General features: G+C 33.1%; 19 protein-coding genes and 1 long non-coding RNA gene across 24 annotated transcripts; 10 read left to right on the forward strand and 10 right to left on the reverse strand.

The window, feature by feature from the left end:
* The first annotated feature begins 3,995 nt into the window (after positions 1 to 3,995).
* LOC130612470 (uncharacterized) lies at positions 3,996 to 7,875 on the forward strand. The gene has a single exon (XM_057433789.1). The coding sequence runs from the start codon at positions 4,099 to 4,101 to the stop codon at positions 6,763 to 6,765; it is 2,667 nt and encodes an 888-aa protein (XP_057289772.1). The 5' UTR covers positions 3,996 to 4,098; the 3' UTR covers positions 6,766 to 7,875.
* Positions 7,876 to 9,625: 1,750 nt separating this feature from the next.
* Positions 9,626 to 12,422, reverse strand: LOC130613219 (5-hydroxytryptamine receptor 1-like). Its single transcript, XM_057434555.1, has one exon. The coding sequence runs from the start codon at positions 11,019 to 11,021 to the stop codon at positions 9,948 to 9,950; it is 1,074 nt and encodes a 357-aa protein (XP_057290538.1). The 5' UTR covers positions 11,022 to 12,422; the 3' UTR covers positions 9,626 to 9,947.
* Positions 12,423 to 18,604: 6,182 nt separating this feature from the next.
* LOC130612332 (uncharacterized) lies at positions 18,605 to 22,544 on the forward strand. Its single transcript, XR_008975437.1, has 2 exons — positions 18,605 to 19,032; positions 19,180 to 22,544. It is a non-coding gene; the product is annotated as an uncharacterized LOC130612332 (long non-coding RNA).
* A 6,577-nt stretch (positions 22,545 to 29,121) lies between these two features.
* LOC130662546 (RPA-related protein RADX-like) lies at positions 29,122 to 35,783 on the forward strand. Its single transcript, XM_057461439.1, has 6 exons — positions 29,122 to 30,492; positions 31,404 to 31,576; positions 32,280 to 32,545; positions 33,063 to 33,300; positions 34,281 to 34,403; positions 35,328 to 35,783. The coding sequence occupies exons 1-6, from the start codon at positions 29,624 to 29,626 to the stop codon at positions 35,756 to 35,758; spliced, it is 2,100 nt and encodes a 699-aa protein (XP_057317422.1). The 5' UTR covers positions 29,122 to 29,623; the 3' UTR covers positions 35,759 to 35,783.
* A 2,395-nt stretch (positions 35,784 to 38,178) lies between these two features.
* LOC130662548 (eukaryotic translation initiation factor 3 subunit M-like) lies at positions 38,179 to 48,269 on the forward strand. Its single transcript, XM_057461441.1, has 10 exons — positions 38,179 to 38,332; positions 41,724 to 41,856; positions 42,225 to 42,360; positions 43,289 to 43,412; positions 43,818 to 43,912; positions 44,670 to 44,853; positions 45,262 to 45,343; positions 45,906 to 46,052; positions 46,261 to 46,321; positions 48,066 to 48,269. The coding sequence occupies exons 1-10, from the start codon at positions 38,285 to 38,287 to the stop codon at positions 48,193 to 48,195; spliced, it is 1,140 nt and encodes a 379-aa protein (XP_057317424.1). The 5' UTR covers positions 38,179 to 38,284; the 3' UTR covers positions 48,196 to 48,269.
* A 125-nt stretch (positions 48,270 to 48,394) lies between these two features.
* On the forward strand, positions 48,395 to 51,295 carry LOC130662549 (GTP-binding protein drn-1-like). The gene is made up of 2 exons (XM_057461442.1): positions 48,395 to 48,569; positions 50,404 to 51,295. Exons 1-2 carry the CDS (start codon positions 48,544 to 48,546, stop codon positions 51,152 to 51,154), a joined length of 777 nt encoding a protein of 258 aa, XP_057317425.1. The 5' UTR covers positions 48,395 to 48,543; the 3' UTR covers positions 51,155 to 51,295.
* Positions 51,296 to 51,468: 173 nt separating this feature from the next.
* Positions 51,469 to 60,432, reverse strand: LOC130662547 (organic anion transporter 3-like). The gene is made up of 10 exons (XM_057461440.1): positions 60,028 to 60,432; positions 58,368 to 58,551; positions 57,225 to 57,455; positions 55,181 to 55,377; positions 54,830 to 55,054; positions 54,157 to 54,291; positions 53,985 to 54,076; positions 52,431 to 52,542; positions 52,033 to 52,105; positions 51,469 to 51,824 (listed from the first exon to the last, which is right to left on the reverse strand). Exons 1-10 carry the CDS (start codon positions 60,168 to 60,170, stop codon positions 51,648 to 51,650), a joined length of 1,569 nt encoding a protein of 522 aa, XP_057317423.1. The 5' UTR covers positions 60,171 to 60,432; the 3' UTR covers positions 51,469 to 51,647.
* A 1,334-nt stretch (positions 60,433 to 61,766) lies between these two features.
* Positions 61,767 to 70,851, reverse strand: LOC130662458 (endoplasmic reticulum mannosyl-oligosaccharide 1,2-alpha-mannosidase-like). The gene is made up of 7 exons (XM_057461335.1): positions 70,268 to 70,851; positions 66,081 to 66,944; positions 65,136 to 65,324; positions 64,745 to 64,932; positions 64,137 to 64,260; positions 63,806 to 64,000; positions 61,767 to 63,365 (listed from the first exon to the last, which is right to left on the reverse strand). The coding sequence occupies exons 1-7, from the start codon at positions 70,367 to 70,369 to the stop codon at positions 63,027 to 63,029; spliced, it is 2,001 nt and encodes a 666-aa protein (XP_057317318.1). The 5' UTR covers positions 70,370 to 70,851; the 3' UTR covers positions 61,767 to 63,026.
* A 246-nt stretch (positions 70,852 to 71,097) lies between these two features.
* On the reverse strand, positions 71,098 to 73,573 carry LOC130662460 (tRNA (guanine(37)-N1)-methyltransferase-like). The gene is made up of 3 exons (XM_057461338.1): positions 72,832 to 73,573; positions 71,442 to 72,248; positions 71,098 to 71,327 (listed from the first exon to the last, which is right to left on the reverse strand). Exons 1-3 carry the CDS (start codon positions 73,427 to 73,429, stop codon positions 71,278 to 71,280), a joined length of 1,455 nt encoding a protein of 484 aa, XP_057317321.1. The 5' UTR covers positions 73,430 to 73,573; the 3' UTR covers positions 71,098 to 71,277.
* Positions 73,574 to 74,000: 427 nt separating this feature from the next.
* On the reverse strand, positions 74,001 to 85,606 carry LOC130662459 (uncharacterized). Of its 2 annotated transcripts, none has more exons than XM_057461337.1 (8): positions 81,975 to 85,606; positions 81,469 to 81,572; positions 80,606 to 80,758; positions 80,230 to 80,369; positions 79,317 to 79,409; positions 77,225 to 77,760; positions 75,873 to 76,649; positions 74,001 to 75,730 (listed from the first exon to the last, which is right to left on the reverse strand). In XM_057461337.1, exons 1-6 carry the CDS (start codon positions 82,018 to 82,020, stop codon positions 77,280 to 77,282), a joined length of 1,017 nt encoding a protein of 338 aa, XP_057317320.1. In that variant the 5' UTR covers positions 82,021 to 85,606; the 3' UTR covers positions 74,001 to 75,730; positions 75,873 to 76,649; positions 77,225 to 77,279. The 2 variants fall into 2 exon arrangements, with proteins under 2 accessions (XP_057317320.1, XP_057317319.1); XM_057461336.1 differs by having other exon boundaries at positions 80,444 to 80,758; positions 81,975 to 85,605.
* On the reverse strand, positions 75,681 to 77,184 carry LOC130613007 (tRNA (guanine(37)-N1)-methyltransferase-like). Its single transcript, XM_057434332.1, has 4 exons — positions 77,162 to 77,184; positions 76,848 to 77,055; positions 75,873 to 76,728; positions 75,681 to 75,730 (listed from the first exon to the last, which is right to left on the reverse strand). The coding sequence occupies exons 1-4, from the start codon at positions 77,182 to 77,184 to the stop codon at positions 75,681 to 75,683; spliced, it is 1,137 nt and encodes a 378-aa protein (XP_057290315.1).
* A 5,251-nt stretch (positions 85,607 to 90,857) lies between the features above and the next one.
* On the reverse strand, positions 90,858 to 101,979 carry LOC130662610 (uncharacterized). Of its 2 annotated transcripts, XM_057461506.1 has the most exons (23): positions 101,461 to 101,979; positions 100,640 to 100,707; positions 100,283 to 100,366; positions 100,066 to 100,122; positions 99,917 to 99,984; positions 99,466 to 99,539; positions 99,123 to 99,231; positions 98,725 to 98,749; positions 98,564 to 98,621; positions 98,283 to 98,300; positions 98,025 to 98,089; positions 97,824 to 97,908; positions 97,692 to 97,751; positions 97,545 to 97,601; positions 97,075 to 97,108; positions 96,949 to 97,003; positions 96,755 to 96,845; positions 96,310 to 96,363; positions 96,130 to 96,217; positions 95,889 to 95,998; positions 95,064 to 95,297; positions 92,901 to 94,331; positions 90,858 to 92,270 (listed from the first exon to the last, which is right to left on the reverse strand). In XM_057461506.1, the coding sequence occupies exons 1-23, from the start codon at positions 101,650 to 101,652 to the stop codon at positions 90,963 to 90,965; spliced, it is 4,425 nt and encodes a 1,474-aa protein (XP_057317489.1). In that variant the 5' UTR covers positions 101,653 to 101,979; the 3' UTR covers positions 90,858 to 90,962. The 2 variants fall into 2 exon arrangements, with proteins under 2 accessions (XP_057317489.1, XP_057317488.1); XM_057461505.1 differs by having other exon boundaries at positions 97,545 to 97,751.
* A 954-nt stretch (positions 101,980 to 102,933) lies between these two features.
* On the reverse strand, positions 102,934 to 126,276 carry LOC130662611 (glomulin-like). Its single transcript, XM_057461507.1, has 19 exons — positions 126,160 to 126,276; positions 118,065 to 118,160; positions 116,157 to 116,270; positions 113,728 to 113,827; positions 113,339 to 113,642; positions 109,907 to 109,982; positions 109,617 to 109,671; positions 109,434 to 109,527; positions 108,747 to 108,800; positions 108,640 to 108,670; positions 107,937 to 108,020; positions 107,807 to 107,848; positions 107,006 to 107,079; positions 105,614 to 105,698; positions 105,168 to 105,265; positions 104,652 to 104,715; positions 104,343 to 104,466; positions 104,202 to 104,269; positions 102,934 to 103,270 (listed from the first exon to the last, which is right to left on the reverse strand). The coding sequence occupies exons 2-19, from the start codon at positions 118,158 to 118,160 to the stop codon at positions 103,145 to 103,147; spliced, it is 1,689 nt and encodes a 562-aa protein (XP_057317490.1). The 5' UTR covers positions 126,160 to 126,276; the 3' UTR covers positions 102,934 to 103,144.
* Positions 126,277 to 126,412: 136 nt separating this feature from the next.
* LOC130662612 (putative leucine-rich repeat-containing protein DDB_G0290503) lies at positions 126,413 to 129,035 on the forward strand. The gene is made up of 2 exons (XM_057461508.1): positions 126,413 to 127,905; positions 128,066 to 129,035. The coding sequence occupies exons 1-2, from the start codon at positions 127,714 to 127,716 to the stop codon at positions 129,008 to 129,010; spliced, it is 1,137 nt and encodes a 378-aa protein (XP_057317491.1). The 5' UTR covers positions 126,413 to 127,713; the 3' UTR covers positions 129,011 to 129,035.
* Positions 129,036 to 130,682: 1,647 nt separating this feature from the next.
* On the forward strand, positions 130,683 to 142,574 carry LOC130612160 (CAP-Gly domain-containing linker protein 4-like). 2 transcript variants are annotated; one of them, XM_057433459.1, is made up of 20 exons: positions 130,683 to 130,837; positions 130,948 to 131,040; positions 132,453 to 132,517; positions 132,807 to 133,150; positions 134,451 to 134,539; positions 134,761 to 134,830; positions 135,186 to 135,289; positions 136,083 to 136,151; positions 136,307 to 136,442; positions 137,030 to 137,116; positions 137,212 to 137,249; positions 137,496 to 137,572; positions 137,883 to 138,005; positions 138,175 to 138,212; positions 138,764 to 138,880; positions 140,438 to 140,546; positions 140,628 to 140,673; positions 141,254 to 141,356; positions 142,035 to 142,080; positions 142,385 to 142,574. In XM_057433459.1, exons 1-20 carry the CDS (start codon positions 130,835 to 130,837, stop codon positions 142,473 to 142,475), a joined length of 1,848 nt encoding a protein of 615 aa, XP_057289442.1. In that variant the 5' UTR covers positions 130,683 to 130,834; the 3' UTR covers positions 142,476 to 142,574. The 2 variants fall into 2 exon arrangements, with proteins under 2 accessions (XP_057289442.1, XP_057289441.1); XM_057433458.1 differs by lacking the exons at positions 142,035 to 142,080; positions 142,385 to 142,574 and having other exon boundaries at positions 141,254 to 142,003.
* Positions 142,501 to 149,587, reverse strand: LOC130612162 (iron-sulfur protein NUBPL-like). The gene is made up of 11 exons (XM_057433460.1): positions 149,277 to 149,587; positions 148,994 to 149,123; positions 147,212 to 147,246; positions 146,602 to 146,686; positions 146,456 to 146,495; positions 146,233 to 146,290; positions 145,487 to 145,613; positions 144,958 to 145,043; positions 143,870 to 143,990; positions 142,831 to 142,913; positions 142,501 to 142,756 (listed from the first exon to the last, which is right to left on the reverse strand). Exons 1-11 carry the CDS (start codon positions 149,346 to 149,348, stop codon positions 142,706 to 142,708), a joined length of 888 nt encoding a protein of 295 aa, XP_057289443.1. The 5' UTR covers positions 149,349 to 149,587; the 3' UTR covers positions 142,501 to 142,705.
* An 8,867-nt stretch (positions 149,588 to 158,454) lies between these two features.
* Positions 158,455 to 173,127, forward strand: LOC130612375 (uncharacterized). Of its 2 annotated transcripts, none has more exons than XM_057433679.1 (11): positions 158,455 to 159,041; positions 166,021 to 166,384; positions 166,975 to 167,166; positions 167,246 to 167,440; positions 167,547 to 167,711; positions 167,898 to 168,163; positions 168,999 to 169,250; positions 170,127 to 170,607; positions 170,811 to 171,139; positions 172,033 to 172,200; positions 172,654 to 173,127. In XM_057433679.1, the coding sequence occupies exons 2-11, from the start codon at positions 166,069 to 166,071 to the stop codon at positions 172,846 to 172,848; spliced, it is 2,559 nt and encodes an 852-aa protein (XP_057289662.1). In that variant the 5' UTR covers positions 158,455 to 159,041; positions 166,021 to 166,068; the 3' UTR covers positions 172,849 to 173,127. The 2 variants fall into 2 exon arrangements, with proteins under 2 accessions (XP_057289662.1, XP_057289663.1); XM_057433680.1 differs by lacking the exon at positions 158,455 to 159,041 and adding an exon at positions 160,230 to 160,317.
* Positions 173,128 to 187,054: 13,927 nt separating this feature from the next.
* LOC130613008 (RRP15-like protein) lies at positions 187,055 to 194,850 on the forward strand. Its single transcript, XM_057434333.1, has 8 exons — positions 187,055 to 187,200; positions 187,476 to 187,654; positions 190,951 to 191,036; positions 191,148 to 191,222; positions 191,335 to 191,440; positions 191,856 to 191,945; positions 192,810 to 192,883; positions 193,249 to 194,850. The coding sequence occupies exons 1-8, from the start codon at positions 187,055 to 187,057 to the stop codon at positions 193,402 to 193,404; spliced, it is 912 nt and encodes a 303-aa protein (XP_057290316.1). The 3' UTR covers positions 193,405 to 194,850.
* On the reverse strand, positions 194,517 to 214,865 carry LOC130613286 (voltage-dependent N-type calcium channel subunit alpha-1B-like). Its single transcript, XM_057434635.1, has 42 exons — positions 214,460 to 214,865; positions 213,442 to 213,546; positions 212,824 to 212,963; positions 211,455 to 211,561; positions 210,935 to 211,090; positions 210,223 to 210,407; positions 209,767 to 209,876; positions 209,493 to 209,650; positions 208,993 to 209,110; positions 208,398 to 208,570; positions 208,166 to 208,278; positions 207,822 to 207,931; positions 207,348 to 207,479; positions 206,692 to 206,764; positions 206,484 to 206,607; positions 205,939 to 206,086; positions 205,434 to 205,461; positions 205,199 to 205,247; positions 204,818 to 204,953; positions 204,428 to 204,557; positions 203,832 to 203,891; positions 203,365 to 203,471; positions 202,912 to 203,017; positions 202,659 to 202,766; positions 202,374 to 202,426; positions 202,144 to 202,189; positions 201,966 to 202,066; positions 201,678 to 201,879; positions 200,979 to 201,143; positions 200,286 to 200,393; positions 200,071 to 200,154; positions 199,464 to 199,589; positions 198,957 to 199,022; positions 198,773 to 198,876; positions 198,241 to 198,397; positions 197,583 to 197,710; positions 197,117 to 197,213; positions 196,854 to 196,959; positions 195,988 to 196,092; positions 195,606 to 195,700; positions 195,229 to 195,339; positions 194,517 to 195,154 (listed from the first exon to the last, which is right to left on the reverse strand). Exons 1-42 carry the CDS (start codon positions 214,634 to 214,636, stop codon positions 194,903 to 194,905), a joined length of 4,959 nt encoding a protein of 1,652 aa, XP_057290618.1. The 5' UTR covers positions 214,637 to 214,865; the 3' UTR covers positions 194,517 to 194,902.
* A 3,322-nt stretch (positions 214,866 to 218,187) lies between these two features.
* Positions 218,188 to 224,706, forward strand: LOC130613010 (uncharacterized). Its single transcript, XM_057434334.1, has 14 exons — positions 218,188 to 218,306; positions 218,868 to 219,007; positions 219,287 to 219,499; positions 219,682 to 219,785; positions 219,842 to 219,911; positions 220,702 to 220,752; positions 221,049 to 221,086; positions 221,267 to 221,497; positions 221,581 to 221,664; positions 221,842 to 222,079; positions 223,177 to 223,311; positions 223,729 to 223,890; positions 224,018 to 224,194; positions 224,442 to 224,706. The coding sequence occupies exons 1-14, from the start codon at positions 218,188 to 218,190 to the stop codon at positions 224,651 to 224,653; spliced, it is 1,974 nt and encodes a 657-aa protein (XP_057290317.1). The 3' UTR covers positions 224,654 to 224,706.
* Positions 224,707 to 232,825: the final 8,119 nt, after the last annotated feature.

Below are 232,825 nucleotides of genomic sequence, written 5' to 3' on the forward strand. Positions count from 1 at the left end.
CACGCACAAAATCTTGAAGCTACAAGTAACAAAGACAATACATTTTTACCGACCTTGTTGTTATCGCTCAGCATGGTAAACCAATCACGAGGCCTGATTTTTATGAAAAACCAAGTCAAGATTCTTCTCGTCTGAATATGTCGACTAAGGAACATGACGGCGAAGGTCAATTTGATTTTGAAAGTGTTCGTATGTTTGTAGATCTGTTCGACCTTTTTTCTCTTCTTCTTTGAGAAAGCATCTTAAATTCAGATAGCTAGCTAGCCTTATCGTTGGGGTAAATGCACCCTTCAGTGTCGGTACAATGTCTCGATTGTTTGTTTAATGTTTGTGTGGCTAGATGATACTTGCCGCTATTTTTAATTTAGAACTTCCACAGGAACTTATTGTGTGAGACAAAAAATGTTGCAACAATTTCGCTATCACACAATATCAACAGGCTGTAGTATGTGTTTGTATTTATTTAAACCGTAGTTGCGGAAAAACTATTTTCATGAAAACATTAGGATAAAAAGAACACATTGCTGACTAGGCTCACCTCTAATGTTTGCAATATGGTTTAACGTTTTTGCTGGTTAATTTAAACATTTAACAGAAACTTTGATCTGCGGCTAGCGGCGGCCGAACTCCGGAGGATTTCGCGGACAAGTGAATTACCGTGGATTTCCACGAATAGTCATATAAAGTATTTCCCAAGGCCACTGTTGAGTGGGCTAATCAAAGATCCTCAATTAATTTACGTTTTATAATCGTCAGCAGCTTTTTTAGTTAATGTTGGCAAGTTACTCACTTGGCACACAGAAAATAAGGAATATCTTGATTCCTGAAACTTTTGCGCAGAGCGACTGCGCGAACAAATTGTTGCACGAAGTATTCGCGCATTTAAGTGCGTGAAAATTTGGTTGTTTTTTTTAAATGATGCGCGAAAATTTGATTGCGCAAAATTGAAAATAATATATGACGAGATAAAGCTTCATAAAATTTCATCTCAACACAAAATATTGATGAAATTAATCATCAATAATGAAAATCCTATTAAGTACAGTTTTCTTTCTTGTTTTTTTATCTGACGACTGCATGCATAACCACCCAGAGATTGTAATGTCTGATGGGCGTAAATCCAAGATCGAGATTTAAGTGGCCATCAGTCATACAAAACGATCCATTTATGTAAAATAAAAGTTATTTTTTTAACTTTTAAGTTTAGCAGATAGGCAAAACATTAACGTGTTCATTTATCTTCTCTTTTCTATAGTACCAGGAATTTACACGTATTTTTGTGTTTTGAGCTTTAGTAACTCTAAAGAAACACATTTTATTTTTCAAGCATTGGACAGCTTGCAGAGAGCTTTTTTAATTAGACTACCGCCTTTTTTTTCTTCTTCTTTTAGTAAGTTTAGTGTAAATATCCGTGGAAAAATCTATTGCAGCTCATCTGTCGGAAAATCTATTGGAATCCATTCGTCGGATCACTCCTTTTTATTCAATCTTTATTCTGTCTAGCCTCTTTTGCCTTTTCAAGTATCGGTAGCGTGACTGAAAAATTGCGCGGCGACAGTATAATAATTTATAGATATTCCTTCGACCTTTGTATATGTCGCACCTGCTATTTGGATATATCTTGTGCCTCCGTAACATACAGACACTATCGCGTGGAAGAATCTAAGGGTATCCGGTCCTCTAGCTTTTGCTCGTCGTACAATTTTACCACATCGTTTATCCCCCTCCCCCCGTAAGCACGAAATAATAAAATTAGTGCGCGCAGGGGGTTAAGTAAAGCTGCGGTGCAACTATTTTGAACGGACAGAATACAATTATATTATACCAGTGAAAAAAACATTTGGTAGCCAGTCAACAAATTATTTACACTGTGGGAACCTTGTAATTGAGGTGCTTGAGGCTATTTTGAACGCACAGAATGCACGATTATTGTTATTAAAATTAGCTAAGTGATCCAGCTTTTCGAACACCATGATAAGCGCTTAAATGTAGACAAACCGTGCCGGTGGAGCGCTTATTACAGGTACACTTAATGTCGCACACGTGTCTGCTGTATTATTACTCACAAAAAAGAACTCTTCAAATATAAACATTAGATACAGCCTATCGTTACCCCTTCCCACTAAAAACAATCGCCCGACATTTCTAATTCTGCGGAATAAGTTGTTGCAAAGGGTCCAAATTTTAATCGTAACTTCGTTTGATTTGAATTCAGCGTATCAAACCGGGTCCTAGCAAAAACAGTGATCAGGCATTTTTAAATTTGTGAAATAAGTTCAGTTTGAATAAAACTCAGACACTATTATCACTCGATCTGATAAAAAAACTAGCCATCAAAATTTTTTTATTTTGCTAAAGAAGTTGTCGTTAAAGTTCTAAAATTAATTCTCTGTTGTCGCATTGTGGGCAGAATATAACCTTTACACGCCCACCTCACTTTGTGCAGCTACCTAAACCTAACATAAGACAGACTAACTTAACATGAGAAAGGTTAGCCATCTGAAAATGTTGATGCAGCCAACTGTATGTGCCCTGTAGCTAGAAATAGAATGAAAAGGGAAAAACAATTCAGTTTAAACTTGCTGCAAATAAAATTAAAATAAAAGGCTGCTTCTGGACATATGTGGTATCTCGAATAAACGACTCAGTCTCTCCGAATATATTTTGTTATTTCTAGTTCATTGTAGCTGCAAAGTTTTAAATGTTGAGGTTTTTGACACTTCAGCTTTTTCATACGGAATTTTGATAAATTATTGCGGTGATTCGTTTAATAATCATAATGTCGCAAGAGTTGTGGCACATTCAACAATTAGAACTTAGATTTCACAACAGTAATAAAAGTTGTAGCTATCTAACTGTATTTAGCATAAAAATTATTAAGAATATTTTTTAGAATATATTTTCATTAGCTGTAGCATAATAATTATTAGGAATTTTATTGGTAGTAGCCAAACTGTATTTGCCTACTTTCAATTATTTAGTAAGAGGTAGCTAGGAGCTAGTTAGATAGCCACAACACCAAATACAAATGAATAATAGTATACCAATCCAAAATAAAAATTTATAGGAATAACAATAAGTAAAGCTAAAGTAGCTAGCAGCCAAGTTAGTTAAAAATCTACGTTCCTTGCCAAAATTTAAAAATTGGTCATTAAGATTTGTACGTGAGGTAAAAAAGACTTAAAAGTATATTTGCGTTAACATGTGAAAACAGAAAGAAAACAAATACTACAAAATTAAAAAAGACAAAAAACAGATCTGCAAACCTGACACAGACACTACAAAACAAAATGGCCTCCGTAGTTAAGTTGCGTAAAACCAAAACGCAAAGTCCGTAAAAATTAGTCTCTGTGATAATTTTCTGAAAAAAGCTGCGCGCAACCATTTTGAACAAAATACGGGTATTATTAAAGAGATATAAGAGTGATTGTAAGTCGGTAATAGATGCTAAATTTTTTTGTGCTCAATCTTTACACGCGCTTGTGTGAGCACTTTATTTGTTTATTAACTTAAAAATTTTTTGCAATATCTTAAATTTAAAATAAAACGCTTCGAAATCTCGGTACATGCAACCTTCCGTTGCCGATTTGCCAGCTGAATCTTTTTACAAGTAGAGAAAAAAACTTTACCAGCATTAATTCATATAGTTTAACAAAGCCATGTGCTTTATTTATATTCAGTATAGTTCTTAATATGTTTTTTGAAAGTTCTGCTTTGTCGTTAATACTCTCGTCTTACTCTCGATATATAAAAATGCAGCAAAAGCGGTGCAACGGATGGGTTCAAAGGAGAGTGTAAAGAAAAGAAATTTGAATAGAATTCAAATAGACGTTGCTGAAAATGTATCTCCTTCTCTTTTTAAACCTCCTGATGAAACATTTAAGACTTGTGTTACAGCCTGAGGAGCTTTCTTCCTCTTATCACATTGACATCATTATTATCTTTTTAATAGAAAACAATTAACCCACAAATCATAATAAAAAAGTACTTAAATATTAACAATGAATTAACATGATAAGAAGTGCTTTATAAACATTGACGGTTGTTGATGTCATATTCATAAAAAGTTCAAAGAGAGGAATAAAGTTGGTCGAGGAAATGAATAAATTTTTGTTGAACGGAATGATATTTGTAATAATATCTTATGTGAAGGGAAAGAGATTTCCTTCGCAAGAATTATTTAACCTTCCACCATCGACGGAATCGATTGTGTCTAGCCAGTTTTGCAGCAGTGGATTCTCAGATGTGTGTTGTAACTGCCAAGATAACTGCATGAGATACAAGTCATGCTGCATTGATAAACTATGGAATGAAACGATATCAATAAAACTGACTGATTATTTAAACATATTTGTAAATGAATTTAAAAAATACAAAGACTACACTTGTGAAACACTTTTGAAACCTCTAGCAAGTAGATTTGGCACCCGCACAGAGAGTTTTTTAATGGTATCTTCTTGTTTACCGGGAGCTGACAAACAGGATGTAGAAAAATGCTTAAACAGAAAAGATGAAACATTTGAAACCAATATTCCAGTATTTGGAATCGACAAATACATTTATAGAAATTTATATTGTGCTAAATGTAATTTTGTGGATAGCTTCCAGGTACTAAATGTGAGTGCGACATGTGAGACAGCCTCTTATAGAAATTTCACAACAAATCCATTCGAACAATATGGGAAATGTGACTTTGAAGTTATTCCTACACATAACATTTATCCATACTATCAATCGTGTAATGACTGGAGTAAATGGGATAAAACATGTTCAAAGGATAATCCATATCACGATTTGTGCAAAGCCTACACTGGGTTATTTTCTAATTATGCGAATTACCATTGCTACTTATGTAGCACCAATCACACAACAGTAGAAATACTTCCACCATTTGGGCAAGGTTGTAGAATTTCTCCGGTTGGTCGAAAATATGGATTCTCCATCACAATAAGTTACTCAGGAGCTACAAACGTTGAAATAAGAGGCGAGGATGGTTCCGATCTAAAAAATACAGAACTCTGCAAAGAGGGATATAGATTTGACATTATACAAGGGAAATGTACAAAAATAACATGTGCACATGGTTATATGCTTTCTGGTGCAACATGTGTTCGTCGACCTGCACCACCAGTTGTAACATTCGTAACTACACCAAAAGCTGAAAGCTGTTTCTTGAAGCATCACCCGACAGTATTTATTACGTCTCTTACATCTAAATTCTCCTACTCAATGTTCATGAAAGAATCTGAGAGTGTGTTTAACAGCAGTGATGAAACGTTCCATAATGTCACCTTTGAAAACAAAATTGTATTCAAAAGAGATAAACCTATAGCGAAGGCGGAATATCGAGAATTGCAAAAAAAACTGACTGGCAAAAGTTCAAAAGTTTGGAATCAACATTATACAATATATTTGAGTTCCGTTACAAATCCAGTTTTTACACAATTGTATGGAATTGATATGCCTAGAACATTTCCGCAACAAAGAATTTGTGCTGAATTAAAGTTATTCAAAATGAATGAAGGTAACTTCACCACAAAGTGTAGCATTAAAATCCAGAACAAGACCTATATCTCAACAGACACAGTTTTTTGGGTGACTTTTAGAAACGGACGTGTCAACAAAAGTTTTGCTGCGTGTGAAAAATACCACTTACATTCGAGCTGCATATTAACCACAATCAAATCAAATTATACTATTAATGAGAACAAGACGCTGATTTATTACACAGAATTATCCAAACCTAAATTTTATCAAGTTGATGAATATGTACCATTGAGAAATGGTTATGGAGTTTGCAATACAGAAACACCAAGAATAAAAACATATAAATGGATTGAAACAGTGCAGAATGTGGAATATTACATCTCCATCGTTGGTTGCTCCATCAGCATTGTATGCTATCTTTGGATATTAATAACCTTTACCCTTTACAGTGAGTTGCGTAATTTGCCAGGGTTAAACACAATGGCTTTATGCTCCACTCTTCTATTAGCCGATCTATCCTTTATTATTGGAGTGGAGAATAATGACAACGAAAACATTTGTAAAGCATTCAGCATTATTTTGCACTGGGCGCTGCTCACTACCAGTATGTGGGTTGTTGTTGTTGCTTATGATCTCTCTGTAAAGTTCAGTACAATAAAAGTATCAGGGAAGCATAATTTTAAAAAGATATTCATCCGATATTTTATCGTTGCCGTAACCATTCCAACCTTAATTGTGGGCGTCACTGTCCTTCTAGATGGAACCGATTCTATCAAAGTTGGCTATGGAGAAAACAACGTGTGCTGGATTGGAAGTTTTTATGCGCTCCTAGCATCATACATCATTCCTGTGTCTATTATATACATTCTAACAGGTAGTGCCTTAGTGTTTACGATATATAACATCCATGTTGAAAACAAAAGAAGTAACAAGATATTAGGAACAAGTTGTGGTAGAGAAAATATCAACGTTCGAAAGGTGGCTTTGAAGCTAGTTTGTATTCTGGGTATTACAGAAGGACTTGGTTTCGCACAGATACATGGCTTTAATCTGAAACAAAATGAGTTAATATTTAATTCGGTATTTGGTGTAGCTTATGGGTTTACAAGAAGTTTGCGGGGACTCGTATTATGGATCGTATATATATGCAATGAACTTGTGTTTAGCTTGTACAAATCATCGCACAAGAAATCTAACCAAACAGAATCTAAGAATCGTGGCAGCACATTGCCATTGACAGATCTTTCTGGAAATAAGTATAACTCTACTCAAGAGTAAAAGTTGGAGCAAGTTTCCTGGACGTTAAATGCACCAACAATAAATACTTCAAGCGAAGAGCAAATCATATTACATACTATAACGCATACACTTCAATCAAATGAACTGCTAGAACGATTTGCTAAGACAAAGATTGAATTAACGTTGAATACGTCAAAACAGAAAATCAGTAAATAAATATTTAGGGGATTAAACTACATGTGTCTTTCTATTAGCATTTTTTAAAACTTGGTTTCTAATACCATATGAAAATGTTGAACGTCTTCTGTACAACAACGGACATTATCATGCAATGGAAACAAGTAAGGCAAGAGATAATGCGCATCTATTTTGGAATTTATTGGTAACCAAGCTTAAGAGGTTGGTAGATGATAGCAGGCTTTTGCAAAATAAAATTTAAGTCGCTCAGACTAGTCATTTATACTTAAATGAAAAAATTATTTCGCTGAAGAAATTTTCACGTATCGAAGATATAAGAAAATCTTCCAAACATCAAATCTGAAAATTAGGGTGCATTTTTATGTATATCCAGGTATTTGTTTTTCAAAAATAGGTCAGGAATCTACTTTAAGGGCAGAAAATTTCGTGTTGTTCGCGTTTTTTGGTCTTTTTCGCGAAAGTTGATGCCGTTGGAAATTTTAAATCATCAAAACTCAAAAGTTTTTTCACCACAAACAGTCAAAAAATAGAGAAATCTCAAAGTTAGTGATTTATTTCCTATTTAATCATGAACTACAATAACATTTAGTGTTTTTATTTTTCTTTGGTGCTGCGAACAACTCTTGGGTATCCCATGCTCGTCCCCGGTGTTCGTTGCCAATGTCAAAGCCGCTAGCACTTACTTGACGGCTAAGCTAGTCTTGATGTCAAAAGGCAAAAGCCCCTAGGGCTAAGTTCAGCAAAAATTTCTTCTCACAAAAGTTTTTGTTTTTGGTATACTTAAATTCGGCACTTTTCAAGACGTAAGTATTGAAGCCACATACATTGCAATGCATTGATCTGCCGCTCTTAATCTATCCCAAGCACTCTTTCGAATGCGTGTTTATTGCGATAAAACGGATTAAGCGTGTCTAATTTTGTAAGATTTGACTGCTCAAACGCTTTTTTTTTTATTTTGCACCAAGGTAAAAAGAAATTCTTATTTTCATCTGATATGACTACTCTGCTCCATTCAGTGAAATAAACATTTCCTTTGTATACGCTCCCTTTTTAAGTTAACGGGTCAGTAAAGTGAGAAGTCCATTTCAATCGCAAAACACGATGTACTCAGCAAAACACAAAACACTCAGCGTAGCTTGGTTATCATGCGTTCAAGCGGCACTCCATGCACGAGAAATGAAAACACAAACATAAAATGGTGACTACTCAAACACACTTCGGTGCTTTCAGCGTTCATATCATTATTATTACAAGCTCGTGAGCTAGTATTAAAACGCAAATGTGTCCTACAAGAATGGAAATTTTTGCCTCTCTGAGCACCGACACGGGAGTAGTCGTGTGTTCGAATCTCATCTTGGTAACTATTTTTAATTTTTTTTTCTTTTTACTATCTCGCCTGCGAGGATGTGTTTCCAACTAGTAACTAACTAACCAAATGGTCAATTGCAACGTCACAAATTTAAACTTCATACCTAAACTCTCTAACTGCTTAGAAGTCATCGGCCAAATTTGGTATTTGTTTTCGACAAAATTTGGCACAGTTAACAAAAAAATTATGCTGAACATAATAGTGACATCATAATTTTGATTTTTGTCACCTATATGTTATTTTAGGCCAAAATCGGACCACAAATTAAAATTACTTCATTTTCGACAAAATTTGGCAAAGTTAACAAAAAAAGTATGCTGAACATGATAGTGACATCAAAATGTTAATTTTTTGTCAACTAAATGCCGTTTAAGACCATAAACGTTCCATCGCGCGACTTTCAACCATGAATGATAGGCTGCATTTTTTCTTTTTTCTAGTAATATGGTTTTTTAACTAAAGCTATTTCCTTTTTCGAACAATTAAGATCGTATATTATTTTTCTTTATTTTGCTTTTTCTCACTAAGTGACTTTCTTATACCCCGTTGTTTTTTTGTTGTTGTTGTTTTTTTTTTGTTTTTTTTTTGGGGGGGGGTTACTGAATTTCAAAAATTTTAGGTGGAGCTTGTGGTCTTTCTTCTTCCTGTCAGTCAGTTTACTCCAGACTGACCTAACGCAAAATTGAAATTTCGAGGAATTTTCTATCAATATTATTGCCTATCCGAATAGCAAAATATGTTGTGTCTAACTTCGTAACAGAAATCACAATTTCATAGACAGCTTTTTAAAAACTTTGTTGGCGAGGTTGTTTGCGTATATCATACGTCTTGTTTAGACTTTTGAAACGAACAAGGGGGAAAAAGTGATGTTAACTATGGTGCAATATTTAGCACTTTGAAGTGTGTGTCTTTAAAACTGAAGTACTAAAGAATTGAAGTGGACTATAGCAAATTTGTAATATAAAATAACAAAAAAGTTGACCATAGTCTTTTAGCACGGAGTTCTTTGTTTCGTGATTTCGACAAATAATTTTCTCTTATTATAAATTTTGCTCGGACGTTAGATCTTGCCAATTACTCTAACTTCCCCTAATTTTGCTACAAAAAGCGAAAATCTTAAAAAAGAACACTGTGTTTAGGTTCTTAAACCATTAGACAGCTCATTCTGCAAAGTTTTGCAAAATGAGCTGCCCATAAAAATATCAGAGCCCACAGAGGCCCAAAATGTTGTAAATATTGACAAGTGAACTTTTGCGTCAATCTGGTGACATCGAAATTCGAATTTCAACCTTGTTTAAAAGAAAAAATATAATAATAGCGATAAAAAAGCAATTTAATTATTTTCTTTTCTTTTCTTTACAAAACTGTAATACTACTGTTTAACTGTTTAAAATATATATTTTTTAAAATGTAAAATATTAATTTTCCCCATGTCTTATGTTTCATGTTTCAATATTTAGACTTTAAACAATTGCTATGGTAGCGGGCAAAACTGGAGATTATTGTCTGTTGTGACGAATCACAAATCAAGTTCTAACCAATCACGAATCAAGTTCTAACCAATCACGAATCAAGTTCTAACCAACCACGAATCAAGTTTTTACCAAGTTCATATGTAACATATTCATACGTATTGAGTCGAGTTTAAGATAATTTATTTTGAATGTTTACAACGCACGACATTTTTCATTGCTGTTTTAAATTGCTTATTTAACAAACCGTAGATCAACGGATTGGCTGCACTGTTTGCGAAGCCTAACCACATTGTAATTGTATCCACTGAATTGATGTCCTCAATTTTGTGATATGCTCTCACTAGATTGAATACAACATACGGTGTCCAACAACAAAGAAAAACAACTATCACTACGGCTATTGTTTTTAATAAACGTTGCTCTCTGGCACTGGATAGAGTTTTGTAAATGCTGTATTTCAATGGCAGCTCTCTTGGTGTGTTACTTTTAATGCTTTCTGTAGAAATATTATGAACCTTGAGCTCATAGAGCACTGTATTAGCGGGATTATCGTTGGTTTGTTCTACTCGTAATTTCTCGGGAAGATAGTTTGTGTTATTATTAGTTACAAGTTCATTAGGCTTCAGCGAATCTCCACATTTGCGATACTTTTTCGAACGAGTTCTTCTTTGACTTCTCAAAAGCGTTTGAAATATCATTCCATAACAAAATAGCATGATCATCGCGTTTAACACCAAGCCAGTCATAAAGACTGTTAAAGTGTGAGAAGGTGTCAAATGAAACAGTACGGTACATACCTCCTTCCCATCCTCAAACCCAAATATTCCCCAATTTAAAAAAGGCGTTACTGAGAGGAATATAGAGAGGATCCAAACCGTTGCAATTCCAATCGTAGCACTGCTATAACTGTTCAATTTTTTTGTGCTTTTCACAATGTAAAAATATCTCTGCAAGCTTATTCCAGATAAAGAGTAAACAGACACAAGCGTTACAGTAACTTTCATAACAGCGAAAATGTCGCACGTTGTTTCAGCGTAAACCCAACCACCATGCCATATATTTATCAAAGCAGATGGCATAATAAACACAGCGTCAAGGAGATCAGCAAACGCCATGTTGAAAATGAAGGCGTTTTGAAATTTTCGCAAGCTTGTATTTCGAGTTGCAACCGCCAACATGATCAAGTTCCCACATAACGCAGTAAGATCAATTAGCAGCAATGATATGAATTTAAACCAAGCAACTGCATTCATTGATGTTTTAAAAGTACTAGAAAAGATAAAGAATTGGTTTTAGAGACAAGTGGATAACAAAAGGACGTGCATGAAGTTTATATTAATATCAACATTCATGGTACTCAGGTTCTAGTACAATACAGTAAAATTATTTGCTTTATATGCCTTGCTTTACATCAGTCGCGCAAGCTTCGCTCACCAAGTGATGTAAACTGCAATTTCCTAGCTAAATGAAAAGTTAATGGCTTAAGTAGTGGTATAACAGTGCGTTAAGCATCAAAGCGTTTGATATTTGATTCACTACTTATCTTAGTAATCATAGAGAAGCCGAAAATTTCACCTGTTATCTTTTCACCTGTTTTAAATTTTTGAAACTAAAAAAAGACATAAACATTAGGAAAAAATTGCACCGTTTCGTAATATGTAAAACAAAAAATTGTAGTCAAGGTCCTGTAAATTAGTAGATATTACCAAAGTTAGGGCTCCATGCCATAAAGATATAATAATACATCCGTAAGTTTAAGTTGTAAAAAGAGTAACAAATAAGTACAAAATAAGTATAAAAGAAAAGAGGTTTTATCAAGGTCTATGTACATGCTTGCTACTTAAAGTGTTAACTTTCCTTTTGTTGTTTTCTAACACGCAAGGCTTAGCGATGAATAAGTTCCTTATTTTACAGCCCCAACTAATGTTTATTAATTGCTTGTTGATTATCTATTTATGAAATTCAAATTTACGTGTTTGCTTGCTCAGTTGGACAGATGTGCAAATAGAAATCAAACGTCGGTTTTTATCACGTTTGTCGCCGGATGTGACGTCCTATGACTTTTCGAACCAGAAAAATATCGAGCACTATTATTGTTTCTATTATCTTTATTGTGTGTCCTTCGTCTTTAACCTACTTCAGGCTGGTTGTTGCTTACCAGTCTTCTTTGTTTTTTGAAAGATTAGATCCTCATATCGTTGATAAAAAGAAAAGCGTGTACCAGCCTAATCCTTCTTTTCTCATTGTACGTCTTTATCACCTTTTAGAATTTTATTAGGCTAAAATAAAATTTCCTTTGGCTTTTCTCCTGTGTGTCTTGGAATCACTAACTTACTGGTGTGAACATCAACTTGCTAGCGCGACAGACTTTTAGCTTAGCGAGTTAAGTTAAGGGTTGGTCCGCAAATGCAAAGCATAATCGTCTGATTCAAGTTTCTAGCATAAAAGTTTTGAACTCAAATCATCCCCAACTTTAAGAAAACACTGCTTTTAGTAATTTGAATTTTTTACTCACCGGTCACTATATTGAACTGTTGCACCTTTTATTAAATTTCCTAAAAAGTCGTGAAACTTATCTAAGTTTCTTCACGCTTCAACATTTCTCAAGTATAAAAGTGAAAAGATCAAACAACTTTTTCTTAAAATTTCTGTTATATAGTAGTTATTAAAAAGTCAAGTTATGGTTCTTCAGTTTTTAATCGGAGTTGTGAAAGAACCTTCTTATTTTTCAGTGGTTTCTACACAGCTTTTTAGACGAATTAAATTGGCCAATTAATAAAAAAAGGTTTTTAAATAGATTTTTTGTCTAACTTTTTTTTTTAGTTCTTTGTGCTAACAGTTTTTTTTTCACTTATATTACAAGTAAGATTTTTAAAGCTTTACATAAAAAAAGTAACACTATACAAATTAAAAGTAATATATTGGTAGCATTTGCAATCTCTTTAATAATAGCCGTCGTCTGTCTGTCTGTGCGTCCGCGAAAGCCGTGTCCCGTAACGGAAACACGGAATTTTTAAAATGCGCATCAATACCAAATGCGATATATTTCTGTCCACTTTGTTGCAACGGGTTAATTTAAAGGACGGGCGACCCCGTGGATTTTTCCACGGGTTAACGACTAGTCTATATTATAATACCCGTATACGTCTGTCCGTCTGTCACGCAGAATGGTAGCTTAGCTGCGCAAGTCTAAAAAGGACGAGCGAACCCGTGGATTTTTTTCACGGGCTAACGACTAGTATAGTCATATTTGTCTTGTATTTATACTATTTGTATTCATTACTCATCACATGTTAAAAAATTTGTTGGACATTAATTTGTGTTACATATTAAAAATCTAAAAGTTCGTGGGTTTCACGCTGCGCGACTGTTAGGCGTATACGAAAGTTATGTGTTTTTTAACATGTATAAAACCCTACATTAATCTAATTATAATATGTAAAAAAATAAAATGAAACTATGAAACTAATTCAGGCTTTGTACTATACTACAAAAAGGGAATAAAACTAATTGTTGGAAAAAAAATGTTGGATTATAATTCAACTAATTGTTGAATTATAATCTAACATTTTTTTCTCCTTTTTTTTACAATTCTTTTCAACGCCTTTTTTTTGTCAACAGTTGAAAAAGATTTGGCTAAGAATTATACCCACGACCTTCCACAGTGAAGGCGGACGCTCTAACACAAGGCTACCAGTCGGTTCTATAATTTTAATTTGAAATCACACGCGTTGTATTTGAAGAAAAATATATATTCGCTTTTGCATACGAATGAGGTTTAAATCCGCAGTTCAAAGTTTCTTTAAAAAGCCTACTTCATTGACCACTAGACATGCATTTAAAGTCAAGGAAACACAAACGTTTAGCGAAATCTAAAACATGCAAAAATTTTGATTTGTTTTTACAGCTTCGCGGGGGGGGGGGGGGGGGGGGGGTTCTGATGGTAAACAATAATTAAGATAGGAATCGATCCTAGATTTCAACACCTCAAACTTTCTAGGATATCTTAAGTTGTCTGACAACTGACAATTAATTTTCAATTACCAGCTATTTTGTAAAGATCTGAATGTGCGATCAAACTGGATAGATTCTTGTTTATAGTTAGTAAGACTGTAGTAAGACTGTTAACAATATTTTTTTTAAAAAATGCGTATTATTTCTATATGTATTCTTTAAGTTGTTCCTTGACAATATTTTAAAACTATATTTTTTACTAACTTTAACCTACAAGTTGAGCTTGTAAAAATCGCACATGCAAGTGGATGGATACACCAGGTAGCTATGAAACATGTGCATTAAATAAATTATAAATGAATCGAATTATAAAAGTACCTTTGATGATATAAAGTGAGTTTGACGAGGCTATTTCAACTTGTTGTTACAGTTACTTGTGAACACTAAACGATATTCGTCTTTTTCTGTTTCAAAAGTTCATTTGTGGATTTGTCAATTTAAGAAAAAAGGGGAAAATTTGCTTAGGCTTCATCTAAAGAAGGAGAGAAATTCTCGTTTCCAAATGTTCTCTACAAACAAGATTGAGAATTCCTGCAATTTTTGTTTTATTGAAATACGTTTTTAAGATAAGAGGAATTACCAGTGATATGATGTTTTCTGTAGAGCTTTCCACTGGAAAGTTCAGAAATTTTACATGGTCCTGAAAGTTACAGCACTCACACCTAATCTAGCAGATTTCTTGTGTTACAAAAAAAATTGTATGCCTTCATAAGCTTCTGCTGAGAAACAAGATAAAACATAAAAAAATCAATTACTGAATATATACACAACATCTCACCACCATCCACCTCCATTTTTTCAATGTTTCAAGTCAATTTAGTTTTCCGAAAAAAATATGTAACCGAAAAATATGAAAGATTAATGAAGAATTTCGTAATAAGGAAAACCCACTTTACTTATAGCGTAGCTATAGAGAATACAGAAATAAATAGGAAAATTGAAAAAATATTTTTACACAACAATAAAAAAAAAAGATTTTAAAAGAGATTTTGCAGATAAACACTAGCTATAGAAATATATAAAGCTAAAAACAAACTCTCACCTGATATAATAAGTGATATTTTTCTGTTCCGTAGTAGCACTTATAATTTGAGAAATGAAAGAGAACTTTGCTATCGCACAGCAAAAACGTCTACTTATGGCACTGAAACTATCTCAAATTTTGCGCCAAAATTGTGGCAGATGATACCATCAAATATAAAAACATCTGAAACGTTACAAGAGTTTAAGTCAAAAATTAAGAAATGGAATCCAGAAAGTTGCCCTTGTAGGTTGTGCAAACCGTATATTAATGGATTAGGTTTTATTTGACAGGCAGACTTTTATTTAGTATTTATAGCATTTTGTGGTTTGTTTTTGTTGTTTTTTTTTTTTTGTTTTTTTCCCGAATTTTCTGGCATACCACTTCCTTGCAATATATAGGATCTCAAAAATAAAAGCTATAGTCTAACCATCCTTTATCTCAGGATGATGGTATGCAAAGCAAAGAAGTCAAATTAACTAAATTAATTGCCTTCTTCATTGACTTTAATTAGCGACTTTTCCCGAGAAGCTAAAATTTTTTTTATTTTTTTTTACACGTCAATGTAAAAGAAATTGTTAATAATAAATAATAATTTTGTTTGTAACTGATGTTATGACTGGTAATTTTTAGTATTTTCACATTTTACCAAATAAAGAAAAAGGCGATAGCTTTACATAAAGGCCACCAGATTCTACCAAGGACTGTCTAATTATGCAGACCATCTTTCCAAATAAAGTATTATTTTTTGTATTAAAAAATGCATCAAGAATCTTTTAGAATTAATAATACTGCAGAGAATTTTTTAGTTGAAGATCTTACTTTTGTAATGATGAAGTTTAGAACAATATTTTTTCTATCCCGCACAGTGCTGAAAATATTGTAAAAATTTTCCATATAAGGAATATAATTATTACTAAAATTATTTACCCAGGATAGCCTCTTCAGTTCCTATTAAATTTGCTATTAACAAGGGTCCCACGAAAGGGGAGAGCACAGCAATGGCTCAACTGGACAGCTACCTCAGATATCAGTCCTTTCCTTATACTTATCGTTAATTAGAAAGGATAGATTTACACCTTTATAGATTCTGGCGTGACTTAACTGATGTCTGAACCCAAGGCCTTCCGCAATGGAAGCGGACGCTCTGCCAAAAGGCAACCAAAAATGCAGAAACATAAATATTTTTGCGTGGTCGTTGTAAATATTTAGGTAGATGTTCAAATTTAAACAGTTAACTACAATCTGGACAATTTAATATTGAGACAAAAAAAGTTTTTTCGTCATTTTTCAAATCTGAAGAAAAGAGTTAGATGGTTAATTATTTGCAGTCAACAACCAGCAAAATCGATATTTTCGCGCAAGGATAGGTCAAGTTAAAAACGTTTGGTCATGCTGGTATTAGTCCGAATGAGCACTTTCCCGGTAGAAATAGGGTTTAAGTCTTAAATTCGCTTTAAACATGGGCAAGTGCTTCTTCACAAGTTTAAAATGTGTGTATTAATATAAAACTAACCTGCAGCGGCGACATCATTATATTTTCTCTATGATTGCAGTAGATTTTGTTCCCTCGCTTAAATATATTTTGTGGATAAGAAGAAATAAAGTATAAAAAAACAGATGAAGAAACATGTACATAAGTCTCAGTCATTCACTGTAAATTCCTGTCTTGTAAGTCAACATAAACAGCGAAAACAAAGAAGCACTCACATGATAAGAACCCAAACAGCTGAAGGCTGAAATGTGTTGAAAAAAAAGAGTAGTAACTGTTATATCAAACTTCTAAAAAAAGTAAACATAAATATTTTATAGAAAATAATTAGTGTTGTTTTTTGATTTTGTGTATTCTTTCAAAGCGTTGGTGGAATGTTTCTAAAAAATGTTTGCGGAAGATAAAAACATTAAAAGGGAATATAGTTTTTTATATGTATATATATAAATACAGCCACAAGCGTTTGTGTTTGATCAATTTTATTGTTCTTTTTTCTACAAGTAACTATAGCAGTTGACGATGGCGTTGTCCTTATTGCAAATTACATTCACTAATTTCAGTGGGTATAAATTCTTGTGGGTGATATTAGTTTGGATAAACCTTCTTGGGATACGTAGGTCCTTGGGATAACATATATACCACCTAAGTAGGTCCTAAGAAACAGTTTGAAAGAACGCACCAGACAGCTGAATCCTTTACATCAATAACAATTTTATCTTCACGAGACGTTTTGCTGTTGTAAGATGCAATGACTTACCACTTAACTAAACTACACCTCGCCTTCATAAAAAATTTATACAAACTAAGTCATTAACTAATTAGGATCTCCAATTATTCTAGCTTTCATACCACATTACTTGTGCTTTTAAAATACCAAGCCAACTAGCTGGCAAACCACAAAATTCTTGGTTGATAACCTTTTTACTATTAGAATATAAGTAAACAGCTTTATCAATGGCAGTGTATTGTGCCAAATATTTTTAGTTTGACAGCTTGCATTTTAATGCAAACCAAAGAGCCTTTGTAAAATGACCAATATTGAGTTTCCAGTGATGAATTCTAATATAAGCTACTAACGTTTTAGCTATAATGGAGCTGAAGTAGTATCTTTCTAAGGTTACTTTCAGCACATTTTGGGAGGCTTTAATTGTGATATCCTTTAAGAACTAAGATCGCGATGTTATGGTAGTAAATTACTCAGGGTGTTAATGGGTTGTGAAATATAAAAATTTGTCGGGTAGATCTTAACCAACATTTAGCCTAAAAACATAATAAGAAGCTCCATGCCATTTCTCAACTATATGTACAGTCTTAGCACAGTCAGAAGTAATAGACGCAATGAATTGAAATATGCTCTATAATGCATTACTCTATTCATATTGTGCCATGAAATATAAAAATGTGCAGGTTGAGCTGAATTACCATTTAGTCCAAAACATGCTGACAATCTAATTTGGTCTTAAACTTTCTAAGCATTATGCACTGACTTTAAAGAAATAATCTATATATTAATACGCCTTGTGTGTGTGTGCGCACGGTGAGGCCACGTCACACAAATCACAGGTCATTTTCTTACGACGTGGCGTTACGCTAAAATTTACCAAGTTAAAGAAAACGCAAATCAGGGGGTTACTATATAAATATTTAATTCTCTTTTCTTATTTTTTTTTTTAAATAAAACTCTTTTTCCTTACTCATTAAAACTAATTTTTATTTTAATTTCAAATGGTTTATTTGTTATTTTGTTGTAAAAGCCCCGCTGGTCGTTTAAGATAGAATAATTAAATTTTACCCCCGGTTTACCATGTGCGCGCCGTATCTCACGGAAACAAAGTTTATTAACTGAAAAATGAAAACCGAAGCGAAGAAAGTTGTCTCTTTTTCAAAGTAATCCTGAAAAAAGTTATTTCAAACAAGGTTTACTCATCACGAGGTTAGATTAAAGCTTATTTGTTTCTTCTATCTTTTTTGTGTTCTGGGACCGTAGTTGCTTTCTTTTAAAAAAACTATCGAATTCGAATGATAATTAAAAAAAAACTAGCTGAATACCCGTGGGGGAATCCACTGAATCTCTCATTAAACCGATGTAAGGGATACCAAACAAAAACATACAACACAGTAATATGAATCTTTAAAAGTCACAATTTGTATTATTCTAGTTTATAACCACTAGAACAAAACGTCCAAAAATATAAATATGTGCAGCAATAAAAAAATAACAATAAAAGAGAAAAAAACCCTGGGATTGAAGTTGCTCACAATCTGCGTTATATTTGTACCCGCTGAACAAGGCGTATTAATTAATCTATATATTAATACGCCTTGTGTGTGTGTGCGCACGGTGAGGCCACGTCACACAAATCACAGGTCACTTTCTTACGACGTGGCGTTACGCTAAAATTTACCAAGTTAAAGAAAACGCAAATCAGGGGGTTACTATATAAATATTTAATTCTCTTTTCTTATTTTTTTTTTAAAATAAAACTCTTTTTCCTTACTCATTAAAATTAATTTTTATTTTAATTTCAAATGGTTTTATTTGTTTTTTTGTTGTAAAAGCCCGCTGGTCGTTTAAGATAGAATAATTAAATTTTACCCCCGGTTTACCATGTGCGCGCCGTATCTCACGGAAACAAAGTTTATTAACTGAAAAATGAAAACCGAAGCGAAGAAAGTTGTCTCTTTTTCAAAGTAATCCTGAAAAAAGTTATTTCAAACAAGGTTTACTCATCACGAGGTTAGATTAAAGCTTATTTGTTTCTTCTATCTTTTTTGTGTTCTGGGACCGAAGTTGCTTTCTTTTAAAAAAACTATCAAATTCGAATGATAATTCGAATCTAAGAAGTAAACAAAACAGAAGTAAACAAAACTGTTGTCATTGTAGAGCGACTGTTGATGTCGAGCGAGAATAAAAAAAGTTTATGTTGTTGCCAGAAATATTTGTTATAAAGAAGAAAGACGTACGATAATATAACGTCAAAAAGAGAACTGATTGGAAATGTATCAGACAATTGTAGCTAGCTATACATTTTCAATTTGTTTTCTTTGGGATGAAGCGAAGTTTAATAATCGAAGTAAAAAACTGATTGGTCTTTTATCCAGAGACGCTAGCTAACTGAGAAAGCCAAAGAAAGGCAGGTGTGTTGTTTAGTTTATCTGGTAAAGAGATAAGTTTAGGTGTGTAACGTTTTTTTTTAACCGTTTTGACTTTCAGAGCTCAGCTTTTCCTTTAAATTTTTAGTTCCTTGTTGAGTCTTGAGCGTAAATGCGTTTTCTTTTGACACAATTTTTATAAGAATCTATAATGTAAAGCGACGTTTTTAAGTCGTTTACACGCTTCCAGCTAAACTTTCCCTTTAATATGAAGTTAAATATGTTTTGTCTTTAGCCTGAACATATTTAACATTTTTTGTAAGAATATACTCTAAACAATGGGTCAGAATATCCTAAGAATATGTCTAAGCTTGGTTGTTTCTTTTAATATAAAAATTTGTATGACTGAACCTTTTTCTCTCCAAAACAATGGGCAAGTACACCAGGGAAAGCTAAGAACATGAAGGCCGAAACGGGGAAAAAAAAACGCTATTCTTATAAAATACAGCGTGTATATAATAGAGAAGAGTTTATATAAAATGTAGAAAGTATTTTTTCGTTGTTACTGTTTTTAACGCTGCGAAGTGGTTGATGTCGTTATAATAAACCTTAATGTAAACAAAGTTAAATCAATGTTTACATTTGTTACGTTACCGTGTAAAATAATATTCGATTCTTCAATTCGAAAACACTGCATTGTTATCATGCACTGCACGTTTGCGCATTGGGAAGGTTGCTATATGCAATAGACTAAATAGCTAATTTGGTATGATGCATTAGAATCTGTACGTTGTGGAAACTTTGCAATAACCTTATTTGTGTGACTTATCGATTTTTTCTAATGTCTGGTATACCATTTTCCCTTTTATGTTTCGGGTATGGCAAAGCAAGTATATAGTTTTAACAGATTTGTTAGCCACCTTCGATTTTGTTAAACTTTTTGCATTTTTATTTGTTGCTGGACATTGTTCTGTTTCAGCGGGTACAAATATAATGCAGATTGTGAGCAACTTCAATCCCAGGGTTTTTTTCTCTTTTATTTTTTTTTTTTATTGCTGCACATATTTATTTTTTTGGACGTTTTGTTCTAGTGGTTATAAACTAGAATAATACAAATTGTGACTTTTAAAAATTCATATTACTGTGTTGTATGTTTTCGTTTGGTATCCCTTACATCGGTTTAATGAGAGATTCAGTGGATTCCCCCACGGGTATTCAGCTAGTATATAGATTAATACGCCTTGTGTGTGTGTGCGCACGGTGAGGCCACGTCACACAAATCACAGGTCATTTTCTTACGACGTGGCGTTACGCTAAAATTTACCAAGTTAAAGAAAACGCAAATCAGGGGGTTACTATATAAATATTTAATTCTCTTTTCTTATTTTTTTTTTTAAATAAAACTCTTTTTCCTTACTCATTAAAACTAATTTTTATTTTAATTTCAAATGGTTTATTTGTTATTTTGTTGTAAAAGCCCCGCTGGTCGTTTAAGATAGAATAATTAAATTTTACCCCCGGTTTACCATGTGCGCGCCGTATCTCACGGAAACAAAGTTTATTAACTGAAAAATGAAAACCGAAGCGAAGAAAGTTGTCTCTTTTTCAAAGTAATCCTGAAAAAAGTTATTTCAAACAAGGTTTACTCATCACGAGGTTAGATTAAAGCTTATTTGTTTCTTCTATCTTTTTTGTGTTCTGGGACCGAAGTTGCTTTCTTTTAAAAAAACTATCGAATTCGAATGATAATTCGAATCTAAGAAGTAAATAACAAAACTGTTGTCATTGTAGAGCGACTGTTGATGTCGAGCGAGAATAAAAAAGTTTATGTTGTTGCCAGAAATATTTGTTATAAAGAAGAAAAACGTACGATAATATAACGTCGAAAAGAGAACTGATTAGAAATGTATCAGACAATTGTAGCTAGCTATACATTTTAATTTGTTTTCTTTGGGATGAAGCGAAGTTTAATAATTGAAGTAAAAAACTGATTGGTCTTTTATCCAGAGACGCTAGCTAACTGAGAAAGCCAAAAAAAGGCAGGTGTGTTGTTTAGTTTATCTGGTAAAGAGATAAGTTTAGGTGTGTAACGTTTTTTTTTAACCGTTTTAACTTTCAGAGCTCAGCTTTTCCTTTAAATTTTTAGTTCCTTGTTGAGTCTTAAATGCGTTTTCTTTTGACACAATTTTTATAAGAATCTAAAATGTAAAGCGACGTTTTTAAGCCGTTTACACGCTTCCAGCTAAACTTTCCCTTTAATATAAAGTTAAATATGTTTTGTCTTTAGCCTGAACATATTTAACATTTTTTGTAAGAATATACTCTAAACAATGGGTCAGAATATCCTAAGAATGTCTAAGCTTGGTTGTTTCTTTTGATATAAAAATTTGTATGACTGAACTTTTTTCTCTCCAAAACAATGGGCAAGTACACCAGGGAAAGCTAAGAACATGAAGGCCGAAACGAAAAAAACAAACACTATTCTTATAAAATACAGCGTGTATATAATAGAGAAGAGTTTATATAAAATGTAGAAAGTATTTTTTCGTTGTTACTGTTTTTAACGCTACGAAGTGGTTGATGTCGTTATAATAAACCTTAATGTAAACAAAGTTAAATCAATGTTTACATTTGTTACGTTACCGTTTAAAATAATATTCGATTCTTCAATTCGAAAACACTGCATTGTTATCATGCACTGCACGTTTGCGCATTGGGAAGGTTGCTATATGCAATAGACTAAATAGCTAATTTGGTATGATGCATTAGAATCTGTACGTTGTGGAAACTTTGCAATAACCTTATTTGTGTGACTTATCGATTTTTTCTAATGTCTGGTATACCATTTTCCCTTTTATATTTCGGGTATGACAAAGCAAGTATATAGTTTTAACAGATTTGTTAGCCACCTTCGATTTTGTTAAACTTTTTGCATTTTTATTTGTTGCTGGACATGCTTATATTTTTAAGCGTTCTGCTTCAGCGGGTACAAATATAACGCAGATTGTGAGCAACTTCAATCCCAGGGTTTTTTTCTCTTTTATTGTTATTTTTTTATTGCTGCACATATTTATATTTTTGGACGTTTTGTTCTAGTGGTTATAAACTAGAATAATACAAATTGTGACTTTTAAAGATTCATATTACTGTGTTGTATGTTTTTGTTTGGTATCCCTTACATCGGTTTAATGAGAGATTCAGTGGATTCCCCCACGGGTATTCAGCTAGTTTTAAATAAATCGAGCCTAGTTCTTTGTTATTTAGTCAAAATCCATTATTGTCTTTGAGAAGTCTTGTTGCCCTCCCTTAAATTACTTGAATTCTGAAACTTATACGAAAATGTAGCTAATACAAAACCATTTGTGATGCAAATTTCTTTACATTGGTCTAAAATCACCCCAAAACAACTTTCACCTTTAACTGGACAAGTAAACATTATGTTTTTACTTAAGTGACTTCAAGTTTGATATTCTCCCAGGGGTCCTGGAAAGCTCAATTATGATGATAACTGCGCTTTAGCTAATGCAATTTTTTTGTCGGTCTTTTATATATATATATATGTTGACCTCTTTACTTAAAGAATACTCCCCTTGTGAAATTTTATTTAAATTAACTCAAATTAATGTTCTGATTAAGAAAAAAAGATTATTTTTTTTTCAGCTTTGCCAGATAATTCCGCTAAAGGTGTAAAAATAAGCAGCACAACCTGTTCACAATATCGGTGTGTAGAAAATATAATCAACTTTGCCTGTTACAGACAGACATACCATACACTATTGATATAAGAGATGCCAAGCTATACATGAAAATTTTATACCTCCATTACTCGTTTTAATTTTCTGAGTTATTATAAGGGTACCTGATAACAGCTTTCTCTTCTTCAATGTCTTTATCTCGTGGCAGCCTTTAGTTATAGTGCAGAAACGGCTGTGAAAGTCACTCCTTTATCAACCTTTTCAGGAAGAAATATTTCAACGTTAGATGTGAACTTGCTGGCAAGATATGCCGATGATTTTATCATAATAACAGAGTGCTGTAAGAATACCGATGGAAAATTTTCTTCTTGTGTGACCTTTATAAACGCTGTAGCTGCTAAATTATTTTCACACTTGCTTTCTTTTTATTATTTTCAATGCGTGAAAATGTTCGCAACAACATTAGATTAATTTGTGATTGGAAAAGTAACGTAACATACAAGTGTGAAATAAAATTGATTTATTCTTTGTTTTTATACATAAAAGAATTTTACATCGTGGAAATTGTATGTAAATACACAGCTAGCAAAAATATACAGTAAATGTCCGTTAAGTCGAACACGCAAGGGAGTAAATTATTTGTTCCAATTAACGAATGTTCGGATCATTGGAAGTTCAGAAAAAACAAGAAATTCATTAAGCGTTTTAAGGTTTTATGCTAATATTACTTTATTACAACTTTACCACAACTTTTTATAAAAATCTTTTAACGTTGTTTGCTTTTTGTTTGCGCATAATGCTGGTCAATTGCGAACATTGCGACCAACCTTGTAAACTGCATTTCATTGGAAATGCCAATTTAATTGATAAATTAAAAGAAATTTTTTATTTTCTTATAAAATTTTATTTAACGATACCCAAAAGTTCGAATTAACGAGCATAATGTAGCCTTAGAACTTAAAAATGTTCGAATTAGCGAAATGTTCGAATAAAGCAGCTTTTTATATCTACAATCATGTTCATAATAGTTTTGGAAAAACAACTCTCCTCCTCCCCCCCACTCTTCAGTGTTGGTTGAAGGTCTTTTCCAGAGTCACCGGCAGTATTTTGGGGCACAAATCAACACAAAATCAACACCGACTGTAGGGGGAGAGGGGGAAAACTCTGAAAAAAGCCTCAAAAGCCGTTTTTCCAATAATTTATGAACATGATTGTAGTATATAAACAAAGAAAACAATGTAAAAAGCGAAACAGGTGGTTAATTTGCTGCGTTGTGCTTGAACAGTGTATTTCAATTTAAAACAAGAAGCCCTGGGGGCTCTAAGAATTTCCGTTCGCTACCAAAACATTTGATGACAACCTGCTTATTCGTTGTGTTATCGTGCCAAACATTCGAAGAGGTTTGGTGCATGAAGCTCTGAAGATAAAGCACACAAGTGACATTATATCTTATAACAAACGCAAACAAAACGTGCTAACAAAAAATACAGCCATTCATGGTTGAAAGTCTTGCGATTGAAACGTTTATGGTCTTAAACGGCATTTAGTTGACACAAAATCAAAATTTTGATGTGACCATTATGTTCAGCATACTTTTTTTGTTAACTTTGCCAATTTTTGTTGAAAATGAAGCAGCTTTAATTTTTGGACTAATTTTGGCCTAAAATGGCATTTAAAGGTGGCAAAAAATTAAAATTTTAATGTCACCATCATGTTCAGCATACTTTATTTGTTAACTGTGCCAAATATTGTCGAAAATAAAGTAGTATTAATTTTTGGACCAATTTTGGCCTAAAATGACATTTAAGGTGGCAAAAAATTAAAATTCTTATGTCACCATCATGTTCAGCATACTTTATTTGTTAACTGTGGCAAATTTTGTTGAAAATAAAGTAGTTTTAATTTTTGGACCAATTTTGGCCTATAATGACATTTATAGTGGCAAAAATAAAAATTTTAATGTCACCATCATGTTCAGCATACTTTATTTGTTAACTGTGTCAAATTTTGTCCAAAATAAAGTAGTTTTAATTTTTGGACAAATTTTGGCCTGAAATGACATTTAAGTGACAAAAAATCAAACTTTTGTATCACCATCATATTCAGCATATACTTCATTTGTTAACTGTGCCAAATTTTACCGAAAATGAAGTGGTTTTAATTTTTGGACCAATTTTGGCTTAAAATGGCATTTAGGTGACACAAATCAAAATTTTGATGTCACCATCATGTTCAGCATACTTTATTTGTTAACTGTGTCAAATTTTGTCCAAAATAAAGTAGTTTTAATTTTTGGACCAATTTTGGCCTAAAATGACATTTAAGGTGGGAAAAAATTAAAATTTTAATGTCACCATCATGTTCAGCATACTTTTTTGTTAACTGTGCCAAATTTTGTCGAAAACAAATACCAATTTGGCCTGAAACGTCATTTAGATGACTTCCCAGTACTTAGGGAGTTTGGGTACGAAGTTTAAATCTGTGACGTTGCAATTGACTATTTGGGACAGGCTTAGTTAGATCCTCCTCTCAGAGAAACGTGAAATCCCAGGGTCGATTTTTTCTCAAAAAATGCTCCGAAAGAAAAAACGACGGTTTTAAAGAATTTCCTACGCCTTCGGTTCAATTCAATAAACCAGCCGTTTCGGCAGGAAGTTCTACAGCGTATTACTGAAATATGAAATTCGTAGAAAAATGAGTTCAAATTTAAAAACACTGCTTTTATGAAACCTAAATGAAACAAAAAGCAATAAAAACAACGATTTTTGATTTATTTCGTTTTTTGAAACAAATTTTAGCCTGTTGAAACTCGTTTTACGAGATACAAATGTAGCTTTGGTAAATTCCAGATCACTTAAAGGATAACAAAAACGACCGTAGCAGCCTGGTACTAGCGAAACCAACAAAGTATAGTCTGTTATAACACCCAAAAACTAATAATTTCCGTACCGCTACACTAGACTGGCATCCTGTCGTGCTTCACTAGTCTCGGTAGTAAAAACGGCAAGGTGCCCATCTCTAGAGATAGAATTATCACAAATTACAGTGCCGATCTCTAGAGAGGAAAACTTCACATATTTGCAACAAACTTTTCCGACGGATTGACACGGATTGTTTTTGATTCTCGTGCGGCCTAATAACTCGGCTCTGGGTTGGGGGAAACAGGGTCGAAAAACCGCGAAATTTTATTTTTGGTAGGTTTCACTTTCGTTTAATCAGTCCACCATCTTTGTCTCTGTGTTGCCGCGACAAAAGCCCGGCCAACAGTCAAAGTGCAAGTCTTTTTTTTTTTTTAATTGTCATTTTTTTTGTTGTAATGTCGTATATTTTCTTGATTATTTGGAATATGTTTGATTAGAGTTTTTATCTTGTTTGATAGCTATAGCTAGCATCCTAGCACCTCGCAAAATATTCATAGCCAGAGCTAGCTACTGCATGCAGAACAGGACAGTCAGAGTGTATAAGCATCTGATAAAGCCACACAGTAGCTAAAAACAAGCAATTCGTCTAGTTAGGCGAGAAGTGTGCTCTATTAAGCCTGGTTCTGCCTATTCGGCGATTCGGTTCAGCTTTGTTGACGTAGTGATTATTGACATTTTGCTTAATTGACGAATCGCATTTGTGCTAGCTACATCCGCCATTTTTAAAATTCCACTGAGTGAAAGCCAAGCTAGTTCGTAGGGGGAAGAATGCAAAAAAGTGTGGAAACGGAAGAATAATTAGCTAACAAAAGGAAACCAAAAGAAAAATCTGTCTGGAAATAATGCTTAGCCAGCTATGGGGCCTTCGAAAAAAAATTTCGGGCCCCATTAGCAGGATATCGCCGCTAAGATTCCGACCCTCTCCCCCCTCTTTTAGCGGATTTCCGTCCGTGAAATACACACATTCGGATAAATCTTTGAAGGCTCACGGGCGTGTTTTGTACATAAAAGTTATCGGAATTGATGACAAGAGGAATTATGCTCACAAACAACAAAGAATTTTCAGGCCACAAACAAATTTTTAAAATTTCTCAATCTCTAGCGGTTTTTTTTTTCAAACTTCAGACCCTCCCCCCCCTTAGCGGCGATATCCCGCTAACGGGGCCCGAAAAAATTTTTCAAAGGCCCCTATCTAGATTTCGCTCTAAAAAATTATCTTTGCTCAAACTTCTTAACATTGTTCTTAAAACTTCAAAATGTGTTAAAATACAGAAACTCCACCTCCAAAAAAATTGTTATGACGTCAAGCCGAATCGCCAAATGGGCTAATGGTGCGCATGATGCGCTATTATAGCGTGAATGTGAAAGTACCTTCTTTTCTCACAACTAAAATAACTGTTAGCTTATCATTAGCTAATAATATTTAAGAAATTTGATTTCAAAAAGTTGGCAAACTGCTCACTAAGCTCACTTTCAGCAATCTTCAAAGAAAGTTGATAAATATCATGCTTAAACCAATTTATGTTTTGAAAAATAGTACATATATATAGCTAATTCGTTGTGTCATTTGAAACTCAAATTGGAAGGCAGATTTAAAAAAGTCAAGATATATTGTGATTGCAAATTGTTGGTCACTTATTAACCAAATATTACTGCTGCAACAATGTTCTTAAATAAAATAAATGATTAAACTCACACAGTAAAAATGCAAATATGCAGTAAGCAGTTCTATTAGCAAGAATACTAAAAGCAACAACAAATAAGTACAAAGACCAGCGAGCATACACAAAAACAACTAAATATATACAACGATGTGTGAGTATACTACTATATAAAGACAAAGTATGTAGCTAATATAAAGCTGAGTCTATATTACAAATATATACATAGTAGGTAATGCGAATATCCAAATCCAAATGTATGTTAAATTGTAAATTAGGAATTTGTGGTAAGGTGCAATGACAGGCACTGAAATAGTGGCATTTGTAGGTAGAGAAAAATAGAATCTGACTTCCAGTCTCTAAGGATGGAGATGGAATCCAGTGGAACCCCAGCTTCCAGTGCATATGTGGCACCACCCTGTCGAAATAAGCCCATATAGGTGGGCAGGAACCCCAAGCTCTGTCAAAACTTTCTTAATGCAGACCAAAAAGGATCGTTAGGTAAAAGTACTAGTAGCGAATGAGGCAGAGTCATGCCAGCATAATGCTTGAAACTTAGCTGGTACATCAGGCATAAGAGAAAATGGGTGATCGACAGCAGCAACTGGGCACAAAGGGTGATGATGGAATAGCCACCAGCGGAACAGTAATAGTACGCTGTCGCAACTGGATGGTTTTACTCCAGTGAACTGAGTTAAAACAACAAATATTTCTTTAGAGTCCAGAAAAAAGAACAAAACAACTATTGGCTGGTAATTTTCTTTTATTTTTTAATGAAATTTAAAAAAGTGAAGCAATGTTAGGCCATTTTTGAGAATCTGAAATTCAAAAACAATTTCACCACCCAATCAGGTAAGTGCCACTTTGTGGCTCTGTCAATCCATCTTTAGTATCTAAAAAAGATTTTCATAGCTATGATGTTTTTTTTTCTCTTTGAAAATATAGTTACATATATAGTTATAACATTTTATATATTAAATGCACTAGGTTGAGGGAGGGGGGGGGGGGATTTATAGATATACTTTTATATAATTTGCTTTCACAGTTTAGGAAATGTAATAGTATAATATTTTTATATATATTTTTAAGTTGGGTAATAGGTTTTTTCATGTGTAATCCTAATTCAGGCAAAACGTTTGCTGAAATTTTCAGTTTAAATGATCTTAACTAAATTGGAATTGTCAAAATTTTCCATTATAAGTCTACACTTTTCTCTCGAAAAACTCATTTTTAAAAATAACTGTTATTACTGTTGTAACTAACCTGCATCTTTTTGATTAAATATAGACGAAAACTATGTTTCCGGTAAACAAACTTTCAAAAACTTTTAGAAATATAGCTTTTTTAAATCTAATGTCAAGTTAAATGCCATAAATCTTTAAAATAGAAAATAATATGGGTTATGTGTATGGGTTATGTATAAATGGGTTATGTAAAAGTTGTATATAAATATTAGAATGTCAATTTTGCTATAACAGAGAATACAAATATGAAACTGACATTTAGAATGTTTGCTTATTGCAAACAATACTTTTGAAATATTTTAAAATGCAGCAGGTTAAAGTTGGCCTTAATTTCCCTTAGCCTTTTTAAAATTAAATTAACAACAAAAGTTTCAACAAAAGGTATACAAGAATTTGAAACTTACCTTGAAACATGTAATGTACTTGTCTAAACAATTATAGATGTTGTTGTGCAAGTTAGCGATGTGATACTTTTGTATGTATATACATCTTAAAAACAATCAATATTTTTCCAGAAAGTAAAATCATTCCTAGACAATTTTTCAAGCTCTATAAAAACAACTTCTTTTTTTGTGACAGGTATGTTCAATAAGAAAGAAATGGATAAACTGCCACCAGAAAAAGCTCCAGTTTAATTTTGGTTCCATTACGATGTAACAAAAGTTGCAATATTTTCCAGATGTGTATTCGATTGTTGATGCTTTTAACTAATCAATGATGTCAAATGAAAAAATACAATTAGATTTCGTGCTGGTGAAAAAGATAGAAAGATATCGAACTGATAACGATTTTATCCTCAAAACTGATATCACTACAAAGGATGCGTTTGATGTAACTTTATCTAACGAGTCAAGAAAAGTAAAATGTCTTTTACATCCAAAGTTGAATAGTCTTGTTTATAGGGGGATTTTAAATATTGGAAATGTTGTACAGGTGAAAAAGTACGAAGAACTAGTTGATGACACTAACGTCAGTGTGCATGTGAATATTATTGTTTTAACTGACATTCAAATCCTTAGAAGTGTCTTTGCACAACAATCCATGCTTCATGAAGATGAATCTCTGGACAAGCCATTAGGTACATCAAAAGAATATTACCTGCCACTTTATAACAATGAAGATATATATGGATCTGCTTGGGATAGACTTCAAAAAGAAATCAAAGTAACAGAAATTGGATGTTCTGATCTCACAACAATTAAGGCTCTTCAAAACAAGCAATCTAATTCAAAAGAGATGTTACCAGTTTTTGGGACTGTTATAGCAAAATCAAAATTAAATCACTATGATTCGAAAGGCAAGTGTAAATATCCATTTAATTTTTCGATTGAAGTTGAGCATGATAATACTACATGTAGCGTAACATTTTGGAACAAAGCATGTTTGTCTTATTTCAAACCTATACAAGTTGGACAGAATATTGTGTTGAAGAAATATCGTTTAAAAAGGAGATATGCCAGTCGATCAAACACAATTTTTGGGATATCAAAGGATTCTGGATTGGAGTTGTCAATTAATCCTTCCAACCCAGAAGGAGAAGTTGAATTCTCCAACGACAAGATTACAGATATTATTGTTTACAGGTATGTAATTTATGCCTAATTACATTTCGTGGCTATCAATTTTTGCAGATAATTTTTTGTAAAAGTTTTCAGGATAATTATTTTTGCAAATAATAAATGTTATTGAATATTTTTGGCTTATTGGGCTCTTCTTCACTTCGCAAAAAATATTTTTTTAATAATTTCTATTTGTTGATTTTTTAGCAGGTATTAATTTTTGCAAATTGGGACTAATATTTCACGAGTAAAGCAGAATTCTGCGAATTTTGCAAAAATTGCTGATAATTAGGGGCTATTTCTTTGGTACACAAGATTTGGATCTGCATGCACTATTTAACATTTCTTTGGTAATCTGGGGCAATCAGAATAAAATTTATAGGAGCAAATCAATTGGTGCATTTAGGACTGTCAGAATTAATGATTGGACATAATAAGGTCAAATCTTTCTGGCCCTGTTCAATTTTTTGTTTGTTTGTTTGTTTGTTGATGAAACTTCTGAGATAAGAAATCATTTTGAATAATTTGCATTATTTAAAAAACACAGGGGGTCCAAACTTACTATGCAAAAACATAAACGAAATTAGATACTTTTGCAGAATAGATTAACTTAAATCTACTTTGGTTTCATAATTATACAGAGCAAATTAAGTATTACTATACAACAAATTTTGAAGCACATGGATTTAAATTTCTGTTTTTTGGGTCACTTGGACCTGCGTATACAGATTTGAATCTCAGTTATGACAGAAATGGCTCCTAAGTAACATTTAAAATTGTTACACATAATCATATTATTATAGTTATTATTTTTAGTTACTCTCTGTGCGTATATAGTTTGCTGGAAGTTGTGTGCATTGATTTTTTCTAGCCATCCTATGTAAATAGCTATTCAAATAGAACATAGTTGTTTTAGAAGGTTTATCCTATTTCAGGTTTTTTCCATCATCCGTATTTGGTCGGAATCTTGTTCCTGTCGATAGCATTGCTGATGTAACAGGCTGCATATCTTTTATTGGGAGAATCGAACGTGAAAGAAAGAGCCTCAATACTCCTGTATTATCCTCTGGAGATTTCTGGATGTATCGTTGGTTGGTTTTAAAAGATGGTAACATTGAGTTTAGTTTCCAATTATTTATTTGGATTAGCAGTGTACAGACATTATTTGGGAGATGTAAATATTGATGTTTAAAGTAATCTCTATACTATTATACCAAAAATGATTTTTAATCAGATGTTGTCATATCACAATAAACGTAAACAAATGAAGTTAGCATAATGGTGATTGGTACACACTAGTCATTCAAAAAACCCAGTTTTAGCACCTGGAATATATACAAAGTTTCACATTTTCATGATAAACTCCCATACCTTCTATTTCTTGCTGACACATATTTCTTTATACAAATTTGTTTTTAAAAATTATCCAGCTCAAACCCAAACCGTTTTACATTTTAAGGCTGATGTTCACCTAGTAATTTTTGTAGATGCAAAAAAAAGTCTGTTTCTTTTATTTTATGTAATAAACAATATGAGCGCAAACCTTCATAGTGAAAACGTACAGACAAGATCAAATGAATTTTGTATTTTTTTATAAAAAGAACATTAGGTGTACAATAGGGAGAGAGACAGACCCTTGAAACAAATCCTTAATTAAAAACAGGAGGAGGGCTCAGTTAAGAGTGTATTTAACAGAACCATGACATTAGTATTGGTGTTCTAGCAACGACAGTCTTGTATTTGTGAAATCCCAAACTTCTGTAACTTCGCTTTTAAAACAGGTATGCATACAGCAACTTTTTTCGTCGTAGGTGTTTCCGACTTTGATATCAAAATAAAAGTCTACGCTTGTTCACAATCTGAAACAGTGGACAAGTTAAAATGTGGTGAAATGTTGGTGGCTACAAGAGTGCTGTGCAAAGGACACATCACTTCCTACACGGGGAAACAACGGATGCAGATGTATGCTGTATCTATAAGAGAAACACAACTCTATAGCATTTCAAGTGATTGGGAGTTAGATGATGTCAAATCACTTCCATTTGTTAAATATATTGGTTTCTTAAATGTGTTAAGGGTCAGTATGATAAATTTGTTTGTTTGTTTGTTTGCAGCTTTGTTAGTGCCAACCGCAGATCAGTTTTTTTTTCAGCTTTCTGAGATTTTTCAGCTATTATGTTTGTTTTAGTAGCAACCAGTGGATCAATTTTCTTTTTTATTACCAGCAAAATCGGAACATTTAATGCAGCACTCTGTTCTTCTACAATAGTCTAATGAAATTCGTTATGTGTAAGTCATTAGTTAGAAAAAAATGTATAAATAATTAAAATTTGTAAACTTGCATAATTGCATAATTTGCAGGAAACATTGTTATTCTGTGCGAAAGAAGGTATGTGTAAAATTTTTTATCTCGGAAAATCGAGGTTTTCGATTTATTTATCTAAATCACCTTTTTAAATTTTTTATAAGAGTAAAATATGAATGCGAAGGATTAATAAAGATCTGTTGTGATAAATAGTAATAACGCAGACATTAGAAATAAGGCATACTTACCAAGTACACAGATTCAACAAATTAAGACATTATTTTTTTAGTGGTCAAAGAATGCTGACTGTCGTCGTTATCTTTCTCAAAACTCCTATGAAGGAGGGTACTTTAGCCATCCAGCATTACCAGATGAATTAAACAACTATGTCAATTCGTTTCCATTGCACTCCCCCTTTAAAGTTATATCAAGTGAAAACCTGGTGGAAATATGTGATAATATGCATGTGTATGAAACAATGCGGGTGAGCATCCAAGCTACTATTGCAGTCATTGAGTTTATCCCAGGTGCGTAAAAAACCTAACTAAAAATATTGAAAACATTAAAAGAAGTATTTTTACATGTAATCTACACGTATCGACACATCGAATAATGCTCTCCATCTTTCTGTTTTTAATCTGATATACGTACGTTTTGAAGAATATCTTTTTTGTGTGTTTTAGTACTATGCATTTTATACACATTTTCAGGCTTTTTTTAGTGAATATCTTTTCAAAGGATGGGAAAAAATGTATTTGGTGACATTATTGTTCAAATAACCGTAGTACAAGGACAAAAAAAGTGGTTCTCTTTTGCAAATACATACTTTAGAAACCACAAATCATGTTCAAAAAGAATGAATTTAGAAGTCTTTTGCTACCCAGTTGTGCAATAAAGAGTACATATACAATTCTATGTATTTTGTATTGATTGAATTTTGAGGGTGCTTGCATTTAAGTACCTTTTTGCAGAAACATTTTTTGTTCTACTCTTTCTTTTAACATAATGGAAACAACGTTTGATATCACAAGACTAGCCCTGTCTCCTTGTATCTCCTAGAATTTGCTTCATTTTCTGATATCCTTACGTTTCCTTAATATCTTTCTTTTAAGCTTTCCCCCTTCTCATAAAATATCCTAAAATTTTCTCCATCTCCTGATATTTTTAGGATTTTTCTCCATCCTTTGTTATTATAATTGTCTGTCTATTTGTGAGCCAAAATGGTAACTTATTCCTTTGATTTTTCCGAAAAATTTTTTAAGGCTAGGGGTTTATTAAATCGAAAATTAAACTAAGCTAGGGCGACACAAGGGACTTTTTTATTATTATGCGGCGAGACTTGTTTATTTCATGCGCCGGAAAATGTTGCGCGTACATTTCAGTATTCCTAATATTTTCTTTATTTAATTTCTGCCAAGATATGCTCCAATTTTCAATGACTTTGTGATTATGTGATTTAATTTTGTGTAGTATTTGTTGAATTGGAGTTGAAATGTTTCTTTTATAGTTATAACTGACGCACCTAAAAGCCTTCTGAAAAGAAAGTCGCCTCGCTTGAATTCAAGTGTGGGGAAGAGAAAACGATCTGGTGGATTATTTGACGAACCTCAAAGCGAGTTTTCTGATTCTGGTAAGAGTCTATTGTGTTTACTTTTACAACGATCCTGCCGAATTTCTCTTTTTCTTCTTGAAAAAAACCTTAAGTGGAATCACATGAGCTGACCTGGTAAATAGCCTGGAAGTTAAAGGGAATTTTATAAGTTTGGGGAAAATGTGTGAGATTCAGAGTTTTGGTTAATGTTTTACAGGGAGAGCTATTTTCCTTTTTTTTAAATATTCTTATTTAGACTTATATTTCGCTGTTTATTTTTTAACCAATTAGAATTCAATCATTACTGGTTCCTTTTGAAAAAAATTATTCAAAATGAGTATTTTTTTTTCTAAAAGTGTGTTTACATTCAACATTTTAATTTTGGCGCCTACTCATGGTTTTTCGTGGAAATCAAAGAGGTTTTATTGTGCAACGAATCCGCCATTCAGAAATTCGCTCTATATTGAGTAGGCAATTTTTCTTTTGAAATCTTTTCTAGAGTACATGTTCTTTTTAAACGCGTAGCATATTCAGGCTTAAATAGGGGAATTTTTTAGGCATAGGCTAAGGGTATTGCCCAACCTTGTTGTATCCTTCTGATGCGTTTTTTCCTATATCATCGGTATTTTAATCAGACACAGTCTTAAGCTGAATTAACACCAGAACACTACACTATCTAAACCTGGGCTTGTGTAATTATACTTCTATTTTTGTGGAGTTTTTTAAAAAGGTAAAAACAGGACCGTGTCATCCTACCTTTATCGCTCTTAAGGAAACGTTTAAGTTTTTAATTTGTTTCATCGATACTATAACATACTATAAGCGTAATTGTGTTTTTTCGCATAAGCATATCCCAGCCTTACTTCAAATTCTCACTTGCTTATGAAAAGAACATGTATATCCGACCAATTATAGGATTTATTTCAATTATCTGTAAGTCAAGCATGTATAACTTTTCCTTAGGTTCGCAAAACTCTTCTCAGGAGGAAGCCGGACGATATCCTTTCCGCGTGATAGATAGAAATGGATTAGAGGTCAGCGATAAGATTAAAAACGTTGGTGACGTCGAGTTAACTGAAGAAAGTAAGCGTTCACTTACCGGTGGTCGAAAAGATCTGCACTGCATGCTGAGGATCCTGTTATTTGGTTTAAACAAGAAAGTCGCAGTAATGAGCTCACTTATTCCAAAACAAGATCCCTCCTCTGCTGAAGGCATCATATTAGACGTTCTGGAAGGGCGATCCATTCATAAGTTTGTACATAGACCCGAATCGTTTTTAGAAAACGCAGAAACAATGGTGAAACCGGATGATAGATTTTTATTTGTGCTTGATTTGTATTATAAAGGGAAGAATGATGTAGAAGTTGTAATAAATCGAGGGTTTAGAGTTTGAAAAGAATAGTTGACTTTTCGTGCAATGTACTGTTTTGGTTTTGCGTTAAGAGTAAGGGACATGCGCACGCATTTCAGTAGCTTGAAAGTATGAACAACGGACCACAGTAATCAAAGAAATGTATCAGTAAAAAAATATTCACTTTAAATTGAAACTTTTTAAGAGAAATGTATGGTTAAAAAGACTAAGGGGCTGTTTATATGAGAGGCGGGACGGGACGATTGCCGGGACGGGACGTTTGCCGGGATCCCGCTCTCATTAATAATTATACTTAAAATCACTTTGCGTTTATATGAAAATTTTTTGTCCCGGGACAATTTCGTCCCGTCCCGGCTGAGCGGGATCCCGCTTGAGCTAAGCGGGATCCCGGCTTAGGCGGGACGTTTTTTTTCATATAAACACACCGTCCCGGGACAAACGAGGTAATATTTGCACTATCAGCATATTTCAATAGAAAGAAAAAAACAAACATGGCTGCTAAACGTACACTTGTTAAGAAGCCAACAGATGTTCCAACCAAGAAAAAGTGTTTTAGATTCAATGATGAAATGGTTTTTAACCTCATTAACTGTCTATTAGATTATAAAGCAAAGTGTGAGTTTGAGAACATTGATTTTGATGCAGACAAACCAATGCAATACAAAGTCATTCGAACTGAGTTGGCAAAATACTGCCTGAACGTTAAGAGAAAAATACATTTTGTAAGAAAAATAATCTTGTGAGTGTTCACTAGGTCGTAAAATTTGTACGTGGGTGCCATCTATGCAGCCAAAAGCTTGCGTCATTCCAAATTTGGCCTCAAATTCTCCTACTTTTTCAAGCATCTCTTCTTTCGTTTTTGGCAGGGCTATGTATTTTGGTCCAAGCTTGTAAGTTATGCAGTTACAAACATCTCTTATGACTTTTGACACCGTAGATATGTGCAGGCCAAAAGTGTTTGCTGTCATTGACAAAGATCCTGTGTCTTTCAAGTAGTACAACGTTACTGCAACTTTTTTTTCTGCAGACAAGGCTCGATAATTTGGAGATGTGTTGTCAGGAGTAATCCATATGCGTATTTGATCTACTAAATCAGTAAACATAGCCTTTGTCATTCTGAAGTTCTTTTTCCAATCCTCCTCGGGAAGAACATCAAAAAACATGTTCAACCACCACTGTTCCACTCGTCCTTGTTTGAACCATGTTGAACGAGGAATTCGGTTTTTCCTTTGCTCTTTCAATGCTTTCTGTTTTTTTATCCAACAGTTTCTTTTGCTTCCACTCAAAAGTGATGCAGTTAAAAGAGTTCTATAGTGAGTGTATTGAAGTGCTAAAATCATTAACAATGTATTGAGCTGCAACAACAATGTTGATGATGTTAAAAAAATCTTTTTATTCGCTTGCAATTTTGTTTTGTTTTCGTTTTGACGCGCCATTATACTTTAGAAAAATTTAAATTTGGCGCTTGTGTTGTGAAATCGTCCTGGCGCACTTTTTTCCATATAAAGGCGGGATAAAATCATCCCGGCAAACGTCCCGTCCCGGCAATCGTCCCGTCCCGCCTCTTATATAAACAGCCCCTAACCCCCGTGAGTTTTAGATCTCGTGTTTTCTCAAAAACTCAATTTCTTTAATAACAATTTTTCTCTACATGGTCCTGCTTTTTATTTTACCTCCCAGAATGCGTGTTCATGCACAAAAATTTGCAAATTTTTGTAAACATTGGCAAGTCATCCATAAAACCTTCTGTACTTTCTAGTGTGTTAAATTACTAAGTGTTTGCTTACTCCGTTAGGTTTAACGGACGTAAATAAGTACTGGCATGAAAAAGGCGTCGGAAATGTTTGCGGCACGTGTTTACAAATTAAACTTTAATTTTAAGGTTAATTATCGCCGTCGCAAAACAAACGATTTTCGCGGGCATTTAATTTCTTACATGACAACATTTTGGAATTTTGTCAAACAGGCAATTTTTAGATGTTTCGCAGAGAAGAAGTTAGACGTTTGTAGTCGGCAAATTATTCGCTGTCGTTGTCACACACTTTGATCGCAAAAAAGTCGAAGGGATTGCCTCATCCATGCAAACATCCCAGTGCTTGATTCGTGATCTGCTGCTGATGTTCTTTGTAGTATTGTTTATCTCTGACTTTTTCAACGGAACAAAAAAAAAGAGATCGTAAACATTTACACTTTTTTATAAGAACCAGGAAGTTTGCCTTTCAACCTGAGATGTTCTCTCTTTTTTCGCATGCTCCATCTTAATTTAATTTCCGCTCTCGACACGCGCGCATATCTTTAAAATCACATGAAGATAGAGATATAGACAGAGACAGCATAAAACCTCCGTCAATCTAATACTGAAAATCCCTTGCATACAAAATTGAGGAAGTTTGGACGCGTAGGTTTCATTTACGAACGGTGACTGAAAATACGGACCATTCTGTTAAATACATATCGTAATAGTAAAAATGCTACCCGAGTAGTGAACACTAGTTCCTTTGCTGACACGCGTTTCGAAGTGAACGATACACACATTCGCCATTAGTTATGGAGAGTTCTTTGCCAGTATTTATTGACCTGCCTGAAAAAGATCAGGTAATATTTTTATTGCTAGATTTCCATGATTGTAATGATGGCAGTCTAAATCAAAACTTTTTTTTTGGTATAGAAAAACAAGAAAATATTTGTCCTGTACATGCCCTAAAATTGCAAATTTTGGTAGCTAGCGCACATTTTTTTGTGTATATACTTCGTAGGTTGCTTAGGAGCATACATCTCAAAATGTTGCAGAAATAACGTAGCGTATAATCCGCCAACTCCGTGAAAAAAACACATTTAACGTCCTTATATCCATATCTTCAACATATCGGTTATTTGAAACTTTTATTATCGTAGCGCTATCTGTCGTGGACCGTTCAGGGGGTATGACAAGAAAAAAAATACATTTAATTGTGGACAAATAAGCCGGATCCGACATGTACTATCATCCAATAATGCCGTGATGGATCCTTCAACTCCGTGAAATTTGAAAAACACGTTTGCTTTCTGATGACTAGCAAAAATATTTTAAAAATTAAAATATTCATTTGAAAACATTCTCAAATCATTGGAACCTCGGTAAAGGTATATATAACATGACCATAATTATAATCAATTAACTGAGATAACAATATATATAAAAAAGACCACCCTCGCGCTTGACTTGAAAATCACAAAAAGTTGTAATTTTTGTCATGTGGGAGTTCCGACACCCCTAAAATGATTAAGTGGTAGTATCAAACCCCCTGAATTGAATTCATTCATTAAAAATGGTAGACAGAGCTGTGGTAAGTTGTTGTAGGCTTCGAAAGCAGCTTCACGGAGTTATCGGATTCACAGAGTTGGCGGATCATACGCTATATATATAGTATCTGTGTGTGCACCCTTACCACCCAAAATGTGACAACCACACCAAATTATGAATTTAGGATAGTATATAACTTTTGTAAGAGAGAATCTCTTATTAAGGCGATTTGTCATCTTTTTTCGATTCTTCTTCTTTTACGATTATCACAACAACCACATCTAGTCATGCCATTATTTTTGTATACATAGTTTTATTTTTTGTCCTTGATCAACAAAATTTTGTGTGTGAATTAAAAATTGAAAGTCTTGATATGATTAGGCTAGGAATAGACTATTTTGACTCTGCTCCGACTGAGGACAAGCTGTTGGTAAAAAGTGCATTTCAATACACTCAATCATAGTGCTGTGTTTTTCCTGCGCGCATTATCCCAAAAAGATGCGTGCGCAGAATTGGAGGTAAAGAAAACATTAGTGCAGAAAAACACATGGCTGGGGTTAACCAAGGGCTATGGTAATATTCACTCATGAATTTCATTTAAAATCGTTTAAAAGAATCATTTAAAAAATTCGTTTCATATCATTTCATTCTTTAATTAACATGACTTGCCATACTAATTAGCCATGAAGAACTTGAATGGATATTCATGCATTGTGGAAAAAAAATATTTCACAACAACTACGTTCGAAACGTTCATAATAAAATAGTTATGTGCTTAAAAAAATTGGCACAACTATGAAATGCAAGGGCAGCAGGCAGAAAAAACAATATTGATAGCACAATTAGGCGAAATTAATTGCTTAAATAGTGTATTATAGACTAATTACGCTATCATAGCCTACCCGTTATCAAGGGATTTTGGGGTCATCTGCAAAAAATTAGGAGGCCTGGGACAAGCCAATAAATCTCCTTTATAATATCTATGCATTGATAAAGTTTGAATGCATACAACTAATCTACTGATGACAGAAAATTCGTTAAATATGACATCATAATTTATGCAGCATCATAATTAAATCTGAAATTTTTTAAATGTGAATATCTTGAGAACAAAAAGAGCTTTTTAAAAAAATTGAAAAGCTAGTGAACCAACTTTTTAAGCTTTATATTATCAAGTCCAGCATTAAAAAATCAAATCAAATCTTCAGCATTTCTTCTACTTTCAAGAACATTTAGAAGTTGAATTTAGTTTGTTATGTTATAAAAAATGATAGTGATTGTGAAAAATGCTTAAAGACAAAGCAAGTTCCAGTGAGAAAAATACTAAGTTGTCAAACTTATGTCCTCTTGTTCAACACTATCTTCCCTTAAATATGCTATCACCATTGTTTTTTTTTTAAAATGCATTGTTCATTTATTATGGAGGACAATAACCTGAGAATAAACAAATAATAAAAAATATGTGATTTAGTGATTGCATACTTTTAGAAAAACTGATATAATTTTGCATAATCATTCATAGTGGGTTTGTTGGAAGAAAAATCAAAAGAAAAATATTTTAATGTATTATTTGGGATAGGAATTTTACATATTAATCATTAAAAATCTCAGAAACTTCTTTATAATTGTATGAAAAAAATTTTTTTTTAGTGAGAACACAGCATTAGCCTACATCTTTACTTTGTTCTTATTCAGGGAAACTTTTTGGAAGTTTTGCGGAATTTTTCTTTATATTTATATATATATAAAAAAAATTGGTGTTGCTTAATGCAACTTCATAATTTTATTCATTAACAATCACACCAACACAATTATTGTAGGTAAGAGAAAAAAAAATCACAACCAAAAGTATCTATAAGCAAATTGCAATTGTAATAAAAATTAATATTCCTTAGTAGTTCTTATTTTAAATTCAGACTCGGGTTGTTCTTAATTTTAAAACTTCGTATGGTTATTTTGTTCTTATTTTTTTTACAAAATTGGAGGCTTTTGCTCTTGTAAAATTGTTTTTTTTAAGTGTATACTTGCTATCAAAATTAAACAAGACACAATTCCAACAATTCCATCTATGGTGAAAGGATTTAATTGACAGTTGTGACGAGATTATTTGAACATTCTTTCAGAAGAAATGTTCAAACAATCTTGTTTTTTTTTCATCTTTACACATTTAAATTCTGTTTTTACTGCTTTCATAGCATAACCCATTCATTATCAATGAATACAAATTGGTCCATACACATAGTTGTATCAATTGCTAACGAAAGTGTTTACATTTTTTGGAGCTTATGGCTAGGGCTAAACTGTTTCAGAATATTGCACCAATAAAATGAATCAATTTCATTGGTGAACATCAGGCTTAGCTTAGTATTGCTTATTTACCCTTCTTTGTTATAGTGTGTTATGTAATGATTGTTTTGCTTTTCCGTCTGTTCTAGTTTCTTACAAAGAACAAATGTATTGCCATACTTTTTTTGTTGTGTTTGTATTTAAAGCCAAGTTTCTTAGTTATCTTACAAGTTTTCTCCTCAATTCTCCTCAATTTTGTTAACAAAAGCTCCTCAAAAGTCCTCAAATCTTTTCAAATTTTGTTTTGAAAAAAAAAAAAGTTTGAACCCTGATTTAACACATCTATAGTTTGCTTGTTACAGATGCACACAATTTCTATATTATAAGAGATTAAAAATGCTTCTTACTTTTTTATAGGCACAGGAGATTCGTCAATATCTGATTTCAGCTGGGTCTGATCTTAGCAGTGACAGTAAAGAAAGTATTCATGAGGAATTGTCATGTTTGCTGGATGCTTGCGATAACTGGTTAAAATCTGCTAGTGATGATGGTAAGAATATATTATTGTCCTGTTGTTTGTCAGAAATATTTTTTGGTGCCTTTTCCATGCTCTATTATTGGATTAAAAAGTGTTTGTCTGGGAAACTTATTTAGGCTCGTTTTTCTGGTTTGAAACCAATTTGCTCTTAGCCCGACTTTTAACTGAATTGGCCTATGACTTATTTATGAGTGCAAAAAATTAAGTAGTGCCATTTTATGACTGTACTGCTAAATGTTTACGAAAAATGAGAAAGAAAAGAAAAAAGGCGTATCAATTGTTTTTTCCCTCTCAATTTATTATCATTTGGCTGTAGTGTTTCAGCACCTGTATACTTGATTCTTAAAGCACTTATATATTTTCCTTTTTTTTCTTTCCAGATTTAGAAGCCATGATGAACAGTTTTATATCACTTATTCTTTTCTGTACATTTGATGACAAACTGACACGAAAGTTTTGCGCTAAATTAACAGAGATGGGTGCTTCGGAAAGTAATGCCCTGCTCAGAATTAAAATGTAGGTTTTGTGTTTCTTATTATTAAAACATGCAGGAAGGGTAGGAGGGAAAAAGGAATCAAGGGAGAGATGAAGATGGGTAAAGTCTTATCCAGTAGCTGTTAAATAGTTATTTCCCAATTGGAGGAATTTATCCTGAATTTCCCAATTTAGTAAACTTAAACCACCTTTAGAAAAAATCTTTTTTTGAAAAAAACTATAGTAACATGTACTGCTGCTTTTTCTTAATTAGAAATAAATACTTGTTATCAAAATATTTAGTTATGTAAGGAATTTGTGAGGTCTCGAAAAAGAACATGCAAAGCATTACATTGGGCTTTTTATATATGGGATAATGATCTGCTGTCTCTAATGATACACATGGTGATTATACCCAAGGGTTATTGAGGTTGGATCTGAGATGATTTCTAAGTATTAACCACCATGTAGTAAGTGCAATAAAAAAATAATGATATACCAGTAGACTTGGTGTGTTGCACTTGTATATTAAAATTATTAAAAATTAGGCTAAGGAAAGTTAATTTTCTAATTAGTGTGTCCCCATGCATATACCTTTTAGATAGCCTTTTCCATCCAATTCTAGTGCATCTTTTTCCTTTTCCGTGTATTTGACTAGATCGAAACTATGCACTATGACTAACCATCTCTTAATAGCTCCCCACAGTAGTAGGAATCGTATTTCGATGAAATATCCTTAGTCCGTGCCATGAACTTTTCTCCTGAAAAGTAGCGTTTCTAGAAACATTAAAGCTATGAAAAACCTTTTTTCATCAATTGAACACATGCCAGTGTAGTTTTTGGGTGTGATTGCTAACTAAACCAACTTGGCTTTCACGTAGAACATTTTACATGAATCGTCATGCAATTTATTATGCTACTTTTTAATATTTTGTATATTTTGATGTATTAATTTTTCTTAAATTGATAGATTAAACAACTTATTTGTTGGCTTGCCTGAAGGTAATGCTTTGAGATATGATGTATACATTGGCCAACTTCGTCTGGCTTCAAAGTTCGGTCACACTAATGCTATTATAACACAGTTGAAACAGGTATGTTGAAGTTTTGAGTTAATGAAAATCAGGCTTTTATGAGAAGCTGTTGTTGGTTTTGGATAAAAAACAAATGTGTTTAAGGCTGAAAATAACCATTAATGCCACAAAGATTTCAATAAAACTAGATAAAAACACAAAACCTAATTTGATTGGATAACTCAAATCACAAAATGGTTTGATATCCAAAACAAATGGTCAGTTTGTTTTAAATACTACAAGCAACAGTATAGTTTATTTAAACACGTCAAAGCGTCTTGGCAAATATTGTGCCCCAAGAAAAGGAAATTAAGTAAAGGCAGGTATCCACTTAAACGAAAATGGTTTATTTGATCTTCGTTGATCGCAAAAACCTATATATATATTAACATGACTATTGGTATTAGAACTAATATTTTTTCGCAGGTTAAAGAGTGGCTAAAGATGTGGGATATTAGCATTGAACAGAAACGCACATGTTACAGAGAATTGCACACAGCTTTAAAAGATGAACACAAAAGGTGAGTATCATCTTTGAGAGGTTGATTTTGCACCTTTCTTTTTATGGTGTCTTTTATTGTTATGGTACCCCTCATTATTTATAGACTTTTATGGACTTCTCAACCTTAGCGTGTTTATATATATTTTAACTTTTAATAATCCATAAAAGTCAATAAAAATTATGTAATAAAGCATAATTCTAGAATTATGTTTAAGAGCTTTTATAATTTAGACCTGCTTTTAAAAAAATTGTATTCTATTTGAATGTTAGTAAAAATGTAGCTTTTTTGCACCAACGGTGAGAACATAAGATTGACCACCATTTTTGAGCATCTTGTAATTGAGGCTGAAACAGTTTTTAAGCATGCTAAGAAAGAAATTAAATGTCCATATAAAAGAAGTGTCCTCGGTCTCTATAGAGGCAAGGTTTAAATTTTTGTTGTTGCCCAAGAAGGCGTGCAAGTACTTTTGTTGTAAGTAACTCTTTAAATCATATTTGTTTGATTTTCCTCCATAACTTTCCAATGCATGCTTATTTGCTTGTTTTAAATGCAAGTTAAAGTGACTTTTGCCAACACAACTTTAGACTGTACCCTGTAGTCATTTTATGTTATAAGACTAGTTGAGTTCACCGAGTAGTACCAGACTAAAAATGCTCATGCAAATAGAAAAAAACGAGTTGATACAGAGTAGCGTCAGGTGTTTCGAGTAACTTTAAGGATGTTACAGTGTAATTCGCATGTTACAGTTTGAAGGAATTTTTTTTGTTATTTGCAGTGAACAAGCCACACGTGTCATGTTAGAATTGTTATCAACATACGACGAAGCCAGTGCGTCTCTCGCTAAGGCGGATGCAGAGAACTGTATTCTTAATTTCATAAAGAAACCAGATATATTTATAATGGACCATCTACTGAATTTAAAACCAGTCGCAGTGTTACAGGGACAGCCAATACATAAGGTGCGTGTGTATGGAAGATGTTTACGTTTCGTGAACTCCTACGTAGGGGTTTTTTTATTAGCAACAAATTCATAATTATTTGGAACAGAAGTATTCACTTATTGGGTAAGGCTGCAGCAAATCATTAGTTTGTAGTGTGGCATTAGTGAAAACTTTATTTGCTGAAAAAAATTTACTAAAGGTCTGAAAATGATGGGGAAAAAATATGGAACTTTTTTGTGAAAATTTCCTGAGATTTTTGTCCAATATATAACTGTTAAGAAAATTTTGAGTGAAGGTAACTCTTAACCAAAGGCGTGACGGATCCAAGACAGGCATACCTTAATTTCCACTGTGATTTTCCACTGTTATCTTTGTGTGTATCGTATATTACTTTTGTATGTATGTTTTAAATCCGTTTTATTTTAGCTTCTTGAAATCTTCGTGTCAGGACAGTTATCAGACTACTTGGACTTCCATTCTAAGAATACAGACTTCCTGAAAAAATCAGGTACCATTACCTTCATGTTCACCATGCAGCTTGCAGACCCTTCTTGAATTTATCTTTCCCATTATTGCCGTAATGCTTCGAGTAAGCGCCCAGGACGTTTATTAGATTTTTCGATTTTCAGAGGGGGCGCCTATTCGAGGGAGGCGCTTATTCGAGGGAGGCGCTTATTCGAGGGAGGCGCTTATTCGAGGGAGGCGCTTAATAATTTTTTTTCATAATATCGTCAACGTTTCCTAGATTGTATGAAAAGCTTGTTCATCATCGAGAATATCTTCTTCCTATATTTTTCCCATATGGGTATTTATGAAGATCTTTATCGGTAAAACTCAACACAGGTTTAAAACAGTTTTAGCAAATACAATTTACGTGCAGACCCAGTAAGCAGTAACAGTACATAGAGTGTTCAATATTAAATACAGTAAGCAGAGTCCTATTTCAGAGCAAAGTAGAAATTGCGCTTGATAAAATCTTATTTGCTTGTACATTGATTAAGTTATGTTATTCAACTTTTGATTGTGGAAGTTTTGAAGGAGTGTATGCGACTTGTCGCTTCCTTTTCTAGGTTTAATACATGAGCAGAATATCCATAAAATGAGAATATTGACGACACTCACGCTCGCTATACAACAAAAAGAAATCTCTTTCGCCACCATGACAGAACTGCTTGGTCTGAAAGACGACGATGAAATAGAAGAATTTGTTATAGACTGTAAGAATAAGTCTATCTTGCTAAAGAATAGGTCCATGTTGCTAATTGTATTTTGGCGCCGCTCATTCTACAGAATAGCCAGACTTTTATGTTGTTTGTTTTTACCTGTGACTTGGTCTCAATGTATTTCATATATTTGTTGAGATACCATAATTTTGTTTCAAAGTTTTTGAGTAGATATAGAAAATATTTTTATTTTGTTTTTCAGTGGTCAAATCAAAATTAATGCACGCAAAGATTGATCAAATAAACCAGAAGATTATTATAAGGTAAACTTTTTGTTTAAATAATTCCATTATACAGCCATGTTGTGATGGTGTTCGTACTGCCATCGTATAAACTTGCGGGTTAGCTTGCAGGTTCGAGTCGTCACTTATTTTTCTTAAAAAAAATTAGCGATTGTTTTTTTGATTTTGCACTCCTCAAGTTGTTTCGTACCTTAAAGTACATACTAATAGTCTCCGCATTATGAAGTTTCAATGCATTTTCTGAGCCTTATGTTCAAACAAATTATCGCAAAAGGTGAAAATAGGCATTATTCGCGAAAATAAATTCACGCTAAGAGCTTCCACTATTTATATTCTTCACGCGGAAAAAATTTCATCACTTTTGTCCGTGTGAATGTCGTAAGTTTTTTTAATTTCGCGAAAATTAGTATCCGCGAAAATTTATAGTTAAGCCTGCTATTCGTGAAATTCGCAAAAATTATGTTGCGTGAAATTTTGATTTTTTTTTTTTTTTTTTGAAGAACGATTTACACTAATTTTTCTTCTGATTTTCAAACTATAATGAATATATGTGAATTCAAGTTTAGTAGTCTTTATGTCTCCTACATGACAAAATGTCATAAAATTATTTTTCGCAAAATTCGCAAAATGTTAGTATTTACCAACTTCGCAAAAATTGTTCTCGCGAATATTAAATTTTATTTTCACAAAAATTTTTTGCGAAAATTAATTTTCTTAAGTTAGAATATACTTGGACACAAGAACAATTTACATTAAAGTTATAAGTGGGCATTCTAAAATATATATTCGTCATATAAAATTTTTGTCACTCTCAAAAAATGTAATAGTCTAATCTAATTTCCCTTGAGAACAATACGTGTTTCTGGCATCTGACATGTAACAACAATATCGTTGGAGAGAGGGAATTTGCTGTTATCACGAAATCCCTAATGATAAAGCTTGAAAAGGATGGAAAGTTGTGGAAACACTGGACTATTGAGAGTGTGTGACGAAACTATAATTTAATAAGTGATTTGGTTTATATGACACTAAATAAGCAATTAAAACTATTATTAAAAGATATCCTAATTTATTTAATAGTGGTTTCGAAATGCTTAGTATCTTTTATAAATAAGAAACTGGTTTTTAAGAAAAACTTTTTTATTGCTTGACAGAGAGTCACACAATCATTAAGCTTTCATTAATAACAAAAACACCCACTCCTCTCAAATAGACACAAAGAAGAGAACTTTCAGAAAAACTTCCAGACGCTAACTTTTAAAGTTCTGTTTTTACTATGAAGAACAAAAGAAGAATAAATCAGCCTGTCTCAGGTCAGATTTTACTGGCAGTTGAAGTAAAATTATATAAGGCAAACAAACGACTTCTCTAGATGGACTTAAAAATATTCAAACTCGCAATATTTTACCAATTCGCTCTGCGGAAATCGAGTAAAAGGGGTTAAGTGTTTTAAGGAAGCTTTATTTCTTGAAGCATGCCAATTGAAATGTCAGTGATTGATGGGGTGCATTTGTGAAAAAAATTCATACTTAATATTTTTACATTTTTTCAAGTAGTAGTTTTTTCATGGCAACTATTTTCTTATAAAGTAGTTACTTATATTAAAATAATTTGTGTATCTTAAAGGAATTCTTTTCTTCTAAGTACATATATATTCCAGATTCATCCATGGCGCTTTTTCCAGATTTATATATGGCGCGCCTTATCTACCTTTAAAGCATAACAACTAGTTTATTTACTTTAACTACGTCTGGCTTTTATCTAGGTCAACAAGTCGAAGAACGTTTGGTAAAGCAGAGTGGAAGGAGCTCGAAAGCAAACTTGAAACGTGGCTGGATAACTTTCAGACGATACGAACAAATTTAGAACAGATTGTACAAGTTGGAGGGGCTTGATGTATAATATTTAAAGCGAGTTCATGAACGTGTGTCTAATCCATCGAAACAGAAATATATCTAATATTAGAGGCTGCGTGGTTTTTCTATTACAAGAATGCACTTTTTCACAAAAAAAGGGCAACTTTTGCTTACTTTCGCCGAACGTAAAAGGTACAATTTTGCAGGATTTATTTCTACAAATGTGGGCAAAAATATCAAAAATAAATTCTTGACAAATAAATTCCTGACAAATTAATTCCGCAATAATTTTTCCCTGCTAAAATTTCTTACTGAAGGTATATCGGATAAGAGTTGTGAAAATCGGGGAAGACGGATTAAACATAAGAAAGCCCGATGATGGTGTGAATGAAAAACACTGACGTGATTATTAGGTTAGTGTACCATATTTTATTTAAAAGATTTACGTCGATTGTTGGGAGAATTTGTAGAAAAAATGCTAATCAGAAATATTTTAATCGTCAGTTTCACAATTAAATATTGCCCGGAAATTGGAAATTTAAATTTGCCGCTTTTAATTCGACCCACCTTTTTCTCGCTAAATGCTAAACATTGTAAATGCTCGTTTAAACGCCCCAGGCGTTAATTTAAAATTTCAACTTACGGTGGGTGCTTATCAAAAAAAATCTCATTTTTGTGTTAAAGCTTGGTTTTTAGGAAACTTCCGCTCGTACAGAATAAAAACAGAAGATATATATGAACAGGTATAGGTAACATGCTCTAAGCGAAAATGTTTAAGTTTACGGTTAAATTTCCTCTATCTCAATAAAATAATAGCAAATAAAAAAATTTATGCTTTCCAAAATATTCTAATTGAGGCCCCCTTTGACTCTAATATTCCAATAACCGTCCCTGGGCGCTTATTTAGAAGGGAGATTATAAAAAATTACAAAAAGGGTGAGCGCTTATTCAAGAGGGGCGCTTAATCGAAGATTTAAGGTGGTGATAACTCTATTCTGTTTTTACGCTGAAGAAAAGATTTTATGTTAAACATGATTAAGATTGATCTTAATGTTGTTTCATAAGTCTTACAAAATTAACCTTTTATTGTTAGTCGATAAATCTTACAAGACAATTCCTACAAGAGTAATTGACCAATTTTAACCCAGCCAATCCGATTAAAGTTATTCCTTTCATTTCACATTGATAAATAAATAAATGAAAAAAATTGGCTTAAGGTTTCTTTTTTTTTCTTTGATTGATCAATTTTGGATGATAGTAAAGCTTCACGCTTTAAAATTTCGACTAAAAAAAACTGCACGCTACAAATTTTTGACTTATGCAGACTTATTTTTTTATTTGGTTACCGTAAATTTTTATGATAAAAATTGTTGTTTACCGAGCTGGTTAAGAATTTTTCGTTTGTTTGATTAAAAATTTGCTGTTTTAAACTTCGTATTTGCTTCACTGAAACAAATTACAAATGATAATAATGAATAAACTTTTTAAATTATCGCAGTCAATGAGAGACTGTAAAAATTTGATGCAGCAAAGCCTGAAAAACTAAAATAATCACCATTTTTTGGAAAAATCAGAGGCAAATATTGAAAGATATACATCAGTCAGGGAAAATTTTATTTCTTGACACTGAGGGGTTTACTCTGTTTCTTGTAAGGAAGTTACCCGAATGGCATAAATTCTTTTGGATGGTCAAGAAGAAGTCAGGGAAATATTTTTATTTGTGACAATACACTGCTTAATATTAGGAAGAAAGGGAAAATTCGCCGTTTTCATTGCTAAGCGTCTCTCTGAATCACTAAATAAAACTGGGAAGTTCATAAAGCTCTTTGGGAACTCACCTAGAAAAAAATATTTGACAAATAAGTAAATGTAATTGGTGTATCTAAATCAGCTACGAAGGAGGACTTTTGTTTTCACGGCCGCAAAATAAAAGCCAGACCTATAGGTTTGTTTTTTTTATTCCCTTTTTACCCTTACCAGACAGGTCGCATATTTATTTTATCGTGTTTTTTTCATTAGTTGGCTGTGTTATTTCAATTTTTTTCAAATATAGTAGAGTAGGTAGAGACATTTACCGGTCATAACGAGACGGACATGAGTAAATGTCGTCTTCATTCTTTGTTTGTGCGAGGAAAGTTTATATTAGAGTATTATTTTAAAAATAAAAACACATCCATAGTTTTGGATAGGGTTCTATTGCAAACGATTCAGATTATCAGTAGTTTCGGTTATATCCCTTCATTGTAGATGCTTTTTCGAGCTGTTTAAAACGATACAGGGAAGTATAAAGAAGATTTTTTCCGGGAAAATTGTTTTATCAGATAAACAACTATATAAGGACGACAGCTGTTCAGACAAATTCATTTACAGATGGAACATGACACGAGGCAAATGTTGTAATAAAAAATTACGGGTGACACTTATGGGTGGAACCGGAGTCGGAAAAAGTGTTATCGCGCGCCGTTTAATTGGTAAAGAAGAGATAGATGTTTGCAAACCAACTATTTTTGATTATTATGAAGAAATTGTCGAAATCGGAGAGGCAAGTGTATTTTTGGAAATCAATGATACATCAGGAAATTTTTGTTTTCCGGCCATGGACAAATTAACCATGGAACATACAGACATTATAGTGATTGTTTTTTCACTTGAAGAACTTGGTTCGTTTGAACACGCAATGAATATCCTGTGTAATCGCTGCACAGAACAAACGCTGCCGGTAATTTTCGTTGGAAATAAAAAAGACAAAATTTCTAACCGAAAATTACCTTGTGAGGAAAACCTAGAAAACTATATAATGTGTCAACTGAATAAGTCGTACATCGAAATGTCAGCTCTTTACGACGACGCCGAAAAATTATTACGGAGAATATATGAAGATTACGAAATAGCGCATGGACCTTACCATGTCCGACAAAAAAAATCGATCATAAAAAATGTCAAATCGAGGTTTGCTAGATCTGTTCAGTCTATATTGCATGGTCACACGAAGAATTAATGTTTAATTAGGTACATATAATGTAAATTATGTAAATGATATATTTTTATAATGGTGATGTAAATACATAGCGAAGTGGTTTATTAATACAAAGATATATATTTTTACAACATATTTTCTGACATCACCGCAATCCTATATGCTACATGTATGGTAAGTCGCTACAACAAAGATGCCCACTCGTGCAGAAAATTTATAAATTTAGCAAAATTAACGAAAGACTAGAAAAATCCAGCATAAATGGTAGAAAATTTGTGTAAGTTAAGAAAAAAAAGTATTAGAATTTTGTAAGTTTTTATATATTTGTCTTTGAATTTCATGTGTATATATAAAACAGGCCGGGACAGCCAGGGAGTAGGATTGGGGTAAGGGCTGGCAGCCTCTTCCTTAAATGCTGTTACTTTTCAGGCAGTAAACCCCTGAAGGATAACATTAGTTCGCCTGGTTAATATGCGTGTAGTTTAATATACCACCCAAAGAAACCAATAGTGTTCTACAATTTCGAATCATGTGTATTTCCGTTTTCACAATCGAAATCTTTGTTAAACTCTTCAATAGTTTCTGGCAGGTGTTGGCCTCGGGTTTCCGGTACAAAATATGTTGCGACAGCCGCAAGTAGGGCTAAACCACCAAAAATTAAATATGGTAGCTCATCGAATGTATAATCGCCCTAAAAAAGGTCAAGGTAATAATAATTTAAAAAAAGATAACCAGTACTTTCACCTCGTTTCCAAGGATATTTTAATCATCGTCTATCCAGGATTACGAACAACCTCGTCCTCAGGGCTCTGGATACATCAAAACATCATACGCGTTGAAGAGCCCTGGGTATGAGTGTGGTATTTTATAATCAATAAGTAAGTAAAATAATTACTTACAATTAGTAAAATTTGCGGAGCAATCATACCGCCAACTCGAGCCCAAAATACACATGATCCCATGCCTAACGTACTATGGTTAAAGAAATAAACCTCGTTTCTATGCTGTTTTAATTAATTAATGTTTACGTTAGGTAAAAAAGTAGAAAGAATTACTCGCTTTTAGAATTTGATATTAAATTAAAAGATATATCCAATGTAAGACTGTCACGGTGATGTCACTTCCACGTTTATATTTTTCTACAGCAGTGAAAAAATTTTGAACAATGCCTGGAGAATATCAAATTTCCTTTTTAAATTTCCCCTAATTGAATTAATACCACGTTGTCTGGTGAGGCCATAACAATTTATAACATAACGTCATGCAGGGGAAACTTCACATATTAAAAAACACTTACCGAACCACAGTGGGGAAGAGCTCAACAGTGAAAAGAAAAATAGTAGAAAATCCAGCTGACAGAAAAAATTTGCCAATGACGGCAAAAACGGTAGCAATGTCTTCGTTGTTATCTGAAAATAAAGGGAGGGGAAAATTATAGTGGTATACTCATCGTTATGATCTCATTTTTGAGACTGCGATATAAAAAGGATAAAGGACTCATCCTCTCTTATTAATACATATTGGATATACGCTTTTCTTTTTAAAAGAGCCTAGCTAAGAAAAAACGTTGACGCTAAAAATAGGAACCTATAAGAAGGCTTAAATTCCTTCATAGAGTATCAGAATAGAATGTGAGCTTAGGGTTACAGAGAAACAACTATTTTAGAACAATTATTTTTCCATTACTAAAACGATACATACCAACCTCGTCCCCTTTTTAGAACTTATGTGAAAACTTTAAAAACCTCTGGGAACGAGGTTGTTTTTGAGCAGTTTTTTATGTAAATAATATAACGTTCCTTAAAAAAAACGTGTGTACCAAATTGAGGCATTTTTTTATTTTCGCGAGCGATATCAACCTCGTCCCCATGGCTTGTCTCATTGGCGCTGCCTTTTTTGTAGGTCTGACGAAAGGTCTGTTCGTCTCCTCCGTCAATGCAACAGGTCCTGGGATTGAGGTTAGAGCGATATACAATATTTACATTTTGTACATTGACTTTAAATTTGAGAAGTACGGGCGGATAAAAATAAGCAAATTTAAAGCACATTTTAAGGCTTTAATCCTGAAAATTTTAAACGTAATTAGTAATTCACGCGCTGCGCTTTTTGATAAAAGGTGCTGGGGTGGAACTTGAAAAAGGGCATGTAGCTTCTCTAAAGAAGAAAATCGCTTCTCAGTGGCCATTGATAGCTGTGCTAAATGTTTTAGTTTACGTTAAAACTTTTTTCAAATAAATGCTCGCCACGTCCTGGTGACGCATTTTCGTTGCAGCAGATTTACAAGTAGTCTGATCTATATCATTAATTGACTTGATAATTGAATTGATATTTTTATACAAAATTACGAGGCTTTAAGCAATATTATCTTACTGCAAAGTCTCTGCAAAAATTATAATCAGTCGAAGACTTCCTTTCTAATAACAGAATTGTCAATCTCTTTTTCAAGGCGTATTGCCTTTCTTTTGAAGAGACAAAGTACCCTGGGAACAGATTTATTAATAACTCTTAAGAATTTTAACAGTCATGATCCAAACGCCTAGGGCGTTTACTACATTTTTCGATTTTCAGACAGGCACCTAATTCGAAGAGGTGTAAAAAGGGCGTTAATTGGAAAGGTATCTTTCCAATAAACGCCCTTACCTATATTGTCGCCCAGGTAAAGGGGGCTTTTATTGAAAGACTTGAAAGAGGGGGATTTAATCGAGAGGGTGCCTACGTTTTTTTTCTGGCCTTTCTCCGTGACAATAAGAAGTCCCTAGAGACTGATTTTTACACAAATTCGACTGGCGAAAGGCTTTGTGATCCCTTTTTAATTTCGAACAAACTAATTTAGGGATTTTAATGTGTATACCTATATTGTCGCTTTTCTTGATCGTTCCCGCTATGATACAGGTCACACCTCCTAAGATATAATACAGCATCAAAGGTCTGCGACGAGTTAAGCTAAAATGAGAGAACAAAGAATAACTACGTAATCCTTTAATGCTAAATGGATGGTGCAGAGAAAAAAGAAAAAATCTTACTATTTCAAAATAAATATGACGGATATAAACGCTATTACTTCTACAGACGCACTGACAAAATAATTTGCATATCGGTTTCCGGCAAGTCCACCAGTAGTCAAAATCAAACCGTAGTAGCCGACAGAAGAAGCTAGCCTAAGAAAAAGTATTATTTGGAACTAAGAAATAGTAAACAAAGTTACTGTAATTATTTATTTGTATAAAAGTTCACATACAAAAGGCTTTTCGAATGTACTGTTTAATACCATAAGAAGAAATCTCATAACCAAGCTTTTTTACGTTTCTATCCCAAAGTAAAAGACCAAAACAGCTTTGTGGATAAGGTTTCATAGTAATGATTTAAACCGTTTTCAATCGAGGTACAATCGTTGCAGGGGTAAGGTTAAAATTTAATTTGAATTTTGTTTTTTACTCAGCCACTAAGGCGCTATGGCTGAAATCTACTAAACAAAAATTTTTAAATTTTAAAATTTCTTTAGACTAAAAATGAACTTCAAATTTAGGACTATTATTAAATTGCATTAAATAAGGGTAAAAAATATCAATAATACGTATTCTAAAGTGGACCTTTTTCCTGCTTGATATCCGGAATACCAACAAATTACCCTGGGTACAATAATAAAATTATGGTTAACATATTCGCCGCAAATTTTTAGTAACAGTATTAACATACCAAATATAGCCCATAAGCATAGTCCTCTTTCGTATTTCTCTGTTTATGAAGAGATCGTGAAAGGAGTAATTTCTGCCATCTTTTTTAACCGCTTTCGAGCCTGCGTAAAGGTTCAACTCGTTTGGTAGTTCTTTTTTGTTGAACCGTGCTATTCTCCTAGCGTGATACTCTGCTTGCTCATTTTTGCCTTGATTCACCAGCCAACGTATTGATTCAGGAACAAAACTGTAAAATAAACAAACAAGAAAAAAATATAAATCTGTTTTCTAAATATAGATTCAAAAAAGAGAAACATAAGCAAACGTCCCTTTAAAAATATCTTGAATTTTTTTTTTTTTGATTACAACTTACATGATGTAAAACAGCGTGATTAGACTCGGTAAACACAACGCCAACTGAATCTTCCTCCAATCTTGAATTGCCCAGGCTAGTGAAGTCATCCATAAGTTACCAACAGCCCAGCACACCTCAAAGATGCCTGCACATATCGGCCGATATTTAACAACCGTCATTTCCACCAACAGAACGTATGACGACGTCTGTATACCCTATATGACGAAAACACACGAATAAAATAACAACTAAAATGTATAATTTTTAGTCTTTAGTCTCTCTATAATAATAGCCGTATTCTGTCTCTGCGCAAAATGGTAGCTCTAGTAGCGAGACATACGAAATGAGGTATTTAAAGAACGGGCGAACCCGTGGATTTATCCACGGTCCACCGACTAGCATATATCTTATTTAGGTCTGTAGCGTCCCAAATGATATTTTGTCGATTATTATTATAAAAGAAGCTTGTGAAAGGATGCATTTTTAGCCAAACATTAAAATCTCAAATTCGCCTGCCCTGCACCTCCCAAAATTTGGTGTCAACTACGGCTATTTTATTTAAAGTGTAAACAAACGGAAACGCAGCTGATTGAACCAGAACAGGCTGAAGATAATGAGCAATCGAGGAAAAATGTTCTACGGACCATCTAAATAAAAAAAATATCACAAGTGCTGTGACGGGGGTTGCACTAAGCACATCATTCACCCAATGATATTTTCACAAAGTCATGTAAATGTGCTGATGAAATGGTTTTTTGATATTTTTGCCATTCATGGAAGGAAATCACGTTTCTACAGATGATGCACAAAATTTAAGAGCTAGCACGGGTCTAACATTTTACATTTTGAGTAAATTTTTTGAAAGCAACGAAATCCTGATGGCAACGCAAGCTTCTTGCGATTAGCTAGTCCTCGCAGTTGCGGTTTAACAAAGGTATCGGACTGATCTTTCACGTCAATATCAAATTCGACACTTTGGCAGCTAGCTACTGTATAGCAATCAAGTTCAAAGCGTTATGACCAGTGCAAAATGTACGTGCATTTAAAGAAAGATGTGGAAGATATTGTCTCATTTCTGATTTTTTTTACAATAGCTTAATTATGAAAGCACGATTTCGCATCAGGGGTTTGAACGTTGGTGAGGTGCAAAAGGGTGAAATATATCAAATAGCATTTTGAGCATTTTGTTTCAAATCCTGTGTTATTCAGTCATAAACACCCAGTCATTACTCAGCAAAAAAAGGAAGAGGGCTGCAGGTCGAAAAAAAAAATCATGTTATCATCAAGCGTCTTTTGCAACCACGATCCCAGGGCTTGAAGCCTTTTTTATTATTTATCATTTTAGACTTTAAAATGTTATCTCTTGAATTTGTTTTCCATTTTGTGAATGTGTGTCGACATAGCTATATACTCAGATAGAATTAATGTCAAAGCCAGTTGTTCGTCATTTTTGTACGACAAAAGCTTCGAATGGCCACTAATATGTTATCGGCGAGATGCAAAATCGCTACTTTTAAACACAAGTACGCCAAAGAGATAGCGTCAAAAATTAGCTAGACGCATCTAACAATCCAGCACAACGTAATAATCCACGTCCGGGAAGAAAATTTGGGGAAATGGTCACGCTGAAGTCATTTTAAAGTTTAGATTTGACCAAATAATTGACATAAAAAGTGTGCTCTGTGACAAGTTGAGAAGGAGTGAATATAATAGAGCCTATGTAATTACTTGTGGCGGCGGACTCCGAAAATAGCTTTCCCGTTTTGACATATGTTGACCAAGATTGTACAATTCAAATTGGATTTAATTCTTAATTAATCAACGAAGGGTCAAAGTTGAAATTTTATCTAAAGGCTGACTAGCCCACTGTGTAATTCTCATCTGTATTGTATTGCTCATAAGATATTTCTTAAATATATTTAAAGCGTGTATCACAAAGATCTCAAAATCATCTTGAACATTTTTTATATGTTGATATTCCGATATTTAAACCCTTCGATCATTTTTTACTTCACGATGTGTTCCATATGTGAAATGTCAACTAATAAATATAATCATTTACCTGTACAAGAAATCCGAGAAAAAATCGGATAGCTACAAATGCATCGTATGAAGAAGCGAAATGTACTCCAAGACCAAGTAGGATGTGTCCATACAAACAAACCAACAACACGGGTTTCCGTCCGAACTTATCGGATAACTGTCCGAAAATAGCACCACCAATCATGACGCCAGCAAAATAAATTGTCGTGGCCGCACTGACTTTATATTTTTCGTCACACACAAGAGACCACTAAAAGAAAAGTAATGTCTGACATTAGGGTAAAAATCGAGTTACCTGTCGATATGTTGAGTTCTCTATAAGGACATTATTGTCTAAGCAAGTTCACAACTACAATCTTGAACAAAAAAATTATCTGGAGAAGTTTTTTTGGGGTAATTCTTAAAAAAAAACACTGACGAAAACTTTTGCAGCTGGTAGGACCTTGAAGAAAGAAATAGGACATAGAAGTTCAATTTTTTCAGGTACGTAGGCTAAATAAGAAACTTTTGAAAAATCATTTTGACATGTGGAATTTTAAAGCATCCCACATTAGGGCTTGTAAAGGCATTAATTAACCATAAAACCGAAGGTCAGTTGAGGGCGTTGTCAGGTCAACTTTCACAAGCCAAAAATGTATTTACGTTAAATATGCGTTTTTCCAAGTACTTTTAAGAACGAATTTTTAAATCTGTTCACAAATATTTTTGTCCAAGGTTGTAGAAACTTGACATTATGTTACAAACAAATTTCCTTTCTTCTTTCCTTTCCTTTTTTATTTATTAAAGATGTCTCTTTCGTTAAAATCGTAAATGTTTTAAGTAGTCTTTCGTTTGTAAGGATAACCTACTCCATACTTGCCTAATATCTTATTAACCCAGGTAATGATACCTGAATGCCATTCCAATGAATTGAGTATTTGGAGGTAAGAAAAGATTCAGCTAAGTAAATGTCTTTTAATATTTTGTAAGGCGAGTAATTCTTATGGAGTGGTTTCTTTTAAAAAATCGTGTTAAGAACAGAATGGTTAGGAAAGAGTTTTCATAAATGCTTATAAATATGTTAACTGCGTTATGAGTTGACAAGAAAGAAACAAATTAAAGGTTCCTTCACAATTTACGATAGTCACAAAGTCAGTTGTCAATGTTTGAAAATCAACTTTACCTCATCCACGATTGATGATTCCTTTCCACTGATATCAAATGTCCATCCGTTCGGACAATTCATTTTGCTTCCAAGTGTAGCATTGAAATTCAAAAACGCTTTGCACTTTTCAAACGAGGTTTTTCCATCTTTAATTTCAGTAGGAATACTGTTGTTTTTCAGCATACCGTCAGGAATTGTACAGCTATAAAGAAAGAAAATCTTTAACGATTTTTACGGGAACTTGTCGTATTTTTCAACAATTTTTTAGGTTTTTAAATTTTTTACTCTGTATATTTTAACATACCAACACAAAAGACAAAAAAAAGTATTACTTTCTTAAAAAAATAGTTAGGAATTCAATCAACCTCGGCCCTAGGCGCTTCCGGAGTTATTACGGAAAACTTCATCAACAAGGCAAAATGTCCTGGAAACGAGGTTGTAATTCAATGTAATTCATATTTCAAGATATATTTTTATAAGACAACGATCGGGTATTCACGGGATTCAAAAGATTTAACGGTCTGACGGCTATTTAATACACCTTTACGATAATTCAATTGTACATGCGTTCCTACGGCTCTCCATCGTTTTACAATACTGGAGGTAAAAATCGTGTTTTTATGAGAGTTTGTTAGAGGCAAAAGCGTGTTTTCTCCAGTTTTTTAACTTCCGTTGAATCAATTTCTTTCAAATATTCAGGAAACGTTGATAATAATAAGATACAACTTATGTGTACTTTTCATTAAAAACAAAACGCGGCAAGAAAAGTTTGCACGAAAAAACTCCTTAATAAACTCTTATAAAAGTGTGATGTTTACCTCCTCTGATCGCAAAATAAGCTGCGATGGAGTGTTAGTTTTCCCGAATTATCGTACCGTGTATTATCGTATGTGAAATATTTACAATTTAAAAAAGAATCATCGAACTAGCTGGACACTTTTTTTTTCGTAAAATCCTGAAAATAATTTTTTTATTTATTTCTACAAGAAACTTTAAATTCTTTTAAATCGTTATTTGCTTACACATAAGTAACAGAACCGTTCTAATCTGCGTCATTTCACATTTGAAATTAAGAAAAACAAATTAATTTTAGTTTTAGAGTTATTTTTTAAAATACCTTTCTAGGAAAAAAAATTATTTGCAACCCAGAATGTTCTGGATTAGTAAATTTTTTAGTAATATATTTACTAAAATATTTTAATAAAAGCCTAATTATCTAGCGAGATGTTTATAAATGCCAATTTTAGCATTGAAAACTAATTTGGTATGCATAGCGAAAAACAGAATCAAAATCTAGGAATATTTTATAAGAATATTCGAGATAAAATTAGACAAAAAGTTTGACATTTCGCTTGAGCTCTAATGAAACGTAACCAAAAAATAACAAATTTCATTTAAAGTGATTTCCCCCACTAAATCTAGTTGTGTCAGTCAGTTAAATTAGGCTGTCTGAACAACAGTCCCATAAGGGTGATTTTCACACCAGTTTGCATTCTCAGATCACTCAATCTTAAATGTGCTAAAAATATGCTAAAAATAGATCAGGATGATTTTGTCCGAAAATTAAGAATATACATGTTGATTGAAACGAATATTCTTACAAACAAAAACAAAAAAAAACACTTATAAAAAAAGCGTGTAACTGTTGGTAAAAAAAAAACCGTGAAGGAATACGTACCTATGTTTTGGTGTGTATCCATATATTGCCATAATAAGATGGTTCATCGAGACAGTGGAGTTGCATACAAACAAACAAATATACAATAAAATTTGATACAACCCAGGATCACCCAACTGGGCTAACAACTCTGCAACTTCCATTTTGCTATACAAAACACAAGAACTTTCTAAGAGCACATCCAACCTTTGCTAGCTCGCGCTACAGATTAAAAGTCTTCTCGATATGCAAATAACAAAATTAAATATTTTGAATGCAATTATATTTAGGCGAGATAATAAAATACCAAACGACGTGTCTCTCTAAATTGTTTAACAAAACTCTATGGTGATAAAAGTCTGTTAAAAAGGTCAATTAAGAAATTAAATAATTATTATCTAAGCAGACACAAAGCGACCCCCATTATTAAAAACATATCTTTCGAAGTGGAAATGACATTACAGAACAAGATTTTAACAAATGCTTGTGGTTTTTCTGTCTTCGCGCCGTTACTAACCAACCTCGCCCCAGGGCTCCTTGTCACTGTCTTGAATTATTAATAACGAGTTGAAAGAAGATCTGGGAAGGGGTTATATAAGTATTTCCATTTTAAATAATACATAGACAAAAGAAAATGTAACAATTACTCATGCTAGGGCAAAATTTTAAGCTGGAAATACAATCTTACGCTGCATTGATTATAGAAACCACTCTTATTAACATAAAATGCGCAAATAGAAACCAGTTTGTTGACATTTTAATAAAGCGAGATGCTATTTTATTTTATACGTGAAAGTTTTTTTGTAAAAAAGTTTTTTTATATCGACATTTTGGTCTACATCAAAGTAAATATTAGCATTGCCATGCAAACAAAATATGTTCTGCAAATTAGGAATTAGTGGAACGAATATCAAATATTGTCTACAACAACAACAGCAGATAGTGACTGTGGCAACAAATATCTCGCCTGCATGTAAATTTACTTGCGGTTTATTTCACCATTAAAACTAATGACTACACGGTACCTTTCCAAAAGCATACTGGCCTGTTCTTCATACAACAAAGCAACGGTAGAAGTCTGCAAAAAGATTTTCTACTAAAGTATGAAACGTTCGAGTTATTCCCTAACATGTGTACGTGTGTAAATTTAGGTGATTAAAATATTTGTTAACTAATTACACTGTACTTAAGAGCCTCGTGATTAATTAACGTATTCTCGATTACACCGGATTCTTCGTCCGTTAAACTTTGGCGCGCTAATGTAACACGTTTTTAGACCATAATGTTTTTGCTCACTTTTGTCGTACGAGTTATAAAGTTTTATAAGCAGCCCGGTTGCTAGACCACATCCTTTTGCCAAATCTCACGCTTCAACATCCTGAACTTTTGCTTTACTATAGTAACCTTTCCAGTTGCATGGACCCGCATTTCAGTGTGCTTTGGAGAAACGCAAAATTCACTATTTTTATAAAAATTAATCAATTGAAGGAACTTTAGGCAATCTAAAACCTGGCCAAAAAATGAGGTTACATAAAAAATGTTTTCATAAAGACAGCAAAATCAAGTGCACACAAAACAAGAGAAAACTGTATGTTGACAAATTTCTACCCTTCCAGTTTAAATTCCATCCTATCTAAACATACCCCGCAATGCATTATTAACGATACCAATAGCAACACAATAATCATAAAAATGAATTCTTCATAAGCAATTACAGCGTACATGATCAACTCAAAGAGTGAATCATAAAAAAGACATAATTCTAATATTTGAGTATTTATTATATTCAAATAACCAAATAAATAAACATCTAAAGAGAAAACAATATTTTGATGCCACTAAAATTGACACGACCTCTAAAAAATGTGGTTATAAAAAGTAAATAAATAAATTATACGAGCATCAAAACACAGCTAAAACTCGTTAGGTCGGGATTATGGCTTTAAAAATTACCCTTTAATTAGGATATATTACGAAGGGTTTTTATTCTTAACAAAACTAATTAATAAAAACATGTTTTCGGTTTTATTAGAATTTCAAAACTTAGTACAAACCTCAAAAGTTGACCCTTTAAAAGCAATAATTTAAAAACGTTGGCAAATAAAAGAAATGTCTTTTCATATGTCAATAGTTTCTTTATATGACGTCACAGTTGCTAGGTGTACAAAAGAAAACGAGATAACCTTTTTTTGTAAAATGCAAAAGCAAGAAAAAGTAGCAAAAGATTTTCTACAAACACTCCCTTGATTTTTTCATGGGTCACCACCTTTTAACTAAGCCCTGTGAGTGTTTACCTGAGTTGAATGCAATACTTATTCTGAGATAACATTTTATTTTGAATGTGTGACATTAAAAAATTTGTTGTCAATTTATGAAGTCCCCCGTCTAATAAGTCACATCTTCAAAAATATTTTCTGACAAATAAGCTCCGGAGTTTAATCGAGTATTTTCGGTGCATCAAGTTTGCTACAAATACCTCTCTTTTCATCTTTTTAGGACATTTTCTTTATATATTCCAGGCTATTTTTGAGACTTTAAGCCTACTTTTAGAATGTTTTGGATAATTATGATTAGATCAAACATAATTACAACAACAATTTTTGAGGAAAAGAATAAGTTTGACATCCCTAAAACAAAGTTTTTAATCACGTGAGTTAATGAGAAAAACAAACGGATTAACAAAAAATTAATTTTAATACAAGAGACATAAGAAATTCAGGTTTGAATAATGTTTTTTTCTTATATTTAAAAAAATCTCCGCAAATTGCAGATTTTTTAGAAGTTGTAGCAACTCGAACATATAGCATATTAAAAAGTCATTATTTTCTTTCATAATAAACATTGCAATATTTCATGCTGAAAAAGATTAACCATAATTGAGGTTGAACTGATGCGATGATTGTACACAATTTTTGTAAAAGTTAATTAAAATTGGTTATTTTGCAGAATCTAACTGAACAAAGTCAATAACAAACAGTCTAGTAAATCTACAAAATTGCATAATATGAATAAGCAAGACATTAATGTTTAAATACTGGTAAAGGGTGTGCTTCAGTATTAAACACATATTTATCAAGAGGAATAACATCAACGTCACTGAAAAGTAAATATAAATACTTCAACGTCTCCCCTAAAAAGAAGCTCTCCATCTTGTCTCTCGCTCCTCCTGGCCTGGGATTTGCACTGTTTCTGACGTCATTCAAACTGACGTAACCGCCGGACGGCACTTTACAATGTTTATTGAAGGCTTGTAAAATTTTCCAGCCGTATTCTTGATATTTCTTGTCTTTGGTAATTTGATACATGATATGTAACGATTCAACAGTCTCTGGTCGAAGCAAGTTATGTGCGTCCAAAGGCTGAAAGCAAATACAACAAAAAAATAGGGCGCGTGCCGAATAAATACGCCCCTTCCAACATCGATTCTTAATGCCTCTAATTTTTGCAATGGGCGTAACTTTTGTCTATGAGATCACAGATGAACAAATGAAAAGTAAAATCAATTAGAGTGGGCGTTACATGACCCAGCCTTTGATGGTGAATGTAGTTGAAGTTGTCGAAACATTTTAAATAAATTTGGAATAAATCTTATAAAAATTCAAAAAAATATTTCTTTTAGTTTTATATCATTTTACTTTCCGTTGTTTTTATTCTTATTTATTTTTTTTTATTTTTTTTTTATTCATTGGCAAAATTAAAATTAAAAAATAATCCAAGCTTTTTTCTAAAAATCAAAGTGTAGATTTATCTTTTGCAACCAAGGTTGAATTTAACCAGCATCCTCTTTAGGCTAACTAACCTTGACATATAGATCGACAGCAGCACCTTCTTCAGTATTAAAATATACTATTTCGGGACTTAAACCTGTCTCCATTCTTGCATACATCTGATAGCAAGTTTCCGTCAATTCTTTGGCAAGCTCCATATGCCAAGCTGGCAGTCCATGATAGTGACCAAGAGCAAGTGTTCCCGGAAGAAAACACACTAAATGGTCCTAAATAGAAATTTGCACCAATAAAAACTACGAATAAAAAAATAGGTATATTACAGTAAAATGACTTATAACGTTATTTCGAATTACTTTGCAATTGTTGTTATAATAAAAATAAAATATTCGTGAAACACTTTACCATTTTGGGACTAAAATTTCTTCCAGCTAGCAGTTCACCAACGAACGTTAATCCAGTCGTTTTTGTTTTTCTCACCAGTAGTTTTTTCATCCCCTCCATTGCTGTTAAATATTCTTTTTTCATTCTGCATTAACAACAACAAAAAACAAAAAAACAAGCATTAAATAAATACCAATTAATTGTCTTTTTAGTACACTGATAGTAAAGACATATCCAGTAGTCGCATTCTTGTATATTTCCGACTTTAGTGTGACTTAAACGGTAAATTTCCCCCCTGCTCAAAATCTTCAGTTAAAGAAATAATTGACCATCTAGTACAATATGCATCAGTGAGGCTAGTGTGCAGTTTTTCATGAGAAGTGGCCTTATTTGCGCTAATATGACAGGCTTTCGACAACACAATACCCTGCAAACATCGCGCGCAAATAGCATCTCCTTGGAACTTCGCTTTTGACAGCTGCTTACATTTCTACGAAAGAATCTCACGTGGTTCAAAGTGAAGTCAATAGTTTGTAAATTGATTTTTAAGGTTGTTTCTGTGAAAACAAAAATTAATATTCTGCTTGAAACTTAGGGATAATATAAAAACAACATAAGGTACTGCTTACACTTCATCAGTCTTGCCAGTTTGGATCCACTGTTTGAGCAAATATTCGTAATAACTATCACCCCGTGCTCCAAACGTAATGTGAGAACCAGGACGGAACTCTCCTGAGTCAGCGTTTATATATATTGGTGCTAAGCCTGCGTTTCTTTGAAGTGAGAATATATGAAGCATAATATTGTCCGCAGCCGACTGATAATAAAAAAAATAAAAAATATAAAAATAATGAACGGTAACAATATTTCCAGACATGTAGAATGGCTTTGAAAAATCTACACTACAACTAGACTTCGACCACACGGGAAGAAGGGGGGGATGAAAGCGACAGTAAAATATCATTATCACACACGGTGTAGTAGCACTGGACAAAAAAATAATAACCTCTTAAAACTTACCTTGTACGCAGGGTTGTTTAAAGCATATGATAAATCTTTGAATTCAAGCTGAATAGTAGTCACTTCCGATAGAGAGCTATCTGGACTCCATGAAGGAGGCTTGCCTACTTTGTCACGTAGCAAGACATCGGAGTAAGGAATCTTCGAACGTGAGTTGAAAGCACCCAACAGTCGCTCACCAAGATCAGCCTGTAGTAAAATTTTAGAAGTCGAGGTTATAGGTAAAATATTTCATAGCATTTCCAGAATATAACAGAAAACCTCAACATGACGAGCTGCAGTCAATAACTTTATAATAGTGAAAAGAACGCATAACTAATCATTCTGATTATAGAAAGATATACTGCAAGCATGAACAAGTGCAAAGGCTTAAAAAAAGAGGTTTCCAAAAAAATTTCCACAATTCCAGAATCACCGGCAACCCGTTAATACTTGGACATTAAAAAAAGCTAGTCCCAAGCAGGACTTTATTGCATATTTCATCTATTGCAAAAAAAGTGCAGTGGAACTATAAACACAAAATGTTCAATTTTAATGTTCCGCAGTTTTTTTAGAATAAAAAGAATAATCACAACACATTTTTAAAAATGACAAACTGCTAAAGAACAAGAAAACGCGAAAATAAATTCCCTAAATTTATGTCAACATAATGCAAAACAAAGTACATTTCACAGAAATTGGGTGCTGAAGATCCTTATTCCTTATTATCAACGTGAACGCATATTGGTCGGCTAAAAATAACACCTTATAATTAAGTAAGAGGTAAATTTTAACAAGAATAAAAGAATTTTTATTGACATTCAGGTCATATAAAAAAATACTTACTCACCTTCTGAAATTATCACACTGTAAAAAACACTGAAAGTGCAGACCGGCTTACCTATGTTAGCGCATGCAGCATAAATATTAACAGAAAATTAAAAACACAAAGTAAAACCAACTTACAGCTTTCTCAAGGAACATCTTATCCGCAGTCATATGATAAATACTCAATAATCCGCCTAATATACGAATTGTAGTTTCAAATAAATTCACTGTAACTGGCTTGGAGAAGGACAACTCGTTCTCTACCCAATCTCTGGCTTCTTTATATTCCTTCTTCATATTCATTAACCACAAGGTGTCTAAAGAATCAACAATGGTCAGCCCAAGCATGAACCATTCATGGTGTGATCTAGCTATTGGTGCAAGTTCATCATGACCCCATGCAAATTTTCTGTACCCCAACCAAGCATGCTTGCATGTCTCTACTACTCCCAACTGTCTTGCAGTCATTGGAATATTCTCAGGGAAACGAGCATAGTCTTTGCTTTTTCCAATCGCACCCTCTCTTTTGTCATTTTTTGCTTCAGCGCTTTTATTATCAACATGATCTAACTTCTTTGGGTCATCTTTTGGTGCAAGTTTACGCATGCCATCTTCTGGTATCCTGACTGCGTTATTTTTTTCAAGATCCTTTACATACAAATCTAATTTCCCAGGTTTATTATTAACATTCTGTCTGTGTTTATCTACGTTATGAGTATCTTCTGTGGAGGACTTGACGAGACCACCCCGAAGTTTAGGTGGGCCACGTTTCAAAGGACGAATTTTTTCGTCTAGTTCTCTATGTATTTTTTCAATATATCTTTTTTTATCTAGTTTTTTATGTCGTGGATTATTTAAAGGGTGAGGGACATGTTCAAACGTTCCATGAATAGATCCTACAGAAACTCTAGTTTTGTGCGCGAATACATAAAACAGTGAGAGTAGTGAGAACATTAACAAAATCCATACGCATTTCTGTTGAGATGTTAAGCCTCTCCACTTCTATAAGCAAAAAAAAAAGATATATACATAAGACCTGACTAAACTATTGCTGTAACGTTCTACAGTTTAAAGGGGCTACGAACCGGTTAAAATGCTCACTTTCCGTATATCCCGCGCACATATTAAAAATCCGGCAAACGCGTTTCGCGCAATGAACAGACCAGCGCACTTTGCTCGCTGGTTCAATATTTTTTTTCGAAAAGTATATTACAAAGAAATATTTCAGCAAGACTCATTCTGGATGAAAACATGATTAAGGCTGGAGAAGATAAAAATTCTAGATATATCTATATGTTCGAGTCTGTAAATTACAGACATGCCGGAAAAATAGCCATTTTTGTTTTTCACCGCCATCAGCTAGACTTTCGTGTAAGTTACTAAAGTCGAAAACCAACAGACGTTCCGTAGCCCCTTTAAGCAGTAAAATCAAAAACACGTTACAGCCAGATTTACTAGAACTACTAGGATAGTTTAATGTGAACTATTTAACCCAACTAGCCAAATGATAGAACTCAGACATGTTCGAACAACAAATTTCCCTGACACTTTTGCAGTTTTTTCATAAAAAGGATACATTTTCGTCTCATCAAAATTTTTTTCCCTCTATTAATATAAATCAAACCTGTAGACTAAACAAGTCAAAAGAAAAAAACCTTCCATGTGTCATAAACAAGGCCATAATCCTGCAAATAATTCTGCTTTGTGAAACTTCTCTGAGTTACAACACTTTTATATGCCTTCCACTCTTTTTCTTGTTTGTGTAAAACATAAGTTTAATAAAACTGTGTGAAATAATGTAGCTGAATAATACTAGTAATACAATTGCTGGCAGGCTGGCCACAAAAACTTCATAGTTTTAGGACATTTTTAGAAATAGAAATCAAATCTTTGGAGAAAGCACATAATATATATAAACACCATTGCTAAAATTTTAGGAGGAAATGACGTTACTGACAAGAAAACCTATTTGGTTGCAACACTCAACCTACAATTTAATGAAACTGGCGACCTATGTTTTCACACCTGCTATAACTCAACTATGTCAACTTTTCAATAAGTAATATGACTCAAAGACATTCTTGAGAAAGGGTTTTTAGACATGAATAATTTTTGCTTTTAAAAAAAATATTAAACAACTTTTATTCCTAAACATTTCAACTTGGTGCAAACAGGAGATCCATGTCACCCTTTGCATACTGGATTGGGATTACTTGGTGCCTTTAAACTTAGAGAGTTGTTTTGCTATACAGAATGTGGACTTTTTATATCTCTGTAAATTGGCTAACATACAAAAGATTAGGAAAAAACAATTGGCTAATTTATGCATTGTAGGCATTTCATGAAAATCAAGAGTAAAATCATGCAAATGTACAAAAATGTTGGCTTTCTTACCAGAGTGGTGATACTAGCAAAAAACAAGTAATAAGCTAGTTTTGAATTTATTATTGCTGTTTTTAAAGGACAGGGGTGAGTTTTTCGGAAAAAAAATAAAATTATTATTAACCAAATAATCCTTTTAACCGTCTCTTTTCGGCTTAAATTAGGTTAAATATTCCGACACCTCCCTTTAATAAAAGCACAATCCAAACTCAGTCTGGAATCTGGTGCAAATTTTACCAAACCTTATGACTTATTAAAAGAATTTGTTTAAATGATTTTGGCACATATATCTTTTGAAAGTAATATTGTGTCAAAAATGGTGTACCGGTGTCTCACAAAATAGCTAAAGTCAGGATGTTTATAATAAAAACTGTCAGTTAAATTTTATTAAGCTGGTGTAACCTATATTTCAATACCCATGCACGTCTGTCTGTCACGCAAAATGGTACCACAAGTAGCGAGATACACGCAATAAGGTTATAAAAAGAACAGGTGAACCCGCTGAATTTTTCCACGGGCCACTGACTAGTAAGGTATGATACCGAGTTGCAAGTCAAATTTTATTGAAGTTACAGTTTGCAATTCTTTTTCTTTTTTAAAATTTTACTACTACAAGACAATATATTAAAGTAGTTAGCTTCTATAGAAAACACAAAATGGACCAGTTCTACTATTTTAGGGATCACACATTAAGGTGTGTCTGCGATGCAATAATTAAGATTTACCCTGACTAAAGACATTAAAGGAAATTTAAGGAATGACAAGTGATGTTCACATGACTCAAAATGTAGGACTTAAGTTATTTACTAAAGCTTTTTTTTTGTTCTAAATAGAAAGTCCACAAGAATTTGCCGTAAAGCTACCATCGTTGGATATTATAGACCACTCGTTCAGCATGTGGAAAAATTTACAGAAATTCACCTGTCAAAAAAACCCACAAAAGTCTATGCGCAGCTACCATCTGTAGACAGACAGACAGACAGACAGACAGACAGACAGACAGACAGACAGACAGACAGACAGACAGACAGACAGACAGACAGACGGACAGAGGTAGTAATTGGGCTAGCATATTAAACACACAGATGACAGGTATAAATAAATATAGAGATAGTGATTATGAGTTAGAGATTATAAAGATAGTAGTCGTCCTAAAAAATTGCTGACATCTTTTATCATTATTTTCAACCAGCAACAAGCTGTGGCTGGAAACCAGGAGTTAAATAATAGTGCAATCAATATCAAGCAATCAATAATATTTTTACAAGTGAATTTAGATTTCCAGTAAACTTAGTAAAACACTAAGTATATAAAGTAATAATAAGGAGTTAAATAATAGTGCAATCAAGTAACATTTTTACAAGTGAATTTAGTTTTCCGGTAAACTTAGTAAAACACTGTAACTATATAAGTAATAATTCGAGCAGCTTCTTTATCATTCCAAATATATCCAAAGTAAAAAAGCAAGTAGTAGAACTCTTTAAGTGCAAAATACATAGTATCAAATCATGGACCACTATAAAAGGGGTTAAAATGGGCGTTCTGGTAAAATTAAAGCATTTCTTTGCATAGTGTTTTGGACTTTTCTTGGAAATTAAATTGACAAAAAAACGGAATGACACATCAAAAGGGAACAACAAGAATTTTAGTGCTGCAAGTAAACAACAGTTCTTTTTGGGGAAATGTTACTTTGTTTGAGTATTGTTATCACATTGTGAGTGTAACATAGCGTTCCTGTCAACTAAACCTTTTTCTGCTGCAAAAAAATTAAAAAATGATTTTTGTGAATCGAAACATCACATGTTTTTAACTTTAGTTTAGAAAGTTGCATCGAAAAATTATAACCCCTGGAACTATCAAATGCTGGCAAAAATAACAACAGTTATAGTTCTCATTGACTCAGCACAAAAACAAACTCAAAATAATATAATTAAACGTCTTACCCGATAAAACGATTTGCTCCTAATACCTTTATCGTTATCATAGTAACGAGACGGATCAATACCAAGCGAAACTATAGAATGGTCCAACTGACCAGACTTCATGATTTACAGGGATATATTTTCCATATTAGTAACAATTTATAATCTTGCTAAAAAAGCAATAATTTGACATATACAGATCATTTAGGCACTAAAAGTTAAAGTTTAAACTGTCACACAAACAAAAAGTTCTTTTATACAAATAAACAAGAAATTGAAAATGTAACAAATACAAATTTTTAAACATTAGACTTCAGGGTTACTATGACAACTTAAGACCAAACACACTATCTTACTTGCATGCTAACTGCGACAGGTTCCAGACTAATATTTCTCTAACCCAGCACATTCAGTTTATTGCATGAAATAAAATAGAGTAAAACTTCAGGTTAAAAACAGGAAGCAGAAAATGATAAACAAGAACAAAGACTTGAAAAAAATTAAAGATGATAGCTAAAAATAATAATAGTTACACTTTTATCTTTCACAAAGGACACATCAAAATTCATAAACATAAAAAGTGCCTCTTGAAAAAGGAATGGCAAATTGTATTTAAATTTGACATTCCAGGTTTACGATGGGATGTAAAATCTCCGATTTATCAACACTAGAAGAAGAAACTGAAAAACTTTTAAAGTTTTTAAGGAGAAATAGAAGGCTTTTGGTCATCATTCTTAACAAAAATGTATTTACTGTATTATTATTTTCGAGGTTATTGAAATGGATTGCTGAAAAGTTAATAATAGTGTAACTCACCCTTAATATGACTAAAATAAAAAACAACAACTGTGTATAAACAAATAATAAAGACAATAGTATGTATATGAAGTAAAATAAAAATCGTTTTTAAAATCCAAGCACATTAGTTTGCATACATCTGATTTCACTTTATATTTACAGGTTAATAAAGACAGGTTAACAATGCTGCCACTGTGTTTGTTGCTACTGTTCTTCACAGGAATGATATGTCTCTAACTATCTAAACGTTTCGATTTTTCAGCAACAACTGAATAACAACCACCTATAAAATAAAAGATTAAGAAGTAACTACAAACTCTTGCAATTATAAAAATCTGGTTTATATTGTCCATGCTTTACTTTATTTCATTCTGGTAAAAAAAAGGCAAGCACTCACCTTCTATCAGTCTTTTTCTAGTTACCAACGTCACACTTTCTTCACATGTGCATTTTGACGCATTTGGTTCAAACCAAAATAATTTAAATGAAACACACATCATAACTTTATTCGGTGCAACTCTCCTCACCAGGTGGGTTTTAACATTGGTGGAAATGTCAAGACCAATAGATTCTGAAACTAATACTTCAGCGTCTTCTTGTGGAGTTTTACTTTTACAGAAACAATAACAATGCACAAAAATTTTGTTACATTGGGTTAATGGTATGTCAAAGTTATCATATTTCTCCTTGAATACATCAAGAAAAGTAGGAGCTAAAGCAGGCAGGTTCATTACAATATGCTTTGTTACATTGTGACTTATAGAACAAAGTTCCTTGCATATAACCTGATTTAAAAATTCCCGACCATCCATATTAAAACATTTAACATTCTCACTGACTTTATTTAGTTCAGCATTGTGCACCAGTGCTTTATAAGAAAATTTATTTAAATCGTTAGCATAAACCACACATTTCTTTTTAGCTGCTGGAACAGCAAATGGTCCAACCCCTGCAAAAACATCGAAAACAACATCGTTTGGATTTAGTATTTCCACAATTCTTTGATGTTCGGTTTGTAGCCGAGAGTTCCAATAGACTGTAGAGTAATCAAACTTAAATACACAACCATGTTCCTGCACTGTTGCATACATATCGTCTTCACCAGCAAGTAGCTCCATTTTAAAAAATCTAAAAGTTTCTTCGATAGAATTAGTTTTATTGACAACTGTTTTGATATTGGGATTCTTATCTAACAACAACGTACCTGCAAATAAACAAAACATTGATATAAAACTATAGATTATCCTAAAACTTTTTTTGTGTTTTAACTAGTTCTTCACGCTTGTCACACATTAACTATTTAAACATTTTCCCAACTTTATAATCCCTCTACAAAAGCAACACAAGAACAACTTGCTCAATTATTAATCAACACCTACTATTTAAATAAGAAGACAGACCTCGCAACTTTTAAATTGTAAAGCATCGGGATGTTTACACTCTTACACATCCTGCAATCTATTACTACTTTATTTTTTGCCAAGATGTTCTTTTTGCGTAGCATTTTTTTATTTTATATTTTGTTATCTGTAGGGTGTTTTAATAAAGACTACCAACCCAACAACTATTTTTAAGTGCACACAAATCAAGGCACACAAAAATTAGTGTGTACAAAGTATAATTTCTTGAACTATTCCTTAGTTAAGATAACCAAAATGTTGTAATAACTTAATTTAACTATTATTAACTTAATTATTTAATTATTTAAAGGCAAAATATAAAACTGAATACTGATAAATGCTAAAAAACAGATGTCCTCCTTTTGCAAATTTGTGGGGAATACATACCAATCAGATGCTTAAAATCCAGCAAGTTTTCTTTAAGGTTAACATGTGCAATATGTCCAACAGTTTCAAAAGAACTAACCAACTCCTCTGTGTTTTTAGGCAAAACCTTTTTCAGGATCTCTTCCAAATTAAAATCTTTATAAGTCAACTCAATTTCATGCGTTGTAAACAATGCTCCTTCTTTATCTAAAATAGTTTTCTGACTTGTTGTAAACTCATCCAAGGATGTGATGTCAGGCCGCAGTAAAATTATTTTGCTTTTTTCAACACTATCACCGTCATCCCGAATTCTTTTGAAATTTGATCTGTTTATTAATTGATGACGAAACATAGATGAAATTTTCCCACAAGAGATCGGTCTGCATATTATACATGGAAAAACAGCACTAACAGTGAACATATCACGATTAAGTTCTTTCATATTTCGAACACCTTCTGGTAAGAGAGAAGTAAAATTAGTCACAGGATCTTTATTTTTCTGTTTCTTTTTCTCCTCCTTTATATTTAAAATCTCCTTTTTATTCTGATCCATACTGTTAAATCTACATAGATAAAACATGAATAAAATGAAGTCAACAGGAGATATAGGTGTCAACATCTGCTTAGGAAATAGGGTGAAATAGAGAGTTTCAACACCTATGGATAAACTTTTTTTCTGGCTTTTAAAGTTATATTTCTCACGCTGTGTTAAAAAGTTGACGAACAAATTTATTGTTGACTGATCAGCATAATACAACTTATGGCAAACTTCACATGAAATTATTTACTCCATGCTCATAAAGTTCTGGTAGTAAGTGGAATGCTCATTTTGAGCATTCTGGCTACTACTAAAACCACTATAAGATTTTGTTTTTGCTGATGTGATCATCTATTACAGGAAAAAGTTTGTTTAATAAAAGTTTAATTCATGGTTAACTCAAATAACACATGGTTAACTCAAATTATTTGTACACAAACAAGAGAAAGCATATAAATTCTTTACATATCAATGGCAAAAGTTCAAGCCAACCACAGTATTTCAGGAAGAGCTAACATGGTTTAAAGACCAATCTACATTACATACATTATCTGTCTGTTCCTTGTGCAAAATTGAGCCTGGGCCACGATAGCTTCATAAAACTTACTGCTGCTGTTGTGAGAGTGGTTCAAGTGAAATATAATAAACAATCTGAGATTAATTAGTGGGTTGTCTCGCAAAGTATACTTTATACATTATTCATACAATTAATTTAACTTTTATAAATAAACAGCTTTATATGCCAGAAAGTAAATAAAAGCAAATAGTGTAACATGTAACCAAAATGCCAGTTTTAGAAAGCAACTTTAAGGAATTTCCTACTGAGATATTAGATTATCAACAAATTACGCATATGCATGCATTGATATATCCTAAAAATCAAATACATGAAAATATAGGATTCATTATTCCGATAACCAATGCTGATACACTTTAACAGCAGAGCAAATTAAATAACTAAAAATGCACATAAAAAGGGTTTTTGCCTAAAAGATCAGTAATAACCTCACACAAGAACGAAATAAAACAAAACAAAGTATTAACAACTCTCTCTCTCACTCACAATGTTCTTAAGCCCCTAAATTTGCTTGACCCTAAATAATTAGAATAAAAAAGATCTGAATGACATCATCCAGACAAAAATGACATAATTGTATGTTTACAAACCAGAAAACAGGCCAAAACAGTTTTTAACAATTTTTAAAATTTAGGCATCACAGGTCAAAAAATTATAGATAGCATTGAACTGCTGGTACATAAACAAGCAAAACAATCAAACAAACAAACAAACAAGATAGCAAACAGATTGAAAATAAGATAAGCTCAAGACTTAGTAAAATGCAATACATGGTTTTTTAAAAGAACCTAGCTTATGCTCTACATTAGATGTGTCAAACATTATACAGAACATGTTAAGAAATACTTTGCCTGAATCCCTTAAAAAGTTAAAGGAATAAACATTGAGTCTAGGATTAATAAAAGACCAAATACTTTTGTTTTTTCTGTACTATTATGCATGTATGTTTTTATAAATAAAACTACATTTTCCATTAATCTGGCCATTAGTTCCTTATTTTTTAACGAAAAAACATTTCAGGCTTATAAAAAAGCACATCAACCGTTGTTGTTTCTATAAAAAACATGTACGTTTTTAAGTTTCAAATAAAAACACATGATTAGAGTACTAGAATAAGGTAAAGACACAAAGTCACTTTTTTATTAACTGAGAAGAACTCAAAAAAACATAACAATAACATCTTACTCTATAAAATGACTTACTCCAAATATCTTGTTGTTATCCTACTAACAAGATGCATCAAAACCAAATAGAACTATAGAATGAACTATTAATCAGACTCCATATTTCAAAGAAAATACCTTTTTTAATTCAGTAATGATTATTATCTTACTAAAACACTGTTTTATCTTCTGAAAAACCCATGTTGCTTGCAGGTCAATTGAAGAAATGATCCTAACAGAGGTTTATTCTGTAAGTGTAGTTACGTCATCAAACAATATGGATCATAGTCACAGGTAAAAAACCCCAGAAACAGCACAAACTTTGTACCAATGGAATTCGCTTCCCATACAAAATTTGTTGCTAAATGTTGTTACACAGACACATGGCAAAAACATTAATTGAAACCACTTGAGTTTCAAGAATACAGTTTCGTCATGCATGTGAACTGTACTTGGAAAAAATTTTAATTTGTATGCATAATATAACTAAAAGTAATACATCACATCTTATCAAATTTGTATCATAGTAAGATGATTTCATTGCCGCCATTGTCCAGTGGAGATCAGTTATCAATCTGCATGATGTCTCTTTTTATTCATCTGAACGTCTAGACTTTTCCACAATGACAGGATAAAAATCACCTATTGAGTAACAAAAAGAATACATTCAAATGTAGCAAAAAAAATTAATTTATTTGCAATTTATTACATGCTTACAAAACATAAGTCTAGTTAATATTGATGTTTTTCTGAATTTTTTTCTGGTAGAAAAAAAAGAATTCACCTTCCCCTGGTCTTTTTCGTGTCACCAAGGTTTCACCCTCCTCGCACATGCATTTTGACTCAAACCAGTATAATTTAAATGAAACACACATCATTACTTCATTCGGTGAAACTTTTCTCACCAGGTGGGTTTTAGCATTAGTGGAAATGTCAAGACCAATAGATTCTGAAACTAATACTTCAGCGTCTTCTTGTGGAGTTTTACTTTTACAGAAACAATAACAATGCACAAAAACTTTGTTACATTGGGTTAATGGTATGTCAAAGTTATCATATTTCTTCTTAAATATGTCAAGAAAACTAGGAGCTAAAGCAGGCAGGTTCATTACAATGTGCTTTGTAATATTGTGACTAATGGAGCAAATTTCCTTGCATACAATTTCATTTAAAAAATCACGGCCATCCATATTAAAACATGTAAAATTCTCACAGACATTGTTTAGTTCAGCATAAGAAAATTCGTTCAAATCGTTAGCATAAACCACACATTTCTTTTTAGCTGCTGGAATAGAGAATGGTCCAACTCCAGCAAAAACGTCAAAGACAACATCGTTTGGATTTAGCATTTCCACAATTCTTTTATGTTCATTATGCAACCGAGAGTTCCAATAGACTTTAGAGTAATCAAACTCAAATATGCAACCATACTCCTGCACTGTTGCATACATATTATCTTTACCACAAAGAATTTTCAATTTAGAAAATCCAAAAGTTTCTTCAACAATAGTTTTATTGACAACTGTTTTTACATTAAGGTGTTTATCCATCACAACTGTACCTGCAAATAAACAGAATATCAACTTCAACATTCTTTCTTTCTGACGGGTCCTATGTCTCTCAATGGGCCAGCATTTATACTAAGGCACTATAACAGTTAATACCGTGTTAGATTGTTTTTGTTTAAACTTATAGAAGTTTTTAGAAAAAGTATTGAAGTTGGACAAACATTGTTGGTCATTATTACAGTGTGACACACTATTACAGTGTAAAGGCTAATTTCGATTTGACTGCAATCTCTGCTATAGTGCAAAAAGCTCACAAGCCTTTTTTTGCTAGCGTGTGCACACTTGTCAAAGTACATAATGTGCAAACAGATAAAAGCTTTTGGGGCATCATCAGAAAATGCAGTAAATCTGAAACAAGCTTTTAAATATATTATAAATTGGCCAATGCTGACAAGTAGCCTATAAATAGTGAAAACTACAATATCACTAAGTGAAAAAGGAATCTCCTAAAGAAAGAAATGATGTATGCAAATTTGGTGAGAACATGTCAATTGTTTGAATGTACCGTAAAATTGCATACAGAGCCATTTTTTAACAAAAAATATGCAAAAAAAATATTTATACATACCAATCAGATGCTTAAAATCCAGTAAGTTTTCTTTAAGGTTTACATGTGCAATATGTCAAACAGTTTCAAAAGAACTAACCAACTCCTCTGAATCTTCAGGCAAAACCTTTTTCAGGATCTCTTCCAAATTAAAATCCTTATATGTCAACTCAATTTCATGCGTTGTAAACAATGCTCCTTCTTCATCTAAAATAGTTTTCTGACTTGTTGTAAACTCATCCAGGGATGTGATATACGGACACAGTAAAATTATTTTACTTCTTTCATCACCATCTTGACCTTTTCGAATTCGCTTAAAATTAGGCCTTTTCAGTAATTTACGACGAAAAATAGATAAAATTTTCTCACAAGAGATCGATCTGCATTTTATACATGGAAAAACAGTATTAACAGTGAACATATCACGATTAAGTTCTTTCATATTTCGAACACCTTCTGGTAAGAGAGAAGTAAAATTGACCATAGAATCTTTCTGTTTCTTCTTCTTTATATTTAAAGAAAGGTCATTCTCTTTTTCCAAATCCATCCTGTTTGATCTATAGATAATAAAAAAATAAAGTTTTACTAAGAAGAAAATGTGCCATCATTCTAGTAAATTTGGTGCTGCTTTTATTTTTCCAACAGAGCAAAAATTGCTTGTTTGTCGTAACCGTACCAACTCTAAAAAAATTTCCAATTGTAAAATTCAACTGATGAAATATTGCAAAATCAATTTTTCCAATTTAAGTTATAATTTCGAAGTAAACTTGATTTTGTGTATTTCCATCCAAATATTTTGGTTTGGAAGTGATGCTGTCAGGTTTTTATAGGTCTCCTTTTAATATTTCCCTTTTTTATATACTTTGTATCTATAGGAGTATTTATTTTCGGTATGTTTTTACATTTTAAGATGAAGATATCATCACGTTTTCTAGCCATGTGTAAATCTTAAACAAACCAGATTTTGGCTACAAAGGTATATTTTGAGGCAGCAAACAGGTTATGAGGTTCAAAAAAATTTGCAGGCTTCAAGCAAAAATAGAAAGAGGCAAAATACATCACTAACATGAAATGTCACTTGCCTGCTTTATTTTATATTTGTTTTTCACATCAGCAAACTTGTTGTTCACGTCAGCAATTTTAATCTCTCTCCCATAAACAACAGTTAAATTAACAATGAACATGAGAACAAAACCTTTCAAGTTAAGTTCAAGTTACATCTAAATTAAGAAATAACCACCTTAGCAATAACTTTCTGATGAAAATCTAGAAATTTTGTTAACACATCAGCATTAGCCTTGCTAAGTGCCAAAATGATTTAGACCTAACCATTTTTATTTAGGAAGAAAATTTTTATAAACTAGATGATATTTTGAAACTTTTCTTTGGGTGTAAGTATTCTTATAACCTGCACACTAGCTTTGCAAGTGCTGCAAGGGTGACGGGGTGCATGTGAGACTTAAAGCCACAATTTTCCACTTGTAAACAATTGCTCTACTGACTGCCCTTTTAGCCTATTGTTATCTCCCTAGCAGATGTAGTAAATGCGGCTGGGATACTCCTTGCAGGCATCACTCTATGGTATCTCATTGACATGTGTTAGTAGAAGAAAGAAATGTTTCAAGGAAACATATACCTCTCCCTGGAAGTAAGTCGCAATAAGGTAATATTTTTGCCTCATACAGTAAATGTGATAAATAAATGTCGATTTGGCATAATTTTTAAAACTAAACAATAGATTCTTATTATTGTAGACTAGACGGTGGCCCAAGGATAAATTCAGGAGCTTATCCTTTATTATCGCGTTTGTATGTCTCGCTACTTGCGGTACCGTTTTGCGCAGAGATGGACAGAATACAGCTATTTTTAAAGAGATAATAAACACATATCACATCGTATTTTCTCACCCAAGGAAAACGTTTTTTGCCCATGCCATATACCCAGAGAGTAAAAGTGATATCATGCTGAAACATTTTCCTGCTAACCGAGGAAATATTTTACACATAAACAGCCCCTTAGTTTCACAAGTGCTCATTCAAGCTATTGCAGGGTATTAACAGATTAAAAAAAGCTCAAATTTAATCATAGAATTTCTCAAAAGTAGGATGCTTACTGAATGCCAAGTGTTGTTCTCGATGTTGTATTTCCCTCTTCCAAGAAAGGTGACAAGATCATTTTCTTTGAAGCATGCTGTTGAATCAAATTTCTATGAATAAAAATTATTAATCTCTATCTCAACCCTCGTATGTGTCAGTGGAATAAACTATTAATCAACAAATACATTTATGTTACTGTGTTTAAATTAAGAAGCACAAAGTAATTTATGAACAAAAGGTCAATAGGGCTTTTAAAGCCCTATTGACCAAAGAAACTAGAACATCGCAATTTTGCACTGAAAAATCTATTAAAATAGGATGCCAACCCTCCTAATCTAAAACTTTTTTTATGAATTTTAAACATTGCTGTGTTTATTGTTTTTTACACAGCCGAAAATATGATTGTTTTATGACTTGCTTTATAATTTTTATCAACTTAACTTTTTATAATGTTCCTCAGCATTAAAGATATCATATGCAGCTTATTCTCCCACCATGCAACCTTAGACAAAATCAAAAGAGTTATATGATTCTTTCTTTAAATTTTTTATTAAAATGAAAAAATATCAAATTTGCTGATCCAATTTACCTAGGCATAAAATGCACATACAAAAACTAAATCGATTTATTCTTGTGATCTAGGGAAACAAGGAAGGTTTATTTATTCAAAAGAAACTACAAATGATTTCACGTTTTACGCACATGGCCACATTTTTATTTCTGCTTTGAGTATTGACAGTTAAAAAGGTAACAAATTATTTTTATTTATTAAAATTAATGGTATAAGATTAATCACACAATCTCCATATTTTTTGGTAAAACGTTACAGTAATTCACAGGTCATGTTTGATTTTTACTTATGACGAGGACGAATTCACAACTTCTGCACAGTTTTTAAAATTATTTGAAGTATATGAAACAACTACTTACATTATTGCTGCCTTTAGTTCAGGTATACCAAATGTTTTGCAAATAGATTCTATATGGTAACTTGTCGTGGAATTTTTGGTTTGTGTACCAAAAGATCTGGATTTGTTTGTAGCTTGGACGTATTTACTTCGACAAGAATGCTGAACAAAGAAAAATTATTAATTGGAAGTAAAATAAAATGAAAGAGAGATTAAATTTATGGAAAAAAACACACTTGGGGATTAAACTGGCAAGCTTTGACTCTCACAAAAACCCCAGTCTGCGTACAAACATGACGTGTGCAAGCATGCACATTCTTATTAACTGCTTCAGATAAACAACCATCACATTTTGTTTTCTTATCTTTTTCTTCTGCTTTTCTCATACGTTCTTCTACCTTTTTCTGTGCTTCTATTTGTTTCAGCGCTTCTATTCTTTTCACTTCTTCTATTTGTTTTTTCAGTGCTTCTGCCTTTTCAAGTTCCTGTGCTTTTTTTAGAGCTTCTGCTCTTTCTCGTGCTTCTGCATCTTTTAGTGCTTCTGAAACCAACTAGTAAAAAAAAGCATGTTTCATTTAATGTGTATTTTTTCCTAAAATAGTTCTGGGTCATTACAGCTGAAGTTATTAACAGAACCATTTTCGATTTTATCATCAATTTTTTGTATGCGAAGTATCCATGAAACAGATTCCTTGTGAGAATTTTAATAATTTTGAAAATTTTCTGAATATGGTCACTCTTAGACGCCATTTCTAGCATTATAAATTGTTTACTCTCTGCTGTAATGGCACTTAGCTTTAATGGCGCTGTAGCTTGCGCGGAAGAGCAGGGTTTGAGTGAATGTTACCATAACCCCTGGTTAACCCAAGCCATGTGAGGAAAATTAGGTTGTGTCTTCTGGTAGAGCACTGACCCTAATTGGGTCTGCGTAGCTTAAAATGAGCATTAAATACTGAACGGCTCCCCATCTAACACATGCATGGTCCCTCCTGGAAATAATGGACAGGTACATCTGTCAGATTTGTGAGGCTAACCATGTAAAATATACCCATATCTCTGGATATATCTATGGAGTCCATTGGAATCCAGCCCACATAATCTATAGAGCATTATGAACACACATAATTGGCTTTTAAACTATCATATAAAAGAGTCAAATTCAAATCAATCGCTGATAGTAATTTCAAAGGATGTTTATTATACTGTGCAATCTCACAAGATTGTAAGACTCTTCAGAGCAAAAGAACAACTTTTAATTTACCCTTTTCTTCTCAAGCTTTTCGATAACAGTTCTTTTACCAGCCAGAGGTTTATGAGCAAATATTGTTGGCACAGCACCACGAACCAATCTGCGTTTTCTGGGTCCTAGAATAAATTTGGAGGCCAGAGAGTTCACAGAGAGAAATCCAATAATTTTATCTTTACCTCCCAGCAGTTTATGCCTTAAATCAGCAGATCTGTCAAAGCAGTCTTTCTCAAAATGATGCTCACATAGGAATACATTTTTTGGAATATCAACTCTTTTTATGTTAACTATCCAACGAGAGGCAACTTTTTTGTTCGTCGGCAAGTGAAAAAATGATAAATCTGGGTTCCTTCTTTGATAATTTGAACATCCCACTGCAGAACAAGAGGCTATGTTGCTTAATATACCAATTTTTCTCGTTTAATCCTGCAAATTTATTTACTTTTTTATTCTTGGATTTGAAAAATGGAATGCGAGTCACAAAAAATTTAGAACATAAGTAATGACACATTATACATTACCTTTGAAATAGAAACGCCATGATAACATGCCATAATGACATGGCATGACAATTGTTATAATATGGGTAAATGTGCTTAGGATAGTGCTTCCCTTACTATTTGTCTTGCACTGCCAGTTTCACAATGCGTCTACCACCATAGGGACTGAGCCAGATCAATTAAGATGTTGACGTTTTGTTTTGAGAACATCTTAATGGGTGCTTAAAATAGTGAGACAATTTCATAGTGTTAAATATCGCTTTATTTCAAATAAATTCCTTTTCTAAGCAAACTTTACAAGAAGAAAAACATCTGTAAGTATATTATTTTTTCATAACATAATTCTCTTTATTAAAAAATCCTCCAAGATTCACAACATTTTATTCTATTTACAACCTGTTACTACAGCCTTTCTATGTTGGCGCTCAGCAAATGCAGAGATTTATAACATTCTTGATCAGAAAGTTGTTGCAAACGTAGTATTTTTACTTAACATGTAGTTTGAACAATTTTTTTATCTGATTTTCTTTCTTAATTAACTGTTATTTGTGTATGGGAATGTATGATTGCAAAAAATATATAAATTATTATGGAAAAAGAACAAGTTTACCAGCAAATGTGATTAAATACATATGAAAAATAAGTTAAAAAGGCTGCATTAAGATCACTCCCTGCAGTGCTACCCATAGTGACTAGAAACACCCAAAATAATTTCTTAAATCAGGTTCTGCCTCTGCTAGTTAAAATTTGAAACGGACAGGTAAAAAATTTTCAACTAACAAAATTAGATCAACTCATCTTTTTTTAAAGTTGCAGTATTTCAACATAAAAATAAAAGTTTTTTTTAACTATATACTATAATATTTTAATTTGGCTCTTAAGAAAGAATCAGTCTCTTATTAACACTCAGCAAAGACAAAAATACCATCGCATTAACAAATAAGTGACATTTCACTTTGGCAAAAAAAAATAAAAAAGAAATTGAATATAAAGTCACACTTGTTTAGGAACTCAACTTTGTATAACAACCAAGTTTTGCATTATTGACCAACTCTATTCCCATTCCATTACATTAAAATAATTATTGTACAGTCACTAAAACTGAGCAGCATAAACAGCAAGTTTCAATGTGTTAAAGTGTGTATTAACATGGGAAATCTAACTTTACAGTACTGTAAAAAGGTATCTTAACATCGAGGATCGCGTATCTTGCGCGACGCGATCGATACGCGATAGCTTTTTTTTTGCTCCTAAATTTCTATCGCGCATGAAGCCTTATCGCGCTTCCTCGATAAGCAGTCTCGATACATCGCGATAAGTTAAAATTAATTAACTATCTGTTCTTATTAAATTGTAGCGCAAAGAAAAAAAAAATTAAACGATAATCTCGAAAGAAATAATTTTATTATACTGTTCTTAAATCACAGCGTAAAAAATAAGGGATCGTCTCAAAACGTTCATACTTAGTTCGTATAATTCGTATAAAAAACTTTGTATCATTTTATTAAATCTTTCGTATCATTTTATTTTTAATACAAAGTAGTGTAGTAGGATCAAAATTGTTTAAAGGTGGTTGCAAAAATATATATATATATAGTGTCTTAATAATTTTACACAAACACCTGTACTAAAACTAGGCCTGTCATATAATGGTATTTTTATGTTTTCAAAATGGACTGTTGGCTGCATTAAACTCTTAAGAACTTATTAAGTCAGAAAAACAGAGTTTATGTCAACATCAACTTTTCCCTCAACAACAGTCAGAGTAAACACCTAATTAGGCAGAATGACCTAATTGGGCGAGTCGTTTAGTTAGGCGACGTGATGTAGTTTAATTAGGCTACCCGTAGTCTAACTAGGCGAACATAAACTTTCTGTTGTAAATACATCAAAATCATTGCGTTTCTCAATGTGAATCAAATTGTGAATCAAATCTGTCCACCTTGCAGATAATTTTCACCAATTATCGTCTTATTTGCATCGCGCATTGGTAACTTATGGCCCAAACCTTGTGTGGCATTATTTGTTGTTTTAAATAATGGATATCAGCCATTCACGCCGCAGGGAAAAAATTAATATGGCGGACGAAAACGTGGCAGTGTTCACCTAAATAGGCGACACTTAACCTAATTAGGTTATATATTTCATTTTAACATAATTCTTACTTCCGTGCAATTTTGGAATCATGGTCGCGTAGAATATCCATTCTGAACAAAGATTTTTGCGATTTTTTCTTAGGAATGTGTGAAAAGCCATTAAATATTGTAATGTGTTAACTAGCTTACATATGGCCTAATTAGGCTACAATGAGTCACATAAATAGGTGGTATGCCCTAATTAGCCTACCGTTGCCTAATACACCTTTACGATAATTCAGGACAACTAACACTCCATCGCAGCTTATTTTGTGATCGGAGGAGGTAAACATCACACTTTTAAAGAGTTTTTAAAGGAGAAAACACGTTTTTTCCTAATAACTTTTCTTGACACGTTTTGTTTTTAAAGAAAAGTACACATAAGTTGTATGTCATTATTATCAACGTTTCCTGAAAATTTGAAAGAAATTGATACAACGGAAGTTAAAAAACGGAAGAAAACAAGCTTTCATCTCTAACAAACTCTCATAAAAACACAATTTTTACCTCCTTTTTCCGATATTGTAAAACGATGGAGAGCCGTAGGAACGCATGTACAATTGACGTAAAGGTGTATCAAGTGTTTACCCTGACTGAACAAGCATTGTGTGGGCTAAACATGGCTTTCCCAGTGACAGCAGCCAGAAAATTCATTAGCAACAGCAGTGGCACCATAGCTTGGTGGTTACAACTCTCACACTTTGTGGGAATGACCAAGGTTCGATACCGTTGTGGCGCCGTAGATTAGTGGTTATAGCTCTCGTACTCTGTGCGGGAGACCGGGGTTCGATTCCTCTTGACGGCGATTCAACATTGGCGAGTGAATGTTACCATAGCCCCGGGTTAACCCAAGTCATGTGAGGGGAATTGGGAAAATGGCACACTGTGTGGGCAGTTGGATGTTGCCGGGAGTTGTCCAGTAGAGCGCGGGCTCTAATTGGGTCTGCATAGCTCAAAATGAGCATTAAATACTCTAGGACTCTCCATCTACGCCATGGCCCCTCCTGGAAATAATAGACAGGGTATATCCCTTGATATTTGTGAGGCTGGCCATGTAAAATATGCACATCTATCTATCTATCTATCTACCCTTTGGCAGCGATTTAATATGGGCCAGTAAATGTTACCATAGCCGGGTGTTATCCCAAGCCATGTGAGGCAAATTGGGGAAATTGCACACTGTGTGGGCTGTTAGATTTTGTACGGAGTTGTCTTGTAGAGCACAGTGCCTATTTGGGTCTCAGCATTTTTTCAGAGCATAGCTATAGCTAGCTAAAAGCATCTAATCTCTGATATATGTCTTCTCCAGCTTTTAAATATTTAAATTTTTAGTATCTCAAGAACAAAAACAGATTTCTAAAAATTTACAAAAGACTTAATAAATTTTTTATCCTCTATAAAGCAAGTCAATATATACAAAAATCATTTTGGGGGGTAGCTGGCTTCTTCCTACAGCTTCATTTTGTCTTTTTTTTCTCTTTTCTTCTCCGATGATGGCATGGTTTGATTATAAAAGTCATGGAGTAAATTGAGGTTCCGCAAAACATTCCAAAATTATTTTAATTATTTCTATGACATCAAGGGCATTATAATTAAATTTGTTTGCACACGGGTTTAGATCGGGGAACGGCAGCTCTCATCCCAGGGTTTTGTGGGCCGAGCCGTTATTTGGCCATGCAAAATGCCTGGGGGACGATAGTTGGGAAACGGAATCCTCGGCTTGCAGGCAAATATTCTCAAATTAACCTTAAGCCGGTTTCTCATTTGGCGGTTTCGGAGGTGAGCAGAGCTGTGTGATTCACGAGGGCTAGAAAATGTTTTCCATTTTTGATTTAAATCATAAAAACTTGATTTTCTGACATGCTTTTGTTCAAAAAGCGAAAAATTGCCCAGAGAAGAACACCGTTTTCTTATCTAAGTTCTTTTTTTATACTTGTATACATTTAACTTTATTATTTTCTGTGTCCAAACTTTAAAAGTCCAAAGCTCCATTCTACAAAATTTATTTCTTATTCATTTCAAAAGTTTATTTTGATGCTGAAATTGTAAAGGAACAGGGGTGGGGTGGAAAGCAGGGCGGCTATTGTTACTATAACATTGCCTGTTGCGCGTTCTTGATTTGCCTTGTGGAAAGCCGGCGTTAGTGTAAACACTTGTCATTAATATATTGTATCACGGAGGTTTTTCGCCTTTGATATGAGAGACGACGGCAGAAAACCTGGGTCGAGGGTGACTTTACCGAAAAATAGGGTACTGCCCCACCGCACCGCCATCGTCAAAATAAATCACATGTTTTCCCGGAATTCATTTTACGCAAAAAGACAAAGGAAAACGCCGGTTATCGGGAAATATCTCTCTTATCTAAATAATAAATAAGTAAAAGCTATATGTTATACGCTAAATGTGCGACAAATGAAAGCATGGCCCGCTGCTCAACCACGAACCCAGAGCCTATAGCGTTTTTTGATATGAAGATGAAGCGCGTACGCGTTTTATCTTCATATCAAAAACGGGGTCAAGAACGATCGATGATTTCTTCATTTAAGTACTAATATTGGAAATATGCGCATGTAAACGAAGACTTAATTTTAGATTTTAAAGTAAAAAAACAAGGACACATTTTGATGGAAGTGATCTGTAAAATTTTTGGAACGTTTAGATTAATTCACCACGGGGGGTTCTTCTTTTGTGGAGAGTGAAAAGCCGGGATTCCATTCAGCAATCTTGTACAGGCGGGCGGAAAAAATACGTTGTGACGTAAGAATCATACAGAAATATCACTAAAACTGAGTGAAAGAATGCCGAAGTTTTGTCCGCCAGAAAGTTGAAAATTTTCAACTTTTTTTTTCCACTTGCTTTTTTGAGCCAATCAAAATTCGTTATTTTTGATGATTGAGCAAAATATAAATGATAAACAATGTGAGGGAGAGAAACTGTTTTCTCTCCCTGCAGTTGGGGAAAAAACAAAATAGCATCACAATACTAAACGTTTTTATTATAATTAAAGTAAAAGGAACCGGTACTATTAGTATTGAATTACTATATGTTTGCAATCAATCGCACCAGGACAATGTGGAAAATTCCAAAGATCAATAAAATCATTAGTGATTTTCAACCATTCTTGTTTAGTATTTGGTACTCTCATATAGTTCCTACTACACAACACTTTCCAAATAACTAGTGTGGTCTCTCGTATGATGCGGCATACTGTTGTTGGGCTGACCCGGTACCTTGATGCAATTGTATATTCAGAGTCTTCAGTTGCCAAATAGCGCAAAGTGATGCAGAGACGTACAGCAGGCGTAGTCGTGGGACGCCTGGTCCCTGATTTAAAAATGAATGGAGCTACCCAGGATAGCAAGAGTTTAAATTTCTCTGGACACATTCTGAAATTTCTGTAAAATTAATCGTTGTCAAACAAATATAGATCTCGAACTAAAGGCTCGAATTCACACTTTCTTATCTGTCTTTAAAAATTTGTCGCACCCAAATTCTGAGCCGGTGCAACAACATTAACAGTAGGTTTGCTTGCAAAATTAGTAACTTGTTAACTCTTGCTATCTTTGTTGACATTCTAGCGCGCTTTTTATGCGTGCTTTTTATAAGCGCGTACAATGGAAATGATATGATTTTGTCTGCCAACTTTGCTCCGTCCGCTACGCCTGCACAAATATGGCTGAATGGAAACCCCGCTTAATTGTGATTATGCTGAAAATAATTCATTCGCATAAACTATATTAAACCTAATTTTACTCGATGTTTTTCTGAATTAAACGGTGGACCGCATCTACGCTGCCATTTTTAATCGGGTAAGAATCAGAAATCCTGGTAAGACGTGGCGAATATAAAATGTGTCAGTAAAATTCGCCGTAAATGATCGATTAAGCGTCCCCGGGGGATTATTTGTCAAAATGGGTTTTAGTGGAGGGGGCTTATTCGGGAGGGGAGTTAAATGGGATGGGGGCTTATAAAATTATGCAAAAATCTAGTTTGCTAAAAAATAAAAACAACAATTTTAACACAACATATTTTTCTAAAAGTATAATAAAAACAAACACTAATCGTTCTCAATATCACTATCGCCTTCTTCGTCCTCGTCTACGATCTAAGGGAGCTGCATCAATCATTTCTTCGGCATCTGAGTTAAATGGGTTGTCCTCCGTCTCGTTTACCAGTTGTATTTGTTCATTGAGACTTGCAGGACCAGCCTGATAGGGTTGATGCTTTTTGAAACAATGTATCTCTTTATCCTCCCTCCCATCACTAGCCGATGTTAAGGCACACGTTTTAAACGATTTACGTATTAATTCAGCTAGCAGCTCCTTCCAGGAATCAAGAATCTAGTTTACAATTGTGCTGCGAGGCGGAGGTTTCATATTCCCGCCATCGATTATAAATACCATTTAATCATTTGTTTATAGTAGTATTTTCTCAGTCCCTATCAACTATATTGAAATATTGAAATTACTGTAAATTCGAATAAGCCCCATTGGGGGCTTATTCGGGAGGGGGGTGCTTATTTGTGAAAATGGGTTTTGAGAGAGGGGGCTTATTCGAGAGGATGGGGGGTATTTGGGAGTGGGGGCTTAATCGATCATTTACGGTAAGTTAAATGTTCGGTCAATAAAAAAACGACAATAATGTTTGAAATTTTAAAGTAAAAGCTTTTCGAAAAACACCTACCATTAGTGCTTCAATCTTCATGCTCCCTTCTTTGTTATGGTTCTCGTTGCACTTTAACATTTTTCGTGTTCTCTTCACATTATTTAAGCGAAGGGAAATTTGTTAACTCGTTCTAAGGGAAAAGATATGACAACATTTCAATTGATAACAATTTTTATGAAATTAAAGGCCCATGGCAACCAAGGAGGGCGCGGCTGAACGGTCGTAAGCTTAAAACATTGAAAAAACAAAAATTGATTTCAAATTCTTGAACAGTTGTTTGATATTTCGCTTGGTATACCGAGTAAAATTTCGTCTCACAAATCGCATTTTACGCAATCAAAACGCATACTAAGTGAAACTACCAAAAAAAGTAATATCAGCCATTTAAAATGAGTCGTTTAAAATGAGTTTACAAAACTAAAAAAATTATTTTGAGTAAATTTTAAGTGACTTTATCAGCTTTTTTGACTTGACACACATTTGCGTTTTCTTGTTACTTTCGAAACTATAAACGGATACATCAACAACGCCTAATTCACAACAAAAAGTTAAATGGCATTTTCCAAACAAACACAACCCTGGGAAAGTAATATTCAAATATACTTTTCAAAATCTCACAAAAAATGAAAAACCACTCCTTAGCAAATGTCTTAATTTCTCGATAATACTCAAAGAGTTAAACTAGCCTGACTTGCTCAGGCCATAATTGTTGTACAGAGATGGTATCAAAAAAAAATAAAAAAAATGTGAAATTGGTAAAGTTAGTATAAGAGACGTACTCCACCTACAACAATTGTGGCCATAAAAAGAAACAGAATTTATCAATGGATCACTTGAATGCTTTAAAAACATCGCCAACTTACATTGTCATAGCTCTGACGAGGTCAAGTCTGTTTTCATTGGCAATGAAGATGAATATATTAAGAAAATGCAGAGTTCGATTCAGGAAAGATTGAAAAAGTTGACATACCAACTGGAAGGAAAGTCAGAAGAAAAAGTAGAGACACTTAAGACATTATTTGACAAGTCGATATCTTTCTCCACATGTAACAATTTATCACCAACCGGATCGAAACCTGAGACGATGTATGTCTTAACAAAAGTGCACAGAAGTCAACAGTATGATCGCCTACTTTCAGAACAATCATCTCTGCAATTGGTGTTCCTACATATAAATATCCCTTTTGTTGAAATGTTGAAACCCTTTACTACCAATTCACTGCCAAGAATTACTTTCCATTCGTTGATGACTACACAGCCAGCTTAGACGTGGAATCGTTATTTCGCTTGATGAGACGATCAATATATGTGTATCAACTATATGCGCACATTGATGTAATTAATGGCATACGTAAAGACGATTTTCGAACTTTAGCCCCATCGTCCTTAATCCTTAAAAATATTCCTCTTATAATACATAATCCGTCGTGTTTAGGGTCTAAACAGTCCTTTTTGCAAAATTTTTAACATAACCCTCTATTTTCTATAACATTTCACGCTTTTCTCTACAAGAATATCAAAATTCTAACATCAGGCTGGTCATTATTCTTATTTCTCTGCTATTCTATTTTTTTAACCTGAAATCCCAACCTAATATACTATTAAACCATATTTTTATAATAGAATGGGTGTAATTTTGCCATGCTAAGTTGACTTTGACAGGAGGTGAATATAACGATGATTTCCTTTTGATACACGCAACACGGAAATCATTATTTTTGTCAAATTTTACTTATAATTTTAGGATTCTCGTCCCGAGAAATATATCAGGTTAAACGATTCAATCTTTTTGGTGGTTTTTCCATTCTTGTTTTTTTAAAAGACTATTTAGACGTTGCCTAATTTGGGAACCAAACTAACCTAAAAGATGCTATAGTTTTAGAAAAGTTTGGTTCTTTTAAAATCTTACCCAGTATATTGTGTTTTATTATCCCATTACCCTGCTTCTTTGTTATTGATGCCTCTGGTAATCACGTCTGTTTTGCCATTTGTTTCAAAAAGGCTGAATACAAGTTTGTACCGTACCTACATTCTCCAATATTTTCACCGCGAAGCAGTAAGTTGGCCCTCATAACAATTTTAAATCATAAATATTAAATTTGTATGAAAGTTGACTTGTATATCTTTTTAACACCATGTAGAGTAAATCAAATATAATAATATATACAAATGTACAAGAAACTCAAATCAGTTCTTCAATTCTCTTTTTTTACGATACTAAAATATCGACGTCAGCAATATTTCCCGCTTGTCGTTTTCGTATGCGATTATCGCGCACGTTATCATCGTTACCGCGCGGACTTCTCTCCGCAGAAAGTAAATCCACTTGTTTATTTAACATGGCTGATCTTTGTCCAATGAAATTAAAGCTTAAAGGAGGTTGCGTAACAGTTTTAGTAAAACCTATTGTGTCATCTGAAAGAGGTTGATCAACAGATTGCTTCTTAGTTGACTTTGACGCTAATTTGTTTTTTGCCTTCTGAAGAAACCCTTTACTTGTTGACTTCTTTCCTTTTCCGGATTCGTTTAAACTGTCTGTTAAATGTCGAGGGCTAGCACGATAAATATCGCCGCTAATGACGTAGTCACTGGATTCTATACTTGAATCAGTAGTTTGATAGTTATTCGGTACCGTAGAGTTGACATAAGAATAAGACGAAATACTCGGAGAAGAACTGTTGATGACGTTAACAATATCGTCAATTTCTTTCTGCGTGTGGGCGTTAGCGCTATGTGTCGGCAGCATTATACTACCTTCATCTTCCTCTTCGGAAGTGTAGACTGGGTTATTTACAGGTGGTTTTAATATGTCCGTTGTTCTAAAAGTAACAAAATTACTGAATTGTACCTTCTTCGGGCTGCCTTTGCGCCCTTTTGTAAGAATTGATTTTACTTCTGAATCATTTGGAGAAGTCACGCTCGTTTGTTGAAAAAAATTACTTGTATTTAGGGCGGCAGGAAATGAAGATGGGCGGTTATTTGTTGCTTCTTTATGGGCGTGAGAAGGGTAAGATACTGGGCGTCGATCATCTTGCCTTTCAAATGACGTCACCAATTCCTCTTTATCATTTTTGCCGATGTTCATAATCTCCTCATGAGTTAGAGGTTTTTTGGAAATCCAATTGCTCTCCCCATTAGACAGTGTCTTAGAATTGGCTCGTGTAACTTCACCCAGATTTTCTTTGTTTAAATCAGCTATCGGCGCTGCAATCATATCGTGCACTGGACGTGCTCTTCGGTACGGTGACGGTAAAAACAAATTATTGGACCCACGAGATATAGTTAGCTCGTTAGTGTCAGAGCTTTTGTTATGATCTAACTGACCGTTCTTCGTCACTTGAAAACGATCATTACCGCTGTTGTGAGCTTTATTTTCATCGCTTTTAACAAAACTACTTTCGTAGGAGTTTCGAAGGTCTTTTAACCGACCTGCACCTAACACGACATCAGGTGAAGAAGTTTGGTACGGTGATCTGTCAACAGTAGATGTATTTACAATAATACTCTCTTTCCCATTCTAAATATATAAATACAAAGACATTGTCTTCAAACATCCTTTTTTAAAAGCTGTCTTTTTCACAAATCCACAAATGCTGCCTTTAAATAAACGCTACGCCCAAGCAGGGCGGCGACAGATTTCTAAACGCAGAGGATTTTGGGGAGATTATATGAGAATTTAGGAGGTTCAAGGGTCAAACTTTAGGAAAGAACACTAAACAATGCATAGAATCTGAATTTGTCGACAAAGTTTCAAATAATATCAACCATACATACTGGTTGATATTATTTTTTCAAAACGTAAAAGAAAAATGCATCTGGACAAACAACTTTAGGAGATTTTTAGAAGAAATCAATATTATTGGTCGACATTTTAGGATATTAAGAACATTTTGAAAGGTGTTGCCAAGAGAGAAAAAATAATTAAGGCAAACAGCAATAAATAAAATAGAAAGAGAGAGACCTATTCTTCTAGGCCACACACACTTAAAGCATTATTAACGTAACTTTCAAGTAGCAAATTTTGTGTGTGTGGTACATTGGATTAAATACGAGCCATGTTTCGGTTAGCTTTCATATTTACTTTAAAGTAGCGAAAGAGTACAGCATAATGTCAACGGATTCTACCTTCTTAAATAATTGGTATTACCTTTTCGTCCGCTTGTATTTTCTTCCGCCGATAATCTGAAACCGCAGGAGCCAGTACTTGCGCCATATGCACTTGGACCGGAACATCAACACTTGATTGTGATATTAACAACGAGCGTCGCTTTGATGTTTCCTCTGTCGGCCGATTGTCGTCAAAACTGCTAACATTATTAGTGAAAAATTCTTTGTTTTTAACGTTCTCAACGTCATTTAATGTTACGGGTACTATTTCATCCTCTTGAGCCTTAGACTCTTCAAATTGCTGCTGTGAATTTATCCATATGTCTTTAGCAGATCGAGCTGAATCCCTTTGAGACGATGCTTCATCATCAGCGGCTGGTGTATAAAACAGATCTGGCAACACTAGTTCGTTCCTTTCACCAAACTTATTATTCTCACCTGAACCACTGTCTGCCTTTGAATGATTGATATCACCTTTGTTCCTTTTGTAAAAATCCTCCTTCTCAGGTGCTTTATCAAACATGGATTTCATCGCATTGACATCAGCGTTAGTTTCGTAAAATGAATGATCTTTTAAACTCGATAATTGCACATCTTTTTTTCGTTTCACTGAACCTTCCTGTATATTATAATGACCCTCATCCGTAGGCGCTTTTTCAAACATTGATTTCATCGCATTGACGTCAGCATTAGTTTCGTACAATGAACCATCTGTTGAACTAGGTATAATTTCTTTTGCTTCAGCTGAATTTCCGTGCTCAAACAGACCGTTGTTTAACACGCTGCCTCGCTCAGTATGACGATGTATTCTTTTAGACCGCTGTATGGAGAAGGAATTTGAAAGAGATTTATTTACTTCAGAAAGAGTGAGAGTTGTATCGAAATCTTTCGTTCCATAATCTCCTTTCACATGTTCCGGTGCATTTTTTGTATCGAGCAGTGCTGATGAACGACTTGATGGCTGAAAATCCTTCGTGAGGTATCCAATACCGCCATACGAATGTCCTTTTGATATATCTTCTCGTTGAATTTCTGAAGCATTAACAACACCCTCGCTGCTATTAGTATTCTGTAACTTTTTTGTAACCAAAGGAGAGATAAAGCTTGCTCTCCCACTTCGGGGTTCGTTGCCATCATTTAGTCGGTCGTCGTCGCTGTTAATAATTAACCTATCTTTATCAACATTTTCCAAACGACCTTCCACAGGCTTTAGAATACTGCTGCTCCCATTTGTTGAAGCTTTTTTACTGGCCTCTACAGCAGCTTCTCCATCAGAATCAATATTTGCATCATTTCGAAGAAACGTGTTTACAGATACAACGGATGCCTTCCTTTTAATGGTACCCCCTTCTAATATAGCTTGTTTCTTCGGAGCAGCTGAAGTGTATTTTGAAAAAATCTGCTTGTGTGTTTTTTGTGACGACGAAGAATTGTTTCCACTGTCATCAGTCTCGGTTTGTGATAGTTGAATCTAATAAATAAATAAGGGAAGCTACCATTTCTTTATCACTGTCTACTTCTTGTAGTCTATAGATATTAAAAAAATATGTATAGCAGCGGCTTGGGAAGCAAGGGTAGAGGAGAAATTTAGCTCCATTTCCTTTAAAATTAATCCAGTGCAATTTCAATGCACTTCTCGGTAATCTAGAGGTGTTAGTTTCCAAAATCTCCTAAATCAAAGCACTTTTAATTACCCAACATGCACCATCGGGCATGTCGTTAACTTGCCACATGAAAGGTGACAAGAAGAGATGTTATATTTGATCATGGAGATAGAAATTAAAATGGAGATTGAACTCTTTTGTTTCTATTAAAATCATTCGTGATGCGATCAGTTGCAAATCTATTCATGTTGTCTTTTAAATTCTGGCGCGTCTCAGCTTTGAGTAAATTTCATTGGTTCATTAGTTCATTTTAAAGTGCTTTGCCAAAAAATCACGTTTTTTTATATATAAAAAAACAGCGTGCTGAAAAGTTACGTAATGTGTTTTTGTTAAAATCCAGTGAACTGCACAACGCGCATAAATATCAAAGGGATGACAAAACAATAGCAATTTGAATAGAATTTTAATGCGCACGAAGATGAGTTCAATTTCCTTCTCATTTCTACCTCCAAGATTTGATTTATGATTTCAGAACGTTTTCCACTACTAATTACGTCGGTACAACATTGCTAAAACAGCCATACCGTGGACACACATACCTTCTCAATACTGTCCCTCCTCTTCTTACGTGACTTACTAACAATATCACTTTGCAACTCAAACGATTCAACAGCGCCACGCACACCTCCCATTGACATCTTTCGATGCTGGTTTAACAATTTAGCAGATAAAAAGTAAGTCTTCTCTTTGACTGTCTGGGAAGTCTCCTCTTTAGTGGGAAGTCTGCTTGGAATTCTTCCAGGTGGGCAAGCAACAATAAACTCGATGTATTTCTAAATAAAAAAAACGCACTCAATGTATCAATATTTTGGTTAATGGAAATAGAAAGAGCATGAAATGGAAAAGAATAAAATGAATCCCGAAAGTTATTTGGATGATAGATTTACAATTTCTGATTCAAAGCGAAAGTTAAAATCCTTTTTCAACTTTTTCTGCAGTGGAGGACGAAGAGTTTTAAAACAAGAGAAATAAAACAAAACACAGAAGCAAAAATTTGCATCATAACCAATAGGATTGCAATATTTTTACTTGCTGTCCCGTGTTGTTACGATCTGATCTATGTATGGATATTAGCTTAAGAGATTATTCTCATTGCGGGCAATTGGACTGCCCAAATCAAATTTAAAAAAGCAAAAAAATTGACCATTCAGTAAGCTCAATGGTAATATAAAATTCTTATTCCTTTCAAGCAACTTTCTTGCAAGTTGCTGATTGTAAAAAGTAACAGCCTATTCAAGTGTCTCAAAATGTTAAAATAAGAAAGGAAACAAAACAAACAAACAGGCAAGCATAAAAAAACGAACAAACATAAACAAATATACGCAAACAAACAAACAAACAAGCGTAAACAAACAACAACATACCGACCAGTCACTGAAAGCTTTCACAATACTCGCATTAGCCTGTGCTTCTGTGACGTCGATCAGTTCTGTACCCTCCACATTCAATAACCAATCACCAACTCGAATAAAACCTAATAAGAAACATCGATAGTTAAACAACATCCAGTTATGCAGTTGGTAATAAATGGATTGGAAGTGAACACAAGAATGGTAAATGAAGGAACAGACTCAATGAAATATACAATCTAGAATAGTTTAATACCATGTTCAGCTATTGCCCCGCGACGAGCTATCGACTTTACAAGAATTTTATCGCCCTTCTGTTCAATGTTGAAAGCAAGCGGTCCTTTCTAAACGTACAAAGGTTACAACTGTAGAAAAAGAACTGAGGGGAATTATAGAACGACGTTCAAAACTGTTTAAAAGAGAAAATTTATCGTACCTTTGGAATGGAAACATAGTGTACTTCTTTACCTTCTAAAATCTCTTCAGGATACTAAAGCAAAGTAGATACGGCTCAGTTCCTATATATAGCCACGATGGTTGCTATGGTTACAAAATTTCTGTGCGTATTACGCCATGTGTGATATATTTATCATTGGATGGAATCCCCAAGGATATAAAACTTACTGTTACTTACTTACTGACTATATAGGCACATGCGTTTCATACTGTAACGAAATCTTTGTTCAGATGTCTGACTACAATTGATTTTATTGATTGACATCGAGCATATCCCTCTTAAAACTAGCTAATAATAGCATATTAGAAAAAATCCCAAAAGTAGAGCATTTTCGAAATGTAATAATTGTCTTCCCAAAAAAATATTTACTGCTTTAACCGACTACAAAAGAGTTCCTGGTGTTCTCAATCTCCCTGAAACTCACATCAAAGTTGCTTTCGTTTGGAAGAACAACATCTTCGTCTTCTTCGTCTTTAATTTCATATGGCTCAATATCTATGTATTCCACCTTTTCCCTGTTACAAAAACAACAAGGATATGCTTATACCATGTACAGTAAGTAGTTAGTGAAAACAGAATTGGAAATAAATAGTTTTAAAAACAAGAAAGAAGACTTACTCGTCTCCGAACCTGACTTTCTTGATCAGCGGTTCTTCTTTTACCTCGATCACCTCTATATCACAAAAATATAGTCACTCAATACAACGGTTTAAAATAATAGTAAACTCGAAGTAATATTCATACCTTTCTCAGAATCTTCGATAATTCTTTTAACTTCCTAAAAATTATAAGTAAATTAAACACTTTATTCATTCGTTGATTCATTCATTCATTCATTCATCCATCCATTTATTTATTCATTCATTTATTCATTCACTCATTCATTTATCCATCCATCCATTCATTCACTCGTTCATTCATTTTTTCATTCATTCATTCATTTATTTATTCATTCGTTGATTCATTCATTCATTCATTCATTTATTCATTCATTCATTCATTCATTCATTTATTCACTCACTCATTCAAAAACTGCTAGCATGACGTCAATTGCTGTGACGTTACATAACAATGACTGCTGCTAAGGTTTCTCTCTTTGACCATACATACGCACGATCAAAGAGAAAACCCTGACGTAAAAAAACAGCAAAGTTACTCTAAGGATGGAGTAAAATGACTAAAAATCTGTGGACATGTCGAATTTATTTACTCACCGTACTGTGTCTTACAATCATGGTGAGTTGAACCTTGTCACGCAAAAATTCAACAGCCTGTAAAATAAATACAGGCCATTTAATAGGGATAAATAACCCTTGATTTTGGTGATGAGGGTTAAATAGAGAGAAAATGTGTAAGCTAACCTCAAGGTGAGAGATGTAAACAAAATCTTTTCCATTTGTATCAAGGATTTGATCTCCAATCTAAATACAAATTTAAAAATAAACGACGACGTATTTAGTGTTTTTGAGTAAACACTGCACGAAAATAGATACCTTTAAACCAACTTGCTCAGCTAAAGTGTTCTTCTCAACAGCCACAACGTAAATTCCTCTGTGTCCTTTAATTCCGCTTCGGATGCTAAAAATTCCCAATCAAATTTGTAACTTTTAACTGGGTATGTGAAATCTTTAACTGGGTATGTGTGTGTGTCAAATTATTCACACGTTATCTCGAATTTTAGGAGGAAAAACTACCTGCATCCAAGGCCATCCTTCCCAACCTTAAATGCTAACAAACGATCTTTTTCTTCTTGTTTGTCCTAAAACAACGTATAATAATTTATTTATCAACATTAAAGAATTAGCCAACCTCGGTCCCAGGGCATTTTCCCTTGTTGATGAAGTTGATAGCGGCGAAATAACGGCTCAGGGGTCACAAGACCTTAAGGACGAGGTTGAGGATTGGCCAGTTTTTCGTGTTTTTTTAACTGCTGTAAAAATTATAAAACTCACATTTTCTTCTGTAACATCCTGAAAAAAAAGAATTTATAAATTGTAGTGACTGCAAGCAGAAAAGATGTTGTTTGATTTTACCTTGTTAATTCAGGGCCGTAGCTCCCCAGGAATTCGGAGGGGACGGTCCCCTAAAAACATTTTATCAATCACAATTAATATGGAGAAAAACTTGTGTGAGAGAGACTGCGTTTTTACTCAATCTAGGAGGTGAAAATCTCAAAAACCCCACTAGCTAAGGCCAATAGAAAAAATCCATCCAATTCTTTGTTTACACTTACTGGTTGTACAACCGGTTCTGTTGTATCACTTATAACGCTCCAAACGATTTCGTTATTTCTAAACAGAAGAATATTCGATAGATGAGCTAAACACATTTCATTTGCTTAACGCAGGGAAAATTTTATAAGTTCAAAATCAAAGAATACTTAGCCTAACTTACATTTTGCTTGGGATTCGTCCAATGTCTAGAAGAAAATGTATGTTTTAAAAAACAAAAAAATTAGTTAGTTCTTTAGTAAGCTTTATACAAGAACAAAATAATTTTGATGTAAAATAATGTTCTTGGGGAACACAGTGACAGGGAACACATTATTCCTTTTACACTATGACTCTCGTTGGAATTTCAACAGTGACTTTATACAAATTTATTTGAGTTCCGTCTTTATTAAAACCGGAATCCTTTAAAATTTTCTGAGTTTTGAACCTTTTTAATGCTTTAGGTATAGCGCCATGAATTTATTTGTATGCGTCAACTCTGTCTTTTTATTGCGTTTTAACTAAAAAGTTGAAATATAATTTTCCACAGGACATAAAGCTAGTATGCTACAAACATCTTACTTTTGACTAACAATGTAACGGATGATTTATTTCTAAAGATGGACAACACTTCTTCGTGAATAGACTCATGTAAGGGAAGTCCGTTAATCTTCCGAATTTGATCTGATACCTTTAACCAAAAAAATAGAATTTTACTAAGAGATATAAATATGTAAATTAATGCTATGAATAGTTCCTATATTTGAAACATGCTAATAACGCAGGAGGCTTCGATTTATCTAAGAAGTACTTTGAGATAAGTTAGACGTTCTTAGCAAAATCTTCATATAACGCAGAACGGCAAAAAGTTGACCAAAATGATTTCACTTTTTTTAAAGATTTAGGAAGAGAATAAACAACTAACTCTGAGACCAGCTTTATGTGCTGGAGAATCCTCTCTAACCGACGTCACATAAAAGCCAATACCATGCTCTATACCTAAGTAACAATAAATCAACCAATACTAATCTCATTTCCAGAACAGAATTTTAAGAACAGAGAATAAAATAAAACCAAAAAATGGTCTTGTATTTTTAGCATTGGGATGGTAAGGAACCCTGGAAACGAGGTTGCTTAAATAAGGAAGAGGTTTATTTACGTTTTGTGCATCTCCAATGTTTTGTTTTGATTTTTCATATATGTATAAGTTGCGTCAACTCATTGGTTCCACATTAATAATTACACTAATAATGGTTTAAAATAGCAACCTCGTCCCCAGGACTCCTTGTGGCCGGAGTTGAAGGAAAGTAAGCACTAGCGAATTTGACACGAGACAACAAGCCCTGGAGACAAGGATTTGAAAAATGGATGCTCACCTCCTCTGAATGTGAAACCCATAGAACCGCTTCCAGTCCTTTGGATGCGAATTAAACGTTCACCATTCCTATAGAATTCAATGAAAGTATAACCAATATGACATTGCAAAAAAGAATATACTAAGGAGAGTCGGAAAGAAATGTCTTACTTGCTGACTGTTGTAAGTTTATCATACAATGCTACATGATGGCTTGGTAGTAACGCCCTGAAGAAGCAAAAATTTATTTGGCTGGTTTTATAAACTTTCACAAAAATTCCGTTCATCACATCTCACAGAGTAAATCTCCGTCTGTTCGTACAACCAGTTTTATTTGTTTCGTTCTTAAAATCGCAAAATTTTAAGGACAACCAAATATATTATATACCTGATGACTTTAAATAAAGGATACTTTTTTTCCGTGTTGAGAACAATTTTCAACTCGCGAACGAGTTTCTTTATTTTACGAGATCTACAAAAGCGAAAACAATGAACATACACTTTGTTATAAGCAACATCCAACGTCAGGTATAGAACTGCGGGGTAATAAATATATGGTATTTGGAAGTTGGAAGACTAGGAAACCTCTAGTTGTTATCAATAACTCGGTGTAGGCGAATTAATAAGTCGTTGTATATATCCCGAGATATGGCTTCAGTTTTATCTGAATTTGTTCCTTACAAAAAAGATTTTTTACAGGTCAAAGAAACTAACTTAGATTTGTGGATGATTAAAAATTACTTACTCGTGGTATAACCGTAAAGCATTGAATAATTGTGCACGATCCTCTTCGCTGTCTAATATACTTGCTACCTGAAATGTTTGGAACACAGTTGATATAACCCATTTTGCACTCGTTCTTGTACTCAAAAACATTACAAAGCCTTTAAGAGTTCTTTTCATTCAACTATGCTTTTTGTTGTATTTTAGAATAGGTTACCATTACAAAAATTCTCCAGAAGATTCTCTTCAAGTTCTTGCAAAAATTTAATTTAGCTAATAAGTCCAAAGTCTCTCATAACAATTGGATTGTAATCAAAGGATGTCTAATCTTAGAGGAAAGGTCCAACATACACGTTTTTTTAAAAAATAAATGTTTTTGGATCAGCCTGTATGTTTTTCTAACCCCTGAAAATCTTAACCAATAAACCTTGATCTAAATAAGCATTTTAAACCCTAGAACTGCGTTCTGAAAAAGTAAATTTGCTTTTTCTTCCAATAATTTTGCGAGTTAACAGTCGATAAGATTTGAGCCTCAAGTTTCTTATAACAACACGTGTACACAAAAATAATCTAAAATTTACTGATTTTTTCTTTTTACGTTTTATTTCAAGTGAAAAGCTTTTAGTAAAGTGGTTGTGATTTTAAGAACCTGGTATACTTAGACTTTGCATCGTGAATATTTTCAACGTTACGTAAAATATATAAAGATCCTCGTAATATATGAGAACAAAGCAAGAGCAATAAAGGCTAAAAATAAGAACAACCAGGTAGAACCAGATTTCTTGATTCTTGGTTAAAAAATATATATACTACAGGCATAACGCAGTGAAAGATTTGTGTTACCTTAAGCAGTAACTCGTGCGCTGACACAGGTAGCTCAACCGAGATACCACTACCTTTCTTTCTCGTGGCGTTAGAGGGCGCAACGCCCCCTACATTAGTTGTAACACTGCTCATGTCATCATTATCCTCCTCCTCTTCAGAATTGTCAACATCACCAAAAAACCTTACTCGAGACATGCTTGTTGAAAACATTTAGTGCGAGAAAAAAAAAACACATTAAAAATATATATAGCGTTACTTGAAAAAATATAGCGAATGAAATATGAATAAAAAATAGCTATTTAAATATGCGAAGTAACAAAATTAATTATGCAATTCCTTGTTTCATGTTTTAAAAATAGGTGATTAGGGAAGTCACTTTAACTCTCCTCCGCTGGTGTCATTTAAATGTATAAACATATCAACGTGTGGACTTGACGCGTTCAGACAACTTGGAGAAGATACACGTAAAAGGAAAAATGTGCGGTTGTGTAGGAAAAAAATCTTCGAAGTAAATAATTTCGCCCCGTTGTTATGGGTTTCCATTGAAAAATTATTTCCATGAATGTCATGATAAAAATAAGTCTGACACAAACCCAACCCATGTTATAAATACTTACTTCAACTCTAAACTCCTCCACTTTTCCTGCAATTTCATCGAATCGAGCCATTGCAGAGCGGCACACACCGCCTCACTTCATCCAGAATCAGGCTATACATGAACGCTATAACAACATTTATCCCTCAACTAACGCTATCACATTTTTAAATGTTCTATCCAAGTTAATGAGATAAATACGTTTTTTTAATACACTAATTGAAAAGAAATATAAATAATAAAAGAAGTAATTCTCAAGACGTGATTGTTTTTTTTTATGTTTTCGTCCATGTATTTTGTGTAATGTATGAATACCTCGCTGTTGCTTCATTCGGAGAGTTATAAAAGAACAAAATAATAGAGACAGTTTTCATAGATATATTTTTTTTATTAATAATATTTTCTTTACATATTTTAAAGTAAACGTTAGAATGAACCAACTCGAACCTAAACAACTTTAAAAGCATTCTGTTGGAAGATGAAAGAAGTTCTCGTCTGGAAAAACAACAAAACAAACTCATAATCAATGTCTTTTGGTTCATTTTAACCAAAGTTTAAAATGCTTATAAAAAAATAACCCGCCAAGTGTGGGCTTAAAATTAAAATTTAAAAAAAAATTATTTTTCTTTCGAGTTTATCCACATATAATCTCAGCCCTTTAAATTCCAAGGCCGCCGATGGAATAATACAGGTGGAGAGGCCAGAAGGGGCCAGATATAGTGACGTAAGAGGACCGAAAATGATAGGATCACAGGCGCAGGAGAAAATTCTCAAACTTTCACCTTCGGGAACACCAAAACGTGAACTTTCCGCCCCATTTTATGTAACTTCCAAAGAGCCTAAATTTCTTGTGTTACTTTACTTTTAATAACAATTAAAAAAAAAACACGTGAAAATATGGTGAACAAAAAACATATATTACGTCACATTATGACTAACAAATATAAATCAAAGCTATTGATCTGATCTGATTTCTAATAAAACATTATTGGTAACAAAGTCCTAATAATAAATGTCTGTCTGCTTATGTTTTTAAAGTAAATTACGTTACTTCCTCTGCCGGCTTTCATTTCTCACGATAGTGGTCTCGACAGCTAAAGTTTTCAATTAAGTCTTACTTGATGTCACTAATTCGTCTTTTTCAGATAGAAAAGAGTGCCAGGTAAGGGTCTTGTCTATTACGGCGACGATGCTAAGCATTAGATCTAAACACACTGAGGCGGCTTGAATAACCTAAAAACGAACGATAAGAAAATAAACAAACGATAACGAAATATAACAAACGATAAGGAAATATAACGAACGATAAAAAATATAACGAACGATAAAAAATATAACGAACGATAAGAAAACATAACGAACGATAAGAAAACATAACGAACGATAAGAAAATATAACGAACGATAAGGAAATATGACGAACGATAAAAAAATATAACGAACGATAAGAAAATATAACGAACGATAAGGAAATATGACGAACGATAAAAAATATAACGAACGATAAAAAATATAACGAACGATAAGAAAACATAACGAACGATAAGAAAACATAACGAACGATAAAGAAATATAACGAACGATAAGGAAATATGACGAACGATGAAAAAATATAACGAACGATAAGAAAATATAACGAACGATAAGGAAATATGACGATAGATAAAAAATATAACGAACGATAAGGAAATATGACGAACGATAAAAAATATAACGAACGATAAAAAAATATAACGAACGATAAGAAAATATAACGAGCCATAAGAAAACGCCAACAAATTATAAAGAGCGATAACAATATATAACGAGCAAAAACAAAAATAACAAATAACTAGTAGTCGGTGGCCCGTGGAAAATTCACAGGTTTGCCCGTTTTTTTAAAACCGCATAGCGTGCTTGTCGCTACTCTCGGTACCATTTTGCGTGACAGACGGACAGACGTATAACGGGTATTATAATATAGATAACAAAATAGAATGAACGATAACAAAATAAACGAAAAAAACAATAAACGAAAAACCAACGAACGAACCAATATATATGAACGTATCAATAATTATCCACAAAAAAACCTACAGAAAAAGTGAGTGGTAAAACACACAGATGGACAAACAGGCAGATAGGTGAGCGAAAGAAAAGAAATAACTATGAAAAATCATTCTTACGTCATATTTTTGACTCTGTGAAAAATTCTTGACGGCTTCGCCACCAGGAATGACAACTTCAATCATTTCTAAACAAAAACCGTGTATTGTCATTTATATTCAGCGGGAACTCATAAAAATATGACGAAAAGAGTTAGTCACCCTCGCAAGACGTGTTTTCAACATTTTGCAACGCGCTTTCCAATTCCAGCTTTGAAACATCAGCGCACTTTCGGATGACTTGAAAATTTCTTCTCAACAAATCTTTCAGGTTCCACACACCAGTCTATGCGTTTAAGAAAATTCCTTTATTAATATTTCCATACGTATTCAGCGTGTTTATTTATGCGAGTAGAAGAAAGGTAATCTGCGAGTACTTATTCTCGCGAATGACGTTAAAATTTTCGTAAAGTACACGAAGAGCTAGTTACGACAAAACATGTCATTAAACAAGCACCAATGCATCGCTACCTTGTTTTCGTTTCGAGGATCTTTTAACAACCAAAAACGCACAAAGTTTAGGCCAGCCATAAGTCTAGTAAAACAGAAAATAGAAGGATTATGCAGAAGAACACTAGAGCACGCTTTTCAAAATGAAACATAAAATTTATTACGCTACGAGGCACAACAATAATAGAAATATTTAGGTACATCGCTATCCGTATTTTCATGATAGGTTTCACACCTATGTTAAATTTTATCTGTATAAAACTTAAGGCACGAAATAGGACGTTTAGATAAGATCTGACGTGAACTCAAACCATGTTGAGTCACTTCTGCCCACGGGGTATTCAATCCTTTATGGACCACCCCGAAATGAAATGCAACCCAGATAAAACATCATATATAAGTCGCAGTCGCACTTTTCATTGTAATGTGGAATTTAACTTCGCCCGAATTCGGTCTCATGTAAACGATGCCTAATAAACAAAATATTAAAGCGACACAACATATATCGTAATTGCACAAAAAAACAGAGGAAAATACCTGTCTGATTCGTTCAGTATGTTACTTTCACCTAACACCAACTCTGTATACGAGAGTGCAAGTGTCGAGACATCCTTCACGTATACATCCTCGTTCATCTAAACATTGAAATTTATTTAGTTGCAAATGCAATGTTTTGTACACAAAAAGGTGGAATTGGTTACCTTGAACCTATTTAGTAAGCGAAACCGTAACCCATTTTATTATATTGCTGACCAAATGAGAGAGAAAAAACAGTGCATGGGCAATGCTTTTATTTAACTGATTTCAAACCCGCGCTAATAGGCTATCTTGAGTTGCACTGTTCAATAAGTTACCCAAAGTGTTGCATTGCTTGCCACCCACTATTCTTACATGACCAACATACCACACTAAGAGGTTGGTCAGGTACAATTCAACACAGATCTTACGACACGTGTGAATTCGTAACCATTAAGCGGTCTTACATCATAAAATTCCACTAGCGCAGTTGTGATGAATTTGATCAAATAACCACGTAAGCCTGCATGTTGAGACTGGTCGTACACAGATCTAAACATAAACACACGCCTTATGGTTAGCTCTTTGATTAAAGACAGGGTATATATTTAGGTCATTTTTTTATAATTAAACATCCGTATGTTCGTTCCCAACAAAGAATATTTCACCATGATCATGGCCTCTGATCAAGACAGGCGAATCAAATCCATGTAATCATATTAAAGAGAAGCTAGTGATGTGCGGAGTAGCTTCTCTTTAATAGGGTATATATTATTAGAAAAAGCACCTGTTATTTCGCGTAGCATTTCCGTTGCAGTAAAATCTGATTTAAAGCTGGCTGTTCTTATTTTTCAAACCTTCGAACTTCAGTTTAATTTCTTATTTAGAGAACGCCCAAGAATTGTGTTTATAAACACGGTTGCAATCTCACCAATACAAAGACATTATTGTTATTGTCGGTTATTGTCGGTTAATAAACAAACAATCGCAAGTAAAAAAACAAAACAAATAACTTAACGCTGACAGAGAGTTGTAACGAAGAGAATTTAAATCCTGTATTGTTCTTATAGCAAAAACTCGTGATGTTCTTAATCTTAGAAAATAATGATTTGAGCCTGGAGCTGTTATTATTCTTATTTTATGACAAAATGTTACGCTCGTGTTCTTATGAAATTTGATTTTATATGAAAAAGTTAGTATAGCTAAACAAATGTTATTCATTCTAATCATTATTTGCTATTTTTTATTGCCAACATATACCTGCAGCCGAGCACATATGATGTTGCTAAAGCAAAGTAAAGAGGACAATAGTTATATTTTTTCCCCAAGAGAAAGACTAAAATTAAAAACACGCCCATTTAAAGTCAAATTAAACAGGCTGACTTACAGATTACCCCCTGCGAAAGTTGCTTTCATATAAAAGACCTTTGAAAGTTATTTAGGAATCTTTATTTAAAAAGCGGTTCTTTAGTAGTTTTCGAGATAATAGATGTAAATTCCGCTAATTTATGAGAAATTATGACGTCATAAACTACCTTTAAAACATGGATTTTTTGTTTTTTGGCTAAACTATGTCTTGGTAAAAATGTTGAATATGACGCCTTACTTAGAGCTAGCTCATGATGCCTTAAATTCGTAAGACTTAATCAAGATTTTTCAAATTCCTAGACAACTCTTTCATAAGAAATTGTTTTTTCGCGGAAAGTAAGCCTTTATAACAACTAAGATAGACATATAAATATAAAAATGAAACAAAGAAAAGTTATCAAATAAATAAATAAATAAATAAATAAATAAATAAATAAATAAATAAATAAATAAATAAATAAATAAATAAATAAATAAATAAAAATGATTACCTCAATATCAGATATTTGTCTATTGTTTGTATTTTTAGCAGATATAAAGAGAAAATTTCTTTAGCGTTCTGTCTCTAAATAATCAAAACATTAGAATATTTCATCACTTCATCAATCATACTGTAATCAATTAATCGCACTTATTTTATGTTTAGTTTTATCGCTGACTTTGTTAGCATGTCACAACAGTAACGAGCAAATGCATTAGAGGTATACAATCGATAATGTAAAAACAAGGAGCTTTCCTTTCCTTAACAAAAAATGACCACCCTCACGTCCTTCCTTGATAGACGCCAAACTCAGTCAATGAATATCGGTTAAAAAATACCTTTATGCTTTGCATGGGGTCCGAAATATAGCTCCGGCGCAATTATTTTGACTGTAGCCGTTAGCCTGTAAAAAATCCGCGGGTCCCCGTCAGGAAATTATCTACTCTACGGTGAACCTGAAATCAAGATGCGCGCAGCCATTTTGAGCACACGTGTATTAATAAAGGAGACTAAAGTCGTTAACCCGTGGTTATATAAATTTATGGATACGCCAGTCCCTTATATTCCGCGTTTATCGTACACATTTCGTGCATTTTTAGTACGAAGTGATCTTGGCAGCCATATTGCAGACGAAATACGGCTATTATTATATAGAGATTTGAATATCTTACGAGAATTTGTAACCGGTTAAGTTTTTTTTTGCAAGCGATCAATCGCGAAAAACTCATAACTGATAAATTTTTTGACCTGCGAAATTAAATTTAGTAAACAGTAATACTCTCAAAAACCAGTCCCATTTAAGTACACGTACCAGCTTTTCCTGCTGACACCATATCATTACGTTTGATAACCCCTAAAATTAAATAGATGTTGATGAAATTTAATTTAGCAACGCAATCCAAGGGTTTTTCTTTTCCACAGCTATAAAACACTCGACTTACTAGTGCAATTTTTGAAAATGTTTCAACAGCCACTCGAGAGAAGATTTTATCTTCCAGCGGTTTCAATAAAAAATTTAATAAATCCTAAAAATACAACAGTCTTCTACTAGTAACATTCGAGTCACCTATTCAAATTTACGTGACCGGTTTGTGTTTTGAACACACTTAAAGAAAAAAGTGTACTAAGGAGTAAATTATAAAATAGGTATGAAATGTTTGAGAGAGTTGGTTGGGTTAACTTACTTTTCATATTGGTAAGAAGAAAGGATTTGGTTGCCACTCTTTTTGTGAAGTCAAATTTAAAGGGTTTTGAGGAGTTTTGATAAGAGCTTTTATTAAAAAAAAAACAAAAAAAAACGGTATTTTCATATAAAAAAAGAAGGAGATTAGGTCAATTTTTCCAAAGAAATTAAAAATATATTAGGAACATTTAATTTTTAAGGTAACGCCATGAGTAAAAAACAAATTATTTCTGTACCCATGGTAGCATTTTGTTGCATTATGGGGATAAAAACATTTAACAAAACAAGTAGTTTTCTGAAATAAAAACTGAGAAGATCAGGTAATCAGGAGATTTGAGGAAAAAAAATGTTAACGTCTACTTTTGGCGGAGATTCGAGGATTTTTGTGGAGACATCTTAAAATTGAGGAGAATTGAGGGGTTTTAAGGAGGGGTGACATAAGATTAATAGCAGTGACTCACCAGAGACATCCTCACTGAATCATCTGCAGATCTAAAAACAAAACAAATCAAAACATTATAACAATGTAAAGTTTGCTGCTCAAAAAAAAAAAAACATCCATACTTACATTCGAAGAGTTTCAGCTATATGTCGAGAGGCTAGTTGAAACAGAGTGTCACATCTAAACATGAAATTTTCACTATTTTACTTGTTCCGTTTGCGGAATTTTTTTTATTTTAGGTCATTTATGGCCTGCTTTAAAACGAGAGGGCGTTAATGACGACAGGCGCTACTTCAAATGCTCACGAAATTCTTATACGCAAACATCTAATGACGATCGACTCAACGACTTTTCACGCGACATAGAAAAAAAATTACCGCCATTAGAACCGGTGTTACGTAGACAATAGCGACCTTACAAAACTAGGACAGGGCGAGCTACGATGAATGGATATATTCTTTTTTTAATGCGCATGTACAGATCAGGGTAAAACACCAAAAACAAAGTTGCCAAACCTCAAATATTCTAGCGAAATAAAAATGTCCTGAAAATACTTATGATAAAAGCACGCAGAAAAAGCAAATAATAATACTTGATTGGCAAATTTGACCACGGACAACAAAGAACAAAAGAATTCACGAAAAAACTTAACGAAATTATTTAGTTTATTTTTATATATATATTACTGTATTTTTCTATGAATGGATATGCTAAGGGTTCAATATTTTAACCAGCACCCTGTACATGATATTTACGCATTAATAATTCGGAATATATTTCATTATGAGAAAGTAAGGAAGCATCAGTACAAACCTATACACCACAGGAAATTGATCAACTTGAATTGACTGAACAAAAGTGATATGAAGAAATGCCACAAATCCAACAGAATCAAGATGCAAATTTTCTAAAACAAATTCAACAAACGCATATTTCATGCAGACGCTATCAATTTTATTTGATCTTATTACCGTGTATGTTACTCATTAAGATTACCTTTCGCTATATGTTCAAGCAGTTGAGAAAACGACATCAAATCATGGACACCCATCTATAAAAAAACAATTATTTTTCCCCTTTGGGAATTCTTCCTGCCTTATTGCAATGAAAGTGATGTACAACCAATCAAAGAGTCAAGTAGTCATTATTGAAATTTAACAATTAAACTTAACACTCCAAATATTTGGTCCAAATATAAGGTTGCACTAGTGACGCCTTAGAGGGATTGAGTTTAAGAAAAAAATTAAACTTTAAATACTGTGTATTCCATACGAAGGTGTTGTTACCGTTATTTTATTCCAGTCACCATGGAAACTGAAAAGGATATTCTTCTTCACTAGGATGCCTAAAAAACACAACAGACTGCAAAAAATATGTTAGCTGTTCTTCGAAGGAAAAAAACCCAGTTTGCTCATAAGCTTTTAACATGTTGGATGGAACTGTTCTTTAGGTAATCTGTTTTTGCAGAAAGGGGTGTGTGTGTGTGTGTGAGGGGAGGGGGGTGTGGGGGGCAATTTCAACAAAAGTCTTAAAATTATAGGGGGAACAAGTATACATGGAACACAAGAGAAAAAATCAACTTTGACAAAGAAGTTAAAATAAAGAAATAAATCAAAGGCAATGTGTTCAATGGAAATCTAAAATCACAATTTCAATCACTATCCAATTACCCCAACTATATATAGGTTAATCCTCCACCCCAATAATTAGAGAGATCTCTATAACACTAATTGTACACTGTCTCTCAGTTACAACATATACTCACGAAACTTTTAGGTTATTGAGGACCAAGCTTTAAGGTCCCACTAAACAGCCAATTTTACAGCCCCTGACATAGAGTATAGTATAATCTATAATTCTTGGTATACATTCTCAGTGATTTGATTACCTAACCAAATATTGTAATTATTGAACTGATTTTATTCGAAGTGGTTTGGCAAAGGTATACAAACTGTGGGAAAGCTGTAAGAAGTATAGTTATTAACCTTACTCATGGGAGAAAATTGGAACAAATATCCACTACGTGCTATATCTTTGTGGATAACATTAGAACGGTTAACCCAATGACCTTGTTGTTGGCGATTTGTTAATCAATTTGAAATGGAATGACGTTGTGCACAACATTTTAAAGCTTTTTCAGATTCATTACGAATTTAAAAGTAAAACTAAAGTTATTATGCTATAAATAAATAAAGTAAAAAGTCGTGAAAAAAAATTAATAAAAAATACATTATATTGATGTACAGTGTCTGTCGGAGATATTTCTCATTAAGAAAAATTTTACTTTTCCATAACAAACCCAAGTGAAACTATATAACTAGGTTAATTATTTATACATTGCAGCAAAGCTTTTTTCAATTTCCAAAAAACCTATTTATAATATGATCATTTTTTGAAGACAACTTAATTTTATATGCACAATGTTTTTCAAAACATTGAAGTAAAGAAAAACACATGTCACACAAGAGGAAAGAACAGCTTCAAACTTGATCGCCTGTTATTAAAAATGACTGTGAGAACGTGATGCTGGCATGGGCTTATACAGAGATATTATTCTCAGCATCCTCATGATTATTTTATCCGTTACCATAGTGATATTAAACACAGCATGCTTGCTGATAACCACCACCTCTTCAAAACTCCGAAGCAATCCTTCATCAGTGTTATTAATAAGCCTTCTCTCTCTGCATTTGTTTCAAGGATGTGTTGTGATCCCATGTCAAATAGGAGAGTTGCATATTTCTAACCACATACTGTCGGTGCTATCACAAGCACTCTTCACCACAGCCAATTGTGGCATTTGCATTCATGTATTAACGATCGCTATAGACCGTTTGTTGGCTGTTAAGCTGCTGGCATCTTATAAGAACCAAGTAACAAAGAAACGGATGACGATTTCGATTACTTTTGTCTGGATGTATATTATTATAACTAGTTCTATACCATTCCTAACGAATGAGAATACTGCGTTGATTTACCATGAAACATCAACCTGGCGTTACTACATTATTATCATCAACATGGTTTTGCCTTCTGCAGCGATTATTGTTATTTATACAATGGTGTTCCAAACCATGAAAGAAAAATACAAAGTCAATCCATTGCAAGACTCAATAAAATCAAAAACCAATCTTAACACAATCTCAACTCCATTTGAGGTGCCCTCCACATTGTTAGTAAGTCCACAACATGTCATGACTCCTCTCCCAAGTACTTCAGATTCTCCAAAAATCATGGCAATCGTCAGTGCACTTAATCAGAGAAACGAAACAGAGAATGGAAAGTTGTCCGCTCCGTCTCAGTTTTGTGACAACCGATTAAAATCAATAGTAAATCGCTTTAAAAGTAATAAAAAAGTGGAAGACAAAGTCATTAAAAAGTCCATCAAAACTACGTTTAAAATCATGCTGAGTTATATTGTCATGTGGGTGCCATGCATTACGTATAAATTAATCAACACAAGAACAGGTCTAAAACACAGTGGGAATACAAAAAGTTTAACAGAAATTATTATTTATACTGTCGCTTTTTTAGATAGTATCGTCTGTCCAGTTGTATATTGTTACTATAACTACGCATTTAAGAGCGAATATAAGAAGTTAAAACGCAGAAAGATAGGCAAATCACATCATATCAACTTGACAATTATGACACCAGTGCTTCCGTCGAGGACTTTGCAACAAGGACAATCCAAGATTTAAAAAAAAACTTCTTTGGCAATCCAGTTTTCTACGTACATTATGGTGAAGCTAATTTTTAAAGTCATCTGAAAATGTTTTCTATATTTATTTATCATAAAAAAGAGGAAAAAAAAGAAAGAAAGAAATAAAGTCACAAAGAATCAGTTTTTAGAGCAATTTGAGAGCTTTCTTTTTTCTTTTTTTCATAATTCGTACACCTATTTAATTAAGGTGTACAAGACTTAACAGATACTGAGCGGTTGTGATGTTGTACTTTAAAATACAAAGCCCGAGGTCAAAAGTACAGATCGAGCTTGGAGGTCTGTGCCCTTGACCAAGTTTTATTACCTGACTGTATCTGGTCTGCAAATAAATTTTCCTTTGTAAACAAAACAAACAAAGCTATACTTAAGTTGCTATTCCCAAGGCACCAAGGAAGAAAAAATGCATGTTCGATTTGGATACTTCTCGAATTCAAAATCGTTTAATTTAAAATTGTGTAAGTACACAAAACAAACTCAAATCATTGTTTTGGTGAACTCAAACGAAAGGTTGTTTTAAGGAAGCCACTTTTATATTTTTTGTGTGCTATGAAAATGTTTTTTATTTGTTTACGTTTTTATGTTACCATTTTAGTAATGGCTTCCAAAACCGGTTAATATGCCTTCATACAAAGATCTGTTAAAATAAGACGTAAACCAATTAAATCATCGGGTTTTTTCATACTAACCGGTTTTTTGTATCAGTCAGGCAACAAAAGGAGATACAACCCATAAAGCAACCATTGAAATCCTATTTAATTCCTATTAAAAGCGGTGCCCTTTATTAATATCCTTGGTGCAGAGTTTACTGGATATGCAAAGATTTGCGACACACTTATTAGGACACAAGATACAAGAAATCAGCAGAATTTTGCCAGCCTTAGAGGGATTTTAATGCTATTATAAAATATGATAAATAAGAAAATTGCCTTAAGCATATCAAAGAAGCATTGAAGAGCTCAAATAAGTTGATGTAAAATTAACTGGGTTTACTTACAACTGAAACAAAATATTTCTACTTTGTGTGATTTCATATTCACACCAATCATTTGATGTTGTTTCGCTATATAGATCATCCACGTTCACACACTTCCTTCTTTGAACTTTTGCCACCATGGTTGATGTAAACTTGCATATGCAATCATACATTGTTTCAAGTTCATCTTTTGTGTCACTATGCTCATACTCTTCTTCTGCTTCCACACTGTCTTTATCTGACAAAGCATTTTCCATATATTTGGTTATTTCCTTTGTCACATCTTCAAGATGAATGGACTGTTTGCTTTTCAACTTCAAAAGAGCTACAATATTAAATTTATTACAGTACGACTTCATAGTATTCCAATATTACAACACTTTTCAGCAAACATTACAAGTTATTCTTACTTTGAGAACACGCATCAACAAGAATAACAACGTCTTTGAAGGAGGTTAAGGAGGAGATCTGTTCTACTAATGCTAGTATCATTTCTTTAGAACTGCAAACCTAAAAATCAATGTAAACAAGACAGTTAAGGTATAAATAGGCTGACTCCTAATTTCCTTTTAGTAATCATGCCTCATTTCAAAGCACTGGCAGACTTACAAGCAAATATTTATTTGATTGTAAGTCTTTTTTAATCTAATTACTCCTAGCTAATTTAAATAACAATGATTTCAATTTACATAACAACTGTGTTCTGGTTTTAATATCTGACCAACATCAATCTTTTGTGCTCTGTGACTTAGCACCATTGAAGTATTGTTTGCATATTCTTGCACACTTTGAGTACCATTCATTTTGTCTGTTTAACTCCAAAAGTTACCATTTCTTACAGCAAAATAACATTTTTTAGATATTGTAAAGGTGAACTGCTTATTATAATTTTTTTTTTGTCAAAATGACACTTGTTGCTCGGCCCAGGTCTCTTAAAGTTTTGAAGTCACTCAGGATCACATTGCCACATTGGTTTGAAAAGACCCTATAAAAAGGTTTTACTTACAAAATGTGATTGCAAACCTGCTTAAAAAATTAGTGTTGCATAATAATAGAAAAAAAATTTAAACAATTTAAAGAGACTTTTTAAACAAAAATTTCAGCTCTATAATTTAAAGTCAGAAATTATTCCATACTTGTGGATTTCGCTAAAACATATGTATGAAAATATGGGTAACCTAATCTAAGATAAGCAAATATCTCCGATTGAAAACAGGAGTTCTTTATCATTCTTTGACGTTAAACTCACCCATTTCATTACCTTTTTTTTGACATTAGTTTTTAGGAAACTAATGTGTATTGCTGCTGAATATAAACGTGACCTTCTTCCTATGCTACCAGATTGACATTACTTTTTCTTCTATAATGTATTTGTATCCTTTAAATCATATTCAGAACATTGAAATGGCACATTGAAATGACATGTATTTTATAACCAGTGCTACTCATTAATTGCAGTTAAAAATATTAAGAAAATGTTAATTAAGTGTTCTCGATAAAAATACACTTCTGTTTTTAATCTTCGTTACTTTCGAGTAACAAATGGCCACTAAAATATAACTTTATACAAACAAACTATTTTACAATCCAATGATCCACAAATCAGAAATATTATAAAGATTTGTGTTTTTTGTCTATGTGAATAACAATGTACATGAAATAGTTGACCTATTAAAACTTTTTTGGGAATAGCAATCAGCGTTATTTTACTGATCTGGTAGGATGCGACAAATGCAAAGTATGTGAAATTTTTCTATAATTTGAATAAATTTTCTTTGCGATTAATTTCAGTTACTTACTAAACTATACTAGTTCAAAAATACAATAACTTCAGTACAAAGAAGATTAGGCTTGAACGATTTTATGGGGTGCTTTTAGAACAATGTAAAGAAATCTGCATAAAAAAAGTTTGGGCACATTAGGGAAGGGCATAAGCCTTTTACAAGAAAAAATAAAAGATTTTGACCGAATAACAGAGAATTAGATATAATTTTTTTTAGCAAAGTGATTTCTTCAAAGCCTGTGCCTATGCTAAGAAAATTTTAAACCAAATAAGCTTGTCATTATCTTAACCAAAAGTTAATTAGCTTGACACGGAAAATTTTCATATCTTACAACATGATTCAAATAGGGTTAATATTTGACATTACAAACCACCACTTAATTTAATGCAACCTTTCATAGGGTGTCGTCATTAAATAGAATAAATCATCGTTAAATACTAAAACACTCAGCCTATCAATCATGTGATACATGCAATAATCTGTTATAATGATTTGACAATATTTGTTTTTATCATATACTCAAAATTTTTCATTCCACAAAAAATGTGACTGTAAGCTGTTTTTTGGTTTAATTGGAAAAAAACACAGACTACCATGTATGCTGAACATAATTGGCACCATGTGCTGCCATTTTTTTTTAACTGCTTACTCACACTGCCCATAAACTGCTAGTTATGTCAATACACTGAAAAGTTTACCATAATAAATTTATGGTAGAAAAAATAAAAAAGTAATAGAAAACAGTATTTTTCAAATACACAGCACCCTTAATGACCTGATGCAAGATGATAACAGGTTATAAGGGCACCTTCAAAATGACTACCGCTACACAGATAGAAAACCGTATCCAGGGTATTTGAGGGTGAAGAAAATGTTTCAGAAATGCTTCAGAAATAAGCAACTTTGACCAAGATAAAAAATATAGAGCTATCATGCCCTAACACAGTAGACCATAAAATTTATCCACTAAGAAATTAGTGCTTCAGATAGAAAAACATTCACATAACACACTTTCATGGGTGATTCACTGACATAAATAAACTGCATACACTTACCTCCAATAAGACATTTAAGCATGACTTGATGGCAGTTACTTCCTCTTCACTAAATTGGTTTAGATGTTGAAAAAAAATGCCAACAAGTTCCCATCCACAATATGAAATACGCTCCTGGAAAAACAATTAAAGATTGTACGTAGGCTAGCAGGGTGAAAAGAACTCTTAAGCTGTCTCAAAAAATTAAATTTTATATGACATATGATCATGTAAACCATTTGCTCTTCGCACTTTTAATTTCTTCTTATCACTTTCCCTTTCCTTTGTGCAAGAAATTTCGAGAAACTACTTGGCCTTGTTAAAGGTGAAGAAAACAAGTCATTACACAGTAGAGATGTCATACCTGCCAAAATTAACCCAGAAATTGAAATCCATTTTCTTTCACATAGAAGTCTTATGATATCAATTTAAAGTGCAATGTTAACTAAATATATTCCAAACACTTTTCCTTCTTCTAAGCATCAATAAATTTCCCTGTGAATTCAGTTTTCCTCCCAGCTTTATAAACCTTTTTTTGTGTATGTCTTGTTTACATACTGTAAAAAACTCTAATAACAGACCCTTCTTCTAAATGCTCCTCTATTAAAGACCCCACCCTAAAAACCAAAATATAGTATATATAAAATAATAATATAGATGCCCTATTAGGAGTAACGTTTAATAGAGAAATATTAGAAGACACATTTTTTGAATAAAAACTAATGCCTTCAGTTGTTCTCACTCAAATTGTTCAAGCAGTTAATTTTTTAGTGTGGAAACTTCCTATATATCTTTGTAATTTATGATGAAGTTATAAGGTTTTATACTTTTTTTTGTTTCTTCACCTGTGAAAAAACCCTTTGGGTTTTAGAAAAACAGTCAATTTTTTGGGAGCAACAAAACAAATCAATCTGATCTAATAAAAGGTGAAGTATTCTTGTTAATTTTGTTCCATTTTCGAACATTTGAATTTGCAAAATATTTAAACAATGCAAACCTTAGATTCGAACGCGAATTTTGGTTTCCTGCATGTGCAGTTAGTTGATCCTTTAAAGAGTCATCAAAGAAGAAAAACAACAGAATCAGATGTTGAAAAGGCAAATACTGCCTTTAAACTTTCTGGATTAAGATGCACAAGACGAGTTTATGACATTATTTAAAGAGAATTTTTTTATACTAAACAACCTTGTATGAATACAAAACTGAAATTTCTAAATAGATCTCCTCAAAATTTGAAAAACTAAATATACTCCCTGGGGATTTATTAGAGGATTTACTGTATTTTAACCCAATTAAAAAAGCATTATGATTGGTTATAATTTCAATTGCAATAGAAGACAATAGATTTATATGATCATATTCTGCATAGAAATAGAAGGTGTTCTACCTTGAAAATACAAACTTTATTGTATTTTATGTTACATGGTCAAATTTATGCCATTTGAACATGTAAAAATAGTTATATGTGGCCATGTCAAAATACATACTTTTTGAAAGAGCTTGTCTATCTAGTCATAAATTTTTTACTGTAGCCATAGGTGATGCACAGCTATTCATTTCCCATGATTAATTATGGAACTATGATAATTAATTTCATAGAAATTGTCTCAGCAATTACAGGGAATAGCTATGTTTTTATTATAACTGAAAGTGCAGAGAACACATTGTACATAAATGTACACACAGTAAATGGTGTAGCTGGTGTGTAACAAACATTTTACCAGTACTAAGTGCTTAGAGTGTGACATACAGAAGATTTGTACCAAGCATACATTTGTACCATTTTACCAGCCATGTAACCAATAATTTTGTTATTTGTGAATATTGGAAAAAAAACAATGAATAAAAGTTCCAGATGATATGATAAAAAAATAATCAGCTTATAGGAAATATTTTCATTGAAATACATACTAATTAAAAAAAACTCACATTGTTATCACTATTCTTTAGTATCAACAGCAAATCATCAACTTTTCTTTCTTCAACCAAAACTTTGCACTGAACCAAAAATTCACAATCTTCCATCTAAAATTATCATTTTTCTACACAAATATTGGAAAAATAAATTATTCACATTAAAGTCCAAATCCAAAAATGCTAAATGGTAAATAAATGCAGCCAAACTGTTATTGAAAATGAAGTACAGCCCCTTTAACTATACATTAGGCTTGCCTTGTCCAGTAAAGATCTGGCTGTGCCAGATCTTTACTGGACAGAGGTAGTTTCGAGCTAGAAACCTATCTCGAGGAAGTTTCGAGCTAGAAACCTATCTATGCTGCAAATGAGATTAATCTCACTTGCCTGCACTAAACCTGGATCTTACTCTTTTCTTGATTACGATTTTTTTCTGTCTGAATTTTGTCCCACAAAAATGGTTGCCACCATTATCGAACAAACGCCAACTTTGTTTTGTTGATTTGTGATGTCACACTGTGTACATTTCACAAGTAAACATGTTGCAGGAAATTTGAAAATATTCTTGTTTCGTTTTTACTTAATTTAAACACTGTTACTGTACAGCGTTCGGATTACCAATGTTAATTGGTCTAAATCACATTAGGATTACTTTGCAAAGTTATAACATTGGCTATAACTATATACAACTGATTTTATTTAAATATCCTTATTTTAAAATAGATGTAGACTTCTTTTCTGAAAGAAATCGGATGTATAATAATATAACAATATGTCTTTGCTTGAACAAAAAAAATTAAAATTTGTTGGAATAAAGAGAATATTATGTGGCGATTTTAACAATAGTTCATTTATAAAAAGCTGGCTACTTCAAGTAATATATTATTCTGATTAAATTCAAATTAAGTATGCAAAATTTATTTTAAATCATATCTCAGGCTTAACCAATAAGGGGGAGCGATTGCTTGTAGTCATGCAAAGACGCTCCCTGAGGAATGGGATAATAACCAAGCCATTAACTGCTCCCCCAGTTCCACAAAAGGTTTCGCTAGCTGAGAAATTTTGATTTTTTCGAACTTGGTACTCTATAATTTTTTTTTTAGTAATTCGTTTTTTCATTTAGATTAACAAAGGAACATAATTTTAGTTTTAAAATTAACAATAAATTCAAATGGAATAATGCCAAAAATATATTGCCTGTTCCATTTGTAAGTGCAATTATGCACACTTGTTTCCTCCATATCTTATCCATGTTCGCCTCCATATCAGTGAAGGATCACATGGCTAGGTATCACCTGTAATCTGTGGTTTCCAACTCTGAAAGGGCTTGGTTGATGATCAGTGGAGTGACTAGAATGTACATATTGGTTTTAAATAAGCTTTCGTTGGTTATAATTACTTCAAAATAGAACAAAAATCATTATTATTCCTGAGGTGCGTGATCATTATGCTTCTTATGTAGAGTATAATCACTGGTATTTTAAAAATAATGGTCTTACAACTGTCAGGTTTAAAGCCATTATTTGGCATGGTCGTCTTTTGGTGAAAAATAAAATGAGTAAATCATAAAAAAATCTTTGACAATAACAGAATATTATTTTACTTAATGATTTCAATAATTCATTGATAGAGTTGACATTATTAGCTGCCATTTAACTTTCTGTAATTTAAATTATATATAAATATTGTTTTCGGCACTTTCACAAGTATAATATAATTGTTTGTTCCACAAGTAGTCCAAAAGTTTGATTATTGACTCAATTTATAACTTTTCGATAACTAGGTTGAAATTCCTGGCATTACCACACTTTACCCTAATCAAGTAACAGGAACATGGGCTAACTTGACATGGCAATAATAAGCTTGATCAAGTGATCCCAGGAGATTAAGAATTACTTAATTAGAATTTAGTGATGTTCCCCCAATTCACCTGGTTGGATAAAAAAGAGAGGCAAGAATTTCCAATTTCTCAGTAAACAAGGTTGAGTTGAGTAAAGTAGGGGGCTGTCGTAAGAAGGGTGGGGCTGCTTTATGTTCTAGAGTAAATTATTGTTTCTTAAACTACCTAGCACAAGTAAGACAGATCATTTAACCCTATTCATGCAAGGTATAGGTTGTGAGTATAGTGTGCCGGGGCAGGGAAGGGGAAGGGCGAAAATGCCCTACCGTAATTAATTTTCTTGTATTGGATTGAAGTCATAATACTTGGTACGAATGAAGTCTGTTACATGACAATTAAAAATCATGCTTTAAATGACAAGACTTAGCAATATTTTTTGATGATACCGTTCCTTTTTTTAATTTTCTAAATATTGATAAAAAATCATGTTTTATTCTAATTAAATTAGCATTTTACCTGTTTGTGGCTAATTCAAGGCTTTTTGAGGTGCCAAAGTAACAAAATTTTATTATTTGAAATCATATTACTATTGAATACATTGCTTGTTTTTTTATTTTATAATAGATTTGTGTTGGCTTTTGCATATCTATAGCTGTTATATAAATATCAAGGGTTTAAAAAAATAAAAAAAAGGGGAATAGGTCGTGTCTAAACAAAATAAAACAACGCCCAAGGTCATAATGGAGTGGGAGGGCGAATTTCTCTAGCTCTGTGAAGTATATTAAGTTAACAATTTCAGTACATTATATATATAATTTATACATCAAATTGTTAAAAAACAATAGAAATGTCTTTCACATAGGACAAGCACATCACCTGCTCCGCAATTTTGGAATTTTGTTTTTTCATATTTCAAAATGATATCCAAAATGATAAAAACACAGCTCCCAAGATTTTGAGCATAATGCATTTATGGTTCTAAGTTTATTAACAAAAGTATCCCTGGTTTGGCCTCCAAAACGGCATGAATAAGGTTAATTTAGCCTTACAACAGAAATTGCTCATTTTTTGTACTGTTTTAGTTTGCAGCCACTTTCTGCTTCTTTCATTTAATAAGTTACTTCTGTTTATTCAATAATATATCTAAATTTATATTTCTGTTTATCAAAACCTATTAGAAAAAATCATTATAAGTTAAAAATGGTAAAAAGATTCAATAAATTTATCTAGTGGCAATTTTTAAAAATTTGTAAAACTAGAGAGATTTTATGCATTAGTGATCTTGCTGAAAGTTCCAAAAATACTAGGTATTTTTAGTCACATTTCTTGGTAAGACAATCAGACAAATGGAATTAGCAAAAGCACAATTTAATTTACTTTAACTTTTTCTCACTATGAATTTGTTCAACTATTTAACATCGCTTTGGGGCAGGTTCCATTATTTTTTAACAATAATATCAAAAAGTGCTTTCTGATGTCTTTGAATACAAGTTCAAATTAATAAGGTGTTACAGGGTTCGAATTAGCAGTTCGCAATTTGCAATTTGCGATTCGAAATGCCATTTTTGCGAATCACTTTGCAAAGAAAATGATAAAATTGTGAATCGAATATTTTTAAGTGGCGATTAGAAATGCTTTTGTAGATCGCATTTTGAAAGTTGAAGAACGAAGAATGGCGATAGAAAAGCTTTTTTAGATCGCTTTTTAAAACTTTAAGAATGAAAAGCGGCAATAAAAATCCCTTTTTAGGTCGCATTTAAAAAATTTAAGAAAGAAAAACAGCGATAGAAAAATGGTAATGGATCTAAAGTGTTCCCAAGCCACATCTATATGGTGGTTTACTTCGTTACAGATTGCCAAAATTTTTGCGAACCGACTTTACTTATTCGAATCCTGTGTTAGTGTTACATATAATATAGTTTGACCTCAAAATAATAGGGAGGGGGGCTATTAATAAATAACATAAAGGTGGGGTTCCTAATAATAGGACATGTTTTAAAAATAGGTGGGTTTTTACCCCTCTGCCAACTATGGTTTTCAAGCGAACTATGGTGACTTTTTTGCATTATTCCAATCCTGTTTCGGTAGTTTTCAAAGCAACTAAGATGGCGTTTTAATGCACAAAAGGTCATTACTATTCCAAAAAAAGTTTGTCATGCGAACCCTCCGGATTATTGCTGAAAGTTACAGTTACACAAAAACAGATTGTTTAAAAATAATGTATGTAATCGGCAATGCAATATTGCGTTTTGTAAATTTAAGATATTCTTATTAAAGTGAATTTTATAGCTGGTCTAACTTTACCTCACCTAAATCTATGAAATTTCTTTATGTGATGAACTTGTAGTTTCTCACTAGTGCTTTTCCTGAAAATCCAATGAAATATTTTTCTCATCATTATGAGGATTAGTTTTCACAGGTATTAAAATTCGTGGAACTTTATTCATTAAACTTATTAAAAAGTATACCTTATGTTCGTTTAGTAAATGATAGGTCTAAAGCAATAAGTAGTTTTCAATCATTTAGATTGGTTTAAAAGATTATTATGCAAACAAAATGTTGCAGTAGGTGACTATATTATATATAATGCAAACTTCATTTTTAGGCACATGCACATAAAAAACATTGACGAAATTTGAATGTTAATTTCTTGAGAAAATTTAGGACTAAAAGAAAAACTTTGATTCAATAAAAAATGACAAATTAAATAACAAATGATGCTTAATGATGAAAAATAAAAAAGTTTAAGAAAACTTTAGCTAAAAAGTTTTAACTTTTAACTGCAACTTGAGAAAATCCTTTCTGTAACAATGTTTGTAAAAAGATTTTAATATGGAATTGCATTTTTCTAACATGATTACTTTCAAGGACAATTCTAGGACATCTTTGATTTTTTTTAAAAAACTCTAGAACTTTGCAGGACAATTTAATTTCTCCATGGTCAGTAGTGCTGTAGGTTCATTCGGTATGGCATGATAGTTTAAATGATATTCATTCTTTCTTTTCTTTTTTATATTCGCTACTTTCAAACAACAGGTACCCACAAAATATGTGAAAAAAATTAAAAATACAATTAATAAGACACGTGAAGCTTTGTCCTCCGCATTACTGCCGCTTATTTTATCATGCACACTATGATTGGTAAGATGAAAATGGATAATAAAATTAAAAAAAAACATGAGAAAGAATCTTCCGTACATCTTTGTTACAGACGATCTGTAATAATTCATTATTTTGTTCATTTCTATGCATTTTAACTAAGTTATTTTTTAGTATAATATTTTTCATATAAGAGCATAAAGCTTCATAGAAACAAAATTTAGTGCTGAAATGCTCCTTTAAACTTTTAAAATGCTGAAATGCTGATAACTACACGATAGACTTAAAAGCTACTTATAATTTATGACAACCCATTTTGAAGTAATTAGAAACTCACTTAAAATTCGGGTGCACATCATTCTCACTGGATCCAAGATTTCCCTGCTACGCACGTTTTTACTTTTGATTACTTACAAAACAATAAAATTAAATGTGATTGGCTTAATTTAGTCTCCAGAGTTCATTGTTTAATTCATGCTTGCGAAGAAAAAGGAATAATGTTTGAATGTAGCAACAAAACATTTAGGAGAAAAAAGCATTTAGATAACAGATGTAAATAGCAAAGGGTTTCCTCGTCGGTGAGAAATTAACTATATAAATTCAAAGTTATAAAGAGCCATTACAGCAACGCATACATTTTTACGTAAACTATAGAGAATTTGTTGCAACATAAAAAAATTATGTAAAATAAAATGTTATTTCTTATGACGCGAATATGAAGTAAAAGTTTTCACAATGTGGTAGCAGACAAAGGTACACTCCATGTTTGAATGTTCCCGTGTGATCTTCGCAAACCAAAAAATAACACTAAATACCTCAGGGGGGGCTAGTCGCACACAAAAATAAATAATATTCAGTCCAATAAAGGTGTCTGGAATAATTTTTTTTCTGACGACGAATAAGTTGTAAATTATTTATTTTTTAAGGTCACTTGCGAGTAAAGCTACACATCTTTGAGAATACGAGTACAAATAAATGCAAGTAAAATAATTTAGAGTGCGAGTACAATGCAAGTACAATAAAAGTACAAAAATGTAATCTTTTTAATAACGCAAGTATGCAATAATTAAACTACTCACGAGTAAATCTGTAAAAAATATATCATGTTACCCGCGAGTTATATTAAAGAAAAACATTTAATCTTTTTTAATTTAGTTTCTCTTTTTAAATTAAAAAAAATCAAAAAATAAATTTTAAAGTTCAACTTTTCTGTCTATTCTTTATATGCTTTCGCTATATACTTTCGTTATATGAAATCACTTCCAGCATGTTCTTTCGCAAGCAGAGAGTCAGCATGATATCTAATTATAGTTATGGTGATCAATTGCCACATGCAGAAAGACTTTTTCTTGTGTTGTTTTGAAAATTATACAGAATGTATTGATGTTGTTTTGGAAGTTATTTATAACAGAGGAGGGTGTTACGACGAAAATTTATAAATCGTCATAAAAATTTTAGTCTTTTGTTTAACCACGTAACTACTTTTACGAATACAAAGTTGGCGTCTAGTATTTTTTGCTATTACTATTTTACCATAGTCTATATTTAACATACAATTTTTTTAAAAAAAATAATGAAAAATGAACACATCGCACATTTCAGTTTCTTCGCAACAAATTACCTGCTTTAAAACATGGCAAAATTAGCGTTGCTGTATGCGAGTTCTATGATGACTTGAGAAAAAAATGGAACAATATGAGCCCACGCCATCGCACGCCATTAAAAATTATGCCGTGCGAACATTGCATGCCTCAAAATGATTGAAAAGTATCATGGCGTGCGAAGCTTGCACACCAGCAATTTTCTTCCTGACGAGGCCTGAATGTGAGCTATCGATAAAAATTATGCTACAACGAATTCCCGTTTATCTTATATTCACACACGTACTCACAAATCATTCACTTAATGTACTCGCATGCGCAAGAGGCTATACTCGAGGGTATGGAGTAGTATACTCGCCGATTACTCGTACTCGTCTTTACTTGGCATTAAATGTACCTGTACTCGTATACTCGTGTATAGTTACTCACAATCAGGACTGTAGCTCTCGTACACTGTGTGGGAGACTGGGGTTCGATTCCTCTTGGCAGCGATTTAACATGGGCAAGTGAATGTCACCAGGCCCCCGGGTTAACCCAAGCGGTGAGGGAAAATGGGGAGATGGCTCCATGTGTGGACCGTTGGATGTTTCTGGGAGTTGTCTAGTAGAGCGCGGGCCCTAATTGTGTCTGCGTAGCTCAAAATGAGCATTAAATACTCTAGGACTCTCCATCTAAGCCATGGCTCCTCCTGGAAATAATAGACAGGTTATATCCCTCGATATTAGTGAGGCTAGCCATGTAGTAAAATATGCACTTCCATCTATCTATCAATATATTAAAAGATCCTTCGCATATCTTTTGTTTACACATAAACTTAATTGTATTCTATTATAATCATCAAGCACAAACCATAACAATAAGAAGCCTTTTGTTCTTTCATTTAAGATGCAAGCTATTATTGAAAAGTGCTAAGGATGATGAAAGGTATTAAAGTCTGTACATATATTATAGAAATGAACGGACACCAACTGGTTTTGATACTTTTTACCATGATTAAAAATAGTACTTTCAATTGTTATATTTTATAACAAAATGCAGGGTTTTTCAGGCTTCAACAGAACATTTTCTCGTAATGCTTTCTCGACTGCTTTCTCGTAATTCCTAAACAGAATAGCTATACTCTCAAAGGCTTATTATTAGTTTTCCCTGACTGTCTCATATTACACACAGCATAAAGTACTAAGTTTTATATTACTATATAGCACACGGCTGGTTTCACTACTGTCAAACCACGGACAAAATTAAAATGGCTTCCACAATTTTACAAGTTTGAGCTGACATTATGGCTCTGCTCTAAAAAAGTCGCTTATTTACATATTTGTCACATTAGGACCAAAAGTGACCCTTTGGACAGTTTAATAATTCATCTCATAATCTTCAATGGCCTCAGAATCCAAAGTAATGTTTTTTAGTCCGTTAATAAACAATTTTTAAGCATACATTGAGGCTGAGAGAGGCTCTAAAGGCCATTCACATATTTAGCTAGCTAAAGAATGACGTATCGTTATGTTTTTTATTATTTCTAAAAAAGATCAAATTCACTAAAAAACAAAATAAAATAAAATTATACTTTCTGAATTCCACAAAACAGTTGATTATTTGTTACTTGTTTACGTAGCTGCCTGGCTCTCGTGCAAATGTTCTTTCGTTTTCGCAATTTCGTTGAAATTGCGCCTGGGTTCGTGTAAAATTAACATGAATCTTAGCAGCCGTGCTCAGTTAATGCGTGTCCCCAGGGCTTTTTAGGTTTCTTTAAGTCGGAAAATCCGTTGAAGATCTCAAACGAAGGAAAAGCTAACTCTGTTTTGTAAGTCTTTAGACTTTAGAAATAATTTCGCACTGAAAACAAGTGCACCTCGGTGTATGATCATTCTGATTTTTTTGTTTCACATTAAATTCGTTTTATTTTATAACAATAAAACATGCTAACAATAACAGCATGCGGCACCGCAAAACGCCACCTAGTGGATTTGATTCAAACTTTCCGCAGCGTCATGCGTCCCACCGGTGAGTATACGTCATTTTGCGGCCACCATTTATATTCTAAACGTGCCAGGTCCCTCAAACCTTCTTACGGTTCACCCTTCGAAATTAGCACAACCACGCCTGTCGCAGTTTATAAATTCTTAAATAAAAAACTAATTGCGTTGTTTTTGTAAGTTCATTATTTACCAGGGTAGGGATGTCAGAAGAATATTATCAGGCCTATAAGATTTAAGTGAGTTTGGTTATTATACAGTTTAAATTGTGTTATTCGGCCCGTTCTTTAAGCATTCATTTACAGCGCGAGAATAAAAAAAAACGACTTGTTTTGCTCGTAAACCGTAACCATAACAGTAACCGTAACGTCTGGTTCGATCTCGCAGTGTGTCTCCTATATCTTATGATTCAATACTATTAATTATTACTGACTACTTCAAAAATAAGCGTGTTAAATTTTAAAAGTACTGTTTAGTGAAACTTCGGTGAAACGAGTTTATAGTAAGACAATGTTTAACACATGAAAGCCTTTAAGTAACATTTTCATGTAATGCTTTACCTGTCATCAACAGGATGCTTGAATAGACTGGGGATTCTTCTGTTTGCGATGTTACTTAGGATATATTAAAAGGCGCTATCATCTTAGTACGTTCGTACACGGCTCAGTGGGTCATTTATCTCAATTATATTTGGGTGCCGTTAAAGAAAAGATAATCATATTGTCTTTCGGGAGATAGGATAGTCACAACTTCGCACCGAATAATACTGTGAATACTTAGCAGCACCAGAAAAGGGGATAAAGTAATTTTTAAGTACATCGCACCTCTAGTGAGAATGTTATCTGCGCTACTTAACCACTAAAAAAGAATCCAAAGAATCCAACCAACTTAATGAATATTGAATTGTACAGCTACAGTTTTAGAAAGAGATAAACAACTTGGATATGTGTATTTATTATGGATAAAAACTTTATTGGCGGCCATAGGAGAATAGAGAGATAAAGAGAGAGAGGTTAAATTGTTAAGCAACAGAGGCGGAAGTTGACACCATTTTTAATGACGCTGTATAGTATTCATATTATTTGACGTCAAATTGTTTGTCGTGAATCGTAATTCATTTACAGTTTACTTGTGAAATATTTACGATGGCGGGTAAACGGAAGATGAAGAAGAATCAATATAGAAACAAATCAAATAAACAAGTTATCAACAACCAGCTTGTACAAAATAAGTCTGATGCTGAAGTTAAACAAAGCAGTAACCCAGACGTTATGTTGTTGAAGGAGAATGCAACAATGGTCGCAGATGAGGAGAAACTTAACATCGCGTCCAATCAAGTAAGTTTGATTGACACCCTTATTGTAATCTGCAGTTATTTTGTCAATTTGTCATTCAGTACCTGTACCTCTTATATCAAATTGGCCTAATTTGCACCATAACTTACTAAGTACCTCTTGATTGAGGAGGTGTGATTTCTTAAACAACCTTCTTTTTTAGGCAACAGAAATAGATTTTGCTATTAACACTCTGACGCAACAACTGAATTATAACACAGTCATTATCCTTTCCTTGAAAGATGACATAGCAAATCAAGCTATTGAAATTAAAGCCAAAGATGCAACCATAGCTGCAATGAAAATTGACCAGGAAAGATCGAATTCAGCTTATGAAGCGATTTCAAAGCAGAATCAAATTCTTCAGAAAGAGCTAGCTCAAACAAAGCTTGCAAATAAATCCATCAACGAAGTTTTACTGAAGATGAATCAACAACATGCACTTTTAAATGCAAGCGTTGAAGGATATAAGATGAAAGTTGAGGCAGCGGAAACACATAGTAAATCTTTAGAAGTGCAACTTTTAGAGTTAACACAAAAAGTAAAAGTTTATGAGGATGAACGTGCCCACATGTTGGCTGAAATAGCACATCTGAAGAAAAAAAATGAGATGCAGCTCGAAGAAGTTGGAGAATTAAAGGCAACAATATCAAAATGTCAATTCAATATGAAGGAAAAGGAACAAGAATTGGCAAACATGAAAGAAAGAGAAGAAAAAATCTATCAAGAAAATGAAAGCACAGTCGCCAAGCTGCTGGCAGAACATGCCATAGAAGTATCTCTTTTGCAACTACAGCTAGAACAAGAACGTTGTCAAAAAGAGAATGAGATTTCAAATTTATCGAGAGAAATAATCGAGAAAGACACACAGGCTATCAAGCTTCAAGAACAAAATTTTGACCTAGAAGCTAATCTAAAATCTTTAGAAAAAAGATTTAACCAATCAAATGAATTTACACAGGACATAGTTGGACATTTTATGAGTGACATTGAAAGAAAATGCTCAAAGAGATGTTTTTACAAACCAAGGATTAAATGTTCGACAGTGAGATCTCGTCTACAGTTAATAGTGAACAAGATGAATGACGAGTTCTCAATACTACATTAAGTAGTAGACATTTTTTATGTTTGTGTCGTGTTTTTATATATTTTTATTACTAAAAATTTATGGTAATAGAAAATGAAACTATAAAATATTTTTATTATTTTAACCATGGGGATGCAAACATTTAGCTATGTTGTTAAACAGATGAAGTTTTAAAACAAGCGGATAAACTGCGTTGATCTCATTATGTCTTTGTGCGCCAGCTAAACCACACTACCTATGGTGAGTTAATGTTTGCCCAAAATGACCATCGCATTATCAAATTTTTTTACCATGTACACTGTTGTTGTTGAGTAGCGGTAATGCTTCATTCAGTCGCTAACTAAGTTTGCAGATTGTCCACGTGGCTTAATGCCAAGTCCGACAATATCGGGCTGTCTAAGCAAATATGCAGTTGAATTATAGAAAGGAACAAACTATAATTAAAACAATTTACCCTTGACATTAACCTCGTTCCCAGGGCTCTTTTTTATTTTTTTAATGGCTGACGGTTGCCTTGACATAAGAGCTTGAAAAAACCATATCGATTATGCTATCGCTGTCGAGATAAATGTGTAACGTGTTCAAATGGGAGTGCACACGGGATGCGGGTGACGTTATTTAAGTTACTATATCTGTATGGCATGCTTTAATCATTTCAATTAACACACCTTAGTGGTCACTGCTTTTCCTTGTTTCAGCTGTCCTCTGTCGCTGTCCTCATATTCCCTGTAACAAATATAGGAAGTTCTTTAACCGCTACAAAGTTCATAGGAGATCAACATTTAAGAGTTATTTCTGTTGACATCACGTACTAATTTTTTTCCAGTTGCGTTTGTATTGTGTATCTTTGATTGATTAAATTATGTCTCTTATTATGTCTTAAAGATATTCTGACTTTATTTGTTAATTATGGTGAATGAATGAGTTTGCAAATGTGATGATAACAGCTTAAATTTTAACAGGATGACAAAACGTTTCATTGGAGGCGAAATCTTATAAAAACCATAGAGGAAAAGCCAGAGTTGCAAGGGTAGCAAGTTCAAATAATGAAAAGGAAGAACCCCATTTTGCCAATATTCATTTTAATTGCATTCTCTTCTCCAGGTGTTTAAATTGGTTACATCAGAAGGATGTAAAAAATCCAGCTACGAAGCTACGAAGACAAAGGTTGAATTAATAATTAACATTCTCAATTCTTCCCCACTAACTTAAAATCGGTAGATCAGGGGTTGAACCAACGGATTTTAGTTACAACTTTAATGGACTTCGATATTAACTAACATCTGTGCACGGATTAACAAATGCCAAGTGAATGAAACAAAGCAAGGAAATCTAACCGGAAACTAACTTCTTGTTGTGAGGAGTTGTTCAGAAGAAAAAAAGCCGAGCAATGGAATTTTGTATTGGCGATAATTAAGGAACATGCTTCTGTTCTATCAACTTTTTTCTCTTTGTGGAGCCGCAGAATAATATCGTTACCCTTCTGGTTGTAAATTTTAAACGCCAAGGGAAGTGCGTTTTGACCCTTTCTTTAGTTATCCATTTAATACAGGATTCATCGTCAAACTGTCATCAGATTACAAAAAACCCAAACGATTACGGACAGAGAGTAAATTATTTTCATAAATCGAGCGGTTGTTGAGGTCTTGTGTGCTCTCCCGAATGGCGAAATTCATTTCCACCCTCCTCTTGATGCCAGGCACAAGAGAAATCTGATTCATAATGGCAGACGAGAGCTGCGAATTTGTAAACATTCCACGCACGATTGCTCTTTTTTCAGAAAAGTGGTGCCGAAGGCAGTGTATATCAACCGTCTATTAATATGGGTATATTTTGATATTAGCTATGGTAAGTTAACGAGAATCAATTTATTTTTTAGCATGTATTAATGCTAAAACGTGTTGTTGGAAAAAGGTTTTATAAATGCTAGCTAATGCTAATGTGTACCATTTCATTAGGTAGTAAATGGTGGCGGGAACTCTGAATCTTCTGCATCCTCCCGAAAGACACCATGTTCATTCAGTGCTGTTGATCCACCAATATGTGAAGAGGTTTGTGGTGTAGCTATCTAGCTAGCTATTTTTTATACATTTCTTTAGCTAGCTATTTCTCAGCAGGTCAGGCCTCTTTCAAAATTATGTTTTGTTCACCACGTCACTATAAAACCTGACTCCGTAGATCAGGAAAAATCTTCAAATAACAATATCACCAAAGCTCCCAAAGCAATCTATGGTGACTTAAGAATTGGTATTGAATGTTAATGATGATCCACATCACAATCACAAACTTCAGATTGCTTCATTTTGTTTTGTTTTCGTTCTGGCCCAAATACGGACACTGGCCCGTCTTTAGACAGGACGGCCTGTCATAGGAGGGGTCGGTGTGTTTACAGTTGGGATGGCCCATCTATTGACGGGCCTGGCCCAACTAGGACAAATGTATGCAACTTTGTCTTAAGTTGGTACAGGCCCAACTATTGACAAAGGAATCCTCTGCTTTTAAAAAACTGTGTCATCGGATGGGGCAAACTCAACTGTACACAAAGGATGCCTGCAGTTTTAGAAAATGTGTGATAAGATGGGACAGACCTAACACTATTGACAAACAATTCCAATGCTTTTAGAAGACTGTGTCACAAGATCGGATGGGCCCAATATTGACAAAGGACTGTGCTTTTAAAAATCACACTAAAAACAGGAACGGGCGTAACTATTGATACTTTTTAGAAACAGCCACAACATGGGCCAGTCTAAAGATTCCTATAATAAGGTTACACCTTGTGACATGGGCAACACACTGTTACGATTTAAAAAAAAATTTGGAAGACAGGCCTAGTGCAACTATGGACAAATGCAGTGTCTATAGGAGAGGACTGAAGAGAACAAAAAATGTATGGAGGAGAATAAATTATTTGTTAAAAGTTCTCTAAATATAGTCTATTACAAATATAGCTAAAGTAATGAGCAATACAAATACCATTTCTTAAAAATTGAACAAACACAGACATAAATTTGATAAATAGGGATTAGTAGCACAGTCGGTAGAGCGTTCAGCTCATGTCCAAGTGGTTGTGGGTTTGTTCCCCACATCAGGCTGTCATTCAGTTGGGCAAGAATTTCAAAAATAAGTGAACAACTTAAACTGTGAAGAGGTGTATTGGAAAGACCTCAGGGAAATTCTACCTGATCAACTAATCAACTTTTTTTTTTAAAGCTCTAGGATGCAAGCATAACTTTAGATGATTATAGATTATAGATTATATGTCCACTTTAGCAATTAGGGCAGAAAAATTTCTTTATGTCACCGAGAGAAATGACTTGATTTTTGTTTAATTTTTTGTTTTGTTTTTTTGCATAACATCAAATGCACTTTATGTTTTGCTGAAAAAACAATATTGTATATCTCTAAATTTTTGCATACTGTTATCGGTTGGAATAGTAATTTAACATTATTATAATTTTAGTGTCAAGAATTGGATCTTTCTTTTTTTGATCCAACATGTGCTGGTTGCCAAGATATACTATCCAAGTAGGTCAATTCATTCAGTTTTCAAAATACATGTGGCTAGAATTATATCTACTCTTGAGGCTAACTCGTCAATTAAAAATTATATTAAGAAACAAAATTTATAAATTGACCAGGCTTTTGTTTAAGAGTATAAAATAGGGCTCAAGTGCTGCATGTCTTCAAAATATCTTCATTTAATAAAAAGGATTGCAGTCAAAACATATGCAAGATCTGTAATCAGACCAGTAATCTCATTGAATAGGATTTTTTCACTTTATTAACCATTTTATTTCGTTTTTACTTTTTTTAGTCCAAGAACTACCATTTCTGAAATATTTGCCATAATGAGACAATGGGTTCCTCAAACCCAACAACATATTGAAATTCTTATTGAGGAAATATTAAAAAGGGGAGGCCATATTGATGACAGAGACGGGCTTACTGATATGACGCTTTTACACTATGCAGCAAAGTCTGGTGCAATTGGTGTTGGTGATATTGAAACATCTTGCAATGTTGTTAAAAAACTGATTAGTCTGGGTGCTAATCTTATTGCTAAATGTAGATGGACAGATATGTCAGCTCTTCATTATGCAGTTTTCTTTGACATCAAACCAGTTGTTAAAATCTTACTGGACGCTGGAAACATTCATGGTATAAATTTTATTGCAAGGTTTTTTTCAATAGGTAGCTTTTATCAGAAGTACTATTTTAATGTTACCAATTGTGGTATTATGTGCCTGATCTAAACTTTGATATCACTTGAAAAAAGTTCATTTACACCAGTGAGATAACAGCTTGTTAGCTCACTTCTGCATGAATTTTGTTTTTTACACCAGTGTGACTGTTTGGATATTTTATTATTTTTGTATTTGCTAATTTGTAAAAGCAAATTAAATTACCCTTTAAGGTAATATGCGATGATCTTATATATATGGATAAGTTTCCCAAACCTGGGTCCTCAAATCTGTTTCAGAATGGACGAGTTGATGACGTCAACAAAAACCTTCAAACCCTAATATAAAAAATTTTGGGTTTTGGTGGGTTTTTGCTGATGTCAGCAAAATTTTTAAACCCTTTTATCTCATAATGCGTTTGTTGGAAACATATCCTATACATTTCTTGATCAGAGTTTCAACCTCTACACATTACAGGCAAAAAATAAATTAAATATCGCCCATTTTTTTTTGGATTTACACTGCTGACGTCAACTAAACATCTGAAACAACCTATTTTTCCATTGTCCTTCTGAGTGAATTTATCCACGGGCCTTATTGACTAGTATATAGTAATGAAGGTCTCAACATGCTGATGTCAGCAGCGGGATCAGTCTCCTCAAATTTGACTCAAAGAGTGGCACTAGAATAGAAATATTCGCATGTTTTAAATTATTTTTGAAATTTATTTGGTGATACAGAGAGTTATGCATTGGTACAGAAAGTATAAACTTGTTTACTTATGAGTAAGGTTTTCTGGACAAGTTAGTCTTTCTTCTCTTGTAAATAACCCTAGACCGTGATGTTGTAGGCTACTTGTGCCTATCATTTTGTTTTTTTCTAAAGGGGGAGTCCAAGTAAATTTCCATGTGGTTGTTGTTGGTAAATAATAAGAGTCATCCTTTGAATAGCAACTATAGCAACTATTGAGAATAAGAGGAGAAAAAATCAAGAAAAAAACCTTTTGTTTTTTGAAAAAATTTGTGAAGATTATTTCAGGGAACATGTCAATTCTAGAAAGATTATATTTCTTAACAAGAATTTTTGCCAAGGTGTATACAATTAGTAAAATTCACGAAAGTTACTCTATTAAAAATATATATAAGTACCTACAGCAGCCCAAAGTAGTATCATATTCTTTTCTCTGAAAAAGCTGAAATATGGCTTTATTCACTTGAATAATCTTTATGTTGGTAAAGTTAAAGGCGAGAAAATTTAAAAACCATTCTCTACTTTAGATATTGATCAATGCAGCAAAGAATTTGACGGTGGTACAGCGCTTCATATTGGTTGTGCTAACAAAAGCTACGATTCTGTAGAAACACTGGTACGCGACTACTATCAGCATATTTCTTGGATGGGGCAGGGTAGGGATATTATGCACTAGTAGTCTTGAAGTCATGTAGTGGAACCATAAAAACGTTTTAAAGGGGATTTAGGGATTTCAATCTGCACAAGTCTAAAACAGTATTACAATGGACGCTATGAAATTAGATCAAAAAGATAGCTCACTCCAATATTTATTTTTTATTTTTTCCTTTTCCTTAGATTTCATATGGCGCAAATCCTCACTACGTAAATAAATTGGGAAAATTACCGATTAGTTGTATCCCTTCAGGTAAGTAGTTGTAAACTCCTGAAATGTATTATAAAGTTTGTTATATTGATTTTTAATTATTTTCTTTCAAATTGATTCTCTTTACTGTAGTTAAAACAGTGAATGTCAGAGTATCTTTCTCTGTTTAAACAACATTTTTAATAAAAAATGCTAAAAGCACTATTTTGAATGTATAAAACGGTTAAGTTTTTGAAATCTTTACAGGAAGAATAATTAAAGAAGTGTGATCTACTAAAAATTTATCTACGTAGCCATAAATCTGGATTTTTGTTTTTTGCTAAAACGTCTAAGGTGTTGTTTGTTTTTATTTAAAAATTTGTGAAAAAATTATTTGGAAAATTGTTTCATATTTTAGGTGATGATATTGACACATCAGATGTTAAATCAAAACAAGTCATTGCATCATTACACCAACTGTTGTCTACTGCCATGCAGAATACAGAACCAAAAAAAACTCATGTAAGGATTTTAGAGTGAGAAAATTATCTCAGATTTTAAAATTTTATCAAGTTTTTTGCAATTTCATTGTATTCCTTACATTTTGTTATTCTTACTAATTTTTTTATTCTTACAAATTTGTTATAATGACAGAAAAAAACCGAAACAAAAAAATTTTTGTAGCAGTTTCTGCCGTTGGGAATTTCTATGGAAAGAAATTTTTATGTACCTTTTTCTCGTGATTGTGGGACCTGTTTGCAAAGTTAGGTTCAAAACATTTTGTAAAATAAATCACAAAAATAAATTTGGCGAAGGTATAAAATAAAAATATTTTAAATCATCGTTCTCAAAAAAATTTTAAAATGCAAATTAAGATAGATATTACAGATTCCGCCTTTACTGGCGGAAATCAACAATAGTGCAGTATTTTTGTGAGCGCTCTAAATTGCAAAAATGTGTTTTGCATTTCAGATAAAAGACCAGAAAAGTTTCTTTCGTCTGAATCGCAAAAATATCTTCCAATTTCTTCTCTTATTATGCCACATCTTTTTTTTGTTTTTTTAGACAATAATTTTTTAACAAATTAATTTTAGAAACCTTGTTTCTTGGTAATATCTAATATAATAGTAGGCTACTTCTGTGTGTCTTTCTGTGACTTTTTGAAAGTGGAGTATTTCTAGAAAATGTTTTTTAGTAGATTGTTTACATGCAGCATGTAAACAAATATCGCCAATTTTTTTGTATATTCACTGCGACGTCAGCAACTACATTTTTTCATTGTTCTAATGTATACATTTATATCCCACGACTTTAGAGTTTAAGTCTATCCACACTCCAAGCTTTGGGTTTGGAAATGAACGATCAAGTAATTGTGGCTGGAAAGGTATAGTTTAATTTAAAGATTTTAATTGTACCGTTTTTAAGGCAAAAATTAAAGCTGTTCTTACAACATTTAACTATATGATAAACAATAGCAATCATGCTATTTTAAGCAGTATTTTGCCATTGAAAAAGTGACTAAACATACCAGTATAACAGGTTGGTATGTTGAGATTTTGCGGTTCAACGGAGTTTGCATCTGGTCAGTGGGCAGGTATTGAGTTAAATGAACCAGTTGGTAAAAATGATGGTTCCATCGCAGGAGTAAAGTATTTTGACTGCAAACCGAAATATGGTATGTTATGAATTTTGAATTTATTTGTATTTGAGTATAGATGGTGTACTTGATGGAATAAATTGAATAAAGAAAACATTAGGATAACTGCTAACATTGGCCCGTTCATCCTATTAAGTTCAGTTGGCTCAAATGGGGAAAAATAGGCATTCTCCCCAATAGGTGGCTTTCACGATTTATCCCTGGAGACAATCTTTTGTAATTAGAAAAGGATCGTAGGAGAATTAAAGTTATTGTGTTCTCTCCCTTCACTAACATTTTGTATGAAACAGTACTACTAGCAAAATGTATAAAGGGTGTCTTGAAACATTTTAAATTGATTCTCTGCGTTTAAAAATTTAAAAATTGATGTCAGAGAAAGGTAACGAAAAAATTTAGATTAAGTAAGCGAAATTTGCCACATTCATGAGAGTTTATATCACGAAATTCTTATTGGTTCTCAAAAGTTTATAAGCATTAAATAAAAAAATTCTTTTAATTTGCCAAAGTTAGTGTTTGTAGCAGTAAAATTGACTCTCAAAATATCTTGTCCGGGAAATTCAAAAAATTTCGCAAATTTTCTCTGTTAAATGTAACTTTTTTTTTAGGAATATTCGCACCGCTGACACGTGTAAACAAATACGATGGAACATTACCAGTTCCACTGGGAATTAATGGTTCACGAAACAGTTCAAGTAAGTTCCTCTTTTCTTTGGGAGATATCTCAATGTGTATCAATGCTGTTTCGTGATGCTTCTGTTTATACTGATAACCTTCTTTCTTATTTTAGGAGCATCTTCTGCAGATTCAAATAGGCCAAACTTAGAAGTAAGTGCATCAATGGAGAGACGGAGAAAGATTTCTAAGAGTTTAGCGTAACTAATTTAAGCTTAACCGAAATTCAAAAGTTTTTTTGATGGAAACTTCAAAAAAAGAAGCGCCAAAACTCTTTTCACATTTCTAACTATAATAATTAAGTCGAAATAATTATTTTTTAATTTGTGTTAAGGTGCATGAAATTTCCACCTTACTTAACAATACTTGTCATACCTTATTTTGCTCCAAACCTTATAGATAGGTGAAAAAGTGGTTGTTGCTGGTCAGAAGATTGGTATTGTACAATTTGTTGGTCCAACCAAGTTTGCATCGGGGTATGTGTACTACTGCATAGTCATGAACCTTCCTAAAGCGGATATATGTGCAAAAGTGTCCCCTTTATGCAAACAGAGAGATTTTTCTAGAGATATGTTTTTAATTATTTGACGTAAAATTAAACAATCCCGAATGTTAGTGTCCGTTATACAGATGTTACGGCTTCAGGCCATATTCACAGATTTCACAGCAGCTGTTATCAGATAGGCGATTTATTGTTAACCTTTAACAGCCATTTTTTCAAAAATCAGGACGCACAAAGATGTGATATGGCCAAATGGTGACTAACAGAGAAAATTCCCTTCTTAGAATTTGGGTTGGTGTTGAGCTCGATCAAGCGGCAGGGAAAAACGACGGAGCGGTATCTGGTGTTCGATATTTTGAGTGTAGTCCGAAACATGGAGTGTTTGCGCCGTTGAATAAAGTTAAGAGGTGGGAAATAAGATTTTCTTTTGTAGTTAAAACAGTTTATTCATTCTGAGTTTTCAAATTATAATAATGCGCAAAATGGTACAATTTTTATGCGCAAAACATGCACGATAACTAGTACTAGAAAAAATGAAATTATGATTCTAACAGCAGACGTGTTTTTCAATTTCAGAATTTATGGTGAAGAAGAATCGTTTCACGATACTGTCAGTAAGTGAGACATTTCTTTTAACAAGGCCTCTTCACAATCCTTGCATTACACATCATGTTAAAGGATTTACAGGTTTTTTCATACCATACAATCTATTTAAATTGCGAGTTTCCCTTACTAACATTAAAAATATTTACAATAATCTTTTTTAAGAAATAAAAAATATTGCGTTTCATTCTTTGAGAAAGGCTAAACAACCATCCCGGGGACAAACGGGATAATTCTTGCATATTTCAATTGTAAGAAAAACACATTTCAGCAAATTTTCCCATGCCGACAAACGTGCTGTTCAGCCTCTATAGGAAGCATTTTTATAATTGAAAAATATAATGTATCATAGAAAGTAAAATCACAGTGAACATTTACCGTAGGATTTTGGATTATAATTTGGATTAGCATATATTGGTTAGCATAAAACATTTTTTTTTAAAAAATGCATTGAACTTGCTGTCATCAGAATATTTTTATAGCTGGACTAGCGATTTGACTAATGGTTGAACTAGTCATTTAACAATATAGTGACAACTAGTGACTCATCTTTTGTTTATAGATAATGACACTGCAGAACGCTTGTTGAATGACGAGAACGTTACACCTGAACCTGTACAGACCAAATCAACTGAAATTTCTAGTGGCACACAAAACAGTGTTAAGAAGTCCACAAACAGTAAGTGTGATTGGCGTCTGCGGATATTTATAAATTTATAAAATATTTATGAAGCACATCACATGGAAAAAGTTGGGTGGGGGGTTTGGGCACAGGGGTGGTCATAGGGGTGTGTTGTGAGGGAGGTTGTTTGGCTATGTACATGCCTGCATTTTGACTCCAAATCTTAAGCCTTGTCTTGGCAAATTGACTTGTTTATTCATCTTTTGCTATGAGTACGGTCTTAGTGGTGTTATTAAAACGCGGTACGGTAACTCTCTTTCCAAGCACTTTTTTCGTTGTATAAGTATAAGATATATGCAACTTCTGTGCTTATAATAAAAAGTGTTGTTTCGTAGAATTTGATGATAAGGTGTTTATAAAATGCATAGGTTCGTCCGTAATGTGTCGAATTTTAGCGTCTTGAAAATGTGGCAAATTTAGCGTGTTTTGTTGAAATATCAATTTTAAACTATTTTAATCTTTTAAAGTAAATCAACTGCAAATTTAAAATATTTAAAAAAATTTAAAATTAACTACAAGCCAAATTTGCCATTTTAAACAATCTCCATATAAATTCACAAAAAAAAAAAGGTGGATTTATATGGAGTTTTTTTTCAAATCTCTAAATTCATACCCAGAGAGAATTTAACATTCATGAGGACTCGTGGCTCTATGAGACTTTATAATGATAAGGGATGGCGTTAATTTTTAAATAGGTTGTAAGTGGTTTGTCAATAAGAATTTAACTGTCAACATGGATAAGCTAAAATCAGTGAAAAAAAGGTGCCGCCTGAGCGCAAATTTTGATTTCCATCGCCACAAGTAGTAATTTAACTGTTTCTATCTTAACATTTAAACAATTGGACTTGTCAAAGTTCACTTGTCAATGTTTACAACGGAATAAGGATTTTGAACTTGGCTTATTTGGTTACATTTTAAACCCTTAAACGTGCTAATTGTTTCTAACGTTAGTATGACTCCTTTTCGCGATATTTCGGCACTTCATGGGACCTGGCGTGGATTATCTATATTATAATGCCCGTATACGTCTGTCTGTCTGTCTGACTGTCTGTCTGTCTGTCAGTCTGTCTGTCACGCAAAATGGTCGCAATAGCGAGAAGCACGCAATGCGGTATAAAAAGGACGGGCGAACCCGTGGATTTTCCACGGGCTAACGACTAGTTAGTAAAATTTAGCCTAGTTTTATTTGTCTTCTTTGTCGTAAATAATTATGTCGAATGCGTTTCTGTTAAATTAACGTTTTCATCTTTCCATTCTTCTTCGTCATCTTCATCGTCATCATTCGCTTCAACTTTATTGTCAAAGTGCTTTCTTATTTCCTCTGTTATTGACTGGAAAGTTGATCGTTCAGTATCATCATTTGATTCCAGACGAGGCGAAATATCCTTGTTTTCAAAAATGATCACGTTTCGAAGAACACATTTTTTTGTCTGTAAAAGAGTTGAATTTTTATCTTGGCAAGGATTTATTTATTTTGACGATGGATGAAAAAAATTAAATTTGGCGAGCACTTAACTTGGCTATTTCAGACCAAAATCTTCACTTTTATTTTAGGCAATACTAAAATCCCTCATGCAAACATAAATAGAAACATTTTACTCCATTCTGCTTCAAGTACACCCCGTTCTGCTTCAAGTACGCCCCAACAGAAGAAACGGACCAGGTACAGATATATGTATATATATATATTTTACTTCTTTCGAAAGCTCATCATTTTTATTTTGGTTCCCTCTTTAAATTTAAGATTGGATACAACATTGGGCGCTCAAATTAATTTTACTTTGAAAAACGTAAGTTGATTTTGTGTCATTCAATGTGCTCAAATCGCATGCGCCATGGCAACAGGTAATTTTGACTGTTTACTTGTGTGCCCTTGGAGAATAAGGTTTAAATGTGACCTGGTCCCAGGGACTTATTTTACGCGACTTTTGAGTGAGAGAATGAGATGATTTTATATTGTTCTGTGTTCTTTTGGCAACGGGCAACCTTGCATCTCTGTTTACTTGTTTACCATTGTCGCGTTATGCTCATGGATTTAATTCACGTAATTTTTGCATGTTTCGGTTATTTTCGCGAAATTTCAAAAAAAGTGATACCCAGCACTTATATAATATTGATGTGTATTTTCAGCCGTTTTTATTTTGTGTCCCTTACAGAAAAAATCCTGAAACGGTATAAATTGAGAAAAATATGTTGTCAACCTCATTTTTTTATGGAAATTTTATTCTCGTGAAAAATGTAAAGGCTTGCGAAAATTTATTCACGAAAAATTGTTTTTTTATCTAACAATTTACCCCATATAATTAATCCCCTAAAGATTTTGAATGGCAAGGTTGTGGCAATGTTCGTAAAACGTTTTATTGTTGACAGGGTATGAGCGTGTACGCCAATAACGAACTTGGTATCGTTCGTTTCATTGGTCGTGTCGAGTTTTCTGACGGGATATGGCTTGGCGTCGAACTACGAAAACCTAGTACGTATATGTTCCTTGTAATTATAAACACATCCTTAATTTGTGTTAACTGCACACATCAAATAGATATCTTTCGCCCAACTTCAGTGCGAAAAAACAATGTAGAGTTTGCATGGATGAAGAAAAGAGAGAGAGTTGGAGTGTGTTTTTTAAAAACAAAAAAAATGCATGTTGACTATATTTCTTTCTGTTTATACCTTTCATTTTTACTTTTCATTCTAGAATTAATTTAATGTTAATGTTCTGCATAGCTGTTTGACTGTATAATTTAAGATGCTACACGAATATACCATCGTCTTTTAAAATGTTCAAAAAATTGTTGGGATAAATGCTTAATTTCAAAGATCATACCCAAGCAATCATTTACGTTGTTTTAAGACATACCCACCACGCATTTTGAACTTGTCAAAGTTCACAAATTATGTTCACACCAGACTACTGCACCTAGCGCAATTTTTAACGCTTCTTACCGTCCCCACACATCGCGAAGGATTGGACGGGAGATGCTGTTTTGCCATTTTGAGCAATGGCCAAAAAGCTGCCATTTTTAAGTTTATGTACAGGATTGTAAAAGCCTGGTTGTGTAAACGGTGCATGAAATATACCACCTCTTCCAAGCAACGAATCAGGCGCATATAATGTTTGGGTGACTAAGTAATCTTCAATTTCTATTTTTAGATGGAAAAAACGATGGTACTGTGGAAAATAAAAAGTATTTTACTTGGTAAGTTTGATGATAGATAATGTTTTGATTGGAAGTTTAGCACGATAAAACACCAGGGAGTGTGAAAATGAGACAAAAATGTTTATTTGTGAGGTAATAAACTTTGCGTTTTTTGCTTTAACGTGTTTTACGGAAGATATATTCGCGTAAATATATCGCGAAAGTTTTTCTTAAATTATCTTACTCGGACATTTACGAAATCAGCTTTGTTTTACAAATTGTTTAGCCCACTGGTGCGTCACTTTTTCTAAATCCTTTTTTTTGAACATTACCAATTTGTGCGATTCAACTTGTTTATTTTTAGTAAACCTAACCACGGTCTCATGGTACGTCCAAGTCGAGCTACATGTCGTGGTATAAACTGTGCACAGCTGGTGGATTTAAAATTCAGATGAATTTGGAAGACAAGAGTTTCAAATATTATATTATTTACTACTATTTATTTTATTTTTAATATCATATATACATTTAATAAAAAAATATTTATCATACAACAGTTTTTATATTTGCCGTGTGGCCAGCAAAGAATTATGTCCAAACATTCCTTACACTCGCGTCAGGAGCAAATTGACTCGGTTACCCATCCCATATGGTTTTTCTCCACGGTTTGGTCATTCTTCTTTCCCTAGCTTGTTGTCTCGATCAATCTTCGCGCTATTTTATGGTAGCATTGGCTCTAAAATTAAACAGAAAGAAAATGAATGTTCAACCACGACAGCTTTAAATGTAACTGAAAGATGCTAGTTATACCTGAATGGAAGTACTATCGGCGAAAACAATTGGCACGCCCTTGTCCGATGTTTCTCGTATATTGATATCTAACGGTATATCTCCTAAATAACGAACAGTATATTTACATCCTGGGTTTTCAATCGACAAAAAAATAAAATATCTAAAAAGTAGGCGTTATTAGGTCTGTGCATGGTAGTGGCAATTTTGACACCACTATTTTTTTGTTTTTGCTATCATCAAATTTAAGGTTTTTATACACTCGCCAAATTAAACCATCTATAACCAAATCGAGGAACCAGATGTTTTGTACGAAATAAATACTACTTTAATTGGAGAAACTTTCGCGAATTTACGATTTTTCGCCATTTTCGCGAAAGTTTGTCTCGCGAAAATGTGCGATTTTCTTCATTCGCGAAACTTTATCTCGCGAAAGTTTCCGAATTTCTTCATTCGCGAAAGTTTATCCAGTAAGCTATTTTATCATTTTTCACCAAAAACGCACAAAATAGTTATAAATCTTATTTTAAGAAAGAAAATTTATAACATTTTCAATTATGCTAAGAATTTTGAGTTTTTTTTAACTGAAAAATTCTTGTTCGCGAAAGTTTATCTCGCAAAAATTTGTGGGTTTCTTCATTCCCGAAAGTTAATCTCGCGAAATTTTTCGAATTTCTTCATTCGCGAAAGTTTATCTAAAAAATTTCGCGAATTTTCTATCTCGCGAAAGTTTCTCCAATTAAAGTATACTTTTGTTTAAAAGTTAAAATTTATGTAGGTATACGCATCTTACAAAGTCTTCTTTTTTCTATCGCCTAATACTTTTTTTTATTTTATGGTTAGGTTAGTTTTAGAAATATAGAAAACCGTGCATGTAAAAAAATTCAGCCCACACAAAACTTGCGACTCCTCCCAATTGAATCCACGGGAAATTATTTTTTTCCACACATCGCTCGCTAACTTAAATCTGCGCCAACCTTAAAATAGGGATGCTTTTTTATGTACTTGATCAACATAAGTAAATAACTTTAAAAAATCCAGAAATGTTCTCAAAGCCTACCTATAAATTCTACGTTCAATTCTTCACTCAATTTTATCGCTCCATCTTGTCCAAAAATATGACTGACGTGATGACAATTCGGACAAATGAATTGACTCATGTTTTGCACCAAGCCTAATACCTGAAAAGATCACAGGAAGTCAGTTCTTGTAAAACTTTGCATTTTTAGGACATTACACGCCAACAATGATCCACGAAAATCACTTTCATACACTATTTTTATTAAAATCTTCATAATTTTATTTGAGTTTGTACAGCTCAAATTTTCAAAATGGTAACTCAACGTACCTCATGTTAATAAATTTTCACGCGACAGAAATAACATACACAAAGACATTTTCAAAAGTATTTTAATGAATTTAACACAAGTAAAGAAAAAAATGGTTTGTATTTTCTAAACTAATAGTTTTATGCCGCCACACGGACGACAATCTTCAGTAGTCTATATTATTAGGCGATAGAAAAAAAATACTTTTAAAGATGTGCATACCTATATAAATACAAACCATTGTTATCTTTACTTGTGTATTTGCTCTGATGAAACAACATTGAGCACTTTATGAAGAAAGAAGAATAACCTTCAACGCATAAATGAATTTAACTTAATATCTTACGAGTACTAATTTTTAATACAGTGGACTCTTTATCTTAAACTCGCAAGAGACTAAAACATTTTTTTGAGATAAAGTTCTCAAAAAAATTAAATTTTGTTAACAAAAGGGGATATTCCCTTTTGCTTTTTTCCCAAACAAAAAATTTGGCAGATTGGAAAAAAGCAGCCAAATTAAATTCCGCAAAAATTCTTATTATTTTGGTGGTTCGCTTTTTCTGTTGTCTACCAATTTTTTTGGCCACAAATATTTTTTGTTAACATTTGCATACTTAATGCACTACAATGTCCTTGGTCATAAGTCGTTTCCCACGGCACCAGGCCTCTAGAACACTGCCAAATACGTGCCAGGCCTCCAAAGGCTGTAATGTGGCCTATTACAGCCTTACAAGACCCCTACACATAGGTGACGTGGTTTCACGCGCCCAGGTAGGTTGCCAACAGATGTTTACCGTCTAGGTAAATCCAATATACATACAGGGATTTCAACTTTGCGAAACATCTCCGCCCCACGTCGGGCGTCAAGAAGAGCGATATCCTGCGGTGTCGTGACAATAACAGCACCTAAACATTTAAAAGACCAAACAAAATGTTTTAAAAAGGAGATAGAATAACACATAATCAAACTGAAGTTCATTGAAGATTGAGAGCTGGTTCGTTGACTTCAGACTACCTATATTTTAATCACACTCCGGTATGGTAGCAGATTAGTATAGAGCATCAGTACAACAACTTTTTATACTTATTCGTTATTTTCCACGCTCGAAGCTGTTGATCTTCGAATTTAACATCTACATGTACTTCAAATTGCTGAAACAATTTACGTGCTAAGGTCTAAAAAGTTTGGAGAATTTGAAAAATCCGCGAAATTTTATCACATTCAATTATTTCGAAATTGTGGTTCAAAGTAACAATTTTACAATAACTCCTAACGAGAAACCAATGGCGTTAACCTATCAAGCCTTGACAAAATTTGTTTGAATACACGTGTATACATTTCAAGTTACCTGTTACTTGTACCAACTGTGATATAGACAGCTGGATATCACCAGTTCCCGGTGGCATGTCGACAATCAAGTAATCGAGAGGGGACCAATCAACATCTCTTATTAGTTTCTGCACAGCTGACATCACCTGAAAAAAAAAAAGAAAAGGCGATTGATCAGTGCTATCTTAATAATAAATTTGCATTTCGCGAACATTAATATATTATATGTATTTCGTGCGTATATATTCTATTTATATCGCAGTTCTTGTTCCAAATTTCGAGGCTTAAAAACACTTTTTCGCAATCATTTTTTTCTTCTTGAAACAAAAACAGCAAGCGAAAAATAATACGCATTGGGTAGATACGACTCTCAGCGAATATAGAGATACGAAAAATAATAAATAAGCCAATTAATTGAGTTTTTTGACTCCTTGGTGTTTCCTTACAAATAAAACTACAGAGAACTCTCGAAACTGCGAATCCTCAATAACCTTTCGATTAAACGAACTAAATTCCGCCTGTCCTACTTTAACAAACCTTTGATACAACGAACTCTGTTTTTTTTTAAACTTTTTGTGTCTTAAGGCTTCGTTACACGAAGATACAAGCAGAAGCCTTAAGGAACACGAAAAATTTCGCAACTCTGCATAATTTGTGAAATTTGATCACATTCTAGTATTTGAAAATTACAGTTCCGCAAAAAAAAAAAAAAACGCATTTAACTTCTTATAAACTCATCCTCACAACGATTCACGTATTACGTACCATGGGACCACGCCACACAACGGCAGAGGTTTCATCTACAAGAAATCCAATTGACATGCTAAAAAAATGTATATCAAACCATACGGGGTTATGATGATAGTGCAGTAACGTTAAATATCATCTTTGCTTTTCTGACAAATTGACAGCATGTTTACAGATTGATCGATTTACGAAAGCACTGTTTTGGATAAGCAGTATAAAAAAAGGTATTTCAGTAACTCACCATTTTATACCATAATTTTGAAGTGGAATCATTTGGTTCACTAAATCAAAAAAAAAAAAAAAAAAAAATTAAAAGAAAATCTGGATCACAACAAACAAACTCTGTTTTAAATAACACCAGCCCAATCCAGTATTTGAGAATCTTACAGTCGTTCAAAGTTGGCTCTGCATTGAGATTCATCATTTTTGGAATGGAAGGTCCATAAATATCTGCATCAAGGATGCCAACATTCTATGTTAGAGATAAAGATAACAAGATAGTAATATGTAAGATACTGATAAATACATATGAAGAGGTTAACCATTACACTTATCAAACTTTGCTACAACTATTTAGTTTTTTATAAGCGTAAATTTTAGTGGCACGTGTAGGCTGAGATTTCTGAAAATCTTAAGGCTGAATAACAAAAATGAATATTTGTTTATACAACATATCAACTTCCAAAGCAAAAATTATGTACTAAAAGATAGAAAGAAAACAAAATATAAAAAAATCGATATATTTCTTAAATAAATATAGAAATATGCTCTAGTGTAAGTGAAAATATGTTACAGGCAAATGTGCTTACGTGAAAGAAGTGAATTTAAAATTTAAAAATAAATAAGAATTAAATATAAATAAAATTATTATGTAAAACGTTATTACATAAAATAGGCATAAATGAGGTTGAAGTGTGGAGAAAAAATACACTATGCTTATAAAAAAGGTGTAACATGCTTGTCATATATTACATACGATTCTCAGTCATAATATTACCTTTTGACATCTGGCAATGGCAGCAGCGATATTAACTAAAATAAAGGGAAGCATGGGGGAAATCTATTTTAAATGCTTATTTAAAGCAAAAAAAAAATACTATACTTAAACAGGATTTTTAAGTAAAGTATTGTTAAGGCAAACCCAAGAAGCATTACAGGCTGATGTGCATTCTTTTATGTGACCAGGACTTTCTTTGTAACATATAATGCAGAGGTAAGTATTTTTGAGACTGTTTCTAACACCACATTGCATTATGATACATGCATATGCACCCAAAAGCCGAATGTATTTCAATTAAAAGACATCATTGTGATGTGATTAAAGGGATATTCCGTACAAAATAGTGAGGATGCTAAGCGAAAAGCACACAATACAAATTCTACTGTGCATGTACCAAAGTAAAAACACTCTTCTCCAGTGACACCTATCCTAATTTAACGAAGCGTGACAAGTCATTACACTACCTGTTAAACAACTTCTTGTCGTTTACCTCTCCTTTGTAATAATAGCTGCATTCTGTCTGTCTATTTGTGGCGAGAAAAAAGTCCTGTTATGAAAATACGAAATGCGATATATACAGAATGAGAACCAACTCGTAGATTTATTCATGGGCTACTGACTAGTTTTTACAACTTCTTTTAATTTCCCTTTTTATCATTTTTTACAACTTATCGTTGGTTCCTTTATTCTCTTTTCTACAACTTTCCATTGTTGCCGTATTTCTCTTTTTTAGCAACTGTTTTCATATTCTCTGGTGGACACTTTGGGAAATTTATGTTTAAATTAGAAAGCAATCCTGTCACCTTAGGTCAAAAGCCAATTCAATATAAAATCATTATGCTATTGACTAGTAAGAAAGACAATTCTTATTAGCCTGGATAATTGGAACAATACCCATGGTGAGTAAACAAAGCACCATACACCTATAGCTAAGAAGTTCTTTTTACATATTTTTAGTTGACGCTACCATATAACAACCTAATGGATCTGAAATTAGCACGTTCTTCACTATATGGTCAGCTTTATAAATTTAGTATATTTTTGTGTTTCGTAAATTGAACTTAAAAGTTTTATTAGTAAAAGTGTCATTTTTTCACTTCCAAGGTGTTATTACAACCTTACCAAAAGTTAACAACTTATTTTAAATGATAATAAAATATTGTAATAATAAAAAATATGTTTATTGTTTTCAAAATTAGATAGGAAAACATACAAAGAATAGGGATAAAAGTAAACAACAAACATAACTTCAGTATATTTTAATAGATAATGTTCACCACTTTAAAATGAAAAAAATAGCTGAGGTCATGTATATTCGTGATAACAGTCCCACACTTAATGTACAGGAATTGTCTGTTCCATTAAAATTGTTTTAGATAAAAATCATTTATAGTCAACAAGGGGAGGAGTGCATTTGTGCTCCACGTGATGCACGCTACCCTTACCAACGGTATATAAATTAAATACCTTTGTGTTCGCCGTTATTTGTTATATATATGTTTTGTTGTTGTTTATCCTCTGTGTATTATGTAGTTTTTGAAAACTATATTTAAAAAACTTGTAAGATAATTGTAACAATTTACGTTGATAATGTCTTGTAGTAACAAGACGAAATATCCGTTAAATTAAAATAAAAAAATGTCATCATCAATCAAACTTCTCGTACTTATTTTTATTGTGGAGTCATATGCCCGAATTAATATATAAATAATTTTGAAATAATTTTAAAAACCAACCAATTATCAACCAATTAAAATAATCAATTAATCAAGTGCTTACCAGCAGATGTGGATTTACCAACACCACCTTTTCCAGATGCAACTAAAATAACATTCTTAACTCCAGGTATAGGTTTCCTTTTTGGAAGACCTTTTGCCATCAGTTCTTTTTGTTTTGAAGTAAGTGTCCCCTAAAACATTTAGGAAAATGTATATAGTTGTCTAAGAACTTTTGAGTCTGCCTAAAAATGCATTTTATATAGAAAACTTTAAAAAATAGTGAGTGCTAGAATTACATCAGCCATCTTTCTGCTAGCTGCCAAAAGTTAAATTTAATAACTTACTTTTAATCTTGAAATATGCAATTGCCTTGCCTTACACATGTAAGAAAATGTTGTTTTTGTAAGCTGTAACATGTTTGTTACCTATATACAAAATATATATTTACATTATTATATTACGCATTCAGGAATCTTCAAAAACCAAAAAAGACAGAAATCAATATTAATAGAGCCAACACACAGTAGCAATATCCTCACCCAGCCAAATGACAAAAGTTTATTCCCACAAAATATTTGTTAACACAAATCGCGAAAGTTTTCTTGTTAAAAAATGATGACAGTGATAGCTATTCCACACAAAAAAATAAAGTTTGGAACAAGGCTCAAAAACACATTCAATGGATTTAAAACTTGTTAACTTTTTTTTACTTTACCCGCGTCTGAATATATTTTCTTGAAAAAGTGTGAAATAATAGTTTATTTTTGCGTTATACTCATGAATTCGCGAAAAATCCAAAATACACCTTTTCACAGTTAAGAAATTTAACTGTAATTTATCAAACTGAAGTTATCTGTACAACTAGTTGCACTGTACTAATCATCTTAAAACCAATTTAGAATATATACATAAATTTAATTTTAAAATTGAAAACGACTTTTTCTTTTTACTAAAAATATCCACTACTATGGGCCGGTAAACGTGTTTGTTGTTGTTTTCTTCAGATTTTTCCCATAGCCGTGCGGCATTGTATTTCGAAACCACTACTTTGCGTAATACTACATAAATATCATAATAAGGCCACCATCAAAAATATGTTATGTTCGCATCCTGAAGATCCTGCAAAAATGTGTCGGTTTGTCGGTCGTGCGTATTTTTTTTTGCAGGATTTTCAGATCAGAGCAAGCAAATTCATTCCCAGGGCCAAAAACAGTATAGTGCTATTCAACATTGTTTTCAGACCCTTTTTCATTGCCCTGTAAACTGTCAGTAGCCACAGGAGAACCTTAAAGGAAATATTTTTATACGGTAATTAATTTTTGCGAGCTTTTGTCAATTTTGCGAAAATTAGTTCTCGCTAAAATTTCCTTTTTTTAAAATATCTGGCGAAAAAAATTTTCTGTTTTTTTTTTCGACTTACCAACTCTGGTTTTTATTACCTAAAGTGAGTCGGTCGGAGGACGCGAACATAACATGTTTTTGATGGTGGCCTAAAAGAGGGTACTGATAAGCCGCAAACACCCACATATATAAGGCCGAGTTCGGGTAACTATTCGAATAAAATTGGCAGTTGTCGCCCGAAACTGGCTGCACTTTCCCGAACTCGCCAGGAACATTCCCGAAATGCAATTGTAACATACCATGCAGACGGTAGTTGGAAGAAGGTGCTTGAAGATAAAGGAGTTAATAAAGTTTATATATAACTTATTTATCAAGTAAATCTTATTTTAAACTATCAAAAAACAGTTCTTTTAAGAACTTAGTTACCACATAGTAAGTTTATTTTAATATTTATAGTCTTTTGAATCATTAGTGTCTGATTTTCTTTTTTTTTTCGGGCATTGTTCGGGTCTATTCGGGGTTTTTCGGGCAAATGCTTAATCTTTTTTCAAAACGCAGAACTCGACCAAAAATGCCCGCACTTTTTACGGCGTATGCGGCTTATCATCTGCACCCTTTGATGGCCTAACTGTGAAATGTATATATTGGAAAATTCCAGAAACTTGCAAAAAGTTTCTAAAAAAAATTTGCCATTTTTTCTAACTTAAATTCTGCAATTTAATAAATTCAAAGCTAGCTATAAAATCATAATAAAAACGTGAGTACAAAAATACAAAAAAATAGGTGCTACTCTTTTTTAACAGAAAAATAAGAGAAGTTTTTTTGTAGTCTAAATTTAAAAGAAAACAGCTAGACAGCAGTTAGCTAAATGGTTCATTGAAATTCTAATCCCATCATAGCAAAACCGGTGAAGAAGGACAGGCAGCTAGCAAGGCTGGGCTAGCCAGATATCCTTTCCTGATAGTCTTCTCCCGTGTGGATAAACGAAAGTGAAATTCCATGACAGCCATTTAGAATTTGCCTGTACTCGCGGACCGAAGTAGATAGATTTTTATGTCCTTACGTAATATCATATGCCTAGCATTATCTTGTTTGGTCCGCATCGCACAGATATCACGTGATAAAAAGTTGTTCAGGTCAAAGAAATGAATTCCAATTGATTTGATAGCTGAACTTATCTCATCTTTTTATGTTGGGTACATAAGATATTGAAATAAACTTTAACGTAATTGTAATGTATATTCTATTTTCTATCGTGGTTATTTTATATTTGGGTAGCTAGCTTTTTTTATGTTTTTCCCACACACCCCTCTCCACCACTCATGTACAAAAAAGTTACCTCTGCAACCATTGACAGTAAGGGGCAACCTTTCTCTCCAACAAAATGATGGTGATTGTTTATTGAATTATTTTGTTTAATTTCTAAATTCTTTTTTAAAGTGGTTATTTATTATGTTACCAATTCTTAAGAATTTGCCAAAACTTAAATAATATATTTATTTTAAGAAAGTTTTCAGGCTTGGAGAGGCTCAAAATTTTAAAAGGCTTCACTTAATGCTAATGTTAGCTATACTTATAAAACGTGAAGTGTGTATTTGTTAATGAGACATTTGCTCAAAAACAGGCCTAAAAATTTGCATTGAAGTGGAGTAGTTGTGTGGCGTTTACAAATATGTAAGGCTTAAAAAGCGATTTACTTAATAGACCTGCTTAAAATGTTGTGTCATTCACAAACCGGCCCAGTGAAGCTTTTTAAAGCAAGTAACATTTATTCGAAAACATTAATGTTAAGAATCTAATATATTTCGTACAAAATTGCATGAATGTTCAGCATATTCTCTAATGTGCGTAAATCATAACTTGCATTATTTAGCAAATTCAGCGTGGCCATGTGATGAGAAAAGGTGAATTTGAATTAAATGTTTTATCTTTTCTTATAGATACAAGATCAAAAAGAAACTAGTTTTTTTGAGGTGGAAGGTCCCCTTTAAGACAAGGTGGCAATTTTCAAAGCTTGTTGCCACTAAAATGACCCTTGTGGCTTATTTCTCTTCTTAATAAAATCAGTTTTCTTTTTTCCTTACAATATATTTATTTCCCATAAACCTCTCGTTTTCCGGGCGATTACTCTACCGACTGTGCTATCGATCCAATGCTATCTCTCTTGCACATGTAGTAGACGAGGCGAGGATACTACCTCCTTGCGACATGCCTCTCTACTAAAACAATAGTGATTGAGCTGCATTTTGTTAAATCGTGTTTTTTGAATAGATGGCATACCCAACTGTGAAAAAAGATCCATTGTTCTGATAACTCTCCAGAAATTTTAAATGCATATATTTGTGGATCGTAAACATAGATATAAATATATTGTAGTATTTTGTTAAGGTATAAAAGAAACTTTTACACTTCAATTGAATACACCTAAATTGTTCTAAAAATCATCCAGCAGATATCAGTTATGTTTGGCTACAAGTAAGACCTGGTCTTGGTTTCTCAAAGAAAGGTTCTATTGAGGGCTCTATCTTTGCTTCTCCTGTATGGCAATGACTTTGTGGAACTGTGCCCCTGACAAGCTTAAAGCTTGTGTTTGACTATGTCACAACTGTACTAAAGAACTATTTTCATGCTAACTAATATCAAGACTATAACACCAAATTAAGTATTTTTAAATATCCATCATATCCTTGCCAATTTTAAGAAGTCTTTCCTAAAAATTAAAACAAAATGCAAACATACCTTTTGTGTTTAGATCGTTGATTTTTATCATTGTTCCATTGATCTTCTTTCTAAGCATATTGGATTATGTTTTTTTTAAGGCGTGAGAATAGAAAAAAAATCTTTTTTTTTTTTTTTTAATTTTTTTACAGTGATTGGATGGGAAAAAATCTAATCTTTCTAATGGTGCAAAAATATTTTTTTAAAAAAATGTATTTAAGTTAGGATATTTTCCAAATTCAAATATGAAAAAATTGTCATAAATCAGTTTTTTACTATGTGATAAGTTCAAATATTTGTTCACACATAATCTTGGCTATTAATTTTTACTACTCAAGGTTAAAATGATAGCGGCTTCCAAGAGAAAAACGATATTTGTATGTAGTTGAAAGATTCTTTTGAAGATTTTTTACACCATTTCCTATAAGAATATACTTTTCAAAGTCATCAGGTTTTTTGTGATTTTTGCTTCTACAATTTGTTTTTGTTTTACCCATACTGGACTGTGTGTGATTGCGAATGTGAGCAAACAGTGGGGCATAAAAAGGTGTTAAAAAAATTATGTTAGCTAATGTTACCAATTATTTATGCAGAAGTATAAGAATTCTGTAAAAAACTTTAAACCTCTTTTTCACAGCGTTCATTTTTGAAGAGAACGTTTAAAACCTCTTTTACAAAACTGTAAAGGCTCTGGGGTGGAGAGCACCTCTAGCGTGGGGAAAAATGTTTGATTTAAAAATGATTTTTTATTTTATTTTGTGAGTTTGAGTAGAAGGCGAGTTATGATGAGTTTTCCGAAGATCAGAGGTTAAAAATTGTGGAAAAAAATATAATGCTAAATATTTCCAAAAGTAAAAAATTGTTTTTAGATTATTGTTTTGTGATCCCAAAAAAGCAAACAGCAAACATGAGAACTTAGTAGTTCTGTAAATGGGATCTCACTTGTAGGGTAGGGGTTGTTTTTTATTCGTGTCTATTAAACCTTCAAACTTTATTTTTTCTTAATAATTTTTATACCATTATATAGGAAATCATACAAGCTTTCTAAAAATATATACATTGATGCATCGAAATAAAGTTTTAATGAATCAATAGCGTTTTAAAATATCACACCTTTTTTCTATACTCATGCCTTAAAGGGAACCCGAGGTATAAAATGATGTTGGACTTGTATTATAGAGCTTAAAAAGTTAGCTAACAAGTCTTTTTAAATTTTTTAAAAAGCTCTTATCATTCCCAAGTTATGAGTTCATCAGCAAAAAATTAAGAGGCCTGGGATAAGCAAGGGAATGTCATTTTGGGAAAAAAATTATGTTAATCAATTAACCTTTATAATATCTATGCATTGATAACGTTTGAATGCACACCCCTTAACAGGTCTAAATTTACTGATGAAAGGAAATGTCCAAATTTGCTATTACTGAAATATGACATCATAATTCATGCAGCATAATTAAATCTGAAGTTCTTTTAATGTGAATATCTTGAGAACGAAAAGAGCTGTTTAAAAAACAACAACAAAAACAGAAGTGTTATATTAACATTTTAATGACTGCTATATGTACCATTGCAATGATTCTTGGGGTCATGTTGGCTTTTAGAATTGGAATTGGTAACACGCAAGACATTAAGTATACAGGTTAACCATGGTTAAACATGATTTACGAGGTCTAAAAAATAATTTAAATGCCTTTTTTAACCATGTGTATAACATGTTTTTGAAGCGTTAAATGGCAACTTGGTTTTCTTTTCCTATTATGGTTAACTGTTACCATGATTTTATGGTTGACCAACATGGTTAACAGTGACACCACGATTTCACCATCTGACCATCGCCTTACAATATCACAATAACTTTTCACCTCACCATGGTCAGATGAAAACTTAAAATTTGATAACAGCACTGACCATGGTTTATAACATGGCGCTGCTACATAAATTCATTATTTATTTTAATAAAAAAACAGGATCAAAATTTCATAAAATCATTTAAAAGTAAAGTCATTTATTAATAAAAATATATGTATATAGATAGACGTTTTTTCAATTAAGCTTAATCATTTCATCATGGTGTAAAATGTTCAGTTTCAGTTGGTACTGCAGTGATTTTTTACATGTGCGATTATATACACATCCTTTTGAGAGTAGCGTTTAAGTGAGGGAAGGTACTTTAACATATTACATAGCGAGGTTATTTTTAAACATTTTTTTTCTTTTTTAGGGAGCTATTTAATAACCAAAGTACAACACAATAAATTATTTATTTTTGATTCATTTTTAATGATACACCGTGATGGCAAACTTGAGTGATACACTAACAATTATCTGCTTCACCATTCTCTCTGTGGTTATATTTGGCACACAACCCGTGGAAGCGTTTGATGGTGGTGATGCAACAGCATTAATACTTGGATTGTTGATCGGAATTCTTGGAATATGCGCCTGTTTAGGAGCGTATGCAAGGAAGCGAAGTGGACAATAGAATTTTCTACCTAGAGGGTGATTTATATTTTGGGATTTATTGTAAATTCTTCGAGTAATAATTTTATATTTCTTTATAACATTTTTGTCGCTTTTTTTTGTTTGAAACAATATACTTGCTTTGCATAAATTAGTCCTGGATATTTTATGTCTTATAAGCTGTGTCGAATTAATTGAGGTATAATTCGATTTTTTAGCTATGCTTTTTTGAGGCAAAATTAAATCATGGATTCAAAATTAACTGAAACGAATAATACACCACTGCTAGTGATTTTCAAACCACGGAAGTAGAAATGGATTGCCAGAGAACCTTTAAAATTCCTTAAACATCAATATACTTTACATTGCCATGAAACATTGTAAAATGTAAATACACGATACGTACAACATAAATGTTTTTTTTGTCTTGTACTTCTTTTCTTCTATATAACAGGATAAAAATTATAGCCTTTTAAACAGCACGTGTGATAAAAATTTCCTGGTTGTTATATCAATCGCGAAATTGACAACATCCTGACCACTTTATCAAATCTTCGTTTTTTCCAATATATCGATAGTTCTATACTCTGTCAATATTTTTTAGAAATGCGAACGGCTGACCTTATAAAGAAAAGAAGGCAGCGTCTGAGTTTTGATCAAGATGAGCAGCAAGGTTTAGACTTAAACTCGAATCCAGGTGACTACTTTGCCCAAAAAGTTTTTAGCTACCTTAGTTCTACCTTAAATTTAACTTAAAATAGATCGAACATTCAATTTTCTTCATCTGCCTCTTTTTATCAGTTTTTAATTCGTGCCAATGTTATTAGTGGTGTTAAAACTCATAAAAAAACTTCCAAATATACTGATCCTGTTTCTATTCTTATATTCTAAATTCTAGTTTAGTAGTTAGTAGCAGGCAGGTTTCACGTGTCCTTTAGGGATGTAGGAATATTTAAGATCAAGAATTGGGTCCTGGTCGTTAAAGTGGATATGTTTCTACCACCTTGGTGGCATATACACAAAAGAAGCCAAAATAGTAAATAAGCCTTGAAGACTAAAAGTGAGTAACCTTACCTCCCGCGAAAACATTATTTTTCTTTTTTTGAAAAACCCTTATTGGTTCGTGAGCAAATGACTTGAAAGTTTAGCTAATTATGCGGCATTATGACATTATAATTCGAAACATTATTGCCTGGCAAAGACATGAATAAACTTTTTCAATTTTGCAGCTCCCAAAGAAAATAATTTATAGCTTTTAATAAATCATTGTTACAAATTCACCATTTTGAACTTTTGAATACGACGATATGGACGAAAAGATTGCAGTTTTGGACATCCAAAAGTACACGCAGGTTATGAAATCGTCACACTGCTAAAACAGGTCTTTAAAAGAAATTAATTATAAGCTATTATTATATGATTTATTATGCCTTTGTAAAAAACGTGTGTATGCGGAGCTTCACCAGAAAAACCAGAGTTTAACTTTTTTAAAAGAGAGGCGAACAAGAAACTATTTTGTGGCAGCCAGAAAATAAATTTTAAGCGAGAGAAAAATATATATAGATTTCTAAATCCTAAAATCTGCTAAGATAACTACTATAATACCAAATAGAAAAACTATTTCACGACTGACTACCTATATATCTTTCTAACAACATTTTTATAGAAATTCCATGGCTGTATGGGGTGAAAATAAGTAGGTTTTAAATGTACTTTTTCGTAAACATCAAAAATGACATCCTTTGCTTGAAATAACCATGAGTATTTTACGTACTATAGTAGTAACAGCTTTTTATAACCTTCGTTCAAACTTTTCTGAACTAAAGAAATATCCGTCATAACCAACAACAATGTTATTTCATGTTTTGAGTCCCTTTTCCACAATATACTACCAACTTCGAACGATAAAGTTTGTTAACATGAGATGGCGCCAAATTTGAATAAATATACAGACCGGAAACCTTCAATAACAAATCGAACGTGCAATATGGTAGCTTCATCTTTCTTCCTTGGTTTTTTACTTCCTTTATCTTTACTCGCTATTGTATTGGCAAGTTAAGTAGTACAAAATAATAAAAATATGTTCTTTACATGTTATTCAACATTTTTGCCATTTTGATCTTCAACTTTGTGTACATTGACCCCGTGACCATCACAATAAAAAGAAATATATCCCATTGTTTTTTAATTTAGCCACCCATTTGACAAATGCGTAAAAATACTCAATTATAAATAATTCAGCAATAATTTACTACAAACACCCATTTACGCCCCAGGGCGGTAATGTTTTCCTGCAGTGACGCATTTTTGTATGTTCGTTTAGTCTTGGTACCCTGTGAAATCATTTATTTTGATCTGTATTTTGTTTATGTCAACACGACTACTTTTCTCCATTTCGGTACTTTAGTGTGTCCTAACATGGATTGTTTTTTTGTGTAGGCGTGCTGAAGAATGCCACTAGGAAATACACTATCCACCTGGCCTGTATGTGCACAAGAACAGACAGAGTAAATTATTTTTGGGAAAAAACTTCAGTCAAAAAATATTAATAATCATAATGTTTTATAACAATTGAGCAAGTAATTTCAGACATTACAATTTTGATTTTGTGCGGGAACTTTACTCTAAAATTTGTGTATAATTATATAATGGTAAAAAGTGATGAAAGATGTTCTATATCCGGTAAGAAAAATATCCAACCTGCGCGCCAAAACCAAACTTACCACAACATGCTTGTCTCAAGTTTGTTTTATAATATCCCAATAATTGAACAAACACTGCATTTGTCGCGTTGCTGAATACAGGCCCATGCCGGAGTCTTCTTCTTTTTCGCTGTCTAAATATCAGAAAGAGAAAAAGGGCCGCTAAAAACGAGGTTGTGAAAGCATAGAAGTTTACGCAATTTTTTTTTCTAATTCTCAAATTTACTTACTTTTGGGCTTAAAAAGCCGGAAAACAGTTAGGTCAGGGTATAGTGGTGAGCTCTTTTCAAGGTCGTTGTTGGGTTTAAAAATTAGTCGCTAAAAATTACAGAAAATCTATTTTAATTTTTGCAAGCCTAAATATTTTTTTCAACTTTTTTTAAAAAAAAAATGTATCAAAATAACATGTCATTTTCTCCATGGTCTCATCTGCTTTAATAAAAAAGTCACTTATACATTTCTATTTATTGTGGGTTCAGTCAATCATCGTAAGTCAGAAATGGCAAAGGACTACAAATTGGGACAAAAAGTACAAATAGGAATTATGAATGTGGACGGAGCGGCTTACAAACCAGGACAGCTTTGGGGATAAAAAATCGGGACAGGGATTATAAAACAGGTTATTGGGGTAGGGATTACAAAACGGATTACAAATCGGAGTATGAACTACAAAACGGGGTAAGGATTACTCTGTTAATTATCGTATTTAAATATTATTATGTGAACAAAACAAAGCATTCAATTTGCCATCATTTTTATTGAATCTCGATGGGATTGCCTATTATATACAAAAATTAATTTATATATTTCTAGTTTTTTATTTTACTAAATACTGAGAGTCTATTGCACACAGAATTTTTTAAAAGATAGAGAAAAAATGATTGATTGGTAAGGATTTTATTTTTGTATATTTTAATCCTACCCTTACATTATGAAGAAAACTAAGTGTATAAATCTTTTTGTCTGGTTTGTGTATTTAGAAGAGAAATTATCATCTACAGAATAGTCCATCTACCTTCAAATACCTAGCACCTTGGTCCCTTTACATGATCTATACATTATTTTTCTTTATATATCCCGATTTTTCTCCGAACGAATTTCCTTACCCCTTTTGAAGTTTAAGATAGAGAGAGCTCATTTCATTTTGAGTTGGCTGGACAGTTTAGAGGCCACAAAAGACTTTTAACCCGAGAGGACTTAGCAATTAGTATAGTAGGTTGTCAAAGAAAATAAGAATAAGAAAATATATTAATATAAAAAAAACAACTCTTGGCATAATACACTAATTTAATCACACAGAATCAAACCGTAGGATTACTCTTGCAGGCTAAATTTAGATAACGATTGAAAACAGAAAACGATAATTTCCCTGGAAAATTTCGAAGCAATAGGGAGACATAAGGAATATTAAAGAGGCGCTTCCCCTCCCCCTTGTTCCAGGACAATTTTCGCTTTTATAATGAAGACTGCGAGAAATGTTTAAGATTAAAATGTCAAAAAAGCGCTGGTAACGAGGTTAATTTATCTTCTTCCAGCGTGCGGCCAATTTTATTTTTGCTTTTCCCGGTACCAGTAGACTCTCTAATTGGACACGCCATTAAACGCACACCCCGGTGGAGTAGCCAACTTCATCCTATTTCTATAACATCCCAGAACTTCTTATAACAACTCGGTTCTCAGGAGTTATGACAGTCCAACGGTGGGGTTGATTTTGCCTAACTTTAGCCTGGATATTTCCAGGACTCGAGCTTTGGGTTAAGCCACTTAAAAGTTATTTGAAGTGGTGGAATATCAACAGGGTTAAAATTTGCCAAACTTCATTTAAATTATAGCAATTGATTTATTCAAACAAATTTCCGACATTTTAAGACATTATAATTATTCCAATTACTTTTTAATTATTTTTTAATTAGTTAGACCTGTAAATATATTTTGTAACTGTCCTGATAACTCTACTGAAAGTTTCGGCTTATTTTAAATAACTCTGTTATCACAATTCAAGAAAAAGTTAATCTTAACTTAAATAGTTAACTCTATTTTTATTTAAAAAACTGCCCCTAATTGGCTTGTCGTTAGGTGTGTACTGTGTATGCATGTTAAGCAACCCCGTCTCCAGACCATTTTGCATTATGATGCCATTGATTACCCTGTGAATTGGTTCTAGGTAAGATACCCCCGGAGACGAAGTACAATTTGCAGGTAACATAAACATATACATAAGTAAATAATAGTCAGCTAGGTTATTGACCTTTGAGCAACAGCGGAAAACAATTGTAGATTCGCTTTTAACATTGCCTTTGTTAATCTTGCGAAACAGCGTCAGGATATCATCATGGACGTAGAAGAGCCCTAGGGACAAGGTTGTTAGTACCCTGTTACAAGTAAAGAGTACAAGAATAAAAACATAATTTTTGCTACAAGGGCGTCTTATAATGGAGACCGCCATTATGGAAAAGAGAATTCATAAATGATATTTTACAAAAATACTGAAACACAGGAGGTTTTGCCAAAAAATTAAGAACGTACTTATCCTAAGTTCCTTTGTTGATTATAAGAACATTTATTTTAAAAAAGTTTTTTTAATTCTGGAAATATTTATGGTCATTGTAATCATGTTGTAATCTATATATTTTCATAATATTCGGGAAAACAGAAGTTAAAACAGCTAACTCTAAAAAAAAAAATTAATAAGTAAGCACATCCAGTCTGTGCTGAAATTTTGTGTAATAAAAATAACATGTATAAAAGATACATAATTATGTTAAATAAAACATAATTATATGTTATTACAGAGTCAGAACAATAATAGTTTTCGTTGCCAAATGTAATTAAACAAACAAGATGTATAGGTTGGTTATACAAACATCTTTTCTTTTTTCTGTATTTTTGTACATTAATACCACATTTATCTTTTTTTATTTGTACACATTCTTTTTATTTATATACACATATAGATAAACTTAACAAATTTTTTTACACGTTAAATTTTATATTCAGTGATATCATATACGATTATCTAATCACAACAAATGCAATTATTGTGTTTGACGATAGGCGAAAGCTAAAAAAAAACTTGTGCGAAGATTTTTAAGTTCATCCTAGAAAAACAGATGGGTGGATGAATAGATTTCTTTTTCTACCCTCTCAGGTCTATCTAATACAATACACAAAAGTGTAACACAAAAGTGGAAATTTAAAAAAAAAGCTACTTCGTTTAAGGCATTTTTTAATTTTAGGTACTCTTATACTCTCATTGTAAAGGTTTCTTTCATATAGAGATATGTTTCTTTTATATACCGAAAAAAATCTAAATTTGGCAGGCTAACGTCAGCATTTCTTCCCAGGGCCTCTACCCAGCCGGCACAAAGAGCTATAAAAGACGTCTTTTAGACATCTTCTGCTTTTCTAAAAGACGTCTTTTTTGGCGCTGATTTGTCCGTCTATTATGCATCTTTTTAAGCATCTAAAAGAGGTCTTTTTAAAGATGCATTTCAAAAGGTCTCTTTTAGACGTCTTTTCAAAGACGTCTTTTAGACGTTTTTAAGAAATCTTTTACGATGTCTTTTAGACCTTTTATAGATGTAGAAGCGACTATAATGCATCTTTAATGCAACTTTTTAAATGCATCTTTAGAAAGACATCTTTTATCTATCTATAAGACGTCTTCCTTGGTTTTTGTTTTTTTTGTTTTTTTTTATTCAACTTTTTAGAAAAAATAGGCATTATATGAAATAAACAAAAGAGATATATTAAATGTATTTTGTCCTTTGTTTTTTGGAAATTTATACGTTTAAGGTACCCATGTCCCTGATCTTCTGACTGGGAGCGTTCGCAGGTTGGTCCCAATTATGCGTCGCATTTCTTGCTCATTCTTTGAAACGCTCGTGGACAGAATCTAGAGAGAAAAAAAGCTTATTTCCAGAGAAAGAACTTTCATAGAAACGTAGTCAGAAAACACACCATACATAGAAGGGTAACAACGTAATACATCAGCTAATACACTTACCTACTATAATTTTATAAATTAATTTGCCTTCCAGCGGAACTTTGTCTTTGTTGCTTTTTAAATTGGCTTGCGCCATCAATGTAGTAGTGAAGATCCTGACGAAAATTAAAATCTCTCTGATGCTTTCATTAAAATACCGCTAATTTTCATCGAACAATATCCGCCAGGAGGTGCAGGAAAGCAAAATTACGATGTAATGAAAAAATCGTATTATTAAGGGTCGTTAAAATACATTAGTTTTTAAAAATAATTAAAAGTGACGATTACCACTTTCATCAATTTCGTGAAAAATTGATTTCCGAAAAAAATAAACATGCTATCTAAGTTTGCGAACACCCCCGTTTTTTTAAATCGAATTTTTCATATAAAAAACGAACGTCTTTTGAAAGACGCATTTAAGACCAGTTTTAAAAGAAGGAGAAGACGTCTTTTAAAAGACGCGTTTTAGATGCATTATAACAAGAAGAGAAAGACGTCTTTTAAAAGATATATTTTAGATCACTTTTAGATGTCTTTTAATAGACGTCTTTTGAAGGTCTTCTAAAAGACATCTAAAATGCGTATACTACAAGATTCGAATTTATTTACTTTCAAAAGACGTATAAAAGGTGTCTTTTGAGAGACGTTCTTAAGAAGATGCATTAAAGACATCTTAATAGCGTTTTCTAACAGAAGATTTAAAAAAGACATTTTAAGACGTCTTTAAGACGTCTTGTGCCGGCTGGGTAATCTCTTTTTTTCAATATCTAACGGACTTGTTTTCGAAAAAAGAAGACAGGAGGCCCTAGGAATTAGGTTGGGCATAATTGGAAACAGAGCTGATATTATATATATTATATATATATTATATATAACCACGATAGTCAGAAATAACATTTGATAAAAATAAAGTAAACATATGAATACATGTTTTTTTATAAAAAAGTAAAATTCGAAGTCAGGCTGGGATATGCTTATGTGGAAACCACAATCAGGTTTAGGGTACGCACACGTCGTTCTTATTGAAGAATCGAATTAAAAACTTAAACTTTCCCTTGTGAGCTACATGGGTAAGATGAAACGGTCCACAGAAAGGTAAAGGTACATAAGGCCAGGTTCAGACAGTCCAAGGACAGTGTAGTGGTGTTAAGTTTTAGAAGACTGCCTAATAAAAATACCCCAAACATAAGAAAAAAAACTTTGGATTCACCAAGGCTGAGCAACAAGCTTAGCATATGCTTAAAAATTCCGCTATCTATCTATCCACAACATGCTTTTAATCGTTTTGCTTATATATAACATGTACATTAAAGGAGAAATAACGTAATTTTCTTAATTAATAATCATCAACAATGAAAACAACTCGTGTATACAAAATTCCACCAGTAGCGATACGCTTTTTGTAATCCATCAATCAATAATAAGAAATAAGCGTGCTTTTTATGGAATTTCTTATGCAACTTGTTATAGAAGAGTTAGTTATAAAACCAGTTTTTAAAACACGGATCCCAATTTTTCTAATCTCAAAAACAATGACGCTAAAACAAGGACTCCCCGAAAATATTTTTTTAGCTTCTAAGTTTTGTTTGAAATTATAAACGATAAAGGTAATTTTTTTATAAAAAACTTTTTTTTACTGTCATAAAGGAGTAACCTCTTGCTTACAAGAAGGTGCCCTGTTTACCTATATTGTGATGTGACCACGGTTTACTTTTATTGTGATGTGACCACGGTTTATGTTTGTGATCCACGGTTTACAGATTCGTTTACAATCGTAAAAATGAAACGTGGATACAAGGTTTTGAATGGCACCAATTCCAAATATGTTGCTACAGCGCTTACAGTTTTGCAAAATTTTGTTTCAATACATCCAGCATTTGTCGGGCAACCTCGTCCCCAGGGGTTTTTCACTTCCGTGATATTCCGACGGGATCATAAAGTTTGCAAAATTAAGATGAACTAGTACTAAATGTTTTATTGTATTATTGACATGTACTTAAATTCAAAAACAAAGAAATTATATTGATTTGATATTGTTGTGTCATCTAGTTTTTAATTTCAGCCTTTGAAACACATCTATAAAAGAGTTAAAACTTTTCACTGCATGCAGCTAAGGAAATAATTACCATCTCCATGACATGTCTTGGAGAAGGCAGTTGACAAAAATGTGTATAATTATTGATTTAAAAAAAGTTTATAGCATAACAAAAGTATTTAATGCACATGTTGAAGCTTCATTAGAAACGCAAGGAGCTTTGTTACAATTACAAGAATTGTTTTCAATAAAAATTGGTAATTAAAATGATGTGCTTGGAGATACGTGCTTATTTACTTCAAAAGTTAGATATATTTAGGCTTTATAATTATTTTACAGGTTGGCACGATTTGATTTTTCATGACGTACTAACGATAAGACCACCATGCAATTTGTATATGTAGTCACACGTTTACGAGTGCAATTAGGAAATATCCGAACGAGTATTTGCTCTTAATTTTCCGAGTCCGTTAGGACGAGGATAAATTTAAAAAGCAAAAAAACTACGAGTTTGATTATTTCCAATTGCACAAGTAAACGTTCGATTACGAGCTAATCACACAATGAACTATTTTTGTAAGAGTAGCACAGGATGTCAATTTCAATGTTTTGATTTTTTTATTACCCGCTTTATAATTAGCTCGATTCATTGTAAAGAAATCTTCTTTTGACTTATCATAAAACGCGAGAAAATAAATATTTAAATTATCGGCGCTCCTTAGAGAGTGATGTTAAAATTCTAAAGTGCAATTAAGAAATAATTGCACTCCGCATATTGCAATTACGATATAATTTGCCAGTAGAAGAAGCGCCAAACAGGAAAAAATAGGTCATCGTGTGATTAGTCGTGTAATGATCAGTTTAGCTACCACTTTGGCATTCTCGTCCCCAGAGTATCTTATTATAGAGCAAATCAAAAAAGAGAACAGGGGAAGAGGTTGCCACTGTGGCTAACAGAACAACTTTTTTAACTACTATTAGCCCGTGGAAAATTCACCAAAATTTTCTGCCGTTTTGCACAATAATATTTCGTGTATCTTTGGCATGAAGTAGTGATTTACAACAAAATACAGCCATTTCGTGCATCCTTAGCATGAAACAGTGATTTAAGAAACATTCAGAACAGAATATTGATTTAGATTGTAGACACATTTTTTGGGTTCAACCTGAAAATTTCTTAACCGATAGAGGCTTTCTAAAAGTTCATGAAGTCCAACCTAACATCGTCCCCAGGGCTCTTCTACGCCTATGATATACTACGAGACTGCTCAAGCTCTAATCTTGTCAGAATATCTAATAGGTGCAGATGAGTCCTTAGGACGAGGTTGAGTCTGACCCTTTAAAATTCTTTCCCCTTAAATTAACTCGCTCAATTTGCCTTGTAAAAAAAAATTTGCCTTGTAAAAAATATAGATAATAATCGAACAAATACCAAAATGAAATTCTGGCATAGCGGGGATCCTTTATGCACATAATAAGTGTTATTCAGAACAACAATGACTACATGGTAATCTTCTTTAAACTCTTAAAATAGTAGAGTGTGAAAACATCCACCTATCATATACCTCAGAGATTTAGTGAGCACTTTAAGCAAAATATTGCTCTTTTGATAGAAATATATCAGTTGCAAAAATCTGTTGCAATAGGTATTATCAAAGCAAAACATCATTGAGAAACCACTGAGATCGTGCACGTCTTTGACTGATATTCATAATTAGTAATTAGTCGTTCCAAAAACGTTAATCCTTCTTCTCATTCTTCTTACAAGTAATGACGTAGTAATTAATTGCAGTCACAGATTCCTCTTAGAATTGTAAAATTATTTATCACAGACCGTCCGCGTTTAGATTTAATTGATATGATATTGTCCTGAGCAAAATTGTCACCGATTTATAATGGCTACTTCTTTTGAAAACCCTACGTATAATGGCGATGACGAGCACAATGACGATTCTAATCAAGGTGGTGATGATGATGCATTTTTTAGTTGCAGTCAAAATCTGTCCGACTCAGGTGGTGACAGCGATATCATGGACTTACTGGAACAAGTCGATCGACTAAATCGATTCGAGGAAATGCAAAATTTAGATATACTCAATTTAAGATCACAAAAATGTATTGGAAGCCACGTGGATGCCAAATGGAGAAAGGGGCCATCTCCTATAGGTGATCTCGACGAAATAAGTGATGTCAAAATCGCCAGTTTGGAAGGTAAGTGCATTGCAATTACGTGAATTTTTGAATAAACTATTGTTTATACTTCGTCGAAGAGAATGGGGAAAAATCAGGGGATATGAAAACTTTTCCAAAAACTTTTTTCCAAAAGATGAATTTGTTGATATTTTTCATTTGCTTCTTTTTGACATCTAAGTTTTAATAACATATTAACTAGGTCGTAAAAAAAAGTTTACTTTCATTTCTTTACGTTTATATGTTGCGATATGTCTACGAATTGTACACACCAAACGGTGCCTTGTATATGTTCTGGAAGGGACACATATAAGCTTTTGTATATAACAACACGAGGTTTAATTCTTTAAAAATAAAGAAACCTGCTGGTAACCAATAGCTCACTTTAAAGTGAACAAATAAAAATGAAAGAGAACAGGAAACAGTAAACAGGGATTATAAAATCAACATTATGTTACGAGACACACCTTATTTAAAATGTTGTGCAGTTTTTTCTAATAACAAACGTGATTAAGCGTGATTTAGTTTGGTGTAGTAGCCTAAAAGAAAAAACAAGTAGATAGTAAACAAACAAACAACTAAGCAACATCCTGTAAAATTTACATTATTAGGTTCGCTTGGCCTTAAAATCGAAAAATCTGAAGATGCAAAGGTTCGAAGGATGGAAGTTGAAATGGCAGACGATAGTGAAAGAGATATGACAGCTAACAATGCTCTAATCAGCTATTTTGCATTTCTTGGCACATGTCCTGACACTTACTCTGTTGACTATCAGTTCATCAGCAACTTATTAAAATATGCAGGTTCGATATATTATTTTCTGTAGATTTTTTTGTTTGTATATTAAATCTGGTGACGTAAATTGATTTTGACTTTCCGCAGATATCAATACAAGAGATCAGCATGGCCAATCATTATTGCACGAAGTTGCTAGAGAGTGGAGCATTGATTTTGCTGATTTTTTAAGAATTAAAGAAATAGATATCGATGGTGCCGATCACTGGGGTAGAACGCCATTGATTGTTGCTTCAGCATGTAATCACGTGGAAATGGTCGAATGGTTATTACAGCATGGTGGTAAGATTTTACACTGCTACATTGCCATTATCCATATGCAATTATATGCTAACATGCACAAAAACAAGACAAAAAGTCACAAGAGTTTCATATTTATTCTTTACAGCAAATATTAGTCATCGTACCATCAAGGGAGAAGAACAAAGCGCCATACATTTTGCAGCAAAATATGACGCGGTGGATGCATTTGGAATGCTTATAAAGTTTGGTGCCAACCCTTTGGAGAGAGATGCAAAAGAAAGAACCCCATTTTTTGTGGCAGCTGAAGCAGGTTTGACTGATACACATATTGCCATGTAAAAATATTTTGATAACAACAATTGCAATCCAACCAGTGAGGCATATTTCTTTTGTTTTAGCATTCGGTTTTTGGCTTTACAGGATTGTATAGCTCGGTTTCTTGACTTTTTTTAAATGGCGCACATTGTCGTGATGCCATCTTATTTTCTGATTTTAGGACAGCGAAACATGTGCAGTTACATGTTGGACTTGGGTTTACCTGCAGCGGCTTACGACGAAAATGCAGTTTCTGTTATTGACAACATCATCATAAAGATGCCAACTAGCATAGCGTATAGCGCACTCGATCAATTTGTCACCACAGATAAACTACGTCGACAAAGGAAGTATTACTTAAGTTGTTTGGGAAAACGTCGTTTCACTTTGTTGGAAAGAACAAAAGAACGTTTTAAACCTGCTTCAGATAGTCCTACTGCTTTAGAGGTAAAAATTTACGCGGTCGCGAATATAAAATGTTTAACATAAACACCAAGATGCACTGAATTCCTTGCTCCGTTATTAATTGAGTTTTGTTGGATTCCTGTCAAACTACAGGTCACAAGCACAATATGTTGGTTTCACGTGAGTTTATTTCTGCAAGAACATTTTACAGTTCTTATGAAAAAGCGTTCATAGGACGTAGATTCATCTAAGGGGAGTTGGACTGGCTTCCAAAAACAGGGAGGTTGAATAAATTATGTTAATATAGTAGAGAAATAAGAAAAAAACTACTTTTACTGTATTTGATTAAAATCCAAACCTCTCGAAACTGTTTATTGCTGATTATGTTAGCATATTGCCTTATTTACAAATTTCCAGGACCTATCGTTCTCTTTCAATGTTGCTTTGCAATACGGTGCTACTAAATGCTGTTTACCGAACCATGCATACTTAACTAGCCTTCGTCTACATATATGCATCATCAGGATGAACTATCTGTGTACACCGCTAACATTCTCTGAATATACAGTAGTTTATCTGCGGCTTCCATTTCTGGTACCGCAGATAAAATGCCGCTTATTGAGATGCAGTATATTAACGACACACAAGACTGTTACTTCAATATGATTTACAACGATAATACTCGCCCGTCATGATTGCAGGTCTGATCGCAGTAAAATATTCTCAGCATAAAATGGACACACGGATGTACCATTATAAAGCTTTGTATTTCTAGCCTTTATCTACAAAACACTGGGCTTAGCAAGCCCTTTCTTTTTTCTCTATTATCTAGAACTGTGTTATTTTTATCAATGATAATAACGATTATCTGTTTTAGATCATAGTGCAAAGAAGAGATCTTAACTTGATTACTCATCCCGTGATATTAAAAGTAATTGAATTAAAATCAAAAACATTTGCGAAAAAATTTATCAGAATCAATGTTGGTATTGCGTTTTTGTATACACTGTTATGGACTGCAACAATACTGATACCATCAAAACGAGAAGGAGATTGGAGTTCGTCAAATGTAATGCAGGTGTTGACATCAACATTTGCTCAATTTATCGCAGTATATCAGTTTTACCTGGTAAGATGTTGTGCTTTGGTATTTACATCTCTTACATGGGCATAATCTCTGTTAGAGGTGAACACTATAAAAGTGTGAGCTGTTCCCTGCTGTTTAGAATTGAGGACCTCCTTCTCGTTATAGGCAGTTGTTGTTCCTTAGGTATTGCAATTGGAATTTTCAATACATAAGATCTTTATTTCAGTACCAATATTAATAACAGCACCGATCAAAAATGCTCTATCATGGTATACTTTCTTTAGTATTATTTTTTAACGGTTAGCCAAATGCCCTATAAACCTTCGGAAGCCGATTTTTTTACCATTTTGGAATAAAAAGAATTTTAGGGGTGTACAACGTCAATTTTCAAAATCATAGTCTCTCATATACTTTGTTATTGTATTTTGTATTTTTAGAACTCAAATGCTAGTAGCCCTCTTTTATGCCCGAATGCTTTAATATTTTTGTACACTCATATACTCATCTATATTTCCCCCAGTTTTTTTAGTCTTTTTAAGTACACTAAATATACAATGCGTCGCATCAAGAACGAGTATCATAATTTTTTGAGTTGTGGTGTAGTTGGTGCCTCCAAGAAATATTAATTTAATTATCAATTTGAATCATCAAAAAATAGTTAAAATAGTTAAAATAATAATTATTAAGAAACTGGAATTTTACTAATAATCGCTGACGTCAGCAAAACCAACAGTCATAATTCAATTGGCATGCAGGCATCATTCGTTTTGTGGTAGGATGATAGGACTTTTTTACAATACCTGACATTTATAACCCCAAACTGGGAACTCCACAAGCCCTCCTAAACCCTGGCCTGAACAGAATTAAAAGCAAAAATGCCCATTAACTGGAAAATCCTTTTTAATATGTTTTTTTTAGATTTATCAAAGGTTTTCTTCAGTAAATGCCAAGATTAATAAAGAAAGGAAAAGAGTATTGCACCAGTGTAAAGATGAAAAAAAATTTTGTCACCCACGCTGGGTAGTTGAAAAGAGTTTATTGAAAAAAAAGAAAAACATAGCAGAAAATTTATCACAGAGATTTTTCTCAGATGGATGGAATGTAATAGATTTAATATCATTGCTAGTTGGGACAGGAGCCTGGATAATTACTTTAATAAATACCATTTTTCCAAATATTTATAAAATAAATTCTGTGTGGACGGGTTATTGTACGTTTTTCATCTTGTTGGCTTGGCTGAGGTTAAATCGCTATGTTAGATATGAACAATCTCTAGGGAGGTTTATTGCAATGTTGGAAGAATCTGCTATTGCTTCAGTGACATTTGCATTTCTATTTTTTGAGTTCTTTATACCGTTTGTGGTTGCGTTTTGGGTGCTGTTTGGTGGCGTAAAGCAAGGTTAGTGCATTCAATATTTGCTAAAAAGGTACATATAAAAATTTTTTAGATCATGCTTGTTAGTAATTAGCATATAACATATAAATCGCATGATTCTGTCATAAAATCTTAAGTGATAGTTCGTGATCTCATTCTGTATACCTATATTTGTGACTTGATGGTGTATAATCCTTGATTTTAACATTTTATAATTTTTTACTTAGGTAGCGAAGGAGGAGAATATGAAAAATTTAACGATTTAGTTTATCAACTGTATCTACTGGCAATAGTGGGTGATTATGACTATGATACGTTACAAGCAGATCGTAAGGTTGTGTCCCAAATCTTAGTGGGTGGTTATTTCATACTTGTCAGCACAATAACAGTGAATCTGTTGGTTGCATTGTTTACTGAAGCCTTTATAAGAATAAATGAAACAGCAGTGGCTAATTCTCGTTTAAGAGAAGCTGAAGAGATCCTAGACATTGAAAGACGATTTCCAGAGAAGCTTAGAGAATTTGAAATATACACAAATAGACATTGTGCCCCAATGGTAAGAAATGGAATAAGTATGAAATTTCGATTGAACTACTTAATTGAGAGAACTATTAAGGGAAAGTTGTTTTGGAGTCATTATGAGTTATAACTAACTTTAATGATTTAAAATATCTGCAACGTATCTATAAAACCTTCAAAATTTGTTTTTCTTTATAATTTATGTACTGTTATATAGAAAATCATACGAGCTTCCTAAAAATTTATTTATTAATGTTTTAAAATAAAGTTTTGATGAATTAATAGCATTTTAAAATATCACATCTTTTTTGTATACTCACGCCTCAAGTGGATTTAGTTTTACGGGTTGACTTCTTTTTCCATTTTTTTATTTACGTTTTGGGCAAATTAATTTGCGCCTTCATCATTTCCATTTTGTCTTAACAACAAAACATATTACTTATAAGACCTATTTTCGCCGATTTTTTTAAAAAATATAGGAAAGTACCTCAAACATTTCCCCTCGTGAAAATCTCTCCTTATTTAGTACACGAACTCTCCATTTATTAATCGTGATTTTATTTACGCAACTTAATTGCCTTTTCAAAAAGAACTTCAGCTGATACTACAATGAACGTTTTTTTCTTTATTATTCTTAATTGTTAAGAGTGTTAGCAAATATCATACTAAATCATTCATATTAAAATATTTGCAAAACAAGCAGCATACTATTTCGTGAAGAATTCACATAATAGCAGGAGGTACTGGCTGAAGCATTTCCACCTTATTGCACTTTTGGTTCAGGACTTAAAAACACTCAACAAAAATCCTTAAAAGCTTCATCATTTGAAAGTAGCTAGGACCATGCTAGGATCCTGCAATTTTTTATCATCGTATGTGCTGCCGGTAGCGATGTGCCATTTGTTGACAGCACATTCTTGTAATTTGCAGGTAACTGAAATGTTGGGAGAAGAGGAGACAGATAAGAAAAAAAGTTACAGTGCAAGACAAGCTTTAAGTAGCGTTTATTTCAAGTTGCGTCGATTCAATCCTGAACTGAACAACATTATTAAAGCGCAGGAGGCTCTTCGTCACAGTGTCGAAATAGGCGGAACCGCGGTAAGTTGTATTGTCTTTCATTTGTATTACAGAAGCTACTGGTACTTGTCAACTTGTTTGCTAATACCAAATGTTTACACACGTATACACAAATACCGGCCTAAATAAACTATGATTACTTTATCTTTATCTTTAAAGTTTATCGTTACAAAAAAATTGGTAAAAAGAATTAGGCAATTGGCAACACTTTTGTAAAAACGAACACTAGCTTATACTGAGTGAATTTTTATAACTTTCTTTTTACGTCAATTTTCTTCATGATGGACGTTTTGACAGAGGTTTACTTAGGATTTAATTTTATTAACTTTTACATTGATTTCATCCCACTCCCCCCAACATATTAAAATTCAAACCAGTTGAGCGGGAAAGGACTTAAAGTTGTTTTTTATATTATCCGATGTGTTAGTCTTGTTAGAAATATAGTTTAGTATATAATATATTCGTTTTTTGTAGTTGGGAGACTTCAATGTAAAGTACATGTCAACAAGGCGTAACGAAATTTTGGATAGACTGAATGAAGTTGTGAAGTTTCAAAGTCACGTTTTTAATAAAGCACAAAGAATAACTAGAAACAAAATTTCAAGGCTGGTGGATAGAACAGTGTTTGCATTGACCGATACAACTGACGGGTCTATGCCTACGGAATAATACATCCACCTTGCTTTTTTCTCCATAGAAATACTGCTCATGATTAAAAAATGCTTTGTGGGTTGTATAACGGGATATTAACCTACTTGAAGAATAACTATGTTATATAATATATCTATTCATAGACCGATTTAAACGTCATGGTTCTTCGACATGTATTTCGTGTATATCTATATACGTCAATGCATTTTTTAGCTCTTAACTCTGTATACATATTTTAAATCCAGTTGTTAATTGTTTACAAGAAATTGCATTCGATCTAAATATTTTATATCATGTTGTTCACCCGTTATAAAATCCACTTTTGGAATAGAAAACCAAACAATCACAGACAGATTTTTGTGACGTCATCAAGTACCTGTCAACATACAAAAATTTCCTCTTTAGATTAAATCATTGAATATTTTTTTTTTATAACTGCCAGATACACACAAACACACGGACTTAGTTTTTTTAATTTATAAGACTAGTTATTTGTCCGTGGAAATAGCCACTTGATTATAGAGGGAAACATCCAAAGAAAAAAATTTTGGTGACGTCAGAAATAAATTTGCTATAGAATAAAAAAATTATTAAGAAATTTACGTCTAGTAAAAAAATCTACCTTGGCCAACTAACTATGGTAACAATATTTGATTTTCAAAAATTTTGATGACGTCAGCACCGACACGTCTCTATTCAAAATAAATGGTTGGAAATATGTTTTTTCGAAACTTCTATTGCGTATGAGAAAAAAGAAGCTGATCAAAAAACGTATACAAAAACCACATGACTTTTGACAAATCATTATAAGGTTTTTGGTTACGTCATTAATTTAGCGGGCCTAAATCAGTAAATTCACATAACTCTGCGACTTTTGACAAATTGAAGACTGAGAGGGGATAAAAACATGCATCTACTCTGTCTCCAAGTTATTTAGCCTTAAAATTAAAAGTGCAATGCAGTTACGTCACTTAAAAGCACAATACAACAATTCTCTAATTATAACTAAGTTCAGGCCTAAAGTTAATGTATACGTATATGTCAAGAAGAGCTAACAGATAAGACATAATAACGTTTGTCCACAGACGCCTTAACAGTATTATAATAGCCCAGTCGTTAACCCGCACACAAATAAACGGGGTCGTCTGTCTTTAAATTACACGTCATTTCGTGTGCCCGTCACACAATACTTTTCTTGCGGACAGACAAACAAAATACGGCTATTGTTATAGAGATGGCTATAGGCTTAGAATGTCGTTTTCACTGACGATTGATCAAGCGCCAGTGAAAACGATATTTGACACGATATTTGACTGTTATCAAAACGTGAAAAAAAGAAAGACACGCTTGGAGATTAAGATGCGTTTTTTTCTAAGATAAAATTGTAAAACAAATAGACTTAAAGCCTAAAGAAACTTTTGCAGACAGGATATTTAACAAATATGATAAGAAACACTTTATTTAGTATCTAAAATTATTAGCAAGATAATAATATTACGGTTAAAAGGTTTTAGTTGAACCTAAACTAGTCTTGAGAAAGTGTAAGAATTATGTAAAGCGTTGAAAGAAGCAAACAGGAGCAGTCTCAATACAACAACAACTTCAGGACAAAAAAAAGAGAAAAATAACCTTGACGACAAACTTGGAGAGAACTTTAGAATCAGTAAAAATCGAAAAATTTAAGCAGAAGGGCAAGATATTCCTTCAAATAGATGAGGTCTGTGTCACCATAAATGCTAGGAAAAATTTACGAAGTTAAACCTATTAGTTTTTGCCTTTTTTTAAACTTGTACCTAGTCCCGCCCCTTCCTCACCTATGAAAAACTCCAGCTCTTGTAAATAATTATTGCGTGAAACATGGAGGAATAAATTTCTATCCAACATAAAAAGTTTAAGCGGAAAAAAATTTATATTTTGGTCACGTGATCTATTACGTCATTACGTATTGTTTTTGTAAGAATTAGGTGCTTGTAAGTTACAAATGTTTTCGAAATGGTGTCATTAATAAGGACAGTCAATAACAGCATACATTTTTGAGTTTTAGAGAATGCTTTTGATCAGCCAATATCTGGGAAAGTATTCGGTGAAATATTCGGTGAATTCTATTAGTAGCTAGTTAGAAACACCAAAGCAACATACTAGCAATATTATTCTGATAATCTAATACAGATGACTATGCCTTCCGGGTGATGATGCGATATAACAAATTCAAAAATGTTTACATCAGCAGAATTTGATGTGACCAGCATCTATATATACTGAAAGAATTGGTCTGTAAATTACACATATTTTGCAAAACCATAAAACTATGAAATTTTTTGGAAAATTTATTTTATCAAGATTAGTGATATAAAATTGTAGAAAAAGACTTAAACGTTTTCAAAGACGTTGCGGAAGTTGACTCAGGCACTATTAGAAAAATCTGCAAAAACTTCCCCTCCTACATCTCGCTTCTTTGAGAAATATCGTAGTCAAGAAAGAAATCAAAACAACAGCATGTGTTGACATCAATCAGCGTCTCTTGTTTAACATGCAAGAAAATTATCAATTGAAGTTAGGGAAATCATGCTATTTCGTGTATGGCGCATTATATAAGTAACTAGTCGTTGCCCGTGGAAAAATCCACGGGTTCGCCCGTCCTTTATATTTACCCGTTGCAACAAAGAGGGATAAAAATATATCGCATTTGATATTCGTGTCTCCGCAACATCAATTTGTAGCTCAGCGGGGGTCCGCGCAGAGACAGACAGACTGCATGGTATGTCTATATCGTCAAGAATGATCAAAACAGCAGTTATTTTCGTGTCATAATATAAATAAGTAACAGTAACTCAAAAAATGATAATAATAATAATAATAAAATAAAATTAAATAAAATCAAACAAAAAAAAAATAAATAAATAAAAAGAAGAAAAGGTGTTTTAATGTTATGCTCTCAAAAAAACTTTTTCGCGTGTCAAAATCTCTAATTCATATTTTCAATGCTTATTGAAATAGTAATTAGCTAGCCGCAAAATAATGTCGATTTTAGATTTTGTTTACACGGACTTTTTATACAATTTACGGTAACGTTTTCAGCGAAATGTTGAAAAAAATTACGCGATACGATAGTATTACACGTGCTGCTGATTATTACCTGTGAGATATGTAGTTGTTTTTGTTCGTGTATTTTGCAGTGTACTTACTTAATATTTTGAAATAATAACCTGTTTTTTCTGTTTTTAGCTTGAATGACGGTAAGAACAGAAAAGAAAACATAAATACAAGCTACTCTTTTATACAAACATAGGAATTCGCTAACTTGAAGCGGCAAACATCAAAGTATTTTAATTTTATTGCATTGCTTGTCGGCAAAATGGTCAAAGTTTTAATAGAAGACTTAAAAGATTTACTTCGACTTAATATAGTGGATTCATTGCCCAATCAACTTTGAGGTTAATTTTCTAGTGTTTGCGATAGGTATTTAAAAACAAATGCTGTGATGGTATCTTAATTTATTTGGAAATCGGAAGCTAGATTTAAATAATGTTATTGCTTGGTGGTCATCTAAAGTGCCAAAGACAATAAAGGTTAAAACACCATTCATTGGTAATATCATAAGTTATACGTTGAGTATGCATGCATTTCCAATTATAACAAATCTTATATAAGCAATACGCACTAAAATGTAACATGGCCAGTAAAAAATAACCGTTAATACATATTAGAAAGATGCATCTTTATTCATGCACATGTGGCATATTTTTTCGCGTGTCAAAATCTTTAATCCATGTTTTCAATGCTCAACGAAGAAGTAATTGGCAAACAGTTAAGAACTTCCTTTAAAATGATATTTCGTCATCCACTAGATATTTCTGGCACGGTTCTCTCGTATTTAGAGTCGGCTGACACTTTGACTGAGCGACACACATAGCAAGTTACCTGATTCTGATCATCTGATTGGTAAAATCGAATTGGAATGTAAAAATCATGACTACGTTCTTCCGAAATTCCGTTTTTAATGGCAAAAGCGAGGAGGATAATGAATCTAACGAAAATAGCAACAATGAAACGCTGTTTCATTGCAGTGAAAATCTATCCGAATCAGGTAGTGATACCGATTCAGTGAACCTGTTTGAACAAATGGATCGCCTTAGCTGGCTTGAAGAAACAGAAAATTCAGATCTAAGTAAATTAAAGTCGCAAAAAAGTATTGGAAGCCTTGTCGATGCAAAATGGAGCCGGGGACCAGCTCCTTTAGATGATCACGGTGGAATATTTAATATTAAAATTGCCAGTTTGGAAGGTAAATATATTTAAAATACCATTAACGGGTTAACCTTGCCGAAATCTTTCGTCGACGAAGAAAATGAATTATATATTTACTAAAAGCTTAATAAGTAACATCTAAGAAGTATAGAAATGATAATTCAAAAAACCATAGAGTGTCTTTAAGGTGCAACGCTACCATTGAACACTGTTTAATTTGTCTGAATAATAAAATATTTTTGATAACACTGTATCGCTGAAAATGCCATCTTTGGTTAGAAACAGGTTAAGAATAAAATATAATATCAGGCGTTCCAAAAAGGCATTATAAAATCTTTAACTATGTAACATTTGTAGTACTCCGCTATCCACCTCCCCCCCAAAAAAATGTATTCTTTAACTGCTTACACTCTTCTTTAAAGCCTCAATAGTGATTGAGTATAGGTACATCTTACGCATTTAGCATCATATCATATATATGTATAAACGACTATGTTCTTTTGATATTTTTACTTACCTAGGCTCCCTGGGTTTTAAATTGGATAAAGCGGCAACGTTTCAAAAAATGGAAGTTGAAATGGCGAATGACAAAGACGGTCACACAACTGCTAACAATGCTCTAATTAGCTATTTCGCATTTCTTGGCACATGTCCTGACACTTACTCTGTTGACTATCAGTTCATCAACAATTTATTAAAATATGCAGGTTCGATATAACATATTTTTGCAATTTTTTTTGTTTTGAAAAAATTCTGTTAATATCGGTTTATTGACTTTGTGCAGATGTCAATACAAGAGATCTGCATGGTCAATCATTATTGCACGAAGTCGCTAGAGAGTGGAGCACTGATTTTGCTAACTTTTTAAGAATTAAAGGAATAGACATTAATGCTGCGGATCACTGGGGTAGAACGCCATTAATTGTTGCTTCAGCGTGTAATCATGTTGAGATGATCGAATGGTTAATACATAATGGTGGTAGGTCTTAATTTTTTCTTAAAGGGGCTACGGAACGGCTGCTGGTTTTCGACTTTAGTGACTTACACGAAAGTCAAGCTGATGGCGGCGTAAAACAAAAATGTCTATTTTCCGGCATGTATGTAATTTACACACTCGAACATATAGATATATCTATAATTTTTATCTTCTCCAGCTTTGGTCATGTTTTCATCCAGAATGAGTCTTGCTGAAATATTTCTTTGTAATATATTTTTAGAAAAAAATATTTGAACCAGTGAGTAAAGTGCACTGGTCTGTTCATTGCGTGAAACGTGTTTGCCGGATTTTAAATATGTGCGCGGGATATACGGAATGTGAGCATTTTAACCGGTTCTTTAATCCTTTACCTAGAACTTCAGGTCAATGCAGCCTAATAACAAGCATGTTAATATTTCTTAAACTAAAACATTAAAACTCCTTCAGTTCCTATATGTCAGGCTATTGTTTTTATCGGACATTCAATATGCCCAACATTATTGCGTCAAGAAAAATTATATATTGTGCATTGGAATCATCATGTGAAACCGCTTATCGGATGTTGGTATCCAGATGTTTCTATAAGTGTAAATTTGTCATTGATTTGTAAAGAAAAATTTCCTATTGGCTTATATGTTATAGCCAACATTGGTCATCGTACCATCAAGGGAGAAGAACAAAGCGCCATACATTTTGCAGCAAAATATGACGCTGTGGATGCATTTGGAATGCTTATAAAGTTTGGTGGCAACCCTTTGGAGAGGGATGCTAAAGAAAGAACACCATTCTTTGTGGCAGCTGAAGAAGGTTGAACACATATATACGTACTTTGTCTATTTTAGGAAACCTTGTCATAATTAAAAACGCAGGAAATATGTAGAATAAAATAATGATTGCCCTGAACTCTTTGGAGCCACAAATAATCATCAATAACGCTCCATTAATTAATTGCGCAATCTTAGTCGATGTACATTGTAACAATTTAGGGAAGTTTTGTAGTCAGTTTTTCAAATAGAAAATAATTCATAGTCACAAGGTATTTTGGTAAAAACGAATAATGATTGTACCAACGGTAATGATCTTAACATTATATAAGTTATATATGTGTGTTTGACAAAAAAATATTGAAAAAATTAAACTTCGATTTTTTATGCTAATTACAATTCGCTTGTAAGTTTTTCATCAACGCACTCCTCGTTTCAGTAGCTTCCCTGAAACCTATGAAACATGCTGGGTGAGATTGACACTAATTTTTAATTTTTTTGTAATTATAGGACAGCGAAATATGTGCGATTACATGTTGGACTTGGGCTTGCCTACAGCAGCGTATGACGAGAATGCAGTTTCGGTTATTGACAACATCATTATAAAAATGCCAACAAGTACAGCATATTGTGCGCTTGATCAATTTGTCACCACGGATAGACTCATGCGACAGAAGAAGTATTACTTAAGTTGCTTGGGAAAACGTCGTTTTTCTTTGTTGGAAAGAACAAAAGACCGTTTTACCCCTAATACAGATAGCCCAACCGCTTTAGAGGTAATATTTTATAACAGAGGAAGTTCATGGGTTTTTAAACGAGCTTCAGAAATTACATGTTGCTCATGATTTGTACTGAATTTTTATACATATATCGTTACATTCAGTTGTTTTCACGATGATTGTCGCCTTTTCCAAGTCAAAAATACAACAAATATAAATATATTGTTTGTTCGTCACTATTAAAAAGATTATAATATTGTGAATTAATTGACAGATTATACAAGTAATATTCTATTTCAGATTATAGTGCAGAGAAGAGACCTCAACTTGATTACACATCCTGTAATTTTGAAATTAATTGACTTAAAATCTAAAAAATTTGCTAAAGTCTTTATCAGAATCAATGTTGGGATTGCCTTTTTGTATACATTGTTATGGACTGCAACAATACTGATACCATCAAAACGAGAAGGAGATTGGAGTTCGTCAAATGTAATGCAGGTGTTGACATCAACATTTGCTCAATTTATCGCAGTATATCAGTTTTACCTGGTAAGATGTTGTGCTTTGGTACTGTATAATATAACATAAATGCACTGCCAACTGGGCTAATGTTTCACAACTCTTGAATTCGCGCAAATATGAAAATTTTCCAAATATTATATTATGAATGGTAATGTTTGAAGATGCATATAATTTAATAATTAATCTATAATTACACTCGTATACCCTATTAAGGAATCCTGAGCTGTTGTGACTAGTTGGGTGTCCCTAGTTACTCACGCAAAAGTTGCTTTAGTAACCTTAGTTAATGCATTGAAGTTAGTCTAAACTAGTCGGTAAGGCCCGTGGAAAAATCCACTGAAAGCCTGAAAAAAAAAGCCTGAAAAACAATAAAAATTAAAAAACCGTTGCTTCCAATGTGTAGAGCTTGAAGGCTGATCAAGTTAATGTACAGAATGGTGTACTTTCAGCTAACAATTATGGAGATGTATGAAAAATTTAAAAAAAAATATTTTTTTAGCTGTTCGCTCTATTGTGTAGAGCCAACAGCTAAAAAAATTGTATAGGATTATGTACTTTTGACGAACAGTTGAAAAAATATTGGGTATTTAAGGAATTTCGATGACGTCATTAACCCGTCTGTTCCGAAACGTGTGGTATGACCAAGCTTACGGGAACTTACCCAATTTGGTCCTCGGTGGCCCCTGGTTACCCACACGGAAGGTGACGTCAGGTATTTCCAGCCGTCTCCAACACCCTAAATATGAAAATGCAATGGCTTAGCTAATTAAAAAGAGGTTTTGACGTCAGTCTAAATACTTTGACGTCGTGCAGTAACGTCTAGGCAGTTAACAAATAATACTTTTTTCGGTGACTTCAAATAAGTTGTTGTTAGAACGGAGTAATAACTTTTTTTAGTCCTTAAAACTGTTGCTACCGACCTGGTGTAAAACATGCAACATGTTTTAGATATATCAAAGATTCATCTCAGTCAATGCAAAAATCTACAAAGAAAGGAGAAGAATTCTGCATCAATGCGAAAAGGAAAAGAAATTTTGTCATCCACGTTGGATTGTTGAAAAAGGTTTACTGAAAAAAAAGAAATCAGTCGCAAAAAATTTATCACAGAGATTTTTTTCAGATGGATGGAATGTAATAGACTTAATGTCATTGCTAGTTGGGACAGGAGCCTGGATAATTACCTTAATAAATATTATCTTTCTACATATTGATAAAATAAATTCAGTGTGGACGGGTTATTGTACGATCTTCATCCTGTTAGCTTGGCTGAGGTTAAATCGCTACGTTCGGTATGAACAATCACTAGGAAGGTTTATTGTAATGTTGGAGGAATCCGCTATTGCTTCAGTGACATTCGCATTTTTATTCTTCGAGTTCTTTATACCATGTGTGGTGGCTTTTTGGGTGCTGTTTGGTGGCGTAAGGAAAGGTGAGTACTTGAGTAAAATCTATCTGAAACTAATGCAATCAACATCAGACACCTCTATATAACGTACACCAACACTCGGTCAAAAATACGAAAACATTTCTACTAGTATGAAGTGCACATTTCTTTTGTACCAATTTTGATCGCTATAGATTGAATCCACTGTACTTTCATTCGCATAAGCTTAAATTCCAGTTAAACGCTTTGATAGGTAACCTAGAAGGATAGTAAATACTCCTAAAGTCACTAACATTCAGTCTATAATAAAAGTTAGTGTTTTGTATTCACCTCGGTTTTAGAAAGCGAGGGAGAAGAATATGAAAAATTCAACGATTTAGTTTATCAACTGTATCTACTGGCAATAGTCGGCGATTATGACTATGATACATTACAAGCAGATCGTAAGGTTGTGTCCCAGCTTTTGGTGGCTGGTTATTTGATAATTGTCAGTACGATAACAGTTAACCTCCTGATTGCACTGTTCACCGAAGCATTTATAAGGATAAATGAAACAGCTGTTGCTCACTCTCGTTTAAGAGAAGCTGAAGAAATTCTGGACATTGAAAGGCGATTTCCAGAGAAGCTTAGAGAATTTGAGATTTGCGCAAACAAACACCTTGCTCCTATGGTAAAAGTTTAACTTGTCATATAAGTTTTTCTGCATCCATTTTTCAATCTATTTAGTACAGGTCTTCTGTTTGTAAAGGTAGTTTTAACGATACAGATAAAAATTCTCCAAACCGTGTGTATTCTTTCTACAAACAAAAAAACTTAGGCCATCCAGGAGTTACCCAATTATCAAGCATGAAAACGGCGATTCGCCCTTGCATCAATGTGAATATACAATACCATACGTAGTCTAAACCAAATGCATTTTACAAGAAAATAATGGCAAGCAGTTTTTCTAACAAAATAGTTTGAATATCGTTAATCGTAAAAGAAAATATTTTTCGTATGTCTAAAGGCTGCTCACTAGAATTCCATGAAAAATGATTATTATATATAATTGGTAACTTCATTGAGTTTCATTTAATAGCGATTCCAGGAAACAGCTGTTCCGCACTCTCGGTTTTTTATTTTCCTCTTTAAGTTACTGACACTGTCATTTGGGAACCGATTAGAGTGACAAATATGTCAGCATTTTCTTGTTATTTGTAGGTAACTGAAATGTTGGGAGAAGAAGAAACAGATAAGAAAAAAAGCTACAGTGCAAGACAAGCTTTAAGTAGCGTTTACTTCAAGTTGCGACGATTTAATCCTGAACTGAATAACATCATTAAAACTCAAGAGGCTCTTCGTAACAATGCTGAAACAGGAGTCAATGCGGTAAGTTAATCCGGGTTTTATTATATATTATATTATTATCTGTTAATCTATATCTATTTTACTAATAAAAGTCACGTGATAAACTTGACACTGCGGTGGTGACAATTGCTAAGCAGAACACTTCAAAAAAATGTATGGTGTGTGCTGGAAAGCTATTTGGTAATATATCAGCTAATAAAATGTTGGCTGTCGGTATGTTTTACCCATAACCAAGGTTTTAGAGGTAAGCTTACTGTACCATAGATAGTTAGCTTACTGTATCAGAGATAGTATAGAAATATGTTTGTTATGTATAACGCAAAGTGCTTCAGACATAACGAATATATTAACGCTATTAGCGTTCAACATGAAAGTATGATTGATTTTATTGGCGATTTGGTAGCTTAAATGGGAGCTTTTAATGCACTACTAGGACCCCTTCGCAGGACCCTTATTAGGGACTGAAGATGCTATCCTAGGTAAAAAATAGTAACTGGTTAAATAAAAGAAAACCTTGTGAGAAGTATGCGGATACGGGTGTTTACAGTTTGATTGTGGTAGCAAGAGTTAAAATTTATAGTGAATATTGTATTATTCAAAGCTAATGTGATTTCTATGTTTAGATCGAAAAATTCAATGTAAAGTACATGTCAACGCATAGTGAAATTTTGGATAAACTGAATGAAGTTGTGGAATTTCAAAGTCACATATTAAGCAAAGCACAGAGAATAACGAGAAATACAATTTCAAGGCTGGTGGATAGAACAATGCTTGCGTTTACTGATAAAAATGACGATGTCATGCTAATGGAATAATACGTCCATTGATAACATATTCTGTAATGTTTCATACGCACTGTAGAGGAGATACACAGTTATATTATCATATGTTTGGCGTGGATCGCGCCGCGACATTTAATACGGTCGGGGGAGGGACAAGTGGTGATAATAGGTTGAAAGCAAGTATTTTTTTGTTTTTTTTATATGTTTGGGCAATCGACAAATCTATACTCCAAGACCACAGAATTTTGTTTGCTTTTTTTAATTTGAAATATGGTTTATTAAAAAAAATCATTATCCAGCACAAAAGTGTGAGTAGAGAGGACGACCCATGTTTGGTCTCCTCAGCTCTCTGTTGTCCTTCTTAAGACGTCTAAATATTCGAAAAGGTTGGTTTTTGGCAACGTGTATAGTTTAACATATTGCTCCTAACAATATCACCTGACTTAAAAAAGAACCAAGTTATAGCACATGCTCAGGCCTCGTTTTGTCAGGCTTAGAGTGTGCTTGCAGTACGCTTATTACAGCAAACTGAAATACTTAAAAACATAAACGGTACAGGTTTGACCTTTAAAAGAACACCCACAAAACTTAAGTACAGTGGTGTTAAGTCTTATTGCGTATAAGGAAGTAGAAAAGTCTGTGTCTAATTAAAATACCCATAACATCCGTTATGGGTATTTTAATTAACGTCCCCAGGGCTCTTTGATTTAATCTTAAAGAGCTCTGGGACGAGAATGCTATAACACAAGAAAATGAGAAGAATTCACTAAGAATTATAGTATATTCTTAAAAAATTCCCCTACCTGAGCCAGAATATTCTTTGAAACGTTATGCTTATAAAGAAATTTTTGCGAAGAAAAAATGCGTTTGCAGATGTCTAAAAAAGTTCCCGCCTCAATCATTTAACCAATCAGTTATAGTAAATAAGTTTAAAACAAAAGAAGTTAATGCTTGAACGATTTGAATGACTTGATGAAATCAACATGAAATTGATTACAAATAAAATCACAACAAAAGTTAAATTAGCATCAAGCTTCGTCAATTCAATAATAGGGGTGGAATACATGAATTATTCGGTTAGCTGTGGGAATACAATACAATAATAGTATGACTAGCGCTTGACAGGACCAACTCAGCTGAGTACATTCATTTTACGATATTAATTGTCGTATGACTTGCTTATAATTTTAAAAAACGTTGTTCTGACGTGAAATTCTGACTTTTTTATATCCACAATGCACTACGCAAGTAAAAACGCATCAGTACGGGCAGGTTTCCACTGAAACAATGCTGCCTTATCCCGTCGTACTTTGTAATCTGTTTTGTCGCACTTTGTAATTTCTTCGCACTTTGTAATCCTTGCCCTAACGCACTATTCTGTCGTTTGACATCGATTCATTCGACCATTTGCTTTTAAGTGAAAATCCGCCTTTCTATACGTTTCTATAGTTTATCCGTGCTACACAGTATAAAAATATTGGTTTTTTTGAGATGCACGCTCTGATAAATTTACTGTTTTTTATCCTCTGTTTAAAAATTACTTTACTGTTTTTACTCAAACCAATTGATCTGCCCAATATGATAGCAAAAAATGAGTGAGCACTTCCCTTTTTATATGATAAAAAAGTGTTAAAAACTCACTTATTTATTTTGAGATTCCTTAAAAGTGCCAAAAATTGCAACATAATTAGTTTTCAGGACCAGGTACTATAAGAAAAAGTACTACCTGCAATCGAGGTTGTTTTTAGGCCTACTTTTATGCTGTAAATATCTTACAACAGTTCTGAAACAAGAGCTTTTTTCTTTTGCTTCGATTGATTCGTGTTATTATATGTAAATTATTTGTTAAGCGCTTTCGGCGAAACGTCTCCTTTAAAGTTGGAAAATGAAATGTTACGCTCTGAGCGCTCATTCGAATAAATACTATACTAATCACTACTCACACTCACTACTATACTACGAAAACTAAATGCTTCGTATCTATTTTTAAATACACAGAGTTCAAAACCAGAAAAGGGCAAACTGAAAAAAAGCCCTACGAACAATATTAAGGACCTGTTTTTGCGCGGAATGTTCTGGCTTTTTTCAGCAAATTTTTGTACAAGATTCCCATTTTCTGCTAGCAAAACCTGTGGTTTAATTCTAATCACGGTATCCGTACATTTGCTGGTGAATGTATGCTGGTAAATTTCGAAGTATTTGAAATGTTTACTTTATCTAAATAATATATTGTGCGTTTGGGCTGACCATTTGCTGCTCACACGAACATCGTATATATTTTAGCGCAATTTACTTGGCCTACGCGTCTACAATGGTTGCCACAAGGCTGCTTTCCTGGTGTTTCTAGCCAAGAATTTTAAGCTTCACACAAGAATTTTAAATAATAACAGGAAACCAAAGCCGTTTTAACACTCACAGTAAGGCAACAGATAAATATATTTATTGAAAATAAATAAATAAATAAATAAGCATCAAAGAGTTCGTATAGACGGATACAGCAAATATTGATCGATACGGCGCCCTGATTAAATTTGTTGCTACCTCCGCCGAACTCTCGTTGCATTTTAAACACTCTCACCCACGGGTGTAAGTGAACAACAGCATGAATGAATCACCAGTAGCGATATACTCCTTTAAGTGACACTTTCAAACAGAGCTATTTGGCGTAATTGACACAAACTTTGATTACATGCAGTAGTAATATTGTGTACCCCTGGACTTCATCCAAGATGACAAGGTCAGTGCAATATGAAATAAAACAAAACTAAAAAACGCAACAATTCTGGACTGATGTGCTTCTGAACAATGCAGTAAAAAAGTGCTGAGGTCTAGCTGTGTATGCAAGAAGCACCAAGTCGTGACGTCATGGAAGTTGCGAAGTTAAGAATACACAGTAGTTCTATTTTTTATGCTCTTGTAAATTCAACAGCGACGGGAATACAAAAAACAAATCCGCATTTAAATTTGAAAAAACTTATTAAAATAGTCGGCAACCGTAGGATTATTCAAAATTGCATAAATTAACTATTTTTGTCTGTCAGCGAAAGAAATGATTCATTCCGGCTGAAAAAAGAATATGCATTTTTAAAATTCGAAAATGGCATTGGTACATGGAATTTAGCGAAGGTTACCGAGACTCCACAATGGCTAGTGACTTAAGTAGTGCGGAGAAGGTACTGGGTAATCATTTAGTGCAAGCTAACCCCACGATTGAATTCTATCTGAGGTTAATTGGGAAAGCCTTTACAGCAGTCGAGGTAATTTATCAAAACATTGAAATGTCAAATCGTACTCATTTCCCAGGGTTTGTTACCTGAAGCCACTTACTTGACAGCTAACAATAACGCCGGCCTCGATGTGGAAAAGGTGACGACACATGGGATCGATGTCTAAGAATAAGTTATATCTTGAAATCTTCAGGAAAAAATCCAGATTTTTTAATGCCACAATGTAATTTTTAAAAAGTGAAGGTAATAAAAATGACTTTTGTGAACAAGCTTTCTATGCGGACGCATCATCATAACCAGCGTTTTGCTAATTTATGCATGGCATCACAACCGAAACGTTTCAGTCTAAATAATACCGCGCCACGTAGGCTAACCTCAATGTCGTTTCCAGAGCTTAGGTCCTCTTTTCTAGATTTTGAAAGAAATGCGATTAGCTTATTCTAGGTAAGTAACGCCCAAAAGATTGAGGCAATTTTTTTAAATTAATGTGTTATGTTTATATCATGACAAAATCATATATATTGTATAAAAATTCAGGCCTTAATTGAAATTTTTATGCAATATATGATTTTGCGTTAATTTAATCTCGAGATTTAAATATTTTAGACAATTCGCGTTAATTGTATCCATATTAGTTTCATTTGCGTTTATTTTCCACGGTGCGTTCTTTTAGCAAACAACGTCCTTTTTGGACAAAAGAACCTCGGAACGAGGTTGTCCGAATTTGCTACAAAATTATCGTGGACCGTGAGAAAATTAAAAAAACAAAAAACAAAATGGCAGCAGAACAACGTGCTCAAGATCCTAACGAAGATGATGGAGGTATTGATGCTGATATCGAGAGTGTTGATGGTACCGTTAGCCTTATTTATATTTAACTTTTGAACATACTGATGTCGAAAAATGCTAGGAAGAAATTAAGAAAGTGTAGCTAGCTAACAGTCTAACATAACATAATCGAAGGTGTCTAACAACGGTTATGTAAAAAGTTAAATCTGCTAAAACTACATACTTGCTTGTCAGAAGTACACCAGGGAAAATAGTATACCAGACATAAGAAGAAATCGTTAAGTCACACAAAAAAGATTATTACAAAATTTCCAGTTTCTAATGCATCATACCAAATTAGGTATTTAGTCTATTGCATACAGCAACTCTCCCAATGCGTAAATGGCCGTGCATGATAACAATGCAGTGTTTCGAATTTAAGAATCGAATATATTTTAAACGGTAACGTAACAGATGTAAACATTGATTTAACTTTGTTAACATTAAGGTTTATTATAACGACATCAACCACTTTGTAGCGTTAAAAACGGTAACAACGGAAAAATTACTTTTTACATTTTATATAAATTTTTCTCTACGATATACACACTGTATTTTATAAGAATTTTTTTTCGTTTCAGCCTTCATGTTCTTAACTTTCCCTGGTGTACTTGCCCATTGCTTTTGAGAAAAAAAGATTCAGTTTGTGAGATATGTAGCTACACAATAAAAAGTTAAATTTCTAATTAAATTTGTGCATCATACAAATTTTTATATTAATCAAGCTTAGACATATTCTTAGGATATTCTGACATATTGTTTACAGTATATTCTTACAAAAAAGTTTTTAACTTTCTTGACAAATACTATCCTCGTGGCCTAAAAATATATAATGCTTCAATAATAATGTTGCTATAGCTATTGGCAAATTCTTTTTATATTTAGAACAAACAATCAAAATTGGACATATTCTTAAGATATTCTTAACTGATCCTGAGTATATTCTTACTAAAAAGAATATGTTCAGGCGCAAGACAAAACATATTTCACCTCATATTTAGGGGAAAGTTTAGCTTTGAAAGTGTAAACGGCTTAAATATCGTTATTCACCTAAATTCATTTCTTTACCAGATAATCTAAACAACACACCTGTTTTTCTTTCGCTTTCTCAGTAGTAGCTAGCGTTCTCTGGATAAAAGTCCAATCAGTTTTCAGTCTTTAAATTTTAGATATATTTGCTTCGGCAAATAATTGCCGAAGTAACTTCGCAATTTTTCAAAATCACTTTGGCAGTCCTTCGGCAGAACAAATGCTGAAGACAATGGTCAAAAGCACTGAAAACCTTCGGCAATTGCCTTGGCAGACTTCGGCACTTTCTTGGAAACTTTTTAAAATGAAAAAAATATAAATATGATGCCAAGCCTTGACGAGTATCAAACATCAACAAATTCAACTGAGTTAATCCTGATGTTTTTGTTTTTCTTGAGAACGATAATACAACCTTACTTGGTCACTCCACCATTTTAAACCGCAGGCCGAACTGAATAAAACTACGGGGCTGACATTAAGTTTCTCAACACAGTGCAGTGAATTGGTTGAAGGGATCGTGTCTATATTTCTGACCACAACATAAACTTTTTTTATTCTTGCTCGACAAGAACAGTTGCTTTGCAACAACAGTTTTGTTTTGTATATTTGAGATTCGAATTACAAGTATATTCGAATGCGATACAACCTTGGTCCCAGAACACAAAAATGGAAAACATAGAAGAAACAAATAAGCTTTAATCTAACCTTATGATGAGAAAACATTGTTTGAAATAACTTTTTTCAGGATTACTTGGAAAAAGAGACAACATCCTTCGCTTCGGTTTTCTTTTTTTCAGTTGATAAACTTTATTCTATGAGAAACGGCGCACACATGGTAAATCGGGGGTAAAATATGTTATTCTATCTATAGATGACTTACTATAAGCTTTGTTTACATTTTTTTCCACAGGCAAAGAGTTTTTCAACCAATCAGATCTTCTAAAAAGAAGTATTAGCCAATTGAATTGCTTTATTTTGCCTGCCAAAAAAATAAAAACAAAAAATTTATTAAGATAGCAAGTCATCTATACCGACCAACGGGGCTTTTAAAACAAAAAAAACAAATAGGAACATTTAAAATAAAATAAAAATTAGTTTTAATAACATAAAAAAGAGTTTTATTTTTTAAAGTAATAAGAAGAGAGAATTAAATGTTTAAATAATAACCCTCTGATTTGCGTTTTTTTAACTTGGTAAATTTTAGCGTAACGCCACATCGTAAGAAAGTGACCCGTGATTTGTGTGACATGGCCTCACTGTGCGCACACACACACAAGGCGTATTAATATATAGATAATATATTGCCAACCTAAACTTGTGCAATCAAATCAGTATAAGAAAAATTAGACATGTCTCTTGTACAAGGGTGCTGCCTTGCTGAAAATACCCATATATATGGACAGGTAAGCTTTCTTTAAGCAAATTGTATTAAACAAATCGTTTTTTGAGAACTCTCTGTCAACAAACGTTCAACAAAATTTGGCTGTGATGCTATCACAGTATATCTTCCATTATTTTTATTGTTAAGGGCCTTGAAATTTTTTTCGGGCCCTTCAGGTTAGCGGGATATTGATTGCAAACCAACATGCAGATCCCAAGTTTGTTAGCAAAAAATTAAGAGGCCTGGGACGAGCAAAAAAGTGTCATTTCGACAAAAAAAATTATGTTAATCAATTCAGCTTTATAATATCTATGCATTGATTAAGTTTGAATGCACACTCCTTAACAGGTCTAAAATTACTGATGAAAGAAAATGTCTAAATTTGCTATTACTGAAATATAACATCATAATTCTGCAGCATAATTAAATCTGAAATTCTTTAAATGTGAGTATCTTAAAAACGAAAAGAGCTTTAAAAAAAGCTATTTACCAAGTTATTAAGCTCTATAATATAAGTCCAACATTATTTTATACCTCGGGTTCCCTTTAAGGCTGGATAGTTAAATTTTCTTTTTAATATTTTTTTTTAGGCTTTTCCATGACCAACGATTGGGCTTTATTTTTAGGGCTCAAATGACTTTATTTAAAGCGCCTAATCCAAGTCAAGTGCATTTTGCAAAGTCAGACCATTCTGTACACTATGTTGGATCACTTCCTTGGTCAAACATTTTGCTAAAGAAAAACACCTTGTAGCTACAGGAAAAAAGTCCTTGTTGGGTATAAAGTAATGATGAAAATAACTGGCAAACACAAATATATATAATGACAATTATGGAATAAATAAACTTTTTCATTCTTTTTTATTTGTTATGTGCAATAAACTAAAAATATGTAAATATGTATATTTTAGGAGACAATAATGTTAAAAATCACGGTATGGTTGCAATGGGAGATATTATTTCGAAAATTCTGGCCAAACCATTACCGGAATCTGTGGTAGGTTATTTTGAACATTTCGAATCATTCTGTGAACATTTTGTTCTTTGCTGCTGACAATTTCTAACGAAACTTCAGCATGCTGCTACTGAGATTTCTTCTGTTCTTCAGCCAGCAATCTTGTCCAAGAGTAAGAAGTCTCAAAAGAGGAAACTGGAAATGAGGGAGGAGCTTTTAATTAAAAAGGTACCAGCTTATCTTCCTACCATTTTATAATCCTCATATTTTTATTGCAGTCAATTTTTTTATTGAAATATGGTACAATGCCTATATATGAAATATATTATGAAAATTGTAGGATAAAGCTGAGGAGCGACTTGAAAAAAGAGAGAAGAACCATGTCTTACCTACACGATCAAACGCACAAAAAGAAGTTCTGCTAAAAAGGATTGCTACAAAAGGAGGTGTGTTTTCATGATTTTATTCAAAAGTTAAAACGATTGCCTTTAAAAACGCCCGAGATTTTTAGGGTTGTTGTTTATTGGAGCCATTTTTAGCTGAGCGTTAAAGCCAAAAATTTGTAGAATTCCATTTTTTTACATACCTATTATCATCATAAATTCATTACTAATAAATTTTTGTCTGCTTTACATCAATAATATCTTCATACTCATGGTCTATACGTCCAACAAATTAAAGACAATGTCCTCATTTTTAGTAGTAATATAGTAAAATTATTTTCTTTAATTTTAAACTTCCTGAATTAGGAAAACTAAAAAAAAACAACTTTTGATTAGGTGTTTATTAAAAATGGGCGTTTATATAGAGATGGGGCGTTTGTTTAAAGCATTTTGGTATAAAAATGATTGTTTTTTTCAGTTGTTAAATTGTTCAATGCTGTAAGTGCACATCAAAAGCTTGTTTCTGAGAAGATGAAGGAAGCGAAAACAGAGGCTAGAAAGTCGAAAGGTACAATTTTTATCTCTGCGAAAATACATCTTCATGAAATTATTAGAGATGACGTAATTTCTAAAATTAATCTTTACAAAATTGAGCCCTTAGCTACAAGATTTTTAAACTTTTTCTCTACTATTTCTTCTTTTTTTACATAGATGATTGTATTAACTTTTTGTACAATCCATCACAAATATGTTGGCATCAGCATGCAAATTTTAAATTTACTTTGTGGCATTTAAGGGGGTATAATTCTGTAATGGAAGAAGTAAATTTTTTTCATTCTTTTCAACCTCTCAAACCCTGTCTAGTGGTGCAAGTTTTCTTTCGAAATTTCATTAGTACATTTAGATGGATTTATATTCTTATATTCTGGTCTTTAATATACCACATTGCAATGTAGTTAGCCCAAAACCATTCGTAGGTACTTTCTAAAGAACCCATAAGAAAATTTTCGTCTTTCGAAGTGGAGAAACGCGCCACGTATGCTCCGACCTTCGGTTTGTTTTTGTTTCTGCTAAATTTTGGAGAAATAAAGGGAATGGAAGTCAATAACTTTGATCGACACATTTCGTAGTTGATAAGAATAATTGTTAGCACCAGATATGAGAAAGTTCAAAGCTACCTTACTTCAATAAGTAGACCTGAAATTGCAAAAAAAACTACAGTTTAAAGTAATTCTTTACAAAAAATATTAAAATGGTCTATTCGCGAAATAACGCAAAAAGATCACGAAAATTATTCTTTGTGCAGCTTTTCACCTTTTTGATTTCGCAAAAATTAAAGCCGCTTTCCAAAGGCGATTTTGACCGCAGTTCTCATTGTTTAACCATGGCCGTCCATAGTTGTGGCTATGTTGTGTATTTTTTTTCTGTTTAGCTGTGGAAACTGTTACGAAGTCAAGTTTTATGGATTTATTAAAAACTAACAAAGATAAAAAGAAATCAGAAGAGGTAAATTAGACATGTGCATAACTACGTCTATGATTTTTTATTTGACACGTTTTTACGTTTTTGTTAGAGGGTATTCGTGATTGATAAATGCTTGGTCGAGAATATTGCATTCGTCTGTAGGGCTTTTTTTGCAGTTTTTAAACCCTTGTATTTCCTTTATCTTTTGTCAAAAGTGCAAGACCCTTATTATATTGATGAATATTTTACGTTCTTCACAGTAAATGCAACAGGTTAATAATTCGCTGACTATACTGACTGCTGACTTCATTAAAATTCCCAAAACTTATATTTTCTCATTTACGAAAAAGAAAACTAACAAAGCCTCCCAAGGCAATAAAAAGCTACTAATTTTTTTTTATATGTAGGAAAATAGCAAGGAAAACGACAAGCAAAATAAGAAATGGGACGTATTGCGTGATGACTTCATGTTGGGTGCATCTATGAAGGACTGGGACAGAACGAACGAAAATGAAGTGCGAGAAGAGAAAGAAGCTTCTGATAGCGAAGATACTTCAGAATAGATTGCATTTATTCAATTAAGAGTAATCGCAAAAAGGAAGGATGCAACAATTTTGGTTGTGGAGTTTGAATAATAACTCTATGGTTTGAAGAAGTATTGCTCTTCACGTAACCTTGAGGAGAGAAAAAGTGTCACAAGAAATCCATCTATCTCACTCAAAGAATATGGAAAAACTGTTAAAACGAGGCTCCTGTAGTGCTTGTTGAAAGAGAACAGTTCAAGTCAGTGTTATATGTTATAGTGTGGATAACATGTAAGAAGTTAAAATATAACTGAAGTAGGGAAATTGACCTGTCTTAGGGTATTTGTGATGTCATTTCTGATCCCGGGACTTCATTTCAAATCCCCGTGACGTCCTTACATTGAAGGAGTTAAGACATTCTATAATTATACCAATTTCGTCGCTTAAGCATTTTTTTTTAATTTGGATTTATGACCCCCGGGTACATTTTGTCCCTCCCCCCAATACACTGGCCAAGAAAGTTCAGGTTTACTATGGTTAAATAAGTATACTGTACGCATATTTTGCCTGTAAACTCTTATTTTCTTCAGGAAACATGTGAACAAGTCGGACAATAAACCCGTGAATTTATTTAATGGGCATTTTGGGAATAAGATATCAATTCACAAAATTCGCAAAAATTTCTGTCACCGAAATACTTTTCAGTGTCAGTATTTACTTAGTTAATCCAGACCTCTTCCCATGCTAAAATTCCAAAATTTTTTAAATAGTGCTCGTTAAAAAGCGCCGAGTAAGAAATTCACGTATCTTTTTTATCCCTTACTGCCGAAAAGCTAGCTGCCACAGTCACATCCTTTTACTTGCGTGAAGATCCATAATGGTTACCACAATTATAAAATGGTCTAATTCATGATATATGGCTTGTCAGTAAACTTAAACAGGACAGCTCTATTAAATCTTAAGTTGAGCATGCAGATCGATTGTACCTTTTATGAACCAGCATTGGCGCCAACAAAAGCCTCATACCATATTGTCATCGTATTTGGATAAAATGAACAAATGTACAGTTATACGTTAGTACATTGAGTTTTTGTTGTCACGAGAATACTGTCGCGCAAGAAACTTCTCGATTAGAACAGGACAAAAAAAAATTTAAAATTTGATATCTGATTTTTTTTCTGTAAAAATATGTCCCGCTCAAGTAAAAACAAAATTTTTCTTATATGAAAGTTAAATAAGCCAACAATTATTCCACTGTTTTTAGCGTTCACAAAAACACTTCCTAAAGTGCTGCCACTTTTTGGTTCTAACAGATGCACCTTGGTAAGTTTGTCTGTTAAGATTGCAATTTTGTCGTGAATATAGTCACTAATTTTCGACATTCACACATTTTCAGATAATGCTGTTATATATAACGTATGACATGTAACTTCTTTTTGTGTTTGTGTGTGAAAATGCACGTTGATAAATAGATCTGTCAAACGACCTGCAGAAAGTTCAATTTTTCCAATAAAAAACCTCTTTTTCTTTGAGATTCTTAGCACCAGTCATCATCTTCATTTGACTCTGGCAAACCGTACATTTCGTATGGACTTTTACCAGACTTTATAGCAAGCGCGATTTGCTGTTTACTTGTAGATGGAGCAGCTGCCTCCTCCTGCGGTGGTTGTTCGTTGTTTACAGAATACGTAGATTGAGACAACCTTTGCGGTGGAGAGTTACGATATGAAAAAAAGTTCGCTAAGTTTGGCGTGGAGAGGTTAAAAGCCCCATTTACGCTTGGTAGTAGCTATAACAAGAAAATATTGAATTGAAAACTACTGTACCTTGGCGACGTGAAAAATAATCGAGTTTTTTATTTACCTCGCTTATATGGAAAGGTGATTTTGTTTTCACAGGTGCCACTACCGGGGGAGGTTCCTCCTCCACTATAGTCTCCTTGTGGACTGCAGAACCATTCCCATTTGACACAACCTAAAAACAACATGGTTAGCTAATACCACTTTAAAACAATAATTTTTGGTAACAGTTTCCAAATCTTAAGGGTGTTATCTCAGGATCTTTCAAGACAGCTATGTTCTGTTTGTTTTCCAACCTCATCCCCAGGGTTTTGTGGCCCCTAAGCCGTTATTACAGAGTGGCCGCTACTAATTTTATCAACAAGGCAAAATGCCCTTTCTGCCAGGTTGGTTTTGTTTCTAAACAGTGTTGGTGCTTTAACTGGTCGTATCAACTCTTACCACAGTTTTCTTCGGAGCAGACTTTTTTAAATGTTTATAATTTTCGTAAATCAGTTTGGCGCAATAGATTTTACCAACTGTCATCTGGTTAGCACCTGTAATAAAATAAAAAGAGGACATATTTTCAGGCTATACCAGACAGGCGTGGATTAGTTCACTAAGAATATATTTGTTATGCAAACATATGCTGGATGCAAAGGTGTTGTGCGAAGCAACATACAGCTCTACACAAAAACTAAGAAATCAACTTGTTTTAGTCAATCTTCCAACCTCTCCACATAAGACAGTTGGTGATGATCTGTTTCATAAGTTCTTGTGTTGATGAAGGAATAACGGCTATTGTAGGTATAACTACTAACTTTAATAATATTTAAACTTTTACCTTGCGGGCGCTTAGGAATCACACGGTCCAGTGTCTTTTTCGTTATATTTGGCCAAACTCGTTTGAGCATCAAACGTAATTCTAAATCGTTGCTATGAAGGTTGTCTAGGAAAAAATCAAGTAAAATTACGGCTATTGTCAAACTTCTGTTCCAAAACATTTAATATTTAAAAGATATATGAACTTTCTACAGTTCTCTCTTCTAATATCTAAGGGAATAGAATATTGTATTATGTTGAGGTATATTCAGGGCGTAGACCATTGGGGAAACCCTCCTTCCACCCACCAAAAAAAATATCAAACACGAAAAAAGTCTACAGGAAACGCAATTGCTTAAACGAAATTTATTGATCTATTTTCGTCTTTATTGATGCAATTTCGTATTGTCCAAAATTCTTATAGTGCTTTTAGCCAGTCTAACGGGTTGAAATCTCTTTTTTTGCTTAGTAGATTCCAACCATGGTAGGGTCTCCTTGGTCACTACATACGAAAAAGTCCCATAAATCGCCACATATGAAGAAGTCCCATACATTTGTAATCTTGCTCCTCCTCCAACTGAAAATCTGTATGTCTCTGATCATGTTTATATTATTTTCATATAATGGTTAAAACATCAGTGGTCCACAGCAATACTAACTTTTCCATGTTCGATTAAAAACAATGCTGAGATGAGGTATATTATCCAGGTACATCACTTTCTCAATGCCTTCTGTTTTATGTTTTTAAAACACTTCAGATCAGGCAATAAATCACTGTCAGTCCTACATTTGCTTGTCGAGGCTTGCATTATTGATGCTCGTAGAATGAAGATTGGTGATACTGTTGCTTAAGGAAAAAATCATGCAGAGGAATATAAAGGAACTTACTCTGTTCCGTCATAATGTTTAAGGCTGTTCTCACTAGCGCGAATAAAGTTGCTGTGAAGTCCACTGTGTTATCTGGATGTAGCGGCATGTTCATTCGAATTAAACGCTACAAAGAAAGACAACACGATACACGAGACTTCAGCTTTGACAAAAATGCATCAAAGAAGAATAAATGATCTTGTGAACCCGCCAGAGTTTATCGAGTGGATAACAACAATAATTTTATTGTGCAATGGAATCAGAAACAGAATAGTATAACCTACCTTATAGGCTACAACTTTTGGACATTTTGTTCCTAAACCAATAGGTGGTGACATCTGACGTAATAGTTGACACACTTCTGTATGTTTAATGCGTCCGCTGAAAAGAAATACTGCATTACAACTGAAGTTTCATTTACATATTTATTTACCCATAATTAGCATGGGAGAAGTTTCTCAAATAGCCACCTTATGTTAATTTTCGCGAAGACTTATTTTCGCGAATTAACCTTTCCAAGAATCCGGAAATTTTCGCAAATACAAGTCAAGTACGCGAAATTCGCAAAAATTAATCAAATTAGAACACTACTTCTCAACCTGTAAATTATTTCCAAGTGAAATTATTTCTTTAGCGTTATTTTAATCGTTTATCAATACGAACAAAAATATAAGATAATACACGTATTTTCGCATGACGTGTTGGGTCTATGACGAGTAAAACAAGATATAAGTAAAACAAATTACTAACGTTGCCCTTGGATCAAACTCCGCCCAAACGCGTATAAACTCATCTAAATGATGTGGACCAAGTATGCTTTCATCTTGAGTTAAGTATCCAAAGTTATCCATAATTACAGCAACGAATAAATTTAACAACTATAAAAAATATATAATAAATATTGAAAGCAACGTTGACGCGACTGCAAACTTTGTTGAAAGAAATTCTTGCTTGAAATAAACTCTCTACTACACACCACACGAAAAGAAACTGTGCTTTTCAATGAGAGCTAATTTCATATATTTATATAAAAAATAAGACTTAAAAAGGGCTAAAATAAAATTAATTATTAAAAAATCATATTTATACTTTTTCAAATGGGTGTAGTTTAACTTTTTTTTTCACAATTTAAGAGCATGACCTGAGAGCTTAACCAGCCTTGATTAATGCGCGGGTTAATTTAAGCGTTTTTACACACGCCGTTTATTTTCGTAAAATTATATCGTTCGTCTTAATCACGTGATTTTTTTCGCGCTGACTATTCGAAATTAAATAGTGTATATGCTGTTGTATACAATGGTGGACAGATCAATGTTTTGCTTTTTTTCCTTGAAAAGATATTCTCTCTCTTTTCAAAAATTGTTCTGCTGTGTTAAAATCAAGAAAGAAATAGCTAAATAATACTTACCAGAAAAGAGCAAAAGAATATAAAAGAGATAAAATAAGCGTAAGTGAAATTATTTCCACAATAAGCTGCTCCAACAGAAGCTGGTAGACTTCTATCACATTCGGCATTATTTCCGCACGCTAACATGATGTTATGCCAGTTTTCACCAGTGGCTGACCTAAATCGAGCATATCAAGTGTAGTAGTAATCCATGGTCAGACTTACTAGTTCCAAAGCATATATAAGTAGGTCTTTGACATTTATCTAACTTAAAACTCGATTTGTTTCAGGCTTGGTAATGGTTTTTTTAATATTATAGGTACCCTTGTGGAAAATCTGATATACCTTGTGGCCGTCTCAATGTAAGTAGTTTCCAGATAATTTTTTATATCATTTATCCTTTCATTCTCGTCTTCGGAATGTCTTTTTTGTTGTTTTTTTAGGAAAATTAGCAATAGAAATCCAAAATTTCCAAAGAAGAATCTATTTAATCAATCCATTATTTTTCCAGATCTTAAATGTTAGAAACAAAAGAGAAAGAACTAATTTCTACCTAAATAAAACTTGCATGGCTGGGAAAAATGCTCGAAAATTATTTTGGCGATTAATTTGTGCCCATGGTTCTTCTTCTGAATCGATTCTTATTAACGAAAACATCTAAAGAAAATTATGATGATATAATCAACGGTACATCTTCAGATTTTTTTTCGTGTGTTAATACTTATGACGTCACTCACCTGCATTCCAATAATTGCGTAGATAAAAAATAGTAAAAATATAAGCATGCCAACATAGGGTAATGCCTAAAATGAGAAACGAAATAGTTTAGTGAGCTCTTGCAGTGACGAATAATGTGTTAAGTCTCCCTTTAAGTAAAAACATCTTAGCACTAAAATTTCCTTTGGAATGACTTTAGGAAGGTGATTGTTAACCAACAGATTCCAACAAAAATTGTTACTTACCCTAATGATATTAGCATCACGGGTTGAAATAGTTACATTTTGCCGGTAATAATCTTAGACATTAATTTGCAGGTAGTTTTGCGAATTTAGTCAAAATCTGAGAAGAGCGCGAAAATTGTTACCTGTGAATATTAGTGGCATTTCGTTAGTATGCTTGCACACCAAAGTGATTTCAAAAACTCACGATTTTACAAATTGTAGACTCCATTTCATGTATAACACAAAAAAATACCACATCTTTAACGTCCTTGTTACAAACCCACAAAACATTTGATTACTTACCTTGAACGATTGTAGAAAGGTCCATAGAAGAATTCTTATTGTATATCCTCTTCGCAGAAGCTTTATTAAGCGCGCTGCACGAAACAACCGGAACAAACTCGGATCAAATGGGATAGTGCCTTGTTGCTAAGGAATAAAAAAGTAATTCAGAACTTTAGATGTAGAATTTAAATGAAATGGCCACACCAGATTAGTATGTGGTGTTTTTTTCCACGGGAAAATTTTCAGTATTTTCAGTTAAATTCTACCAAAAAACTAGTACAAATTTCCTTATTGACTGCTTAACCACGTCCTTCACAATTCCTAAGTATTCTATTTGGTTATAGTAGTTTAAACCAGGTACAGAACATTTGATGAACAATAAGCTGTAGTTCAATAAGTTGTTTTCTGAATTACCAGAACATAGCCAGGACTAATGGACACGCGGTATAATGTCAGTAACTCAAACCGACGATTACTTAAACTCGCAAGTTCAATTGCGCAAACATATTTGCTAACTCGAATGTCCTAGAATCTAACATTCGCGAACTGGGAGTATTGTCAAAGGTCTGATAAAGATTCTAGCTATCTGGAGACCTCCGTTGTAATCAAGTTATGAAATACATACAAGGGTTTTTGAAAAGACAAAGTCTAGCAAACTTCCAAGTACAATGATGAAATCAAACACATTCCAACCATCTCGGAAGTAATTCTAAAAAAGTTGATCAAAAGTAACATGATTACATTAGAGATGACAGTAAGTGCTACACCTAACAAATCATATCTGGCGATTTTCACACCAACTTTATCCAGGTCCAGTAAGATTAAAAAATTACAACTCACATGTCTGAGTGCGAATAACTTCAACATGAATTCACCAGTGAAGAGAAACGTAAAGATAACATTTACTACGTCCAAATAAGCTTCGTATTCCTTTGGTTGATCATCAAACTAAAAATTAAATAAATAAACTAATGGAAAATTTATTACGTTGTGTCTGCACCAAATGCACTTTCATAACGAACATTGGGTTAAAATATCCTTAGTTTGAGGAATGAATTTGAGATATGGCATCTAAAAAACATGTAATTGGGTTTGTTTTCGTTAAATTTACATTTGAACGTTCAAGCTTCCTTGCACTTATTCATTAAACATCTATATAATACTTGTATAGCTACGTTTTTTAGTCACGCAAAATGGTACCGCAAGTAGCGAGACGCACGCAGCGCGGTATAAGACGCACGCAATGCGGTATAAAATATCCTTAGTTTGAGGAATCAATTTTAGATATGGTATCTTAAAAACATGTATTTGGGTTTGTTTTTGTTAAATTTACATTTAAACGTTCAAGCTTTCTTGCACTTATTCATTAAACATCTATATAATACTTGTATAGCTACGTCTTTTAGTCACGCAAAATGGTACCGCAATGCGGTATAAGAAGGATGGGCGAACCCGTTAATTTTTCCACCGGCCACCGACTAGTTTAATAACGAATTACACTAAATTGACACGTGAGAGCTCAACATCACCTACCTTTAACATTAGAATAAGCGTGTTTCCAGAAATTAACAACATGATAAAGTATTCAAATGGAACTGAATCAACAAATTGCCACACTTTGTATTGCAGACTGTTTGGGTTTTCTGGCATAAAACGTTCGGCTGGTTTGGCTTCCATCGCAATATGTAAGCACCCTCTCTAAAAAAGGTGTTATACAGAATACATACTGTGCGAATAATTTACATTGTGATAGACACACTTCGTGCAAGAGCGCACATTTAAAGCATTGTATTCAGTTTATGTTAGTTAGATGTTGACATAATGCGTCGTAGAAATCTTTGCTTCATAAAGAAATAGCCTAATAATTGGCGCAGTTATATAAACATATCTTATAATACTCAGATTTAAGAAAATGAAAGATTTTTGTTTCATTTACAAGCCAACTCGCATGTATATGGTCAAATTCTCCCCATATTTGCAGCTTAAAGGCTGTTCCCCATTACAGTGTTCAAGGCTGCAGCTCCATTGTTTAAACGTCGACGCTCAGGATTTACAGATTCCATTATAATAAAGATGACGTCTATTTCAGCAAATTTTTATTACACATGTACACCACAGAAAAGGAAAAGCGTCCTTTATCGTATTAAGCGCTGCCGGAAGTCATCAAAAAGTTGAAAAAATTTGCAAAAACGCCAAACTTCCTGTGATGACCCCGGGTATATTAACACTAACCTGGTTTCTGTCCAATTCACTATCTCCTTCTTCCGCTTCGCCCTGTTCTTGAAATGTCAGAATAATCAAAGCAACAAAGATGTTAAGAAAGAAAAAGGAGAAGATGACAACGAAGAATATGAAGAAAAGAGCAACTTGAATTTGATTGTTAAGGACTGGACCTTGATCGATATCCGTACTATCGATGGCGTTGAACATCACACTAAATAAGAAAAACGAGAAGATACAATATTATAAGTCCGAAAAAAAATTTGGTAGAATTTTTGTTAATGTTTTCGTCAAACATACTTAGGCCATCCTTCTCCTGTTGAGGAAGTAAACAATGTCACCAACGCTTTGAAAACATTGTCGAAATTAAATTCCCTGTTCTTCCATTCTCGAGTTCTTTCCTAGTAGAATACAAAACAAAGAAATTTTTAGCATTCAGAAAGATATAAATGTGTGAGAGTAAAGTTAAAGTACTCACAACAGGGTTGTGGAAATCATTGTCTTTGAACGTGATATATTGTCCTCTAAACAGGAAACGTCACATCTTACAGACAATGGCTTTGTTCTTTGTCAAGTACAACTAGTGACACTTCGAAGCACGTTTAAAGTAGAGACCATAAATAAAATAATCTGGTTGATTTTCTAAATTTGGTCATTTCGCTTTGTAGTTTTATAAAATATATCACTTAAAACAATGTAAAGTCTTACTGGCAGCTTTCTTCGTCCATTTTAGATGGATCCGTGCAGTAGTTAAACTTTCCCTACAAAAATAAATAAGAAAAAAAGTTAAAAACGTACACCGAATAAATTTCACCTTAAGCATTTGCTGGTATGATTTGACCAAAACTACAGATTTCTGGAAGCATGGAAATATTAAATAGATCTAGAGAAGCTGAACGCTGTCTCCCTAAGGCAATAACAAACTTTGTCCCAAATTCTCTAGCTAAAGTTGGTTTGGTTTAGTCAGTGGTATCATCTAAGTTAGATACTTACTGAAAACAGTTGAACTCCCATCACGGAGAAGATAAACAGAAACTGAATCGTAATGACCAGAATATTAATGACATTTTTTAAAGAATACACCATGCATTGAAAAACTGCCTAAAAACGAAAGTGAAATCAGGTTCTATAATTTCAATTAACAGGACTACAACCTTGAGTCCAGGTTTTTTTTATCTTTCCGATAATCGAGACTAGAAAGAGAAAAAGTAGCCCTGGGTAAGTTAAGAAAATAATTTAAAATTACCTTTAATTTTTTCGTTTTATTGATAGCTTTTAAAGGTCGTAACACTCTCAACACACGCAGTACTTTTATCACTCGTTTTGAATCTGCGGATGATGAATCGTCTTGACTGAAAAAATTCAACATGTAAATGTACCCTTAGAATGTAAGAAAGTTATATATTAGGGAATGAAGTATCTACACGAATATGTTGCGATTTGATACACGTCCTTGTACTGCTAAATCTTAGGATATGCAGTTACAACTCTCTTTCATGGACCCTATGGAAATTTGTGTCGTAAAAGAAAAGGATTTAGCCCAAAGTTTTATCCGTACTAACAACACTAAGTGTTTCTATAACAAGATGATTTGTAGGAAGAAAATGTGAGCGAAAGATTTTAACTATATTTTAAATTAAAGATAACAAAAATACTGTTTTCTAAAAACAGAAAATTGCTTTAAGATGAGAAGTTGTACCTGAGGACAAGTGAAGCGATGGAGCAACTGACAACCAAGGCGTCAATAAAATTCCATGCATCACGAAAATATGAATCTTTATGTAATATAACTCCATAATTTATAACCTAATATAAAAAGCATTAAAAGAAAATTCTAACTCTAACCGGTGTGTAACATATGCACGGAAGCACAGAAGATTGGGAACTAAGTAATAGATATTGTAAAGATATTGCTATAAGGCAAATCTGTATAAGACATGTACCGTTATGTACAAGTGTGTCAGCACACACTCTAAAAATGTTATCAAGAACACACACAACTTGGTACATAATCAATGCCCTAGGTTAACGACTTTTTTTCAGGATATATATCGTTTCTTGGTTTGAGGATAAAATGTACGAAAAACGGTACAGACCTGGAATCGAGGTTGATATAACAACACAAGAAAAACTTTCGTTCATAATCAAGAAAAAAACACCACTTACTTTTAAAACTACTTCTAACGTAAATATCGACGTAAAAATATAATCACAATTTCTTAAGACCTATAAAACACAAAAACAAGAATTAAAATTGACACTTGTAGCTTCTACACGCTTTTTAGAACCAGTAAAATCGGACTTAACGAGCCGGGTTGTTTTATTTTTTGAACCTCATTTCAGTCTGATTTGTTCTTAATAGTAAGAAATTTCAGAATTAATCATCATTTTGTTTTTATCTATAGACTTTTTTCTTAAAGTATTCTGGTGTCTTTTTTGTTGCTGATCGCAAGCTCTGTAATTGTGTTCATGAACAATTGAGCTGAGAGGGAATTGCAGGGAATTACACTTCCTAGGTTGTACTTATTTTTTACACAACTTAGGCTCGATTTGTTCTTAGTTTTAGAAACAATGATTTATATCACTGTTTTTATAGCCTAAAGTTGTTTATATTTTTTTCTCATTTTTCCCACAAATCTTGGTTCTTATAAAATTGTTCTTATAAAAGAGCGCGTATGATGTTAACTAATAAAATGTTTAGCAAGATCTTGCATCGATTAAAAAAGACATAGGCGTAATTCGACAATTATTCAATGGCTTACCTTGTTTAGTGTCACGTGACGACCAGTAGTATCCTCCATGGCAAGGAACATACTACTTATTAAAATAAAAGCTAAAATGGTGTTGTCGAAATATTTGGACGATACAATTCGATGCACAAAAATGCGAATTCTAAACAAAAAATTTGGGTGAGTGAGTCCATAAAAACAATCTTACGGCAACAAAAAAGAATCCTAAAGAATGTCTGACTGGCATGGAGAAAAGGATGGGAAAGCTTTTAACACTTTGATAGGTAACATATGAGAAACGAAAATAAAGAAGAGGATAATAAGTTTTGAAAACGTTTATTGTTAATTGCAATATTTTTATAAACACAAAATAAAAAAATGTGAAAAAACACACATAATTAGAAGAAATTTTATATTACTTACGGATTTCCAGGAAAGCATACGAAAAGTGTATTGACTTGCAACATGCCACTTCCGTCATCACCTTTAATATTTCCTGTCATTCTACCTGGATTTTTCAAATTCTTTATCCAGTTTTGACCTGGAAGTGCATGCCCACCTAAAAACACCACAAAGGTAGCCACTAAGGAACATTTTTTATCTTGTGTTGTATCAGGAAAAAAATCCCGATTAATATGCTAATTTTACTAATTATTTTAGTCACGTGCTTATTAAATGTGTATTATATAGTCAACGTTTAACAGTAATTTCATAATTTAATTTTTATATAATTTTACAAATATAATCTCAAATAATTTAAAACCATGATCAAACTAACCACGATATAATAATTGTAATTTCTACCTTCTATGGGAACTCTTTCAAATTCGCTTATAACAACCCCATTTCTGTCCTAAAAAAGATATTTAATCAGTTAAAGCCCATATTCCAACAGTCAGAAGACTCCGTGTGGAATGGAGTCTTTTGGCTAGCAGAATGGTGCGCCAATAATCAAAAGGAAAAATTGATTCTATGTTTATTGGGCAGACATTTTTGTAATTCTATTAAAATTTAAATGCACAAGTATATAAACGCATACCCTTGATAGATCGTACCCTCTTCCTTCTCTACAAAAAGAAAAATAAATACGAGGTTACATTAAACGATGGTATGTTGTGCAGAACTCTATTCACAGAAGAAACTGCTATAATATATAGCAGTTTATATTTTGATATGCATTTTGTAGGTAACGCCAACCTCAATAAAGGGACGTTCTTAATCCTCTTGTGATCATAAGACGGCAAACAACGCCCCTTTTCATTGGTCTAACACATAGAAAAAAATCTTGAAGATGTAACGTGACAGTTGAAACATGTCAACATGATCAATAGGTACTTCTTGTTATTTACTGTTTATTAATGAATCAAGTATATGTTACGGGATTGTGATAAACTCGGGGATTATGCATATTAACTGGTTTTTACCATAATAGCAATAACCCTAACCCTTATACATAAACACCCCATGAATATAAATCATTTCCAATTGATTATATTCGCCGTAGCATATACAATAACAACGGAAATAGAATTAACGTTATTTACATTGCTGTAGATTTTGGTGCATATTTCTCTTTAATTTCTTTTTTATGTTCCTCTCTTTTCTTTTCGGCAGCTTTTTCGTCTTCCCCTAGTTCCTGTGCGTTTGTTAGATTGTCAACAGCAATGGCGAGAAAGACATTCAATAAAGTATCTAGAACAGTATTAAGGAAAAATGTGGTATAATTTCATAACGTATCTTTGTTCTGTCTGATCTAATGGTTAATATTTATTTTTTATGCTGATATTTTGGAGACAGTAAAATAACCATTTAGTTGTATTCTAAACTACTATCATATTTTTAAGAGTCCTTAATGAAAGTTATTCTTTTGGATATGTAGAAAATTTTAATGTCACCCCCGATGCACAAGGACCTGCATTCGCCGGCCAGGCATGATAAAAAAATGCATTACGTAAGTATACATTTTATTCTATGTACCGTCATATTTGAGCTGCCATATCCAATGGACCTATTTCGTTGGTTAAATTTAAGATTTTTAAATGATGACGAATATTTCAGGAGAGATAAAAAAAAAATAAAAAAAGGATACAATTTCCGAACACAACAAGCGTGACGAAATATAAGGAGATGGTTAATCCTTTTGCTGATTTGGGACCACCATATGCAAAAATTCCTTCATACATAACCTGATTCCAATCTTCTCCAGTTAAAATCTAAAAGATATATATTTATTTATATATGCATTTTAATGTTTATTGTTTTTGATTTGAAAAAAAATATTGGATAACCAAGATTACCTGAAATACTGTCAACATAGCATTTCCAAAATCATCAAAGTTCGAACGTGGGGGTTGAACTCGGTGTGCAAAACTAAAAAAAAGATGGAATCAAAACTTATGTTGCGTTAAGTTTACAAACAAAAATGTCATTTCCGAAATTTTAATGCATCCTGAGCTACAGTTTTTATCTTGAATTTTTTAGGGGGTTGATAAGCTTCCCATAAAGTAATCTGGTTCTGTTGTCAAATGGTCAGATTAACCCCGATAGATGGATTGAACTTGATCTCTCGTTAAAATATAAAGTGGCTAGAATAAACTTGATGAAATCTTGAAAGGTTAGATGACCCAATTCTCATACAAGCTAATTTAACAAGATTTTTACTTATTCAGCGAGCTTATTGCAAGCGTTCCGCGTCAGAAAGTCAGATCAATCTTGTTCTCAGGGTTCTTTTTCGCTTTCTGATATAAGGATAGTGCGAAACGCCAGTATATCAAAAAGCGCAAAAGAAGCTCTGCGGATGAGATTTAATCTTAGATGCATTTGCAATTAAATCTTAATGCTTAACATTGCAACCTCGAACCCAGGGCGTGTAGCGTATGAGGTTGCTTAACATTGGTATATTTTAATCGATTTTAGATTCGCCTAAAGTAAAAGAAAACGATGACTCACTTACCCTCCACCAAACAACTGCATGCCAAGTAAAGCGAAGATGAGAATGAAGAGGAAGAGAAGAAACAGCAGACTAATGATTGATTTCATACTGTTCAATAACGATGTAATCAGATTTTTTAGTGAGCTCCAGTATCTATAGAAGAAAAGTCGAGCATCATATATAGTTAAGTTACGTTATCGAGAACAATTTTCGTCGGGAAAAACAAAGATTGCTATTTTTTTATCATTCTTTTTAATCCGGACATTCATATTTCTTTGTGAGTGGATGAAAGTTTTATCACTAATAGCAAAAATAATCCTCATTTGTTACATTTCAGAAGCTATCGTACATTCGGTGCGGAATATTATTTGTCAGAGAATAAATTTGGCAGGATGAAATATTCTTATTCTTTACATCGGGAAATATTTTTTTCTTCCGATAGGGTAGGGATTGTTCTCTTTGTAGTATAGTAACACATGTGAAGTATTTTTTTACCTTGTAAATTTGAACAGTCGCAGCAGACGCAGTGCACGAAGAACTGAAATACCCATGCTGATTCCATAGATTTTTGAAACTATCAACTCAAAAACACCAGCCGTTACTACCTTAAAATAGAAAAGACTTGGTGCACTTGCTACACAAACATACTTAACCAAGGAGGTCAAAATCAACGAACAAAAAATCAGATTAAAATTGGCCTATTTTTTTGTGAGCTAGGTGTGACCTATTTTGACCAATCAAATCAAAACAAAAAATCATGCTTTGGTCCATTTTGGTTCCTGGGGTCTCTTGCGTCAAGCCACAGGGCAGCCTAAGAAATCATAACAAAAAATATTTACCACGCTGTCAAACTTATTGAATTTTGATCGGAAGTAAGTTCTTGCTCCCAACCCATAAAGTTTCAAACACATCTCAATCAAGAAAAACGATAGAAACACCAATTCAGATATATCTATGGAGGAAAAAAATAATAAATAAAAAAACAAATTACCTGCGGCTTTTCAATTTCATACCTTAATCAGAGTGACAATTTTAAAGGAGGCATTCTGCAGAAAGACTATATATATTTACCTTGGAGATCTGTCAGCCATTTCGGCTGCCGGTAATGTTGCGCAGCAACTGAAATAGTGTTTAGAAACACACATGCTATCACTAACCAATAGAATGCGGCATGGTTAACAATTTTTCGTATTCTGATTCGAAAACGACGATTTTTACGATGGAACTTTTCTTTCCAAGTTTCCCTGTGAAATTAAGTAAGAAAAAAGTAGTTATAGTGACGAAGTAGGGGTCTGGAAATTTGGCTGTCGAATGGTCAATTTTTTTGACCAAGCAACAGTTCACAAATAAACAGAAAATATGAAAGTATACAAGGAAATATAATAAAAGGCAATAATAGAGGAACCATTTAACAAACAAAATTCACATGTAAACCAATCCAATAGACTTAATGGTCAGCAGGGAAAACTCGTGTCCTCATCAAAACGATGATGTCATAGCACAACTGCTAACGTCAGCAAGTTTTTATCTCACCAAACAATTCCTTTTTTGTTATCTAAATTCCTGCTTAAGCCATCCAAAATATTTGATACAGAAGAAAGCCTGGTATAACCAGGGTTTAAAGTTGCTTTTTAATTCATTACGTAAATATAACAAAGTCACTCACTGTTGTTCCATCGAATCTGTAATATTCAAACGAAATGCTTTTCCAGCTGCATTTCTAGTCAACACACTCGTCATACCAACACTCCCAGTTTCAGTCTTCTTTCTCGTTCTCGATCTTCCTAAAAAAATGTTACGTGCGCTGAAAGGTTTATAAAGTCTGTCGTAACTATAGCGTAGTTATAGCTAATACTTTTATATTGAATTTAGGCGTTCTACGTCGATTTTGAAATATGACTAATGCAATATAAAGTTATTGGACAAACAGAAAAATAGCGCTCGATCATGTGATCGATATAAGGCAATAAAAACATTACATTGCCAGGTACTAAAGGGCCTTAGAACACAAGTGAATTTTAACGGTAAATGTTTGGTAAAAGGTATTATTGAATACTGTCGTAATGAAGAGAGAGGATACATGATTAATGTGTTTCTCATGTACAAAAAGAGTTACTTTTTTTACAAAATTTTAAACAAAATTATTGCGAAAAAACCCTGTCATACTTTGACCTGTTTCCTCATCTTCCTCTTTTACAAGAACTTGTTCTGCTGCATCAATCCAATCAATATAACCAGCCAAAGCTCGATCTGTTTGTTGGCCTTGCCGTAGCAATAAAAAGGCTTGTCTATTTTCAACACGTTCTCTTTCCTTTCCAAATTCCCTTAAAATAATATTTATTTACTTAACAAAAATTTCATATATTCTAAACCATCAAATGAAAAGAGTAGTATAGAAACATTTCAAACTCTAACAATATATTTGCATATACATACATACCCACTGAGAACACCCAGCACGAGATTCAACATGAATTGTGCACCAATGATATTTAAGGAGTAATAATAGATCCATAACAGATAGCCATGCAAATCATAAACATCAAATGTCTAAACAATATCGAAAAAGATTTAGTCTAAACTTAAAATCTCTTGACACTTAATTCATTGAAAAACATTTCTGCAAGAGAACGTTACATTTGCCCGAGAAATGGTTGATCTTGCGTTTTTAGAAAATTCATGGAGAAGTTTTGAAAGAATGCTTATCTTGTTATTTTCAGATAATGGATACTTTGTCAGTAATTATTCAAATGTGACTTGAAAATTTCATTTTTTGTTCCTTCTTTGGGCTGCATCACAATGCTTTTCTCCGACCTCTACAACCCCGGTGATAGGCTAAAATGCTCAATAAATAAAAAAATAAACGAGTGCGACACGATTTAGAATAGACACTTACATAATACATCGTATCCGTCCATCCTTCACAAGTGATACAAGTAAACACAGTTAACATACTAAGTAGCATGTTATCAAAACTAATTATACCAAACGCTGGTCCTTCCCAGTGTTCACGACACTCAGCATTATCGTCACATTGGAAGCCATTCTCGCCACAAAGTTGGGGCTCACCGCCTTGAAATTCTACATGAAAACAACGTGATAGACGAGTGGCAGCTTTTCTTTTCATTTGCCATTATGCTTTAAGTGATCGTCTAGTGTCTTTCTCAATAGACTTTTTTTTAGCTGGATATGTTTTTAAAAATTTATGTCTTCGCTATTTTCGAATTTAAAAAAGTATTCCAGATTTAATCTTATACCAGTTCAAATGCTAACTGTCATTTTGAAAGAACATGTAAAAATCGAGTTTGTTTATGGATTTTTTTCATAACAAAACATGAATTTACATGCTAATTTAAATCTAACTCTGTTTTTAATACACAATGCTCTCTTGTTTGCCTCAAATTAACTTTTAAGTTATTTCTAAGAACCAGGGAGTTGAGTCTGGTGCTGTAATAGGTTGTAGCAAAAGAAAATAACATGCGCCTTGTTTCCAAATAGGGTTAAAATACGACATGAACCGTTTCAGTTTGTTCAACACTGTAATATTTTCATTTTTAGGACCTGATATTGATACTGGCATAAAAGAATACTGAAAGTTTTAATCTTACCTGTCGAATTTTTAAGAAAACAAACACTATGAAACAATCCATTAAGAAATTCTAAACCAATAATTGAATAGATGACAATCACGAAACCAACCAACAAACAAATTTGTAGCAAGGGAGCCATTGCTCGCATGATAGATTTAATGACCACCTGTAAACCTTGAAAAAAATTAAAAATGAGCCGTGTATTTCGCCCGAAATGTTGCCTGTAACTTTAGTTGGGTTCTATTTTGTTATTGAGATTAAGTAAAATTATCCTGTCTGCATCAATCACATTATACTAGGAATACTTGCACACACTTAAGCAAATAAATCTACGTCTTTAATATAAACATGGTTCTTACAGGTTTTTTAAAGGATAAAACTATTTGACTGTTTTCTAGAGAAAATCTTGCAAGAATTACCTTGACCTATACTAGGCCTCAAATTAAAATTACTTATGTTGATAACGTACAGTCACACAATAATGCGGAAAGGGGGGGGGGTGATTAAACTATTCAGGACTACAGCAGGTCTAACTTACTTGGTATGCCAGAAACTAATTTTAATGGTCTCAGCACTCTTCCTGCTCGTAGAGCTTTCAAAGAGCTGGCATCGATGTTCAATCCAAGCATAGGTAAACTCATTATGCTAAATTGAACAAGGTAAAATTCTGTTAATTTGAAATTTTATCCCTGTTTATATGAAAGAATTGGATTAAAAAAATGTTAGGTAGGTCTGAAGACCTGTATATAATCAAAGATAGTGAAAAAAACTAAACACGGTTTATTAATAAGACTGCATTGTCCATTTTAAATGCTATTGTTGCTCGCTAAAATATAATTTAATTTAATTTGATGTTTATTTTGACTGATTTAGTTCTGATGACGACAAAACCGTTAAAAGGAAATTTACAGCTAGTATATATTTTACACTGTCTCTTGGTTTAAGTTATTCACTAACAACCAGAAAGAAAAAAAAAGAAGAGGGAAAAATTAAATATAGTTTTGAACAATAAAAGGAAAATATGTGTAGCAGATATGCTCACAAAACAGCTGTTGCATTTCTGTACCTTCTGTAAACAGACAAGCCGGTGAGTTTTTTATCATTGCTTATCACGTTATGGTCAAATAAAAAACACGTTTTGAGGTGTTATGTTGTTAAGAGCGAAATACACAACGCAAAACAAACTTTTAAAACATCAACTTTATTTATTGCTTTTGGTAATTCTCCCGCTAGACCATCGTAATTCCTGAAACATTTCCCTATAAAATTTACATAGGAAAAGAAAATGCCGTAATGAAATAGCAATCTTATACATAGCCCGCTCATCTTGAAACTGACAGATTGATGACGTCATCGGAATATTTTTATCCCCGATATTTCTTTAATCGTTTTTCGAAAATATATGATGCCATATGTATTTTTTAATCAGTATTTCAAACTATTACTGGCCTTGAAGATCTTCCTTTTAATATGCATATTCCCACGAGCTCGCGAAGAAGCAAAGCGAAAGGAGGATTTTTCTGATTAATCTTTACAGAACATATAGACAAATTTGCGAAAAAATTGTTCGTATATGATGACGTCGTCAGAAATCATAAAATCGAATACTTTCAAGTGTTTGCTTGTCTAAGTGGATTCTATCACGGAATTTGTAACTAGTCTTTAATAATTTACGTAAATAATTTAACACAAAAGAAATCTTTAATTGAGCGTACAATCTTCACTATTTGAATCAACCGCTATTTCAGGATTCAAATGCTATTCAAAAGTTTTTAAAAAGCGAATTTCTTTTTAAACTTCCATATCTCATTGCGTGATGTAAAAACATGGCACAGTAATAAAAAATAAGTAATAATGAAAGTAATTGGATAAATTATTAATTAGATTCACAACAATTTTTACCCTACCCTGTGACAACAACTATGAAGTCGAGCACATTCCATGATGCTCGAAGATAAGAACCCGGATGTAATATAAAACCCTGCGTGACTATTTTCAAAATGGCTTCCACGACGAAGATTGCAAGTAGATACAATTCCGCTTTTTCCTATAACATCAAAATATAAATAATGGGGTTAATTATTAATTATATCAATGGTAAGAAAAGGATATAGGAGTTCTAATATAAAATATAAACAACCTTTAAACGCTATAAGGTAAAAAACATATTCTTTATGAAATATAAATATTGTTGAAGCAAGAAGAAGAAGAAGAAGAAGAAGAAGAAGAAGAAGAAGAAGAAGAAGAAGAAGAAGAAGAAGAAGAAGAAGAAGAAGAAGAAGAAGAAGAAGAAGAAGAAGAAGAAGAAGAAGAAGAAGAAGAAGAAGAAGAAGAAGAAGAAGAAGAAGAAGAAGAAGAAGAAGAAGAAGAAGAAGAAGAAGAAGAAGAAGAAGAAGAAGAAGAAGAAGAAGAAGAAGAAGAAGAAGAAGAAGAAGAAGAAGAAGAAGAAGAAGAAGAAGAAGAAGAAGAAGAAGAAGAAGAAGAAGAAGAAGAAGAAGAAGAAGAAGAATAGGAAAGGGGCTCACCAATTGTAGATTCAACTTCGATTTATCATGATGTGGTAGTGGAGTGTTGAGTGCTAGTAATACACAGTTTACAGCAATGGTTGCAAGAATAAAGTGATCAAATGGCTGGAAAAACACATGTTAAGGATAACGATAACACTGACACAAAAAATGTATGCATAAGTAGTAAGCATAATGTTGTTACAAACATCTACCCCACACTATATTACGTAGTCTACCCCAAGTCTATACAACGAGTACGAAAACATAAAAAAGTAATGTCGGCTTTCTAAATGTCAAAAGAAAATCAAAAATATATTTTTGCTAAATATTTATGCACAGCAGAAGCTCTGAAGTCAGTTTAAAATTTTAAAGACAATTTTGTCTTCTATCTGAACGCTTTATATCTTGACTCTGCATTAGCAGCTTCTGCAATCCTAAACTTAATTTGTGTATGATACGTTTAGGCGTTAAACTGGTTTATACTTTGCAGGCTAAGGGCTACAAATATGCTACCTTATTAGATACATGTGCTACTTAACAGTCGCGACAGAGTATGGAAACCAGGGCTTTTATCGCCCAGAAGATTGGATTAGGGCGACATGTGAAAGGCATCAGAAATTATAATAGTCTGAACATTTCCAACTTGGCAACTAGAAATAGCTTTTGTAAAACATTGGAAAGTTTAAAATGCGTCTATCTAATTTAAAACTATGGTTTAAAAAAGATCATTTCATAGAAATATTTTGTTTAAGATTACAGATATAAAAGAAGAAATATTAGATACCGCGTAAGGTGAACTACAATCCAAGAAAAACTAAAAATAAAATTTTGTGTGTGTGTATTTAACCACGCTACACAAAAATGAAATAATGTGTGTCTTTTCTTTTATGCTACTTGGCCTAACTCTCAAGTTTATTGAATCCCTGTTACCGACATAAAATGTTTATTTTCTGACACAAAGCTACTTAAATTAGAAAACTTTCTTTTTCTTCTTTCACCCTCAAAGTAAGTAACCATCTTTTCATGAAAAGGATACCTTAGACTCGCTTACTGCTCGACATAATCTTCTAACAGGATTTGATTCACCGAATATAAACAAACTAGTGTAACTTTTTCGTTCTGGTCCTGTTATTTTCTGTAATGAAGAAGCTTTTGACTGACTTCCCGTCATTGACACTGCTGTTGACTGTCGTCTGATATCTCTTTGCGACATAATTATTATATTCGTCTAATTATTTATAATGTATCTTGTTATATTTTTGACTTCAAGTAGTCCAAGGACTCTTCTTTTTCACTTTTTTCTTATATTCTTCCAAGGTTTTCATTTGCGTGGAATGTTTTGGATATTCTTCATACGGAAAATGTGATTATAACCCCAACGAATAAAAAAGAAGTTTCCACTTCGCACATCTATTCCCTTTATTTGACTTTTTTTACAAATTTTTTTACTCTATTATATATTTTTAAGTTTTTGTTGAAATAAAGAAAGAAAAGAAAATTAATTGAAGAACACTAAGGAATAATCTGATCAGGTCTGGGAACTAACGTTTTAACATCTGTCCAATAACATGAGAGAAATTTTATATTTTGAACACGTGATCTTATTGTTTTACACGAACAGCTTATAACGTCTGGTAAAAACATCATTTCTCTCGCTCTCCTTTCCACCTGCTCTTTTTATATATTTGGTTTTTAATTAATAAATAAGAAGGAAAATGCAAGGTAATCGAGGCAAAATCTTTAAACATAATAGAAACTCTCCTTAGTATTTTGTTCTTTTCTTTCGTATGGTTTTGTGATGAAACAAAGATTATTCAACAAGCTGCTAATTTTAACACTAGACTATAACCCCAATAATTTAAAATGCAATATCATGCTGATTCATCAAATTATGATGTCATCATCACTTTTGTTTCGCATATTGCTAGGTGGAAAACTCTGTTGCAAGAAACATTCTCTTATGGTTATACTTTCCAATCAAATCATTCGAAGCCCTTTCTCCTCAGAACTATATTTTTGTTTTAATTCGAGAAAAAGTTCAAAAGCCCTTGTAACGAAATTGAATCGGACAATATTAAGTTTGAAACCAAAAAAAAAACTTTAGCAATTTTATTAAATTTTTCTTCTAAAAAAATTACAAAAAGGGTACAATAACATTTTTAGATCTTTTTTACAAATGTGTCAAAAGTGAAGAGTTTAAAGCCAAGAATATTGCAGCAGTCTTTTTCTTTTCTGATCATTATTTCGCTAATCGTAACGACACGTGGTCGTCTGTGACGAAACATAAAAATTATTAGTAATAATTTTATGACGAAACCAAATATATTAGTAATATTTTTTGTGTGTTTCATATTTAAATTATTTATTACAATATGTAATATGTAGATTGACCTGAAAATTTAAAACCTTTTAGTTTTTTCTCTTAAACACTTCAGTATTTTATTTTTGATGTTGTCTCTGGAACTCGCAAAGATCCTAAAAGGTTTTTGGAGATAGAAATTCGAGAGGGCGAAAGATAAAGAAGATAGATTGTATAATTATTATTATTATTATTATTACTATTATTTACCCAGGATAGCCTCTTTAGTTCCTATTGGTACTGCTATCAACGAGGGTCCTGCGAAGGGGGTCCTAGCGCATTTAAAGCTCCCATTTGAGCTACGAAAGTCGTGCAAGCACAGCAATCGCTCAACTAGACAACCGCCTAAGATATCAATCCTATTCTCATGCTGAGCGCTAAGCAGAAAGGATAGATTCACACTTTTATAGTCTCTGGCATGACTCGGCCGGGGTTTGAACCCAAGACCTCCCGCACTGAAAGCGAACGCTCTACCACAAGGCTATCAATCGGACTTCACTACAACCAATTCGTAGTCCCTTCTATATTATATTTCGTGCAACTCAACTTTTAGCTATTTTTCAGTAATTCGTAAATAACTCACTACTGATTGAGAATGCGTCAATTGCGCCATAGAGTTATTTTCTTTTATTATATCTCTATGATTGCACCAAATGCATCAATCGCACCACTTAACAAGACTTCTAGAAATCAGTAAGCTACACGAATTTTCCTTGATTTTCATCCTTGGTTTATTTGTCGATATTAAATTTTTTCTGTCCGTTTTTTTTTTGTACATGCTGAGCACCTCCTTAAGAAACTGCTCTTTATTAACCATGTTCATCACCAACAAAGTTTTCAGATCTACTAAAGCATTGGTTGTATCGCCATCGCCATCGTCGTCATCCATCATTATCATCATTAGCACAAGAAGCAGCAGCAGTAATCGGTGTTACTATCATCAAAAGTGGGACATTAACATTGCTAAAACTACAACTCGATCCGAGGACCTGCTGTCTCTTTTTGCTTATCGGACGGCGAGAATCAATAAACGCAGCGACAATGAGAGACAAAACGACCTGGGAACGAGGTTGCTGAATCTGATGGTTGACATATTATCATAATTTTCGATCCTGCAAATCTTTGTATTATGTATTATTGGTAACAAATCACTTAATAAATATTTGAAATATCTATTTGCGTCATTTTTACAATACTATATTTAAGTATTTCAGGCAATTTTTTTATGTTGTAAGGAAGGAACTAATAAACAACACATTTGTGTATCATTCAACAACTAACTCTCTTCAAATCATGACCCTACTATATATATACAACTCTTTATCATAGATGTTTCTCTCCATCCTTATTGTTGCATTACAACATTATTGCTCACTAAATTACATCTTTGTTATACCTAGGTTTGCTAAGTTTCGCACATTGCTTCTTCTCTGATAGATAAAAGCAAAGTTAAAGGCGATTATGGCCAAATGATTTTCTAACATATTCAACCCCAAAGTCCTTAAAACTATTCTGGTGGAATGTTCATATTCTGAAAATATTAACAAAGTCATGTCTTTGAGTATCCAACTGCTTGCAAGGCAAAAACAAAGAATGTTCTGGGCTTAAAGAACGTTCAAGCAAAACACGAGAATACTCTTTTTAAGTTTAAGCATGCAGCCATGTTACTAAAACAAACTAACGTGACCTTCGCGTCCTTTTTTATTTCCGCCGTTGCCACACGAGGCGGAATCTTTAAAATCGCCTGATGAGTTCGGACGGGTAGGGTTGGTTGTCCATTCCCCTGTTTTCGTTGTTAAATAGTCTATAAAACAGAGGAAATATTTAGTAATAATGAAGAAATTGGGAAAGATTGACTTCCATTGCGAACTTTTCTAGTATACCTTTAATGTTTCTAAATTATTTTGGAAAGAAAAATTTAGTTACAGCTCAGATATTTCCTGATTACACGTTTTTTATAATTTTATAATATTGATGTTTTAACTTTAAGATTATATTCAGCATTATTGAATGAATTAATTAATTACGGTCAAAGTCTTCTTAATTTTTGACTTTTACTAACAAGCCTCGGTTTCAAGCAGAGGTCAATTAGCACAGAATTAAAAAAAAACTGTATTAACAAGTTTTTTTGTTTGCTCATAGTGATAAGAAACAGAGATAATATAATGAATCGACCCGAAATAGCCGATTTTTTTATGAACTTGTCCGACTGCAGGTGGCTGAAGCATGAGAGCATCAAATCAAAATAAAATGGCTGACAGATAGGAAGATTACCTATCAGGAGACGGCTTTGATTTGATTTTGCGGTTGATTGACGAAGATATTACAGAAACTGAGCCAGAAATTAGCGATGAAGTGACTAACGACATCGACACTATGCATACAGCAGCTCACACCGGTTTTTCATGTCAACACTGACAAAAAATTTGCCTCACAAAAAGAGGGCCTTCACGACATACCAACACTCAGAGCAAGTACTGGCACCTGGGAGCAAAGAGAAAAAAGAAGAAACGGCAGAAGAAAGGCTCCATCCCCTTTTAATCTTTAATCTTTGATCTTGTTCTCGTCCTCTTTGTTGTTGCCAACAAGCACCAGTCTACTTTATTCCAAGCAATTTGGTGCCTTGTTTGACTTGTTTGACTTGTTTGACTTGTTTGACTTGTTTGACTTGTTTGACTTGTTTCCTTTTTTCTTTTTGTTTTTTTTCTTTTTTCCTATTCAATTTTTTTCCTTATTCGTTTACTCCATTCTTTTAACTGTTGGTATTTCTTTTCACCAAGTGTCCATTTTTGCGCTCTCTCCAGGTGTTCTATTGTATCACTTTTTACTTGCTTCATTCTTATCTTGCTCTTCATTTTTTCTACCACACTTTCTCACACTTCCCTATATGTTCTATAACCTCTTTATGTCAACATTCACATTTCCTTCCCGTTGTTTTCTATGTCATTCATCTCTAGCCCAAACCTCGTTATTTTTGTAGCTGCACTTAACTTTTTTTAACTAGTTATTTCCATTTATGCATTCTGTTTAAAGTATCTGGAAGCTAAATAAAGTTTATTTAACATATGTTCTGGTTTTTACATAGATCGTATGAAAAGTTGCCGAAAATTGCCCGAAATCCAGTTTTTTCCGATTTTTGGGTAAAATCCGAAAAAAACGGGAATCAAATTAATCATATGTTCAAAACATGGAGAATAACCCTTCATGATAAAACAAAGTTGTGTCGTAAGTTTCAAGTTCTAAGGATAATCCTAGCAGAGGTTATTTATTATATTTTCCCAGTTATGAAGGTTTCATAGAGATTTTTAGGGGTAGTTTCGAGTAATAGCCAACATCAAAGCCTCTGAGAGGCATGGGACCAAAAATTTGGCATGCAGGTGTCTAATAAATAAATACTGAAACTCATTAAGTATCATAGTCATACAACGTAGCGTTAAGGAGTTATTATGGACCGAATAGGGTTAAGCTCTTCTTCCTTTTCTTTTTCTTTCCCTTTACATTAAGAAGTATATAGAAAGGCTGAATGTTACCCACAATCAATTATGAGTGAATTTCAGTCTTTCACAATTGGTACCTTAAATAATGATTTGCCAGCTTATGCAATTATTCGAGATGTCATCCAGTGTTTTCGTGGTGATGCTGAAAAGTTTTATTCCTTATTTTACAAGGTGATATCAGAATCAAGTAATCTTTTTGGTGAAAATCTTAATAGAAATTGTAGGTTGCTGCTTGGCTTTGAACTAGCTAAACATGTCATTTATCAGGTGCTAAAATGAAGAAATGATGTTGTAAAACTAAAAGATCATAGTGTAGAGTTTTCTAATAAAAAAATAAGTATCATTGGTTACCTGAGTGGGTATGTAGTTAGTACGTTTTATCGCTGTATACGTTCTTCAAAGTCAAACAGTCAATCCAGCCTTTACCATCAACAAGGCCTGGAAATATTGTTAACTGGCAAGTTACCAGAAGGACAGCAAGTTTGAAAAAACATAAACTTGTTGATGTTCGTAATCGTGGTGGGTTGTGAAGAGTTTTAAAGAACTTTACATGTATCTCCAGACTATCTCTGTTTCTTGTGACTATGGTTTGTTGTATGAATCTCAAGATTTCACATTTTATCAGGTTTCAAGTAAGGATTTCAAAATCACATTTATTTTTTTCAAAAAAGTTGAGAAATAGCAGCGGTACATCAACAAATTCGGGACTGGTTTTTGACAAAAACACAAAACTTCTGCACTGCTGATAATATTCGCTGGTATTTGCAATAACCTTTCAACGTAGCATCGAATGACATTTAAAAGAAATTTCACATTTAATCGTCTTTTCTTATTGCATAAATGGTAGACTTTGTGAGCCCCGAAGAATGATGTCGATTTTATTAGTATTAAATTATTTTTATGACTTTATATAATCAAGAATTTAATTTAATCTTCCAAGAGTATACAAGATGAAAAACATTCCAAGTAAATGCATCTTTATATGCTTCAAGCAATCAAAAAGTCAAGAATTTGGCGAGCGGAAATCAAGTCGGGTCTGAAGTTTACTTAAACTGGCTTTTATCACAAGAGATTTCACCACTCTTGGCAAAGTAAAACTAACTCCAATATTTTATTAAATTGACCGAAGTGAAATTGCAAGATTTCCATTCAAAGACTTTATCCCGGAGAAAAATGTGTTTCTTTGATCAGTACCCATGCTTTAAAGTTATAGCCCCCCCCCCCCCCCCTGCTTTTTAGAGTTCTAAAAAAAACGTCTTAAACGGTATAAAACATAATTTGACGGAAGCCTTAGCTCTAAAACAAAAAACATAATACGAGCTTTTTTATCGGTTTTACGCATCTTGTAATGCTCGATAATTCGTCACTCACGCGTTCACAGAAAATGTTAATAATTCTTCAACTATAAATCTTAAACATTAGTTACTAAACTTTCACGCACAATAAAAAAAACAATGAGCGTATACACAGCTGGTATGAAGAGGGCGTGTCCGAACATCAGCAATATCCCAAGCCTTTAATTTAACGCCCAGGGTCTTTATTAGCATATTCACAAGCATAGACATCCATGACTTTAGTAAAACGACGGTGAAGTCAACTTGGCATATTATCAAAATAGTAGATGGTTGTTTTTTGTTGCAATATGTTAAGTCAAATAAAATACTTGTTAGAGAAACACGCTAATTAAAGACTTGATGGTGTCGTTTCCAGTTTAAAGAGAATTATTAATTTCACTATGCTACAATCTTGAACAAAGTATTTGCAAACAGGGCGTGAGTCTGTCCCTACATGTAATGTGGGTTGTTCAGTAATTCGCACCATGGGAGGGCTTCTTATACCCAGTTTGTCTGATTTAAATTTTTTATCAAAAAAGTAGCGAACTTTAGCTATTTTAATGTTGTCCATTTCGAAGAATATCCAAAAAATCAATTGTGCATATATATTAAATGGTACTTTTTCACTTTGAGTTAAATACTCGACCTATTAGACGGAAGCAAAGTGGACTATTTCAAAAGACCAAGCCACTTCTACTCCTTATGTGTTGCTTAAACAGCCGTTCAGCTTTCGAGACGTTCAAGATCTCAACCAACTGTATCAACAAACCAAGCCTACGTGGTGTTTTATCTTTGCATTTAAAATATCGCTGATGACATATTGGATTTCATTTCTTGTGAGATCTTTGACAGTATACACACTTAGTTCATCAACAAAGTACAATGTAAGTAGCAATTGTCACCTTTCCTTCTGAAAATCATTGTAAAAATACTGCTAATACTAATGAGACGTTTAATTATATTTTAGATGAAGTCTCTTGTATGTATACTCCTTCTTGGTGTAATTTCGCAAGGATATGCATTTCAATGCGATGCTATGTTTTCTGGACGGGTAAGTGATGTTCAGTTAAGCATGATACAGAAATATAATTCTGTAATCTTTTAGAGTCAAGCCGATTCAAATGCAAGCAATTCATTTACGAGGAATCCATAGGATCACTACCTAGTAGAGCAAGATCTTTCAGTAAAACGCTAAATTGATTAAGTTTGTTGTTTTTCTTGTTTAAAGGTATGCGGTAAATACCAGAAAGCTAGCAAATCACTTACTGATGCAGTTCAAATAACCAACATGGCCATGGCAGATGCTGTTAGCGAGATTGCTCACGATACTGAAATTTTATTTCAAGCCTTTTTGCCATCGTTGAAAAATACCAACATGAAAGATCAAGTGATCCGCTTAGGAAAGCACTCTGTAATTCGTATTTCTTCCAACATGACAACAGAAGAAGTGAAAGCTGTGATGGACGGTAAAATTTGATATCTTTTCTAGCTATTTTGACACCTATAAATTCGGCTTTGTAAGAACAAGTTTAAATTGGATATCTTAAGGGGGACTTCAAAACGAGTTATTGATTTTTGAATTTAGTGACTTACACGAAAAGTAACGTTTAAAATCATCTTAAATATCACATTGACATCCAAATATAAGTAAAAATGACAGAAACGTTCCATACATATATTGGACATCCATAATTTATTCGATAAGCACTTATCTTGCTATTAAATCAAGCTTTCTAATAAAATAAACTTGAAACTTTTTTTGAACTAGCTAGTTAGCTATATTCTTCTAAATTTTGCATATAACAAGCTTCTTGCACATAAAGCCAGTCAAAGCAACAACATCACTTTTAAATCTTTTAGCTAGTCGAATAGCATTTTTTAACAAATATTGCCCCCCATGTTGTCTTCTTGTGTTTTCCTTGTCAAAACAAACTTTCGAAATACTGATATTTAATATATTTAGCTCATTTTAGCGCCAAAAAAATACTAAAAAAAATATTTCTTTTAATTAGAAAATAACAATAAAAATATCAAACTTATCATAAAAAAAAGAAATTATTCATTACCAATTTGTATGTACAATACTTGATCTTTCCAGTGGTCTATTTATTTGACACTATTATTCAGAATTTACGAGGATGGAGAGTTTTCCATGTCGGGGAGCTTATTTGAACCGCTTTGTAGCCCCTGTAAGGCAATTAATTTTTGCGTAAACTATTTTTTTCTAAAAAATGGTGTACAAGAAGATTAATTTTTGCGAGTCAGCCATGTTGAAATATTTCACGATGATTTTTTTTTCCCACTTAATAAACTATTTTAAGACACTTTAATTTTTTTTATATCTTTACTGATAATATTTCGATTTGATTTCATTTAAAGCCTACTTATTAACATAATGCTTATATCACAGCGGTTGACTTTTATTTTTATCACTTTCGAAAAATCCAGGAATTTTCAGGGATTATTGGGCAGAAAATGTTTTGGATAAATTCGCAAACTCGACGAAAATTACCTAAATCAGCGGAGATTATATGAAACACAATGACATTATTATCTGATGTAGGTATGTTGAAATGGTTAAAGACGTTGTCCACGGTCGGAATGATTGGTGATAAGGAATTTGAAATATTCAGCAAGGTTATTGATGAAGCCATGAAGAAAATTCTTTCAACCAGCAGTAACGCTTATCTCATCGTCGGTGAGTGTTCTCATCTCAACATTACTATTTCTTACATTAAGCGTCAGACTTTTTATGCTTTGCACTGAAATACCAATCATGCGCCAATTATGCCTTTGTAAGAATACATTTTCATTAATTTGGCTTTGGTTAATATTTTCGAAACAAAATTATAATTTAAATTTGCTCTCAACATGTGATATGGATTTTTGTTTATCCTTTAAAAAGAGATCAGGGGATTTTATAACCCTTTAATTTTTGCGTATTTTTCATTCTGCACTAATCAAAACAAATCAAAACAACATCAACTTTAAAAGTTTTCAGAAGCATCCCTTCCCTTCTTGCAAATATTTCAATGTTATGACTTTTTTGTTCATTTCGCGCGCATTCTCCGATGCTGTGACAAATTAAAGATGGTGTTTGATTTTATGTTTTAAGATAAGATTGCGAAAGTCAAAGAAGCTTTAAAAAATGCTTTAAGTGGAGTCAGCTTTATCACAAGAACTTTAATCTTAAAAGCTGTGGACAGATTCAATGGACGCTTGGATCAGCTCTCAACAAAACTCTGCAGCATCTTGACAGCGTTTGGTCTTGGAGATAGTAAGTATTTCTAATATATTATCAAAAATCAGAATTTTAAAAATGAACAAATACAGTAACAGGACTTTCGAAAATCTTAAGTTTTTTACATGGAATATAAGAATATGTAATTTTGCTTTCACTTTAGGATGTCTGGCTATCAAGGCAAAGATCGATGCAGTCATTGCCAAAGTAACTGGGAAAGTTGCTTCTGATGCAATCACTAAAGCACAGTCAGCTATTGCTGTGTCTGAAGTGCATCTGTTTGAGATGTTCGAAGAGATTGACAAAGACACACCAATTGTGAAACGTGGGATTTCAGATAGTAAGTGTATTGCACTATCTAGCGACAATCTTTAAAAGAATCTACAGTTTAGCTACCTATTTTTTTTCTCTTGAAAGGAACATTAACAATTCTATAATAATACTCTTCAATATCTATTTTGACTCTTTAACATATTTAAGGAAAGAGCTGCCTCTGTATTCTGTTAACTTTGAGGATACGTATATGCACCTGTATCGGAAATCTAAAATTGATTTTCCTGATGCTGATATATGTAATTTATTTTTAGCCTGGAGCAAGGTTCAAAAAGCAATGAAAGATCTGGGAGATAAGATCACGGATGCAACGAAGAAAGCAATTGAGGAGTATAAACCAAAAATTAAGGATGCTTTGACTAAGGTGAAGACAGTTGTTATTGATGGAGCAAGGAAAATCATTATTGAAGTTCATGGTGGCATTGTAAAAATCCTTACTGACGGAGTGACAGGCACATCAGACTAAAAAACTTTGTAACTCTCATGTTAACGTAATAACATGCATATATAGCAATACAATACGGTTACGTTCTTTTTTCTACTCCTTTCTCGTAAGAAAGTAACGGATACTTAATGAGCCTAGGATTCGATGTTTTGACTCCCTATCCTTTCCACTTCCGCATTACTCCCCGATTTCTTAACCCTATTCGGTCCAGGGGGAGGGAGGAGGGGATTCCTTCTCTTCAACATGTCGATCCAAATTCAGATAAACGATTCGCATAAACGTTTTTAGTTTTGAGAAAAAACAAGCAACAAAATCATCCCATAAATCTTTTACAATTGCATTCTACAATTGCATTGCAAATTTCCGTGATGAAAGTAGTAACTGTAGAAACTACCAGACCGCACATTTCTGAAATGGTATACAGATAATAACATCCTAATTCCTGTATATACAGATTGTCTATCTTTTATCTGGCTGTATGTGTAAAACTATCTCCATCAGTCGCTACTTGGAGGTGATTTTTCGACGGTGGTGACTAGCATGTATTGCCAAAAGTAACACAGTGGGTCGTGTCCAAGCACGTAGGTTGTTATTTCCTCATTCTATTTAAACAAAGGAAAAGTTCACTGGCGGCTGCACCGGTGTGTCCCCGCACTAGTTTAGCAATCAGAAACTTTTTAAACAGAATGTTAAAGTTAGCTCTAGAATTAAAGTAATTGACTTTTGAGCAGATAAAGGTATTGTGGACATATTTCAGCTTTCGATAAGGTCTCAGAGAAAGTGCTGACATAAGTATAACTTTTCTTTCTTGTTGTGTTATAAATGCGTCAAGTTTATTTCAATTTGGAAAAGCCTCTCAACGTTATAGACACTCCTCCCCCGGTCATAATATGTTCGAATAACCCCGAACGGAACAGGGTTAAGCAGCCCACACATGGACCCGAAATACGTTTTCAAACCGCAATGAAATTTCGTTGTGTTTACATGCAGTTTTTCAAATCAAGATTGTGTGAACTGCATATGCGTAATAACTTTGTGCAAATGCACAAGGACTTAAATATACGCAATAGCTTTATACGCATGCGCAATAGTTTCATTTTGAAGAAGAAATAAAATTTCATTTAGGCTGTTTCAATAAAAAAGAAGATTTTGGGACTTTTGTTTCACGTTTTTTGTTTGCTTGCTTGTTTTTTTATCTTTCTATTCAGCATAGTTTTTTTATCTTTCTATTCAGCATAGCTAAATTAGTTAGAATTTTTAGCTCAGTTCGGCTTCAAAGAATCATGTTTAGGCTAATCTCGGCATCTTGTATCCTTTTGAAGTTCAGGACGGCGATACGAATATGCAGGCCCGTACACGTGATTATTAACATTTCTCCTAATAACTCAGATTTTTCTTAAAGATATGTCGTGTGAAGATAGCAAAGGCCACGTGATGTCAAAATTAAACTAGTATTTTTAGCAGGTGAACAATTGGTGAAGAAACCAAAACAAGTGAAAGGAACAATATGTTTTTCTTCAGACAAATAGAGTTGGTCATCATAGTGATTCTGTGATTTTGTTAACGTTAAGGCGATAAAAAAATATAAAAAAATTTTGCGGCAAACATTAGTTGAGCTAGCTAGCTAGCCGACACTCTGAGCTAGCTAGCTTTTAATGTTTTTAGTTTTGTGGATTTCAATAACTATATTCAGGTCTTTTTTCCAAAATTTTAGCTGGTTAGACAGTTTAGAAGTTCTTGTCTTGATAAAAGTTGTGCATTCATTTGGTTTGGTTGAATTTTACTTAAGAAGTGTGTTCTATAGTAAACAAGAAGCTCGACGGCTTGAAGATTTCCGCCTTCAGCATAGATAATAAGTATATAGTGCGAGACTATCCTCAGAGAAAAAAAATCCGCTGCATATTATCTGCAACAAAAGTTTGACAAGTTTAAAAACAAAAAGAAAACAAAAAGGTAAAGCCAGCGTAAATATCTTTCACTCTGGGGACGAAATTGATTTAAAGATTGATCATGTTAGAGAAAGTTTAAGCCTGACTGCATCATGATCACTAAAATAGACATTTTTGACGAGCGCATCGACTTCAAAGGTGTTGAGGATATTCTCATGGACATTATTGATGTGGTCAATAAGTGAACCGGATATAAAAGTTGGGGAGGTGACAGCTTGTTTATATTCAGTGAGAAAATCAAGGAAATAGCTTTCGTCACTAAATGTATTTACATTAAAATCTCCGAGTATAACATTTCGTTTCCCAAAAAATGTTGAATAAGGTATAATGACTCCTCTCGATTAAGAGAATTTTTACAATATAGAAGTAGAAAACTAACAGGATTCTTTTGAAAGGTTTTCTTCGTCATTTTAAAGAATTATTACATCTGCAATTTTTACAATATTAAATAATTCTATTTTTATTATGACCAACTAAAAGACTAGAAAACCTATCCACATTGTTGTTTGGAATTAAAGTAAAGTAATTTAGTTTTGTGTCGCAGTATGAATTAAATGATATCTGAGTTTCTTTTAGGCATAATAAATCACTTTCCATGAGAACGCTGTCGGACTTAATATCATTTTTATGTTTGTTGTAGGACCTTGTATTAAGCAAAGTTACTATGATAAAATTTTCACTAATTACGCCTGTATCTTTTGATGTGCTTGCATATAATTGTATTGCTCGGTTGCTCGTGTGTCTGATTTAAAAACTGATCTGGAAAATGTCCCCGTTAGGTATAAACCCTAAGCTTGTGACTCGATTTAATGCGACATAGATTTGTCCTGAGTGAAAGGCTCGTTGCTTTATTAAATCAAAAGAAACATCAATTTTATCAAATGTTTTTCCTTAAACCTTGTGAACAGTACAAGCCCATGACAGCATTAGTGGGAAATGCATTCATTTCATAGTAGGTGAAGTTAGATTCTGTTTGTTAAGTTTGATTTCCTTTTCTATCCTGCTTATTGGAATAACTTTTTCTTGCATAGCATATGGACTGTTCTCATAGCTTTAACTCCTGTGTTTTCGTCTGCCATTTTTAACCCTAATCCATCGGTTTTTATGAGATGAACAGTCCCAATCTGTCCGTTAATAAGTTTATCAGATATATCGATATTTGATGTCAACATGACTTTCGCGTTGAGTTTTAAAAGAAGGTTTTGAGCTAGTCCACCTGTCTCCATTTGAGTGCGGCTATAGAGTTTTTGCACCATTGACACAGGAACATTTTCTGGAATTTTGTCAATGGCCTCTATATTTATTTCATCCGATACTATACTGTTTAGCATATTTTTGTTGTGTTTAGAGGCAGGTTGGTTTTCAGCACAGATATGAATCTCATCTTTGGGGTTGTTCGGGTCATTTTGCAAAATAAATTTAGATTTCAGTAAATCTTCGTGTCGCGTTTCTAATTTACCTACTCTGATATTGTTTAATAATTCAATCAAACATTGCATCTCAGAATTTTTTTTTACCAAATGTGAATGTCAACAATCTGCACTTCCTGTTAGAAAGATGTGAATTGGCTTAATCTTATGGTGTGCGTTACATGCCAAGCTTTTTGTGTAAGTTCTAACCTAATCATTTACGACTTCAAAAACTTGATTAAATTTCATTTAATTTTCGTTTTATGGATTTCATAGAAAATTCGAGGTTTACAAACCGATGAAAAAGTGTTCCTAATAACTGGGATGTTTTCGGTCTCATTTTTAACTTTGTTATTGCTATCGTAATTTTCGTCATTTTCTTGTTCAGCGAAGGAATCAAGATGATTTACATTCGTGTGAAAATTTATCATCGCTTCTTCAACAAGTTCACCGTATGGTTCGCATATTCTTTTATTTACATTTATAATTTCTAATACACCAATAATTTCTCTAAGTAAGTACCTGAGTTTTTGCTTAGCAATTCTGCTTCCTGGCGAAAAGGATAAAACATAAAAAGCAAATGATGTGCACATACTTCTGGGTTTTTTTCTCGACAAGGCACATGGTACCTTAGAACACCTTTTCTTTTCGTAAAGGCAACGTTTATTTTATGGACATAAAAGGTAGAGTTTTCGAATAAAGAGATTCCATGTGAATATCAGCTTTTATTTCTTCAAGTACTTCTGGTTGGCTGTCATTTTTATCTTTTGGTTTTATTTTCATAGCGTAACTTGACAAGAACTCAGCATAACACATTTGCTCCAACATAGGGTATTTCGTTTTTTTAAATTCTGAATTTGGTCTATCCATGTGTCTATCCAACATACTTCCTTTAAAAATATCAGTACTGTCTGGTGGCAAACTTAAATTCTCCTCTTCGTTACGACATACCCTATATCTCTTCTCAGGAATGTTACTATTTGCAAAAACTACAACAGGAAATGTCTTTCGTAACCAGATTTCTGGCATTATAATAGCAACTGCTTCTTGGACTGACATTTCGCGATGATTTTGATAAGCATTTGCAATTGATTTCATTTGCACAAATAACGAATCACCAGTTTCTAATGTTGCTTTTTTCATCGTTTCTGAAGATTTGTCTTCAGCTTTAGATAGATAAGCGCACATGTAAGAAACCGCTTTATAATAGTCAAGAACGTGCTGAATGTCTATGTTGGCTTCCCATGCCTTCAAACCCTCTGTGAAATAGTTATTAATAAAACAAGAATCTGAAAGCCTTTGAAAGTAAATTTGAAATCCACTATCAGGAGATATGCTCAGTGCTTTTTCCTACTCTTTTTTTGTAATGGCTAAACTTTGAAGAATCTCTTCAATTGTACATGGTTGGATATAATTAGTTTCATATGGATTCAAATTTGAATCTATGTAAGTTTTTACTTTTTCTAGTATAGTCTTCCTTTCCTTTAACAGTATTTCCCTTTCTTCCTTAGAGATGTTGTCAGGTAAGGGCTCAGCGACAATTGTATGGTCTGTAAAATATTTCCCGAAAGAGTATTGACAATCGTTTTTTTTTATATTTACGACAAGATTTGGAATGAGAATGTGTTAGACATGTCGAAACTAGTTTGTGAAGACCTGGGTTGCATTTAACTATGTTATCCACAAAGGCAATATATTCTTTCTTATTATCGTTACGGAAAATTGGTGCATTAACAACCCATAATAAAGAGTGGATGCTACCTCTTACCTGAAATTCAATTCTCATGACGTAGTAGTTTACTTTACCTAACGGTCCGTTGACGACTATGGCTTTAAGAAAGGTCTCAATCCGCTATTGGGAATGTCTTGCTAAAAGAACTGGATTGCTGTTAAGAATCTCAGTTTGTTGATAATAATTTAGATTGTCGATTTCTTCTTCAGTTATGTCATTTCCTTGTAGCTTAGTGATGATTTTAACCAGTTCATTCTATCTCAAATCTGCGCAAGACAAAGTCATAAAAAGCGTTGGAAGTCCTAGCTGTTTTACCATAGCAAAAACTTCAAAGAAAAATTGTTTCCAATATGCAGGAGTTCCTTTCAATGTGTCATAAATGTGAAAGCGTCGTCACTGGCTATAAAGTCTTTCTTTTAAATTTTAAGACATCATTCCTGCTGTAAGACCGTCCGCTTTAATTTTTTGCATAGCGGTTTTTATGCGACTATTTAAATTAAATTAAGTTGAGTCACTTCATGAAACTTCTGTCTAGAATTAACTAATCTTAGGTTGAAATACTTGGTCGGGGAAAGTGGTACATTTCTTTTCGTGTGATATCCAAATTTACCGGTTGGAAGTAAATAAGGGTGGGAAAGTTCTTCACAATGCTCATCAGAAATTATTGGTATGGAAAATTTGTTCTCGCCTGGAGCAATAGCAATATTTCCGTCGTCAAATTGTTCATGTGGAACAGTTGGAACAAAAGACGTCTCTTGGCAAGGCAAGCGATATTCGTTTAACGGATTTTCTTTCTCTTCTTCGTTATCGTCCGAGTAATCCTCGTTCTTGGTTTTTACGTCGCTGATCTTATTACTTGGTGTTGATTCTATTGCAAAGTCAATGTTCATTTCATTTTCACTTTCCCTAGTTTCCTGTTCAGATGTTAAATTAATCCAGGAAGGTGGTATGTTTGTGAGATTAATTTCAATGTTTGCATAAAGAGGGTTAACTAGTTTTAGATAATAAAGGACTTCTCGAATAACATCTGGTTTTACAGACTCTAAGTAAACGTTAGATCTGATGAATTAATAAATGTACGTAAAGTAGTGCTATTATATTGTAGAAGAACTACTTTGTTCATCACTAACATACTGCCTGACAGTGAGCGGGATTCGATCTTCTTCTATAATATGACTTACACGCATTATACTCGCCCGTCATGATCAGAGGTCTGATCGGGGTGAAGCATTCTCTGTTGAGAATGAAATATAAATGCGCTATTATAAATATTCACCTATGTAGTGCTATTATCTGTAACAATATGAGAAATACTTTCTAAACTTTGTATTTGTATGACCTCGTTTCAACAGTCAAACTATTTGGGAGGTCATTTGTACTCAAGTACTGGTTTGTGTAACCTAGGCTCGTGTACAACTTTGCAGTAGATACGAAGATCACCTGGGTTCCAAAAAAAACCTTTTTCGACAAACAAAAAATTTTACTGACTTCTGCAAAGTCGCCTCCCCCCAAAGTTTGTATACTCATTGCCTTTATCGTAAAAATCTGAAAATACTGACATGAAAATGTATATGATTTTTGATAACATCATCAACGTGTTGATTTTGAAACGGATTCTGGAACCAGGGTGCAGGGTGCAGGAACGTGACCCAATTTGGTCCCAGGTTGTCCCTATTTTCCAACACAGTGAAAAATGACCGAAAGATATGTTTCCATTGTAATAGCTTTATTAATTTAAATATATGTTATTGTTGTTCAATTTATACATGTTATTCATTTTGTGACAGTTAATTTGACGATTAACATTTGCGACATTTTTTGGTGAGAAAGATAATATTCACTTTGCCTGGCACAAACGGACACAAATTTTGTCCTTAAAAACTTATTTGTTTGCCGTTTTCTGAACAACCTACACAATTTTTTGAAGAATACAAATTGTTTATATTTTCCAAAATTCTTTTATTTTCCCAGTATTTCGCTGATTTACGACCCAAAGAGTGAAACTGGTACTGGCTCAAACTATTGTTCTATAAAGTATAAATATAGCTAAAAAATATTTTTCGGCAAATAAAAAATGAAAACAACAGAACACACTGCAATAATGCACTTCAAGCAGTACAAATAATGCGCGATAAGCAGGTGTGCCCATTGGAGTTGATTTTCTAACACCTAATAAAAACATTTAAATATCAATTTATTTTGATATTTTAACATCAACAGGCCTCAAAAAATTACGTTTACCATCGGCATCAGGCACCGTGTACGCGACATCAAAGATGGGGCCTGAAAAGCCGTGTACGTGAAATTTGTGAATAATTTTTTAATTTTATTTTTAAAATTTTAAATCCTCGAGATGTTGATAATTCACAGTAAAACAATGCTCTACGACAATAGAAAAAATGTTTTGTGCATATATTATATAAAAATAGGTCTTCGTGAACAAGTTTACACGATCATTGCGCTCGATCCCGCGTATTTTCTTGTTGGCGTACACGATTCCGATCGTACACGATCACGTACCATTACTTCAATACTGAGCCCAATTTATCGTGTAAGAAAACAAGTCTTTCGAGGCCTGATCAACCAGTGCAACACTTACATTGCACATGCCTTAAGCTACAAAAATTAGATCCAGCAAAATACAGTATAAAATTAGGACCACGAGAAGACGAGAGTTATATTACAATTATGTTTTTCTCTGACGAAATGGTAAAAAAAGCTGCAACAAAACTATGAGTCGTAAAACAACAAACAAATTAAAGACAGCCGAAGTATTGAACAAAAAAAATTGGTATATTGTAAAAATATGTATATATATATATATATATATATATATATATATATATATATATATATATATATATATATATATATATATATATATATATATATATATATATATATATATATATATATATATATATATATATATATATATATATATATATATATATATATATATATATATATATATATATATATATATATATATATATATATATATATATATATATATATATATATATATATATATATATATATATATATAAATATATAATGTAAACATAAAAATTATATTTTCCTTCACTTGTGTCACATTTCC

The sequence above is a fragment of the Hydractinia symbiolongicarpus genome, chromosome 10 (assembly GCF_029227915.1).
Source record: "Hydractinia symbiolongicarpus strain clone_291-10 chromosome 10, HSymV2.1, whole genome shotgun sequence".
Classification (NCBI taxonomy): domain Eukaryota; kingdom Metazoa; phylum Cnidaria; class Hydrozoa; order Anthoathecata; family Hydractiniidae; genus Hydractinia; species Hydractinia symbiolongicarpus.

Bases quoted from the DNA above. Each gene is read 5' to 3' on its own strand.
- LOC130612470 (XM_057433789.1), top strand. From the start codon at position 4,099: ATGAATAAATTTTTGTTGAACGGAATGATATTTGTAATAATATCTTAT.
- LOC130613219 (XM_057434555.1), bottom strand. From the start codon at position 11,021: ATGAATGCAGTTGCTTGGTTTAAATTCATATCATTGCTGCTAATTGAT.
- LOC130662546 (XM_057461439.1), top strand. From the start codon at position 29,624: ATGATGTCAAATGAAAAAATACAATTAGATTTCGTGCTGGTGAAAAAG. The intron at 30,493-31,403 runs GTATGTAATTTA...ATCCTATTTCAG, and splicing joins ACAGATATTATTGTTTACAG to GTTTTTTCCATCATCCGTAT. The intron at 31,577-32,279 runs GTAACATTGAGT...TTTTCGTCGTAG, and splicing joins TTGGTTGGTTTTAAAAGATG to GTGTTTCCGACTTTGATATC.
- LOC130662548 (XM_057461441.1), top strand. From the start codon at position 38,285: ATGGAGAGTTCTTTGCCAGTATTTATTGACCTGCCTGAAAAAGATCAG. The intron at 45,344-45,905 runs GTACCATTACCT...TTCCTTTTCTAG, and splicing joins AGACTTCCTGAAAAAATCAG to GTTTAATACATGAGCAGAAT. The intron at 46,053-46,260 runs GTAAGAATAAGT...TTTGTTTTTCAG, and splicing joins AGAAGAATTTGTTATAGACT to TGGTCAAATCAAAATTAATG.
- LOC130662549 (XM_057461442.1), top strand. From the start codon at position 48,544: ATGAAAAACACTGACGTGATTATTAG. The intron at 48,570-50,403 runs GTTAGTGTACCA...CCTTCATTGTAG, and splicing joins AACACTGACGTGATTATTAG to ATGCTTTTTCGAGCTGTTTA.
- LOC130662547 (XM_057461440.1), bottom strand. From the start codon at position 60,170: ATGGAAGTTGCAGAGTTGTTAGCCCAGTTGGGTGATCCTGGGTTGTAT. The intron at 55,378-57,224 runs GTAAATGATTAT...TTCGTCATATAG, and splicing joins TTCTCGGATTTCTTGTACAG to GGTATACAGACGTCGTCATA. The intron at 54,077-54,156 runs GTAAGATTTTTT...CTCTCATTTTAG, and splicing joins GTCATATTTATTTTGAAATA to CTTAACTCGTCGCAGACCTT.
- LOC130662458 (XM_057461335.1), bottom strand. From the start codon at position 70,369: ATGAAGTCTGGTCAGTTGGACCATTCTATAGTTTCGCTTGGTATTGAT. The intron at 64,933-65,135 runs GTAAGTTTTAAG...TTTTATTATCAG, and splicing joins TAAACAACCCTGCGTACAAG to TCGGCTGCGGACAATATTAT. The intron at 64,261-64,744 runs GTAAGCAGTACC...TTGTTAATGCAG, and splicing joins ACTGGCAAGACTGATGAAGT to AATGAAAAAAGAATATTTAA.
- LOC130662460 (XM_057461338.1), bottom strand. From the start codon at position 73,429: ATGTTGACACCTATATCTCCTGTTGACTTCATTTTATTCATGTTTTAT. The intron at 72,249-72,831 runs GTATGTATTCCC...GTTTATTTGCAG, and splicing joins GGATTTTAAGCATCTGATTG to GTACGTTGTTGTTAGATAAG. The intron at 71,328-71,441 runs GTGAGTGCTTGC...TTTATTTTATAG, and splicing joins TAGAAAAAGACTGATAGAAG to GTGGTTGTTATTCAGTTGTT.
- LOC130613007 (XM_057434332.1), bottom strand. From the start codon at position 77,184: ATGGCTCTGTATGCAATTTTACG. The intron at 76,729-76,847 runs GTGTGTCACACT...ATAGTGCCTTAG, and splicing joins TTAGCCTTTACACTGTAATA to TATAAATGCTGGCCCATTGA. The intron at 75,731-75,872 runs GTGAATTCTTTT...GTTACTCAATAG, and splicing joins ACGAAAAAGACCAGGGGAAG to GTGATTTTTATCCTGTCATT.
- LOC130662459 (XM_057461336.1), bottom strand. From the start codon at position 82,020: ATGCCATGTCATTATGGCATGTTATCATGGCGTTTCTATTTCAAAG. The intron at 80,759-81,468 runs GTAAATTAAAAG...TTTTTTTACTAG, and splicing joins AAAAGCTTGAGAAGAAAAGG to TTGGTTTCAGAAGCACTAAA. The intron at 79,410-80,229 runs GTAAGTAGTTGT...TTTTATTCATAG, and splicing joins GAACTAAAGGCAGCAATAAT to AAATTTGATTCAACAGCATG.
- LOC130662610 (XM_057461505.1), bottom strand. From the start codon at position 101,652: ATGTTTTCAACAAGCATGTCTCGAGTAAGGTTTTTTGGTGATGTTGAC. The intron at 99,985-100,065 runs GTAAGACATTTC...TGAATTCTATAG, and splicing joins AAACTTACAACAGTCAGCAA to GAATGGTGAACGTTTAATTC. The intron at 92,271-92,900 runs GTAATACCAATT...TTATATATTTAG, and splicing joins AAATACAAGCGGACGAAAAG to AATGGGAAAGAGAGTATTAT.
- LOC130662611 (XM_057461507.1), bottom strand. From the start codon at position 118,160: ATGGAAGATTGTGAATTTTTGGTTCAGTGCAAAGTTTTGGTTGAAGAA. The intron at 113,643-113,727 runs GTAAGAATAACT...TTAATATTGTAG, and splicing joins TGTTGATGCGTGTTCTCAAA to CTCTTTTGAAGTTGAAAAGC. The intron at 108,671-108,746 runs GTAAGTATGGAT...TTTTGTTTTTAG, and splicing joins ATAGCTGAAACTCTTCGAAT to ATCTGCAGATGATTCAGTGA.
- LOC130662612 (XM_057461508.1), top strand. From the start codon at position 127,714: ATGGCGGGTAAACGGAAGATGAAGAAGAATCAATATAGAAACAAATCA. The intron at 127,906-128,065 runs GTAAGTTTGATT...CTTCTTTTTTAG, and splicing joins TTAACATCGCGTCCAATCAA to GCAACAGAAATAGATTTTGC.
- LOC130612160 (XM_057433458.1), top strand. The intron at 132,518-132,806 runs GTAGGTCAATTC...TACTTTTTTTAG, and splicing joins TGCCAAGATATACTATCCAA to TCCAAGAACTACCATTTCTG. The intron at 140,547-140,627 runs GTACAGATATAT...TTTAAATTTAAG, and splicing joins CAACAGAAGAAACGGACCAG to ATTGGATACAACATTGGGCG.
- LOC130612162 (XM_057433460.1), bottom strand. From the start codon at position 149,348: ATGTTACAGCTTACAAAAACAACATTTTCTTACATGTGTAAGGCAAGG. The intron at 149,124-149,276 runs GTAAGTTATTAA...TAAATGTTTTAG, and splicing joins TGCATATTTCAAGATTAAAA to GGGACACTTACTTCAAAACA. The intron at 142,914-143,869 runs GTAGGCTTTGAG...TTCGTTATTTAG, and splicing joins ATTGAACGTAGAATTTATAG to GAGATATACCGTTAGATATC.
- LOC130612375 (XM_057433679.1), top strand. From the start codon at position 166,069: ATGGCTACTTCTTTTGAAAACCCTACGTATAATGGCGATGACGAGCAC. The intron at 166,385-166,974 runs GTAAGTGCATTG...TTACATTATTAG, and splicing joins CAAAATCGCCAGTTTGGAAG to GTTCGCTTGGCCTTAAAATC. The intron at 172,201-172,653 runs GTAAGTTGTATT...CGTTTTTTGTAG, and splicing joins TCGAAATAGGCGGAACCGCG to TTGGGAGACTTCAATGTAAA.
- LOC130613008 (XM_057434333.1), top strand. From the start codon at position 187,055: ATGACTTTTGTGAACAAGCTTTCTATGCGGACGCATCATCATAACCAG. The intron at 187,201-187,475 runs GTCCTCTTTTCT...GCGTTCTTTTAG, and splicing joins ATGTCGTTTCCAGAGCTTAG to CAAACAACGTCCTTTTTGGA. The intron at 187,655-190,950 runs GTACCGTTAGCC...TGTATATTTTAG, and splicing joins TGATATCGAGAGTGTTGATG to GAGACAATAATGTTAAAAAT.
- LOC130613286 (XM_057434635.1), bottom strand. From the start codon at position 214,636: ATGTCGCAAAGAGATATCAGACGACAGTCAACAGCAGTGTCAATGACG. The intron at 198,877-198,956 runs GTGAGTGACGTC...AATTTTCTTTAG, and splicing joins ACGCAATTATTGGAATGCAG to ATGTTTTCGTTAATAAGAAT. The intron at 195,155-195,228 runs GTAAATAAAAAA...TTCTTGTTATAG, and splicing joins CACCTTTCCATATAAGCGAG to CTACTACCAAGCGTAAATGG.
- LOC130613010 (XM_057434334.1), top strand. From the start codon at position 218,188: ATGTCAACACTGACAAAAAATTTGCCTCACAAAAAGAGGGCCTTCACG. The intron at 221,498-221,580 runs GTAAGTAGCAAT...ATTATATTTTAG, and splicing joins GTTCATCAACAAAGTACAAT to ATGAAGTCTCTTGTATGTAT. The intron at 221,665-221,841 runs GTAAGTGATGTT...TCTTGTTTAAAG, and splicing joins ATGCTATGTTTTCTGGACGG to GTATGCGGTAAATACCAGAA.